General features: G+C 43.6%; 5 protein-coding genes across 17 annotated transcripts in view; 4 read left to right on the forward strand and 1 right to left on the reverse strand.

The window, feature by feature from the left end:
- The first annotated feature begins 11,157 nt into the window (after window positions 1–11,157).
- LOC124010478 (receptor-interacting serine/threonine-protein kinase 4-like) lies at window positions 11,158–28,111 on the forward strand. Its single transcript, XM_046322937.1, has 8 exons — window positions 11,158–11,486; window positions 19,347–19,638; window positions 21,565–21,713; window positions 22,504–22,553; window positions 23,309–23,467; window positions 23,597–23,703; window positions 25,739–25,967; window positions 26,197–28,111. Exons 1-8 carry the CDS (start codon window positions 11,299–11,301, stop codon window positions 27,576–27,578), a joined length of 2,556 nt encoding a protein of 851 aa, XP_046178893.1. The 5' UTR covers window positions 11,158–11,298; the 3' UTR covers window positions 27,579–28,111.
- Window positions 28,112–36,597: 8,486 nt separating this feature from the next.
- Window positions 36,598–101,045, forward strand: LOC124010482 (protein EURL homolog). Its single transcript, XM_046322950.1, has 5 exons — window positions 36,598–36,739; window positions 43,342–43,475; window positions 82,408–82,938; window positions 92,430–92,492; window positions 97,056–101,045. The coding sequence occupies exons 2-5, from the start codon at window positions 43,349–43,351 to the stop codon at window positions 97,229–97,231; spliced, it is 897 nt and encodes a 298-aa protein (XP_046178906.1). The 5' UTR covers window positions 36,598–36,739; window positions 43,342–43,348; the 3' UTR covers window positions 97,232–101,045.
- Window positions 101,046–108,749: 7,704 nt separating this feature from the next.
- Window positions 108,750–111,426, forward strand: LOC124010490 (protein BTG3-like). Of its 2 annotated transcripts, none has more exons than XM_046322978.1 (5): window positions 108,750–108,852; window positions 109,522–109,728; window positions 109,904–110,041; window positions 110,265–110,454; window positions 110,557–111,426. In XM_046322978.1, the coding sequence occupies exons 2-5, from the start codon at window positions 109,556–109,558 to the stop codon at window positions 110,770–110,772; spliced, it is 717 nt and encodes a 238-aa protein (XP_046178934.1). In that variant the 5' UTR covers window positions 108,750–108,852; window positions 109,522–109,555; the 3' UTR covers window positions 110,773–111,426. The 2 variants fall into 2 exon arrangements, with proteins under 2 accessions (XP_046178934.1, XP_046178943.1); XM_046322987.1 differs by lacking the exon at window positions 108,750–108,852 and adding an exon at window positions 108,941–109,334.
- An 810-nt stretch (window positions 111,427–112,236) lies between these two features.
- On the forward strand, window positions 112,237–223,465 carry LOC124010485 (coxsackievirus and adenovirus receptor homolog). Its single transcript, XM_046322967.1, has 7 exons — window positions 112,237–112,400; window positions 172,477–172,646; window positions 195,871–196,075; window positions 212,607–212,762; window positions 212,924–213,046; window positions 213,198–213,336; window positions 220,123–223,465. Exons 1-7 carry the CDS (start codon window positions 112,349–112,351, stop codon window positions 220,406–220,408), a joined length of 1,131 nt encoding a protein of 376 aa, XP_046178923.1. The 5' UTR covers window positions 112,237–112,348; the 3' UTR covers window positions 220,409–223,465.
- A 24,858-nt stretch (window positions 223,466–248,323) lies between these two features.
- The window catches only part of LOC124010501 (autism susceptibility gene 2 protein-like), a 511,152-nt gene continuing 471,117 nt past the window's right edge, over window positions 248,324–288,358 (reverse strand). For 2 of the 12 annotated variants that reach the window (XM_046322999.1, XM_046323081.1), the window contains 13 exons: window positions 262,582–263,164; window positions 261,309–261,604; window positions 258,684–258,922; window positions 256,052–256,096; window positions 254,254–254,349; window positions 253,960–254,031; window positions 253,808–253,837; window positions 253,516–253,587; window positions 252,494–252,635; window positions 252,071–252,151; window positions 251,823–251,906; window positions 251,400–251,640; window positions 248,324–251,175 (listed from right to left, as the gene is read on the reverse strand). In XM_046322999.1, the coding sequence (XP_046178955.1) occupies window positions 249,876–251,175; window positions 251,400–251,640; window positions 251,823–251,906; window positions 252,071–252,151; window positions 252,494–252,635; window positions 253,516–253,587; window positions 253,808–253,837; window positions 253,960–254,031; window positions 254,254–254,349; window positions 256,052–256,096; window positions 258,684–258,922; window positions 261,309–261,604; window positions 262,582–263,164 (3,281 nt within the window). In that variant the 3' untranslated portion in view covers window positions 248,324–249,875. Of the gene's footprint in view, window positions 251,176–251,399; window positions 251,641–251,822; window positions 251,907–252,070; window positions 252,152–252,493; window positions 252,636–253,515; window positions 253,588–253,807; window positions 253,838–253,959; window positions 254,032–254,253; window positions 254,350–256,051; window positions 256,097–258,683; window positions 258,923–261,308; window positions 261,605–262,581; window positions 263,165–272,680; window positions 272,809–288,358 lie in introns of those variants that run through there. The other 10 variants (XM_046323092.1, XM_046323045.1, XM_046323027.1 and 7 more) reach the window with 10 other exon arrangements.

Raw genomic sequence — 288,358 nt, forward strand, 5'->3', positions numbered from 1 at the left:
GTTGTGGGTCAAATATTGACATGGGCTGCTAGTAGAGTTTCCAATGGCCTGACTGCTCCCTGTTTTAGTAAATAAGAGCCCTTTTAGAGCGACCTTGCAGATTGAGGCGTTTGCTGATGCCCGAAGTCATCTAAAAACCATGTAAAAAGAATGTGGGAAGTTTTAACCATGCTAACTTGTTTCTCAGCCTATAACATGGCTACTGACAAGTGCAAGATTATGCATTTCACTCGGCAGTGGGCCTGTGTTTGATCAAACTGCTTCCTGCCATTTAATATTGGCATTGGCTCTGTGAAATGCACAGAACCTGGTTGACTGCTTATATTGAATGTCAATCAATGCCATGCAGGGATTATGACTAATTAATTATTGACATATCAGGTTTATCATTTTGAGCAATAAATATTGTCTGAATAACCACCGAAGTGTGCTGTTCTCTTTCAAGCTGTGAAAAAATGCTTGTTAACCTTTTCTGATTTAATAGGGCTATGTATTAAAGTTGAGGCCACACCTATTTTATGCAATTAAATGCTTATGTAATGCAGTGTTTATATGGAGATCACATCTACAGTTGAAGTCGAAGTTTACATACACCTTAGCCAACTACATTTAAACTCAGTTTTTCACAATTCCTGACATTTAATCGTAGTAACAATTCCCTGTCTTAGGTCAGTTCATTTTAAGAATGTGAAATGTCAGGATAATAGTAGAGAATTATTTCTTTCAACTTTTATTTCTTTCATCACATTCCCAGTGGGTCAGAAGTGTACATACACTCAATTAGTATTTGGTAGCATTGCCTTTAAATTGTGTAACTTGGATCAAACGTTTCGGATAGCCTTCCACGAGCTTCCCACAATAAGTTGGGTGAATTTTGGTCCTTCCTCATGACAGACCTGGAGTAACTGAGTCAGGTTTGTAGGCCTCCTTGCTCACGCACGCTTTTTCAGGTCTGCCTACAAATGTTCAATAGGTTTGAGGTCAGGGCTTTGTGATGGCCACTCCAATACCTTGACTTTGTGTCCTTAAGCCATTTTACCACAACTTTGGAAGTATGCTTGGGGTCATTGTCCATTTGGAAGACCCATTTGCGACCAAACTTTAAGACTGACGTCTTGAGATGTTGCTTCAATATATCCACATAATTATCCTACCTCATGATGCCAACATAACGATGGTCATTATGGCCAAACAGTTCTATTTTTGTTCCATCAGACCAGAGGACATTTCTCCAAAAAGTACCGTCTTTGTCCCCATGTGCAGTTGCAAACCGTAGTCTGGCTTTTTTATGGTGGTTTTGGAGCAGTGGCTTCTTTCTTGCTGAGCGGCCTTTCAGGTTATGTCGATATAGGACTTGTTTTACTGTGGATATAGATACTTTTGTACCTGTTTCCTCCAGCATCTTCACAAGGTCCTTTGCTGTTGTTCTGGGATTGAATTGCACTTTTCGCACCAAAGTACGTTCATCTCTAGGAGACAACGCGTCTCCTTCCTGAGCGGTATGACGGCTGCGTGGTCCCATGGTGTTTATACTTGCGTACTATTGTTTGTACAGATGAATGTGGTACCATCAGGTGTTTCGAAATTGCTCCCAAGGATGAACCAGACTTGTGGAGGTCTACAATGTTTTTTTTCTGAGGTCTTGGCTGATTTCTTTTGACTTTCCCATGATGGCAAGCAAAGAGGCACTGAGTTTGAAGGTAGGCCTTGAAATATATCCACAGGTACACCTCCAATTGACTCAAATGATGTCAATTAGCCTATCAGAAGCTTCTAAAGCCATGACATCATTTTCTGGAATTTCCAAGCTGTTTAAAGGCACAGTCAACTTAGTGTATGTAAACCTCTGACCCATTGGAATTGTGATACAGTGAATTATCAGTGAAATAATCTGTCTATAAACAATTGTTGGAAAAATGACTTGTCTTGTGCACAAAGTAGATGTCTTAACTGACTTGCCAAAACTATAATTTGTTAACAAGAAATTTGTGGAGTGGTTGAAAAACTAGTTTTAATGACTCCAACCTGTAAACTTATGACTTTAACTGTGTGTGTGTGTGTGTGTGTGTGTGTGTGTGTGTGTGTGTGTGTGTGTGTGTGTGTGTGTGTGTATATATATATATATCTATACTACTCAAAAAAATAAAGGGAACACTTAAACAACACAATGTAACTCCAAGTCAATCAAACTGTCCACTTAGGAAGCAACACTGAGTGACAATACATTTCGCATGCTATTGTGCAAATGGAATAGACAACAGGTGGAAATTATAGGCAATTAGCAAGACACCCCCAATAAAGGAGTGGTTCTGCAGGTGGGGACCACAGACCACTTCGCAGTTCCTTTGCTTCCTGGCTGATGTTTTGGTCACTTTTGAATGCTGGCGGTACTTTCACTCTAGTTTTAGCATGAGACGGAGTCTACAACCCACACAAGTGGCTCAGGTAGTGCAGCTCATCCAGGATGGCACATCAATGCGAGCTGTGGCAAGAAGGTTTGCTGTGTCTGTCAGCGTAGTGTCCAGAGCATGGAGGCGCTACCAGGAGACAGGCCAGTACATCAGGAGACGTGGAGGAGGCCGTAGGAGGGCAACAACCCAGCAGCAGGACCGCTACCTCCGCCTTTGTGCAAGGAGGAGCAGGAGGAGCACTGCCAGAGCCCTGCAAAATGACCTCCAGCAGGCCACAAATGTGCATGTGTCTGCTCAAACGGTCAGAAACCGACTCCATGAGGGTGGTATGAGGGCCCGACATCCACAGGTGGGGGTTGTGCTTACAGCCCAACACCGTGCAGGACGTTTTTCATTTGCCAGAGAACACCAAGATTGGCAAATTCGCCACTGGTGCACTGTGCTCTTCACAGATGAAAGCAGGTTCACACTCTGCACATGTGACAGTCTGGAGACACCGTGGAAAATAGTCTGCTGCCTGCAACATCCTCCAGCATGACCGGTTTGGCGGTGGGTCAGTCATGGTGTGGGGTGGCATTTCTTTGGGGGGCCGCACAGCCCTCCATTTGCTCGCCAGAGGTAGCCTGACTGCCATTAGGTATTTTTTTGAGTGTGACTCCAAATCCAAACCTCCATGGGTTGATACATTTGATTTCCATTGATAATTTTTGTGTGATTTTGTTGTCAGCACATTTAACTATGTAAAGAAAAAAGTATTTAAAAATAATATAATATTTCATTCATTCAGATCTAGGATGTGTTATTTTAGTGTTCCCTTTATTTTTTTGAGCAGTGTGTATATATATATATATATATATATATAGAGAGATATATATATGTAGAGAGATATATATATTTTTTTTTTTTCAAAAAATATATGGGGATTAGAAATGATGCAGACAATTACATTGATGGAAACTACAATCTATCTGCACTATTAAAGCTGATCTACCCCCTTTGACACTTTTAGTTGAAAACAATCACAGTAAGGTACTTTATTGTTACCCAGTATTGATTTGACATTGCGATACAAACGGCTGCATTGAACCTTCAATACTTTTGGTTCTCATACCCTCCTTTGCAGCCCACTCGACGCCTAGAGAAGGAGGCACTTTCTGGGGAGAGGCCCCAGCAGACCCCCGGCTGCCCAGGAAGACGCAGAAACAGCTGGAGGACCCGGAGCTGCCTGATTCTGACGAGTACGCTGACTTCACAGGCAAAAGAGTAGAGTACACCACCACCATAGATGGAGATGAGACCAGCTCTGCTGTGCAGAGTATCCAACAGGTGGGTGGGCCACACTGGACATGTGTTAGTCTGATCATCAATGTTAGCAGTTATATGAGGTTAGAGATTCTACTCATTACAATTGGGTCCACCTGTCTGTGATAGATGTCTTATAGTATTTTGGTCGTGGATAAGTGGAGTTTTTTAATTTTCCATGTTATCCACAACAACATGTGTAGATTGTGTGAGCCTATCATACTGTTAGTAGTGTATGATCTGACCCAATGTGACTGGTGCCGTTGTTGTAGGTGGTGGTGCAAGCCAACCCCCACGTGTCCTCAGCCTCCTGTACCAACATCACAGTGACCCCCATCACCTCCCATGCCCCTTCCCAGTTCACCAGCCTGCAGCCCGTAGCCGTGGGCCACCTGACGGCAAGTGACCACCGGCCCCTCACCCTAGACAGCTCCATCCTCACTGTCACCTTTGACGCAGTCACTGGCTTCGCAATGCTACACAACCGGCCCACCGAGCTCACAGCCGAGACGGTGGAGCCAGGTAGTGACGGAACTGGGCCACAGTCGGTCGCCCACTTCATCAACTTGACCACCTTTGTCAACCCAATCCAGGGCCAACTCCTGGAGGTCCCCATCTTGGCCTGGAGGCCCGTCACCCAGGCTGAGGGGTTCCAGGTCAACAGGCCAACACAATACAGCATATGTTCAGCTACTAGACTGGAGAGGGGAGGTGCTGGTCACCTCACAGTCCTGGTGAAGGTGAAGGATAGTGGATAGTCTACACACATGGTATGCCGATTCTTATTATGAAGGCCTATGTGGACTAGAGACCTTGAACGCTGTCACCGAAATGCCTATGTCACATTTTCCCCAAAATACATCCCTGGAACAAGAGCACATTGATGGAGGATGATAGCATTTACAAGAACCAAGAGCCACTTTGTCTTACGTCAACATTAGTTGTTCCTTTCTTTTAGTGTTAAAAAAACTAAACATAGAGGAAGCTGTTTACAGAGATGGATGTACAGTTAAAATGATTTTGCTGCATTGTTTCTTTGGTCAAAACTGCACAGGTTGCCTTATCAACATAAACAAAAGTATGCTATTGAATCATTTGTGCATTTTAAACATGCATGTCTCACAATATTTACATACTATATATACAAAAGTATGTGGACACCACTTCAAATTGGTGGATTCAGCTATTTCAGTCACACCCTTTGCTAACAGGTGTATAAAATTGAGCACGCTGCCATGGAATCTCCATAGACAAACATTGGCAGTAGAATGGCTTTCCTAAAGAGCTCAGTGACGTGGCACCGTCATTGGATGCCACCAAATTTTGCCCTGCCAGAGCTTCACTGGTCAACTGTAAGTGCTGTTATTGTGAAATGGAAACGGCTAGGAGCAACAACAGCTCAGCTGGGAAGTGGTAGGCCACACAAACTCCCAGAATGTAACCGTCGAGTGCTTATTAAGCGCAGAGCACGTCCTTCCTCGGTTGCAACACTCACTAATGAGTTCCAAACTGCCTCTGGAAGCTACGTCAGCACAATAACTGTTCTTCAGGAGCTTAATGAAATGGGTTTCTATGGCCGAGCAGCCGCACCACGCCTAATATCACCATGCACAATACCAAGCATCGGCTGGAGTGGTGTATAGCTCGCCGCAATTAGACTCTCAAGTAGTGGAAATGCGTTCTATGGAGTGGACAAATCTGAGTTTTGCAGATGCCAGGAGAGGCTACCTGCTATGCCAAGTGTAAAGTTTGGTGGAGGAATAATGGTCTGGGGCTGTTTTTCATAGTTCGGGCTAGGCCCCTTAGTTCCTGTGAAGGGAAATCTTAACGCTACAGTATACAATGACATTCTAGACGATTCTGTGCTTCCAACGTTGTGGCAACAGTTTAGGGAAGGCCCTTTCCTGTTTTAGCATGACAATGCCCCTGTGCACAAAACGAGGTCCATACAGAAATGGTTTATCAAGATCGTTGTGGAAGAATTTGACTGGCCTACACAGAGCCCTGACCTCAACCCCATCGAACACCTTTGGGATGATTTGAAACGCAGACTGCGAGCCAGGCCTAATTGCCCGACATCAGTTTCCGACCTCACTAATGGTCTTGTGGCTGAATGGAAGTAAGTCCCGGCAGCAGTGTTCCAACATCTAATGGAAAGCCTTCCCACAAGAGTGGAGGCTGTTATAGCAGCAAAGGGGGTCCAACTCCATATTAATGCCCATGATTTTGGAATGAGATGTTTTGAGATACTTTTGATCATATAGTATATTACAGAATTATTTCATTTATTGACATTTGTAAAAAGTGTTTGACTTTTAGGAATTCTCTGATTCACTCATTGGAGGTTAAAAGAAGAATATGAAATTATTTTGGCACATGATTTTGAATGCCTTGCACAACAGGTTTAAAGAAGACAATTAGATGATAGTCTAAGTCTTCTTTATGAGTAGATCATGAGTGTCGAGCAGCCAAGACACAGAGCATTTAACCAGTAGAGATGATCAGATGTAAAAAATAAAATAAAAAATGTATCGGAAAGCATTGAAGCGTCAGATTGTTTTTGAGAAATTGTCAAAGAAATACTGGAAGCCTTTTTATAACAGTTTTTCATTTCTGTTTCTGTCTAAATATCAATGTTTATTAGATGGAGAATAAATGTGAAAATATAGTGCACTGCAAATGTACTTGTTTTCTAGACTATTTCTAGCCTGGGTTCTGATTTACCCAACTGGCAAACTCGGCTGACTGGCTGGTATCATTGTAATCAGATTGATGTGTTAATCTGCTTACAGAATGGGGGTCATCTTCTCATAGCACTGCCCAAGGCTCCAATAACTCCCTTCATCTCAGATGTCTGTAATGTACAGTACCAGTAAAAAGTTTGGACACACCTACTCATTCAAGGGTTTTTATTTTTTCTACATCGTAGAATAATAGTGAAGACATCAAAACTATTAAATAACACATGTGGAATCATGTAGTAACCAAGAAAGTATTAAACAAATCAAAAAATATTTTGTATTTGAGATTCTTCGAAGTAGCCACCCTTTGCCTTGATGACAGCTTTGCACACTCTTGGCATTTTCTCAACCAGCTCCATGAGGTAGTCACCTGGAATCAGTTGTGTAAAATACTACTTAAGTAGTTTTTGGGGGTTTCTGTACTTTACTATTTATATTTTTTTCCAACTTTTACTTCACTACCTAACTAAAGAAAATAATATACTTTTTACTCCATACATTTTCCCTGACACCCAAAAGTACTCATTACATTTTGACAGGAAAATGGTCCAATTCACACACCTATCAAGAGAACATCCCTGGTCATCCATACTGCCTCTGATCTGGTGGACTCACTAAACACAAATTCTTTGTTTGTAAATTATGTCTGAGTGTTGGAGTGTACCCCTGGCTATCCGTCAATTTTTTTAAATGAATGGTGCTGTTTGGTTTGCTTAATATAAGGAATTTGAAATGGTTTATACTTTTACTTTTGATACTTAAGTGCATTTTAGCAATTCCATTTACTTTTCATACTTAAGTATATTTAAAACCAAATACTTTTAGACTTTTACTCGAGTAGTATTTTACTGGGTGATTTTCACTTTTACATGAGTCATTTTCTATTAAGGTATCTTTACTTTTACTCAAGTATGACAATTGGGTACTTTTTCCACCACTGCCTGGAATGCATTTCAATTAACAGGTGTGCCTTGTTAAAAAACCATCAAGCTCGATGATGACTGGCTCCCATGAGGACCGCCACAGGATAGGAAGACCCAGAGTTACCTCTGCTGCAGAGGATACGTTCATTGGAGTTACCAGCCTCAGAAATTGCAGCCCAAATAAATGCTTCACAGGGTTCAAGTAACAGACACATCTCAACATCAACTGTTCAGAGGAGACTTCTTGGTCGAATTGGTGCGAAGAAACCACTACTAAAGGACACCAATAATAAGAAGAGACTTACTCTGGCCAAGAAACACAAGCAATGGACATTAGACGGGCGGACATCTGTCCTTTGGTCTGATGAGTGCAAATTTGAGATTTGTGGTTCCAAACACTTTGTCTTTGTGAGATGCAGAGTAGGTGAACGGATGATCTCTGCATGTATGGTTCCCACGGAGGAATAGGAGGTGTGATTGGGGGTGCTTTGCTGGTGACACTGTCTGTGATTTATTTAGAATTCAAGGCACACTTAACCAGCCTGGCTACCACAGCATTCTGCTGTGATACGCCATCCCATCTGGTTTGGGCTTAGTGGGACTATCATTTGTTTTTCAACAGGACAATGACCCCTCCATGCTGTGTAAGAGCTATTTGACCAAGAAGGGGAGTAATGGAGTGCTGCATCAGATGACTTGGCATCCACAATCACCTGACCTCAACCCAATTGAGATGGTTTGGGATGAGTTGGACCGCAGATTGAAGGAAAAGCAGCCAACAAGTGCTCAGCATATGTGGGAACTCCTTCAAGACTGTTGGAAAAGCATTCCAGGTGAAGATAGTTGAGAGAATTGCAAGAGTGTGCAAAGCTGTCATCAAGGCAAAGGGTGGCTACTTTGAAGAATCGAAAATAGATTTTCATTTGTTTAACACGTTTTTGGTTACCACATGATTACGTATGTGATATTTCATTGTGTTGATGTATTCACTACTGTTCTACAATGTAGAACATTTGCAAAAAATGAAGAAAAACACTTGAATGAGTTGGTGTGTCCAAACTTTTGACTGGAACTGTATGTTTATCAAAAGAACCAGTCAGTCTTTCCACCTGTTTTCCACCTATAGCTTCCCACCAGGAGTCAGTCAGAACCTGGATCAACCAGAAGGGAGTGCTATCTTCACAAATGTCATTTGTCTGAGAGAACCCGATGCAAAGATACTCTGTCTAAGAAAGGTGTTTAAAGGATCATAGGGCTTCAGTCTGTATGGATCTTGCTATTGTTTCTTTCCATAGACATGGAACAAGGTGTGTCAAAACCCACAATAAAGTGGGTTAACATGAGGTGTGGACTAGATGGACCATCATCTGAAACGACCCTCATTCTCAGAGTTCACACCTTCAAATGGTGTTAATGTTAATGTACCAATGAGATATGTGAAGTGTTTGTTGTGGTCAGCCCCAAGCATTAAACAATTAGCTCTGTCTCAGTGGTGATGTGCATCATTGTGGTGTGAAGTAGGGTCCCTCAAATGACTAAGATCTCATTATTATTTCCCACATGGCCCATTTACATCTGGTCACTCCTCTATGTTAATATAAATCAGGATAAGAAGTTGTTCTGTCGATCGAGGGGGGTCTGTGGAAACTCTGATTGAAAAGGAATACTATTGTAAGAAAAATCATAGATGTTTTGGGGATTTCCCCCAGAATAAAATAAAACATTTTTAACCCATTCCCATGGTAGATAATATTTTTTCATTCATGGAGGAGCTTCTATAAATGTGATACTTTTGAGAAACAATTCTTCTCTACTAAAATTGTCATTGTTCATCAAGTTTGCTGATATACAGTACCAGTCAACAGTTTGGACACACCTACTCATTCCAGGGTTTTTTTTTTCTTTATTTTTTACTATTTTCTACATTGTAGAATAATAGTGAAGACATCAAAACTATTAAATAACACAAGGAATCACGTAGTAAACAAAAAAGTGTTCAACAAATCAAAATAGATTTTAGATTCTTCAAAGTAGCCACCCTTTGCCTTGATGACCTCTTTGCACACACTTGGCATTCTCTCAACCAGTTTCATTAGGTAGTCACCTGGAATGCATTTAAATTAACAGGTGTGCCTTGTTAAAAGTGAATTTGTTGAATTTCTTTCCTTTAATGCATTTGAACCAGTCAGTTGTGTTGTGACAAGGTAGGGGTGGTATACAGAATATAGCCCTATTTGGTAAAAGACCAAGTCCATATTAGGGCAAGAACAGCTCAAATAAGCAAAGGGAAATGGCAGTCCATCATTACTTAAAGACCTGAAGGTCAGTCAAAATGGAAAATTTGAAGAACTTTGAAAGTTTCTTCAAGTGCAGTCGCAAAAGCCATCAAGCGCTCTGATGAAACTGGCTCTCCTGAGGACCACCACAGGATAGGAAGACCCAGAGTTACCTTTGCTGCAGAGGATACATTCGTTGGAGTTACCAGCCTCAGAAATTGCAGCCCAAATAAATGCTTCACACAGTTCAAGTAACAGACACATCTCAACATCAACTGTTCAGAGGAGACTGCGTGAAGCATGCCTTCATGGTCGAATTGTGCGAAGAAACCACTACTAAAGGACACCAATAATAAAAAGTGACTTGCTTGGGCCAAGAAACACGAGCAATGGACCTTAGACCGGTGGAAATCTGTCCTTTGGTCTGATGAGTCAAATTTGTGATTTTTGGTTCCAACTGCCATGTATTTGTGAGACGCAGAGTAGGTGAACGGATGATCTCCGCGTGTGTGGTTCCCACCGTGAAGCATGGAGAAGGAGGTGTGAGGGTGCTTTGCTGGTGACACTGTCAGAGATTTATTTAGAATTCAACCAGCCTGGCTATCACAGCATTCTGCAGCGATACGTCATCCAATTTGGTTTGGGCTTAGTGGAACTATATATATTTTTCAACCGGACAATAACCCAACACACCTCTAGGTTGTGTAAGGGCTATTTGACCAAGAAGAAGAGTATTGGAGTACTGCATCAGATGACCTGGCCTCCACAATCACCCGACCTCAACCTATTTGAGATGGTTTTAGATGATTTGGACTACAGATCGAAGGAAAAGCAGCCAACAAGTGATCAGCACATGTGGGAACTACTTCAAGACTGTTGGAAAGCATTCCAGGTGAAGCTGGTTGAGAGAATGCCAAGAGTGTGCAAAGGTGACATCAAAGCAAAGGGTGGCTACATTGAAGAATATAAAATATAAAAAATCAACTTGGTTATTACTTGATTCCATATGTGTAATTTACTAGTTTTGATGTCTTCACTATTATTTTACAATATAGAAGAAGCAGGAGAGGCAGGTTTATGACAAGGCTTGTGGGTTTTGATACCTCATGAATAGGTTAGTATACTTCTCATATGAACCCACACATTCCAAATCAGAGACATATGGGTGATATAATGTAACACATTTTTTTAAAAGATATTTCCCATGTCTCCTCAGGATATTTACAGGGTGTTTGCTAGTGTTATGGTTATCAGAGGGAGAAAGGTGTTGGGTGATATGCCAACATTCCACTGTTCTTGAATTCCATCTTATTTACAAATATGATGCTTATTGTTGTTCTGGGCAAAAATAGGAGAGTTGGGACTCGAGCTCTTTGACAAACTGGTTCAGTGTTGAATGTTCCATGGAAAGGCTGGTGTTAGGTCTGTCTGGCCAGACCCAGGAAATGATGTCACATCTACTGGCCCTTCCCCTGCTTTCACCTGAAAAGAAGGAGGGGCCAGACTGAGTCAGGCAAGAGGGTGGAAAAAAACAAGGAAGGAAGCTCTCAGTAGGCATGTGTATGTATGTTTAGTTCTTCTGAATGTGTGTTAGAGAAAAAAATAAGGATTTGGGGATTTCAACACTATTAAAGCCTTTCTAAAGATGGATATGGATGTTCCGGACCCTTCCCATGGGAATATGGGGCTACTGAGAACCTTTGACTCCTCTGAGTTTGGGAGCTGGGAGAAGATAGGCTCGGGCGGATTTGGACAAGTATACAAAGTCCGGCATGTACAGTGGAAAACATGGCTGGCTATCAAGTGCCCTCCCTGCCTTCATGTAGATGACAAGTGAGTGGGACAGCTGTTATTCTGGGATTCATTGTGTGTGGGGGTATGAAGAATGTTGTTTCAAGTATTTAAGCCTGGTTGATATCATCTGTGGGCTTCAGAGTAAGAAGTTGTAGTTCTATGTGATTATGAGTTTGATCCTCTATCTAAGGGTGTGAGGTACGCTGTGAACTGGGCAACATGCTTATTCAGCCTTATGTCACGGACTCATGGATGGTGGACATACACTGAGTGTACAAAACATTAAGAACACCTGCTCCTTCCATTAGACTGACGAGGTGAAAGCTAGGATCCCTTATTGATGTCACTTGTTAAATCCACTTCAAATCAGTGAAGATGAAGGGGAGGAGACAGGTTAAAAAAGGATTTTTAAGTCTTGAAACAATAGATATGGATTGTGTATGTGTGCCATTCAGAGAGTAAATGGGAAAAACAAAAGTTTGAAGTGCCTTTAAACAGAGTGTGGTGGTAGGTGCCAGGCGCACCGGTTTGTGTCAAGAACTGTGACGCTGCTGGGTTTTTCACGCTCAACAGTTTCACGTTTGTATCAAAAATGGTCCACTACACAAAGGACATCCAGCCAACTTGACAACTGTGGGAAGCATTGGAGTCAACATGGACCAGCATACCTATGGAATGTTTTGACACCTTGTGGAGTCCATGTCCCAACGACATGAGGCTGTTCTGAGGGCAAAAGGGGGGGGGGACAACTCAATATTAGGAAGGTGTAACTAATGTTTGGTATACTAAGTGTAGCTAACGTCTCTCACGAGCAGTTCTCGTCATTGCGCTTAAAAAGCTTGAGTGTACAACCTAGAAAATGTATTTAGAGATGTGCAAATTATGTCAACACCACACTTCTCTCCTTTGGTCCACCTTCCATCAGACCCCATCAGGTTGCCCTTGCTACCCTCTGAATAGACGGGGGTCCAGATTGGCCGGCAGTAGTTTTTGTCGTGGTTTAGAAGGCCAGAAATACAGTTTCAATCATGTAAAAAAATAAGCTAAAGTTAAATAAAACAACAACAACAAAACATGTGGGAAGCATTGGAGTCAACCTGGGCCATCATCCCTGAGAATGCTTTCAACACCATGTAATCCATGTCCCAAATGAATTGAGACTGCTTTGAAGGCATGCCCTCTTGCGTGGGTGACCCATGACCTTTCACATGTATGCCAACAGCAGGAGGAAACACGAGAGGCCTAGCTCAGCTGCCCCCTTCAGAAGAACATCCTGTCCCCATCCTGTCACCCTACCCTCATCTTAACGGATGTTTCCACTCCACCATCTTGGATGCAGTATACACCTGAGCCCCCCCTGGAGCCTCAAAGAGGACTATCAGCTATTCTTTTACTCTCATTATTAGCTTCCTACTTTCTACTTGATTTAAAAATTAACCGGAGTGGATGTGTTTTAAAAATCTGTACAATGTCCTTTCATTCCATTGGCACAAAAGTTGTTGCTTATGAAATGGTGGCTTTACATTCATCAGCCGTGGAGAATGTTAGTACATTTGTACATTTTTGGTGTCATATCAACTTATCAACTCAATGTTTCTAAAAGTGTAAGAGGTTGGGAAGATTGTTCAATGGGCTTATAATGTAGAACACTTTAACCATAATGACCATCTGTCATTTGAGAGCTTTTACAGCTTTGAAGACAATGATTGGATCAGGTTGCGGCTAAACTTAATTTCACTTGAGGCTATATATCCACAGACCGAATGCTGAACTTTCTGCCATTGAGAACTTGTTGAAGGATTTGTTCACTGTCACAGGCACTTTTAAATGACATTTTAATAATTTAAGGTGATTACAGTGTTATTGGCATTACATTTGCACACAAAATCAGAACTTAAATGTCTCACAGAATGGAATAAATATAAATACAAATGTTGATGTGTGTCTACAGTACTCCTTGGGGGGAGTGTATACCCAAAAAAGCAAACTTGTAAATATTGACATTTTGGCGAAGTAAAGCAAACAAGAAGCGTTATGAATGTTACGTGAAATGGACAAGCTTTTTGGGGAGACTGAACGTACTGTATTAGCAAAAGTCTGAGTTTGGAAGTCTTAGGTCAAAACATGGATTGCTGTTTTGAAGGAAAGGCATGGCTGAACACATACTAAAACGTTTTTAAATATTGAAATGTACATTATTACTTTTTAGTGTAAAAACAACTGTTATAGATGTTACATCTTCTGTTATGGATATTAGTCTGAAATACACATTCAAATCTTAGATTTTTTGATAGAAATCTATCATAAACACATGCCATTTGGAATGTTTTTAAAATGTCAGCAAAAGGCATAGTACCTTAGGATTCCATAATTACACGTAGCCTGAATAGTATACAAGCCATGCACCATACCCTAATATGTCATTTTTTTGTCATACACATACAGTTGAAGTCAGAAGTTTACATACACTTAGGTTGGAGTCATTAAAACTCGTTTTTCAACCACTCCACAAATTTCTTGTTAACAAACTATAGTTTTGGCAAGTCGGTTAGGACATCTACTTTGTACATGACACAAGTAATTTTTCCAACAATTGTTTAGACAGATTATTTCACTTATAATTCACTGTATCACAATTCCAATGGGTCAGAAGTTTACATACACTAAGTTGACTGTGCCTTTAAATAGCTTGGAAATTCCAGAAAATGATGTCATGGCTTTAGAAGCTTCTGATAGGCTAATTGACATAATTTGAGTCAATTGGAGGTGTACCTGTGGATGTATTTCAAGGCCTACCTTCAAACTCAGTGCCTCTTTGCTTGACATCATGGGAAAATCAAAAGAAATCAGCCAAGACCTCAGAATCTTTTTTGTAGACCTCCAAAAGTCTGGTTGATCCTTGGGAACAATTTCCAAATGCCTGAAGGTACCATGGTCATCTGTACAAACAATAGTACGCAAGTATAAACACCAGGGGACCACGCAGCCGTCATACCACTCAGGAAGGAGACGCGTTCTGTCTCCTAGAAATTAATGTACTTTGGTGGGAAAAGTGCAATTCAATCCCAGAACAACAACAAAGGACCCTGTGAAGATGCTGACGAAAACAGGTACAAAAGTATCTATATCCACAGTAAAAACAAGTCCTATATCGACATAACCCGAAAGACCGCTCAGCAAGGAAGAAGTCACTGCTCCAAAACCGTCGTAAAAAAAGCCAGACTACGGTTTGCAACTGCAAATTGGGACAAAGATCGTACTTTTTTGGAGAATTGTCCTCTGGTCTGATGAAACTGTTTGGCCATAATGACCATCGTTATGTTTGGAGGAAAAAGGGGGAGGCTTACAAGCTGAAGAACACCATCCCACCCGTGAAGCACAGGGGTGCCAGCATCATGTTGTGGGGGTGCTTTGCTGCAGGAGGGACTGGTGCACTTCACAAAATAGATGGCATCATGAGGGCCGAAAATGGGGTGGATGTATTGAAGCAACATGTCAGAGAATTTTGAACAAGCTTTAATTTCATCTTCCAAATGGACAATGACCCCAAGCATGCTCCCAAAGTTGTGGCAAAATGGCGTAAGGACAACAAAGTCAAGGTATTGACCTGTCGAAAATTTGTGGGCAGAACTGAAAAATCGTGTGTGAGCAAGGAGGCCTACAAACCTGACTCAGTTACACCAGCTCCATCAGGAGGAATGGGCCAAAATTCACCCAACTTATTGTGGGAAGCTCGTGGAAGGCAACCCGAACCATTAGACCCAAGTTAAACAATTTAAAGGCAATGCTACCAAATACTAATTGAGTGTATGTAAACTTCTGACCCACTGGGAATGTGATGAAAGAAATAAAAGCTGAAATTAATCATTCTCTCTACTATTATTCTGAAATTTCACAATCATAAAATAAAGTGGTGATCCTAACTGACCTAAGATAGGGAATTTTTACTTTGATTAAATGTCAGGAATTGTGAAACTGAGTTTAAATGTATTTGGCTAAGGTGTACGTAAACTTCTGACTTCAACTGTTATTTCACTCAGAAATACAACTTTTTTGTTCAATAAAATAACATCAAATCAATCAGAAATACAGTGTAGACATTGTTAATGTTGTGATAGACTATTGTAGCTGGAAATGGCAGATTTCTCATGGAATATCTACATAGGGTACAGAGGCCCATTAACAGCATCCATCACTCATATGTTCCAATGGCATGTTGTGTTAGGTAATCCAAGTTTGTAATTTTAAAAGGCTAAAACCCTTTTCCAGTTATGTTAGCACAGCTGAAAAAGAAGCTTAAAACTGTCCTTCTTTCGACTAATTGAGTATCTGGAGTATCAGCATTTGTAGGTTCGATTACAGGCTCAAAATGGCCAGAAACAAATAACTTTCTTCTGAAACTCATCAGTCTGTTTTTGTTCTGAGAAATGAAGGCTATTCCATCTGAGAAACTACCAAGAAATTGAAGATCTTGTATAACGCTGTGTACAACTCCCTTCACAGAACAGCGCAAACTGGCTCTAACCAGAATACAGAATACAGAGCAAGAGGACAAGTACATTAGAGTGTCTAGTTTGAGAACCAGACACCTCACAAGTCCTCAAATGTCAGCTTTATTAAATAGTACCTGCAAAACACCAGTCTCAACGTCAACAGTGAAGAGGCGACCCCAGGATTCTGGCCTTCTAGGCCAGAGTTCCTCTGTCCAGTGTCTGTCTTCTTAAGCACATCTTTTATTTTTATTGTCCAGTCGGAGATATTGCTTTTTCTTTGCAACTCTGCCTACAAGGCCAGCATCCCGGGGTCGCCTCTTCACTGTTGACGTTGAGGCTGGTGTTTTGTGGGTACTATTTAATTACAAATGTGCTTTTTTTTCAAAACAAGGACATTTCTAAGTGACCCCAAACTTTTGAATGGTACTGGTTGAATTGCAATTTTTTAAAAATATATTGCAGCAAAATGTCAAATAAAACAATATACATGTCCATATACTGCCAATCATTTTTCTGGACACTGGACGAAGTCAGTATATTTTGGGGGGCTTTCATTTCAAAAAGACACTCCAGGACAGTTGACAGATTGTTGATTGTCGTTCTGCCCCTGAACAGGCAGTTAACCCACTGTTCCTAGTCCGTCATTGAAAATAAGAATTTGTTCTTAACTGACCTGCCTAGTAAAATAAAGGTTAAAAAAAAAGTGCTGCCATAATTGAGAAATGCATTTCAGCATATTTTTCCAACACATCATTTTCAAGATATCAACAATTGTTTCAGTAAAAGTCTGAAGAATACATCCCAGAAAAAGCACACAAAATGTATTGAATGCACAAGCTTCTGAAGCTATGGTATGATACATCCATTGGTGGAAAAAGTACACAATTGTCATACTTGAGTATAAGTAAAGATACCAAGAAAATGAAGTGAAAGTCACCCCATAAAATACCACTTGAGTAAAAGTCTAAAAGTATTTGGATTTATACTTAGGTATCAAATGTAAATGTAATTGCAGAAATGTACTTAAGTATCAAAAGTAGAAGTATAAATCATTTCAAATTGCTTATATTAAGCAAACCAGATGGCACAAGATTCTTGTTTTTTAATTTATGGATAGCCAGGGGCACACTACAACGTGCAGGCATAATTTCCGAACGAAGCATTTGTGTTTAGTGAGTCCTCCAGATCAGAGGCAGTACGGATGACCAGGGATGTTCTCTTGATAAATGCGTGAATTAGACAATTTTTCTGTCCTACTAAGCATTCACAATGTAATGAGTACTTTTGGGTGTCAGGAAAAATGTGTGGAGTAAATTAAAAAAAAATTCTTTAGGAATGTAGCGAAGTAAAAGTTGTCAAAATATAAATAGTAAAGTACAGATACCCCCCCCCCAAAAAAACTAGATAAGTAGTACTTTAAAGTATTTTTTACTTAAGTACTTTACACCATTGGATAAATCAATATCCATCACATCCACAACCGTTAAGGATGTTACACATATCATCATGCTGAAAAAGGATACAGACAGGGAAAAGATAGAAACCAGTTAAAGACCATATAAAACCTGGATTAAAGCTTTAAAGAGAACGTTTCAAGATGATCTGATGTAAGGCACATGTTTTACAAAAAAACAAATGGGTGTTACAAGACAGTAAAGACACTTCAATTTTGTATGTTTTGCTTCATAAACATCTCATCTTTTTAATTAACACTGGGGAGCAGCTGTTAGTGGAAAAACAAGCTTTGTGAGCCCCTTCTAAAAGCCATTAAATATGAGACTTGGCCATCTACTCTTCAATGGTAAAAATGCATGCTTTCACCTCCGTAAACTTGTCATATAATGCCTGAACTCCAACATGTAGACCTAAAGGATAATTATGAACGTGATTTCATTTGGAAATGACTAACTGTTTAATTGTGCATGCTCAGGTTAACTTGCACTGAATCACCCTTTAGCAGACACTCACAAACATTAATTTGTTGCCTCCTTTAAATTATTTTATTATGTTACTTCCTATGACCATTTATTTCACTTCTACCCTACTGCTTTTGCAAAACATTTACAAAGGAAAATGTCAGATACACAGCACAAGGAGGAAGTTATTCAGCTTTACCAATGACAAGCATTGACATCCATCTCCAATCCGTGGTAGCTAGACTCATGGCACCCACTAAACCTGAACTAAAGATGCTATCTGCTCTGAACATCTGAAAAGTACATGAACTGTAATTTGCCTGCCTTCACCCTGCATCCACACACTCCTCTGACTCAAAGCCAGCTTTGTCTGACTGGGTCCCAACTCCCTTCTATGCAGACGATGTTTGGTGGAAACAATAAGAGAAGTTGCAGAACCGGTCTTGCTGGGCTCCTCTCCCTTATAAAAAGGGTCATTGTTTGGTTTTGAAAGGTTTCTGAGCTGAGGAGTTTTCTGGGTAATGCCAGGTGATTATGACTGTCAGCCCCTCTCTTTACCCCCCAAATCTCCTAAATCCACACATTTGCACTGATTTTTAATTCTTGTCAGATTTATTTGATGAAAGCTTGCACTTTTATTGAACTTGAATGATTTCATAATTGACACCTCCAAACATAAAGAAATGGCTGCCTTAGAGACAGACTATACTTCATCATTTGATCTGCTTCTACTACTTTTTAAGGTGTTCTTATCAGCATGCTGTTTTGACATGAATGAATCCTTTGTAACCCCAAGTCATTGCTCATTTGTAGTGAAGACACTCCCGTACACACTCATTATTCATGATGATTAAGCAGATTATCTGAGTTAGTTTTCAAAGGGACCTCTCCTTGAGATCTCTCTATTGAGGTCAGTAGTGATAGGCTACACTGCTCTGTTTGCATCTGCTAGCCTAGCCAGGCTAACACTGATAAAGGTAATAGGAAATTGTGCAAAGGTTGAACAACGTGCACAGAGAACAAGAGGTTTGTTGTGTTCACAACTCCACACAGATCTCGATGCTTTGGCCTGGCTCTCTCTGAGGAATGTCATTAAGGCCTAGCATGTCAGAGAGACCGGTTAATGCATGGGGAAAATCATGCATCTCAGTTTGTTGTCTCCTTGTATTCTACTGTGTAACGAAGTTTTTTGAATTTGGGCAAATGGTAAAAGGCATTCCAGATGGTGCTGTTTTAACAAGGCTTAGAATACCTGTCTTAGTAAGATAAGAGAACAGCATTTTATGAATTTGGTGTGAATCGAGGGATGTAGATGGATGGGCAGGTTTATAGGACAGCTAAACCTAAATTCCCTTTACTCTGTACAGTATGAGTTACAGTATGTAGTTCAATCTGAACAGACAGGTATACAAGGCCGTTTTGCACCACTTGGCGTAATGAAGGCTAAGTAAGTAGGTAAGTAAGTTAACAGACCGCTATGTCCTCTGTAGGGAGCGAGCAGAGCTGCTGGAAGAGGCTAAGAAGATGGAGGCGGCTAAGTTCCGCTACATCCTGCCAGTGTATGGGATCTGTGGCGACGCCCAGGGCCTGGTGATGGAGTACATGGAGACAGGCTCCCTGGAGACCCTGCTGGCTGCTGAGCCTCTGCCCTGGGAGCTGCGCTTCAGGATCATCCACGAGACGGCGGTGGGCATGAACTTCCTGCACTGCATGAGCCCACCCCTCCTGCACCTGGACCTAAAACCTGCCAACATCCTACTGGATGCACACTACCACGTCAAGGTGAAAGATGACTTATTTGGTTTGTTCATTTGAGTTCGCACAGGGCGCTGTGTGGGAAGAGCTTGCACATTTGAAACAATTGTTTCTGAAATACACATTGCATTGGTTCTAAATTGGGATTCTGCCTCCCTGGTGCGGCGGGCGAACTCAATCAAACACTCCTACAGTATTGCTACTGCTTCTGTTACTGTTACTACTGCTACAGGTTCAGAAGATTGGTGGTACACAGAAAATGGCCAACAACAGTAGAACCATCTGCTTTCACCAAGCTCATCTGCTTCTAAACTATGATTTGACAATTAGATGTTCAATGTTTTTTTTGAAAAAATATTTTTAAAGGAATATTTTCACCATATTAAAATTACATTAGGTCAAGTAACAGTTTTTATTTAAAAAAATGTTACCTTTAAAATTAATCACTAATCACATTGTTATTTTTTAATCTTCAGAAATGACTTTGTCAAAGCAACAAAGTAACTAGGGCTTTACAATGACGGTGAAAACTTGTTGGGTTTAAACGTCTGAATTCAGGCACTTCAGAAAGTCTTTACTGTATATTAAACATCTGATTTATTGAATTTTCTATGTGATCTATACTAAAGGGCACTTCATTTAATGTAACAGGATTTTACATTTCAATATTGGTGCACAATTTCTACTTAAAATATCAGAGACACAAAAGGCACTTATTTCATGGAACAACCCAAATCAATACACTGTCTAATGTTAGAAAAGTCCGATTTGACCTTATAGTGAGTATTTACTAAACCTTAACCCAAATGATGTATCATGACTCTTTAAAACAACAGCCCAAACGCAATATCTTCAAGTCCTTTCAATAGGATTTGCTCAAGGATTTCAGCTGACAGGTATGGAGGGAATCTGTTATTCACTTGAATTTAGCTTTAAATGGCCGTCCTGTTGGACACATATGCTACGGGCAGAAAGGTGTCTCCCGCCCAGCCTTCATCCCACCTCATCTCCAACCTCCCCCTGCATGACTAATGGTTGGAGGTGGAGGAGAAATGGGTGGGAACCTTCCTTCAACCTGTCTGTTTTAATACCTCCATGTAAACACGTAGCCTGGGCCTGTCTTAACAGGCTGAGGTACTCTGCCAACACTGACTGAGTTTGTTCGGCTACTCGCCCACACATGTAACTCAGTCAAACAGGGTCTCAACTTCTGACACGAGGGGTAAGGAAAGCACCCACAGGCTAGGACAGGACATGGCTAGGACAGGACATGACTGGGAGGCACCCTCAGGCTAGGACAGGACATGGCTGGGAGGCACCCTCAAGCTAGGACAGGACATGGCTGGGAGGCACCCTCAAGCTAGGACAGGACATGGCTGGGAGGCACCCTCAAGCTAGGACAGGACATGGCTGGGAGGCACCCTCAAGCTAGGACAGGACATGGCTGGGAGGCACCCTCACCAGGACATGGCTGGGAGGCACCCTCAAGCTAGGACAGGACATGGCTGGGAGGAACCCTCAAGCTAGGACAGGACATGGCTGGGAGGCACCCTCAAGCTAGGACAGGACATGGCTGGGAGGCACCCTCAGGCTAGGACAGGACATGGCTGGGAGGCACCGTTAGGCTAGGACAGGACATGGCTGGGAGGCACCGTCAGGCTAGAACAGGACATGGCTGGGAGGCACCCTCAGGCTAGGACAGGATGTGACTGGCTCTGACCTCATCATGGCTCTGGATGCATAGAATACAATGAGGGCTCAGCCATCAGCTTGAGGGTACGGTAGTCATAGGTAGCCATGACCATAAGAACAATGGGAAAGGCTGAGAGTTCCAGTGGGTTCTTGTCTTAATAAGATATGTTCTGTATATCTTCATCTCCCCCTTAGAAATCGGATGTTGGTCTTGTCCTAACAAGCTGTGTTCTGTTCTGTATCTCCCATCTCCCCCTTCAGATATCAGATTTTGGTCTGGCACGATGGAACGGCCTCTCCAGGGTTGATGAAATCAGCCGTGACGGGTTCTGTGGCACCATTGCCTACCTGCCGCCGGAGAGCATCATCGAGAAGGACAGGGTGTCAGAAACCAAGCATGACGTCTACAGGTGAGTGTCTTCACCTTCACTTCTCTCTGTCCTTGTCTGCCAGAGGGGTGGAACGTTGTCTGTTTAATGCTTAGTCATGATGTTTGTTTTTTCACTTCTTCCCTCCATTGTTTGTTTTACAATATTTGTTTTAATCAATATGAACCTGAATTGGATTTACACTGAGTTTACAAAACATTAAGAATACCTGCTCTTTCCATGACAGACTGACCAGGTGAAAGCTATGATCCCTTATTGATGTAAATCCACTTCAATCAATGTAGATGAAGGGGAGGAGACAGGTTGAAGAATGATTTTTAATCCTTGAGAACTGAGACATGGATTGTGTATGTGTACCTTTCAGAGGGTTAAGACAAAAGATTGAAGTGCCTTTGAACAGGGTATGGTAGTAGGTGCCAGGCGCACCGGTTTTAGTGTGTCAAGAACTGCACCGCTGTTGGGTTTTTCACGCTCAACAGTTTCCCGTGTGTATGAAGAATGGTCCACCATCCAAAGGACATCCAGCCAACTTGATACAACTGTGGGAAGCGTTGGAGTCAACCTGGGGTAGAATTCCTGTGGACGCTATCAACACCTTGTAGAGTCCATGCCCTGACAAATTGAGGCACTTCTGAGGGCAAAAGGGGTGTAACTCAATATTACAAGGTGTTCCTAATGTTTTGTACACTGTGTATATTAATCAGTTATAGGTTATGCCTGGAAACCCCATAGTGAGTCAGTCATTCAATCATGTATCACTTTTGACAGTATGCCTTGATACTGAACTGTTGTTATTCTCTTCCTGTTACAGCTTTTCCATAGTCATCTGGGGAATTCTCACACAAAAGAAACCTTACCAAGGTGAGACATGTTGAGGAAATGTATAGATTTTCTGTTCTCATGTAAAGACACCTTGTAGTTCTTCAGGGTTTGTCTTATAAAATGCACTCCTAGTATTTCTTAAACTCAAAGTTCCGGGACTGCAATTGAGCCCCACAGGGGAGGTGTCATTATACCCATAAAACCTAGCGGTCAAACAGGGAAATGATTCCAATTGTTTTTCTCATGAGGGATTTTAGAAACACTTAAAATAAGGGCTGTGTTTCATGTATGCTTACTCTGGCATGACTTTTTATAACCATGTAAATCTCTCTCGGAGATACCAAAGAAGCTTGTGATCTGAGTTTAAGTCCACTGCCTCTGTTTGCTTTGAATTATTGACTGACTGGCTGGTCCCAACGCCATGATAACAAAGAGACCATTAACAGAAGAAAGCCTAAGAGATTTTTCCAGGCTTGGTGTGGGAAACAAACAAAACATCTATACACCTTCCTTATCTGAGCGCACATGAATGATAATAATGATAATAATTAACTGTACATACTAGTGTCAGTCTTACCCAGATTAGTTTATGTTGCTTCTCCATACCTTCAACAGCACACAATCAACACATAATTCATTGATATGATCAAGAATTTAATTTGTATTTAGAGTAATGTGACCTTAGTAGACCTTAAGGACTGAGGTATCATATGAACAGTAGAGAATTGAATGAAGTGTATCAATTTGTCTTATGTCTTGTGTGATTGGAAACATATGTCCTCTATTTCCTCCAGGGGAGAACAACATCCTGCAGATCATGGTGAAGGTGGTAAGAGGGGTGCGCCCTGACCTCAATGTTGTGCCTCGGAGTCGACCCCAGGCCTGCACGGGGTTCCTGTGCCTCATGCAACGCTGCTGGGCCCCCTCACCTGACACCAGACCAAGCTTCCAGGGTGAGTAGAGACCAAATGGGGCCTATGTCTCTAAAGGGTGGGTGTGTGTGTCTCAAAGCACTAAGAACCCAATTAAGGGATGCTATTCTGTACACCAAAAACCTGACATTTGTTGTTTTCTGTCTGCAGAAATCACATCAGAAACCGAGGAGCTGTGTTCTAAACCCCAAGAGGAGTCCAAGACCCAAACTCCTGAGCTCGAGAATAACCACTGCCATGGACTACCCACTGACAAGGTATAACTTCTACACTTCTATTCCCCTGCCTTCTTCCTCTGTTATTTCTATCCTCTTCTTCTCCCTGACATGCCATGCTATATAGTATTCTATCCTCTTCTTCTCCCTGACATGCCATGCTATATAGTATTCCATCCTCTTCTTCTCCCTGACATGCCATACTATATAGTATTTTATCCTCTTCTTCTCCCTGACATGCCATGCTATATAGTATTTTATCCTCTTCTTCTCCCTGACATGCCATACTATATAGTATTCTATCCTCTTCTTCTCCCTGACATGCCATGCTAAATAGTATTCTATCCTCTTCTTCTCCCTGACATGCCATGCTATATAGTATTCTATCCTCTTCTTCTCCCTGACATGCCATGCTATATAGTATTCTATCCTCTTCTTCTCCCTGACATGCCATGCTATATAGTATTCTATCCTCTTCTTCTCCCTGACATGCCATGCTATATAGTATTCTATGCCATGCTTCTTCTCCCTGACATGCCATGCTATATAGTATTCCATCCATCTTCTTCTCCCTGACATGCCATGCTATATAGTATTCCATCCATCTTCTTCTCCTTCTCCCTGACATGCCATGCTATATAGTATTCCATCCATGCTATATAGTATTCTATCCTTCTCCCCTGACATGCCATGCTATATAGTATTCCATCCTCTTCTTCTCCCTGACATGCCATGCTATATAGTATTTTATCCTCTTCTTCTCCCTGACATGCCATGCTATATAGTATTTTATCCTCTTCTTCTCCCTGACATGCCATGCTATATAGTATTTTATCCTCTTCTTCTCCCTGACATGCCATGCTATATAGTATTCTATCCTCTTCTTCTCCCTGACATGCCATGCTATATAGTATTCCATCCTCTTCTTCTCCCTGACATGCCATGCTATATAGTATTCCATTCTCTTCTTCTCCCTGACATGCCATGCTATATAGTATTCTATCCTCTTCTTCTCCCTGACATGCCATGCTATATAGTATTCTATCCTCTTCTTCTCCCTGACATGCCATGCCATGCCATATATAGTATTCTATCCTCTTCTTCTCCCTGACATGCCATGCTATATAGTATTCTATCCTCTTCTTCTCCCTGACATGCCATGCTATATAGTATTCTATCCTCTTCTTCTCCCTGACATGCCATGCTATATAGTATTCTATCCTCTTCTTCTCCCTGACATGCCATGCTATATAGTGACATGCCACATGCCCTCTTCTTCTCCCTGACATGCCATGCTATATAGTATTCTATCCTCTTCTTCTCCCTGACATGCCATGCTATATAGTATTCTATCCTCTTCTTCTCCCTGATGCTATATAGTATTCTATCCTCTTCTTCTCCCTGACATGCCATGCTATATAGTATTCTATCCTCTTCTTCTCCCTGACATGCCATGCTATATAGTATTCTATCCTCTTCTTCTCCCTGACATGCCATGCTATATAGTATTCTATCCTCTTCTTCTCCCTGACATGCCATGCTATATAGTATTCTATCCTCTTCTTCTCCCTGACATGCCATGCTATATAGTATTCTGTCAGTCTTCTTTGTTGTTCTTCTGTAATGTAATTAGAAAACACTCTTATATCAGAATGTCTGAGTGCCTATTTTTGAGATTGCTTTCCTGTGTACTGGACCTGTTATTGTTTCCATAATACATACACAGTCAATGTTTGATCCTGACAAACAGTTTCCTCATTAAATAAGAATGCTGTCCAGCAGCATTGTTCAACTTGGTTAACTCTGTTGCAACACATTCTGTGTTTGGTGCTCAATGTACGTGACAAACTGACCGACACCAAATATGACAGAATCTACAGGTGTTATTGTGCAATGTGTGAAGATGATATATTGGTGATGATAAACAGTCGGAGAAAGGCATGAAGACTGAGTTTGAGAGAAACTATTGAAAGGCCCAGTGCAGTCAAAAATGTGATTTCTCTGTGTGTTTTATATATACTTCCACACTATGAGGTTGGAATAATGCTGTGAAATTGTGAAAATTATGATAATACAGAAACCGGTCAGGCCCAAATCAGCCATGCTGCCAGAGAAAGACTACAGCCTATCAGAGCTGCTGAGCCAGGTGGACTCTGGGATATCTCGGAGCTTTGACCGTGTGACAGAAGACTGCTGTCCCAGCAAAGACAACACCAGCAAGAGACTGTCAGGGATCTCCTCTGTAGACTCTGCCTTCTCCTCTCAAGACTCCATCACCCTCTCTTTTGAGAAAGAGAATAGCTGTGGTAAGACTGGCTGATATGGTGATTGTAGTCAATACATTGTGGCATTGTCCATGGTTTTCTTTAACAGATGACAGGAATTCTTATTTATCAGAGTCATATATCCTACATATAAGTAATACAGTTCTGAATGACTTCTGGAGCATGTGGAGTGTCTCATTAACTTTCAGACAGGTTCTTTGTCGTTTTGTCCCGGAGTCTATACTGTATCTTCTATCTCCTTGTTGTTTAGACTCGGGGGAGGTGCAGAGGAGGAAGCTGAGCGACGCCATCCGTACCAAAGACATGTCCAAGCTGATGAAGATCCTGCAGCCTCAGGACGTGGACCTCTTATTGGAGGGCGGCTGCAGCCTGCTCCACCACGCTGTCACGCAGGCCAACGAGGAGGCCATCAAGTTCCTGCTCCTCAACCACGCCAACACCAACCTGGCCAACGCTCGCGGCTCCACCCCACTCCACCTGGCTACTGAGATGCACCTGAAGGGCCTGGCCGAACTACTGCTGGGCCGTCGGAGTACCAACGCCAACGCTCGGGACGAGGACCAATACACGGCCCTGCACTGTGCTGCTCAGAACGGGGACGAGGCCATCACCCGCCTGCTGCTGGACCGCGGCGCCTCCATCAATGAGACGGACGCCCAGGGCCGCACGCCTGCACACATCGCCTGTCAGCATGGCCAAGAGAACGTGGTCAGGGTGCTGCTGAGCCGAGGTGCAGACGTCCACGTGAAGGGCAGAGATGACTGGACGGCACTTCACCTGGCTGCCTGGCAGGGCCACCTGGGCATTGCCAAACTGCTGGTGAAGCAGGCTGGAGCGGACGTAGATGGGCAGACCACTGACGGGCGCACGCCGCTGCACCTGGCCTCCCAAAGGGGGCAGTACAGGGTGGCAAGGATCCTGATAGAGCTGGGGGCAGATGTCCACGTGACCTCCATGGGCTTCCACACCCCCCTGCACGTGGCGGCTGAGACAGGCCACACCAGCACCTCCCGCCTCCTGGTCAAGCACAATGCAGACATCCAGGCCCGGACTGACCAGGGTCTTACCGCCCTCCACCTCGCTGCCCAACATGGCCACTTGCCCACAGTGAAGATGCTGATGGAGGAAGGGGCAGACCCCTACTGCACCAATCAGACCCTGCGTACCCCCTGCCACCTGGCGGCAGAAGGGGGCCACTGTGAGGTCTTCAAAGAGCTTCTGGTCCACTGCCCTGAGGCTATTAGTCTGTCAGACAAACAGGGCCTCACCCCTATGCACCTGGCTGTGCGGGGAGGCTATACAGATATAACCAGCATGCTTCTGGCCCAGGGGGTGGAACTATCACCGGAAGTACCACAGGACTCCATCACCCAACATACACAAGAGTTACAACAGGACTCCATACCCCTGCCACAGGATGTACCACAGGACTCCTTCCCCCAGGACACCCTGCATTCAACAGCAGAGGACTGCCCAAAGCTCCTGGCTCGTAGGCCTAGCCAGTTGGCCTTGCGGCTCCAGAGGAAGGTTGTAATCTTGAAACTGACGGAGCGTGAGGGTAACGAATGTCCAGAGTCCTCCGCTGAGAGGAGGGAGTCACCCAGTGACTGGATTGTACAGAACTGTCCTTGAATTGAAAACAGTCAGGGATCTCTTCTATTCCCTTCCCCATTGATGTGATGGGAGAAGTGTCCAAGCTAAAGAGACCAGCTGTTTTTTGTACATAGTATTTTTGATTGATTGTGTGTTATTATTATGTCCGTCTTTGATTGATCATTCATTGCCAGATGTTATGATTATTTGGTGCTTTGAGCCTCTCAAAGCCCTGTTATCTTACTTGGTATCTTGTCAGGGAAGGAATGCTTTAATGTAAATACACTGTATATAGAACCATGAGTAGAATAGAACCATGAGATCTTTTGGATCATCATTTACTTTTTTCCTTTCATGTTAAATATAGACTCCATGTCACGTTTTTCCCCTTAATAGTGCAACTTTTCTACTTTGCATATACGCACATTCCTACATTCATTGCCTTCTGTACAGTAAGAGAATGTTGACATCTGTGGAATGCTCATTTGTATTTTCATTTCCCATCTACTTACTCTAGCTGGTATGTTCATCCTGTCCATAAGTTATATTCTCTAATAAAACAAGTGCCAGTACAATGTGTGTGTGTGTTGTGAGTGTACCCATGTGCGCCTGTGAATGACATCTTCAATGCCAGGCAGAATGGGCATGTCTCTATCTGCAGCCAGCTTTGTTCTTATCTGTGCCTCCTGCCTATCCCCCAGACCCCACAGAGCATGCTCAACTTGGCACCAGCCATGGGAACTGCCCTCGGGGGGGGATCACATTCCAGGCAGGTGGGAGGGGGGTGGAGTGAAGAGGGGGGAACATGCCTGCCTTTCCAGGCTGTTGGCTCATTCCACAGACCACTTAAACTCCTAAACCTCACTCTCCTTAACCAACATGCCATTGTTGACGCTTGCAGGGCTGGTCCTCTTGAGGAGTCGTATCCCGAGTCTGAAGCCCTCCTGAGCTGAGCCCTGGTGAGCCTTGTAATTGCCCTGTTTTTACAGCTCATGTTTGCGGCGTCCCACAACTTTGATTGGTGAGTTTTGTGTAATCATAAGCCTTGTTTTGTGTGTGTGTCTATCTCACCTGTTGCCAAGAGATCCTTAGTGGTGAGGAAGATCACGTGCTGCCATTACTCAATCTTCCCTCGATTATCATGTCATTCCTTCACTGTACCCTTTCTACATACTGTACACAGTATCTTGTTATTCAGGTACACTCCCTCTACTTGCACTGTGCCCACCCTTATAGTGTTTGATGAAAAAGTAAGTAGAGAACATTATTTCAATGTATTTGACTCTTTAAATCTCTCATGGGAATAACAAACACTGCTTTGACACATTTCTCCCTCTTAGTGATGCTCATCTCTACTTCATCTTTTGATTGTGTCTAGATGATTCATATTATGTTAATGTGCAGAAAATGTTCCTTCTGATCCTTGGGCCTCCAGCAGTCGCTGCATGCAGGCCTCTAGGTCCTCCTGGTCCAGGGAGTGATCCAAAGTGGAGGGAAACTGACCCCTTCCTGAACCTTGCTGGGCTGGACAACATCCCCTGTGGCACCGGAACAGTCAGCCCCAGCCTGCTGGCTGGGTTCAGCCTCCAGCTCAGTGGAAGGTCTTTTTAGCCTGGCCTTTTCCTGTCAGGACTTCCTCCCTGGAAGACGCTAGTACAGGTTGTGCTCATCTGGATGCTACAACAGGGCCTTTTTGTGAGGAGTCATACCTCAATGGCAGGAGACCCATCCCCAAACACTTCACTGAGTCGAACGGCTGAAGTGACGCAAGCCCCGTATTTGTAATATCATTAGACATAACTCTGATGAAATCTGTGAATGTATTGAAATTTTCTGAATTGTACAACTACCTTAATTCTGCTGGACCTTGGTGCCTTGGCATCAGATAATGGGGATCCATAATAAATACCAATACAAACTCTAGTCAGTTCGTTACACTGAAGATTGTTATTCATACTAACATTGCTGATATACAGTAGACTGAACTGCTTCTGAATTAAAATATACCAAATAAAGAGTCATTTCGCGAAGCAATCCATTTAAACAGCGTTAACATAACAGTAGCCTAACATCTTCACGAACTCACAAGCTGGCTTCTCAGAGCTAAAACGATCACATGATCACTGAAAGCTTTTTTAGCCTGACAGAACTCATCTAACCAGATCTGAGCTGGTGTCTCTGGTTGTGAACAAGCAGCAACCTGTAGACTAGAGATCGCCTTGGGGTTACAATGTGGGTGCACTGAGGCAGTGATGATGAATTCCTGTAGATTTAATGGCTGAATATGTAGATGCTAAAAGCACCGTGTTGAACTCATGAAAAGTGACTAATTGACAGAGTTAAGAGGCAGAGAGAGAAGGGGCTTCATGTCCAGTGAATTGAAAAGATAAACCTGGTTATTTCTTTCCTGCGGTGGATAAACAAACATGTTACTGTGTATCTTATTATTGATGTACATATTTTCAATCAGTTTAACATTATTTACAGGCTAAAATAGTACAATATTTTGCTTCTGTAGTTGTATGCCCACATTTGATGTACAGAGCATTTGGAAAGTATTTCGACCCCTTGATTTGATCCTCATTTTGTTACGTTACAGCCTTATTTAAAAATGGATTAAATCGTTTTTTTTTCTCCCTCATCAATCTACACACTAGCCCATAATGACAATGAAAAACCTTTCTTTTAAAAGAAACATTTTTGCATGTGTATTAAAAATGAAAAATGGAAATATCACATTTGCATAAATATTCAGACCCTTTACTCAGTACTTTGTTGAAACGTCTTTGACAGCTATTACAGCCTCGAGTCTTCTTGGGTATGACGCTACAAGCTTGGCACACCTCTATTTGAGGAGTTTCTCCCATTCCTCTCTGCAGATTCTCTCAAGCTCTTTCAGGTTGAATGGGGAGCGTCGCTGCACAGCTATTTTCAGGTCTCTACAGAGATGTTTGAGCTCTGGCTGGGCCACTCAAGGACATTCAGGGACTTGCACTGTGTGTAGATTGCTGAGGATTATTGTTTATTTTATCCATTTTAGAATAAGGCTGTAAAGTAACACAATGTGGAAAAAGTCATGAGGGCAGAATACTTTCCAAAGGCACTGTATGTCTGCATAAGTCATTTGAGTTGTTAGTCCTCTTCCAAACCAAGTGCTTCTTCATAGTGAATGAGATCCATTTGGTGAGCTGGTTACATGACTAGTCTTTTCCCATACCCCCTAATAGGCCTATTGAGAAGAAAATCAAAATGTCCAGTTTACCCCACGTTATTGAGATCATAAGAGACTTTATTCAGATTGTGTACCTGTAGCACTTTCTCTGACCACGAGGGGGCACTGTTACCCTATCTTTAAAATGTGATGTCCATGTTTTAAAAAATATTTGATTAAACTTTTTAACTAGGCAAGTCAGTTAAGAACACATTTTTATTTTTAATGACGGCCTAGGAACAGTGGGTTAACTGCCTGTTCAGGGGCAGAACGACAGATTTGTACCTTGTCAGCTCAGGGATTTGAACTTACAACCTTTCGGTTACTAGTCCAACACTAACACTCTAACCACTAGGCTACCCTGCCGCCATGTTTGTCTTAATATATTATTTATAGAGAGAACATTAGCATAATGGTACATTTGTTATGGTTGAAAACCTACCCGATTACACCCGTTCTCTGAATCTACAACTGTTTATGTTTTAGTCCCTATTATATAGGTAAAGGGGATAGCTACTGAACAAGCAATTCAACATCAATCTGATTTTAATGGGGAAAGCACAGATCTGTTTTGATCAAGCAGAATCATTCAGAAAAACGGCTCTTTATTCTGGTGCCAAATTGGAGGTGCTGTGTGTTTCCATGATGCAGGCATAAGATGAAACACTAGAACAAGCTGGTGCATGTCACGTTGTAATGACCGTTGTCAACATGCCCTGAAATATATACAGTTGCAGGCTGCAGTGAATCAACATAGGTTGCATTGTTTTAGAGGAACAATATGTTGGAAACAGTTTTCTACTGGAAAAACACGTCTCTGTGGACCTGATGAACCATTAAGCCACATTCAATCATTGAACTGCAGTGGATCTCTGCATATGAAGTTCCATGTGTTTTTCCATTAGACTTCAGTCAATTAGTCAAATGAAAACTGCTTAGGAATACATTCAGGTGACGCTCCTGTAGTAATTCCCATTATATATGCCACCTCATGGGGGCTAATGACATTGATACCGCTGTGTGGTAATGTGACCATAATAGCCCTGATGAGGTGTACTAGGTCATAAATATTGTCATGGCTTCATGGTCAGGATGAACGTTGATCACCAGTGGCAGGGTATAGTAGGAGGCCTAACAGGAGGCCAGGGTATAGTAGGAGGCCTAATAGAGGAGGCCAGGGAGTAGTGGGAGGCCTAACAGAGGAGGCCAGGGAGTAGTGGGAGGCCTAACAGAGGAGGCCAGGGAGTAGTGGGAGGCCTAACAGAGGAGGCCAGGGAGTAGTGGGAGGCCTAACAGAGGAGGCCAGGGAGTAGTGGGAGGCCTAACAGAGGAGGCCAGGGAGTAGTGGGAGGCCTAACCAGGGAGGAGGCCAGGGAGGCCAGGGGAGGCCTAACAGAGGAGGCCAGGGAGTAGTGGGAGGCCTAACAGAGGAGGCCAGGAGGAGGCCAGGGAGGGGAGGCCTAACAGAGGAGGCCAGGGAGTAGTGGGAGGCCTAACAGAGGAGGCCAGGGAGTAGTGGGAGGCCTAACAGAGGAGGCCAGGGAGTAGTGGGAGGCCTAACAGAGGAGGCCAAGGTGTAGTGGGAGGCCTAACAGAGGAGGCCAAGGTGTAGTGGGAGGCCTAACAGAGGAGGCCAGAGATATAATCACTGCTTGTCAAGGAGATCAGAAATTCACAGCACCACTCCATAATGGAACACAAGGCCCTCTTTTATATACTACTTATGTTATGCAGCTCTTTGTCTTCCAGTATTTGTGTAATTGCATGTCATTGTAAGGTCGTAAATGGAGATGTTTTCCCTGCGGGAGTGGGAGAAACATGCATTATGGATTGTTAAACCACACCAACCCACACTGTCCTTTCTAAAATTATAAAGTTCTCTCAACAGAGGAAGCTACCTTGCTGGAAGCCCAAATCTATCTCAATGAACTCAAAAGGGCATAGATCACCTGGGTAGGATGATATTCCTCCTGTTTATAATGTTTGTATAAATGAGGTCCATATTGCTCTAAATGATTCATAGAGCCGTTCACAAAGGTTCAATTTGGGAGACGTGAACACAGCACTAATTTGGCTCCACCTAATGTTCTCAATATTGCCCCCTATCTTTGAAAAACACAAATATAAAAATGTTCCGAAATGTTGTCCTCTCGTCTCGAGGCTAACTTACCCAAATTGATCCACATGGACCAAAGCGAGTTTGGTTAAAAGCATTTATCCTCGGATAACCTCCGTTGACAATTACAAACACTGCATGACCAAAAGTATGCGGACACCTGCTCGTTGAACGTCTCATTCCAAATCATGGGAATGAATATGGAGTTGGTCACCCCTTTGCTGCTATAACAGCCTCCACTCTTCTGGGAAGGCCTTCCACTAGTTGGAACATTGCTGCGGGGACTTGCTTCCATTCAGCCACAAGACCATTAGTGAGGTCGGGCGCTGATGTTGGGTGATTAGGCCTGGCTCGGAGTTGGCGTTCCAATTCATCCCAAAGATTTCTGATGTGGTTGAGGTCAGAACTCTGTGTAGGCCAATCAAGTTCTTCCACACTGATCTCGACAACCCATTTCTGGACAGATCTTGCTTTGTGCACGGGGGCAATGTCATGCTGACCATTATTCATCCTCCACTGAACTTTATAGTTGGCACTGCATTGTGGCAGTCAGCTTTCTCTTGGCATCCCCCAAACCCAGATTTGTTCGTCGGACTGCCAGATGGTGAAGCATGATTCATCACTCCAGATAATGTGTTTCCACTGCTCCAGGGTCCAATGGAGGTGAGCTTTACACCACTCCAGCTGACGCATTACTCATGGTGATCTTAGGCTTGTGTTCGGCTACTCGGCCATGGATAAGAAGAGCAGTTCTTGTGCTGATGTTGCTTCTAAAGGCAGTTTGGAACTCAGTAGTGAATGTTGCATCCGAGGACAGTACATTTTACGCACTATGTGCTTCAGCACTTGGTGGTCCTGTTGTGAGCTTGTGTAGCCTATCACTCCGCGGCTGAGCCGTTGTTGCTCCTAGACGTTTCCACTTCACAATAAAGCACTTGCAGTTGACCGGGGCAGCTCCAGCAGGGCAGAAATGGACTTATTGGAAAAGTGGTATCCTGTGACGGTGTCACGTTGAAAGTCACTGAGCTCTCCAGTAAGGCCATTCTACTGCCAATGTTTGTGTATGTTGATTGCATGGCTGTGTGCTCGATTTTATACACCTGTCAGCAATAGGTGTGGATGAAATAGCCGAATCCACTAATTTGAAGTGATGTCCGCATACTTTTGTATATATTGTGTATCTTAGACACTTCATCAGAAACAACAGCTCCTTGGGCTGTATTATCTCTCGATGCAGAAAACGCTTTTGATAGACTGACTACAATGGTCATATCTCTAGTCTGCTCTTGGAACATATGGGAATTGGCTTCAATTTCATTCATATGATTAAAATACTGTATGTCAATCCCTCAGCCATATTTGTAACAGGCAATATCAGCTCTGCTCCATTCAGAATCACTAGACGCAGCAGACAAGGAGATCCAGTCTGGCCTCTGCTATTCTTATTATCCATGGAACATCTGGCCCAGACAATTAATACATTGAAAGAAATAACACCAATTTCTCTCAAATCTACGGATAATTTCATATCATTATATGCAGATTATATTTTACGATATCTAGACAATGTATCGCAATCGCTCCCAAACGCATTGAAGATCATCAATAAATTCAGCTTCATCTCAAGTTAAAAAATTTATCTAACCAAATCAGCCCTACTGCCTCTCAAGACCCCGATGGAGGACTCCATCTCTACTTATGGAATCCCAATCGTTTCCCATTTTAAATATTTGGGAGTAGATATATTTCCTTCTCTAGGTAAAACAATTGCCAGAACCTTTAAAAGAACGCTGAAATCAATTCAATCCGATTGATGGAATAATATCCCAGTTAACCAGCAGAATATCTATTGTCAAAATGAATATATTGTCATGGCGTTCAGTGCTTCCCATGGCTCCCCCTTCTGGCTATTGGGATAAAAGTCATCATGCGTTTCAACAATTATATGGCAAAGTAAATGATTCCAGATAAAGGTGTAGGAGGAGTATCTGTACCAAACTTTAAATTTTATTTCCAGACTGTAGCATTTCGTCCCATCCTACATAGTTTTAGACATTATTATTTTGCCCCCTGGCTGAGTATAGAGAAAAATAAGGTGTCTCCTATTGCCCTGGAAGAGGTGGTCTTCACTGATATATGCCTTAAACAATGTTAGTAAGTCACGCTTTGCTCCTATTATTGCTCACACAATTTTCTCACACAATTTATATTTTTAAACAATGTAACTGGGAATCAAAGTGGCCTCTGGGGGATGGCCCTTTTCTCCCCCCAATGGTCCACATGTTGAATCCGTACCCTTACCGATATCATGGACAGTAAGTGTTTGATAACATTCCAAGATTTGAAAGATACCTACACATTACCAGGAAACTTTTTTCTATATACAATTTAGGTCAGCTATGGAGTACTTTGGGAAACCCTACTACCAAACATCCAATGATGGGATTTATAAATAAATGATCTGGTCGCCCGAAAGGACTGATCTCTATAATATATTAACTTTTGGAAAGGTCATATTCTGAGCCAGCCATTAAAAAAAGTATGGTCTACAGATCTAATTGAATCTGAACCACGCTTTAACTGCAACATAATATCGAAAATATGGCATTGTCATCCCGTAATCCAAACCATCAATTTATCAATTCACAGAGTGTAATTAACACCAATGAAACATTTTACAATTAAATTGGCCCTAACTCCCAAGTGTTCACTGTGCTCCCTAAATCAAGTAGGCACCTTCCTTTTACATGATGTGGGAGTGCCCTGCAGTTAAATGCTTCTTGGGCGAAGTTGCAAAATTATGTGTTCTGTTGTGTGGTTATCAGGGGACGTTTACCAGTTACTCAGGGGTTTCTCTGCATCCAGCATGCCAATCACCCTGCTCTCTGCCAATCAATGGAATGCCTGAAATGCTTCCGTGTCAGGCGTTGTTGGCGACCAGCGGGATAGCTGTTATTGTTATCAGATTGATTTGGCGTAGGTTACGGCCAGACAGTGTGCCTGTGTAATAATTTGGTTAATTTAACCCTCGAAACAACAGCATACTGTAATTGATGCATTTTTGCAAATGAAATGTATTTTCCATGTAGATTCCAGGTCAATTTACGTTGAAACAACGTTGATTCAATCTGTTTGTGCACAGTGGGAACTGACCACAGGAGTTGACATAACGGCACAAACTTTCTGGGACCAATAGTGCTTAGCGATTAACAGATCATTATAAAACAAATTAGTAACTAATTGACGACAGACATCGGTTAAATTATTCTGTTTTTTTCCCCCAGAGTTTAATGCGCAGTTTTTCTAGGGATGAATCTGATCACGTCCGAACTGTGCATATAGTAGTGGGTTCTAGTTTCCAACAGGCCAATGTTCTAAATACACTATATGCGTATGTGGACACTTGCTCTCGCACCCTATATAATTAATTATTTTAGATCATACATGATGTTTCAACTCTTCCATGTGTTCCACTGTTTTGTTGATGTTTCTTCAATATACCCATACCAAAGTGTACGGGGTTAAATGATGACAAATTAATTTAAAAGGGGAATCTAGAGCTCGAATTAATGATGATTCGAGATAACACGTCGATATAGATGTTTTGCTTTGTTTCAAAAGTGTGTAATTTATTATATATGAAGAACGATTTGTATTGAATTTATATTGATATAATAACCCACCCCCTGATTTACAAGTGGTTCGTTCCCGAAAGGTGGGTGGGTTTCCCCTCCGCTCAAAGAAATGTGCTAGTCTGCAAGCCACCATCAACAATAATCTACTGCCCCACAGGCGCTCGAGGACGGAGGTGAAGGGAACTCAAACACCCGTGAATTCCCTTGACGATTTGACAAAGGATTAGCTAGCTACAAGGTAAATGTCAGACCGAAGAAATACATCATATGTCATTACCCTGTTTTATCGTTTAGATAGCTACTAATACTATCATTTTGTTGGGCTGCTGCTGGAAGTGATTAATCTTGACGACCAGATAACGGGTCACGTTTAACGTAACGTTGGATAGCAAGCGTATGTTGGCTAGCTAGCAGCAAGTGTTATAGGTTTTACTAGCAGCAAGCTAACATAATGTCAGTCGTTTAGTTAACTAGTTAGCCACTCATTTCAGATGCATGCCAATGTAGCTAGCAAACTAGCTAGTTGTATGTGTTAGCCTAATTTACGACTAGCTAGCTAACTTCCGATTTTTCATGTTTTTTCAAATTTATGTTGTGAAGATGTTAGTCATTTCCTCCAAGTATTTAAACCTAGCTAACTAACGTTACTTAAACATAAAAAAATATCAGTTAGGGAACAGCAGTTTTCTAGTTGTCCCTGCCATGGGCATCAGGTGGCAACAAATTCACTGAAGGCTGTTGCAAGAAAATGTACAATTATTGCCATATTATTATTGCCACACCTAAGGTTTAATTTAGACTTCAAAACATCCACATAATTATCCAGTAGGGTGTTAAGGTTCCAAATGAAACTGTGGATTTGGTGTTATACTTGGAACACTGTATTCCATGTTCTAGAGAATCTCAGGAACACAGAACACTTTATGATGAGGATATGATTGAAAAAGGTTGCGGACTGGTCAATGTTAATCTAGTAAATAATTGCACCAAACAGTGGCGACCTGTCATTCAGGGCAGGTAGAGCCCCACCTGCTTTAATCTCTACCTGTTTAGCTAAAAAAAAAGCCTGTTGCTTGATATTTTGGCATTAATTAATTAAATTCCATTTTTAAAGTGTTGAACGATTAGGCCTACCATGTCACACCTCATTTGCTTGCACTTGCTTATATTTAGCGCTGTGTTGATGATATAAGAACAAACATACACTACCGTTCAAAAGTTTGGGGTCACTTAGAAATGTACATGTTTTTGAAAGAAAAGCAATTTTTTATTTGTCCATTCAAATAACATCAGATTGATCAGAAATGCACTGTAGAAATGTTTTGTAAATGACTTGTAGCTGGAAATGGCTGTTTTGGGGAATATCAACATGGGCCTACAGAGGCCGATTATCAGCAACCATCACTCCTGTGTTCCAATGTCACGTTGTGTTAGCTAATCTAAGTTTATCATTTTAAAAGGCTAATTGATCATTAGAACCATTTTTCAGAAAAAGGAGCATAAAACTGGCCTTAGACTAGTTGAGTATCTGGAGCATCAGCATTTGTGGGTTTGATTACAGGCTCAAAATGGCCAGAAACAAAGAACTTTCTTATGGAACTCGTCAGTCTATTCTTGTTCTGGGAAATGAACCTATTCCATACGAGAAATTGCCAAGAAACTGAAGATCTCGTACTATTCCCTTCACAGAACAGCGCAAACTGGCTCTAACCAGAATAGAAAGAGTGGGAGTCCCCGGTGCACAACTGAGCAAGAGGACAAGTACATTAGTGTTTATTTTGATAAACTTAACGCCTCACAAGTCCTTAAATGGCAGCTTCATTAAATAGTATCCACAAAACACCACTCAACGTCAACAGTGAAGAAGCGACTCCGGGATGCTGGACTTCTAGAGTTGCAAAGAAAAAGCCATATCTCAGACTGGCCAATAAATCAAAAGATTAAGATGGGCAAAAGAAGACAGACACTGGACAGAGGAACTCTGAATGATCACACCTGTTTGTTGGTATGTGTGAAATGTTAAGGTAGGGTTTGCATAAAGCATGAACAAATCTTTATGCTTTATGCAAACAGAGTTTGAAACAACTTATGATATAAAATTAAACTTTTACTACTTCATGTAAATTAAATGTGTAATATGCTGATTAGTATGTACAGCATGTCAAATTATACACGTCAAGGTCATTCATTTATAGAAGGGTGGTCATATTGTTAACATATATTGATGTTTTATGCAGAACTGGGAGGTAACTATTTAATAAAGCAATACCAAATGATTAATATAATTGTTTTTATGAATTATGTTAATTAGCTGGTGAATTGCAACGTTCCATTCACTTCAATTGGGAACATTTTAAAAGCTTCTGCTCTTACACCTTTTAAGGAAGACATCAAACCTTTTATTTTTTTTAACAGCACAAAGTTTGAGTTTGTGTGGTAGTACGTGTGTGCGTATTGTGATTAATATAGACACCACAGGGCCTGGAAAAAGATGGGATGAATTTACATTAACATTGAATATAGACAAATCTAAAATTCAATTCAAATAAATTCATTAGTTCCTAATCAATGGATGACACATGACTGGGAATACAGCTTAAAAAACTCAAAGGTAGGTGAGTGTATCAGAAACCCAGTCAGGATCTGGTGGGAGCACCATTTACCTCCTGCAGTGAGACATGTCTCTTTCACATAGAGTTGATCAGGCTGTTGATTTTGTCCTGTGGAATGCTGTCTACTTCTCTTCAATGGCTGTGCGAAGTTGCTGGTTATTGGTGGGGGAATCCCAGACATGTTCAATGGGTGATGTCTGGTGAGTATGTAGGCCATGGAACAACTGGGACATTTTCAGCTTCTTGGTATTGTGTACAGATCCTTGCGACATTACCATGCTGAAATATGAGGTGGTGGATGAATGGCATGACAATTGGCCTCCGGATCTCGTCACGGTATCTCTGCATTGAAATTGCCATCGACAAAATGCAGTTGTTTGTCGCTTATGCCTGACCATACTATAACCCCACCGCCATCATGGGACACTCTGTTCACAACCTTGACATCAGCAAACCGCTCGCCCACACAACGCCATACACTGCATTTGCCCGGTACACTTGAAATCGGGATTAATCCGTGAAGAGCACACATCTCCAGCATGCCAGTGGCCCTCAAAGGTGAGCATTTGCCCACTGCGGCCCGTTACGAAGCCGAACTGCAGTCAAATCAAGACCCTGGTGAGGACAATGAGCACGCAGATGAGCTTTCCTGAGACCGTTTCTGACAGTGTGCAGAAATGATTGTTGTGTAAACCCACCGTTTCATCACCTGTCCGGTGGCTTGTCTCAGACAGTCCCGCAGGTGGAGAAGCTAGATGTGGAGGTCCTGGGCTGGCGTGGTTACACGTGGTTGCGAGGCCGGTTAGATGTACTGCCAAATTCTTTAAAACAACGTTGGTTGAGAAATGAACATTAATTTCTCTGGCAACAGCTCTGGTAGACATTCCAATTGCATGCTCCCTCCACTTGAGACATCTGTGGCATTGTGTTGTGTGACAACTGCACATTTTAGAGTGGCCTTTTATTGTCCACAGCACTGGGTGCATCTGTGTTATGATCATGCTGTTTAATCAGCTTCTTGATATGCCACACCTGTCAGGTGGATGGATTGTCTTGGCGAAAGAGAAATGCTCACTAACAGGGATGTAACTTAATTTGTGTGCCAAGTTTGTTTTTGTTTTAGAAATACTATTTTTGTACATATGAAAAATATCCCAGACATTTTTATTTCAGATCATGAAACATGGGACCAACACTTTTACATGTTGCCTTTATAATTTTTCTTCAGTATAGTTGACTGAACTGTATAAACAATTATGACTATTTAGCATAAGAATTACAATTATTAACAATCAAACAATGTATCCCATTTTAACTAGTCAATTATGAGCAGGTGACCTGGTAACACAATGCCCTAACATCTAGCCTAGGCCTCTTTCATATCTCTCTGACACATGCATACAAAAAAAACTCACTTACCAAATCTCTCATTCTCTCCCATGGGTACACACTCTGCCTGCCAGTCAAGCAGATCTCTCTCTTGACGGGCACAGTATTAATAAAAAAAAAATAAAGACTTAGTATTGCAGTATTCTGTCTAAAACACTTAATGTGCTGTTACTGTAATATCTGCATATGTAGCCTAATTAAGTTATTTTTTTGTCATTACTGCTGCTACACATGGTATGTACTTCTGAAAAGGGTCTAACTGAAAATACGATCTCTCTTTCGGGACACTGTACTGCTGCTAGGTGACTGATTTGATTGAATTTGGCGCATCGCACTTGGTCAAAACAATGTAATTGTTTTTATTGTAAGTACTTATCGTAACGGCAGTAATGATGATAGTAGTTCTGCGAAACTCCTGATTTGGTGAGTATTCATTATTACTTTTATTATTTCTCTCTTTTCCTTCTCTGCAATGTTGGGAAGGGCCCATAAGTAAGCATTTCATTGTTAGTCTAAACCTGTTATCTGTCACATACTTCGTAACCAATGTTTTTTTAAAGTAGTACCTAAAAGTATTTTGACAAAATTAGCTATTTAGCTTTATGCTCTCCTGTCTTGTTTTATTTAACTAGGCAAGTCAGTTAAGAACAAATTCTTATTTACAATGAAGACATACCAAAAGGCCTGCAGGGACAGGGGCCTTAAAAAAAGTTGTCTTTCGATTTGGTTTGTCATATTGCGCATATTTTATTTTTATTTGTGCTTTTACTGGGATTGGTTTTCAAATGTCACTATAGGCTATATTTAGGAACAGTATAAAATAATGGGAACCTTGAATATGTGCACTTACTCATTCATTTTAATCCTATTGTGCAGTTTACTTATGTAATTCTTTAGATAAATGCAAGGAAGAAAAGGGTCCCTGGAGGAGAGAGAGACAATTATTTTCAAGTTGTAATGAAATAACCTGCTTGGTTGTCAAATTCCAAAATGGTCACCTACAGTGGGGAAAACAAGTGTTTGATACTCTGCCAATTTTGCAGGTTTTCCCACTTACAAAGCATGTAGAGGTCTGTAATTTTATCATCGGTACACTTCAACTGTGAGAGATGGAATCTAAAACAAAAATCCAGAAAATCACATTGTATGATTTTTAAGTAAGTACCTCTCCACAATGGCCAAGACCAGAGAGCTGTGTAAGGACATTGGGGATATAATTGTAGACCTGCACAAGGCTGGGATGGGCTACAGGACAATAGGCAAGCAGCTTGGTGAGAAGGCAACAACTGTTGGCGCAATTATTAGAAAATGGAAGAAGATGACGGTCAATCACCCTCTGTCTGGGGCTCCATGCAAGATCTCACCTCGTGGGGCATCAATGATCATGAGGAAGGTGAGGGATCAGCCCAGAACTACATGGCAGGACCTGGTCAATGACCTGAAGAGAGCTGGGACCACAGTCAAAAAAACCATTAGTAACACACTACGCTGTCATGGATTTAAATCCTGCAGCGCACGCAAGGTCCCTCTGCTCAAGCCAGCACATGTCCAGGCCCATCTGAAGTTTGCCAATGACCATCTGGATGATCCAGAGGAGGAATGGGAGAAGGTCATGTGGTCTGATGAGACAAAAATAGGTATAAACTTTTGGTCTAAACTCCACTCGCTGTGTTTGGAGGAAGAAGGGTGAGTAGAACCCCAAGAACACCATCCCAAACGTGAAGCATGGAGGTGGAAAGATCATTCTTTGGGGATGCTTTTCTGCAAAGGGGACAGGACGACTGCACTGTATTGAGGGGAGGATGGATGGGGCCATGTATCGCGAGATCTTGGCCAACAACCTCCTTCCCTCAGTAAGGGCATTGAAGATGGGTCGTGGCTGGGTCTTCCAGCATGACAACGACTCGAAACACACAGCCAGGGCAACTAAGGAGTGGCTTCGTAAGAAGCATCTCAAGGTCCTGGAGTGGCCTAGCCAGTCTCCAGACCTGAACCCAATTGAAAATCTTTGGAGGGAGCTGATGGTCCCAAAACCTGAAGGATCTGGAGAAGGTCTGTATGGAGGAGTGGGCCAAAATCCCTGCTGCAGTGTGTGCAAACCTGCTCAAGAACTACAGGAAACGTATTATCTCTGTAATTGCAAACAGGTTTCTGTACCAAATATTAAGTTCTGCTTTTCTGATGTATCAAATACTTGTGTCATGCAATAAAATGCAAATAAATTATTTAAAAATTATACAATGTGATTTTTCTGGATTTTTGTTTTCGATTCAGTCTCAGTTGAAGTGTACCTATGATAAAAATGACAGACCTCTACATGCTTTGTAAGTAGGAAACACTGCCGATTTTGCAGGTTATCAAATACTTGTTCTCCCCACTGTTTGTAAGCTGGGGTAAGTTAATTTACCGAGAGTAAACATGGGTCACCAGACACACAGTTTCTGTTCTCTGTGAGATCACTGTTGGGTCCTCGTTTACATGGCTTTTTCATGAGCTTTTTAAAATGTGTTCCATCGTTTTAAAAATCAGGTCATCTCTCTCCTTTCTCAAAAAGGGTGATCTCTATCTTCTGTGCTGTTTGATATTTCATCAGACATGCTTTGAGTGCACTGCCTTGAACAAACTGTACCTCTCAGCATGGTAATGACAGTCCCATTCATGATGAGCAATTTACATCAGAAAGTTTCCCGTTCCGTCTGACTAGTACAAGCCAAGATGTACATTTGAAAGCGTTTCTCTGTTCAAGAATGAGGGAGAACTCTTAGAGGTCAATGGAAGTTGTGCTAGTCTCATTTCCTTTCATGTCCTCTTATCTCTGTGTTCTGTGTTTCTCCCTCAGAGATAGTATGGACAAAGAGGAGCAGTTTGTCAACATCGACCTAAACGACGACAACATCTGCAGTGTCTGCAAGCTAGAGACCGACACGGGGACCATGTCCTTCTGCCACGTCTGCTTTGAGCTCAGCATCGAAGGTGAGAGAGTGAAGTAGGGGGGAGGATATCAGATATCACATTTTTCATTCAACTCTTATTGGCCATCTGCTGCCTGGGAAGAACAGTGGCCTAGAACAGTACTGGTGTTACTTGATAAAAAATGTAGTCAGTGGCAGGATAGCACACAACAGCACAGTAACGCCTTGTTCAAAAATGAATTGAATTCTGTTGGTCATACTTCCTTTAAACATAGTCTTGCTCCGCTACTGGTCGGACAGGTGTAGTGTGTCATAACGCAAGATGGAAGGGTCTCTCGTCAGAGGTCGCATTTATTTCTGGAAGATTGCAAAATATGACCTTTTATGTTTCTCCTGTCTTAAAAGTATTGTTTCGGGTGATATTAAAACATGTTTATTTTATTGACTTCTTCCTTAACTTTTTTCATTTACTTTCTATCAAGTCCAGCTAGTTTACACAGAGCAGATAGCTAGGTTGAATGTAGCCAGCTAACCCAATGCCTAATAATTATCATCATAAACAAATGTCAGGAATACCATCAAGAACATTTTCGGAATTAAAATGGGAGGCTACAGTCATATAATTGACTTAACAGCCAATGTATTATTCAACATTACTATTAAAATAGTACTCGTTTGGATCATTGTTTACAAGTTGCTAGCTATCCTATAAAGCCATTGTGGAAAACTGCATATTTGTTCCGTGGTTTTTCTACCTTCCTGTACTATTGACGGACTCTGGTCGGAATGAAGATGATGCAAAGTATGCGTCTCGCAACAGAGCCTTGGACGCAAGGGGGCACTGCAATGTCATTCTGGTGCAGGTTGTCCCAATTGAAATGAATGACTTCCGGCGCAGCACAATTGGAATGTGAATGAGGCTTAGCAGGGTTTGAAATTCACTTTTTGGTCCACCAGCAACTGTGGCAGGTAGGTAGAAAGAAATGATAATCTACCATCCACTGAGGTGTTTTTACAAGCCAAAATAGTTTCCCCATAATTGCACAACAAAAATAAAACCAATAAACGGATGACCATGCTTTCGGTTTTTCTAAAACAATAAATGTATTACTAGTAAGAAGTAATGGGGTATATTGCTTAATTTCATTTGTGACCGGTCTTTTAACAAATACATGTTAAAATGAATATTTTACATTTACATTTAAGTCATTTAGCAGACGCTCTTATCCAGAGCGACTTACAAAGTTTAGATACAATAGTAGAAATTGATACAGTGCATTCGGAAAGTATTCAGACCCCTTAACTCTTTCCAAATGTCGTTAAGTTACAGCCTTATTCTAAAATGGAATAAATAGTCAACAATAAATAGTCAAATCAACACACAATACCCCATAATGACAAAGCAAAAACAGGTTTCTAGACACTTTTGCTAATTGATTAAAAATAATAACCCGAAATCACATTTACTTAATTATTCAGACCCTTTACTCAGTACTTTGTTGAAGCACTTTTGGCAGCGATTACAGCCTCGAGTCTTCTTGGGTATGACGCTATAAGGTTGGCACACCTGTATTTGGAGTTTTTCCCGTTCTTCTCTGCTGATCTTCTCAAGCTCTGTCATCTCTCACAGAGATGGTTTTCCTTCTGGAAGGTTCTCCCATCTCCACAGAGGAACTCTAGCGCTCTGTCAGAGTGACCATCGGGTTCTTGGTCACCTCCCTGACCAAGGCCCTTATCTCCCAATTTCTCAATTTGGCTGGGCAGCCAACTCTAGGAAGAGTCGTGGTGGTTCCAAACGTATTCCATTTAAGGATGATGAAAGCCACTGTTCTTGGGGACCTTCAATGCTGCAGACTTGTTTTGGTACCCTTCCCCAGATCTGTGCCTCGACACAATCCTGTCTCAGAGCTCTACGGACAATTCCTTCGACCTCATGGCTTGGTTTTTGCAATAACATGTGTCAACTTATATAGGCAGATGTGTCTTTTCCAAATCATGTCCAGTCAAATGAATTTACCACAGGTGGACTCCAATCGAGTTGAAGAAACATCTTAAGGATGATCAATGGAAACGGGATGCACCTGAGCTCATTTTCTAGTCTCATAGCAGAGGGTCTGAATACTTATGTAAATAAGGTATTTATGTTCTTTATTTTGAGTAAATCGGCAACATTTTCGGAACTGTTTTCGTGTTGTCATTCATTTTTAATCCATTTTAGAATAAGATTGTAACGTAACAATGTGGAAAGGGAAGGGTTCTGAATACTTTCCAAATATACTGTAAACAGTTCTACAACATTTACATTTACATTTAAGTCATTTAGCAGACGCTCTTATCCAGAGCGACTTACAAATTGGTGCATTCACCTTATGACATCCAGTGGAACAACCGAACATCAAGAATGAACAAAGTGCCTACCCTGCCGCAAAAGGCAGAGTGAAATGGCTTATTTATTAGGGTTCCACCAGGGTCTAAAATTAATACCCACCACCTTCCATATACGGGTTTATTTTGGCATTTGCGGGTAAGGGGTGTATCGAAATGTACGTAATGGTTACCTGGAGGAAATGGGGGAGGGTTATGCTTTTAAAATTTCAGTCAATGGAAGGGTTTATTTTTTTTTTTTTACATTGTCCAGAGGAGGGTCATGTAATTGATTTAAATAGTTGTCAGTGTTTTAGATTTGGTTAATCCCTTGGCTTATTCCACATTTTGTTGTGTTACCACCTGAATTCAAAATGGATTAAATTGCTTTTTTAATGACAAAGTGAAAACATGTTTTTTGGAATATTAGCAAATGTATTAAATTAAATGCAGATCTCATTTACGTCAGTTTTCACAACCTGATTTCAGTAAATGTTAGAATGACCTTTCGGCAGCTATAACAGCTGTGTATCTTTCTGGGTAAACCTCTTTTTGCACATGTTTCTTTTTTAAATTCTAAAAGCTCTCAAGTTGGTTGTTGATCATTGCTAGACAGCCATTTTCATGTCTTGCCATACATTTTCAAGACCTTTTTTTAATAAAAATAAAAATGTCAACTAACTAGGTCACTGTATCTGATTTGATGTAGTGATCTATAACAGTGCTTTGGTCTGTTATGCTTTATGCTAGAAGCAAGCTGTAAAATGCCTGTCAAAGACGTGACTCCGATGCATATAATATCATTGTTTAGTTTCTTTGACATTCTGAGGCTGAGCTACAACCTTCAATAGACGAGGAGACAAACATGGACTTTTCTTTGGTAGTAATATAATTATGTCACTCAATTGATTAAGATATTCACTTTCTGTACTATAGAAAATGTTTAAACCCAGACAGCTTTTAAGAAAACACTTGTGACCTTGTTGGGTTTAGCCACACGAGAGTAGCCAACAATTAAAGCTTCCATTTTTCTGTGTCGGTAGGCCTACTCTGTCTGGGGTGGAAAGGTTGGCCAAACTATTGAAAATACCATGTTCAGATTCCTAATGACTTCTCAGATTTAGTTATTGTTCAACAGGTACAGTTTCATTGCAAACAAGACACTGATTTGGCATTGGAGAAATATGATAAGATGAACACAGACTTATGTCTTTTCTTAGCCTGTAATTTTGGTAATTTGTGTGGCATTAAAAAAATATGTAGAATTACGTAGACTTGCATGAAATGTTTATAAAAGGTGGGGTTTTTTCTTCTCAGACCTGCAAATACTATGGTAGATGTAGGCAATGCTTTTACTATAAAGGCTATCTTTTCACCCTTATTCTTGTTCACGGTGGTCTGTGAACCCACAACCTTCTGGCCCTGTGCCCTGTAAAAATGCCTGTGTTGCCATGTAACTGGATGAACCGTTTCTAAACCTGCATATCTAAAGTTCTAGTCTGTCCAATTTTGTTTTCTCTCTTTTTTAAAATGTAATTTTTTTAAATATATTTTTTTATAAAGCATTCAGGGACGGTGCAGGGAGGGCCATCCATTTTTAATTTCAGAGATCAGATTCTCTCCATGTTATTATAAATAACGTTCGCTCCCTAACATGGGATCCAAACCGGCTGCACGTGTGTGCCTTCGTGCATTAATGTATTTTGTCCCCCCCACACCAAACGCGATCACAACATGCAGGTTAAAATATCAAAACAAACGCTGAACCAATTACATGAATTTGGGGACAGGTTGAAAAGCATTAAATATTTATGGCAATTTAGCTAGCTAGCTTGCACTTGCTAGCTAATTTGTACTATTTAGCTAGCTTGCTGTTGCTAGCTAATTTGTCCTGAGATATAAATATTGAGTTATTTTACCTGACATGCACAAGGTCCTCCTCTTCAATGATTAATCCACACAAAACGGTCAACTGAATCGTTTCTAGTCATCTCTCCTCCTTCTAGGCTTTTTCTTCTCTCTACTTTATTTTGCAATTGGCAACTTTTCATAAATTTGGTGCATTACCCCCACTGACTTAGTTCGTCTTTCAGTCACCCACGTGGGTATAACCAAAGAGGAGATGACATGTGGGTACCTGCTTCTATAAACCAATGAGGAGATGGGAGAGGCAAGACTTGCAGCGTGATCTGTGTCACAAATAGAACTGACTTCTATTTTAGCAATGCAGACGCGCGCAATAATTGAATAATATAGATTTCTAAATGTATTTTGCAACACTTGCGCACGTGACGCGAGCGGTTTAGTCAGCCTGTAAGAATGTCTAATTCGCCAGCCACGTTGGCGGCTGGTCACACTCATGGCAAGCGTTTCATAACTCAAGTATGGGCACCAGTGCAAGTTGTGATTTATAGAATAATACATGCTGTTTTTCAAAGTATTTCTGCCATTTTGTTTTATATCTGGTAATACACAAAAATCTTAATCATAACGGTAACGTATCCCACCTTGCGCAGCAATACTGCCTGTCTGGTTGGCTGTGAGCACTGAGTGAAGTGCTGAAAGATTTGTTTTAAATGCAATGAGTACAGGCATAAACTGTGGTCTAATTTACTTAAGTCTACTAAAGTGAGACTTTGTCCTTGTTTCTTGGCTATTTATACTGAATACAAATATAAACGCAACATGTAAAGTGTTGGTCCCATGTTTCACAAGATTACTTATTTCCATACGCATAAAGCTTTTGTCTAAAATGTTGTGCACATTTGTTTACATCCCTGTTAGTGAGCATTTATTCTTTGCCAAGATAATCCATCAACCTTACAGGTGTGGCATATGAAGAAGTTGATTTAAATGGCATGATCATTACACAGATGCACCTTGTCCTAGGGACAGAAGTCCACTCTTAAATGTGCAGATTTGTCACACAACACAATGCCACAGTTGTCTCAAGTTTGGAGGGAGCGTACAGTTGACATGCTTCTGCAGGAATGTCCACCAGAGCTGTTGCCAGAGAATTGAATGTTCATTTCTCTACTTTTAGCCGCCTTCAACCTTGTTTTAGAGAATTTGGCAGCAACATTTTTTTTCTCTCTGATATTTTGGATAAAAGACTCTCAATGTTAAATTAATTTGAGCAATAAACCACATGTCTTACTATCATATGAAATTGTATTTGTCACATGGCTGAATACAACAGTTACAGTGAAAATGCTTGCTTACAAGCCCTTAACCAACAATGCAGTTAAGAAAATTACCCCCCAAAATAAGAAATCATTAAAGAGCAGCAGTAAAATAACAATAGTGAGGCTATATACAGGGTGTACTTTTACAGAGTCAATGTGCGGGGGCACCGGTTAGTCGAGGTAATATGTACATGTTGGTCGAGTTATTACTATGCATAGATAATAAAGAGTAGCAGTGGGGGAGGGGGGCAATGCAAATAGTCTGTGTAGCCATTTGATTAGATGTTCAGGAGTCTTATGGCTTGTGGGTAGAAGCTGTTAAGTAATTTGGACCTAGACTTGGTGCTCCAGTACCGCTTGCTGTGCGGTAGCTGAGAGAACAGTCTACGACTAGGGTGGTGTTGGAGTCTTTGATTTTTTTTTAGGGCCTTCCTCTGACATGTCCTGGTATAGAGGTCCTAGATGGCAGGAAGCTTGGCCCCAGTGATGTACTGGGCTGTACGCACTACTCTTTGTTGTGCCGCGCGTTCGGAGGCTGAGCGGTTGCCATACCAGGCAGTGATGCAACCAGTCGGGTTTAATAGCTCTCAATAGTGTACCCGTTTAACCTTTTTGATAATCTGAGGACCCATGCCAAATCTTTTCAGTCTCCTGAGGGGTAATGGGCTTTGTTGTGCCCTCTTCACAACTGTATTAGTGTGCTTGGACCATGTTAGTTTGATGATTTGGACAACAAGGAACTTGAAGCTTTCAACCTGCTCCACTACAGCCACGTCGATGAGAATTGGGGCGTGCTCGGTCCTCAATCATCTCCTTTGTCTTGATCACGTTGAGGGAGAGGTTGTTGTCCTTGCACCACACGGTCAGGTCTCTAACCTCCCTATAGGCTGTCATCGTTGTCAGTTATCACTGTTGTGTCATTGGCAAACTTAATGATGGTGTTTGGAGTCATGCCTGGCCGTGCAGTGAACAGGGAGTACAGGAGTGGACTAAGCACACACCCCTGAGGGGCCCCCCATGTTGAAGATCAATGTGACATGTGTGTTGTTGCCTACCCTTACTGGCCCATTAGGAAGTCGAGGATCCAGTTGCAGAGGGAGTTGTTTAGTCCCAGGGTCCTTAACTTAGTGATAAGCTTTGAGGGCACTATGGTGTTGAATGCTGAGCTGTAGTCAATGAATAGCATAGGTGTTCCTTTTGTCCAGATGTGAAAGGTCAGTGTGGAGTGCAATATTGATAGTATGCAAATTGAAGTGGGTCTAGGGTTTCTGGGATAATGGTGTTGTGAGCCATGACCAGCCTTTCAAAACATTTCATGGTTACAGACGTGAATGCTATGGGTCTGTAGTCATTTAGGCAGGTTACCTTAGTGTTCTTGGACATGGACTACTTGAAACATGTTGGTATTAAACACTCAGTCAGGGACAAGTTGAAAATGTCAGTGTAGACGCATGCTTTGAGCATACGTCCTGGTAATCCGTCTGGCCCGACGTCCTTTTGAATGTTGACCTGTTTAAAGGGCTTACTTACATCTGCTACGGAGAGCGTGATCACACAGTTGTCCGGAACGGCTGATGCTCTCATGCATGTTTCAGTGTTAATTGCCTCAAAGCGAGCAAAGAAGTAATCTAGCTTGTCTTGTTCGCCCGTCACTGGGCAGCTCGCAGCTGTGCTTCCCTTTGTAGTCTGTAATAGCTTGCACGCCCTGCCACATCCTATGAGCGTCGGAGCCAGTGTAGTACAATTCGATCTTAGTCCTGTGTTGACGCTTTGCCTGTTTTTAATGATTCGTCGGAGGGCATAGTGGGATTTCTTATAAGCGTTTGGGTTAGTCCCCCTCCTTGAAAGCGGCAGTTCTACCCTTTTAGCTCAGTGCAGATGTTGCCTGTAATTGATGGCTTCTGTTTGGGGTACTGCATGTACGTACCGTCACTGTGGGGACGACGTCATCGATGCACTTATTAATATAATAATAATATATGCCATTTAGCAGACGCTTTTATCCAAAGCGACTTACAGTCATGATTATTGATGAAGCCAGTGACTGATGTGGTGTACTCCATGCCATCAGATGAATCCCGGAACATTTTCCAGTTTGCTAGCAAAACAGTCCTGTAGCTTAGCATCTGCTTCATCTGACCACTTTATTTTTATTGACCGAGTCACTGGTGCTTCCTGCTTTAGGTTTTGCTTGTAAGCAAGAATAAGGAGGATAGAATTATGATCAGATTTGCCAAATGGAGGGTGAGGGAGAGCTTTGTACTCATCTTTGTGGCGTAAAGCTGGTCAAATTTCTTTCCCTCTGGTTGCACATTTAACATACTGGTAGAAATGAGGTAAAACGGATTTAAGTTTGCCTGTATTAAAGTCCCGGGCCACTAGGAGCGCTGCCTCCTGGATGAGCGTTTTCATGTTTTCTTCTGGCCGTATACAGATCCTTGAGTGCGGTCCTAGTGCCAGCATCGGTTTGTGGTGTTAAATAGGCAGGTACGAAGAATATATGTGAACTCTCTTGGTAGATAGTGTGGTCTACAGCTTATCATGAGATACTCTACCTCTGGTGAGCAAAACCTTGAGACTTCCTTCGATATTCTGCACCAGTTGTTGTTTAGAAATATACATAGACCACCCCTTTTCTTACCAGAGGCTGCTGTTCTATCCTGCTGATACAGTGTGTAACCTGCCAGCTGTATGTTATTCATGTCGCCATTCAGCCACGACTCGGTGAAACAAGATATTACAGTTTTAATGTCCCGTTGGTAGGATATACGTGATTGTAGTTATTCTACTTTATTATCCAGCAATTGTAAGTTGCCCAATAGTACCGATGGCAAAGGCAGATTAGCCACTCCTCACCGTATCCTTACAGGGCAACATGATCTCCTTCCGCGATATCTCCGTCTTTTTCTCCTGTGAATGACTGGGGTGAGGGCCTGGTCGTGTGTCTGGAGTAAATCCCTCCCCTCCGACTCATTCAAGAAAAATGATTCGTCAAGGTGAGTAATCCCTGTTCTGATGTTCAGGAGCTCTTTTTGGTCGTAAGACTGTAGCAGCAACATTATGTACAAAATTAATGACAAACGATGTGAAAAAACAAACAACATACCACGGTTGGTTAATAGCCCTTAAAATGGCAGCCATCCCCTCTGGCGCCAATACATCTACTAGTAATACATAGAAACTTTACTAAGCATGCTCATCTGTTTTTTGGGGTGTAATTATAGCCCCCAAAATGTGAAGAAGAATTGAAGAGGCTGGTATTGTTTGTTGTTTTTTTGTGTACCTGGCACAGTGGCTGGTATACAAAAATGTTTGTTTCAGGCCCTGCTGACATGTTTTACAAGGAGTACATGTGCCCCAAGTACAAATGTTGACGCACACATATAAATCTCAGAGAAATTATTTTGAATGTTTTAATGATGCGAAATTACTAAAAGTATTTTTAAGGAGTGATTCATCCTCAATCATTAGGTGAGACAAACATTTTCAGCTGCCCCTTTAAGGGACAAACTGTTACTGTGGTGACTTGGGCACTTGCTTGTCTGTGATTGAAATAGACATGCTTACCCACAAGTGACAAAATCTACCTGCATTTGGCAGGTGGTGGGTGTTAATTTTCAACCCTGGGCATAAGGCCTTGCCAGTATAATTTTCCAACAGCTTTGGCTTATAGGAGAAAAGTCTGCACGGCAAGTTAACCACAGTGTGGTTTGTGTTCTGTGTGTGTAAGCTGTGGGCACAGCAGGTTCAGGTGGGGGTGTAATGGCTTGAATCACCTCCCTCCCACCACCTGTCTCAACACCTGTCCCAGTGAATCTGCTCCCTGTCTCTAGGTGAAAGCCCTAATGGAAGCTTGATGTTATTCAGATTGATGATGTGTGTCCTTTGAGAGGATATGTTTTGGTGTCTATTCAAGCTCTGCCCATGTCTTCATCAGGGACAGTATGTAATTTCCCCATGCAGTGGACAGAATGGGTCTGAAGGGCCCATAAGAGGTGAGCTGAGCATCCATTCATTCATTAATTCACCCCCAACCCTTTCATTAGAACACGGTAGACAGACTGCTGCTCAGCCTCCTCCTCATGCTTTGCCACTCCAATACGAGGTGCAGCAATGTGTTTCAAGTGCCTTTTTCCATTTTTCGTGATTGGCCTATTTTGAATGAAAGAGAACGCTACCGCCGAGGGTACTTGATGTGCTGTGTGGCTCTCTCAGCGTTTGTCATCTCATGGACAGACAGAGCAACTGTACAAGGGTCCCTCTTTTGTGAGGGAGAGTCGTGCATTTATCTCCACATGAAAGGAGAATTATCCTATTGAAGCAGCTAATAGCAGAGCGGACTACATAAAAAACTTTTTTTTTTTTAACTAGGCAAGTCAGTTAAGAACAAATTCTTATTTACAATGACAGCCTACCCCGGCCAAACCCGGACTACACTTGGCCAATTATGCGCCGCCCTATGGGACTCCCAATCACGGGTGGTTGTGATACAGCCTAGACTCGAACAAGGGTCTGCAGTGACGCCTCTTGCACTGAGATGCAGTGCCTTAGACCGCTGTGCTATTTGGGAGCCCAATGATCCATCACTGAATAATTATTTGGGTATAGTATTATGTAATTCTGACAGGAAGGGAAATTCATATGCATCAAGGATTTATGTGCTGTGCATTGAGCAGTTATCGAATCCTGGAACTAAGGGAATATATCCTGACTGAGGAATGATGTATAATAATATATCCTGTTTGTTCCAGGCTGAGTTGTTTATTGTACTGCAGCAGGGATTTATTGTGAGTGGAATGGGCAGATGCCCCAGTCTGTTACCGTTGTTTTTGTTGCTCCACTGTGTCTAGATAAGCCTAGCCTATTTCGGCTATTGTTGCAGAGATTGTGATACAGCCTGTGTGGCCACTGTCCATGAAGTAAGCAGAACAGTCGGGCAGGTGGGATGTGCTTTGTAGGCTGCCTTTATGGGCAGGTGACATTTACAGTGCTTTCGGAAAGCATTCAGATCCCTTGACTTTTTCCACATTTTATGTTACAGCCTTACTCTAAAATGGATTTTAAAATAAAATAAATAAATCCTCAATCTACACACTACCGCACAATGACAAAGCAAAAACAGGTTTTTAGACATTTTTTCAAATGTATTAAAAATAAAAGCAGATTACTTGAAATTGAGCTCAGGTGCATCCTGTTTCCATTGATCATCCTTGATGTTTCTACAACTTGATTTGAGTCCACCTGTGGTAAATTCAATTGATTGGACATGATTTGGAAAGAGACACACCTGTCTATATAAGGTCTCACAGTTGTTAGAGCAAAAACCAGACCATGAGGTTGAAGGAACTTGCGTGTGTGTCATACTGCAGTGTCCTTTTAATAGTTTATTCTCGCTGTGAATCCTTCAATCATGTTTCTTTATCTAATAACTTTGTACAGCAATGACCCGTTGGAACTGAAACTTGGCATCGACATTTACTACTTTCGGTCTGGTAGAAGATTTGGTCAGTGCCATTAAGGAGCTGAATTTCAATACCCCTCGCTATTGATGGGGAATAAAACAGTTGGGCTGCTGTAACAGTTGTTAATGATTCATATGATTCATATGATACAGCGTACTATGTTGATGTTTACATAACATTTTAAATAGATCTTCATTAATATGTTTCAATGATCTGTGATCATTACTTTGTTTCATACTTATAACTATAACACACACTTTAACCCTTTTCAACAGATTTCTGGCTGAATAAGGAAAGGCCTTACAGAATTAACATGCAAGTAATGTAAAGGGGGTTAGAATATTGTCAAGTATGTTGACTCATTCAAACAACGTTAAAATGAAAGGTATGCTACTTGAAATGTTAACCATTTGTGTGTGCAAAGGACCATTTGCATTTTTGGGCCAAGTACCTTTGACCTTAAGGCAATAACATATGCTAAACGTGTAGGTGACCAATACATTTTGATTTGAAGTAATACTTCAAAGAACTGTTCTTGCCGTATGGCCAAGTGCCTTTTGAGCGCTAAATGTCAACCCGTGTGTGTGTGAGACATTATTAGTAATAGTGATATATGGGAGGGAGCCAAGCATCTCCAGGCCCTGCTTACAGTCGAATCCCTCCGTGGCCAGGCTACGTTACATGCCCACTGATCATCTAGGCTAATGCCCACGGCTTATCTGATTCTGCCTGACTTCAACTGCTCTCTGTCCACACTGCTCTCTGTCCACACTGCTCAGAGGAGAATCGACCATGCAGAAGTCTCTTGCTCTCTCTCTCTGCCCGTCTTTGCACTCTCTGCTACCTCTGCTCTGCCTCTTTGCTCTCTCTCTCTGCCTCTTTGCTCTCTCTCTCTGCCTCTTTGCTCTCTCTCTCTGCCTCTTTGCTCTCTCTCTCTGCCTCTATCGCTGAATATTCATCAACGTGACACACTGCGCTCTGAATATTTAAGAGAAGCCACACAACACACATTTTCTCTACTAGGCTACACTCAATAGTTCAAGACTGAGATGTTATCCAGGCCTTCATTCTCAGACTGTTTGCTAGTCCAGAGTGTAGGCCTATAGCGCAGCAGTGCACTGTTGCTGTGGGGGGCATGCATATAGGCTTTCAACTCCACACTCGGAGCTCCCTAACGTAGCCCAAAGTTAACATTCAGGCATATCACCTCATCTAAAAAAGAGGCTGATGTTGACACACTGCTGTGATTTTTTTTTTTTGGGGGGGGGGTGACTTTCTATTATTGTTGATTGTCCATAGACAACAGGGCAGGTCCTGTAGGACCAGTAGCAGTCTGTTGTTTTGAATGGATAGAGAGAACTGTGCAGCCTGCCTGGCCCCTTCAGTATGAAGTACAGGAAGAACAACCTCTGTTATACAACGGGTGGTTTGGAATTGTTAGAGCCTATCCCTCCCATGATATACTAGACAACATACACACGGCCATATTCTAAAAGTGCCATCGGGATGAGAAATGTCAATAGAAAAACAAGTAAAATGAAACAAAATGCAGCTACTTTGCTGTCATTCCAGCTTCAGTCGGAAGTGATTGTTAGCTGTGTAGTTGGCTAGCTAGCAAGGGGGTGGGGAAGCCTCCATAGTATCCATTTATGTTTGTCATACTTTTTTGTTTGCAATAGCAACTTGCAACTCAACCAGCACTTGGGTAGTTTTGCTTTACATGGCAGTCAATATGAATAGGACTAATGACAAGTAAATGTGTAAAATTGCACCTGACAACAAGTGTTAGTGAATGTAGCATCATGTTTTGTTGAAAAATGTATTGTTTGGGAAAGAATTGTGCTATTTAATGCTGGTAACAAGTTGTATGAAAGCAATAATACACTTGAGTCCATGTGGTTGGCGTTTTTATTATTACAAAAATGGCCTCTTATTATTGCATAATTATACCATGTTTGAATGTGCTTGCTTATGTTCAGTCTTGGAGGTCTTCTTTTTTTGCCTGGCTACCCAGACTCCTTGCTCCGGCCATACACTACGCCACATCCACAGACGTTAGTTTAATCTCCGGAATGAGTCTGGAGCTGGGTACCTCCCCAACGATCCTTCAATGAATGTGAACACATTCGAGGCAGTCTGGTCCAAAAACCGATGGGTTAGATCAGAGCCAGAACACATGTGGGTAAAGCGGCAGTTAAAAAATTAATTTGCTTTTATACAATCCAATTGCTGATGACGTTGTTTTTGTACAATGCTCCTTTCTTCACCAGGCTAGTCTTTAGGACTTACAGTAGGAACGTGTATGTGTGTTGGAGCACTGCCCGAACATGGAATTGAAGCACGAGCCCTTCTAGTTACATATAGCAATATTATTTTGGTCGATGTTCTATTGATACTTTGACTCCAGGTATGGATTTGTAATCGTTGGCTAGCGCTAGTCGGTTGTTCGTGTGCCAAAATGCAGGTATTTTTCATCCTATAAGGTTGTTCTCCATCTTCCATTTTAAATAGTGAGTATGTTTTCAGCACTTTTATTTCCATGACTGATCAAAGCAAATGTTCTCATGCTCTCTTTTGTCTCTCTCCTGCAGACATATAGTTATCCATATGTTTGGTACACCAAATTGCAATAAAACCGCAGTATCAAATCGCAATACTTATGGTATCGGCACCTAAGTATCGTGATGATATATTATGAGGTCCCTGGAAATTCCCAGCCCTATCAGCTAAGGCTCCGCTTTGGGCTGAACATTGAGTTGTGTGAGAGCTGTTTATAGCTAGCTACTTTTAGTCACTCTAAACTCCAACAAAAATCACAGAACATTGTTATTTTATGTGGAAAAATCTCTCCTGTCAACATCGACAATGTTCTGGTCACCATGTTATGATCTTAGTAAGATATAACTGTACAGAGATGCACAGAAGAGCAGAAGCAAGTGGCTCTGCCTCAATGTTTTTGATCAATTTAGTCATTCTTGAAAATAATGCCCGGCCCGTATCCTAGCTATCGATGGGGAAAAAACATCCCTACGTGGCTCTAACCCGATGTATAGTGTGTTTGTGTGTCCATGTGCTTCTAGCTGTCAGGAGCTACAGCAGTAATAGTAGTGGCTATTTTTACACCGCTACTGCAGCATTAGCTGGTTATTTCTTTCCTCTCCCGGTTTCCTCCTACACCAGCTGTGTGTGGTGATTTTGGTGGCTGCAGGGCCCAGAGTATCACCACAGTGCAAACATTGGATTGTGACTGTTATTGTAGTCCTTCACTCGCACCCCCACACCACAACACACTCCTCAAGGCCAAACAGGCCTTAACGTTTGATGTTTCTCTGTGGGAGAGAGAGAGGGTTGTTTTTTAAGTAATTATGGATGGCTATTAGCCTAGCCTATGTTTTGTGGTCTCTGTCCAAGCCAAACTGTTTTGCCTTTTTATATTTGAGTTTAGGGGACATTTGATTTTTGAATTGTGCTTTTGTACCTCTTGAGTGTTATACACCACAGCATCCCTTTTGTGCTTCAGTTGCACTTCTCTACTCTGAGAATTCACAAACTGGCATTTTATCAGCAGACAGTGCTCTGACCAGGGGTCGCGACTAACTTTTTTGCCTCACTGTCCAGAAGTGCAATTTCAACTGTCCCAAACTGAACTTGAACTGTCCCAAAATTTAGCCGGGGCAGGCCGTCATGGTAAATAAAAATGTGTTCTTATCTGACTTGCCTAGTTAAATTAAATAAAAATTTTGACATTTCTTTCACTTACTTGCTGTGCTGTTGTTAATTTGTTCAGTCGTTTCATTCTCAAACAGGTTTTCTATGGAACAACATGTTTTTATTTAACCAGGTAAGCCAGTTGAGAACAAGTTCTCATTTACAACTACGACCTGGCCAAGATAACGCAAAGCAGTGCAACACAAACAGTTACACATGGAATAAACAAACCTAGTCAATAATACAATAGAAAAAGTCTATACAGTGTGTGCAAATGAGGTAGGATAACGGAGGTAAGGCAATAAATCGGCCATAGTGGCAAAATAATTACAATATAGCAATTAAACACCGGAGTGATAGATGTGCAGAAGATAAATGTGCAAGTAGAAATAATGGGGTGCAAAGGAGCTAAATAAATAAAATGGATAACAGTATGGGGATGAGGTAGTTGGATGGGCTAATTACAGATGGGCTATGTACAGGTGCAGTGATCTATGAGCTGCTCTGACAGCTGGTGCTTAAAACTAGTGAGGGAGATATGAGTCTCCAGCCTCAGTGATTTTTTTTTTTACATTTATTTTTATTTTTTATTATTTTTTTTGCAGTTCGTTCCAGTCATTGGCAGCAGAGAAATGGAAGGAAAGGCGGCCGAAGGACGAATTTGCTTTGGGAGTGACCGGTGAAATATACCTACAGGAGCATGTGCTACGGGTGGGTGCTGCTATGGTGACCAGTGAGCTGAGATAAGGCGGGGCATTACCTAGCAGAGACTTAGATGACCTGGTGCCAGTGGGTTTGGCGATGAATATGATGCGAGGGCCAGCCATGGTGGGTAGTATATGGGGCTTTGGTGACAAAACGGATGGCACTGTGATAGACTGCATCCAATTTGCTGAGTAGAGTGGAGGCTATTTTGTAAATGACATCGCCGAAGTCAAGGATCGGTAGGAGAGTCAGTTTTACGAGGGAATGTTTGGCAGCATGAGTGAAGGATGCTTTGTTGAGAAATAGGAAGCTGATTCTAGATGTAATTTTGGATTGGAGATGCTTAATGTGAGTCTGGAAGGAGAGTTTACGATCTAACCCGACACCTAGAATATGTGGACAATTACAAATACCTAAGTCAGAATCGCCCAGAGTAGTGATGCTGGGTGGGCGGGCAGGTGTGGGCAGTGATCGGTTGAAGAGCTTGCATTTAAGAGCAGTTGGAGGCCACAGAAGGCGTGTTGTATGGCATTGAAGCTCATCTGGAGGTTAGTTAACAGTGTCCAAAGGACATGTGGGTCCTTGCTTGTCAAAAAAGATTCACATCAAATAACACGATTTGATCAATCAGGACCTGATTGACATAATGACATAATTTAACGTTTAGCGTTCATAACATTTTTAAACATAATTATTACACATTGGTTACACCATCACTCATATTTCATATGCCAGAACAATTCATTGATACGTGTGCTATGATGCTGGTAAAGTTCTCACGCACCAACAGTGCTAGTCATAAAATAAAGCTAGCTAGCTCATGGATGCAAACAATGTTCTTCTCCAAAAACATAGCAAAACTACACAATCTGTTTTAGTAACTAAAGTTAGCTAGCTAACTATATAGCTAGGTGTCATATAAAATAATCCTAATTTAAAAGATGGTTCTTATTTGCTTAATGATGGTTGGGCCCATCTGTGAAGCTAGCCAAATAAGGATTAGCCACAATAGTGGACTTTGCTGTTAGCCTTCAAAATAAAAGTATGGCATAATTCTACTTTTTGTATTCATTTTCATCACTGTCAATTACATACTTTTATTTTGAATGCAAACACCCTACCCGGTCTGGTCGAGCCTCACTAGCTAGAAGAAGCTAGCTGGCTGCTGATAACATTAGCTTTGGGCAACAGGGTTAAGTAGCTGGCTAGCTATTTATTTTCATGAACTGAAGTTCAATTTCAATAGGCAAACAACAAGTGGCAACCTAGCTAATACTTACAAGAATAATGCTAATTAATTAATTAATAATTGCTAAGAATAATGAAAATGACTGCAAGTTCTACTGGTCATTGTTTTCAGGCTGGTTGTATTGGTGTTAGCTAGGTACCAAGCTAAAGCTAGCTACCCCAGAAGTTGCTGGCGAACAAATTATGCTATATTACCAACGCAGTATTATAAGCACATAGTTTGTAGCCGGTCTTTGCTTGTTTGCAGACTTTTTCTACAGCTTTGACAGTGCTGCTGTATTTTTTTTTGACACGCAAAAACCCGGACTTTCCTTAGTATGTGTCGTGTCTGGCTATGCCGGATTAAGTGATATGACATGCTATTCTATAAAATCCTTTCTCCATAATTAATATTACCTGATTGTGCTAATCATATAAATGTAATTAACGAGAGTCGGGCACCACAAAATAATATTTATAGAGTTGATATCTTCCGAATAAACTCTTAAAGACCTAGTAATATTTTACATCGATAGCAGTCAATATTAATCGTCACCTTTTTTAATTCAGTCTCATCTGAAAGTTTTAAAAAATTCTTGGTTCTCTTCACGAACCCTGGCTAACAAGTTGAATCAGCAATACAAAATTGGGTTTAATTATTTATTTACTAAATACCTAACTACTCACACAGAATTACATATACACAATGAATTATAATATAATAATAATATAATATATGCCATTTAGCAGACGCTTTTATCCAAAGCGACTTACAGTCATGTGTGCATACATTTTTATACCTTGATTACAAATAGTGTCATAAAGGAACACGTCCCTAGCGGGCAGAACAGATGACAGCTGGTTACACACAAGAAAAGGGGCTGGGTTTGAGTGAAAGGGTGGGAAGACTGAGGAAGAAAGGGAGAAGCTGTTCTATCGTAAATACAGTATCTTATGCATTCTAAATTACCACCAAAAATGCAATAAATATTTACTCTGAGCTGCGCTTCGGAAGGTTGGTCGAAGGCCGTGTTGCCAAACCAAGTCCTCTGTCCTTTGAAGAATGTCTCCGGTGGTCAATTAGTAACGTTGTAGTAACGTCGTTGTGTGGTAGACGGGATACTCTCTGTTAATATAATAATAATATATATGCCATTTAGCAGACGCTTTTATCCAAAGCGACTTACAGTCATGTGTGCATACATTCTAGGTATGGGTGGTCCCGGGGATCGAACCCACTACCTTGGCGTTACAAGCGCCATGCTCTACCAACTGAGCTACAGAAGTTCTTTCCTAGCCAGCGTTTGCAGCTGCTGTTGCTAATTCAACGGCTAGTAGGTATCACTTCTTTAGTGAATAAGAGTTCAAAGTTCATACCATTCGCAACCAAAGCTCACGCTGTGGTTGGCTTAGTTCTGTAGTTGACATGTTAGTCCTTTTAACGCAGAGGCTGCAGACCTCACGTACTTGGAACAGGAGGTTACATTTTCGCCAAGGCTTTATATAGTGGAGCGAGAAGGGTGTGTTTGAAAAGTTTTATAACCCATGTCTCTTCACGGGGGCGGGCCACTGATTGAGCAGAGCCCCAACCTTATGAAAACTCAAATCTCTCATTTGGAAGCTAAAATTACATTTCAGCTCTACACCAATAATTTTATATTCAAGCATTTAAATTGAACCACAATTCCATGTGAATCTGGTAACTACACTGTGCAGACTTTCCACTGTAGAGTTGGTCATCCTATCATTGAGAATGTTTCAGATGACAACCGAACTGACATCATATTTATTAACCTCTTGCTTCTACCTGGCACGCAGGCGTCCATCTAGAGCTCTGGAAATGCCCTATGCTAAATGCTAATAGTATTAGTTAAAACTCAAACGTTCATTAAAATACACATGCAGGGTATTGAATTAAAGCTACACTCGTTGTGAATCCAGGCAACAAGTCAGATTTCAAAAATGTTTTACGGCGAAAACATAGCACATATTTATGTCAAACCACCACCGCAGACATAGCTCATTAGCATAGCCAAGTAGGAAAAAATATGCAATCAACAAACGCAGGATTAAAAAAAAAAAATTTCACTAACCTTTTGAAATCTTCATCAGATGACAGTAATATAACATGTTACACAGTACATTATTATTTTTTTCAATAATCTGCAATATATATCCATAAATCTCTGTTTACAATGACACATCGTTCAAAAAATGCTACTAAAATGTCAGGAGAAATGAAATTGCTCCGGCAGATAACGTCAGCTAACAAGGAATACACATCATAAACTTTGACTAACTATGCATGTTTTACATATGTATAGGAAGATACACTTCTTCTAAATGCAATCGCTGTGTTACATTTATTTTTAACGTTACAGTTTGCGTTTACTAGGCTATACTAGGAGTCGGCGCTCCAAATGTATCTTTATGCCTCTATCTTGGAGTCGACAGAAACCCAAAATTAACACATAAATATTCCCTTACCTTTGCTGTTCTTCCATCAAAAGACCTGGAAGGGATTATACCTACCAAAACAGCGTTTAGTTTTCAAGTCTGCGTCTTTCGGTTCTCAAAATAGCCACTTTTCGGTCGAAATGTAGGCAATATTCAAGTGGATGCTCACCAAAACGTCAAAATTATATATTATATGTCGAGTAAACTTGTCAAACTATGTTCATAATTAAGCTTTAACATGTTATAAAGGTGTACAGCAATTGTGAGGACGAAGCGAAACACACGTCTTTTAATTGATCCTGAAGAAAAGAGAGAGCGGGAGCAGAGCGCGCATAAACGTACACTTTTTTTCCGCGTGACCGAGACCTTTCGGCACGCTCAACGTCTCGTGAGCGCGCGATTCACACAATGAGAAGCCCCATTGAAAGCAGGCTTCGCGCTGAACACGTAGGAACTGTTCCCAGAGCGGTAGTTGTTTGGGAAGGTGTTTAAGATGACGTCAAAGTTGGGCCAACTTTTTCCATGACAAGATTGATTTTGGGAGAATGCATGCCCTGAGACTTCTGCTTTACATAGAGACAAAATTTAAACGGTTTTAGAAGCTTTAGAGTTTTCTATTCGATAATATTTTTTATATGCATATATTAGCAACTTTTGACAAAAATGTATCCTGTTTTATATGGGTACCCAATTCCTCCATTAGGGGCAGTAAACAGGGCTAGGCTTAAGAGGTTAAGTACCACCGCATATGTTCAATTTGTCAGATTACCAGAATATAGTTCATTTCCCTCCACCTGATGATTCCAGAATCTCTGTTTTAATGCAACCGCTGTGTCAGATTTAAAAAATAATAATTACGGAAAAAGCAATCTGAGAACGGAGCTCAGACCCCAAAACAGCCAGAGAAATATCCGCCATGTTGGGTAGTCAACATGAGTCATAAATAGCATTATAAATATTCATTTACCTTTACTAATCTTCATCAAAATCCACTCCCTGGGATTCGCAGTTCCACAATAAGTGCTTGTTTTGTTCGATAAAGTCCATCATTTGTCAATTTATGTCCAAATAGCTTTGTTTGTTAGGGCGTTTGGTAAACAAATCCAAAATTGCGTTCAGCTCCAGTCGGACAAAAAGGTAGTTATATTACAGGTCGAAGAAACTTGTCAAACTAAGTATAGAATCAATCTTTAGGATGTTTTTACCATAAATGTTCAATAATGTTCCAACCGGAGAATTCCATTGTCTGTAAAAAAGCAATGGAATGAGAGGTACCTCTCATGGGAAATACGCATGACTGAGAACGAGATTGCTGGCAGGCCCCTTAGTCAAACATTTCCTATCCGGCCCCCCTTCACACGAGAAGCCTGAAAAAATGTAATAAAGACGGTTGACATCTAGTGGAAGCCTTAGGAAGTGCAAAATAACCCATATCCCACTGTGTATTCGATAGGGGTGAGTTCAAAAACTACAAACGTTAGATTTCCCACTTCCTGTTTGGATTTTTTCTCTGGTTTTTGCCTGCCATATAAAGTTCTGTTATACTCAGACATCATTCAAACAGTTTTAGAAACTTAAGTGTTTTCTATCCAATACTAATACTAATAATAATATGCATATATTAGCATCTGGGACTGAGTAGGAGGCAGTTCACTCTGGGCATGCTATTCATCCAAAAGTAACTCTGTGTTGTCTGTTCACACTGCTATGCTTTATCTTGGCCAGGTCGCAGTTGCAAACTTCTCAACTAGCCTACCTGGTTAAATAAAGGTGGGAAAAAAATGCTGCCCCCTATCTCAAAGAAGTTAATAGCAGTGACGCTATTACTGTGTAACTCCAGTAGGCCAACATCTGAACAATAGCGTACTTGGTAGTGTGTACCGGTGCTCGACCAGTCGATGAAAGCCAACATCACCCACGAAAGAGAACGGTTCATTGTCAAGGGCAATGAATTCCGTTATCTTGGCTTTAACCTTTTGAGTTGTCTCGCTGAAATTTTCTTACTCTTTCAAATGACTGCTCAACTTGTTGACTGCTCCATCCACACAGCAGACATTGTGGGCTAGGTTAGGAATTCTTCGTGACGTCATGTACCTACGCAGTTTTAGCTCATTTCGTCCGATTCTGATATGTTCACCAATATATTGTGCATCCCTAATTACAAGTAAGACGTAATGTGGTATATTGTTTAATTTCGTTTTTTTGTGACCAGGGTCTTTTAACCAAAATATCACAGATGAGACAAAAATTGATAGGTTAGCGTGGAAACAAGTCATGTTTGTGCCTGTGAGAAGGAGTCTGACTAGTATCCACGTTGCTTCTCTTCCCTAGCAGTTGAAACTCAAACATTAAACAAACAACCTAGCTTGTGAACAAAACAAAGTCTCACTTCAGTTGACTTTCGTTTCAAGTAAATTGAAGTAACTTTTATGCCTTCTAAAAATGCATCTGTCACTCAGCTCTTCACATGCGCACGCCCAGCCCCAGCCAGGCAGTGTTGCAGCGGGAGGCCAAAAAAATGTACACATTTTACAGTGTCCATTCGGTTCGTGGCCAGGGAGAGATTACCATATTCTCTAGAATACCATAGTAACTAGCCATAGCCTACAGACAATGCAAATACCACAGCAATTCCAGGCACACGCAACCTCAGCTCACACACAGACTGGGAGATAGTAAAATGTGCATTCTAATAGGCCTATTTTCCCAACATTGGAATGATATTCTAATATTATAAATTTCCATAACATAAATAATTACATATGTGATGTCTAGTCAGCCATATCATTGTTTGAAACCTGGATGTTTTACGTAGTTTATCTTCTCTTGCTTTTAATAGCCTACAGCCAAAATAGAAAAAAGCAGATGATAAAAAAATGCAAATTCTTTAAGATTTCCTGATATGCCATTGAAACCAGAATGTATTATTCTACTGTCTAAAAGCATGAAGGCACAATCCTATTGTTGCATCTTCAGATATTCACTCTTTGTAAGTTTCTACCATTAGGCTGTATATCCGTCTCTGTTGCATTAATAAAACCTGCTCGCATCGGATGCTCGTTTTAGAAATGTTCTCCTGTAATAGCATTTTGTAATATTCACTCATATGGCTGAGACGAGTGAACACATTGTTGCGCTTGTAATGTGAGTTAATCATAGTTTATCAACTTTTAAGCTAAATGTTTTGATCTGTTTCATCAGCCTCGTCTTTGTGTTTAAACATTTTAGTATGGAACCATTTATTGTCCCTCAACTGTCCCAAATTCTGTTTTGGCAACAGGACACCCTTCATTTCGAGCCCTAGCTCTGACTGATGTGTAGCTACTTTTCGCCTGTACATTTCTCTATGTAGCTTACTTTTCTCTGGTAAAATGCTAGATTAACTTCAAGCAAAACATTAGGAAATATAGCTAGCTGCGTTCTTTCTAAACATTAGAAAAACAACAAGTGCATTTACCTGTGCGGCTGCTAGCCAAATTGCAATTCTGTTGTCATCTGAAATGTTGTTTTCTGCCGAATGTTGCACTAATGTATTTTCTGTGAAGGAAAACTATAGTTGCATGGCCCTGATCACTCTAAAGCAACAAAAAAAAACAAAGTACAGGTGAAATGGTTTAAAACACAGATTTTCTGATGGTCTGCATTATCTAAATGCAGATTTTTAACTGTAATATGACTCTTGGGGCTGTTTCAGGAGACTGCTATACGTATCCAATATTCTTTGAAGATTTAACCCGATGCTCTTGAGTCAGAATACATCAGTTTCACACCAGATTGTTTTTCCCTGAAGCCGACAGGCCTCAGGTTGTTGAGATAGCGTAACCACCTCGGAGTCCCCCTATCTAACCTGAGGGCTGTTATGTGTCCTGTCCTCCTGTCTATCACACAGGTGTGATGTGACCTCAGTCTCTTCTCTCAAAGACCATAGAAAGCAGACCATGTTTCAGATGAACAGCAGCAGGATTCGGTCCAAGGCAAACCACAGCATTCCTTCCACTTTATTCAGTTACATAACGGAGATGGAATTTTTGCTGAGGCTAGTGACGTTACACACTCGCACACAGCTGGCATGAGAATCAAAAAGGGCAGGGGGAAATTCCAGAGAATGAAGGGAGGGGCTCAGCAGATCTGAGTCAGACACAATGCAGTGGAATGATGAAGTTGAAGCTGCCACTGTGCTGCTGTTAGGGGTCATTGTGCTGCTCTCTGGTCTAAACGGCCTGCTCATTGTGGCTGAACTCCTCACCTCGAGGTGCAAACAGCTCTGATTATGTTAAGGGCTGTGGCAGCCTGGCAGCTCCGTGTAGCCAATCTGAACAGGGGTGTTGGAGATAGAGAAACGTGCTGACTTTGCTATAGCTGATCCCAGAGCCACTATTCCACCCCCCACTGAGCACAAATGACTTTCAGTTTTGGCATTTGGGGTATTTATTTTGGAGTGGTAAAGTAATCTACAGCTTTCAGCGCTAATTCCAGTTTTGGACAAAAGGCCTTCATGAAAGCATTAATAGGCCTATGTTTTGGGAATACAGTAATATTTAGGCTAATTCATTAATAATTTGCACCATATGCTGTTCAGCTCTATCTAGATTGACCTGCCTAAATATATAACCATATACACTGAGTATACAAAATGTCAGGAACACCTTAAGAATTTTGAGTTGCTTCCCCTTTTGCCCTCAGAACAGCCTAAGTTCATCTGGGCATGGACTCTACAAGATGTTGAAAGCATTCCACAGGGATGCTGGCCCATGCTGACTCCATTACTTGCCACTGTTGTCATCATGTTGGGTGGTGGACCATTCTTGATACACTGAGTGTGAAAAACCCAGCAGCGTTACAGTTCTTGACACTCAAACCGGTGTGCCTGGCACCTACTACCAAACATTTTGTCCTGCTGATTCACCCTCTGAATGGCACACATACACAATCCATGTCTCAATTGTCTGAAGGTTTAAAAATCTGTCTTTAAACTTCTTAAGGATAGGGGGCAGTATTTGGAAGTTTGGATGACTGAGGTGCCCAAAGTAAACTGGCTGTTACTCAGGCCCAGAAGCCAGGATATGCATATGCATGTTAGTATTGGATAGAAAACACTCAAGTTTCTAAAACTGTTGAAATAATCTATGCGAGTATAACAGAACTGATTTGGCAGGTAAAACCCAGAGGACGATCCATCCAGGATTTCCAATGCTTTTCTATGGGGAAGCCAAATTATTAGGACCCAGATTCCACAAGATATCAACAGTCTTTAGAAATTGTTCAATGTTTTTTAAAATTTAAATTAAGTAGTAGTTGTGTTTTTTCTAAGTGTCGCTCAGGTCTTTTGGTCCTCGTGAATGAGTGTGCACCCTGTTTTCCTCCGGTATTGGGAACAGTTTATTCCATCTTAAATTTGATCGATTATTTACATTTTAGGGTACCTGAGGTTGGATTAGAAACGTTGTTTGAAATGTTTGGACCAAGTTTACAGGTAATTTATTAGATTCTTTGTAGGCATGTTCGGCGAGTTGTAACTGGTGTATTTCTGAATCAAACACGCCAACCTTTTGGGATATAAAGAAGGACTTTATCGAACAAAATGACCATTCATTGTGTAACTGAGACCTTTGGGATTGCAAAAAGATGAAGATCTTCAAAGGTAAGATTTATTTTATCACTATTTCTGACTTTCGTGACGCATCTGCTTGGTTGGAAAATGTTTTTCATGATTTTGTATGCGGGACACTCCTCAGGTAATCGCATGGTATGCTTTCGCCGTAAAGCGTTTCTGAAATCTGACAAAGCGGCTGGATTAACAAGAAGTTGTATTTTTTATGAATGTTTATTATGACTATTTCTGTATTTTGAGTTTGGCGCTCTGCAATTTCACTGGATGTTGTCGAGGTGGTTCGCTAGCGGAACGCCTGCGTCAGAAAGGTTAACCTGTGGATTTAACAAGTGACATCAATAAGGGCTCATAGTTTCACCTGGTCAGTCTATTTCATGGAAAGAGCATGTTTTGCATACTCAGTTTATATGAAGGCAATGCAACAGAATTTAAAAAGGTAATAACTGCTTAACTCGCCATATTAACAAGTAGTTTCTGTTCACCCCTACTGGTTAAAAGGTCCTCATCTTCCCCCTCCACCACTCAGTAGTGTAGCAGCAGGACTAAAGTGTGACCAGTATGTATGGTGTACTGTACACACGTGAGTTCTGTCTGTTCTCCAGGTTTAGCTCTCTTGACAGCTGTGCAAGCTCTATTTAGACCACATATGTCAGAGTCAAGGCCCGCGGGCCACATCCGGCCCGCGAGAAGGTTTTTTACGGCCCCTGGGATGATCTTGATTTATTATTAGAACCGGCCCGCAGACTGCAGCAAGCCGGCAGCCCGCAGATCTTTTACACGCACCAATACTACATTTCCCACAATGCAACGGTGACGCACCGAGCAGTAGGCTGCTTCATTTCAATATTTATTGGCACAGCAGTTGTCAGCATCACAGTAAAATTAACTTTCAGATACCCATCAAAAATGGCAAAACGGAAGGTGGACACTGAGAACCGGGGGTTTCAAACAAGGTGGGAGTCGGAGTATTTGTTCACGGAGGTAGCTGGAAAACCTGTGTGTCTTCTGTGTGGAGAAAGTGTGGCGGTACTGAAAGAGTATAATCTGAGACGACATTATGAAACGAAACACGCGGACAAAAACAAGAATATGGACATGGAACAAAGGCTACAAAAGGCAGAGGAATTAAAACGAGGCCTCAAATCTCGACAGGCTCTGTTCAAAAAAGCCAAATCACAAGGCCAGGCTGCTGTCAAGGCCAGTTTTATTTTGGCAGAAGAGATCGCTAAATCAGCCCGGCCATTTACGGAGGGGGATTTCATCAAAAACTGCATGATTAAAGTTTGTGACGAAGTTTGCCCAGAAAAAAGGCAACTCTTTTTAAATGTGAGTCTGAGCAGAAACACCATTGCCGAGAGAGTAGACCAGTTGTCCATCAATCTAAAAGAGCAGCTTTGAAAAAGGGAAAAGATTTCATTGCATATTCCTTGGCTGTGGATGAGAGCACCGACATTTCTGACATTGCCCAGTTGTCAATTTTCATCCGCGGAGTGGACTCCAGCCTAAGCGTGACAGAGGAGTTTTTGGCTTTACGTCCTATGCATGGCACAACTACGGGGCATGATTTGTATGAAGAGGTGTCAAGATGTGTAAATGAGATGGAGCTGCCTTGGGAAAAACTTGTGGGTTTGACAACCGACGGAGCACCTGCGATGTGTGGACACAGGAGCGGACTGGATGAGAAAATACGGGAAAAGATGCAAGAGGAAAACGCGACAGGTGAGCTGACAGCTTATCATTGTATCATACACCAGGAAGCGTTGTGCGGTAAAGCCTTGAAAATGGAGCATGTAATGAGCATCATCACGTGCACAGTTAACTTTATCAGAGCCAAAGGTTTGAATCACCGCCAGTTCAAGGCATTTCTGACGGAGTTAGAAACGGAGCATGGTGATTTGCCTTATCACACAGAGGTGCGATGGCTAAGCCAGGGAAAGGTGCTTCAAAGATGTTTCGAGCTTCGTGAGGAGATTTGTCTGTTCTTGGACAGCAAAGGGAAAGACACAACACAACTCCGAGACGAAATGTTTCTGTGTGAAATGGCTTTTCTGTGTGACATTACGAGTCATCTGAATGCAATGAACTTGCAGCTGCAGGGTCGGGATCGTGTCATCTCTGATATGTACAGTACAGTGAAGGCATTTAAAACCAAACTGACTCTGTGGGAGACGCAGATGCGGAAAGAAAATTTGAGCCACTTTCCCAGCTGCCAGACCATGAAAGAGAAGCTCTCTACCAGTGCGTTCCCGAGCGCACAGTTGGCTGATAAAATAGGTATGCTTGCCGCTGACTTTCGACGCCGATTTGCTGACTTTGAAGCACAAAAAAGCAGGTTGGAACTGCTCGGTAACCCATTTGCTGTTGACGTGGAAAGCTCCCACCAAACCTCCAAATGGAGTTGATTGACCTCCAATGCAATGATGCACTGAGGGCAAAATATGCGGCAGTGGGTGCTGCGGAGTTCGCCCGTTTCCTCCCGACACAATGCCCCAGCTGCGCATCCAGGCTGCTCAAACGTTGTCTATGTTTGGCAGCACATACCTGTGTGAACAACTGTTTTCTTTGATGAACTTGAACAAAACATCACACAGAAGTCGACTTACTGCTGAACACCTCCACTCAATTCTGAGGATTTCCTCAGCTCAGAGCCTTACCCCGAACATTGATGAACTTGTGGAAAAGATGGGACACCACCAAGTATCACCCTCAACCTCAAACAAGTGAACATTACTGTGCAATCACATATTTAGAGTTTTTACTCAGTTCAAGTTTAAAAGTTAAAGTTTAATATTTGTTTTCACTGCATGTTACTTCTCCTTAAACAAAGTGTTGTTTTTGATTAATAGATTTTAGCACTTTATTTTATTGTATTTCAATCCAATTATATTTTAAAAATATTTCAGTTGAGTGGATGATAGAAAATTGCTATTATTGTTTTTTTCTTTGAAGTAAATTTAGCCCACTTTTGCTAAAATAGAAAATATAGGCTACTGATGGTGCCTTGAATACCGGTTTCTTTCATTTAATGTTCATGTTATGGGGATTTTTATATAAAGGAAATTTGTCTTTTGTGTCTGTTGAAAATTAAAGATTACTGACAGAACCATAAGAAAATATTGCTTTATTTATCTGATCATATTGGAATATATTTGTTAGGTTTTCAGTAGGTTCAATTAGGTTCACTAGACTATATGCGTCATTTAAAAAAATTTCAATGAACATTCGAACAGTCCGGCCCTCGGCTTGTAGCTAAATTTTTTATTTGGCCCTCCGTCCATTTGACTTTGACACCCCTGATTTAGACAGATCACCATGACCCCTGCACCATTTTTCACTACCAACCTCTTACCCTGACAACTCCGAAACTGTGTCAAGGATCTAATGTCCTTGCCTAATGTAGGCCTACACACAGACACAAACAGGGTTGAGTGAACCTATATGCAGAAAGGAAAACAGTTACCTATAGCTTGTCATTATGGGCATAGTCTGATTCTTTGGGACCAAGGGAGTGGATTACTAATACCTAATTCACATAGGGGTAGCCTAGTGGTTAGAGCATTGGACTAGTAACTGAAAGGTTGCAAGTTCAAATCCCCGAGCTGACAAGGTACAAGATCTGTCGTTCTGCTCTGAACAGGCAGTTAACCCACTGTTCATAGGCAGTCATTGAAAATAAGAATTTGTTCTTAACTGACTTGCCTAGTAAAATAAAGGCAAAAAATATATATATAGGATATGCAGTGTGTTGCCTGAAAAAGGAATTGGAAAATGTTTATGGTTCCCTTTCAAACAGCCACATTTTTTTTACCACATTCTAGTTGACATTTACCTTATTATATTTGTCTTATTATGGATCCCCATTCCTGGGGCCCTCAGGCTCCTACTCCACTACCACATACAGTTTAAGTCGGATGTTTACATACACTTAGGTTGGAGTCATTAAAACACGTTTTTCAACCACTCTTTCCCCCAACATTTTTTTTGTTAACAAACTATAGTTTTGGCAAGTCGGTTAGGACATCTACTTTGTGCATGACACAAGTGATTTGCCCAACAATTGTTAACAGACAGATTTATTTCACTTATAATTCACTATCACAATTCCAGTGGGTCAGAAGTTTATAAACACTAAGTTGACTGTGCCTTTAAACAGCTTGGAAAATTCCAGAAAATTATGTCATGGCTTTAGAAGCTTCTGATAGGCTAATTGACATCATTTGAGTCAATTGGAGGTGTGTATGTATTTCAAGGCCTACCTTAAAATTCAGTGCCACTCTGCTTGACATCATGGGTTAATCAAAAGAAATCAGCCAAGACCTCAAAACAATTGTAGACCTCCACAAGTCTGGTTCATCCTTGGGAACAATTTCCAAAAGCCTGAAGGTACCACGTTCATCTGTACAAACAATAGTACGCAAGTATAAACACCATGGGACCACGTAGCAGTCATACCGCTCAGGAAGGAGACTGGTTCAGTCTCCTAGAGATCTACGTACTTTGGTGTGAAAAGTGCAAATCAATCCCAGAAAAACAACAAAGGACCCTGTGAAGATGCTGGAGGAAACCGGTACAAAAGTATCTTTATCCACAGTAAAACGAGTCCTATATTGACATAACCTGAAAGGTCGCTCAGCATGGAAGTAGCCACTGCTCCAAAACCGCCATAACAAAAAGCCAGACTACAGTTTGCAACTGCACATGGGGACAAAGATCGTACTTTTTGGAGAAATGTACTCTGGTCTGATGAAACAAAAATGGAACTGTTTGGCCATAATGACAATTGTTATGTTTGGAGGAAAAAGGGGGAGGCTTGCAAGCCAAAGAAAACCATCCCAAGCATGAAGCACGGGGGTGGCAGCATCATGTTGTGCGGGTGCTTTGCTGCAGGAGGGGCTGGTGCACTTCACAAAATAGATGGCATCATGAGGAAAATTTATGTATTATGGGGGGGGGGCAGAATGCACAAAACTGTATTCATCGCAATATTAATTAACTTTTTAACAAAGACATTTTAGTATAAACACATTTGACCTGGGTAAATTCATGCCACAGGACATCGGTAGAATATATATGTAGATCTTGCATAGACGAGTCTAGTTCAGGAGCTCCGTGCTGGGTAAGGTCTCGGTCATTGTTGGGTAGATTGGCAGGGTTTAAATTTTTTTCCATGCAAGAGATGTCTTAGATCATCTTCTGTGAATCTATCATTAAGGCTGTGGATCAGGTGTGAGTCTTTGCGTGCACACTTTGCCATCCCCGCTGAAGAGGAGTTTGTGGCTTTTGTAGTAACCGGGGTTGGCAGCAGTCTCATCTTGTCTGAGGTATATGGTAGGGCGGTCCTGGTTGCCGCAACCATCGGCTTGATGTGTGCAAGAGACACATTTTATTTATGGAAAACGGGTTCAGTTTGTCCACGATTGGAAGCAAATCCAGCAAGAAATGGGTTATTGCTGTGAAGCTGTCAGGCAATTTTCTGTGCCTTTTGATGCGTGGGAGGACACAAGTGCAACACGATGTGCACCGCAGTGCACTTTGGGCTGGTACAGATTTCTCTCCTGCATTCTCTGACCCACCCCTGTGCCTTTTCCAGTCATGACACTTGACCTGTCGCTGCCCAGTCCCACCACCTTTTTAAAATCGATAACATTTGATTGGAATGTTGCTAGGACAGCGTTTGTGATTGTTTTGGCATCTCCATGCGGTATCATTACATTTGCTAAGAAAAGTCTTTGCCTGGCCCTCATGCACATACCTCACAAACATCACAAGTTTCTTCTTGACTGCTACTGTCACAGATTTTAACTCTGATTATTCCAACTTACGGACTCTGTATTTCCTGAATGCCCTTCTCAGTTAGTTTGACCGATGGCATTTTGCATTTGTGCAATGCTGAAGTGATGTGTGGAGGTGGTACTCGACTGATTGGCAGGGCAGGCGCTTTTATTTTTGTAGCTCTATCAACACTGGAAACTTGCTGTCTGCTATTTCCTCTTTTGCCGTACAGTATACAGTCCGCAGTTGCACAATTTTGGAGTCGTCTGTTTACTTTTCTGCCTCTTCCAATGTTACTACAAAACATTTACGGTCTGAAGCAATAATGCATCCCTGTGGTCGATCTGCATGGTGTTTTTTTTAATGCACTTTTCTAATAGGCTGCGCAGCCTGTGGTGAAGGAATGATTTTTTCCCCACACTTCTCACATAAACATGTACTAGTTTTTCCTTTTCTGTGGGAGATTAGCATTATGCTACAGCATTCTTTATACCCGAGCTGTTGCTGTGATCTCGGTCACAGTCTCCGTCTGTCGCACTCTGCCTCACTTTCATTTCAATTTGCGGAGGAGTTAACTTCTTCGAGATGGGGGGCGCTCTTTTAATTTTGGGATAAAAAACGTTCCTGTTTTAAACAAGATATTTTGTCATGAAAAGATGCTTGACTATGCATGTAATTGACAGCTTTGGAAAGAAAAAACTCTGACGTTTCCAAAACTGCAAGATATTATCTGTGAGTGCCCCAGAACTAATGCTACAGGCGAAACCAAGATGAAGTTTCATACAGGAAATGCCCCAGATTCTGAAGGCGCTGTGTTCCAATGTCTCCTTATATGGCTGTGAATGCGCCAGGAATGAGCCTGCCCTTTCTGACGTTTCCCCAAGGTGTCTGCAGCATTGTGACTTATTTGTAGGCATTTTTTTAACCTTTATTTAACCAGGTAGGCTAGTTGAGAACAAGTTCTCATTTGCAACTGCGACCTGGCCAAGATAAAGCATAGCAGTGTGAACAGACAACACAGTTACACATGGAGTAAACAATTAACAAGTCAATAACACAGTAGAAAAAAAGGGGGAGTCTATATACAATGTGTGCAAAAGGCATGAGGTAGGCGAATAATTACAATTTTGCAGAGTAACACTGGAGTGATAAATGATCAGATGGTCATATACAGGTAGAGATATTGGTGTGCAAAAGAGCAGAAAAGTAAATAAATAAAACAGTATGGGGAATGAGGTAGGTGAAAATGGGTGGGCTATTTACCAATAGACTATGTACAGCTGCAGCGATCGGTTAGCTGCTCAGATAGCTGATGTTTGAAGTTGGTGAGGGAGATAAAAGTCTCCAACTTCAGCGATTTTTGCAGTTCGTTCCAGTCACAGGCAGCAGAGTACTGGAACGAAAGGTGGCCAAATGAGGTGTTGGCTTTAGGGATGATCAATGAGATACACCTGCTGGAGCGCGTGCTATGGATGGGTGTTGCCATCGTGACCAGTGAACCAAGGCGGAGCTTTACCTAGCATGGACTTGTAGATGACCTGGAGCCAGTGGGTCTGGCGACGAATGTGTAGCGAGGGCCAGCCGACTAGAGCACACAAGTCGCAGTGGTGGGTAGTATAAGGTGCTTTAGTGACAAAACGGATGGCACTGTGATAGACTGCATCCAGTTTGCTGAGTAGAGTGTTGGAAGCCATTTTGTAGATGACATCGCCGAAGTCGAGGATCGGTAGGATAGTCAGTTTTACTAGGGTAAGCTTGGCGGCGTGAGAGAAGGAGGCTTTGTTGCTGGATAGAAAGCAGACTCTTGATTTGATTTTAGATTGGAGATTTTTGATATGAGTCTGGAAGGGGAGTTTGCAGTCTATCCAGACACCTAGGTACTTATAGATGTCCACATATTCAAGGTCGGAACCATCCAGGGTGGTGATGCTAGTCGGGCATGCGGGTGCAGGCAGCGATTGGTTGAAAAGCATGCATTTGGTTTTACTAGCGTTTAAGAGCAGTTGGGAGGCCAAGGAAGGAGTGTTGTATGGCATTGAAGCTCGTTTGGAGGTTAGATAGCACAGTGTCCAATGACGGGCCGAAAGTATATAGCATGGTGTCGTCTGCGTAGAGGTGGATCAGGGAATCGCCCGCAGCAAGAGCAACATCATTGATATATACAGAGAAAAGAGTCGGTCCGAGAATTGAACCCTGTGGCACCCCCATAGACTGCCAGAGGACCGGACAGCATGCCCTCCGATTTGACACACTGAACTCTGTCTGCAAAGTAATTGGTGAACCAGGCAAGGCAGTCATCCGAAAAACCGAGGCTACTGAGTCTGCCGATAAGAATATGGTGATTGACAGAGTCGAAGGCCTTGGCAAGGTCGATGAAGACTGCTGCACAGTACTGTCTTTTATCGATGGCGGTTATGATGTCGTTTAGTACCTTGAGTGTGGCTGAGGTGCACCCGTGACTGGCTCGGAAACCAGATTGCACAGCGGAGAAGGTACGGTGGGATTCGAGATTGTCAGTGACCTGTTTGTTGACTTGGCTTTCGAAGACTTTAGATAGGCAGAGCAGGATGGATATAGGTCTGTAACAGTTTGGGTCCAGGGTGTCTCCCCCTTTGAAGAGGGGGATGACTGCGGCAGCTTTCCAATCCTTGGGGATCTCGGACGATATGAAAGCGAGGTTGAACGCGTTCCATTTCTTCAGAGGATTAACTAAACTGCCACGAATGACTTATCATCGAATAGATATGTGAAAACCACCTTGAGGATTGATTCTAAACAACGTTTGCCATGTTTCTGTCGAAATTATGGAGTTAATTTGGAAAAAAAGTTCGCGTTTTAATGACTTAATTTTTTTTCTTACCCAAACGTGATGAACAAAATGGAGCGATTTGTCTACACAAATAATATTTTTGTAAAAACTGAACATTTCCTATCGGAGTCTCCTCATTGAAAACATCTGAAGTTCTTTTTGTGAAAATGTTGCACGCTGAATGCTACGCTGAATGCCAACTTTTTATTATTTTTTGTGTTAATTGACTTGTCATTGTTTGTTGGCTAGCCATTCCAATTATTCAAGCTTTTTTTTCTTCATAATTCCAGCGGTTTAAACATACAGTACCTAGCAACGAAAATGCCACTGACAATATCTTTCGCCACACACTCCTGTCCTGCACTGCCGCAGAGACCAAAGTGTGTTTTGGATTAAACTTTTCAAATAATCACAGCGAGTCTATTTTAAATAATAACATTGAGTGTCATGGGTCAGTACACCTGCGTTTTTCAGAATGCAACACATTTTTTTTTCCTGTGTAAAAAAATAAATAAATCCAGTGTGTAAAAACGCAGAATTTTGAATGGATCATGTCTCTCTCTGCTTCCTTAGCCTCTGGGATTAGCTGTAGCATTTCTGGTTGGAGTTACTTACTCACCATATAGCATGATGACAGATCATTCCTCATGTAATATTTACCTGCCCTAAATATGGTTCCTTTTTAGCTTTTACTTAGACAGCGTTCAATCCAAACAGGAGTTACTCACTGATCGTTCCTCTCCTCATTCAAAACAGGAGTCTGACGGCATGGTGAATGTTTTGCACAATGCTTGGATGATGAGGCTGCTCTGTGGCTTTGTTTCTCTGAAGGCCAAGTAAATTGCTTGAACCGGAGATGTGCTAAAGCTAACAAAAGGATGATTCGCAGGCCAGTGTTCTGTGTTCACAAAAGCCTGTTGCTCATCAGCTGCAGTGTTATGCTGCTGCTTATTTCCCTGACGAGTTGACTGCCACTGTCTGAGTCGTTTACTCACCGCTGAATGGTGTTTGTGTGACAGAGTATTGCAGCCAATATCCATAGCTGCTAAGCTGCTTAGCTCTGGGCTGCTACACTGCTCTGGTTGTGGGCCTGTGATTTGACTATTTTAATTTATTTTATTTTTTAATTTAAATGGGACAAACCCGTCAGTAGTCCATGCCTGATTTATCTGATTGGGCTTAAGGCATTGCTCTTGTCTGGGCGGCTTATGGAGACCCTGGTAACTGCTGAGCAGGTTGGGTTTTTAAGGAATGTTCTGTAGCCAGCGACACAGACACAACACTGTCCCAGGTCAGCTTTCCAAGTCTCAAGTATATAAAACTGATCCACCACAGAGCTGTCTCTCGGTGCTCAGGGTACACACACACAGAATGATTGTATAGACCAAATTGTTCTTAAACACAGTATGCTTGTTTATTTTTTTGTACTTTACCTTGTGTGTCATGGGGTTGGTTTAACACAAGCAAGTCAGCTATTGTGTCTTAAATCTTACGGCGTTGAACAACTTAATGCTTTCCTGTTTGCTTTTCTCTATTTTGTTACAGGCAGCCAAGCTGCTCGCTGTGCGTGCGAGTGAGCTAGGCTGGCTGAAGGTCTTCCTCTTTGTCTGGGATATGGCTTTAGTTAAGTGTGTCTTCCTGTTGTTGGCCCTGACATTAATGTAACACACCAGGAAATGGCCTGATCATGTTGACCTGATTTAGTTTGCACTCTCACTTTAAAAAAAATAAATAAAAATAAATGATTTCTGATGACTGATATGGACTGAATTCTCACTTAGCATATTTAGAGTTATTGTATAGGCCTAGTGCAATAGGCTAGTCATTTGGTGGCCGAATGCCTTTTTACATCTCTTTCCTAGAGGTGTGTTTGCGGTGAACCTACCTAACGAGCATCCACTTTACTGCCTCTCACTGTGTCTTGATGTTGACTAATCCCCTAGTTTCATGTTCCAGCATGTCTGTCTGTGTGATAGAAATGTAGGCCAGGAGGAAAGACTGAAGACAATGCTTGTACAAACACACCCACTAGCTTGCTTGCTAACTTGTTCTCACACACTGCATTCAGTGTTTACACCATTGTCAGTCCACAACACTGCCCCTGGGTTACTTTAAGGTGATTTTTTTTTACTTTGGGTGTGGTATATGTGGTAAATTCTCCTGCATTTCTTCTGTGTGTTAAGTGGGTTAGAGAGTGAATGACCTCTTGCAGTCTGAGTTTAGGAAAATGTTGTGGTATCCCAGGTGATCCTCTCCATCTGAGTAAGCTGGAGGCTCTGTTATTATGACTCAAATACCCTCACTCTGGAGCGCACACACCACAGCAGAGCAACTTCTCTTAAATAGTTACTCAATGAGATTCTTCAGAAGGATTTAAGTAATATCCTTAAAAAGGAGGGTCAAAGCTTTTATTTTTGCAAAGATGGTAGCCTACTTGACTGGTCTTATTTGACAAATTCTGTGAACCTAAAATGCAGTGTTGGCCTATCTTTGAAAAGCCATTTTAGATATTGAGTAGATTGTGAGACAAAATTCAGCCTAGTGGGTATCTGTCCATTTAAGATGGGTAAATCTCTCCCAACTCTGCTCTATCCCTGGTTCAGAAGCCCACTATCCCCAAGACCAGGGCTGCCCAACGCTTTTCCTGGAGAACTACTGTCCTGTAGGTTTTCGGTCCAACCCTAATTTAGCATATCTGATTCAGCTAGTTAAGGTCTTGTTGAGCAGATAATTAGTAGAATCAGGTCTGCCTTCCTCACCATCTTAAATACGCATGCCCCATTCAAGAAATTTAGAACCAGGAACAGATATAGCCTGTGGTTCTCTCCAGACCTGACTGCCCTTAACCAACACAAATGCTTTAGCATCGAACAGCCCCCCGTGATATGCAACCTTTCAGGGAAGCTAGAAACCAATATACACAGGCAGGAAGAAAAGTAAAGGCTAGCTTTTTCAAGCTGAAATTTGCTTCCTGTAACAAACACTGCAACAAATGTTCTGGGACACTGTAAAGTCCATGGAGAATAATAACACCTCCCATCTGTCCACGGCACTGAGGATAGGAAACACTGTCACCGCCGATAAATCAACTATTGAGAATTTCAAGAAGCATTTTTCTACGGTTGGCCATGCTTTCCACCTGGTTACCCCTACCTCGGTCAACAACACTGCACACCCCACAGCAACTCACCCAAGCCTTCCCCATTTCTCCTTCTCCCAAATCCAGTCAGCTGATGTTCTGAAAGAGCTGCAAAATCTGGACCCCTACAAATCAGCCGGGTTAGACAATACGGTCCCTTTCTAAAATGATCTGCCGAAATTGTTGCAACCCCTATTACTATCCCATTCAACCTCTCTTTCGTGTCAACTGAGATTCCCAAAGAATGGAAAGCAGTTGCGGTCATCCTCCTCTTCAAAGGGGGGGACACTCTTGACCCAAACTGCTACAGACCTATATCTATCCTACCCTGCCTTTCTCAAGTTTTTGAAAGCCAAGTCAACAAACAGATTACCGACCATTTCGAATCCCACCATACCTTCTCCGCTATGCAATCTGGTTTCAGAGCTGGTCATGGGTGCACCTCAGCCACGCTCAAGGTCCTAAATGATATCTTAACTGCCATCAATAAGAAACAATACTGTGCAGCTGTATTTTTTTTTTGACCTGGCCAAGGCTTTCGACTCTGTCAATCACCACATCCTCATCGGCAGACTCTATAGCCTTGGTTTCTCAAATGATTGCCTCACCTGGTTCACCAACTATTTCTCAGAGTTCAGTGTGTCAAATCGGAGGGCCTGTTGTCCGGACCTCTGGCAGTCTCTATGGGGTGCCACAGGGTTCAATTCTTGGACCAACTCTTCTCTGTATACATCAATGATGTCGCTCTTGCTGCTGGTGAGTCTCTTATCCACCTCTACGCAGACGACACATTCTGTATACTTCTGGCCCTTCTTTGGACACTGTGTTAACTAACCTCCAAACGAGCTTCAATGCCATACAACTCTCCTTCCATGGCCTCCAATTGCTCTTAAATGCAAGTTAAATTAAATGCATGCTCTTCAACAGATCGCTGCCTGCACCTGCCCGCCCGTCCAACATCACTACTCTGGACGGTTCTGACTTAGAATATGTGGACAACTACAAATACCTAGGTGTCTGGTTAGACTCTCCTTCCAGACTCACATCAAACATCTCCAATCCAAAGTTAAATCTAGAATTGGCTTCCTATTTTGCAACAAAGCATCCTTCACTCATGCTGCCAAACATACCCTTGTAAAACTGACCATCCTACCGGTCCTCGACTTCGGCGACATCATTTACAGAATAGCCTCCAATACCCTACTCAATAAATTGGATGCAGTCTATCACCATCCGTTTTGTCACCAAAGCCCCATATACTACCCATCACTGCGACCTGTACGCTCTCGTTGGCCTGCCCTCGCTTCATACTCGTCGCCAAACCCACTGGCTCCATGTCATCTACAAGACCCTGCTAGGTAAAGTTCCACCTTATCTCAGCTCGCTGGTCACCACAGCAGCACCCACCTGTAGCACACGCTCCAGCAGGTATATCTCTCTGGTAACCCCCATAACCAATTCTTCCTTTGGCCACCTCTCCTTCCAGTTCTCTGCTGCCAAAGACTTGGAACAAACTGAAAAAAATCTGAAACCGGAAACACTTATCCCCCACACTAGCTTTAAGCACCAGCTGTCAGAGCAGCTCACAGATTACTGCACCTGTACATAGACCATCTATAATTTAGCCCAAACAACTACCTCTCCCCCAACTTATTTATTTTGGTCCTTTGCACCCCATTATTTCTATCTTTACGTTGCACATTCTTTCACTGCAAATCTACCATTCCAGTGTTTTACTTGCTATATTGTATTTACTTTGCCACCATGGCCTTTCTTTTGTTGCCCTTACCTCTCTTCTCTCACCTCATTTGCTCACATTGTATATAGACTTATCTCTACTTTATTATTGACTGTATGTTTGTTTTACTCCATGTGTAACTCTGTGTTATATGTTACGAACTGCTTTGCTTTATCTTGGCCAGGTCGCAATTGTAAATGAGAACTTGTTCTCAACTTGCCTACCTGGTTAAATAAAGGTGAGATAATATAAATAAAACTATATTGCAGTGTTGTGGCGTCACTACAGCCTGGGGTTCGATCCCAGGCTGTGTAACAACCGGCCGTGACTGGGAGTCACATAGGGTGGCACACAATTGGCCCAGTGTTGTCCGGGTTAGGAGAGGGTTTGGCCAGGGGGACTTGGCTCATCGCATTCTAGAGACTCCTTGTGGCGGGCCGGGTGCCTGCAGGCTGACTCCGGTTGTTAGCTGAACGCTGTTTCCTCCGATACATTGGTGCAGCTGGCTTCCGTGTTAAGTGCGGCTTGGCGGGTCATGTTTCGGAGAGAGCAGGCCTCGACCTTCGCCTCTCCCGAGCCCGTTGGGGAGTTGCAGCAATGAGACGATATCGTAATCACAAATTTGGGCCAATAAAGGGGGTAAAAATGTACAACAAAAAATTGTATTTGAAAAAAGAGCAAAGCCAACAGTACCTCATTTCAGTTCCTAGTCATCTGTTTCATAGAAATGTATCCAATGCTTTGATATACATATTTCATTGATTGCTAAACAGAACATGTAACTGTCTTCGTTAACTGATTGCTCACTCCCTCCAGGTGTGTCTCATGCCACCCTCCTGCACACCAAATCCCTACGGGGCCACCGGGAGTGTTTTGAGAAGTACCACCTCATTGCCAACCAGAAGCTGTCCCGCTCCAAGGTCTCCCGCAGTCCCTACGAGGGCATGAAGCTGGCCCTTAGCCAGAAGATCAGCCGCATTGTGCAGTACGCCCAGAACAAAGACTCTGTCAGCTCAGAGGGGAGTCCTGGCCATCGGGGGGGCAAGCACCAGCTCCTCTGCTACAGCCAGAATGGAGACCGTAAACTACTGCCCCAGTCGGATGCCCAGGTGCCCCGCTACACCCCACGCTGGAACCAGGGGATTGGGGCAGGAGGACTGCCGGACTACGCCAAAAGTATGCTGGAGTGCCACTCGGCCGAGGAGCTGGGGCTACTGGAGGACGGGCACGGCCTCGGGGCCCTGTGGGGGGTCACAGGGAGGGGCCATCTTCACCGCAGCCACAGCCAGTCTTCTGGAGGAGACCACCAGACACTGCATTCAAACAATGGTCACAGCAGAGATGAGTGTGAGTTCGCAGTCAGCCTCATTTACTTTACACCACTAACAGTAAATAGCCTTCCTCCATTCCTAAAAGTCAGATTTTCTCTACTCCTCTATTCTCCAGAAGTGTGTTCTCGTCCCCCCCCCCATGGATTAAAAGCATTGTATTGGTGTAGCATAAACGTGGCTAGATGGAGCCTCGCGGAAAGAGTGCACCATTTTAGGAGAAGGGTAGATAAGTAAGACTATAGCCAGATTGTTATTTATCTGGTTTCTGAGCCTCTATAGGCTCCTCGTGAACTAGGCTTCCCTAAAATGGGAAGCCTGGGGAAGTTCCATGGAAGAAATCCTCTAAAGAGGGGACAGAACCCACCGTAAATATGTGACGTCTTGCAACACATCAAACCAATCAAATGTCTTGTTTGGGTGGTGCTCCAAAGATGCTCCCCAGATTAGTGCTGTAGGAGCAACAGTGTGTGAGGACTAAACATTTTCAACAAAACGAGCACTGGTGACAAAACATTTCTGAACGTTTTTGCAGCACACTGGTTTTCAGACTTTCACTGTTATTTCGAGATGAGCTAAAGCTGCAGCAAGAGGGGAGAAATGGTCTACAATGCTGGCCATATCAATATGTTGACCTTTCTGAAGTGATATTTGGCTGTAAAGGCTAGCATGAGGGACAAGTAGCTAGCCACGATGAGGTTAGTTTTGAGAAAAGTCAGCCAACCTTGTAAACTACCTAGGTATAACTAGCTAGCTAGCTACTATATAACCAACAAAATGTGAATAAGCATGTTATTGATCTAAAAGGTTAGCTGCGTTAGCCCAGTTGCTAGCTTATCCAGGGTCAGTGATACATAGAGCAACCATGTACTGTGTCCATAAGGGAAATGCAATTTTGCTCAAATTAATTAAATTAAATGAACCTCATTAAATGTTACCTGTAATGCTGATCTCCAGTAGCCTAATGGTCATCTCCTTATTTTCATATACTGTAACTAAATTACAAGGATTGGATTGGCACTGAATATTATGTCAGTGCTTAAAAGGCATGTACAGCGTCTGGTATATGGTTGGCCTCCTATACATTGTCTATTGTTATGGTATCAGTTGAAATTGAGAGCTTAGTTTAGTTTAACTTGTAAACAATGTGTGAGTTTAGCTATTCTCTGCTTCAGATGCCCATAAGGCCAGTAATGTCATCATACTGTAGGCTTATTGATGCATGCCATATGATAAGCTGCAGATTGGATTCACAGAGCTGATATACTGAGAGAGAGTGACAATCAAAACAGATTGGAGATCTTACAACTAGACAAAAAGGATCGTACAACTAGACTAATTTTTGAATACAACACCGACACGTTAGAGACAGAACCCTTTCCCCTCTTTATTGCAGGATTGTGATGTGATTAATCAACAGTGACATTAGATCATTTTGAATAATAGTTTAACAATTAAAACAAGTTCAAACACTCGCTTCACTTCAAAGAATCAACACTTCATCGCTTCAAAATGTACACATATGTGAACTTATATGTAAAGATGAGACATCTTAGTCTAAATAACAATGGATAATTGAGTAGTAACATGTAAGCTATTATTACTAAAGCATAATTTCAGGTGAACCAAAAAACTCCATACCAGCGGTGGCGAACCTTGCTCCACTGATCCCTGATCTACTGGGTGAGCAGACTTCTATTCCAGCCCAGCAATGGCACACTTGATTATGAACTCTAGATTTGATAAGTTGAATCCTGGTGTGTTAATGCTGGGCTGAAACAGAACCCTGCTACACCCAGCAGACCTCCAGCAGGGTTGTCCTGCTCCAATTGAAATAGGTTTATACGTGTGTGATGTTTCACTATGTTTTTGTATACAACATTTGCTAACATAGGCCTACACATACAGTGGGGAGAACAAGTATTTGATACACTGCCGATTTTGCAGGTTTTCCTACTTACAAAGCATGTAGAGGTCTGTAATATTTAGCATAGGTACACTTCAACTGTGAGAGATGGAATCTAAAACAAAAATCCAGAAAATCACATTGTATGATTTTTAAAAAAGCAATTAATTTGCATTTTATTGCATGACATAAGTATTTGATCACTTACCAACCAGTAAGAATTCCAGCTCTCACAGACCTGTTAGTTATTCTTTAAGAATCCCTCCTGTTCTCCACTCATTACCTGTATTAACTGCACCTGTTTGAACTCATTACCTGTATAAAAGACACCTGTCCACACACTCAAACAGACTCGAACCTCTCCACAATGGCCAAGACCAGAGAGCTGTGTAAGGACATTGGGGATATAATTGTAGACCTGCACAAGGCTGGGATGGGCTACAGGACAATAGGCAAGCAGCTTGGTGAGAAGGCAACAACTGTTGGCGCAATTATTAGAAAATGGAAGAAGATGACGGTCAATCACCCTCTGTCTGGGGCTCCATGCAAGATCTCACCTCGTGGGGCATCAATGATCATGAGGAAGGTGAGGGATCAGCCCAGAACTACATGGCAGGACCTGGTCAATGACCTGAAGAGAGCTGGGACCACAGTCAAAGAAAACCATTAGTAACACACTACGCTGTCATTGATTTAAATCCTGTAGCGCACGCAAGGTCCCCCCTGCTCAAGCCAGCGCATGTCCAGGCCCGTCTGAAGTTTGCCAATGACCATCTGGATGATCCAGAGGAGGAATGGGAGAAGGTCATGTGGTCTGCTGAGACAAAAATAGAGCTTTTTGGTCTAAACTCCACTCGCTGTGTTTGGAGGAAGAAGGGTGAGTACAACCCCAAGAACACCATACCAACCGTGAAGCATGGAGGTGGAAAGATCATTCTTTGGGGATGCTTTTCTGCAAAGGGGACAGGACGACTGCACCGTATTGAGGGGAGGATGGATGGGGCCATGCATCGCGAGATCTTGGCCAACAACCTCCTTCCCTCAGTAAGAACATTGAAGATGGGTCGTGGCTGGTTCTTCCAGCATGACAACGACTCGAAACACACATCCAGGGCAACTAAGGAGTGGCTTCGTAAGAAGCATCTCAAGGTCCTGGAGTGGCCTAGCCAGTCTCCAGACCTGATCCCAATAGAAAATCTTTGGAGGGAGCTGAAAGTCCGTATTGCCCAGCGACAGTCCCGAAACCTGAAGGATCTGGAGAAGGTCTGTATGGAGGAGTGGGCCAAAATCCCTGCTGCAGTGTGTGCAAACCTGGTCAAGAACTACAGGAAACCTATGATCTCTGTAATTGCAAACAGGTTTCTGTACCAAATATTAAGTTCGGCTTTTCTGATATATCAAATACTTGTGTCATGCAATAAAATGCAAATTAATTACTTAAAAATCATACAATGTGATTTTCTGGATTTTTGTTTTAGATTCCGTCTCTCACAGTTGAAGTGTACCTATGATAAAAATGACAGACCTCTACATGCTTTGTAAGTAGGAAAACGTGCAAAATCGGCAGTGTATCAAATACTTGTTCTCCCCACTGTATAACCCATGGCATATAGGATATACCCTTAGTTTCTTGTGAAATTCATTGGGACCTCTCTTCATATGCAAACAGGCTTTTACAGCTTTCCATGTCTGAGGACAGAAAACATCACAAACAGTCTTCATTATTTAAATTAGACAGCACTGAATATGATGTTGCTATTATCTAACTTTTCCTCTCTAGGGACTGGAGCTGGAGAATCTTTTCATACTATCCTCCCACAAAGTGACCTGCCCTTTCCAGTAGTCTACACTCTCCCTTTACTGTAGCTGGAGCTGCAATTTCACCTTCTCATGTAGTGTTGCACGGTATACCGAAACTTCTCTACTTTTTTGATACTAGAACATGAAAAGCGGTTCGGTACGAGAATTTTTGTTGCTTCAGGTACTTCTGTCAAAAATGTCTCACAGCTCAAGCCTGTATCAGAACAGTCAACCCCTTATTATAGCTCGCACCGTGCATGCCCCACTTACTCATTGCTAGCCTGCACTGGGAATCTGAGCTGCATCATGTTAACTTCCGGCGCCGACTGAGATGGCCGCCTCGCTTCGCGTTCCTAGGAAACTATGCAGTTTTTTGTTTTTTACGTGTTATTTCTTACATTAGTACCCCAGGTCATCTTAGGTTTCATTACATACAGTCGAGAAGAACTACTGAATATAAGATCAGCGTCAACTCACCATCAGTACGACGGTTGTGGAACACCCCCCTATCCACATCGATGGAACAGTAGTGGAGAGGGTAGCAAGTTCCTCGGCATACACATCACAGACAAACTGAATTGGTCCACTCACACTGACAGCGTCGTGAAGAAGGCGCAGCAGCGCCTCTTCAACCTCAGGAGGCTGAAGAAATTCGGCTTGTCACCAAAAGCACTCACAAACTTCTACAGATGCACAATCGAGAGCATCCTGGCGGGCTGTATCACCGCCTGGTACGGCAACTGCTCCGCCCTCAACCGTAAGGCTCTCCAGAGGGTAGTGAGGTCTGCACAACGCATCACCGGGGGCAAACTACCTGCCCTCCAGGACACCTACACCACCCGATGTTACAGGAAGGCCATAAAGATCATCAAGGACATCAACCACCCGAACCACTGCCTGTTCACCCCGCTATCATCCGGAAGGCGAGGTCAGTTCAGGTGCATCAAAGCTGGGACCGAGAGACTGAAAAACAGCTTCTATCTCAAGGCCATCAGACTGTTAAACAGCCACCACTAACATTGAGTGGCTGCTGCCAACACACTGTCATTGACACTGACCCAACTCCAGCCACTTTAATAATGGGAATTGATGGAAAATGTAAATATATCACTAGCCACTTTAAACAATGCTACCTTATATAATGTTACTTACCCTACATTATTCATCTCATATGCATACGTACATACTGTACTCTACATCATCGACTGCATCCTTATGTAATACATGTATCACTAGCCACTTTAACTATGCCACTTTGTTTACTTTGTCTACATACTCATCTCATATGTATATACTGTACTCGATACCATCTACTGTATGCTGCTCTGTACCATCACTCATTCATATATCCTTATGTACATATTCCTTATCCCCTTACACTGTGTATAAGACAGTAGTTTTGGAATTGTTAGTTAGATTACTTGTTGGTTATCACTGCATTGTCGGAACTAGAAGCACAAGCATTTCACTACACTCGCATTAACATCTGCTAACCATGTGTATGTGACAAATAAAATTTGATTTGATTTTCTGTGCAGCGTGAGGGGAGCTAAGTCTTGAATTATGTGACACGGCATGTTGGAACTGTTAATTACTGTTCGCAAAACAATGTCTATATTGGCTAAAATACTTTACAATGGAAGAAGATACTGGTAGTTTCCAGCTTTGTAGGCTAACTTTCCTTGCTAACCATAATGGAAAATATGCTGATTTCAAAGTTGATTGCCCACAAACTTTTCATACACTTATTCAGTCTCTCCCAAAGTTGATCTTGTACTTTTATGCAAATGTTGTTGATCAGTACAATAAAATTAAGTCTCAACTGGAAGGGAAAAAGGTTGTTTCATCTGTAGACCCATGAAATCTGCCAAAACAAGCTCAACTCAATGCCTGCACACACCTATTGAATATGCATTCATCTGTATTGTGGACAGGCCTAGGTTACATCTTGATTTATCCAGTTTATCAATAGAGATTTACCATTCAAATAAATGATTACCATTATGTAGTTAGATTTGGTAAAAACAAAGTATAATTGTATAATTGATTCATTGATGCACACATGACTGTCTTTTTAATGTAATGATATTGAACTCAAAAGATGCAAGACAGTTGAACAGAGCAGTAGCTAAGTTTATCTGTCTGGACCAATTTGCATTTTGTGCCTTTTTTTGGCGTGGTATCGTTTTGGTATGGAGTATTGTGATACTAAACCTGGTAGCGGTATCTAAGTCAAAATGTTGGTGTTGTGACAACTACTTCTAGAACTGTTATCGGGGTCCTTCTGTAGCTCAGTTGGTAGAGCATGGCGCTTGTAACGCCAGGGTAGTGGGTTCGATTCCCGGGATCACCCATACGTAGAATGTATGCACACATGACTAAGTCGCTTTGGATAAAAGCGTCTGCTAAATGGCATTTATTATTATTATTATTATCTACAAATGCATTTGGAGACTTTTAAATTTACAATGATTACATCACGTTAGTTAGCTAGCTGATGACATTTAGCTGACTACAATAGGGTCCCTTTGTAGGCTATCTAGCTAATAATGAATAGTTTAACGCTTTCTAAATGTATTTACTTACTTGAATAGGTACTCCCACTGCCTTGTTTTTTGGGTCCTTACTAAGTAATGGGCAATCTTCAAGATATTTTCAGTGTCAGCAACGCGCAGCCATGTGGACAGAACAAATTGAGACGTATGGAGAAGTGTTTGTCACTAGAGTGGCTTAGAACGTTTTGTGACGTTTGACTTTACCAGTGTAATCCACTTTCAATTTCAATAAATATAAATCGCAGACTGTCGGCCACACTTGATGACTTTAAACTAGAATGGACAACTACCCGGACGGAGAACAGTGACGCACATAACACATGCTATGCAACAAAGGCCCGGTTCAGACTTAAGAAATGTACACCTTTTCTATGCACTTCTCAGTAGTTGGTATTCAGACTTAACTTATGCAGGTGCGTAACGGGCTTTGCAGGCGTGGTTCCCTTCTGCACGCTGAATAAATGTAATTTAACAGCTGAAAACCCTCCTACTTTTGCTGTACAAAGATTATTTAGTGGTGTTTTCATTCTATAGGGTTTTCGGTACATTTTGCTAAAGCGGCAGCGTAGCCTAGTGGTTAGAGCGTTGGACTAGTAACCGGAAGGTTGCGAGTTCTAACCCCCGAGCTGACAAGGTCCAAATCTGTCGTTCTGCCCCTGAACAGGCAGTTAATCCACTGTTCCCAGGCCGTCATTGAAAATAATATGTTCTTAACTGACTTGCCTGGTTAAATAAAGGTTAAAAATAAGAAGAAAAAGCCATCCCTTTTTTAAAATTTGGTTTACCTTTTACTTCTAATTGTCTCGACAGACTTTTCTCAATTCCTCCGAATATTACGGATCAATGAAAGAAAGCCATGTAATACACATTCGCGTCCTTTTCCGCACCAATTGGTAGATAAAAAATAAATAATACTCATGTATATTATTTAGGGATAGAATGTTGTTTTTCACAGTTTGGAGAGCCTTTGCACACAATATATTGGTGAATCAAAAGTAGTAGTTTGATTCATCCTGAAAGTTGCTCTATTAAATTGTTCAATCCATGAAATATTAGGTGAGAAGTGTACAATAGGGTTTGATCAGTAGTCCTAAAAATCTACCTGAATAATCGGCACTAATCATGGAACTGTGAGGACAACAGTCCAGCCATTGTTAAACAGGCTCCAGGTTTGCTGCTACATATGGTCTGCGTTCCATAATGATTAAAATAGGCTACATGTCCCAAATTATTGCGCAACTTGTAATATGTTAGCCTAATATGATCCACTATTGCTAGCGATCCTCAGGAACAACCACACGAACGTGAGAGGAGAGAAAGGTAAACTAACAATGGAATGATGCAAAATGTAAGGAAACTAACACTAAAGTGACAGTTTATAAATGTATACAGCAATAACTGACGGTGAGTCCCAATTTAACACACTATCAATTTTTGTTAAATACAGTGAAAAGTCTGGGCATACAGTTGGAAGTTGGAAGTTTACATACACTTAGGTTGGAGTCATTAAAACTCGTTTTTCAACCACTCCACAAATTTCTTGTAAACAAACTATAGTTTTGTCAAGTCATTTAGGACATCTACTTTGTGCATGACACAAGTAATATTTCCAACAATTGCTTACAGACAGATTATTTCACTTTCAATTCACTGTATCACAATTCCAGTGTGTCAGAAGTTTACATACACTAAGTTGACTGTGCCTTTAAAAAGCATGGAAAATTACAGAAAATTATGTCATGGCTTTTGAAGCTTCTGATTGACACAAATGATGTCAATTAGCCTATTGGAGGTGTACCTGTGAATGTATTTCAAGGTCTACCTTCAAACTCAGTGCCTCTGCTTGACATCATGGAAAATCAGTCAAGACCTCAGAAAAAAAAATGGTAGACCTCCACAAGTCTGGTTCATCCTTTGGAGCAATTTCCAGACTCCTGAAGGTACCACGTTCATCTATACAAACAATAGTACGCAAGTATAAACACTATGGGACCACGTAGCCATCATACCGCTCAGGAAGGAGACTCATTCTGTCTCCTAGAGATGAATGTACTGTCGTGCGAAAAGTGCAAATCAATCCCAGAACAACAGCAAAGGACCTTGTCCTTATGAGTCCTATAAAATTAGTCCTATATCGACATAACCTGAAAGACCGCTCAGCAAGGAAGAAGCCACTACTCCAAAACCGCCATAAAAAAGCCAGACTTTGACATATCTGTTAGCAAAGGTGCCAGCTAGAGATGAAGTTTGCTGGAATTAGCATTTTTGAATTTGGGTAAATAGAGCCAAATATATTGATAAGTCACCTTGTCCGAGAGAGATTTACATGGTTATCAAAACGTCACGCCAGGTTAAGCCTTCACAAAACACAGCCCTTATTTTAAGTGTATGGAAGAAATGTATGGTAGGAAAATGATTGGAACCATCTCCCTGTTTGTCCGCTAGGTTTTATGGGTATTATGACACCTCCACTGTGAGGCTCTATAGCTTGGGTCTCCAAATTCCTTCCCTTCAGGTTATAATACCATCATTTCATAAACTTTGCTGTTAAAAAGCTGATATGTTGATATGCTTCAGTTTGCTGCCACATTATTGGTTTCACATTTGTCACTAGCAATCAAAAGGTAAAATAGATCAACAATTGTAATTTATATTTTCAACCCGCTTATCCAAACGGCTCACACATTCACCTAGCTCTTATCAATAACTCAGTTCAAATCCTCGAGCTGACAAGGTACAAATCTGTTGTTCTGCCCCTGAACAGGCAGTTAACCCACTGTTCCTAGGCCGTCATTGAAAATAAGAATTTGTTCTTAACTGACTTGCCTTGTTAAATAAAGGTAAAAAAAAAAAGATAAATTAGTGCATGGAGAATGGTGTTATTTCGATCAGTAAAAAAATGTAAGTAGATGTGGAACCGACAGGTTGCTCCACCTTGTTCATAGTTTTATTGCACGTGAAGGTGGTGGAATTATGAGGGAATTAAGTCAAGGTCAAAATACAGTTCATCTGTAAACACCTCTGTTACTTCTTAATTTCTTTGATATCTACCGCAAACTAATAGTTCAGAATACGTGTAGAGTGAAAAGTGCATAAAAGGGGAATTGCGTTCCATTTATGCATGCTTAACTCGGGTCGGAATCCCCCCCCAGTGCCTTAAGTTGCTTTAGTTGGTTCATTTATTTGATCAAACATGCCATGCTGTGTTGCTCTTGTTTTGTGACCCAATCTGTGTGTTTTATCTTCCAGTGATTAAAATGAGTGTGGATGAGCTCCACCAGCTGAATGGGCAGCTGCTGCTACAGATTCAAAGTAAGAGACACTTTCATAGCCATCAATTTGAAGTGAACTGTGAACAGATGTCTAAATTTCTTCCTTTGCATTAATCATCTATAGAGGAGTGCTTTAGCACATGCATTGGTTTTATGTCTCCTTGTTTTAAATGCTTGTAAATGTCTATAAATAGATGGAACTGAATGTGCCTCATTAGTGTTTTCTTGCATCTCTTCTATGCTGGTGTGTCTTTGATGTGACGTTGTGTTTTTGAGATTGTGAGGTGGTGATATGTATTGGTAGTACTGCGTTGTCATCTCTGTCTGCACCCTCTGCTTAATCTGTTTGATTTGATTTCTGGGTGTGTGGTCCCTGGCCTGCATTGATCTCGTTGCTCTTTTGCTCTGTGTGTGTGTTTTTGTGTGAGAGTAGGGCTGTGGTTGTCAAGGAAATACAGTTGAATTCGGAAGTTTACATACACTTTTGGTTGGAGTCATTAACTTATTTTTCAACCACTCCACAAATTTCTTGTTAACAAACTATAGTTTTGGCAAGTCAGTTAGGACATCTACTTTGTGCACGACGCAGGTAATATTTTCAACAATTGTATACAGATTATTTCACTTTCATTCACTATCACAATTCCAGTGGGTCAGAAGTTTACATGCACTAAGTTGACTATGCCTTTAAACAGCTTGGAAAATTCTAGAAAATTAGCTTCTGGCTAATTGACATAATTTGAGTCAATTGGAGTTGTGTATGTATTTCAAGGCCTACCTTCAAATTCAGTGCCTCTCTGCTTGACATCATGGGTTAATCAAAAGAAATCAGCCAAGACCTCAAAACAATTGTAGACCTCCACAAGTCTGGTTCATCCTTGGGAGCAATTTCCAAATGCCTGAAGGTACCATGTTCATCTGTACAAACAATAGTACGCAAGTATAAACACCATGGGACCACGCAGCCATCATACCGCTCAGGAAGGAGACTCATTCTGTCTCCTAGAGATGAATGTACTTTGGTGTGAAAAGAGCAAATCAATCCCAGAACAACAGCAAAGGACCTTGTGAAGATGCTGGAGGAAACAGTACAAAAGTATCTATATCCACAGTAAAACGACTCCTATATCGACATAACCTGAAAGGCCACTCAGTAAGGAAGAAGCCACTGCTCCAAAACCGCCATAAAAAAGCCAGATTACGGTTTGCAACTGCACATGGGGACAAAGATCATACTTTTTGGAGAAATGTCCTCTGGTCTGATGAAACAAAAATATAACTGTTTGGCCATAATGGCCATTGTTATGTTTGGAGGAAAAAGGGGGAGGCTTGCAAGCTAAAGAATACCATCCCAACTGTGAAGCACGGGGGTGGCAGCATCATGTTGTGTGGGTGCTTTGCTGCAGGAGGTACTGGTGCACTTCACAAAATAGATGGCATCATGAGGTAGGAAAATTATGTGGATATATTGAAGCAACATTTCAAGACAGCAGTCAGGAAGTTCAAGCTTTGTCGCAAATGGGTCTTCCAAATGGACAATGACCCCAAGCATACTTCCAAAGTTGTGACAAAATGGCTTAAGGACAACAAAGTCAAGGTATTGGAGTGGCCATCAAAGCCCTGACCTCAATCCTATGGAACATTTGTGAGCAGAACTGAAAAAGCGTGTGCGAGCAAGGAAGCCTACAAACCTGACTCAGTTACACCAGCTCTGTCAGGAGGAATGGGCCAAAATGCACCCAACTTATTGTGGGAAGCTTGTGGAAGGCAACCCGAAATGTTTGACACAAGTTACACAATTAAAAGGCAATACACTCTATTAGTATTTGGTAGCATGTAAACTTCTGACCCACTGGGAATGTGATGAATGAAATAAAAGCTGAAATAAATCATTCTCTCTACTATTATTCTGACATTTCACATTCTCATTTCACATGTGGTGATCCTGACTGACCTAAGACAGGGAATTTTTGCGAGGATCAAATGTCAGGAATTGTGATAAACTGAGTTTAGATGTATTTGGCTACGGTGTATGTAGATTTCTACTGTAACTGCCGGTCTCACTGTAATTGACTGTAAATTAACATAAACATGTTTAGCATCTCCTGGTTTCCATGCATAGCCTACAAGCCACTGATGCAGACCTTTGGAACATCTACATTTAAAAGTATAAATCAATTTAATATAACCTACAACACCATCACAATAAATCAACGATTTATTTTAGACCGGTCTAAAAAAACATGATGTGAAAAAAATGTAGTCTATTTCAGAAGAGCAGATTGCGTCCTCTGAGTTGATCTGGATATGCCATATGGCTGTGGGCTACACTAATTAATTTAGCAGACAAGATTTGTTTAGAATTCTGTAGCATTCTTCTTTTATTCTATAGTATGAAGAATACAATTGAACATAGCTGAATAAAATAGAAAGTATATATTTTCTCCAAACAATTTGAGGGAATGTGCACATGTGGCTATTCTGTGTTGAGTGGTTAACAAAGAAACAGGTACTACTATATGCTTCATTTAGAGTTATTTATGTAACTTTTTAGTTGTGATACAAATGTTGGGCTATATGTTTTGATTTTTAATACATTGTAAAACTGCATAAGTCGCTCTGGATAAGAGCGTCTGCTAAATGACTTAAATGTAATGTAAATGTGACTAATGGTGATTTGGAAAAAAGTTTCATGAAAGGCATGAGCTCTGCTTTGTTTCTTGCACAGACTGCACTCCATTAGTCTCTTATTCACAATTTGACAGGAACTTGATAAATCCTCGAATTTCCCGGCGGCAACCTCCATGCCTTTTGTGGCCTCTGGCTGCTGTGCCCCTGGGCTGAATATAATAATTATAATTCCCAGCTGCTAATTGCGGTGCTCCGAAGTACCTCACTCACATGGCTCTCTCATATCTAAATTCTCATTAGCCAATGCCCGTCACGTGATCGCGACCTTCTCACAGGCATGTCGGCTCCAAAGTAGGCTGCAAGTGAAGACCGACACATTGGGGACGCAACTGCGCATGTGCCTATCGAATTCCGAGGCACATATTGAAGACGTTAGAAGAACTGTAAACATTTATTTTTTGTCAGCCAACAAGATGAGTAGGCCTACCAAACAGCAAAAGCTCTAGCCTATGTCAATTTGCTATCCCCCATAGTACAAACCTTGACCTATTCTCTTCTATGTGATAGATAAATAAATATTACAAATATAGTCTGGGACAGTTGTGGGATGTGATAGATCCTAAATTAATTCAACCAATGCATTAAAAAATGTTTTTAAAGCAATGAGGCTGATGCAACCGATCAGAACGTTTAGCTTAAACTGTTGATAAACTATTAGGCTATTTATTCACATTATAAGCGCAGCAATGAGCACACTGCGGGATACCACCATTCTTAAATGTGACCACAAATGCAATTATGCGTGTAATGCTTCATTACAAAGGTGCATTTTTATGCTTAATTATCTTCCCCAAACTTGAAGCTCACTCATGCGCCACCTATGTATGCCAGGTAGGCTCTACACCCACCTGTTGTAAAGCGGATTAATGTGCTTCATTTTTTGAAGTTATTTGGCCACGTTAGTTGTGATACAAAGCTTGTCAAAACATATAGGCCTATGGGATAGGCTATATGAGGTGTGCAACTATGATTAGAAAAAAAAGGCATGCACTGTTTCTTGCCTTACTTACACGCTGGGCATCATTCATAAGTGAATATACATCATTAACAAGTAATAGGCTAATAGTGACACCCATCAGACTATTCTTAATTTAATCTAGTCTTTACATATATCTGAAATTAGTTTTGATTAAAAATTGACCGTTATCATGTACCTGTCTCGGAAAACAGGGTCAGGGGGAACAAATATGTAATCTATGGACTTAAATAGTGAATGGAGTACACTTTTCCTGTGGTTAATTTTTATGCCAGCTAGGTAGGCTATACTCCTGTTGTCTAGCCACAGGTAGGCTAGTGGTTAGTGTTGGGCCAGTAACCAAAAGGTTATTGAGTAGGTAAACATCTGTCGTTCTGCCCCTGATCGAGGCAGTTAACCCACTGTTCCCCGGTAGATCGTCATTGTAAATAACAATTTGTTCTCAACTGACTTGCCTTGTTAAATTAAAATGTTACAAGCGAAGCAATGTGCTTAATATTAGGAATGTTGAGAAATAAATATAGGAGGCATAGCCTACAGAAAGCTGATGGATCCTCTTCCTTTTTAATACCGGCCATCAACTTTTTTTTCTCACGCAATTGCATAGCCTATAGAAATGTTGCGCAACGTAAGCTCATGGGCTGTTATGAAGTGTTTGATTTGATTTTCTGATTACATCTGTATTGATGTCAGAGTGATTAGAGGGACAATGGAGTGCTATGTACCAGGCAGTTAGTAAGTTTGGTAGGCTACTAATGACCATCAGCAGCATCAGAGCTTGGAGAAGCCAAGTTACCATGACTAAACGGTCATGTGGAATTTGACTGTTAACATGACTCGTGACCGTCGGTGTGGAGGTAATACGGTCACTGTAACATCCCTAAGAGAGAGACCCTGCACTGTACTAATCTCTGCTCTCTTTCCTCTCCCCTACAGAGGTGTTTGAGGAGCTGACAGTGGCTGTGCAGGAAAAAGACTCACTGGCGTCGGAACTGCATGTTCGCCACATCGCCATCGAGCAGCTCTTCAAGAACTGTGCCAAGCTGCCCTGGCTGCAGATCAGCCGGGCCGGGTCCGTGGTCAAGGCCAGCAGCAACGCCTCTGTGGAGTGAGGGGAATCTGGGGGTACCTACCTGGCTTGGCTGCCTCTCTCAGGGAGATGACTGTTTCACTCCCAGGGCTAAAAGACAGACAGACAGGATGGCCACTGTGGCCTGTGCCCTTTATATTGTAAAAGACTTGTTGCGTGGTGTGGTTTCTCTCAGAAGAGTGGGGAATGGACATGGCCTCCTCATCTCGTGCTCCCATGGCTTTCTGACTGCAGTACTTTGAAGAAGGGGCTCAGAGAAAGGCAATAAAATTAAAGGATCTTGGGATCCACTGACTTCCACATGGGAACTGTGGGTTGTTGAGCCCCGCTGTCGGTGGACCTGTTGCCTATGCAGACAAAGTATTTTTGAAAGAATACCTATTCAGATTTAATACAGAATGACATGAGCGAATACTAGTATATACTAGTAATTACCAAAATAAAGGAAACACTTGAGTAAATTAAATAAAGTATATTGAAAGCAGGCAGGGCTCCACCTTTAGATTGGTTAGCATCATGGTTGCACTATTACTACAGTGAAAACAGCTTGCTTCTAGCTCAACCAGGTCAAAAGATCTGACCAATTTTACCGGCACAACATTTGTATCTTCCTATAGCCGAGCGGATCGCCGGGACCGCATTTTAGATTCATAAACCATGTCGTGGGCCGTTCTAAAACTACTCACGCGTCGACAACCTTTTGTTTACACTTTGTTCAGTCATGTTACCTTGTTCGCTAGCTAGCTAACAACCTGGTAACAGAAAGAAAGGAAAAGGGGTAGCTTCTTCAGGAGATCAGTGGTCATAGCAGTGAATGAATGACAGATCTCTTGCATGTCAACATCACAAACCTGATGTTTTTAAGGAGACCGTGTACAATTTTCTATGTAATGCATCTCAATAGGAAAATGCTGCTTTTACACCAAATGTAGACAATATTCCACAAATTACTTTATTTCAATGACAGGTATTCGTATCATCATTTTAGCTTTTATAATAAACAAATGTGTTTACAGTGTTCCACATTGGTTTCTAGGCCACAACGTGCTTCAGAAGTAGCTAGAATTCGTAGGCTGCATTCACACAGGCAGCCCAATTCTGATTTTTTTTTTTAATACACTAATTGGTCTTTGGTCTTTCCAATCAGATCAGCTCTGAAAAAGATCTGATTTGAAAAGATCCTATGTGGTTGATCAAAAGAACAATAGGTGGAAAAAATATCAGAATTTATCTGCCTGTGAAAATGTAGCAATATAGGCCCAATCTCAATCAACTTTTCTGGTGCTCCCAACTTTAAGTTACCAATGAAACATTTGAATTTAGAGCCCTGAAAGCAGGTGCTTCCACATGCGTGGTTCCTGAGTTAATTAAGCAATTAACATCCCATCCATGTATAAACAATCCCAGTTGACCAGTACTTTGGCTAACATGGCTAGAAAAGGGGTGTCAAAGGTGCGTAGGGGGTTTAGTGTGGGTGGGTGTGTCTGTCAGTTACCAGAAGGGTATACTACAAAGCATGATCAAGGAGTTAGCCAGCTAACTTGCCTAAATGTTCTGAAATAACTTTATTTTTTTAGAAAGATAAGCTTGATATGGGCATGGTCTAATTGACTCGACAACCAAAAACGCATATCTAAGTTTAGCTGTCTTAATGAACCAGAAAACCAATCGTTATTTCTGGTTGTTTATAAAAGTTAGCTGGCTATCTCATTGATCCTGCTTTGTAGTATACCCCTCTAATCTCAACCCAATTTAACATTTATGGGAGATTCTGGAGTGGCGCCTGAGACAGCCTTTTTCACCACCATCAATAAAACAACAAATAATGGCATTTCTTGTGGAAGAATGGTGTTGCATCCCTCCAATAGAGTTTCAGACACTTGTGGAATCTATGCCCAGGGGCATTGAAGCTGTTCTGGCAGCTCGTTGTGGCCCAATGCCCTATTAAGGCATTTTGTTGGCATTTATTTTATTTTGGCAGTTACCTGTATCTAGCTACAGTTTCTTTTTACAATCACAGTTTTCATTCATTGAATTTCCTCACACTCTTTTACATTTTTTCTTTTTGTTATTGTAATCACACCCATTTCCTCGCTCCACCAGAAAATATTTGGTTGACTGATTCTGTTGTTGCTGTGGTAACTGTTACTAAATGAGAGTTTATTTTGTATTCAGTGCAGTGAAACACTCTTGCGATTTGAATAAAGTCTGTTACATCTAAGAGGTGGGATTTTAAGTCCAGAGGTTACAGTTTGTTGCTTTTATTATTTCTCCAGTTTTTGATTTGAATTTGATGTCTTGTTTGTATTTTTATTTGTTTTGAGTTTTGTTAGTGGCATGCTGCAAATGCTGTTTTCTGCTATTCTTAACTTTGAGTCCTCTTGATTTCAACTGGTAAGGTATTTTATGGTAGCCTTGTGGTAAGGCTGATGAGCTCATGTATTTGAACAAGGGAGGGACATGAAATGTGTGCTGATGATAGAAAAGACCTAACTCAGTAAGCATTATATTGTCCATTTGTCAAACCAAAGCCTTTATTTGCTTCAAGGCAGCAAATATTAGTATTTATTATTTCACTTGTAAACTACAAGTATGTGCCTCGCTAGACCAACTAGAATTGATATGAAACGCAATAGAATACACTGATACCAAATTCACTTGAAATGTGGCTCAATGATAAACTTGTAACTCTATAAAATTGGTTTAGCTGTAATTTCCTGCGTTATGAACTGCTCAACACAATTCAGCATGTAGCCTAAGAGCTTTTGGGCCAATAACCAAAATGTCACTGGTTCAAATCCCCGGGCAGACTAAGTGAAAAATCTGTCAATGTGCCCTTGATCAAGGCACTTCAAATCTAATTTTATTAATCACATGCACCGAATACAATCGGTGTAGACCTTTACAGTGAAATGCTTACTTACAAGCCCCTAACCAACAACGCAGTTCAAAAAATACAAATAAGAAATCAAAGTAACAAGCCGTTAAAGAGCAGCAGTAAAATAACAATAGCGTAAATTCTATACAGGGGGTACAGGTACAGAGTCCATGTACGGGGAACAGGTTGCTTTTGTAAATCTCTCTGGATAAAGAGCGACTGCTAAATGTCTTAAATGGAATCTCTCCTGGTTTCACTTGTCAAGTTGATGTTAGGTTGTGTGACTGAGTTTATTCAAGCAATTATTCGTATATATTTTTTATTTTATTTTGTGGTTGTGTGTTTCAAGTGTGCTTTGGTTTTTACTTGTTTTATTTTAGCTAATAATTTTCTGGTGGCAGGTCTATGCTGTGTGGAGTTGAAATGATATCTAAACTGCCGAATCCGGTTTTCTCTTAATACGATGTGTCCATTTAGTTTTAAAGGCACTGATCTGAATGGTGAAAAGAAAAAAGAAAACAATATGATGGAAAGGCCAAATAATGATTAATTTTTACCTATCCAGCCTGGTCAGATCAGTGATTTTGAAGAAAAGGAGACAAATTAACTAGCCTTCATGAATATTTGGGACACAGATGTATTAAGAAAATGGATTTTAGTATGTCTCTGGTCAATACTTAGACCTGCATGTGACATTTAGGCATACTCTGGTGGTTTGAAACAGCTGTAGAGGTTCTGATCACTGAAGTGGACCCTCTATCATTGGCCCAACAAGAATGTGTATATTTTGGGTAGAAAGAAACTAATATATTCAGGTTGATGTATTTGAATCTTCCAATGTCAGTCTCTCTTTATAAGAGATCAGGTTTGACCCCTTTGGGGTTTACAAGAAAGGTTTTAGCTCTGCTTTCAACTTATCCTGCTTTTGTTTGGATTAATAAATGTGTATTCTTCTGAGCGTGAGTTTTGTGTCACCCTAATTCGTACAGCTGGTATGTTGTATGAATGTTATCATACACATTCTCATTCTCCCCTAACTCTTGGTTTTAGAGATTTGACGTATGTGTTTGCACTTACAGTGCCTTCGGAAATGATTCAGACCCCTTGACATTTTTCCACATTTTGTTAGGTTATAGCACTATTCTAAAATGGATTAAATCATTTTTCCCCTCAATCTACAGACACTACCCAATAATGACAAAGGACAAATAGGACTTTAGACATTTTTGCTAATATATTACAAATAAATAACTGATATGACATTTACTTACAGTTGAAGTCGGAGGTTTACATACACCTCAGCCAAACACATTTAAACTCAGTTTTTCACAATTCCTGACATTTAATCCTAGCAACAATTCCCTGTCTTTGGTCAGTGAGAATCACCACTTTATTTTAAGAATGTGAAATGTCAGAATAATAGTAGAGGATGATTTAATTCAGCTTTAATTTCTTTCATCACATTCCCAGTGGATCAGAAGTTTACATACACTCACTTAGTATATGGTAGCATTGCCTTTAAATTGTTTAACTTGGGTCACCCGTTTTGAGTAGCCTTCCACAAGCTTCCCACAATAAGTTGGGTGAATTTTGGCCCATTCTTCCTGACTGAGATGGTGTAACTGAGTCAGGTTTGTAGGCCTCTCTGCTCGCACACGCTTTTTCAGTTCTGCCCACAAATTTAATATGGGATTGAGGTCAGGGCTTTATGATGGCCACTCCAAAACCTTGACTTTGTTGTCCTTAAGCCAATTTCGTAACAACTTTGGAAGTATGCTCTGTCATATCAAGACCCATTTGCGACCAAGCTTTAACTTCCGACCTCATGATGCCATCTATTTGGTGAAGTGCACCAGTCCCTCTTGCAGCAAAGCACCCACACAACATGATGCTGCCACCCCCGTGCTTCACGATTGGGATGGTGGTGTTAAGCTTGAAGCCTCCCCCTTTTTCCTCAAAACATAATGATAGTCATTATGGCCAAACGGTTCTATTTTTGTTTCATGAGACCAGAGGACAGTTCTCCAAAAAGTATGATCTTTGTCCCTGTGTGCAGTTGCAAACCGTAGTCTGGCTTTTTATGGCGATTTTGGAGCAGTGGCTTCTTCCTTGCTGAGCGGCCTTTCAGGTTATGTTGATTATAGGACGCGTTTTACTGTGGATATAGATACTTGTGAAGATGCTGGAGGAAACAAGTTCCTTTGCTGTTGTTCTTGGATTGATTTGCACTTTTCACACCAAAGTATGTTCATCTCTAGGAGACAGAACGCGGCTCCTTCCTGAGCGGTATGACTGCTGCGTGGTCCCATGGTGTTTTTACTTGCATACTATTGTTTGTAGAGATGAATGTGGCACCTTCAGGCATTTGGAAATTGCTCCCAAGGATGAACCAGACTTATGGAGGTCTACAATTTTTGTTCTGAGGTCTTGGCTGATTTTCCCATGATGTCAAGCAAAGAGGCACTGAGTTTGAAGGTAGGCTTTGAAATACATCCATAGGTACACCTCCAATTGACTCAAATGATGTCAATTAGCCTATCAGAAGCTTCTAAAGCCATGACATTTTCTGGAATTGTCCAAGCTGTTCAAAGGCACAGTTGACTTAGTGAATGTAAACTTCTGACCCAGTGAAATAATCTGTAAACAATTGTTGGAAAAATTACTTGTTTCATGTACAAAGTAGTCCTAACTCACTTGCCAAAACAGTACTTTGATGAAGCATCTTTGGCAGCAATTAAAGCCTTGAGTCTTCTTGGGTATGACACTACAAGCTTGGCAAACCTGTATTTGGGGAGTTTCTCCCATTTATTCTCTGCAGATCCTCTCAAGCTCTGTCAGGTTGGATGGAGAGCTTTGCTGCATGGCTATTTTCAGGTCTCTCCAGAGATCTTCGATAGGTTTCAAGACCAGGCTGTGGCTGGGCCACTTAAGGACATTCAGAGACTTGTCCCGAAGCCACGCCTGCATTGTCTTGGCTGTGTGCTTAGGCTCGTTGTCCTGTTGGACGGTGAACCTTCACCCCAGTCTGAAATCCTGTGTGCTCTGGAGCAGGTTTTCATCAAGGATCTCTTTGTACTTTGCTTGTTTTTCAGTGGCAGGGACTGGAGACTAGTCAGAATTGAGGCAAAGATGAACGGAGCAAAGTAGAAAGAGATCCTTGATGAAAACCTGCTCCAGAGCACTCAGGACTTCAGACTGGGGAGAAGGTTCACCTTCCAACAGGACAACGACCCTAAGCACACAGCCAAGACAACGCAAGAGTGGCTTTGGGACAAGGCTCTGAATGTTCTTGAGTGGCCCATCCAGAGCTCAGACTTGAACTTGATCTAACATCTCTGGAGAGACCTGAACATAGCTGTGCAGCAATGCTCCCCATTTAACCTGACAGAGAGTATCTGAAGAGAATGGGAGAAACTCCCCAAATACAGTTGTGCCAAGCTTGTAGCGTCATACCCAAGACTTTCGGCTGTAATCGCTGCAAAGGTGCTTCAAGAAAGTACTGAGAAAAATACTTAATTTACATAAATACTTATGTAAATTATATTTCAGTTTAAATTTTAATCATTAGAAAAATCTGAAGTCCTGTCTTTGCTTTGTCATTGTGGGGTATGGTGTGTAAATTGATGAGAAAAAAAGTGATCTATTTTAAAATGAGGCTGTAAAACCTAACAAAATGTGGAAAAAGTCTAGGGGTCCCAATACTTCCCGAAGGCACTGTATATAAACCCTGGATTGCTGATGCTATGTATTGGCCAATGAGGGGCTTCAAAGCCACCGGTCGGCCATATTGGCACTCCCCAGAAGACGCAGTCCTCCGTAGGAATGTTTCAAGGACAAAATTACATTTTTTTGTTGTTGTATTGGGGACAGTAACAGTACATTATACTTTAAGGAAAATGTTTTATTTGTAAACTCTCTTTTTCAGGCCCCTATCTTTCAACAATAATTTGTAAAAATCCAAATAACTTCACAGATCTTCAATGTAAATGGTTTAAACACTGTTTCCCATGCTTGTTCAATAGATCATAAACAATTAATGCACCTGTGGAACAGTCATTAAGACACTAAAAGTTTACAGACAGGCAATTAAGGTCACAGTTAGGACACTAAAGAGGCCTTTCTACGGGCTCTGAAAAACACCAAAAGAAAGATGCCCAGGGTCCCTTCTCATCTGCGTGAATGTGCTTTAGGCATGCTGCAAGGAGGCATGAGGACTGCAGATGTGGCCAGGGCAATAAATTGCAATGTCCGTACTATGAGACACCTAAGACAGCACTACAGGGAGACGGGACGCACAGCTGATCGTCCTCACAGTGGCAGACCACGTGTAACAACAACTGCACAGGATCAGTACATTCGAACATCACACCTGCGGGACAGGTACAGGATTGCAACAACAACTGCCCGAGTTACACCAGGAATGCACAATCCCTCCATCAGTGCTCAGACTGTCTGCAATAGGCTGAGAGAGGCTGGACTGAGGGCTTGTAGGCCTATTGTAAGGCAGGTCTTCACCAGACATCACCGGCAACAACGTTGCCTATGGGCACAAACACACTGGACCAGACAGGACTGGCAAAAAAGTGCTCCTCACTGACGAGTCGCGGTTCTGTCTCATCAGGGGGAATGGTTGGATTCTTGTTTATCGTCGAAGGAAAGATCGTTACACCGAGGCCTGTACTCTGGAGCAGGATTGATTTGGAGGTGGAGGGTCTGTCATGGTCTGGGGTAGTGTGTCACAGCATCGTCGGACTAAACTTGCCATTGCAGGCAATCTCAACACTGCGTTACAGGGAAGACATCCTCCTCCCTCATGTGGTACCCTTCCTGCAGGCTCATCTTCACATGACCCTCCAGCAAGACAATGCCACCCCCCCCCCCCACCCCCCCCCCCCCCCCCCGGGACACATTATTCAATTTCTGTTAGTCACATGTCTGTGGAACTTGCTCAGTTTATGTCTGTTGTTGAATCATATGTTCATACAAATATTTACACATGTTTAAGTTTGCTGAAAATAAACGCAGTTGACAGTGAGAGGACGTTTATTTTTTTGTTGAGTTTATGGTTAGCTCACATAAAATGATGCATTAAGGTATCTGTAAAGGAGTGAATGTGGGTAAACAAATGTGGACAAATGCATTGACAGCTTCCAAAATAGTTTTTACAATGCTGGGGGAGTGCCAAGATGGTGTGGTGGCTTCAAAACAACACCCCCAAAATGTAATCTAGTGTATATATAAATGATTGGATTCTACCGCTCTGATTTGATTACATACCTGCCAGTGATTTAGATGGAGGTTGATCACTGCCCTCTGGAGAAAGATTGCAACTGAATTTTGGTTCACAGTGCTCTCTCTCCCTTATTCTTTTTTTGTTTCCGCATTAGCACAGTATACACATGATCACAATTCTAGTTCCAAGACCGCGGCAATTTGAAACATGATTTTTAAGTACATCGAACCAGGCCGCGCGCCGTAGTTAAATTGGTGCTCGGACTTCACATCTGAAATAGCTCATTATAAGTGTATACAGTATTTGTCAAAATGGAACTTGTCTAAAGTGTAATACTTGTTTTGTGTCACCCTGCTGTTTACTTTTTGGGGCGTATTTTGTTATGTGTGATGTTTCTATATTGTTTTTGTACATTGTTCGTGATGCCCTCTTATTTTGCGTGAATTGAATTCAGAAAATTGAAAGAATGCATCTTAAGAGTTTTCACACAAACGTTATGTACGGACCAAAAAGGAACATGGTCACTGTGGTATAACTTTTAATTTGATTGTAGATTTTCTGCATTTATTGAAAGTCCCATCAGTGACCTAATTTCAGTGTGTCCATGTAAACAAGATTGATTAGGTTAATATTTGTTGCAAAGCATGTACACGTTTTAAACTATATTAATCTGACTATCCACATAATCGTATTACTGTGTGCGTGTAACCATGCTCAATGAGCCAGATGTTTCACCGGATGTAAATCTGAAGCTTCCAGTTGGAATTTCCACTCACCACCAAATGGCCTAGTGGACAGCAGTCGGAGAAGACCGAGCGATATGGATTTTGGCCATAGTATGGTGCGCTCGTAAATGTAATGCGTCTATCTACTATAATTTCAGTACACTCGTATGAGTGTGCCGGAGCGCAGTATAACTGATGAATTTACTAACGCGCAACACCCCGTTGAATATTGCAGGTGTCAGTAAAGGTGCGAAAAAAAATAATTAAATTGTTGCTGCTTAACTGCCGTTGTGAGGTCAAAACGCTCGGATCAACCCTATTCCCCAGCCAGAGCGTTCAGTGTGCGCCCGACGGCGAACCGCTTTCAATTTACAAACGGACAATCTGACAACGCTCTGAATTTTCGAACGCCCAGAGATCGCTCCTAAAAAAGAAAAAAAAAATCACTCTTCTTCTGCTAATTCTGTACTTCCGAATCCGACAGAGATGGCCGCATCGCTTCACGTTCCTAGGAAACTATGCAGTGTTTTGTTTTGTGTTATTTCTTACATTGTTACCCCGGGAAATATTAGGTTTTATTACATACAGTCGCGAATAACTTTTTTTTTAAACAACAAAAAACATTCCGCTACACTCGTATTAACATCGGCTAACCATGTGTATGTGACAAATACATTTGATTGGATTATTCTATGATGTCATGGCGGTCCAATTTCTACCCCCCCCCTCTCAATCCACCTTTAGGATTGTTCAGCATGTCAACAACCATTAAAACAGTAACGTCTGTTAACCCCAATATCTTTTTGCCCGTCTCCACAATAACCTTCAAACTGGCATTTTTTTTCTTTCCACAACCCGTGTCGTATTGCTAACCTTACCAATAAAAGCGTCATTTGATACCGCACATTCATGAGCACACGATTTTTGAACAGGCATTAAAACCATGCCAGGACCATCAGAAGCACGAGTCCCGACAGTAGGTCCACTTACTACAGGTACATCCACGTAAACTCCATCAGTCCATCAATCTGTTTTACAGCCTCTGCATATGATACATCACGACGGATCCTATATCTCTGAGCCTCTCTCTGCACCTGGCATCGACCACATATTGCACTGTGCTCTCCACCACAATTACAGCACTTAACCTTTACATTGCTTCCAAACTCACCGTAATCATTATCCCCTCCACACATCTTTCCTTTACACTGAGTGTTGTCAGCTACATGTCTCATTCTTTGGCATTTAAAACACCACAGTGCAAATGGGACAAATTCTCTAACATTGAAACTAAGGAATCCTTTCTGTACTTTTCCCAGCAAAACTTTCTCAAACCTCAGGATCACTGATAAACTTCCACTTCTTTGACCAACTTTCCTACTGATCAACCTGTTTTTTGTGTGTGTTGCTTTTGCCCTTGTTGAAGCACCTTTGGCAGTGATTTCTTCTTGGGTGTGACGCTACAAGTTTGGCACACCTATATCTCAGGAATTTCTCTTCTCTGCAGATCCTCTTAAGCTCTGTCAGGTTGGATGGGGAGTGTTGCTGCACAACTATTGTCAGGTCTCTCCAGAGATGTTTAATCGGGTTTAAGTTTGGGCTCTGGCTGGGCCACTCAAGGACATTCAGAGACTTGTCCCGAAGCCACTCTTGCGTTGTCTTGGCTGTGTGCTTAGGGTTATTGTCCTGTGGGAAGGTGAACCTTCATCCCAGTCTGAGGTCCTGTGCAGGCTTTCATCAAGGAGCTCTGTACTTTGCTCGGTCTCCCAGTCCCTGCCGCTGAAAAACATCCCAACAGCATGATGCTGCCAACACGCTTCACATAGGGATGGTATTGGCCAGGCGATGAGCAGTGCCTGGTTTCCTCCAGACGAGACGCTTTGCATTTAGGCCAGAGTTCAATCTTGGTTTCATCAGACCAGAGAATCTTGTTGCTCATGGTCTGAGAGTCTTTAGGTGTCTTTTGGCAAACTCCACGCGGGCTGTCATGTGCCTTTTACTGAGGCGGGATTTCCGTCTGGCAACTCTACCATAAAGGCCTGATTGGTGGAGTGCTGCAGAGATGGTTGTCCTTTTGGAAGGTTCTCCCGTCTCCACAGAGGAACTCTGGAGCTCTGTCAGAGTGACCATTGGGTTGCTCAGTTTGGCCAGGCGGCCAGCTCTAGGAAGAGTCTTGGTGGTTCCAAACTTCTTCCATTTAAGAATTATGGTGACCACTGTGTTCTTGGGGACCTTCAATGCTGCATACATTTTTTGGCACCCTTCCCCAGATCTGTGCCTCGACACAATCCTACCTGTGGGACCTTATAGTGACAGGTGTGTGCCTTTTCAAATCATGTCCAATCAATTGAATTTGGCACAGGTGGACTCCAATGTAGTTGTAGAAACATCTCAAGGATGATCAATGGAAACGGTGCACCTGATCTCAATTTTGAGTCTCATAGCAAATGGTCTGAATACTTATGTAAAGAATGTATTTTATTTTTTATACATTTGCAGTGAAGGGGTCTGAATACTTTCCGAATGCACTGTAATTGTATGTGTGGGGTACAGAGATGATTTTTGAATGACTCATGTTAAACACTATTATTGTACAAGGAGTAAATCCATACAATTCATTATGTGACTTGTTATGCTTATTTCTACTCCTGAACTTATTTAGGCTTGCCATAACAAAGGGGTTGAATACGTATTGCCATACGGACGTGACGTCATCGTTTGTGGCGCTGGAAGAATACTAATGAGCTTCAAACATTCTTGAGTCGAGCTGGCAACAGTTGTCCTCATGTTGATGAGCAGCAAATACGGTATATGATTGCTTTTTTGTTGTTGTTGTAATTTTGTGAAATCGGACAACTTTTGCAATGTAGTTTACTTCTTTAACATTATTTATAACTTTCTCGTTTTTTTTAGCTAGATAATATAGCTAGCTACAGTAAGGTTAGTCTAGTAGCTAAATTAGCTATCACAAATTAAGTTCTTGAATCATGCTGTTTGTGAACTTTGCTCTTAGCTAGCTTCACCTGAAAAGTTGTCACCAAAATGTCTGCAATTAATACATACATAATGCATGTCCAACTACATAATTTGTAAAGGTTTTGTTGTGCGCTAGCCAGCTATGACTCACGGGCAGTCACATGGCTAAACTGGATTTATGCGTCACAGCGCGCCTTTCTGGACGAAGACCCGCCAGACTGTAATGCCCTTTGGCTTTAACAATAGTTCACCTGCTAAATTAGCTTAATGTTTACATGCAACGAGTTCTTGGCAGCCTGTTTTGTGTTGTAAGGTAGGCTTTGCTTGCTACATACTTCAAGGGCATTGAGATTAATTGATGGATGAAACCACTCATGGGGGTAACATGTTGCTTGCTATTATAGCTAGGCTAACTTGTGTATAGGGTAAAGTTGATTGTTTGTTGTCAAATGTGGTAGCTAGCTACTAATCTGACAAAAGACACGCTCTTATATCTTTAGAATTTGGACCATCATTACAGCACATCAGTGAAACATGAAAAAAGAGATTGCAGCATTGGTGTTGTTCCTGAAAAGACTGATCAAAAAGGTGGACAAGTTGGACACCCAGAAAGTGGACATGTTTGTGGAGCAGTTGACTGTTGCCCTGCAGGAGAAGTTCAGGGGGCATTGGTACCCTGACAACCCCAGCAAAGGACAGGCCTTCAGGTAACTTAACTACTGATATGACCCCAGTCTGTTGCCTTGCTCTCACTATTTTGACATTCATACCAGTAGTTTTATGAACCTCCAGTCTAGGGCATTATGAGTAAGGTGTGTTTTTTTATATGCAGTGATTTTGTATGATTGGAGGTATCAATGTATTGTATACTCTACTTTGCAGGTGTATTCGGCTGAACAGGTTGCAGAAGGAGGATCCAGAGTTGCTGCGGGCCTGCCAGGAGAGTGGGGTTCAGTACAAGGACCTTGGCCTGCCCAGAGAACTCACTCTGTGGGTAGACCCTGGTGAGGTGTGCTGCAGGTCAGTCTGTCTTATTTAACTTTGATTTTTGTAACTATTGTCTGGAAGGCATTAAATCATTCACAGGAGAGTGTGCAAGTTCACACTTTGGGAGATGGGTAGACAATTGGTATGCAGCCTCAGTTGTTACATTGTTTACCAATCAAGTAACTAAATTGTTGATATACATTCAGTGATTGAGCATCACAAGTCTTGTTGGCTTCTTCCTTTCATTATTGTGCAGGTATGGAGAGAAGAACCATGCTTTCACGGTGGCCAGTTTCTTTGGTGATGAGACTGTGACTAAGAAGGTGACCAGTGCCGTGGAGAGGGTGACGTCTGACTACCACTCTGGTTCATCTTCAGAGGAGGATAGTGGCCTCAGGGAAACGCGTCCATCCACTACCTGCCCCCAAAATCACCACACATACCAGGTACAACCAGTAATGTAGTGTTTCCATACAGAATACCTCCTTGGTCAGCACTGACAATGGGTTGATTTAAATTATATTTCCCACATGTTTTATTGTTCAAAGGTGATCTACCCAGCTGCTCCTCTGTGGTGTCAAGTGCCCAAGCAAAAGAAGATGGGGCCTGGTAAAGGATATAACGTGCCTCCACGTCCTCCTCACTATGGCTTCAGACCTCAAGGCAGACCCACCCAGTCCTTCAGACACAAAGGATTGGCTCTGCCTGGCCAGAGAGGGGGGCTCGGATACTGGGGTGGCACTCCAGGCCTGGCTTACTGTTAGGGACCACTGTAGCAAGTGTTGACGTTAGTATTAGCCTGTTCCAGGTTCTCTGAGCTGTTGAGGGTAACCACTAGAGCAAGCAATAGTTCATGGGTGACAGGTAGCCTTGCGGTTAAGAGTGTTGGGTCAGTAACTGAAAGGTTGCTGGTTTGAATCTCTTAGCCGACTAGGTACAACATCTGTTGATGTGCCATTGAGCAAGGCACTTAACCCTTAGTGCTCCCGTAAGTCGCTCTGGAGAAGTGTCTGCTAAGTGACTGAAATGTTAGAGGGAAGGAAGTGGCAAACAAAGTCCACCAAGATGTTTGACCACATTTTTTAAATGTATTTTTGTAGTGAGATAGTCACTGGAATTTGTTATTTTTATGGTAAGAACATGAACTCTTTACACTTAAGAGAATTTGTATTCGTGTGAGTAAAATAATTAGTTGTAATGGATAAGGAATATAGGAATTTGATGTGTATTTTATAGCTATGAAGATATATGTACTGTATTTATTTCTGATGGGTTAATTGTATGTTACCTCCTACTGTGCTGTCCATCAGTTATGTTCCAATGAGAAATTGTTTTATTTATTCAGTGTATTAGTATTATTAATTGTGCTTACCACTTAAATTCTGAGATATTAAACACATTTTCTAATCCTACCTCAATGCTGTTTTGATTTGACTATTCTGTAATTGTAATACTTATTGCCTTCACACCATCAGAGGCCATATCTGGTAAATATTAAATAACTTAATATTTGAACAACCTGTAGGCCTACAGTACAAACAATCAAAAGAAGCATGTAGGTATATGGATGACACCTGTTCAATTCAGTCTTTCTGATGCTGTTCAAAAGCATGTTTGTAATGTCATAGGCTACGTGTTAAAGCTTTTCCAAACATTCTTACAGCTTGTCTGGTTTACAGTATTTCAAATGGTTGAACAGTAAAATTACAATTTAACTATTGGGAAGCTGTGTTCATTGTTTTATTGCTGGCTTCACGTGCTCGGGCGAAATATTGTAGGAAACTGGGAAGAGGTAAGTCCAACATGATTGTGTTCAAGCCCTTGGAAATCAAATTACTATTCAACGAATACGATTTTAGCTAGCTTGCTAATAAAGTTAGCTGGCTTATTAAACATTCACAATATGGTCAGACTAGCTACATTATCCATATTGATAAGGTTGTAATTGTCAAAAGCGGATTCATTTTGGGGTAAAAGGTCTGGTGAAACGTCGCAACTCGGCTAACATTTTCTCCGAGTAGTTCAGTAGTTTTCTCCTGTAATTCAGACTTTGGTCATTCAAATGACATTTCCCACTGGGAACTAGGAGTTTCCGACAGTACTTGAACGCGGCATAATAGCCTAATACGGTAGGGGGCGTGAAAGTATCTTGGTACACTCGACTTTGTTACCCTCCGGAAATCACGTGTCTAGACTCCTGCTCTCCTATGCACCTGCTGAGGCGAAAAAGGATCGGAGAGTTTTGATGCTTCGGGAGAGTGGTCTGTCTGTCAGGAGCGCCGCAGAAGTTATTTTTTCAACCGAGTTTTAAAGGAAAAGTATTGGAATAGACAGAAAGGAATGGATTTCTCGATATCCCACCTCTGCTCTGTATTGATTATTCTCATTGCAGGTAAGTTTTGCTTCCACCGGGTACTTTGTTTTTAATCCGCAATTTTCAAAAGAGCGATCGAAAATGGAGTGGTGAGTATGCAACGTTACACAGGTCGGCTCACTCGTTGCGCTGGCGAGCAACATGCTAAAAAGTTAACTTTTAGATGTGTGCGACTAAAATAACGATCTGGTATGCTGCTTTATGGAATTACATGTGACGTAACTTTACTTCAGATTATACTCACTTGGTTACTCCTGTTTTCACTGAAAAATATTGAAAATAGCTCTTTAACATAGTTTTGCTAGCTAGCGTTAGCTGAGAATTCCAAATTGCATCACTGGTCAAAATGTGTGATCACCCCAAATTCCATGCAGGAATTCTGAATTCCATACTAGAGCCTATGATTCTTCAATTGACTGGAAATTATTTTTTACTTAAAGAATATAATATTTCGAACACATGGTTTATTTTATTTTATGGTTATTTCATGTGCCTGAGCTAGCTGTTACGTCGTGGGAGAAATTGGTTCATTCTGCAACGCATTTTTGAACGCTACCGATCAAGCGATGTTTTTGTTTTGCATTAGTTAGTGCATAACGTTAACACACAATAGCCTGATCTGCCTTAGAACCTGCAAAGGGCTTCAAAGTGCTGCAGTTTCTGTCAGCCATCTGCCAATACCATGTAAACTTTATCCCCCTCCCGCGCCAAGGGTGTGCTTTTTAAACCCAGAGGGAAATTAATTACATGTTAGCTGATTATCGACCAGATTTATGTCCATGAAATATGTTGCTTCTGTGAGTGTGTCATTTCAACCATTAGGCCTATATTTAGTGTAGCCCGTTTTAATATTTCCTTTAGCCTTATAGATAGAGAACAGAGCCTAATTAGCTTTGATTCACAATCCTTCACCAGTAAATATATGAGGAGGGATTTGTTGAGGTCCATTTTCTTCTGACTGACTGCCTGTTAATAATTTCTCACACTCCTCACACTTTGTCCTTTTTGCTGTCCTGGAATTTACACTGAAATCAGCCCATTCCTCCTCCTCTCTCACCACAGAAATGAAACCATGGTACTGTAGGTCAGTTGGTTCTCAAACCTTTTGATCCACAACCCCCAAAAAGAAGTGGTTCAAAGCTTTTGACCTCGCACACAATCCCTGAAGAAATGTAGCCTGCCATTGATGCATTTTTTAAAAGCAAGATACAGAAAAGAACTGTTTTACTCCTGCATTTTGAGCTTAGTCATTCATGTTAGCAGTCAATATCATCTAGGGATATCATGTCACTTCTCTGGAGTCCACAGAAAGCAGGATCATACGGTCTACCTGTATGCAGCGGTTGCATGATTGGATGGAAAGCATGATCTGTCTAACCTTTTTCTTGCTCACAAATATCGTAATTACTTTGTCAGAATGTTAAATCTTCATCCCATAAGTATGGAAGGCATTACGATGTTACAGCTATCTTTAGACATAAAGATAGCTACTGGGGTATAGATACTGGGGTATATAATTCACCCACCCAAACGAGACCTATCTGAAATATGAAAATGATCAATGAAGTCGCCAGGTAGCCTATTCTTCTGGCAAAGATGCGTCCGTAGCAGATTGCTAAACTGTATTCTACATCTTCCATGGGGTTTAACGGCAGTTGACATCCAATGTTAATGGTGCGTTACCGCCAGCAGCTGGACGGCGTATTGAATAAGAAACTAAAAAAATATCGCTCTGACCGCGAAGAGCCACGGGCAGAGCAATGTCGTTCCTCTCCACTGGTTACAGATAAAAGCCCTGCAATAATGAAGTGCTTTGTTTACACAGGCAGGCACATCTCTTTCTGCAGTGTTAAAGGTTTGGTTAGGGGTGTTCTACTAGCCCAACAATGTGGTTTTTGCTCATGCTGTACATTGTTGTACATTAGTGGAGAGGCTCATTACCATTATAATGGCTTCATGAGCTCATCATTTGGGGCACTGTCCCACTTCAGCAGAGTAGACAAGCATGGCATTTTTACCAGACTTATCATGGCATTCATCTGACATGGCACAATGATGCATAGGCAGCCTCTTCACAATTGGGATTCAATGCAACTTTGGGCATTTCTTTAAATGAAGTATGCCTAGTCTAGCCTATAAGTTAGGCTTAATGAAGATTATATTATTGTATAAGGCCTAGGCCTACATGAGTGCTTCACAAATAATTTGCAAGAATATAAAGTAAAGGGTGTCGAGGGTTATATTTGGACTTCTGAGATGTAACAGTTTTCATATAGGCTAGCTTTGCCAACTGAAACAAATGAGCTTTTACAGGGAGCTCAACGTCAAAGGTGATTCTCCTCTTTCCGAGGCTTGTGTCAAAGCTGTGTCTAAGGCGCTTTCTGTGTTTGTTCTGTCAGAGGTACGTTCTCAATATCTTCTCCCCGGTCCTGGCTACAATAAACTGATGCCAGTAAACATCCTCCAGCCAGTCAGCACTTGACTGTGTTGGTTTAAGTTGTGGGGCCTGGCCAGTTATTTTCACAGAAACCTGATGAGGTCTCCTGTAGAGCTGGTTGTGGACTGGTCAGTGCTGAGTGAAGCTGGGGACCTAGGGGAGGGTAAACGCAGAGAGACTAAGGGTGCAGCAGGCCTTGGATGTTGTTACCTGATAAGCATGCTGCACTCCACTGTGCCAGCTGGAAGCTTGTTGCTAGGATACCTTGTGAAAACAAGCAAGTAGATCCTGGGAGTGTGATTGGGTTTGGGTCTCATTCAAATGAAGCCTTTCTCTATTGTATTGGTGGGTCTGAAATAACTCCTTTTGAGTCAATCTCATAAACTAAATTCTTTCACAAATGTTTTTATTTGTTCACTTAAGCAATAATACATTAGAGGCCATGTCAAATCTTTATCATGACTGTGACATGGAATAATAAAAATGTCATAACACATGGACTCAAGTGTATTATTGCTTTTTGTACTGCGAGTTACCAGCATTAAAAAGCGAAGTTATTCCCAAACAATCAATTTTTCAACAAACCGCGATGCTACATTCACTAACACTGGTCATCAAGTGCAATTTTAGGTGTCCTCTGGTCATTAGTTCTATTAATTTTGACTGTCAGGTAAAGCAAAACTACCTGAGCACTGGTTGATAGTTTCAGAACTTTGCAGGTTGCTGTGGCAAACAAAAATGCCCCCCACCCCCCCCCGCTAGCTAGCCAACTACTCATCTCATCACTTCAATCACTTCAGATTGAAGCTGGAAAGATGGCAAACTAGCTGCATTTCTTTGCATATATCCTTAACAATTATGCTGATTTATGATTTCGACTGACTCCCAACATGTTCTTTATTATGGGACACAGTGGAGATCAAATTTCAATATTGCAACATTGTTTGCAAATGTCAGATGTCTATATGCTTTTCACAGTGGCACTCATGTTTGTAAGTTTCATGGCTTGGCAGATGAGGCAGTTGATCTGTAAAAGTAGTGGTAGTGCGTTGCTAGGTAACGATGTAAAGGATGGCACTTTTTATGAACGTGACCATGTGTATGTTGTCGAGTATAAAATGGGCGGGATAGACTCTAACAATGGGAATTCCAAACCACCTGTTGTATAATTAAGCAATAAGGCCCGGAGGAGGTGTGGTATATAGCCAATATGGAGTGCCTGGATACAGCCTTTAGCCGTGGTATATTGGTCATATACCACAGAACCCAGAGGTGCCTTATTGCTATTATAAACTGGTTACCAACTTAATTAGAACAGTAAAAATCTTTGTTTTGTCATACACACAGCTTTCAGCCAATCAGCATTCAGGGCTCGCACCACCTGGTTTATAAATGGTCTTAGGCTATTGTTAGCTGATCACGGCCAGGGTGAGGTTCTTTTGTCCTGTCTTAAACGCACCCTTTTGACTCTAACAAGAATATCATATTGTAGTATCTCAAAGTAGAGTGGAGTTTCAGGCAGCCAGTCAGCCTAGTTTTCAGTTACCCTGTTTGAAATAAATCGAGATGTATTTGCTCAGGTGATAATCCATATTGCACTAGAACATATCAGTTTATTTCTATATTTCACTGTTTGGAAAATCTGCCCTTTATCTAGAAACTGACACAAAGCAAGAGCGATAAGAGAAGGCATCATGAACTGTTCAACCTGAGCTATTGTCATGCATGGGCCCAATGTAGACGGGCAGTGTTGGCTTGAGGTCATCATTTCAAATTCAGTTCTCGTGACATGGCTGCAACGGTTGCATCCCTCCTCTCATTCTGGCAGCAGCGAGCTTCACCTCCAACCCAACATCCGCCCGCTCGGCCCCACTCACTCACTCACTTACTCACTCTGCCCGAGGCCCCGTTTCGTCCTTGGAATATAAAGCAAGAACATGTAGAATTGGATTACACTCCGGGGACGATGCTGCTGTGTCCTTCACAATCTCATGATGAGGACGACAGCCCATGAATATTCAGAGACCCAGGCGGACCTTAAATATTTTAACATGCTGGAGTCATACAGGCCCTGCATCGAGTGACGCCTTGTTCCCTCGTCTGCCCGGGAGTGCGAAACGACGCTGATCCCTAACCCGAAACACACTCGCTAACCCCCTCCCTTTTTAAAAATGTCATCCTTTCATTTTCGGTTTGGAGAGTGAGTGTACCATTAAGTCGTGCCGATTGCATTCCATTAATAGATTAATAGTAACTCTTGTTTTCAAGCCTCGTTTACAAGCTGGCAGGGATGCCACTGTATTCAGAGTTAATTCCTTATTCACAAGTTTTATTTGACTAGGCAAGTCGGTTAAGAACAGCAGTCGGTAGAGCATGGCGCTTGTCACGCCAGGGTAGTGGGTTCGATCCCCGGGACCACCCATACGTAGAATGTATGCACACATGACTGTAAGTCGCTTTGGATAAAAGCGTCTGCTAAATGGCATATATTATTATTATTATTATTATTATTATTTACAATGACTGCCTACCCCGGCCAAACCTTAAACCGGACGATGCTGGGATAATTTTGCGCTGCCCTATGGGACTCCCAATCACGGCTGGTTGTGATACAGCTTGGAATCAAACCAGGATCTGTAGTGCCGCCTCTAAAACTGAGATGCAGTGCCAAAGCACTAGCCTACACAGGGAGGAGCTATTAGTAACCTTTCAATGCTGAAAGGGGGCCTGAGTTAAAACGTTTCTGAATCCCTGGGCTAGCCCATCAATATTTTAATGATAAAACATTTAAATGAAAACTTTCATTTTGAGCATGGATTTACAGTCAATGGCAGAATCTTAAGGTCAAGTGTGCCAGGGGTCGCGTTAGAGTTAAAAAATCTGCATTTTCAAAACGCGGGGCATCCAAAAATGTGCGTTGTAAACCATTCCACCTGCGTTTGATATTGAAAGTCAAGGTCCGCAGCTAGTTTTCTTTCACAGAAAATACATTAGTGCAAAACATTCGGTAGGAAATAACTTCATTTTCATCCGAAGTGCAACACTATTTGGCAAGCAGCCACACAAGGAAATATGCCTACAATGAAAAAGCAAGGTCTTTTTTTGCAAAAAAAGGGCGGTTTGGATCACATTACTGGCTGTAAGCGAACGAGTGATGCACTTTTGGAGCAAATCTGGCTGTATCTAAGGCTCAGCCAATCGTTCACATAACAGAATGCAGCAGGCGATTGAAGAGGGAGGAGACAACCTATTTGCAGCATTTAGCGCAGGCTCTGGAAAGACAGCAGAGAGTAGAAAGGCTGTTTGCCAGTTACATCAGTGCATCCCCTGAACGATAACAGGTCGGTGAGAAGCCTGACCACGGAGATGGGGGTGAGAAGGTGACGAAAGCGTACTTCATGAGCTGTAACCCAATAACAACTGACATTTGGAATGTTTTGAGTTGAGGGAGAAAGTGTGGTGGAACAAGTAACGTTAATTTTAGTGTTAAGTATCTTGCTAGCTGGATCGAATTCGCCGTTAGCTAGCCAGAGAAATGTTGAGCAACATTAGCAAACTTAACTGATCAAACAATTGAGTTTATGGTGTGAGAATTAGCTGGCTAATGAAGGCAGACGGCTAACTTTAGCTAGCTAATGGTACAACATCAGATGAGCTAACGTTAGTAATCTAACCAATTAGCTATAGTATTAATTTGTATAACATTATGACTCCTTTCTGTTCTGCAAATTATAACGCTTTAGTTGCTGCTTACTGGACCCTGGCAATCGGTGTGAAATGTTGACTAGTTAACTGATGTTTTCCCTCTACAATATGTGGTTCATTTTCAGAATTAAAGAATTCGGTGAAAATGAGGCATTGCTTGTGAAACAAGTGGATTCAGGGATCAAGTGTAGCTGGAGCCGGGCCTGTCATGGCTAACTGCAATATTAGTGTATTGTTTTTTTCTGAATGCGTGAGTCATTTTCAGTTTAGTCTAGGCAATAAATAATTGGATTGCTTTCTTTTACATCTTTTAGCTGTGAATTAGGTTCACATTAACCACTGTATTTTGCACACAGACTGATCATGTAGATCATATTATTTTGTTTAATTAGTTAAAAACCTGCATTTCCCCATAGCAGGGATTTTTTTTTGTGTGTTTCTGTGCAAAAAAAAGTGTCACCTTTTTTAGGTCCTCACCAGTTTGCATTCCTGTATATGACCTAATGTTATGCTTGAAATTAATCTGAAATTTTACTAGAGAAAATTAGGCTACACCAAGACAATCACCGGAGGAAATTAACTACACATTAGTCTGATGCCGAGCAGAAATGACAAAAAAATTGCATTTTAAATCTGCGTTTACAAAACACAACACATATTATATATATTTTTTTTCCTGCGTGAAAAACACTGAATTCTGCATTAACGCTACTCCTGGTGTGCAGGTCTCAAAAACCTTAAGTCTGCCTCTTTTTTTCTTTCTCACAAATGAGTCCTAAGCAATGGATCTGAAACTTAAATATGCACCATGCAGAAATCGCTCCCCCATTATCTGTTTGCTAAAATTAGAATAGTTCGCATAATTTAAATTTGTGACACAACAAGCAACTATACTGTAGTGAATTATTTTCCATAACCAAAAATATTTTTTACAGCTGTTTGAAGCTGGTGTACAAAAGTAAAAGATGCAAGAATGAAATTTAAGAATGAGAAGTAGTGATGGATGGATATGACATTTTTGGCCGATACCAATATCCAATATTTTCCTTGCCAACAAAACTGACAATGATAAACCGATATTTACAATTTTAGCGGCCTTTTAAGTGTTCTAGTATAGTTAACACACACACATGGACGCAGGCGTTTAAGGCACTGCATCTCAGTGCAAGAGGTGTCACTACAGTCCCGGTTTGAATCCAGGCTGTATCACATCGGGCTGTGATTGGGAGTATCATAGGGCGGCGCACAATTGGCCCAGTGTCGTCCGGCCATCATTATAAATAAGAATTTGTTCTTAACTGACTTGCCTAGTTAAATAAAGTTTACGCACACCACACTGACCAAAAATGTATTTTGTTGGCATTTATGTATGTCCCCCTTACCAGTAAAATATAATCTAAAGCTATTTCTTACACTTACTTGCTGTTCTGTTTCGTTGTTCATTTGTTCAGTCGTTTCATTCTCATCCAGGATCTGTATGGAACGCCGTTTGGGTCTTTGCGTGTCAAAGATGCATGTCAAATAACACTTTGACGTGTCAAATTAGACAACATCTGTTTCAGTTACTATAGTTAGCTAGGTGTCACCTAAAATAACCCTCATTTATAAAACGGTTCTTATTTGACTAATGGTGGGGTGACCTATCTATTTGAAGCTAGCACAATAAGGATTAACCACAATAGTGGACTTTGCACAATTCTGTTTGTATTCATTTGCATCACTGTCAATGACGTACTTTTATCTTGAAGTTAAACGGCAAATTCCACTATTGTGCCTAATCCTTATTGTGCCTAGCTTCACAACACAACCCGCTTCAGTCCAGCCTCACTAGCCAGATGAAACTAGCTGGCTGCTTATAACATTATCTTTGTGCAACAGGGTTAACTTCTCTAGGGTATTTGGAATTTTGGATGAAAAACGTACCCAAATTAAACTGCCTTCTACTTAGTCCCAGAAGATAGGATATGCAAATAATTGGTACATTTGGATAGAAAACACTCTAAAGTTAACAAAACTGTTAAAATAGTATTTGTGAGTATAACAGAACTGATTTGGCAGGCGAAAACCAGTGAAAAATCCATTCAGGAAGTAGGATTTTTGATGTTGTAGTTTTCTATTCAATGCCATTACAGTATCCATTGACTTAGGACTCAAATTCCAGTTCCTATGCCTTCCACTAGATGTCAACCATTTTTAGAAATTGTTTCAGGCTTGTATTCTGAAAAATGAGGGAGTAAGAGCAGTCAAAATGAGTGGACCCTGCCGTGTCAGAGCTTTTTCATGCTCGCGACAGAGAGTGCCTTTCTTGTTTACCTTTTATATTGACAACGTTATTGTCCGGTTGAAATATTATCGATTATTTAGGCTAAAAACAACCTGAGGATTGAATATAAACATCGTTTGACATGTTTCTATGAACTTTATGGATACAATTTTTTTTGTCTGCCTGTTGAAACTTCGTTTGAGCCTGTGGAGTACTGAAGAAAACGCACAAACAAAACTGAGGTTTTTGGATATCAAAAGATACTTTATCGAACAAAAGGAACATTTATTGAATAAATGAATGTCTTCTGAGTGCAACCATATGAATATCATCGAAGGTAAGTGATTCATTTTATCTCTATTTCTGACTTGTGTAACTCTTCTACAGTTTCTAAAACTGTTTGAATGATGTATGTGAGTATAACAGAACTCGAATGTCAGGCAAAAACCTGAGAAAAATCCAACCAGGAAGTGGGAAATCTGAGGTTCGTAGTTTGTCAACTCTTTGCCTATCGAATATACAGTGTCTTTGGGGTCAAATTGCACTTCCTAGGGCTTCCACTAGATGTCAAGTATTGTAAACCTTGTTTGATGCTTCTACTGTGAAGGAGGGGGGAATGGGTGCTGAATGAGTAGTGGTCTGGCAGAGTGCCATGAGCTTGTCACGTGCGTTCACGTGAGAGTTAGCTTGCGTTACATTGCATTTCTGAAGACAGAGTTGTTCTCCAGTTGGAACATTATTGAAGATTTACGATAAAAACATCCTAAAGATTGATTCTATAAATTGTTTGACATGTTTCTACGAACTGTAATACGACTTTATTTCGGAACTTTTGCCTGGACCTGCCCCTGCATTGTGAGTTTGGATTTGTGAACTGAATGCGCTAACAAAAGGTGTTTGGACATATGATGGACTTTATCGAACAAATCAAACATTTATTGTGGAACTGGGATTCATGGGAGTGCATTCTGATGAAGATCATCAAAGGTAAATTAATATTTATAACTCTATTTCTAACTTATGTTTACTCCAACAGGGCAAATACCTGTATGGCTTGATTTGTTGTCTGAGTGCCGTACCCAGATTATTGCATGGTTTGCTTTTTTCGTTTTTTTTTTTTTAAATCTGACACAGCGGTTGCGTTAACTTTTTATGGCTGCAGGGGCAGTATTGAGTGGCTTGGATGAAAAGGTGCCCATTGTAAACGGCCAGCTCCTTAGTCTCAGTTGCTAATATATGCATATTATTATTAGTATTGGATAGAAAACACGCTAAAGTTTCCAAAACTGTCAAAATATTGTCTGTGAGTATAACAGAACTGATATTGCAGGCAAAACCCTGAGGAAAATCAAAACAGGAAGTGGCTTCTATTTTGAAAACTCCATGTTCCATAGCCTTCCTTTGCTGGATTTAAAGGGATATGAACCAGATTCCTTTTCCTATCGCTTCCTCAAGGTGTCAACAATCTTCAGACATAGTTCTAGGCTGTTATTTATTTTAAATGAGCCAGAACGATAACATCGTGTCAAGTGGTCACATGAGTTTTGCTCGCGCAACAATTTGAACAGCCATTGTTTTCCCCTCTCCTACTGTGAAAGACATTTGCGGTTGATATATTATCGATTATATATTTTAAAAACAACCTGAGGTTTGATTATAAAAAAAGTTTGACATGTTTCTGTGGACATTAAGGAAACTATTTGGAATTTTCGTCTGCGTTGTCGTGACCGACCGCTCTTTCCTGTGGATTTCTGAACATAACGCGACAAACAGGTATTTTGGATCTAAAAAACAATCTTTATGGAACTAAACGAACATATGTTGTGTAACTGGGAGTCTCGTGAGTGAAAACATCCGAAGATCATCAAAGGTAAACGATTAATTTGATTGTTTTTCTGATTTTCGTGAACGAGCTACCTGATACTAAGTATACTTAATGTTTTATCGTGCGATCGATAAACTTACACAAATGCTTGGATTGCTTTTGCTGTAAAGCATAATTTCAAAATCTGACACGACAGGTGGATTAACAAAAGGCTAAACTGTGTTTTCCTATATTGCACTTGTGATTTCATGAATATAAATATTTATTGTATGTAGCGCTATGCTATTCAGCGGTTGTTGATGACACTTATCCCAATATTGGGATTGCAGCCATAACAAGTTAAGGAGAAGTATATCTCTAATTCTGTGCATAACACTTGTATCTTATATTAAAGTTTATGATGACTATTTCTGTAAATTGATGTGGCTGTCTGCAAAATCACCAGATGTTTTGGAAGCAAAACATTACTGAACGTAACGCGCCAATGTAAACTGAGATTTTTGGATATAAATATGCACTTTATCGAACAAAACACTCATAGGACTTCATGTTACATGTAATTGTGTATGTCATCTGATGATCATCAAAGGTTAGTGATAAATTAATCTCTTTCTGCTTTTTGTGACTCCTCTCTTTGGCTGGAAAAATGGCTGTTTTTCTGTGACTAGGTGCTGACCTAACATAATCGTTTGGTGTGCTTTTTGCTGTAAAGCCTTTTTGAAATCGGACACTGTGGTGGGATTAACAACAAGTTTATCTTTAAAATGGTGTAAAATACTTGAGCAATTTTAATTATGAGACTTCTGTTTTGAATTTGGTGCCCTGCACTTTCACCGGCTGTTGTCATATCGATCCCGTTAGCGGGATCTAAGCCATAATTAAGTAGCTGGCTAGCTATTTTATTTTCATGAACTGAAGTTCAATTTCAATAGGCGAACAAGTTGGTACATTACTACATTTAAGTACCAAGCTAATATTTACTCACAAGGATTCCCAAATCATTGCTAAGAATAAGGCAAATGACTACAGTTTCTACTGGTTATTGTTTTCAGGCTGGTTGTATTGGCACTAGCTAGGTAGCAAGCTAAAGCTACCCCAGAAGTTGCTGTTGAACAAATTTATGATTTATTACCAACACTGTATTGTAAACACATCGTTCGTGGCCGGTGTTTGCGTGCTTGTACAGCTTGACAGTGCTACTGTATTATTTTTGACACGCAAAGACCCAAACGTTCCATAGGTTGTACAGTTGAAGTCGGAAGTTTACATAGCCAAATACTTAAATTCAGTTTTACACAATTACTGACATTTAATCCTAGTAAAAATGTCATGTCTTGGTCAGTTAGGATCACCACTTTACTTTAAGAATGTGATATGTCAGAATAATAATAGAGTGATTTATTTCAGCTTTTATTTATTTCATCACGTTCCCAGTGGGTCAGAAGTTTACATACACTCAATTAGTATTTGGTAGCATTGCCTTTAAATTGTTTAACCTGGGTCAAACATTTCAGGTAGCTTCCCACAATAAGTTGGGTGGATTTTGGCCCAATCCTCCTGACAAAGCTGGTGTAACTGAGTCAGGTTTGTAGGCCTCCTTGCTCGCACATGCTTTTTCAGTTCTGCCCACAAGTTTCCTATGGGATTGAGGTTAGTGCTTTGTGATGGCCACTCCAATACCTTGACTTTGTCCTTAAGCCATTTTGCCACAACTTTGGAAGTGTGCTTGGTGTCATTGTCCATTTGGAAGACCCATTTGCGACCAAGCTTTTAACTTCCTGACTGTCATGAGATGTTGCATCAATATATCCACAAAATGTTCCATCCTCATGATGCTCTCTCTTTTGTGAAGTGCACCAGTCCCTCCTGCAGTAAAGCATTCCCACAACGTGATGCTGCCACCCACGTGTTACACTGTTGCGATGGTATTCATCGGCAGTTGCTTCTTCCTTGCTGAGCGGCCTTTCGGGTTATGTCAAAATAGGACTCGTTTTACTGTGGATGGAGGTACTTTTGTACCGGTTTCCTCCAGCATCTTCACAAGGTCCTTTGCTGCTGTTCTGGGATTAATTAGCTCTTTTTACATCAAAGTACATTCATCTCTAGGAGACAGAACCTGTTTATACTTGCATACTATTGTCGGTACAGATGAACGTGGTACCTTCAGGCTTTTGGAAGTTGCTCCCAAGGATGAACCAGACTTGTGGAGGTCTAGCATTTTTTTTTAATGAGGTCTTAGCTGATTTCTTTTGATTTTCCCATGATGTCAAGCAGAGAGGCACTGAGTTTGAAGGTAGGCCTTGAAATACATCCACTGGTACACCTCCAATTGACTCAAATGATGTCAATCAGAAGCTTCTAAAGCCATGACATAATTTTGTGGAATTTTCCAAGCTGTTTAACTTCTTGCGTCGAGCCATCCCGGATCCGGGATCGTGAATACAGCCTCAAGCTCATTACCATAACGAAACGTTAACTATTCATGAAAATCGCAAATGAAATGAAATAAATATGCTAGCTCTCAAGCTTAGCCTTTTGTTAACAACACTGTCATCTCAGATTTTCAAAAATATGCTTCTCAACCATAGCAAAACAAGCATTTGTGTAACAGCATTTAGGTTTAGCATAGCATTTAGCGTTAGCATTCAGCAGGCAACATTTACACAAAAACCAGAAAACCATTCAAATAAAATAATTTACCTTTGAAGAACTTCAGATGTTTTCAATGAGGAGACTCTCAGTTAGATAGCAAATGTTCAGTTTTTCCTGAAAGATTATTTGTGCAGGAGAAATCGGTCCGTTTTCTGCGTCATGTTTGGCTACCAAAAAAAAAAAAATAATTCATTCATCCAAACGCCAAACTTTCTTCCACATTAACTCCATAATATTGACTGAAACATGGTAAATGTTGTTTAGAATCAATCCTCAAGATGTTGTTTTTCACATATCTCTTCATGATATATCATTCCTGGATGTCTCCTCTCTGTCTCAATCACATGGATGAATGCGAGCAGCTTGGAGATTACGCAACAATTTCAACAAAGGACACCGAGCGGACCCCTGGTAAATGTAGTCTCTTATGGTCAATCTTCCAATGATATGCCTACAAATACGTCACAATGCTGCAGACAACATGGAGAAACGATAGAAAGGGCAGGCTAATTCGTGGCGCTTTCACAGCCATGTAAGGAGACAATGAAAAACAGAGCGTCAAACAGGAAATGAGCAGGATTTTTGAAGTTTCGCCTGTAGCATCAGTTCTGGGGCACTCACATATAATATCTTTGCAGTTTTGGAAACGTCAGTGTTTTCTTTCCAAAGCTGCCAATTATATGCATAGTCGAGCATCTTTTCGTGACAAAATATTGCGCTTAAAACGGGCACGTTTTTTTTATCCAATAATGACATAGCGCCCCCCATAGGTTGAAGAGGTTAAAGGCACCGTGAACTTAGTGTATGTAAACTTCTGACCCACTGGAATTGTGATACATAAGTGAAATAATCTGTCTGTAAACTGTTTGTTGGAAAAATTACTTGTGTCATGCACAAAGTAGATGTCCTAACCGACTTCCCAAAACCTATAAGTTATTAACAAGAATTTTGTGCAGTGGTTGAAACACTTAGGTAGGAGTCATTAGAACTTGTTTTTGTAAACTTCTGACTTCAACCGTATGTTAAGTCAATTGCAGTGACACTATTACTGTTTTAACTCCGGTAGGGCAGCATCTGAAAAATACCGCTCTTGGTAGTGTGTACCAGTGCTCGACCAGTCTGCGAAAGCCAACATCGCCCACGACAGAGAACGGTTGATTGTCAAGGGCAATGAATTCCATTATCTTGGCTTTAATGGATTTCGCCTTTTTGAGTTGTCTCGCTGATATTTTGTTACTCTTTCAAATGACTGCTCGATCCACACAGCAGACATTGTGGGCTGTGTTGTAAGTATAGTGCAACATTTTGCGTGGCGTCAGTACGTCATGTACCTACTTTATATAGGTGTGCACGTCAGCTTTGACATCGGTTTTGCACATATGGGCGTTAAACTAGACTTTTTTTTAAAGCTAATATCGTGTGATTCCGATATATTCCCCAATATATTGTGCGTCCCCTAATGAGAAGCATAGAAATAAGCGCTTTTTGGACTTGCTTTCCATGAGAATGACAGATCTATAACTCACATTTCTGTGAATTTGGTCAGATTCCCTGAAAAGTTACATATTGCACCTTTTCGGATACATTCTATTAGTGGCTTGTGGAATGAGATGAACATAAATCTTTACAAATTATGAGTGCTAAGTCTGAGACAATACGTCAAACATCAATACAACTTGAAATGTACTTTTCCTGCCTAAGAAGTGATTTTACAAGCCAACAGATAAATAAGGCTTCCAGCTATCTGTCATTTTAAGGCTCTTGAGTTTGTTTGATCCTCTCTCAGGGAATGTTGCTCCTCTGAAGTTGTTGACGTTAAACAGTCTGGATGAAGTGTCTTCAGATGAGGAAAGGGATCAGGACTCACTACTTTGGGCAGGGTTAATTTGTAAACATACCTTCGGCCCAAAAGCTTAAACGTTTTATTTCCTTGATCCGAACCTGTTTAAGATTGTTCTCCTTATTATGTAAACCATATTTCTCTTTTGTTTAACTCAGGTTATTCAGCTTATTAAGGACATGAATGTCCATAATTCTATAATTCTAAACTAATACATGTCTCTTCCTTCGCTGTGCATGTTGGACCACCACAGTGTGATGGTACACAATGCGACAGGCCTGGCCACAGGGTTCTGCATCTGCAGGTGTGTGCCAGCTTTGTCCTACCTGCCAGCTAGATCCTGACTCTCTTGCACAATTATTTTTTATTTTTTGTTGAAAAATAAAGGTGGAGTAAAATGGAAACCCATCTATTCCCTGGCATACTCAAAGCAAGAATCCCTGCCATGCAGTCATTTGAGCAGAGTCCGTCTGCCTTGAGGCGATTGCAACACCCACAATATTTCGATAGAGATGTCAGCTTGATCAATTATGTGTATTGTTTCAGGCATTGGTACCGGCTATTAGAATATGATAATACTCTTGTCTCTTCCAGCATTAAGCCCCCAACCCCCCCTCACTAAGAACATTAGTTAATCTTAAAAAATATTATGGCTCAGAAAATAAGAAGCCCGGGCAGAAGGTGGGGCTGGATTTAGGAGGGGAGTTGAAGCAGCTGTTGGAGAAGCCATTTTTAGAGCCTTTATCTCATTGAGAAACATTACGCATTGTCGACTGCCAGCACGCACGTGGGGGGAAAAGCAAACATGCACAGACTGTAGCCTGAACTATTTCCTTGATTTAAAGCTCCCCCTCTGCTAGCCTCTGGCGTAGTTATTCCTTGTCTAGTGTTAAATCAAGGCACATTATAATTGCGTGTATACCAGGATTTCTGTTAGTTGGTAATAGCCGGCTTTTGGCCGATTAAATAAATAGAAACGATAATGTATAAAATTGTCCCTGGCATTTATCCAGGAGAAGCGAATATCCCATTGCGAAATAATGCTAGCCATTCATTGATTTCAATAATAGTCGATGTAAATACATTTGTCAGGTCATGCTTATCGGTCTATTGGTTAATTTGCATAATTTAGTGGAATTAAATTGGCTCGTGTACAGTAATATATTAGTTATGTACCTTATCGCATACAGAGCCTTTGAGCGGAAAATGTGTCAGACAACATGAGAGCTGCTGCTACAGCATCTCAAACAGCAAATGCTTAGGCAACGGAAGGCAGGCCTCATCAGTTCGGCACACCACTTTGCAGTAAACTGGAGGCAGTATGCATTTTTGAAAACATTCTTAATTGTTTGAAAATGGAACATTTGTACTACATATTGAGGCATGTCTTACCTTGCTTCAAAGTAGCCTCGCCAATATGAGACCATATAATTGTTTGGCTACTTGACAATGAAACAAAGTTAAAGGCACAATCCTAGTCATATTAATAACCCAAGCTCGTTGTTGCATGTTAGATCTCCCCTCTTTCTACATGTCTGTCATGAAAACACTCACGCTTTTGACAGCATTGTTTTCCCGCTAATTGCATTACCGAACAAACATTAGCGCCTAGCCTACTGCCTTGTGTGCATTGCTGCGCTTATAATGTGAAGAAATAATAGTTTAACAAAATTTTAAGCTAATCCTTCTCATCTGTTGCATCAGACTCATTGCTTGTTAATGTTTTGTTATTTGTTTTAGGTAGCCTAGGCCTACTGCTTGTATGTATTAGGGATCTGTCGTCCCTCAGCTGTCCCAGAGTCTGTTTGGAATAGGCCATTTCTTTCTCGACAAGCTGACCAATAGACAAAGTCAACTTTTCTACTACGGTTATAGTAGATTGGCATAGGCTAGGGATTTTGCTTTTTTGTTACTCGTGGTGTTGGAAAAGTAAATGTGTACAGTTATGCACACTTTGAAGATGTTTGAATCAGAATTAGGTAAGAAGGGACCACACATCGTTACATCCTCGACTTGTTCTGTTAACCTCTTGCTCCTACCTGACACGCAGGCGTCCCATCTAGACATCTGGAAATGCAAATGCGCTACGCTAAATGCTAATAGTACTAGTTAAAACTCAAACGTTCATTAAAATACACATGCAGGGTATTGAATTAAAGCTACACTCGTTGTGAATCCAGGCAACAAGTCAGATTTTAAAATGCTTTTCGGCGAAAGCATGAGAAGCTATTATCTGATAGCATGTAACACCCCAAAAGACCAGCAGGGGACGTAAACAAAATAATTAGCATAGTCGTCGCTACACAAACCGCACAAATAAAATATAAAACAATCATTACCTTTGACCACCTTCTTTGTTGGCACTCCTAGATGTCCCATAATCACTATTGGGTCTTTTTTTCCGATTAAATCGGTCCATATATAGCCTAGATATCAATCTATGAAGACTGTGTGATAAACAAAAAAAAATAGCGTCTTATAACGTAACGTAATTTTTTTTAATTAAAAAAGTCGACGATTAACTTTCACAAAACACTTTGAAATACTTTTGTAATGCAACTTTAGGTATTAGTAAACGTTATTAAGCGATCAAATTGATCACGAGGCGAAGTATATTCTTTAGCTGTCCGTCTGGAAATAATGTCCGTTTAAATATCAACCAAAATATCCGCTGGGAGACCGGAAGAACTGCGCTGCCTTGCGTCTGTTTGACCAAGAAACAAATAGTAGGCAAATGACAAGACTCTAGACAACGTGTGGAAGCTGTAGGTATTGCAACCTCAGCCCCATTAAATGTGGTTCACCTTTATCAATGGGTTCAAGTCGCGCATGGATATATTTTTCCATTTTCAGTGATCAGATTTTCCTGCACTTTTCGATGAAACGCACGTTCTGTTATAGTCACAGCCGTGATTTAACCAGTTTTATAAACGTCCGAGTGTTTTCTATCCACACATACTAATCATATGCATATACTATATTCCTGGCATGAGCAGCAGGGCGCTGAAATGTTGCGCAATTTTTAACAGAATGTTAGAAAAAGTAGGGGGTAGGAGGAAGAGGTTAATATGAATTACCATAATCTAAATGTGAAAGGTAATTTTTTGTGGGTGGTCGCCCTGATCAGGTTACACACCCAATGCATATGGGTTCGGTACATTTCTGAAATGTCCGGGAAATTAAAATGATATGCCGGTCAAATGTCCAGCGCCACATGGTGTATACATATGTAAATGAACCCTGTGTGCACGGAAAAGTGACTTGTTTTCCCAAGATGAGTATTAATATGCATAGGATTTAAAAAGAAAAAAAAAATGTTATTTATGCTGAACACTCAACGAGTATGATTGAGTTCGCACTTTAGCTGTGAATGTACAAAGCTGGTTAACACTCTCATGAATTTTGTTAAGACCGAATCTGCCTTGGGAGTATAAATAAATCAGGCAGGGCTTTCATGTTCCGTTGTCAAAGGACATTACATTTCAATTTCTGATTCCTTTAATTCAAGGAGGTTTGCTTTGCAGTGGCAGAGGAGCAGAACGAGTATGGAAGTACACAGCCCTGGTTATAAATGTTTAATTTCACCACATAATGGGTCTTCAGTGCATTTTTAAATTATTTTCATTATTTCCCTGACTATGCCAACATCCAGCACATCAAGGTGTTTGAAAACATTCGCAATCTGCCACCACCACCTGCCCTCTCTCTTTGTCCTTAACCTTGAAGAGCAGGGGCCCTCTCCTGCTGTTACACGCACACCTTTTTATGACCATGGGCTGATAGGTAAGGGGATGACGAACGAGACATCTGTGTCCTCTGTGGTGAGGGCTGAGTGCATGAACTACAGGAAGGTCAACAGGCCACATCAAACACTAATTTAATTACTGAAGTGCATCTCACAGCCACCGGCCGCCATGTGTGGGGATCAGCAGCTCATCCAGGTCGGTCACTCTGTTGTGCGACAGGTTGGGTTATGGTGGTCAGGAGGAGGAACAGGTGTATGGTATATATTAGTACTGTATGACCTTAATCGCATGCATGTGCTCCTGTTTTGTAACATAATGATATTCCACTTCGCAGACACTTTTAGGCACACAGGGGTGACTGGGTGGTCTGCTGCCCTGGCTCATATGTACTGTATGTAGTATGCTCCTTTTAGGAAGCAGCTGTTAAGTGTCTTAATGAAGCCAGTGCTTTGTTAAGTATTTAGACCCCTTGACTTTTTCCACATTTTGTTACGTTACTGCCTTATTCTAAAATGCATTAAATAAATAAAAACCCAGACTACCCCATAATGACAAAGTGAAAACAGGTTAAAAAAACAGCAAATTGTGTATTAAAAATAAAAACCGATACCTTATTTACATAAGTACTCAGACTCGAAATTGAGCTCAGGTGCATCGTGTTTGCATTGATCATCCTTGAGATATTTCTACAACGTGATTGGACTCCACCTGTGGTAAGTTCAATTGATTGGACATTATTTGGAAAGGTACACACCTGTCTATATAAGGTCCCACAGTTGACTGTTAATTGTCAGAGCCAATACCTAGCCATGAGGTCGAAGGAATTGTCCGTAGTGCTCCGAGACAGGATTGTCGAGGTCAAGGAGGTGACCAAGAACCTCCTTGAACTCTGGTCACTCTGACAGAGCTCCAGAGTTCCTCGGTGGAAATGGTTGTCCTTCTGGAAGGTTCTCCCATTTCTGCAGCACTCTACCAATCAGGCCTTTATGGTAGAGTGGTGAGACGGAACCCACTCCTCAGTAAAAGGCACATGACAGCCCACTTGGAGTTTGTCAGAAGGCACCTAATGACTCCAAGACCATGAGAAACAAGATTCTCTGGTCTGATGAAACCGAGACTGATCTCTTTGGTCTGAATGCCAAGCGTCACGTCTGGAGAACCTGGCACCATCCCTACGGTGAAGCATGGTGGTGGCATCATACTGTGGTGATGTTTTTCAACAGCAGGAACTGGAAGACTAGTCGGGAAAGATGAAAGGAGCAAAGTACAGCAAGACCCTTAATGAAAACTTGCTCTGGAGCGCTCAGGACTTCAGACTGGGGTGAAGGTTCACCTTCCAACAGGACAATGACCCTAAACACACAGCCAACGCAGGAGTGGCTTCGGAACAAGTCTCTGAATGTCCTTGAGTGGCCCAGCCAGAGCCCGGACTTGAACCTGATTGAACATCCCTGGAGAGACCTGAACATAGCTGTGCAGTGACGCTCCCCATCCAATCATCTAACAGCTTGAGCGGTTCTGCAGAGAAGAATGTGAGAAATTCCCAGAATATTGGTGTGCCAAAGTTGTAGCTCAAACCCAAGAAGACTCGGCTGTAATCGCTGCCAAAGGTGCGTCAAGAAAGTTCTGAGCAAAGTGTCTGTACAGGTGATATTTTCAAGACTTGAAAGTAAGCATTTCGGCGCATGTGACACAAGATTTGATTTGATTTTTGTTAACTTTTTGTGTGTGTGTGGTGAGGGAGAGAAACAATTTTTAATCCAAGGTTGTAACAAAATATGGATTAAGTTTGAATACTTTCCAAATGTGCTGTAATTCCTGGACACAGAGCTGGCTGCTATTAGAGGGAATTGCTGTAGCCAAAGTTGACTACAGGAGCAGTTCTTACAGAACAGCACAACGATTAGATGGAATTGTGCTCTGTCAAAACAAGCTCTTCTGGATGGAAACATCTGACTCTTACGTTAATGACCTTGATCAGGTAGAAAAAAGTCCAAACTCAGAACAGCAGTTAGTAAATATTCCACAATGCTGGAGATCAAATGTTCACTTCCATAAAAATAGTTATTGGAATTCAGGGTGTTACTATCGCAACATGCAATACTGTTTATTATGGTAATATGCCCAACAATGAACAAGGAGTACCTGACAGATATTCCCTTGAGTAAATTCAGTGGTAGTATCACTTAAATGGTAGAGACACTTTTCTTTTAGAATTGATTTGTATTGCTGGGAGATGGAGCTGTGGGAAAATGGCCACGGTCAACACTAGGACAGCTGATTACATGTGCTACACGTACATTACACATTTGACATTTGTATAACATTGATCAATTTAAATTTGCTACATGCTCTCATCTCTTGTATAATAGCCTTGCGTGTTAATGCTCCTTTGCTACCTGACAACAGACTTAGTTCTGTCTTATGAGATCCTCTGTCTGCTTTCTACGTTTACATCACTTTCCCTGGGATTATGTGCTTGTCATAATGACTTTTTGTTGTTGTTGCCATGTGCTGCAACCTAATGAAGTGGGTAGCCATGTCTGTCTGAGCAATGATTGATAAGTGGTAGGCTAACATTGTTGAATTGTGATGAACACCAATGGCCCTGCATGTTCCCTGGGTCTTTGACATTATTTGGCTAGTAGTAATTCAGGTCATGGCGGTGGTATTTTTAGTGAGTAATATTTCATTGTGCGGCTGTGAAAGGTCAAGCTTGTTTTCCTTGTCTGTCTTGGATTCTGCAGCTTTGTCAGGCTTGGAATAGCCTATCCATAGGTATGTAGTCACTGTTTGACCCGGTGTAAGGCAATGTTCTGGACTAGAGGAATTGAATCCAGAACGGCTGACAACTGTTCACCTCCTAGAGAATATTGTAGCCTTCGCTTTGACACTGTAACCTTTCTTTCCAAAGTATTGTCAGCTGTTGAAGCTGACGATCACATCACAATCCAGGAGGCTAACACGGAACCCAAACCAGCTGCGCGTGTGCGCCTTCGTGCATAAATATATTTTGTCCCCCTACACCAAACGCGATCATGACACGCAGGTTAAAATATCAAAACAAACTCTGAACCATTGACATTAATTTGGAACCGGTCAAAGTATTAAACATTTATGACAATTTAGCTAGCTAGCTTGCACTTGCTAGCTAATTTGTCCTATTTAGCTAGCTTGCTGTTGCTAGCTAATTTGTCCTGGGATATAAACACAAGGTTGTTATTTTACCTGAAATGCACAAGATCCTCTACTCCGACAATTAATCCACACATAAAAACGGTCAACCGAATCCTTTCTAGGCATCTCTCCTCTTTCCAGGCCTTTTCATCGTTTAAATTATATGGTGATTGGCATCTAAACTTTCATAGTATTACCACGACAACCGGCAACAGTTCGTCTTTCAATCACCCACGTGGGTATAACCAATGAGGAGATAGCACATGGGTACCTGCTTCTATAAACCAATGAGGAGATGGGAGGCAGGACTTGCAGGGCAATCTGCATCAGAAATAGGAATGACTTCTATTTTAGCCCTTGGCAACGCAGATGCTCGGTGCGCTCAATAATGTTGGTGCGCTCAATAATTGAATCATATAGGTTTCTAAATGTATTTTTGCAACACTCGCACGCACACGTGACACGAGTGGTGTGGTCAGCCTATAAGAGTGAGTTGGAAAGAGGTCACAGATTTTCCCAACTGTCTTGTGCAGAGACTCATGCCCAGACAGTGGTGCACTTTCAAATGTATCAGACTTTTTTGGGCTCGGGTGCTTCGCCATTTCCTCCCTCATCTATCCACTTGTGTCAGTTCCGCTTTGCTTTTATAAATCACAAAATAGCATTGCTACAGCTCCTCATTTCAAAGGCAATTCAAAGCAAATTTTATGCTCTGGATCTGTTTGAAATGTCTACTGTACATTATTTTGCAGAATATTACTTTCTGTGTATTTGTCATTGAATATGTTGCCTCTGCAGCCAAAGGGTAATGGCAAGCCTTTAACAGTGTTTCCACAGGCGCTTTGAGCCGCTGAGATTGGACCTGCTGACTAAGGGTTGTGAAGACTGGGATCAAGACCATGTAACCATTCACCGGTCATACCCTGGACTCCTGTGCTCCCTTCAGGCTCTAGGTTCTGCAGCTTTAAGGGGTTTACAGCATTTATCCCGACAATTCAGACTCTCTCCCAGCTCCTCTTTATATCAGTCTGACAAGCCTCATCTCAGACACACTGTAATACAAGCAACATCAAGAATAAATACCTCCTCCAAGACTAAAGATGTTATGTCAGTATCGTGAAGGGAGGGGAGAGCGGGTCAATCTTTTGCAATATCATCTCTGTGCGAGATTCCGTAACTTAAACTCTAGCTGTTGAGATGCATTTTCTTTCTCTATTCCCGATCACTTCTTGTCACTCATTTATTGAATAGGCCTGGCAAGGATTAGCGGGTGGGGGGTGGTCCATTCGGGCTTTCTCATGTTCAGGCTGACTGTGAGAACTGGAGGAGGGATGAATATACCCAGTGGTCTCAGCTTAGCTGTAATAGTAACTGATAGACTCTGTAGACTCTGCAGCTCTACCTAACAAGCCTGGACACTCCGGTGTGTTTAGTCCACCTGGCTGGCTGCTGCCTTTGAGTCCTTCGAGTGATGATACTATTGTACTCAACAGGGGGCTTTGGTTTCCTTGCTTCAGAAGAGAGAACAGGGATGCTGCTGAGGTCAAACAATGATTATCAGGAGGGCATAAAGCAGGCCTGTTATCTTTTGACAGAGACCTTGATTTCCTGCTGTACGTTGCCTACACAGAGGACAGGAAGACTTCTCTGTGTTAGTCCAGGTCCACAAAGCATGCATTCTCCCTGGTGGAGAGAGATGGGCTGAGTGGGCGTTGAAAGGGAGCCAGGGCCATGTTGAACTGATATTCATATTTTGTGCTTAGAGTATTGATAGAATGTACTTTATTTGCCAATGTCCCTAAAGCCCTATCATTGGAAACACAATCATTTTAAATATATTTGTGTAAGCCCATGTGTTGCCCATACCAGTCTTGGACCACCTACCTAGCCTACATCACATGGACACATACATTCATGATGTGTATTTTGTCTGAATGTGTCCAGAGGACCACCATGCAACAACCTGGGGTGTGGACCTATATTTAGACCAGAACCTGGGAGGAGGAAGCATGAGTAAGACGGATTCATCATCAACTGCTCCTAGTCAAACTAGCTGACAGTAATACACGCTCCTGTGCAGTGTAAAAATAGGTTACCATGTAAAAAATGCATAGAATACATGTTAGTACCTTGATCTGCGTATAAGGAGAGATTCTCACAAAAACAATGGTGTTCTCCGTTTTGCTCTAGGACCCACACAAGTATCACAGGACTCCTCTGAAGGTAACCGGTACCTGTAAAAATGAAACAAAGAAAAAAAATAAACCGAAAAGGGGTTAAACGTGTAAAAAATATATATTTCCAGAGTTTAGTTTTAATTTTTAAATATATCTCCTAGATATAGGACAGACACTTCAAAACCTTTTTTTGACTTTGTTTTGCCATTTGTTATTCAATGTGTTTCTATGGGCTATAGTAGTAAAGGACAAAATCAAAAATATACCTTTTATACCTAAAGGCGGGTAAATTTCAAAATAAAAAACTAAATGATCCATAGAATGACCATCTTAAAACAATTCCATATGTCAGCTTAGCACCCCCCATCCTCCAACGTCTTACACTCTAAAAAATGAATTACTTAATCTGCATGAAATATGCGCATGTGTGTGTCTGAACATGAAACAAATGTGATTTCTGTTGCCCTAAATCCTGTTACAAATTTAAACAATTTAGATTTGTCCTGGAAAACTGACAGTTCCATAGATATGTTTTCTTAAAAAATAATGCTAGATGGAAGAGGAAGATTCTGTTGTAGTCTCTAGTTGATTCCTCGTCTCTTCCCTTAGGTTAGGGAGTATCCCAGTTTTCTAGTACACAGAGGGAACCATTTGTGCTTAATACATCAGAAGTCTTTGCAGAAGCTAACTACTGTCTGGGCACCGCCTCCCACACTTCCTTTTGAGTGTTCGGCATCCAGCCACCAGTCTTTAGCCCTCTGTGTGTTGACTTCCTCATAACTCTGGGCTTAAGTCAAACTGTAGGGTCTTCTGGACATATAATCTGAAAGCCCTGTCTCCAAGTATGGGTCATCTAGACAGAAACTGGACCATACCCGCACTGTTTATCATGTCAGGTATTTGTGCCTGGTGTACAAGGAAGAAACTAATCTCAAAAACTGAACAAAGCAGCAAAAGGCTTTGTTCAATCAGAGCAAATAGTACATTAATTTGGCTCATTTCAGACATGGCTGACCTGTCTGAGCTGCGAAGATGTCTGTCTGTCTGAGCTGCGAAGATGTCTGTCTGTCTGAGCTGCGAAGATGTCTGTCTGTCTGAGCTGCGAAGATGTCTGTCTGTCTGAGCTGCGAAGATGTCTGTCTGTCTGAGCTGCGAAGATGTCTGTCTGTCTGAGCTGCGAAGATGTCTGTGCTGCGAAGATGTCTGAGCTGCGAAGATGTCTGTGCTGCGAAGATGTCTGAGCTGCGAAGATGTCTGTCTGTCTGTCTGTCTGAGCTGCGAAGATGTCTGTCTGTCTGTCTGTCTGAGCTGCGAAGATGTCTGTCTGTCTGTCTGTCTGTCTGTCTGTCTGAGCTGTGTAGATGTCTGTCTGTCTGTCTGTCTGAGCTGCGAAGATGTCTGTCTGTCTGTCTGTCTGAGCTGCGAAGATGTCTGTCTGTCTGTCTGAGCTGCGAAGATGTCTGTGTCTGTCTGTCTGTCTGTCTGAGCTGCGAAGATGTCTGTCTGTCTGTCTGTCTGTCTGTCTGTCTGTCTGTCTGTCTGTCTGTCTGTCTGTCTGTCTGTCTGTCTGTCTGTCTGTCTGTCTGTCTGTCTGTCTGTCTGTCTGTCTGTCTGTCTGTCTGTCTGTCTGTCTGTCTGAGCTGCGAAGATGTCAGGCCAGCTAGCCCTTCGGTCTGTTCACTTTTTTATAAACTCCTGTTACTAATGAGTTTCAAAACCAAGCTTGTTAGGAGTGCTAGCGAGGAGTCTTTTTCCTTAATTGAACCCTGCATTTCAAGGGAGAATGTTCTGGTATGATATTCACGCTTCTCCAGTCTAAGCTTGCTACTTCTGGTGTGTCGCCTCCCTCGTCCTCCGACATCATTATGGACTGTCGTGAGAACATTTTTTCACTGCGTTCCATTTTCAAATTAACCCACAGACTATACACAACTTTCAAATAAAGGTCCACTTTCCCTATTCCTCTAACTTAAATTAAGCTTTTATTGAGCTATTATGACGCAAATCTGTAGCGGGGGCACCAATTCTCCCACTGTAAGGGTGGGCAACTAAATCTAGCCGTGGGACGCTTTTTGTCAGAGTTGATGATCCGAGGGCCGGAACATAATTGTAGTAATTTTTTCCACTACAAATTGACCAAGTAAGCCCAAAAAGAGATTGTATTTGATTTTTTTTGTTTTAAATGAACTATACACACACACTACATTGCCAAACGTGTAAGGACACCCCTTCAAATTTGTGGATTCGCTGATTTTCAGCCACATGCGTTGCTGAAAGGTGTATAAAATCGAGCACACAGCCATGCAATCTCTCTAGACAAACATTGGTAGTAGAATGGTCCATACTTAAGAGCTGTGACTTGGCACCATCATAGGATGTCAAATTTCTGCCCTGCAAGAACTACTTGGTCAACTGTAAGTGCTGTTATTGTGAAGGGGAAACGTTTGGAAGCAACAACTGCTCCGCCGTGAAGTTGTAGGACACACAAGCTCACAGAACAGGACCGCCGAGTGTTGAAGCGTGTAAAAATTGCCTGTCCTCGGTTGCAATACTCACTACGGAGTTCCAAACTGCCTCTGGAAGCAGGATCTTCATGAAATTATTTTCCATGGCTGAGCAAGCCTAAGATCACCATGCGCAATGCCAAGCATCGGCTGGAGTGGTGTAAAGCTCGCCACCATTGGACTCTGGAACAGTGGAAACGTGTTCTCTGGAGTGATGAATCACGCTTCACCATCAGTACGACAGACAAATATGGGTTTGGCGGATGCCAGGAGAAAGCTACCTGCCCGACTGCATAGTGCCAACTGTAAAGTTCGGTACGGGAGGAATAATGGTCTGGGGCATGGTTCGGACTAGGCCCCTTAGTTCCAGTGAAGGGAAATCTTAACTCTACAGCATACAATGACATTCTAGACGATTCTGGAGGCTGTTATAGCAGGAAAGCGGGGACCAACTCCATATTAATGGCAATGATTTTGGAATGAGATGTTCGACAAGCAGGTGTCCACATACTTTTGGTCATGTAGTGTTTAAAAAAATAAAACAATCTCCGGGCCGATTCTGGCTGCCTGTTTCTGACCCCTGTCCTACTGTGTTGTGTGCTTGTTTTTTATGTGCATATGTGTAGGCTTTTCGTCAACTGTGCCTGTCATTTTCAACTCCCAAACGGCATGCGTTTGCCTCCATAATGTAGGGTGATGGTGTGTGACTCCATTGGCTGTCTGTCTGAATGAAGTGACTGCACTCAGCAGTATGGCTCTCTGTGTTTGATCAGTGACGCTGCCCCCAGATCAACAGGGCTTTGTGCCCTAAGGCCCGGCCGAAGGCTGGTGGATAGGATAGGGCTGGGGTATTTTACCCTGTCTATAGCTCTTCCTGTGTCTGAAGGGATACAGCCCAAAAGCCCATGTTGCATTTCTGCTCCAGTTTGAATTGTCGGAGTGTGAGTCTGAAGGTTCCATGGATTCTTTTTATTTTGCTCACTGTGTCTTTCATTCCTTTTATTTTTCTTGTTTTTTAATCTCCAATTTAAAAACTGGATCCTTTATCAAATTTATATAAAAACCTTTTTAAATCATTGGAATATGCTGTTTTAGCTCCGTCTTCACTTACACTGTAGAGACTGTGGTACAGATGTGGTCCTGTAGCTCAGTTGGTAGAGCATGGCGCTTGTAACGCCAGGGAAGTGGGTTCAATCCCCGGGACCACCCATACGTAGAATGTATGCACACATGACTGTAAGTCGCTTTGGATAAAAGCGTCTGCTAAATGGCATATATTATTATTATATTATGTGAAACTGACCTTATACATCAGATCAAGTGACCTTATACATCAGCAGACACGACGGGATTGAAGAATGACAGCCTATAAAACGGTCCCGTCATCCGTGGTCGTGTGTGTGACTCCAATGCACTGCTCTCACAATGGCCCAGCTGACACAGGACACATGGTTGGTCTCATGAGATATCAGAATTCCGGTCAGTGACGCTGTCCACTACAAAATGTAGTGGCAGGCTCCAGCCAACAAATGTTATTTTAACCCTGATGAGTTACAATTTAACTCGTACCGTTCCAAATCAAATATATTTTTTTATTTGTCACATGCTTTGCTAAAAGCCGGTGTAAACTATCAAATGCTTACTTTCGGATCCTATTCCAACAATGCAGAGTTAAAGATACAAAATAGGAATGGTGATGGAAGAAATAAATACACAGTGAATAAAAATAACAGTACTATTATTTAAATGTATTTTTAACAAGACAAGTCTGTTAAGAAACATTCTTATTTGCCACACAGTTGTCCACTAGATGAGGTAAGGTTTAACTCCACACCATTCCTTTGACTTTAAATTACCTCATTGTGCCATGCTATCCAGTATCCAGGCTGTTGCATCCGGCCGTGATTGGGAGTCCCATAGGGCGGCACACATTTGGCCCAGTGTCGTCCGGGTTTGGCCAGGGTAGGCCGTCATTGTAAATAAGAATTCATTTTTAACTGACTTGCCTAGTTAAATCAAATGTAAAAAATATCCACCAGCTTGAAAAATGTTTAAAGTACATTGATTCAAATTTGACTTGCATCTCTCCTGTGTGTGTGTGTGTGTGTGTGTGTGTGTGTGTGTGTGTGTGTGTGTGTGTGTGTGTGTGTGTGTGTGTGTGTGTGTACACATACAGTGAGGGAAAAAAGCATTTGATCCCCTGCTGATTTTGTACGTTTGCCCACTGATGAATGAATGAAATGATCAGTCTATAATTGTAATGGTAGGTTTATCTGAACAGTGAGCGACAGAATAACAACAAAGAAATCCAGAAAAACGCATGTCAAAAATGTTATAAATTGATTTGCAATTTAATGAGGGAAATAAGTATCAATTGTCAACTGTCAATTAAATTTGGGGCCACATCCTGACTGATCGCAGCCCATTCTTGCATAATCAATGCTTGGAGTTTGTCTGAATTTTTTTTTTTTTTTTTTGTCCACCTGCCTCTTGAGGATTGACCACAAGTTCTCAATGAGGTCTGGGTAGTTTCCTGGCCATGGACCCAAAATATCGATGTTTTGTTCCCCGAGCTGCTTAATTATCACTTTTGCGTTATGGCAAGGTGCTCCATCGTCCTGGAAAAGGCATTGTTTGTCACCAAACTGTTCCTGGATGGTTGGGAGATGTTGCTCTCGGAGGATGTGTTAGTACCATTCTTTATTCACATTGTGAGTGAGCCCACTCCCTTGGCTGAAAATCAACCCCACACATCAATGGTCTCAGGATGCTTTACTGTTGGCATTACACAGGACTGATGGAAGCGCTCACCTTGTCTTCTCCGGGCAAGGTTTTTTTACGGATGCTCCAAACAATCTGAAAGGGGATTTATTAGAGAATGACTTTACCCCAGTCCTCAGCAGTCCAATCCCTGTACCGTTTGATATTCTGCAATCTGTCCCTGATGTTTTTCCTGGTTAGAATTGGCTTCTTTGCTTCCCTTCTTGACACCAGGCCATCCTCCAAATGTCTTCGCCTCACTGTGCATGCAGATGCACTCACACCTGCCTGCTGCCATTCCTGAGCAAGCTCTGTACTGGTGGTTCCCCGATCAGCAGCTGAATCAACTTTAGGAGACAGTCCTGGAACTTGCTGGACTTTCTTGGGTGCCCTGAAGCCTTCTTCACAACAATTGAACCGCTCTCCTTGAAGATCTTGATGATCCGATAAATGGTTGATTTAGGTGCAATCTTACTGGCTGCAATATCCTTGCCTGTGAAGCCCTTTTTGTGCAAAGCAATGATGGCGGTACGTGTTTCTTTGCAGGTAACCATGATTGACAGAGGAAGAACAATGATTCCAAGCACTACCCTCCTTTTGAATCTTCCAGTTTGTTATTCCAACTCAATCATCATGACAGCGTGATCTCCAGCCTTGTCTTCGTCAACACTCACATTTGTGTTCACGAGAGAATCACTGACGTGATGTAAGCTGGTCCTTTATTGGCAGGGCTGAAATGCAGTGGAAATGTTTTTGGGGGATTCAGTTCATTTGCATGGCAAAGAGGGACTTTGTAATTAATTGCAATTCATCTGATCACTCTTCATAATATTCTGGAGTGTATGCAAATTGCCATTATACAATCTGAGGCAGCAGACTTTGTGAAAATTAATATTTGTGTCATTCTCAAAACGTTTGGCCACTACTGTACATGTACAAATGACATTGACTAACCTGTAACCCCACACATTGACTCGGTACCGGTACCCCCTGTATATAGCCTCGTTACTTTTTATTACATTTTGTTACTTTAGTTTATTGAGTAAATATTTTCTTAACTCTTTTGTTTCTTGAACTGCATTGTTGGTTAACCTGTAGTGACGCCCAGCCCGTGAACGGGACCGTTATCATCATCTGACACTAATTAGCATAACGCAACAGACATAAATCTTCCTATTCATGAAAATCACAAGTGAAATGTATTGGAACACAGTTTAGCCTTTTGTCAATCACCCTGTCATCTCAGATTTTCAAAATATGCTTTACAGCCAACGCTAGACAAGCATTTGTGTAAGTTTATCATAGCCTAGCATAGCATTATGCCTTGCTACCAGCAGGCAAACTTCTCACGGAAATCAGAAAAGCAATCAAATGAAATTGTTTACCTTTGATGAACTTTGGATGTTTTCACTCATGAGACTCCCAGGTAGACAGCCAAAGTTCATTTTTTCCCCCAAAATATTATTTTTGTAGGCGAAATAGCTCCGTTTGTTCTTCACGTTTGGCAGAGAAACCGCTTACGGTCACCACAACGCCGAAAAATATTCAAAATTAGCTCCAATCTGTATCTAGAGAAACATGGCAAACTTTGTTTAGAATCCATCCTCAAGGTGTTTTTCTAATATCTATTCGATAATATATCCGTCGGGATAATTCTTCTTTCTCTAGGACCGATTGGAGTAATGGCTACCTCTGCACTTTACGTGAGAATCTCTCTCGGAGCCACCATGTGACCACTTATGCAATGTCCCCCCATATGGCTATTCTTCAACAGAAATGCGTAAAACTACGTCACAATGCTGTAAGACACCTTGGGGAATAAGTAGAAAGCGTAGGCTCATTGATGGTACATTCACAGCCATATAGGGAGTCATTGGAACGCAGCGCTTTCAAAACCTGGGGCACTTCCGGATTGGATTTTCCTCAGGCTGCAACATCAGTTCTGTTATACTCACAGACAATATCTTTACAGTTTTGGAAACCTTAGAGTATTTTCTATCCAAATCTGTCAATTATATGCATATTCTAGCATCTTTTCCTGACAAAATATCCCGTTTTAAAACAGGAACGTTTTTTTTTTCAATAATGAAAATACTGCCCCCTAACACCAAGAGGTTGGGCTTGTTAGGGATCATTTTTCACAGTAAGGTCTACAACTGTTGGTGCATGTGACAAATAACATTTGATTTGTACTGGAGTGTACAGAGACCCCTCTGAATGAATTCAGCATTCAACACTCTTCTTTTAATTTAACACTCTTCTTTTAAGGGGTGTGGATGGAGAGAGAGGTTGGTGGTGGGGGTGTAGTAGTGGTCTGTCTCCAGACCAGAGATGGAGGTTTAGATAAGCAGCCGCTGTTGAAAGTCCACAGCTCTGATGCCTTGTAAGATGATAATGCAGTGCAGCCTGTAAATAAGCAGCAATTCTGCCTAATGCTGTGGTCTGAGAGACAAAGGAATAAGAGGTCATAAAGCCATTTCTCCTTTGATTAACGGATCATTAAGGAAACCAGGCAGTGAGAATATGTCCGTTGGGGGGGGTGTTGGGGAGACATCTTGTATTTTTCGTTGCTTATTTACTCAGCGTGTGGTGTCCATGTCTGATTTGCGTATTCCCCCATTACAGCAAATGTATTCTGAAGTGAAGTAGCTAGGCTACATACAGCTGTGCCCTTTAACAGAGCTGAAGCTGAGAGCTGAAGCTGAGAGCTGAAGCTGAAAGCTGAAGCTGAGAGCTTTAGTGGTCCTGCTACTACTTCATGAACTACTGTGATCACACACACTTATTCCTTAGACAAGCTGTTGCTAGTAATAATTTCAGGCTCATTGTCAGCCCTGTAATGTAACTCTGGATAACAACGTCTGGATGTTTCTAAATGGCTGCTAATTCAAGCCAGTGGCACTAAATTCATACACTCCCATAGGCATGCATTCCTCAGTGCTCTGCTTACTGTACTGTAGTGGGGAAGTAAACCGCCTGTCATTTGGCACGCTTGTCTGTTAACGTTCAATGATGTCCAAACAGCCTTCAGGTCATTCAGCTCAGATAACTGATGACCATGCCATGTGGGAAGCTGACCGGTGAGCTTTCAGGCTGCATTATAGTGCATCGTGTATGGTTCAACAGCCAGCCAACCTCCTGCTCTCCACTCCGGAAAACAAACTGCAACCCGCTCACACTGAACACACTCTGGGGAGCTGGTTGTGGGTTGGTGGAGCAGCATTCATATGAACATTTATTCTTTTTGAAACCTTTCTATTGCCATCAAGTCATCTCCGTAATGCACAGGCCAGGCAGCACAGCTTTAATGAAAGGTAAGTGTTATCAGTTGCTCGCTACAGGGGCCCCAGAGTGTAATTTTCTAATGATGAGCCACGAGAGCTTAATCCCACCAGCACAGAGCAGCGACACAACAGACTCACAGCCCACCCATGAAAAATATGGTCCCGTTCACCACACTCGCTCTTCAAAAGCCCTGTTCTATTCAGCCAAGAAAGTTGCCTCCTTTTATATCGCGGCCCTAAAATAACTCCCTTTCTGTTTTGATGGATGTTTTGAAAATTGTTCTGTAAAAGAAGGAAGACGAACTGTTTTTGAGAAACTGAAGTGACATGCTGTCCTCCTAAAGCAACGGGCTAAATGACAGTGTGAGGCGCAGGCGGTCGTCGTCCTGCCAGATCCACAGGCCTGTTTTCCTTCAAACACACACATCTTTGTTGTCAATCTGAAGATTTGTTGCTATCCATTTACACAGCAAGTCTTTTCTCTCAAACAAGGTAATAGGGCTTTAACTTGGAATTTGACCTAAACTGACAATTTTACTGAGATATACAGGCTATCTCAACAAATCGACAACTCACACACTCACCCTGCCTGACGTGCAACAATTCTCTACTTCTTGTTTACATTTTGCTGTTAGCCCCAGAGCCTGAAATAGCCTGGTCCTAGAAACATATAGCCTCCAGTCTATAACACACAGAGGCTCTATGGGTTCAAAGGGCGTGTTGAGAAAGAGGCTTATAGTCTGCGGTGGCCAGCCATGCAGCCAACGGTTGATCGGAGAGATTCTTTAGCTTGGCTAGATGAGCCAGAACAGAGTCAGGGGTTTGCACACGGATACAGACTCTCTGTCATTGCGCTGTAACCTTTTTAGGGTTTATTAGTATCTGTTGGGTCTTGTGTTTCTTCTGCTGCACTGCTTAAACTCACATTCTGCTCTAAGACCTCTCAGGATCAAACCGGTTCAATTACTTAGATGCCAGCCAATGCCATTGTGAAATGTTGTAAGTCGAAAAGGAGGATAAGACAACATTACACCACTGCTAGAATCTGTTCTGCTGTGAGGACCAGAGCCTAAAATCAACACCTGCCAAATGCGGGTAGATTTTAGCATTGGCATGTAGGATGTCTATTTCACTTGCTGGTGGTCAAGGCTCCACAGTGTGAACATTTGTGAATAAAAATAGTAAAGTATGATCACATTTATATTAAAATAAATGCAGTCGCTGTTTTCAAAGTATTTGTGCTCTTTCGGTTTCACAGTGGGTAAGATTAATCGCACAAAGTATAAGAACTACGAGTTCTATATAGCCGATCCCACCTCGCGCTGCAACCCTCCCTGGCTGGGGGCTGTGCGCACGTGAAGACCTGAGTGAAGGATTCCTTTTTAGAAGCGCTGCGCACAGGTATAAAAGTTGGTCTAATTTACTTGAAACGAAAGTCTACTCAAGTGTTTCTTGGCTGTTTACAGTGCCTTCGGAAAGTATTCAGACTTCACACATTTTGTTGTTACAGCTTTTTTCGAAAATGCATTTCCCCCTCATCAAGCTACGCACAATACCCCATAATGACAAAGCAAAGACAGGTTTTTAGTCATTTTTGCAAACGTATTACAGCTCACATTTACATAAGTCGAAAAGGGTGCACCTCAGCCACCCTCAAGGTTCTAAACGACATCATAACCGCCATCGATAAGAGACATTACTGTGCAGCCGTATTCATTGACCTGGCCAAGGCTTTCGACTCTGTCAATCACAACATTGTTATTGGCAGACTTGACAGCCTTGGTTTCTCAAATGATTGCCTCGCCTGGTTTACCAACTACGTCTCTGATAGTTCAGTGTGTCAAATCGGGGGGCCTGTTGTCCGGACCTCTGGCAGTCTCTATGGGGTGCCACAGGGTTCAATTCTCGGGCCGACTCTTCTCTGTATACATCAATGGTGTCGCTCTTGCTGCTGGTGATTCTCTAATCCACCTCTACGCAGACGACACCATTCTGTATACTTCTGGCCCTTCTTTGGACACTGTTAACTAACCTCCAGATGAGCTTCAATGCCATACAACTCTCCTTCCGTGGCCTCCAGCTGCTCTTAAACGCAAGTAAAACTAAATGCATGCTATTCAATCAATCACTGCCCACACCTGCTCGCCCGTCCAGCATCACTACTCTGGACGGCTCTGACTTAGAATACGTGGACAACTACAAATACCTGGGTGTCTGGTTAGACTGTAAATTCTCCTTCCAGACTCACATTAAGCATCTCCAATCCAAAATTAAATCTAGAATCTGCTAGCTAGCTACAACTAGCAAACATAGATCATACACGTAACGTTAGCTAGCTAGCCAACCAGCTAATGTTAGCTAGCTAACGTAAACTCACCCCATTCCGTACAAACTGCGACATTCAAACGAGGCTGCAAAGAAAACTAATGGGACTGTAGCGACTGTGTTGACCTCAAGATCTGGGGTATGAACTAAGTTTCTATTCAAGCGTTGATTGACATGGTAATGGCTCTGTAGTATTGGAGAAAAGTTGAAAAAACGGACCCTCTGTTACATCGTGACTTGTCATGCCGTAACGTACAGCACGCATTAAGCTACTATTTCTGTCTTACAATCTCTCTCCACCAGGTGTAGCACTTCTCTGATCGTTTAAAAAGAAGAAATTGTCAGTGACTGTGGTAAGGGGGGAATTTTTTTATATTTTTTATAACCTTTTATTTAACTAGGCAAGTCAGTTAAGAACAAATTCTTATTTTCAATGATGGCCTAGGAACAGTGGGTTAACTGCCTGTTCAGGGGCAGAACGACAGATTTGTACCTTGTCAGCTCGGTGCTTTAAACTGTCATTTTGCATCGTCACTGTCCTAAAAACCCGATTCAAATTCGACAAACTTTCAAATAGGTATGTAATCACACATTATATAAACTCTTTATAGTGTTTTATTTACATTTGAGGCGATAAGGTGATAAGTTGGACAGATTGAGTGAAACATTTTTTCCCACACATCTCTTCTTCTCACTATCATGCATTAGTTTTGCTTTCCCACCCGCCATTTTTAAATAGACCCGACCGGGCTCACTGCCTTCTTGAATCATGCAGAAACGGGCAGCGTTTAGGTCATGTATTTTGTTAGAAAGGGGAGAAAGTGTGATTTACAATGGTATTGACATTACAGTTGATCTGGAAGTATTACATTTTTGGGGCGCTAAAATAAGGTAATTTGTATGGACCAAGGCGATGTACAAAAGTGAGTGAGTTTACGTTAGCTAACAGGGTGCTTTTAACCTGCGATAAACATTTTGACAAACAAACTTAGCTGAAGTCGGGAGTTTACATGGTCTAAAGTTGGAGTAATTAAAACTCATTTTTCAACCACTCCACAAATTTCTTGATAACAAACTATAGTTTTGACAAGTCGATAAGGACATCTACTTTGTACACAACACAAGTAATTTTTCCCACAATTGTTTACAGACAGACTAATTATATCACAATCACAATTCCAGTGGGTCAGAAGTTTACATATACTAAATTGACTGTGCCTTTAGACAGCTTGGAAAATTCCAGAAAATTATGTCATGGCTTCTGATAGGCTAATTGACATCATTTGAGTCAATTGGAGATGTACGTATGGATTTATTTCAAGGCCTACCTTCAAACGCTGGACCTCTTTGCTTGACATCATGGGAAAATCAAAAGGAATCAGCCAAGACCTCAGGGGGAAAAATGTGTAGACCTCCACAAGTCTAGATCTTCCTTGGGAGCAATTTCTAAACGCCTGAATGTACCACGTTCCTCAGTACAAAAGATAGTACGCCAGTATAAACACCATGGGACCACGCAGCTATCATGCCGCTCAGGAAGGAGATGTTCATCCTAGAGATGAACATACTTTGGTGCGAGAAGTGCAAATCAATCCCAGAACCATAGCAATGGGCCTTGTAAAGATGCTGGACAAAACCGGTATTAAAGTATTTATATGCACAGGAAAACGAGTCCTATATCGACATAACCTGAAAGGCCGCTCAGCAAGGAAGAAGCCACTGCTCCAAAACCGCCATAAAAAAGCCAGATTACGGTTTGCAACTGCGCATGGGGACAAAGATCGTACTTTTTGGAGAAATGTCCGCTGGTCTGATGAAACAAAAATATAACTGTTTGGCCATAATGACCATTGTTATGTTGGGAGTAAAAAGGGGGAGGCTTGCAACCCAAGAACACCATTCCAACCGTGAAGCACGGGGGTGGCAGCATAATTTTGTGGGGGTGCTTTGCTACAGGAGGGACTGGTGCACTTCACAAAATAGATGGCGTCATGAGGGAGGAAAATTATGTGGATCCATCGAAGCAGCATTTCAAGACATCAGTCTTGGTCGCAAATGGGTCTTCCAAATGGAGAATGACCCCAAACATACTTCCAAAGTTGTGGCAAAATGGCTTAAGGACAACAAAGTCAAGGTATTGGAGTGGCCATCACAAAACCCTGACCTCAATCCTGTAGAACATTTGTGGGCAGAACTGAAAAAGCGTGTGCGAGCAAGGAAGCCTACAAACCTGACTCAGTTACACCATCTCTGTCAGGAGGAATGGGCCAAAACGTTTTACCCAAGTTAAACAATTTAAAGGCAATGCTAAACAATTACAAGTGTATGTAATCTTCTGACCCACTGGGAATGTGTTGAATGAAATAAAAGCTGAAATAAATACATTTAAAAAATTTCACATTCTTAAAATACAGTGGTGATCCTAACTGACCTAAGACAGGAAATGTTTACTAGGATTAAATGTCAGGAATTGTGAAAAACTGAGTTGAAATGTATTTGGCTAAGGTGTATGTAAACTTTTGACTTCAACTGTACATACATATACATACATACATACATACATACATACATACATACATACATACATACATACATACATACATACATACATACATACATACATACATACATACATACATACATACATACATACATACATACATACATACATACATACATACATACATACATACATACATACATACATACATATGCACACTTTTTTTAGTAGTAGCTAGCTAGGCTCTCTTACCCGCATACATGGACTGCTCCAGTCTCAGCATTGAACTATGCATTTTTAACAGACAGTGCAGTGCACTTCACCTTTTAATATCTGTTTGACTGTGCCACCCCCAACCCCTCTCAACCTTTATGTGCAATGATTGCATTGCCCAAATCCGCTGATGGTTATTGATTATGCTACCAGTTAAAAAATAAGATTCCAATAATTGGTAATAATCCTGCTGTCACAGATGCCATGGTTTCCCTTAGTTTGAAGATGTACTCCGGAGACAGGTGTTTTGTACAACAACCTTCTGTGTGTTCTGTATTCGACTCCCTTTACCTACACATACTGAGTAGCTCATGTTATAGACAGAAGCATGCTACATAGCAGACCAATCCGAACTCCTCTCTCTGCATTTCGAGCCCATCGATTATCTCAGCTAATCATTTGTTCTATTTTTTATTATATTTTGGCTGGTAATCTGAGTGGCTGGTATATATTTTTTTATCTACCTGCCACAGTGGTAGATTATTATGCTTCAGACATATCACACAGGGACACTGCCATTTGTTGTCTTTTTAATATTGTTGCTTAAAACTTCTTAAGGCTAGGGGTTCCGCTAGTGACAAAATCCCCTGAAAAGTGCTAAATTCAAAAATATTTTTGAGAAATATTTAACTTTCACCAGTGCAATACACCAAATTAAATCTTAACTTCTTGTTAACTTACCCATCGTATCCAATTTCAAAAAGGCTTTACAGCGAAACCACACCATATGATTATTTTAGGTCAGAGCCTAGTCACAAAAAAACATTCAGCCATTTTCCAGCCAAAGAGAGGAGTCACAAAAAGCAGAAATAGAGAGAAAATGAATCACTAACCTTTGATCTTCATCAGATGGCACTCATATGACTTCATGTTACACAATACATGTATGTTTTGTTCGATAAAGTTCATATTTATATCCAAAAGTCCCAGTTTACATTGGCGCGTTATATTCAGTAATGTTGTGCCTCGAAAACTTCAGGTGAATTTTTATTAATTAATTTTATTTTGTATTTATTTCAACATTATTTAACCAGGTAGGCAAGTTGAGAACAAGTTCTCATTTGCAACTGCGACCTGGCCAAGAAAAGCAAAGCAGTGTGACAGACAACACAGAGTTACACATGGAGTAAACAATAAACAAGCCAATAACACAAACTAATCAATGACACAGTAGAAACAAGAGAGCCTATATACAGTGTGTGCAAAAGGCATGAGGAGGAAGGCAATAAATAGGCCATATGAGCGAATTTAGCAGATTAACACTGGAGTGATAAATGAGCAGATGATGATGATGTGCAAGTAGAGATACTGGTGTGCAAACGAGCAGAAAATAAAAACAGTATAGGGATGAGGTAGATGGATTGGGTGGGCTATTTACAGATGGACTATGTACAGCTGCAGCGATCGGTTTGCTGCTCAGATAGTTGGTAAGTGAAATAAGTCTCCAACTTCAGCGATTTTTATTTATTAATTTTTTTTTTTTTGCAGTTCGTTCCAGTCACTGGTAGCAGAGATCTGGAAGGAAAGGCGGCCAAAGAAGTGTTGGTTTTGGGGATGATCAGTGAGATATACCTGCTGGAACGTGTGCTATGGGTGGGTGTAGTGGGATTCGAAATGGACAGTGATCTGTTTATTAACTTGGCTATCGAAGACTTTAGATAGGCAGGGCAGGATGGATATAGGTCTGTAACAGTTTGTGTCTAGACTGTCACCCCCTTTGAAGAGGTGGATGACCGTGGAAGCTTTCCAATCTTTAGGGATCTCGGACGATACAAAAGAGCGGTTGAACAGGCTGGTAATAGGGGTTGCAACAATGGCGGCGGATAGTTTTAGAAAGAGAGGGTCCAGATTGTCTAGCGCAGCAGATTTGTACGGGTCCAGGTTTTGCAGCTCTTTCAGAACATCTGCTGTCTGGATTTGGGTCATGGAGAAGCTGGGGAAGCTTGGACGAGTAGCTGCGGGGGGGTGGAGCTGTTGGCCGGGGTTGGAGTAGCCAGGAGGAAGGCATGGCTGGCCGTTAAGAAATGCTTATTGAAGTTTTCAATTTTTTTAAATAGATTTATCAGTGGTGACCATGTTACCTAGCCTCAGTGCAGTGGGCAGCTGGGAGGAGGTGCTCCTGTTCTCCATGGACTTTCGTGTCCCAAAACCTTTTGGAGTAAGAGCTACAGGACACAAATTTCTGCTTGAAAAAGCTAGCCTTTGCTTTCCTGACTTACCTGAACAGTTTCATTTCGTGGGGACTATTCGATGCTATTGCAGTCCGCCACAGGATGTTTTTGTGCTGGTCAAGGGCAGTCCGGTCTGGAGTGAACCAAGGGCTATATCTGTTCTTAGTTCTGCATTTTTTTTGATAGGGCATGCTTATCTAAGATGGTGAGGACATTACTTTTAAAGAATGACCAGGCATCCTCGACTGACGGGATGAGGTCAATATCCTTCCAGTACACCCGGGCCAAGTCGATTAGAAAGGCCTGCTCGCAGAAGTGTTTGAGGGGGTGTTTGATAGTGATGAGGGGTGGACGTTTAACCGCGGACCCATAACGGATACAGGCAATGAGCCAGTGATCGCTGAGATCCTGATTGAAAACAGCAGAGGTGTATTTGGAGGGCAAGTTGGTCAGGATAATGTCTGAGGGTGCCCATGTTAATGGATTTAGGGTTGTACCTGGTGGGTTCCTTGATGATTTGTGTGAGATTGAGGGCATCTAGCTTCGATTGTAGGACTGCCGGTGTGTTAAGTATATCCCAGTTTAGGTCACCTAACAGAACGAACTCTGAAGCTAGATGGGGGGGCGATCAATTCACAAATGGTGTCCAGGGCACAGCTGAGGCCGGAGTGGGGAATTTCCAGAGAGCCACATCGATTTACAGAAATACTCATCATAAACTTTGATAAAAGATACAAGTGTTATGCACGGAATTAAATATATACTTCTTCTTAATGCAACAGGGTGTGTCAGATTTCAAAAAAGCTTTACCGAAAAAGCACACCATGCAATAATCTGAATACAGCGCTCAGACACAAAAACAAGCCATACAGATACCCGACATGGAGTCAGTAAAAGTCAGAAATAGCTTTAAAAATATTAATTTACCTTTGATGATCTTCATCAGAATGCACTCCCAGGAATCCCAGTTCCACAATAAATGTTTGTTTTGTTCGATAAAGTCCATAATTTAGGTCCAAATACCTCCTTTTCTTTAGCTCTTTTTTTAAAGTCCAAACTCGCGAGGTGTGGGAAAGTCCAGGCGAAAGTTCAGACGAACAGTCCAAAAAGTTATATTACAGTTCGTAGAAACATGTCAAACGATGTATAGAATCAATCTTTAGGATGTTTTTAACATAAATCTTCAAAAATGTTTAAACCGGACAATTCCTTTGTCTTTAGAAATGCAATGGAATGCAGGTCGCTCTTACGGCCATGCGCGTGACCAGCTCATGGCCTTCTGCCAGACACCTGGTTGAAACAGCTCTCTTTCTTTCCCCCTTCACAGTAGAAGCCTGAAACAAGGTTATAAAGACTGTTGATATCTAGTGGAAGCCTTAGGGATTGCAATATGACCCCATTTACACTGTATATTAGAAAGGCAACGAGTTGAAAAACTACAAACCTCAGATTTCCCACTTCCTGGTTGGATTTTTCTCAGGTTTTTCACCTGCCATATGAGTTCTGTTATACACACAGACATCACTCAAACAGTTTTAGAAACTTAAGTGTTTTCTATCCAAATCTACTAATATGCATATATTAGCTTCTGGGCCTGAGTAGCAGGAAGTTTATTCTGGGCACACTTTTCATCTGAATGTGCAAATGCTGCCCCCTATCCTAAACAGGTTAACAGGGTGCAGTACGTAGATGCAGAAAATGTTATCTGGAATGTGTGGGAAAGTATGCACTATTTGTACCCCTCCAAGCATAACCTCTCAACTGATGATAACGTTAAGCATGGTTGTAGTTGAAGGACAACTGAAAACATGGTTTAATTGTTGTCACCTAATGGTACTTAAATTTCTTTCATTGCGCTCTATCTTCGAGGCCCTTGTTTAGGATGATGTCTGTCTTAATAGGCACCTCACTCCCTTGACTGGATTCTGTCTGATGACTGGTCCTTACTTTCCCACAGAAATATTAAACCTTTGAGCAACATGTAATTTCCCTCTTTCACAAATCCACATTCTTCTCCTGCTCAGCATTTCTCTGTCCTCTCCTTCCCCCTCTACTCTCGGTATCTCAAGTGCTTTAGCAACAGCAGCATTCTCAGTAGGATCTGTTGCCAGGAGACGTGATTCTTTCCTCATTGTGCTCTAACAAAGGGGGTCTACAATCAGCACGACTGGGAAAAATCTGGGCCCCTGGGGACCCACACACCACAATTGGGTGTAGGTTGGAGGGCTGCTGGGGGGACATGGGCAACGTTGTGGAGTTGGAGGACTCTGACACACAGTGCTGGTCGCCAGGTAACAATGCTTGGATGTGCCATGTCAGACATACACAATTTGTGTGTAAGAGGAGCCAGTCATTCAGTCACATGGAGCGAAGCAGACATTAGTAGTCATTAGACCTTTTAAATAGCTGGTCAGTGTACCTCTGCTCTCACTGTTCACTCTCCTCCCCCTCAACATACTCAGCAAACACACAAAAACTAGTCACCTTTGGGCGAAATTCAAATCAAATGTTATTTGTCACATGCCGAGTACAACCTTACAGTGAAATGCTTACTTACAATCCCTTAACCAACAATGCTTTAATAAGTTAATAAAATAGTGTTAAGTATATAATTGAAAATTAAAGTAACAAATAATTAACAGCAGTGCTGAAATAACAATACCGAGGATATATACAGGGGTTACCAGTAGAGTCAATGAGCGGGGGCACCGGTTAGTTGATGTAATATGTACATGTATATAGAGTTAAAGTGACTATGCATAGATAATGGAGTACCAGCAGCGTAAAAAAGAGGGTTTTGCGGAGCCATTTGATTAGCTGTTCAGGAGTCATGGCTTGGGGGTAGAAGCTGTTAATAAGCCTTTTGGACCTAGACTTGGCGTTCTGGTACTGCTTGCCGTGTGGTAGCAGAGAGAATAGTCCATTGCTGGGGTGGCTGGAGTCTTTGACAATTTTTAGGGCCTTGCTCTGACACCAAGCTTGGCCCCATCGATGTACTGGGCCGTGCACTACCCTCTACTGTCTTGCGGTCGGAGGCCGAGCAGAGTGTGATGCAACCAGTGATGCTCTCAGTGGTGCAGATGTAGAACCTTTAGATAATCTGAGGACCCATGCCAAATATTTTCAGTCTTCTGAGGGGGAATAGGTTTTGTTGTGCCCTCTTGTTTGGACCATGTTAGTTTGTTGGTGGAACTTGAAGCTCTCAACCTGCTCCACTGCAGCACTGCCGACGAGAATGGGGGCGTGCTCGGTCATCCTTTTCCTGTAGTCCACAATCATCTCCTTTGTCTTGATCACGTTGAGGGAGAGGTTGTTCTCCTGGCACCACACGGCCAGGTCTCATCGTTGTCGGTGATCAGGCCTACCACTGTTGTCATCGGCAAACTTGATGACGGTGTTGGAGTCGTTCCTGGCCATACAGTCATGGGTGAACAGGGAGTACAGGAGGGGACTGAGCACTCACCCTTGAGGGGCCCCTGTGTTGAGGAACAGCGTGGTGGATGTGTTACCTATCCTTACCACCTGGGGGTGGCCCATCAGGAAGTCCAGGGTCCATTTGCAGAGGGAGGTGTTTAGTCCCAAGGTCCTTAGCTCAGTGATGAGGTTTGAGGGCACTATGATGTTGAACGCTGAGCTGTCGTCAATGAATAGTTTTCTCACATTGGTGTTCCTTTTGTCCAGGTGAGAAAGGGCAGTGTGGAGTGCAATAGAGATTGGATCATCTGTGGATCTGTTTGGGCGGTATGCAAATTGGAGTGTGTCTAGGGTTTCTGGGATGATGGTGTTGCTGTGAGCCATGACCAGCCTTTCAAAGCAATTCAAGTTGTCAGACGTGAGTGCTACGGGTCGGTAGTCATATTTAGGCAGGTTACCTTAGTGTTCTGGGGCACAAGGACGTCCCCTGAATGATAACAAAGGGGTCGCTGAGAAACCTGACGATGGAGACTTAGGTGAGAAGGTGAAGAAGCGTACTTCATGAGCTGTAACACGAAAACAACTGGCATTTGGAAAGTTTGAGGTGAGGGAGAAAGTGTGGTGGAACAAGTATTGTTAGTGTTAAGTATCTTGCAAGCTGGATCGAATTCTCTGTTAGCTAGCCTGAGAAATGTTGAGCAACATTCGCAAACTTAACTGATCAAACAATTGAGTTTATGGTGTGAAAATTAGCTGGCAAATAAAGGCAGATGGCTAACATTAGCTAGCTTAAGTTACAAAATCAGATGAGCTAACGTTAGTAACCAAACCAACTGATATAACATTACAGCTCCTTGCTGTTACTCAAGTTATACGTGTTAGTTGCTTATTGGACCCTGGCAATCGGTGTGAAATGTAAGTTTGTTAGCTAGTTAACTGCTATCTGTGAACTAATGTTTTCCCTCTACAGTATGTGGTTCATTTTCAAAAGGGAGAATTAGGTGAAAATGAGGAGTTTCTTGTTTAAACAAGTGGATTCAGGCATCAAGTGTGGGCCTGGCTTAAGCTGGATGCCAATATGGTGAAAGGAACAGCACACACTTCCCTCTTTCTCACTTATTCAATAGAGTGGATATAATTGGGTATACCAGGTGTACACGCTGCCTGAAAGAGATCAATTATGTCCACGAAGGGTATCATGCTCTGCTGGCATATTGTAGAACAGATGTCCACAGGCAGAAAGTGTACAATGTAATAATGTGCAGTGTAGCCCAAATGTATTGTTTTTGTTGTGTTGAATTTGAAGGTAACACGTGTGTGTGTGTGTGTGTGTGTGTGTGTGTGTGTGTGTGTGTGTGTGTGTGTGTGTGTGTGTGTGTGTGTGTGTGTGTGTGTGTGTGTGTGTGTGTGTGTGTGTGTGTGTGTGTGTGTGTGTGTGTGACGGGGATTTTTTTTTTTTGCACACATGTAGCCTTGTGCACTTGATCAATGTCTACTACAATTTCCACTATAAGCAAAAATAGAATGCCTGTTTCATTCTATTTCTACTTTAAGATGTTTATTTAGATGTGTGGTCACAAGTGTTCTATTATAAAGGCTGTCATGGCTAACTGCAATATTAGTGTATTGTTTTTTTCTCAATACTTGAGTGTCATTTTCAGTTTAGTCTAGGCAATAAATAACATTGGATTGCTTTCTTTACATGTTTTACCTGTGAGTTAGGTTCACATTAACCACTGTATTTTACACAGACTGATCCTGTAGATCATATTCTTTTGTTTAATTAGTTAAAACCTGCATTTCCCCCTAGCAGGGATTTTTTTTGCATGTTTCAGTGCACACAAAAAGTGTCACCTTTTTTGCATCCCTGACATTTACATTACACATTTTGGTGGACGCTCTTATCCAGAGAGACTTACAGGAGCAATTAGTGCTAAGTGCCTTGCTCAAGGACACACAGATTTTTCATCTAGTCTGCTCTGGCATTCAAACCAGTGACCTTGAATGGCCAACGTTAACCGCAAGGCTACCTGCCCCACTCCACACGCTCAACACACCGCAACAGGAGGTAGACGGGCAGTTACCCACTAACATGGTCAAACATTCTTCAAGGATAGTACAGTGTGCGCATGCATGCACATTTACCCATATTGACCAGCAGGTTAATCATATTTGTGGTCCTTTTCCTGGGACCATAACCTATTATCTTATCACCCTCTATTTTCTGTTAGCGGTGCCATTTTCCTGGGCCAGGCTGACATGACTGGATAAAGACTAAAGGGACATCCCATAATATAACAACGTGATTACACACACAGCTCGATCTCACCGAGTGCCCAGTAATAGCACGTAGAATAAAGGCCATTTCCCAATCACTTGCGTGTGTGAATCTAGCAACCTCCCTGCCTGTCAGTGCTACGCAGGGTTGCGTTTTGCGTTAGTCTGCTATAAGTGAGTGTAGTAGCGAGGTGATTTATAGCTTTGACTAATTATGTTCCACATCAAAGAATAGCTCTCTGGCAGCACTGGGGTCCACCTATTTAATCAGATTTGTTGTCCTTGATTTTTAAGGCTCTAGTTGTCATGTGAAAGGATCTAGCATAATCCATCCACCACCACTTCCATTGTTCTTAAATATACAGGTTCATTCATTCAAGATTTTTTACTTTATTTGGACTATTTTAACATTGTAGAATAATAGTGAAGACATAAACTATGGAATCATGTAGCAACCAAAAAAGTGTTAAACAAAACTAAATATATTTGAGGTTCTTCAAATAGCCACCCGTTGCCTTGATGACAGCTTTGCACACTCTTGACATTCTCTCAACCAGCTTCATGAGGAATGCTTTTCCAACAGTCTTGAAGGAGTTCCCACATATGCTGAACACTTGTTGGTTGCTTTTCCTTCAGTCTGCGGTCCAACTCATCCCAAACAATCTCAATTGGGTTGAGGTCGGGTGATTGATGCAGGTCATCTGATGCAGCCCTCAATTACTCACCTTCTTGGTCAAATAGTCATTACACCGCCTGGAGGTGTTAGGTCATTGTCCTGTTGAAGAATAAATGGTAAGCTAAGCGCAAACCGGATGGGATCGCTGCAGAATGCCGTGGTAGCAATGCTGGTTAAAGTGCCTTGAATTGTAAGTAAATCACTGACAGTATCACCAGCAAAACTCCATTACACTGTCATGCTTCACGGCGGGAACCACACATGCAGAGGCCATCCGTTCACCTACTCTCACAAAGCCACAGTGGTTGGAACCAAAAGTCTCTTTTTCTTATTGGTGTGCTTGGGTAGTGGTTTCTTTGTAGCAATTCGACCATGAAGGCCTGATTTACGCAGTCTCCTCTGAACAGTTGATGTTGGACACATCTTGACATCAACTGTTCAGAGGAGACTGCGTGAATCAGGCCTTCATGGTCGAATTGCTGCAAAGAAACCACTACCCAAGCACACCAGATGTGTCTGTTACTTGAAATCTCTGAAGCATTTATTTGGGCTGCAATTTCTGAGGCTGGTAACTCTAATAGACATATCCTCTGCAGCAGAGGTAACTCTGGGTTTTCCTTTCCTGTGGTGGTCCTCATGAGAGCCAGTTTCATCATAGTGCTTGATGGTTTTTGTGACTGTACTTGAAGAAACTTTCAGAGTTCTTGAAATGTTCTGCATTGACTGACATTCATGTCTTAAAGTAATGATGGACTGTCGTTTCTCTTTGCTTATTTGAGCTGTTCTTGCCATACTATGGACTTGGTCTTTTACCAAATAGGGCGATCTTCTGTATACCACCCCTACCTTCTCACAACACAACTGATTGGCTCAAATGTATTAAGAAGGAAATCAATTCCACAAATTAACTTTTAGCAAGGCACACCTGTTAATTGAAATGCATTCCAGGTGACTACCTCATGAAGCTGGTTGAGAGAATTCCACGAGTGTGCGAAGTCATCAAGGAAAAGTGTGGCTATTTGAAGAATCTCAAATATATTTTGATTTGTTGAACACTTTTTTTTTGTTACTACATGATTCCATATGTGTTATTTCATAGTTTTGATGTCTACACTATTATTCTACTTTGTAGAAAATAGTACAACTAAAGAAACCCTGGAATGAGTAGGTATCCACACTTTTGACTGGTACTGTATATTTTTTTTCCATTTTGTGTTTCATCATTATTTACTTCCCAGCAATTGATTTACCATTGGCCTATCTAGCAGATCATATTTTGTCCGAACTCCTTTTCATGCTAGTTTTTTTTTTAAATGACTAATTATTATATTTGTGTACTCATCTCCAATATGCTCCGTGTTCACTAGCAAGCGGTGCTGTGCGGTGAAACACCACTTCCCATTCATTTTCAATGGAAGGAAAGCTGTGAGAGAGTGCAGGGCGCCTTTAGGCGGTGGTGGAAAAAGTTCATATTTTCCCAACCTTATGCAAATCGGCAGCGGCGACCGCTGGGCAATGACCAATCATATCGATTGGTTCCCATGACGAGTTTGACGCTATGCGACCCAAGGCTGGAGACGGTCTTCAGTAAAGACTGCTGACAGAAATACTAGGATTGATCAAATGTATGTTGTTATGCCGTTATAAATCAATCATGCAAAAACATTTACATTTGAGAGTAATATGTTAATGTAGAGACAAACGATTCGGTGCTATTTTCTCTGAGCCTCTTTACTGTGTCGCCACCATGCTCGATACTAGTTACAAGGACCGCTACTTCTATGCCGACAAACAGGGTTTACGTGAAATGTTAGACACAGCTGGACAAGATGAAAACGGACACAGTGACAGTGGAAGAGAGGCCACGGACAGACAGCTGAAACTTCACTTTTTGACATGTATGATGAAATCCTGGTTGAGAATGAAACTACTGAACAAATTAACAATGAAACAGCACAGCAAGTAAGTGAAAGAAACCGGAGACTGTAGTGACACCTCTTGCAGTGCCTTAGACCGCTGTGTGTGTGTTATCTATTTAACTGTACTAGAATGCTTAAAAGGCCGCTCAAATGTTAAATATCAGGTATATGTATTGTTTTTTTGCCAAAGGAAATATTGGATATCGTATTGGCCAAAAATGTCATGTTGGTGCACCCCTAGTGTTGTGACATGAGTATGAAATTGTAATTCTGATTGTTAAGGACTCCTGAAACGAGCAGCAAACCAGGCTGCTGTCTTGTGAAACAGTGGATGTAAAGAATCAAGGCATTTAAGGCATTTACTGCAAATTGAATGTTACATTTTGTAAGGTTGCCTTGCTAATATTTGATATGCAGATGAAGTAACATTTGCTAGCTAACTTTTCTTATTGTGCAGTGGAGGATTAAAAAAATACCTGTGGATGTGTAGCTATCTATGTAGCCGATCTGATTATGGATCCTAAAACATTTGGAATACATATTAGTTAAGATCCTAGCTATGAACCTCAGCTGTATCAACTTCAAAACAGTCTGAATTACCTTAATGAAGCCTATGGATTGAGTAAAATATATTTTGTGCCAAGGATGCAAGTCGTATATACATTTAGTTATTACCATGCTTGAGATCCCCACATTGTAGCTTGTACATTTTAATATATTTGCTGATATATTCATGTACTCTATCTTGGCAAATACAGGTGCAGTTCAGGTATGAACATCTTTCAGATTATTTTTCAGTCATATTCAATACCAGGAGTATCAAATTCCAGTCTTTGAATGATGCTCGGTCTGTATGTGTGTATTACAATTATACACTTCAACAGTGTTTACCAATCTTGGTCCTGGGACATCAATGCCTACACATTGTGTCTATGCGATAGACTACAAACATGATTAAACTAGTTAAAGGCTGATTTAAGAAACCGTACCCTACACTTCCTATGCATCATGTAAATACTGTAAAACCGGTTCATCTCCATCTAATTTCCTTCATCTGCACTGATCTGGTAAACACAGGATAGGTGTAGTATTTCATCAAATGAGACTTACTTTCAACCAGTAGAGAATGTGAAACACTTTATTGACAAGTTCATTGTCAAAGTGTTTATAAGTACGTACTATATTATAAATGCAAGTTCAATCTGTACTTCAATGCACATCTGGTGTGCATTATAAAAACAGAGGAAGAAAGAGGTGTACAAATGAGAATTTGTTCTCAACTAGCCTACCTAGTTAAAGGTGTGGGGAGAAAAAAAGACAAAGTGATTAGAACAGAGGAGCAGGGAAGGTTGCATATGATTAATGAATCACAGTGCTACCTTAATACTCTCTCAGTTCATCACAATTACATAATAGTGTGTCTCCTAACCAGCCTTGGGCTCCCAGTTGGCCCAAAGATAATCTTAAGAGCGGATGAGGTGGCGATGACGGGACTGGGGGATGACAACCTCTCTCACATCAACATACCTGCAGATGAGAGAGAGCCTGTTTATAAGCCTCTCTTTTTTTAACACTGTCAGTCATCATCAGGAGGTGAAATGCAAAACTGACCTTGGATCATTAACTCTGGGACTACTACATCTCTATCTGTATTTCAATGTAAAGCATCTCTTTAATAATACTTCCTGTTGGCCTGACCAAGTGACTTCTCACATGCTGTGCCCTCTGTAGCCAGTTCAGATGCGGGAGGGATTCACCGACACAGCTGATATAACCTAGAGGATTTCTGGAGAAGGGGAGAGCGGGATGAAGTGAAGGACAGAGACTGTTATTCAGATGTGCATCAATCATATTGATACATGAGTGTGTTGGTGTGGCTTATAGGGTGTCTAATTGTTCTACCTTTTTTCAATATGGGTGACTTAAAATAGCCTGTTTTTGTACAGACATCACACCCATACCTAAACAGGACCCTCATCTGAGAAGTAGAAATCAAAGGGATAGAAACTGGGAAGTGAGTAACTGCAGTTGACATGGCTAGGAAAATAGAAGATTACTCTAATTGCAATTGGGTGGCTCTTAAAAGAGTTGTGCATAGTATAGTAGTCTATGGTGTTGCCATCTCCCGCACACTGATTGCTCCTCTTGCTGCATTGTTGGACCCCATCCTTGAAACATCCTACAGAGCAGCAGACTTCGCTCGCACACGACAGCGAGCTGCAGATCCCCTCCTGGTCCTCGTGTCTATCCCCATGAAGTTATGCAGGACACAGGTAGCCTTCACACGCCTGAATTCCTCCAGGAGGCAGTCCCAGATGGACCAGGTCACTCAACCTTCCAGTGCCCTACACGGTAACTGTAGGCAATCGTTTTGAAGAAATCTCCAGTTACAAGGTATCTGTAGGAATATGGATGATAATATCATTATTAGACTTTTACATCACAAGGTCATTGTGGATTACTGAAATATAATATCCCCATTGGATGGATTGATGCATGTGACAATTGCAGGATCACAACAAGTATAGCATCACAAATGAATATATAAAAAACACTTGAAGCTTGATGATGAGTTGATCATTTGAATCAGCTGTGCAGTGCTAAGGCAAAAACAAAATGTACACCCCTTTGCGTCCACAGGACCAGGATTGAGACCCACTGCTCTTCATTGGGACCTCTTCATCTGCAGACAGGCTTTCACAGCTCTGTATCTGAGGACAGAAAACTTCACATGAAACAGACTGCATTATACTCAAATTAGACAGCACTGAATGATATGTTACTATCTCTGTCCTCACTTCTAGGGACTGGAACTACACAAAGTACCTGCCCTATCCAGAATAGCCTACTTTCTCACTTTGACAGTTGGGGCTGCTATCCTTTCACCATCCTCCATGGCTGTTAGCTAGCTACCTACAAATGCATTTTTTTTACAGTGATAAATGCTTTATGATAGCTAGCTAATATGACATTGGGTAGCTGGTGATATGTAATTCACTTAGCTAGCTTTCTATACGCTATGTAAAGTTGGCTAGCTAGCAGCTCATTTGAGTTAGCCAGCAGTGTAGCTAGTTCGCTAATAATAAATATATATTTTTTTACATTTTCAAAATATATTTACTTACTTGAATAAGTTCTCCCAGCCATAGGGATGATTTGGAAACAGCAAAGTTTGTCACCAGAGAGTTTTAGAGAATACTATTATTTAACTATTTACCCATTTAATAACCAGACCTTCATACAAACCTGCTATACTGAATTCTTGACGCACAATTGAATGTGCTGCCAGCACTCCCACAAGCGAGCTACTCTGGGCGGCATGTGGTAATGTACCGTGTGCTAGTGAACACGAGCCATTACAGTAATGTGCATAGTGTATAAAAGCCACAGCCATCTGGGTGATTTTATACACTGCTCAAAAAAAATAAAGGGAACACTTAAACAACACAATGAAACTCCAAGTCAATCACACTTCTGTGAAATCAAACTGTCCACTTAGGAAGCAACACTGATTGACAAATTTCACATGATGTTGTGCAAATGGAATAGACAACAGGTGGAAATTTTAGGCAATTAGCAAGACACCCCCAATAAAGGAGTGGTTCTGCAGGTGGGGACCACAGACCACTTCTCAGTTCCTATGCTTCCTGGCTGATGTTTTGGTCACTTTTGAATGCTGGTGGTGCTTTCACTCTAGTGGTAGCATGAGACGGAGTCTACAACCCACACAAGTGGCTCAGGTAGTGCAGCTCATCCAGGATGGCACATCAATGTGAGCTGTGGCAAGAAGGTTTGCTGTGTCTGTCAGCGTAGTGTCCAGAGCATGGAGGCGCTACCAGGAGACAGGCCAGTACATCAGGAGACGTGGAGGAGGCCGTAGGAGGGCAACAACCCAGCAGCAGGACCCCTACCTCCACCTTTGTGCAAGGAGGAGCACTGCCAGAGCCCTGCAAAATGACCTCCAGCAGGCCACAAATGTGCATGTGTCTGCTCAAACGGTCAGAAACAGACTCCATGAGGGTGGTATGAGGGCCCGACGTCCACAGGTGGGGGTTGTGCTTACAACCCAACACCGTGCAGGACGTTTGGCATTTGCCAGAGAACACCAAGATTGGCAAATTCGCCACTGGTGCCCTGTGCTCTTCACAGATGAAATCAGGTTCACACTGAGCACGTGACAGACGTGACAGTCTGGAGAGGCCGTGGAGAAAGTTCTGCTGCCTGCAAATCAAATCAAATTGTATTTGTCACATACACATGGTTAGCAGATGTTAATGCGAGTGTAGCGAAATGCTTGTGCTTCTAGTTCCGACAATGCAGTGATAACCAACAAGTAATCTAACTAACAATTCCAAAACTACTGTCTTATACACAGTGTAAGGGGATAAGGAATATGTACATAAGGATATATGAATGAGTGATGGTACAGAGCAGCATACAGTAGATGGTATCGAGTACAGTATATACATATGAGATGAGTGTGTAGACAAAGTAAACAAAGTGGCATAGTTAAAGTGGCTAGTGATACATGTATTACATAAGGATGCAGTCGATGATGTAGAGTACAGTATATACATATGCATATGAGATGAATAATGTAGGGTAAGTAACATTGTATAAGGTAGCATTGTTTAAAGTGGCTAGTGATATATTTACATCATTTCCCATCAATTCCCATTATTAAAATGGCTGGAGTTGGGTCAGTGTCAATGACAGTGTGTTGGCAGCAGCCACTCAATGTTAGTGGTGGCTGTTAAACAGTCTGATGGCCTTGAGATAGAAGCTGTTTTTCAGTCTCTCGGTCCCAGCTTTGATGCACCTGTACTGACCTCGCCTTCTGGATGATAGCGGGGTGAACAGGCAGTGGTTCGGGTTGATGTCCTTGATGATCTTTATGGCCTTCCTGTAACAACGGGTGGTGTAGATGTCCTGGAGGGCAGGTAGTTTGCCCCCGGTGATGCGTTGTGCAGTCCTCACTACCCTCTGGAGAGCCTTACGGTTGAGGGCGGAGCTGTTGCCGTACCAGGCGGTGATACAGCCCGCCAGGATGCTCTCGATTGTGCATCTGTAGAAGTTTGTGAGTGCTTTTGGTGACAAGCCGAATTTCTTCAGCCTCCTGAGGTTGAAGAGGTGCTGCTGCGCCTTCTTCACGACGCTGTCAGTGTGAGTGGACCAATTCAGTTTGTCTGTGATGTGTATGCCGAGGTACTTAAAACTAGCTACCCTCTCCACTACTGTTCCATCGATGTGGATAGGGGGGTGTTCCCTCTGCTGTTTCCTGAAGTCCACAATCATCTCCTTAGTTTTGTTGACGTTGAGTGTGAGGTTATTTTCCTGACACCACACTCCGGGGGCCCTCACCTCCTCCCTGTAGGCCGTCTCGTCATTGTTGGTAATCAAGCCTACCACTGTTGTGTCGTCCGCAAACTTGATGATTGAGTTGGAGGCGTGCGTGGCCACGCAGTCGTGGGTGAACAGGGAGTACAGGAGAGGGCTCAGAACGCACCCTTGTGGGGCCCCCGTGTTGAGGATCAGCGGGGAGGAGATGTTGTTGCCTACCCTCACCACCTGGGGGTGGCCCGTCAGGAAGTCCAGTACCCAGTTGCACAGGGCGGGGTCGAGGCCCAGGGTCTCGAGCTTGATGACGAGCTTGGAGGGTACTATGGTGTTGAATGCCGAGCTGTAGTCGATGAACAGCATTCTCACATAGGTATTCCTTTTGTCCAGTTGGGTTAGGGCAGTCTGCAGTGTGGTTGAGATTGCATCGTCTGTGGACTTATTTGGGCGGTAAGCAAATTGGAGTGGGTCTAGGGTGTCAGGTAGGGTGGATGTGATATGGTCCTTGACTAGTCTCTCAAAGCACTTCATGATGACGGAAGTGAGTGCTACGGGGCGGTAGTCGTTTAGCTCAGTTACCTTAGCTTTCTTGGGAACAGGAACAATGGTGGCCCTCTTGAAGCATGTGGGAACAGCAGACTGGTATAGGGATTGATTGAATATGTCCGTAAACACACCGGCCAGCTGGTCTGTGCATGCTCTGAGGGCGCGGCTGGGGATGCCGTCTGGGCCTGCAGCCTTGCGAGGGTTAACACGTTTAAATGTCTTACTCACCTCGGCTGCAGTGAAGGAGATACCGCATGTTTTCGTTGCAGGCCGTGTCAGGGGCACTGTATTGTCCTCAAAGCGGGCAAAAAAGTTATTTAGTCTGCCTGGGAGCAAGACATCCTGGTCCGTGACTGGGCTGGATTTCTTCCTGTAGTCCGTGATTGACTGTAGACCCTGCCACATGCCTCTTGTGTCTGAGCCATTGAATTGAGATTCCACTTTGTCTCTGTACTGACGCTTAGCTTGTTTAATAGCCTTGCGGAGGGAATAGCTGCATTGTTTATATTCGGACATGTTGCCAGATTCCTTGCCCTGATTAAAAGCAGTGGTTCGCGCTTTCTGTTTCACCCGAATGCTGCCATCAATCCACGGTTTCTGGTTTGGGAATGTTTTTATCGTTGCTATGGGAACGACATCTTCGACGCACGTTCTAATGAACTCGCACACCGACTCAGCGTATTCGTCAATATTTCCATCTGACGCAATACGAAACATGTCCCAGTCCACGTGATGGAAGCAGCCTTGGAGTGTAGAGTCAGCTTGTTCTGACCAGCGTTGGACAGACCTCAGCGTGGGGGCCTCTTGTTTTAGCTTCTGCCTGTAGGCAGGGATCAGCAAAATGGAGTCGTGGTCAGCTTTCCCGAAAGGGGGGCGGGGCAGGGCCTTATATACGTCTGTGACATCATGTCTTGCTCCATCCACCGTTGCACCACAGACTGTCCAGGAGTTGGCGGATGCTTTAGTCCAGGTCTGGGAGGAGATCCCTCAGGAGACCATCCGCCACCTCATCAGGAGCATGCCCAGGTGTTGTAGGGAGGTCATACAGTCACGTGGAGGCCACACACACTATTGAGCCTCATTTTGACTTGTTTTAAGGACATTACATCAAAGTTGGATCAGCCTGTAGTGTGGTTTTCCACTTTAATTTTGAGTGTGACTCCAAATCCAGACCTCCATGGGTTGATAAATTTGATTTCCATTGATAATTTGTGTGTGATTTTGTTGTCAGCACATTCAACTATGTAAAGAAAAAATGATTTAATAAGAATATTTCATTCATTCAGATCTAGGATGTGTTATTTTAGTGTTCCCTTTATTTGTTTGAGCAGTGTATGTAGTGTTAAAGTGTGGCGGATATCCTGAATATCCTTTCACTACATTCATTACCAAGGGACTTGAACAGTGGCGAATACAGATGCCATTAGCTTAATTTTCTGGCTAATCAAAAATCTGAGGCAGCAGCATTTTTTTAAAGGACCGTTGACTACTTTTATAAATATTTTTTTAAATATTTGTGGGTACTGATTAGGCAATTTTCCGAGCACTCTGAGGATTGGCCTACCCAAGAATGAGGGGAGGTAAATTGTTCCTGTTTTAATTCATTTAAGATGTGCTCTATACCAAATTAGCATACTCCCTTTTCCTGTTTCGCACCTGGTAGTTTATTGGATGGCACAACCAGCTCTCTGTAACCTAGAGGACAACCAGTGGGTCCATCAATACCATGTTTTTGAATTTCTCATTTATTTGGTCCAGTCTAGGTTCCTACTATTTCGGCCAAAGGCAGATGACCTCAGGTCTTGTATATTCTGGGATGAGAGAGTGATGGTTTTGTGTTCCATGACGTGTCTAATATTAGTCGTGTGGTTTTACCTCAGACCAGTAAGTGAGAGCACAGCCTGCTGAGCATCAGATACATGCCATTGGCTTGGGCTTGTGTGAGAGTGGGGGTTGGGCCTGTTTGCCTGCTCACAGCCACAATAGCATGTGACTGCGACTGGGCTGTGTGTGTTTGGTGTGTGTGTTTCATCGCAGTCTGTTATGCTCCACAGGGAGGTGAGGTGAGGTGGTTGGAGACCGATGAGCAGTGAGGGTGGTGCACCTGTATCACTAACTAATGTTACCTCCAGGTCCAGACAAACAGGTTCTAGGAGTTTCTGCCCGTCGGTCAGGCAGCAGCATTGTGCATTGAGTCATCACAAACAGAATGTGTATTCAATTCAAAGATTGACAAAAGGGATGTTTCAAGTGTACTTGAAAGGAATTCCACTCCTAAACTCTTTCAAAGATAATTCATAAAAATCCAAATAACTTTACAGATCATCATTGTGAAGGTTTTAAACACGGTTTCCCATGCTTATTCAATGAACCATAAACAATTAACAACCGTTCCACAGATGCATGTTCATTAAGACACTAACAACTTACAGATGGTAGGCAATTAAGGTCACTGTTATGAAAACTTAGGACACATAAGAGGCCTTTCTACTGACTCTGAAAAACACCAAAAGAAAGATGCCCAGGGTCCATGCACATCTGCATGAATGTTCCTTATGCATGCTGCCAGGAGGCATGAGGACTGCAAATGTGGCCAGGGCAATAACTTGCAATGTCTGTACTGTGAAGACGCCTAAGACAGCGCTACAGGGAGACAGGACAGACAACTGATCGTCCTCGCAGTGGCGGGACACATGATTCACATGTCTGTGGAACTTGTTCAAACTTGTCCAGTTTGTCTGTTGTTGAATCTTGTTATGTTAATTTAAATATTTACACATGTTGAGTTTGCTGAAAAGAAACGCATTTGACAGTGAAAGGACTTTTATTTTTTTGAGTTTATTTGCATTGTTGTGCTTTTCATTCTTTTTCAACATGCCTATTGATTGTGAACCATTTATTTATGGAGGAATACACTATTTGTGAGTGAGTGTGTATGAGTTTTCTCATCACCATGGAAATTACACTGAACAAAAATAAATGCGACATGCGTTCAGAAAACCAGTTAGTATCTGGCGTGACCACCATTTACCACATGCAGCGAGACACATCTCCTTCACGTAGAGTTGATGAGGCTGTTGATTGTTGCCTGTGGAATGTTGTCCCACTCAATGGCTGCGCGAAGTTGCTGGATATTGGCGGGAACTGAAACACTCCATTGTACATGTCGATCCAGAGCATCTCAAACATGCTCAATGGGTGACATGTCTTGTGAGTATGCAGGTCCTTGTGACATGAGGCCGTGCACTATCACGCTGAAATATGAGGTGATGGCACGACAAAGGCCTCAGGATCTCGTCACGGTATCTCTGTGCATTGAAATTGCCATCGATAAAAGCAATTGTGTTGTCTGTAGCTAATGCCTGCACATACCATAACCGCCGCCTTCGTGGGGCACTCTGTTCACAACGTTGATATCAGCAAACCGCTCGCTCACACAACGCCATACACACTGTCTGCCTTCTGTCCGGTACAGTTCAAACCGGGATTAATCTGTGAAGAACACACTTCAAAAGGCCATTAAAAGTGAGCATTTGCCCACTGAAATCGGTCCTGGGCTAGCGGTCCTGGGCTAGCGGTCCTGGGCTAGCGGTCCTGGGCTAGCGGTCCTGGGCTAGCGGTCCTGGGCTAGCGGTCCTGGGCTAGCGGTCCTGGGCTAGCGTGGTTACACGTGGTTGTGAGGGTGGTTGGATGTACTGCCAAATTCTCTAAAATGACTTTGGAGAGGTGGCTTATGGTAGCGAAATGAACATTAAATTCTCTGGCAACAGCTCTGGTGGACATTCCTGCAGTCAGCATGTCAATTGCACACTCCCTCAACTTGAGACATCTGTGGCATTGTGTGACACAACTGCATATTTTCGAGTTGCATCTTATTGTCCCCAGCACAAGATGCACGTGTGTAATGATCATGCTGTTTAATCATCATCTTGATATGCCACACCTGTCAGGTGGATGGATTATCTTGGCAAAGGAGAAATGCTCACTAACATGGATGTAAACAAATGTGTGCACAATTTGATGGCGATAAGCTTTTTGTGCGTGTGGAACATTTCTGGAATATTTTATTTCATCTCAAGAAACATGGGACCAACACTTTACATGTTGCGTTTTATATTAGTGTATAATTGGGGAGCTATATGTATAATTGTATGTTATATGATATAGTGATATAGTATAATTGTACGTTATGATATCCCCTGGCTGTCTAGGGTGGAGAAACATTTGCAACATATAGAATATCCCACCACACTAAGTTCGGTCTTCTGTGGGGGGTCTTGGGTGCCGAGTGCCCCCCAGCTAGGGTTTCTGTACCATATCGGGGTACACGGTATTACCGGAAGTGCACACAAGGGGTGCTATTCACCCCCCCCTAAAGAAAACGCACTAAACAATTTAAGCAACAGGGATCTTGAATGTCTCTAGTCTGGGTACCAGTATGTTTAGCTAACATTCAACTCCTTGCCACTCCACGTCATTGCCAAAGAGACTGACCTTAAGGCAATCTCAACATTCAATATGCAGCTGGGTTTACAGCAGAGTTTCTCATTGGTTGTTGGAAATAACATTTTCCATGTGGCGCCTCAAATAGAACTAGAATCATAAAGTAAAAAATAAAAATTTAGCTGTTAGCAAGTTGTTGTATTTTGAGGCTTAAAATCAAAGCAAAGTGGTTTCTTGATTTGGAATTGCAGTGTGTATTTAGTTTGAGTATTTACACATGAGCCAGCAACTTTTGACCGACTGGTTTCTTCTGGGAAAACAAACTGTTGCTTAGCAACCAGATACCAACATGTTCTGTGGGGAGAAAAAAAGTGATAGATCCAATATTTGGATAATTGTTGTGATTGGAGGATAGCTGTGAGGCTTTAAAAAATCAGGATCATCTCCTCTGTTCTCCGCAAGCTCATTATGGTAATGTTCATATTTGAAGATGGCAGAAAGGCTAGTCCCTGGCAATGACAAGGAGTGGAATGTTAGGTAAAGAGACTGGTACTCAGGCTAGAATGTCTCTGCTGTAACCAAGAAGTTTGATCTAGACATCTAGCTGCTTAGCTAGCAATTTAAGAAACCAAATGCAAAGCTGGAGTCCTGAGCTGATATAATTTATTTGTCACATCTTAGACTTCAAAATTATACTTTTTTAAACAGTATTGACAATCTTGCGGTCTGTATTTAAAAATACCCCGTTATACGGTATATCGCTCAAGCCTACCCCCAGTACGACAGGCCCCCACCATCAAATTACACATGAGCAGATTACTTTATTGGGCTGGCAGAACATGCAGCAGAGGGGTTTGTTTGATGTAGCTCAGTGGGTCTGAGAACTGCCCATATGGCCAACCTGCTCCAGCCTCTGCTTACTTTAGATTACAGAATGCAGTTTCAGCCCAGGCTCGTGTCTCTCTCGTGTGTGTGTGTGTCCACTGTATGTATGCTTTTTAATTTTGTTCCATATAATTCAGATCGTTTCATCTTGGCTCTCATGGATTTTCATGTGTTGGTACAACCAGGCTGTAGTAAACCGTATGGATCATTTCAGTGGTATTGCATTTTACACATAGTCGTCTGAGAGGATTTTGAACACTTGCCTCAGCACACAATGCTACATCAAGGGGATATAGCCTGGCAGCCTAGTTTAAAAAAAACTTTTTTTTTAAAGCAGCATTTTTCTTTGACGGCAAGGCGACTGACTGTCAAAAGGATTTTTCTGTGGCGGCAGCATGTGACAACTCCATTCTCTATGGACTGTAGTTCCATGCGGAGGCTTAAAGCGCTTATTGAATTGAATGGAAAGAATCTTTAGCTCCGTTGATGTCGCAAGGAAATTATGTTTATTCGTTCTAAGAATAACTCCTTGAGAATATGAGGCTCCAGTTGGATGATGAGCAGAGCAACAGTGTCAGTTTTTTACGTGTCAACCTATTCTTTCTGCTGTTTTTTTTCCTGTGTGGTTCACATTTTACTGATGTGTAGCACTTGACCTCCTAAAAATGTGTAGTTTTATGAAGGCTCTATTTCGAAGATTTGAAATGCTGCTTCCATAATCCTGTTTAACCAAAACACTGTTAAAAACCTTAACTGAAATCTCCAACTGCTAATGTACCAGTGTGAACAGAATGAAATCTTGATTTTCATTTTAGAAATAACAGACTTAGAATTAGACATTCTAATTCTATGAGTAGTCCCTAGGTGCTCATGAAGGGAATGCTATGCAACCAGTGTGCGCTATTAGGCTAGTGGACTTCATCTCTCTCTCTCTCTCTCTCTCCCTCTGTGTGTCCAGGTGTAGCCCATTGCCTGGAGATCACGTCCCAGGGGCCCACGTCCATAGAGAAGGCCAGCAGTGATAGTGTCAAGCTGGACTGCCAGTTCTCTCTGGCCCCCGAGGACTCTGGCCCCCTGGACATCGAATGGAGCCTGCTGGCCTCTGACAACCAGAAAGAGGATAAAGTGGTGAGTGGGTGGTTATATGTGGTCCCTCCAAGTGGTTTGTATGTGGGGGGTTTTTCATCCCTGATAAAGTTTTTGGGTTATTCCTGCTCTCGTATGTCAGAAGTCATGCTCTGTCAGAACTAGTCAATGTTATCCATTGTTACAACAGAAGTGTTTTGCCAGTCTTAATGTTGTCAGAAGCAGCAACCGGAACTGGTTAACCAGAGGCAAAGAGAGCCATGCTTAAAGGTCTGTCTGCTTTGATACAGTACCTGCCATTTGAGAAGTAAAAGGAGAAGTCAGGTTTTTCCCCCTTTTGTTAAGCAGTTCTCTTTCACACAACCCCCAAACATGACTAAAAATAGGTTAATGTTTTACTTGTTCCATCTTTTAAAGCTCTATAAAATATCCCACATGGGTTTGAGTGTGTGTGTGTGTGTATGGCATGGAGCTCTTTCAGTGTGTGTGTGCAAGCATGCACTGTCCACACCCATTAGCGTGTGAAAAGGAGTATGTGGGTGCATTAGTTGGCTCTCGTAACCTCAACCACCTGCTCTCTGCATGGGGCCTCTATTGAGTGGAATGCCACCTCACAGCCATGCTGTGGGAACCCAGCAGCTCCCTGTGTACAGGCCATGTCATCCCTCTATAGCTTGGAGGTATGGGGTGCACCAAGCTGCTGATAATAGATAGATCCACATAGCCCATGCACTGCCAGAGGGCATGTAGCTAGAAGCCTAGAGATGGATAAGGTAACTGAGCTAAACAACTACCGCCCCGTAGCACTCACTTCCGTCATCATGAAGTGCTTTGAGAGCCTAGTCAAGGACCATATCACCTCCACCCTACCTGACACCCTAGACCCACTCCAATTTGCTTACCGCCCAAATTGGTCCACAGACGACGTAATCTCAACCACACTGCACACTGCCCTAACCCATCTGGACAAGAAGAATACCTATGTGAGAATGCTGTTCATCGACTACAGCTCAACATTTAACACCATAGTACCCTCCAAACTCGTCATCAAGCTCGAGACTCTGGGTCTCGACCCCGCCCTGTGCAACTGGGTACTGGACTTCCTGACGGGCCGCCCCCAGGTGGTGATGGTAGGTAACAACCTCTCCACCCCGCTGATCCTCAACACTGGGGCCCCACAAGGGTGCGTTATGAGCCCTCTCCTCTACTCCCTGTTCACCCACGACTGCGTGCCCATGCACCGCTCCAACTCAATTATCAAGTTTGCGGATGACACTACAGTGGTAGGCTTGATTACCAACAACAACGAGACGGCCTACAGGGAGGAGGTGAGGGCCCTCGGAGTGTGGTGTCAGGAAAATAACCTCACACTCAACGTCAACAAAACTAAGGAGATGATTGTGGACTTCAGGAAACAGCAGAGGGAACACCCCCCTATCCACATCGATGGAACAGTAGTGGAGAGGGTAGCAAGTTTTAAGTTCCTCGGCGTACACATCACAGACAAACTGAATTGGTCCACCCACACAGACAGCATTGTGAAGAAGGCGCAGCAGCGCCTCTTCAACCTCAGGAGGCTGAAGAAATTTGGCTTGTCACCAAACGCACTCACAAACTTCTACAGATGCACAATCGAGAGCATCCTGTCGGGCTGTATCACCACCTGGTACGGCAACTGCTCCGCCCACAACCGTAAGGCTCTCCAGAGGGTAGTGAGGTCTGCACAACGCATCACCGGGGGCAAACTACCTGCCCTCCAGGACAACTACACCACCCGATGTCACAGGAAGTCCATAAAGATCAGCAAGGACAACAACCACCCGAACCACTGCCTGTTCACCCCGCTATCATCCAGAAGGCGAGGTCAGTACAGGTGCATCAAAGCTGGGACAGACTGAAAAACAGCCACCTCTAACATTGAGTGGCTGCTGCCAACACACTCAACTCCAGCCACTTTAATAATGGGAATTGATGTAAAATATATCACTAGACACTTTAAACAATGCTACTTAATATAATGTTTACATACCCTACATTATTTATCTCATATGTATACGTATATACCTTACTCTATATCATCTACTGCATCTTTATGTAATACATGTATCACTAGCCACTTTAAACTATGCCACTTTGTTTACATACTCATCTCATATGTATATACTGTACTCGATACCATCTACTGCATCTTGCCTATGTCGCTCTGTACCATCACTCATTCATTTATCTTTATGTACATATTATTTATCCCTTTACACTTGTGTGTGTATAAGGTAGTAGTTTTGGAATTGTTAGGTAGAGTACTCGTTGGTTATTACTGCATTGTCGGAACTAGAAGCACAAGAATTTCGCTACACTCGCATTAACATCTGCTAACCATGTGTATGTGACAAATAAAATTTGATTTGATTTGGATACAGTCTCTCCTGTACTTCTCCATTCCCTCCTTTACTAGTGATGCCTCTGCATCTCTTTCAAATCAAATTGTGTTTGTCATATGTGCCGAATACAACCTTATAGTGAAATGCTTATTAACCAACAATGCAGTTTTAAGAAAATACCTATTAAAAAGAAGTAAGACCTAAGAATAACAAATAATGAAAGAGCAGCTGTAAATTACAATAGGGGGGGCTATGTTTATTTCACCTTTATTTAACCAGGTAGGCCAGTTGAGAACATTTACAACTACGACCTGGCCAAGATAAAGCAAAGCAGTGCGACAAATGCCCGACTAGCATGCACCCGCATGCCCGACTAGCATCACCACCCTGGATGGTTCCGACCTTGAATATGTGGACATCTATAAGTACCGAGGTGTCTGGCTAGACTGCAAACTCTCCTTCCAGACTCACATCAAACATCTCCAATCGAAAATCAAATCAAGAGTCTGCTTTCTATTCCGCAACAAAGCCTCCTTCACTCACGCTGCCAAGCTTACCCTAGTAAAACTGACTATCCTACCGATCCTCGACTTCGGCGATGTCATCTACAAAATGGCTTCCAACACTCTACTCAGCAAACTGGATGCAGTCTATCATAGTGCCATCCGTTTTGTCACTAAAGCACCTTATACCACCCACCATTGCGACTTGTATGCTCTAGTCGGCTGGCCCTCACTACATATTCGTCGCCAGACCCACTGGCTCCAGGTCATCTACAAGTCCATGCTATGTAAAGCTCCGCCTTATCTCAGTTCACTGGTCACGATGGCAACACCCATCCGTAGCACGTGCTCCAGCAGGTGTATCTCACTGATCATCCCTAAAGCCAACACCTCATTTGGTCGCCTTTCGTTCCAGTACTCTGCTGCCTGTGACTGGAACGAATTGCAAAAATCGCTGAAGTTGGAGACTTTTATCTCCCTCACCAACTTCAAACATCAGCTATCCGAGCAGCTAACCGATCGCTGCAGCTGTACATAGTCTATAGGTAAATAGCCCACCCATTTTCACCTACCTAATTCCCATACTGTTTTTATTTATTTACTTTTCTGCTCTTTTGCACACCAATATCTCTACCTGTACATGACCATCTGATCATTTATCACTCCAGTGTTAATCTGCAAAATTGTATTATTCGCCTACCTCCTCATGCCTTTTGCACACATTGTATATAGACTGCCCATTTTTTTCTACTGTGTTATTGACTTGCTAATTGTTTACTCCATGTGTAACTCTGTGTTGTCTGTTCACACTGCTATGCTTTATCTTGGCCAGGTCGCAGTTGCAAATGAGAACTTGTTCTCAACTAGCCTACCTGGTTAAATAAAGGTGAAATAAAAAAAATATTAAAAAAATAAACAAACATACAGTCAATAACACAATAGAAAAGAAAAATAGAAAAATCTATGTAAAGTATGTGTGCAAATGTAGTGAGGTAGGCAATAAATAGGCCATAGAGGTGAAATAATTCCAATTTAGCATTAATACTGGAGTGATTGATGTACAGATGATGTGCAAGTAGAGATACTGGGGTGTAAAGAGGGTAACTAATAATATGGGGATGAGGTAGTTGGGTGTGCTATTTACAGATTGGCTGTGTACAGGTGCAGTGATAGGTAAGCTGCTCTGACAGCTGATGCTTAAAGTTAGAAAGCGATATATAAGACTCCAGCTTCAGAGATTTTTGGAATTTGTTCCAGTCATTGGCAGCAGAGTACTGGAAGGAAAGGTGGCCAAAGGAAGTGTTACCTTTGGGGATGACCAGTGCAATATACCTGCTGGAGCTCGTACCACGGGTGGGTGTTGCTATGGTGACCAGTGAGCTGAGATAAGGTGGAGCTTTACCTGGCAAAGACTTATAGATGACCTGGAGCCAGTGGTTTGGCGACTGATATGTAGTGAGGGCCTGCCAACGAGAGCATACAGGTCGCAGTGGTGGGTACTATATGGGGCTTTGGTGACAAAACGGATGACACTGTGATAGACTATGTCCAGTTTGCTGAGTAGAGTGTTGGAGGCTATTTTGTAAATGACATCGCCGAAGTCGAGGATTGGTAGGATAGTCAGTTTTACGAGGGAATGTTTGGCAGCATGAGTGAAGTAGGCTTTGTTGCAAAATAGGAAGCCAATTCTAGATTTAATTTTGGATTGGAGATGCTTGATGTGAGTCGAAGGAGAGTTTACAGTCTAACCAGACACCTAGGTATTTGTAGCTGTCCACATATTCTAGGTCCGAACCGTCCAGAGTAGTGATGTTAGTCAGGGGGGGTGGATGCGGGCAGCAATCAGTTGAAGAGCATGTACTTAGTTTTACTAGCATTTAAAAGCAGTTGGAGGCCACGGAAAGAGTGTTGTATGGCGTTGAAGCTCGTTTGGAGGTTCGTTAGCACAGTGTCCAAAGAAGGGCCAGATGTATACAGAATTGTGTCGTTTAGGTAGTGGTGGATCAGAGAATCACCAGCAGCAAGAGCGACATCATTGATATATACAGAGAAAAGAGTCGGCCCCGAGAATTGATCCCTGTGGCAACCCCGTAGAGACTCGAGTTCGACTGATTAATCGGAATGGTCAATTAATTAGGGCCGATTTCATGTTTTCATAATAGCCATTTTTGGACACCGATTGTGGCCGATTACATTGCACTCCATGAAGAGACTGCGTGGCAGGCTTGACTACCTGTTACGCGAGTGCAGCAAGAAGCCAAGGTAAGTTGCTAGCTAGGATTAAATTTATCTTATAAAAAACAATCCATCTTAACTTAATCACTAGTTAACTACACATGGTTGATATTACTAGTTTACCTAGCTTGTCCTGCATTACCTAGCTTGTCCGTGCATTTGCCAGCAGCTCTTTGCTGTGCTTCAAGCATTGAGCTGTTTATGACTTCAAGCCTATCAACTCCTAAGATTAGGCTTGTGTAACCAATGTGAAATGGCTAGCTAGTTAGCGGGGTGCGCGCTAATAGTGTTTCAATCGGTGACGTCACATGCTCTGAGACCTTGAAGTAGTTGTTCCCCTTGCTCTGCAAGGGCCACAGCTTTTGTGGAGCAATGGGTAACGATGCTTCGAGGGTGGCTTGTCGATTGTGTCCCTGGTTCGAGCCCAGGTAGGGGCGAGGAGAGGGACGGAAGCTATACTGTTACACTGGCAATACTAAAGTGCCTATAAGAACATTCAATAGTCAAAGGTATATAACATACAAATGGTATAGAAATAAATAGTCCGATAATTCCTATAATAACTACAACCTAAAACTTCTTACCTGGGAATATTGAAGACTCATGTTAAAAGGAACCACCAGCTTTCATATGTTCTCATGTTCTGAGCAAGAAACTTAAACGTTAGCTTTTTTACATTGCACATATTGCACTTTACTTTCTTCTCCAACACTGTGTTTTAGCATTATTTAAACCAAATTTTACACATTTCATTATTTATTTGAGACTAAATTGATTTTTACATATGTATTATATTAAGTTCAAATAAAAGTGTTCATTCAGTATTGTTGTAGTTGTCATTATTACAAATAAATTAATTAATCGGCCAATTAATATTTTTTTTGGTCCTCCAATAATCGTAATAGGCGTTGAAGAATCATAATCATTCGACCTGTAATAGAGACTGCCAGAGGTCCGGACAACAGGCCCTCCGATTTGACACACTGAACTCTATCTGAGAAGTAGTTGGTGAACCACGCGAGGCAGTCATTTGAGAAGCCAAGGCTATTGAGTCTGCTGATAAGAATGCGGTGATTGGACTTTATGGAGAATCTCCCCCCACATCACATTGATTGAATCTCTATATAATCCTCACATAATGTTTCACACGTAATGTATAATATGTAGCCTACGGCAGGTGACCCATGTCTCCATGATCCAATTTCTTCTTCTTATTATTATTTTTTTATTGTATGTTTGTATATATAATTATAATTATTTTTTTTGTTACGCTAATCTGTTACTGTCACTTTGTCCTATCGTTATCTAATATCTTTTCACTTTTGTTTTGAATGTTCTTAATTGGAAAATGCAAAACAATAAAATAAAAGAATGCGGTGATTGACAGAGTCGAAAGCCTTGGCCAGGTCGATGGAGACTGCTGCACAGTAATGTCTTTTATCGATAGCGGTTATGATATCGTTTAAGACCTTGAGCATGGTTGAGGTGCACCCATGACCAGCTCGGAAGATTGCATAGTGGAGAAGGTTCTTTGGGGTTCTAAATGGTCGGTGATCTGTTTGTTAACTTGGCTTTCAAAGACCTTAGAAAGGCAGGGCTGGATGGATATAGGTCTGTAACAGTCTGGGTCTAGAGTGACTCCCCCTTTGAAGAGGGGGATGACCGCGGCAGCTTTCCAGTCTTTGGGGATCTCAAACGATACAAAAGATAGGTTGAACGGGCTGGTATTAGGGGTTGCATCAATTTTGGCGGATAATTTTACAAACAGAGGGTCCAGATTGTTTAGCCCAGCTGATTTGTAGGGATCCAGATTTTGCAGCTCTTACAGAACATCAGCTGTCTGGTTTTGGGTGAAGGAGAAGCAGTGGGTTTGGGCAAGTTGCTGCAGGGGGTGCTGAGATGTTGGCCGGGGTAGAGGTAGCCAGGTGGAAAGCATGGCCAGCCGTAGAAAAATGCTTATTGAAATAATCGATTATCGTAGATTTATTAGTGGTGACATTGTTTCCCATCCTCAGTGCAGTTGGCAGCTGGGAGGAGGTGCTCTTATTCTCCATGGTCTTTAGTGTCCCAAAACGTTTGGGAATTAGTGCTACTGGAAGCAAATGTCTGTTTCATAAAGCTAGCCTTAGCTTTCCTAACTGACTGAGTATATTGGTTCCTGACTTCCCTGAAAAGTTGCATATAGCAGGGGCTATTCGATGCTAATGCAACGCCACAGGATGTTTTTGTGCTGGTCAAGGGCAGTCAACTCTGGGGTGAACCAAGGGCTATATCTGTTCTTAGTTCTACATTTTTTTTTAATGGGGCATGCTTATTTAAGAAGCACTTTTGAAGAACAACCAGGCATCCTCTACTGACGGGATGAGGTCAGTATCCTTCCAGGATACCCGGGTCAGGTCGATTAGAAAGGCCTGTTCACTGAAGTGTGTTAGCGAGTGTTTGTCAGTGATGAGGGGTGGTCATTTGACTGCGGACCCATTTCGCACGCAGGCAATGAGGCAGTGATCGCTGAGATCCTGGTTGAAGATAGCAGAGGTGTATTTAGAGGGCAAGTTGGTCAGGGTGATATCTAAGAGGGTGCCCATGGTTATGGATTTAGGGTTGTACCTGGTAGGTTCCTTGATAATATGTGTGAGTTTGAGGGCATCTAGTTTAGATTTTAGGATGGCCGGGGTGTTAAGCATGTCCCAGTTTAGGTCACCTAACAGTACGAACTCTGAAGTTAGATAGGGGGCGATCAATTCACATATGGTGTCCAGGGCACAGCTGGGGGCCGAAGGGGGGTCTATAACAAGCGGCAATGGTGTCTTGGTGGTAGAAGCTGTTTAGAAGCCTCTTGGACCTAGAATTGTCACTCCGGTATTGCCTGCCGTGCGGTAGCAGAGAGAACAGTCTTGAGAACATGGACTTGGGTGGCTGGAGTTTTTGCAGAATTTAGAGGTCCTTGATTGCAGGAAGCTTGGCCCCGGTGATGTACTGGGCCGTACGCACTACCCACTGTTGTGCCTTGTGGTCGGAGGCCGAGCAGTTGCCATACCAGGCAGAGATGCAACACGTCAGGATGCTTTCTGGTGCAGCTGTAGAACCTTTTGAGGATCGTAGCACCCATGCCAAATCTTTTCAGTCTCCTGAGGGGGAATAGGTTTTGTCATGCCTTCTTCACGACTGTTTTGGTGTGTTTGGAACATGTTAGTTTGTTGGTGATGTGGACAACAAGGAACTTGAAGCTCTCGACCTACTTCACTACAGCCCCGTCGATGAGAATGGGGGTGTGCTCGGTCCTCCTTTTCCTGTAGTCCACTATCATCTCCTTTGTCACATTGAGGGAGAGGTTGTTGTTCTGGCACCATATGGCCAGGTCTCTGACCTCCTTCCTATTGGCTGTCTCATTTTTGTCAGTGATCAGGCCTTCCACTGTTGTGTCATTGGCAAATGTAATTATGGTGTTAGAGTCATGCCTGGCCATGCAGTCATGAGTGAACAGTGAGTACAAGAGGGGACTGAGCACCCACCCCTGAGGGGCCCCCGTGTTGAGCATCAGTGTGGTGGATGTGTTGTTACCTACCCTTACCACATGGGTCGGCCCGTCAGGAGGTCCAGGATCCAGTTGCAGAGGGAAGTGTTTAGTCTCAGGGTCCTTAGCTTCATGAGGAGCTTTGAGGGCACTATGATGTTGAACTCTGAACTGTAGTCAATTAATAGCATTCCAGGTGTGAAAAGGGCAGTGTGGTGTGTAATATAGATTGCATGATCTGTTGGTGTGGAATGCAAATTGGAGTGGGTCTAGGGTAGACGTCGACCGATTATGATTTTTCATTGCCGATACCGCTTAATCGGACGTAAAAAAATAAAAAAGTATTTTTATTTTTATTTTTTATATATATATTTTATATATGTAATAATGACAATTACAACAATACTGAATGAACACTTTTATTTGAAATTAATATAATACATAAGTAAAATCTATTTAGTCTCAAATAAATAATAAAACATACAATTTGGTTTAAATATTGCGAAAACACAGTGTTGGAGAAGAAAGTAAAAGTGCAATATGTGCCATGTAAAAAAGCTACCGTTTTAAGTTCCTTGCTCAGAACATGAGACCACATGAAAGTTGGTGGTTCCTTTTAACATGAGTTTTCAATATTCCCAGTTAAGAAGTTTTAAGTTGTAGTTATTATAGGACTATTTCTCTCTCTACCGTTTGTATTTAAATACCTTTGACTTTTGAATGTTCTTATAGGCACCATAGTATTGCCAACTTATCTCGGTCGTTGATAGGCTTGAAGTCATAAACAGCGCCATGCCGATTAATCGGTCAAACTCTGGTCTAGGGTTTCTGGGATAATAGTGTTGTGAGCCATGACCGGCCTTACAAAGCGTTTAATGGCTTCCTATTTCACAACAAAGCATCCTTCACTCATGCTGCCAAACATACTCTTGTAAAACTGACCATCCTACTAATCCTCGACTTTGGCGATGTCAATTACAAAATAGCCTCCAATACCCTACTCAACAAATTTTGATGCAGTCTATCACAGTGCAATCCGTTTTGTCACCAAAGCCCCATATACTACCCACCATTGCGACCTGTATGCTATCGTTGGCTGGCCCTCGCTTCATACTCGTTGCCAAACCCACTGGCTCCATGTCATCTACAAGACCCTGCTAGGTAAAGTCCCCCCTTATCTCAGCTCGCTGGTCACCATAGCATCTCCCACCTGTAGCACACGCTCCAGCAGGTATATCTCTCTAGTCACCCCCAAAACCAATTCTTTCTTTGGCCGCCTCTCCTTCCAGTTCTCTGCTGCCAATGACTGGAACGAACTACAAAAATCTCTGAAACTGGAAACCCTTATCTCCCTCACTAGCTTTAAGCACCAACTGTCAGAGCAGCTCACAGATTACTGCACCTGTACATAGCCCACATATAATTTAGCCCAAACAACTACCTCTCCCCCTACTGTATTTATTTATTTTGCTCCTTTGCACCCCATTATTTTTATTTCTACTTTGCACATTCTTCCATTGCAAAACTACCATTCCAGTGTTTTACTTGCTATATTGTATTTACTTTGCCACCATGGCCTTTTTTGCCTTTACCTCCCTTCTCACTTCATTTGCTCACATTGTATATAGACTTGTTTATACTGTATTATTGACTGTATGTTTGTTTTACAACGACACAGAGTTACACATGGAGTATCTGTCGAACTGCTTTGCTTTATCTTGGCCAGGTCGCAATTGTAAATGAGAACTTGTTCTCAACTTGCCTACCTGGTTAAATAAAGGTGAAATAAAATAAATAAATAAAGCTCAATGCGAATGTTGACTGTAATCCATGGTTTCTGGTTGGGGTATGTACGTACAGTCACTATGGGGACGACATCCTCGACACACTCTCTCTCTTTGTCCCCCAGGGACTCAGTTTTTGGCCAGGGCTAGAAGTGGGTGAGTAGGAGCCCTTCCTTAGCTGTTCCTCAACCCATTCCTCTCTCCCTCCATCCCTGCCTCCCACTTCAGTCCACCCAGCCCAGCCAAGGCTCCAGCCCCTGCCCTGCTCTCTCCTCTCCCTCTATTGTCTATGCTAGACTGGGGAGCAGTGCCTCAAGAGACCCCTGTTTTTGTTTTTGACCTACTTCATTGATTTAGAATGGGAACCACCAATAATTAACTGGTGGAAGTGGCAGATTAAAAAAAAAATGTTATTATAATAGAGCCATCATTGTTATCCCATGTTTGGCGTGCTCATGTGGATATACATGTAACTGTAGAATCCTGTGTGGTTGATGTTCTCATTGTGGTCGCCCTCCCGCTCTCAGCTGTAGACATCATGTTGTAGTCTCCCTCTTTAGCTAGGCTACATTCAACTGTAGACATGTTGTAGTCTCCTTCCTCTCTAGCTAGGCTACATTCAGCTGTAGACGTCATGTTGTAGTCTCCCTCTTTAGCTAGGCTACATTCAACTGTAGACATGTTGTAGTCTCCTTCCTCTCTAGCTAGGCTACATTCAGCTGTAGACATCATGTTGTAGTTTCCCTCCTCTCTAGCTAGGCTACATTCAACTGTAGACATGTTGTAGTCTCCTTCCTCTCTAGCTAGGCTACATTCAGCTGTAGACGTCATGTTGTAGTTTCCCTCTTTAGCTAGGCTACATTCAGCTGTAGACATCATGTTGTAGTTTCCCTCCTCTCTAGCTAGGCTACATTCAACTGTAGACATGTTGTAGTCTCCCTCCTCTCTAGCTAGGCTACATTCAGCTGTAGACGTCATGTTGTAGTTTCCCTCTCTAGCTAGGCTACATTCAACTGTAGACGTCATGTTGTAGTTTCCCTCTCTAGCTAGGCTACATTCAGCTGTAGACATCATGTTGTAGTCTCCCTCCTCTCTAGCTAGGCTACATTCAGCTGTAGACATCATGTTGTAGTCTCCTTCCCCTCTAGCTAGGCTACATTCAGCTGTAGACGTCATGCTGTAGTCTCCTTCCTCTTTAGCTAGGCTACATTCAGTTGTAGACGTCATGTTGTAGTCTCCCTCTCTAGCTAGGCTACATTCAGCTGTAGACATTATGTTGTAGTCTCCCTCCTCTCTAGCTAGGCTACATTCAGCTGTAGACATCATGTTGTAGTCTCCCTCCTCTCTAGCTAGGCTACATTCAACTGTAGACATGTTGTAGTCTCCTTCCTCTCTAGCTAGGCTACATTCAGCTGTAGACATGTTGTAGTCTCCCTCCTCTCTAGCTAGGCTACATTCAGCTGTAGACATGTAGTCTCCCTCCCCTCTAGCTAGGCTACATTCAGCTGTAGACGTCATGTTGTAGTCTGCCTCCTCTCTAGCTAGGCTACATTCAGCTGTAGACATCATATTGTGGTCTCCCGCCACAATCTCACCAGACCATTCCTTCATTCACAATGACCAAGTTTTTCTCTCCCTCTGAGCGGGTAGATATGAATTGACCAATCAGAACGGCACTCGGTGCATATACACACACACAGGCTCCTTGTGCCCTGATGGGGTGATGTCATGTGTATTATTAGCAATTAGTGGCCTGTTAATAAGTCCACTGGCTGCAGGGCTGGCTTAGTGTATGTGACCATGCCCAATAGTATTAGTGCTGGTAGACCAGGGCTACGCTGGACTACTGGATGTGCAGTACTGATCTACTCTTCTAGGAGAGGAGAGGGAGAAAGGAGAAAAGGATGGGATAGCTGACGAAAGGAGAGAAGGGGATGGAGTAGAGGGAGTGGTTGAGATGGTGACTTGGGAGAGGAGCGTGAAAAGGAAGACTGGAGAAGAGGGAAGGAGGAGGGTGGCACTTAACTGTTCCCCAGAGAGCTCTAGAGGTTCATAACTGATGAGTTCTCGATGAGAGGGCTTAGGATGACCAGTAGGAGGATGACCCAACCATCTGAAACCCTTAACATAGAGGGGGTTATACTCACTGTTGACCTAGTAATACTATACGGACGACTGACATTATCAGGACAGACAGACCTCTAATAACATCAGTCCTCATTGGATGTTTCCTCAACGGAACGCCCCCTATGACAAATTACTATTAGTCTCGTTACTGCACAGTCAAACTGACATATTTGTGTTCATAAAGTAGCAAAAAACAATGCACTGCTTACATCAGGTTCTCTATTTAGAGGTTTGGGAATCGTGGTCTGTTGGTATAGCATTGTCCTACAGGCTTTATGGAGCCAGTGAAGCATAGCTAATGCACTTCTTACATGCCTACTGTAATAGTTCATTAGCATTTGGCTCTCATCGCGGGAATACACTACAGATAGGCTGGAAGCAGGGTGACTACAATCATGATAAAAATGAATGAATGGTAGTTGCCTATAGTGCTTTAGTCTTGAGAGGAGTTGGGAGAATAGAACACCATATACAGTGCCTTGCGAAAGTATTCTGCCCTATTGAACTTTGCGACCTTTTGCCACATTTCAGGCTTCAAACATAAAGATCTAAAACTGTATTTTTTTGCGAAGAATCAACAACAAGTGGGACACAATCATGAAGTGGAACGACATTTATTGGATATTTCAAACTTTTTTTTAACAAATCAAAAACTGAAAAATTGGGCGTGCAAAATTATTCAGCCCCTTTACTTTCAGTGCAGCAAACTCTCTCCAGAAGTTCAGTGAGGATCTCTGAATTATCCAATGTTGACCTAAATGACTAATGATGATAAATACAATCCACCTGTGTGTAATCAAGTCTCCGTATAAATGCACCTGCACTGTGATAGTCTCAGAGGTCCGTTAAAAGCGCAGAGAGCCTCATGAAGAACAAGGAACACACCAGGCAGGTCCGAGATACTGTTGTGAAGAAGTTTAAAGCTGGATTTGGATACAAAAATATTTCCCAAGCTTTAAACATCCCAAGGAGCACTGTGCAAGCGATAATATTGAAATGGAAGGAGTATCAGACCACTGCAAATCTACCAAGACCTGGCCGTCCCTCTAAACTTTCAGCTCATACAAGGAGAAGACTGATCAGAGATGCAGCCAAGAGGCCCATGATCACTCTGGATGAACTGCAGAGATCTACAGCTGAGGTGGGAGACTCTGTCCATAGGACAACAATCAGTCGTATATTGCACAAATCTGGCCTTTATGGAAGAGTGGCAAGAAGAAAGCCATTTCTTAAAGATATCCATAAAAAGTGTTGTTTAAAGTTTGCCACAAGCCACCTGGGAGACACACCAAACATGTGGAAGAAGGTGCTCTGGTCAGATGAAACCAAAATTGAACTTTTTGGCAACAATGCAAAACGTTATGTTTGGCGTAAAAGCAACACAGCTCATCACCCTGAACATATCATCCCCACTGTCAAACATGGTGGTGGCAGCATCATGGTTTGGGACTGCTTTTCTTCAGCAGGGACAGGGAAGATGGTTAAAATTGATGGGAAGATGGATGGAGCCAAATGGAGCCAAATACAGGACCATTCTGGAGGAAAACCTGATGGAGTCTGCAAAAGACTGGGACGGAGATTTGTCTTCCAACAAGACAATGATCCAAAACATAAAGCAAAATCTACAATGGAATGGTTCAAAAATAAACATATCCAGGTGTTAGAATGGCCAAGTCAAAGTCCAGACCTGAATCCAATCGAGAATCTGTGGAAAGAACTGAAAACTGCTGTTCACAAATGCTCTCCATCCAACCTCACTGACCTCGAGCTGTTTTGCAAGGAGGAATGGGAAAGAATTTCAGTCTCTCGATGTGCAAAATTGATAGAGACATACCCCAAGCGACTTACAGCTGTAATCGCAGCAAAAGGTGACGCTACAAAGTATTAACTTAAGGGGGCTAAATAATTTTGCACGCCCAATTTTTCAGTTTTTGATTTGTTTGAAATATCTAATAAATGTCGTTCCACTTCATGATTGTGTCCCACTTGTTGTTGATTCTTCACAAAAAAATACAGTTTTATATCTTTGTTTGAAGCCTGAAATGTGGCAAAAGTTCGCAAAGTTCAAGGGGGCCGAATACTTTCGCACGGCACTGTAGCTGCTTCAAATTCCTGGTGGGCTGATATAAACGTTGTGTCCTTGAAAGCACTAGAGCTTTGTTTACTAAAGTAGTAGTTGTTTACTAAGTGTAGTGGTTCAGGTTTAACCTTGAGAATACATTTGGAGTGGAGGTACTTTTCTGAAACGGACTATAGAGGCATGGCTGAGTCAGGAGAAAAGCCTGTCTTTACCAAAGACACAACAACACTGTTGCTGGAGTAAGACCGACAGGGGAATTGAATGTAGACAGGTGATGCCCCTCCCCTCACACATGATGATGACATCGTCTTTAAATGGCCCCATGTAAATAACCTAACATTTGTCTTATTCCTGATGCTGCCACAGCTGTTGCAAGTATACTAGAGGTATCTTCACTTCTGCACTTTTTAATATTTTCTTTAATAGTTTTTTACTATGTAAGGTGACTAAGTGTCCACTACAAGTGCAAAATAAAGTTGTCCACAGATACTTTATCTGACCTCACCATATGGATACTGTAATACTGGTCAACCTGTTCTGAATCAGCACTCGGGAATGAAAGTGTCCATGTTTTCAACTTCAGTTGTCTGGTTTTCCCTCATGTCTGCCCGTTGATTTCCAGTATGATGGCCCTCTTGGAGTTTTTCTAGGATTTGTTTTATTGAGACACATTCTTACATGCAGTTAGGACTGGAGAGGGCAAAAACATTTTTTAACTTATGGGCAATTAACATTTTCTCAAAATAGGTTTTGTTGTACAATTAAAGGTCAAACTGCATTTAAACCAGTCAGGAATAATCTAATGAATTATCTAATGGCTGTACAATTATACCTAGGCTAAATAGAAGCCTTCCACAACCATAAGACCCACTAACAATTTAATTATTTTATCAAAATAGTGGAACCTGCATTTTTCCAATAATCACTGATTTGGCTTTCAAGTCTGTCTTATTTTTTTGTTACAAATATAACTAGAACCGTGCATAATGCACATCCACTAATAATGACAAACTTTTTTTTTTGCCTTTTATTTTACTAAGCAAGTCAGTTAAGAACAAATTCTTATTTTCAATGACGGCCTAGGAACAGTGGGTTAACTGCCTGTTCAGGGGCAGAATAACAGATTTTGTACCTTGTCAGCTCGGGGATTTGAACTTGCAACATTTCGGTTACTAGTCCAATGCTCTAACCACTAGGCTACCCTGCCGCCTACTACTTCTTGTAGCAGTGTTATAGAAAATTAATAAGCACAAGTCCACATGCTGGTGAGTAGCCCGCTAATCTTTATATTTCAAGTCTAGCCAATTTGGATCTATTTGCTTGCTAACAAGGTAGAACAGTTGAACTGTTATGAATACACCCTCCTGTCTGTCTCCAACTGTTTAAACAACATCTTGTTCACCTTTTGATTTAGATATTGTTCATGTGACCTACCTGAATAGAAATTGTACTTATTTCTCAGAATGAGAACAAGTTGCCAATTTCTTATGAATGTGGATTTTTATGCTCATCGCACATTTATAAAACAGAGACTGAACAGCTAGCACATACGTCTATGGCTAAAATGCTGCTAGCGGTAGGCCTATTTGGTACCGCAATGCCGCGTACGACAAACGGGGGCGTTCGTTTTTTTGTTAATTTTCTTGGGGTTTCAGTTCAATTATATGAAATAAAAATAGCACAGTTTTCTGTTTTAAAAAAACCCGTTAAATGCATTATGTGAGTTGAATGCTGTAACACTGAATAAAACATTTAATTGAAGTCCCATGATGGTAGTGACTGTCCATTACTGCTTATCACTTATTCACCATCATTTATTCATATTACTTTAATAAAAGTATTTTATTTAACTTTCAAGTCATCTCATCTGTATAGAGCTGCCGCCTATGTTGTCTGACAATCACTATTTTAGTAGTTCTTCAAAGTAAATAAGGCATACCTTTATGAATACCAACTATCAATCAGGTATCAGATATTTTCAGGCTTGCGAAGCAACTGCTTTCTATCCTCCTCGATTGCGGCTAATATTCTCTGTCTCCGTGTCTGCTGCGCACAGACCGGACAAGTTTATGCAGGTGCGCAATGGTTTATGGTCAATGTAGTTAATTGCCACATTTTCTGTGCTAAACTATGTAGAGTATTGGCCTGTAGGAAACTACAACTCCCACCCCTCCTTCCCATGTTAACTCTCACATCGCACTGTTCCGGCTTCATCTGATTTATCTTGACAAACTGTACATCGAGCTCACAACTGAACAAAATGAATTCAAATAATTGAACCAATGTCAGAAAATCGCTCTGCACTAATAGTGAGATGTGCAATGTCATTTTGTTCCGATATTTGATTTATTAAAATAAGATACCTAGACTAGCTTTTAAGAGTCAATTAAAATAAATGTATTTTAACACACTAATCTTCAGGGGGCATTTTTCCCCATAGAGGGTGTTTTGCAGACAGTGGAGCAAAACACTTCTGTTTATATTGAATAACCACAACAAAATATTCTGCCCACTTATTTTGCTTAAAATGAGTTTGTCTAAGGATAGCCAGTATTCACATATCTAAATCTTACCAAACGTTGCTTTTATCTGTCCGTAAATAGACTATTTCCTCAGTTACCCTACTCTCGTTTTGGTTGGGTCGTTTTGGTTGGGTCGTTTAGGTAGGGTCGTTTTAGTAGGGTCGTTTTAGTAGGGTCTGCTCTGTTGGGAGATGAGACATAAAAACGGTATCGTTAGAAAGGGTACGTTTTCATCTAGTACAGTAAAATAATGTCTATATCGCTGTCCATATGACCATTTTTATTTAATTTATGATTATTTTTTATTCTTTTGGGCCAAACCTGAAATGCAGAAGGAGAGTTGAAACTGCTTGCCAAAGAGGAAGAAGTGATCTTTCGTCTTTGTTGTTGTGAGCGGTAGGGTGAGAGGCTTGGTGTCTGTGATTGGCAAGGTGCACAGCGCATAAGGAGCGAAGGGGAAGAGACCAGAAAGACGGAGCACTCATAAAAACAAAATAGTATTTTCTTTCGATAGTCATTTGGAACATTGTACTAAAACATTACATTCTGATGAATCTAATCAATGCAATATATTGCCCAGCCCTACATGCAGAGTGTGTGTGTGTGTGTGTGTGTGTGTGTGTGTGTGTGTGTGTGTGTGTGTGTGTGTGTGTGTGTGTGTGTGTGTGTGTGTGTGTGTGTGTGTGTGTGTGTGTGTGTGTGTGTGTGTGTGTGTGTGTGTGTGTGTGTGTGTGTGTGTGTGTGTGTCAGTGTGAGACTGAGTGCTTTGTTGCCTGTCTCTACCTCAGTGCCTCGGGCAATTTAATTTCCTCCCCTCCACATTTTCATCTTGTTTTTACTGCTGTTGCTCTGATCCCAGTGTTAGTTTGAGGTCTCAGTGTCTCTCCTGGGATCCAGGTGTTCTGCATTACAGGTTTAGTGGCTAATACAGTATGTTCAAGATGTATTCTAGCTACACAGCCAGCCTTGGCTTGGCAGTCATGGGCTCTACACAAGGATCCCCAGCCGAGCTGCTAGACGATTCGCAGTCCATCTGGTTCTCTGTTTTTCTCTTCTTTCACTGCCTCTCAGCCCACCGCCCTCTGTTCTGTTTGTCTATCTATTTCTTCTCTTCTCCAGCCTGGGTTGTCAGTACGTGTGTATGATTAGGATCACGGCACACGCCATGAGCTCCTGTATCTGACCATCTCCATGGAAAATGGAGAATGATGGGCCTGTTGTCTGCCTGCAGTGTGAGAGAATTACAATTGGAATCCTTTCATTTTTAGTTTGGCCCGCCCTCCCAATCCTTGTTTACTCTGCCTCTATGCTTCTCCTGTGCGGCTAGTTGTCCGTTGGCTCCACCTTGACTCCATCTCCTGCCTTCTCCTCGTCGCTCTGTGTCGGAGGGAAGTGGGAGAGACAGACGGGGGGTAGGGAGGTGCTGGAAGGGAGCGCTGGGGGCTGTTGTTGAGCCCAGGGCAGAGCTCTCTCTTGGTCTGTGTTGACACAGCAGGTGTTGATTTGACTCCACAGTAGGGCTTTGTTTGTTCCATGCCATACCACAGCTCAGCAGCATGGACATGAAAGGGCAAAAACAAGCCAGAGCCAGGCACTGCAGGTTGTTAGTGAGATAAGAATGTTACAAACTGACTCACTCTCCCTCAGTATCGGTTGTTTTAGTGAACAAAGACAGGGTGCCCGTTTGCAGTCTCGCAATAACAGCTTGGATTATTTTTCCAGGCTTGATTTCTTGTACATATAGCTGCCTCACTAATTCTCTTTCTATTCCTTGATTTATTTCTCCCTCCCTCCTTCCCATCTCTCCCTCCTTCCCCTCTCCCCCCTCCTTCCCATGTCTCTCCCCCTCCTTCCCATGTCTCTCCCCCTCCTTCCCATGTCTCTCCCCCTCCTTCCCATGTCTCTCCCCCTCCTTCCCATGTCTCTCCCCCTCCTTCCCATGTCTCTCCCCCTCCTTCCCATGTCTCTCCCCCTCCTTCCCATGTGTCTCTCTCTCCCCCTCCTTCCCATGTCTCTCCCCCTCCTTCCCATGTCTCCCCCCTCCTTCCCATGTCTCTCCCCCCCCTTCCCATGTCTCTCTCCCCCTCCTTCCCATGTCTCTCTCCCCCCTCCTTCCCATGTCTCTCTCCCCCCCTCCTTGCCATGTCTCTCCCCCCTCCTTCCCATGTCTCTCTCTCCCCCCATCCTTCCCGTGTCTCTCTCTCCCCCTCCTTCCCGTGTCTCTCTCTCCCCCTCCTTCCCGTGTCTCTCTCTCCCCCCTCCTTCCCGTGTCTCTCTCTCCCCCTCCTTCCCGTGTCTCTCTCTCCCCCTCCTTCCCGTGTCTCTCTCTCCCCCCTCCTTCCCGTGTCTCTCTCTCCCCCTCCTTCCCGTGTCTCTCTCCCCCTCCTTCCCGTGTCTCTCTCCCCCCTCCTTCCCGTGTCTCTCTCCCCCTCCTTCCCGTGTCTCTCTCCCCCTCCTTCCCGTGTCTCTCTCCCCCTCCTTCCCGTGTCTCTCTCCCCCCCTCCTTCCCGTGTCTCTCTCTCCCCCTCCTTCCCGTGTCTCTCTCCCCCCCTCCTTCCCGTGTCTCTCTCTCCCCCTCCTTCCCGTGTCTCTCCCCCCTCCCCGTTCCCGTGTCTCCCCCCTCCTTCCCGTGTCTCTCTCTCCTCCATCCTTCCCGTGTCTCTCTCTCCCCCTCCTTCCCGTGTCTCTCTCTCTCCCATCCTTCCCGTGTCTCTCTCTCCCCCTCCTTCCCGTGTCTCTCTCTCCCCCTCCTTCCCGTGTCTCTCTCTCCCCCTCCTTCCCGTGTCTCTCTCTCCCCCTCCTTCCCGTGTCTCTCTCTCCCCCTCCTTCCCGTGTCTCTCTCTCCCCCTCCTTCCCGTGTCTCTCTCTCCCCCTCCTTCCCGTGTCTCTCTCTCCCCCTCCTTCCCGTGTGTCTCTCTCTCCCCCTCCTTCCCGTGTCTCTCTCTCCCCCCTCCTTCCCGTGTCTCTCTCTCCCCCTCCTTCCCGTGTGTCTCTCCCCCCCTCCTTCCCGTGTCTCTCTCCCCCTCCTTCCCGTGTGTCTCTCTCTCTCCCCCTCCTTCCCGTGTGTCTCTCCCCCTCCTTCCCGTGTGTCTCTCCCCCTCCTTCCCGTGTGTCTCTCTCTCTCCCCCCCTTCCCGTGTGTCTCTCTCTCTCCCCCTCCTTCCCGTGTGTCTCTCTCTCTCTCCCCCTCCCCGTGTGTCTCTCTCTCTCTCCCCCCCCCCCGTGTGTCTCTCTCTCTCTCTCCCCCTCCCCGTGTGTCTCTCTCTCTCTCTCCCCCTCCCCGTGTGTCTCTCTCTCTCTCTCCCCCCTCCCGTGTGTCTCTCTCTCTCTCTCCCCCTCCCGTGTGTCTCTCTCTCTCTCTCCCCCTCCCGTGTGTCTCTCTCTCTCTCTCCCCCCTCCCGTGTGTCTCTCTCTCTCTCTCCCCCTCCCGTGTGTCTCTCTCTCTCTCTCCCCCTCCCGTGTGTCTCTCTCTCTCTCTCCCCCCCCGTGTGTCTCTCTCTCTCTCTCCCCCCTCCCGTGTGTCTCTCTCTCTCTCCCCCCTCCCGTGTGTCTCTCTCTCTCTCTCCCCCCTCCCGTGTGTCTCTCTCTCTCTCTCCCCCTCCCGTGTGTCTCTCTCTCTCTCTCCCCCCCCGTGTGTCTCTCTCTCTCTCTCCCCCTCCCGTGTGTCTCTCTCTCTCTCTCCCCCTCCCGTGTGTCTCTCTCTCTCTCTCCCCCTCCCGTGTGTCTCTCTCTCTCTCTCCCTCCTCCCGTGTGTCTCTCTCTCTCTCCCCCCTCCTTCCCGTGTGTCTCTCCCCCTCCCCCTCCTTCCCGTGTGTCTCCCCCCCTCCTTCCCATGTCTCCCCCCTCCGTCCCATGTCCCCCCCTCCGTCCCATGTCTCCCCCTCCGTCCCATGTCTCTCCCCCTCCTTCCCATGTCTCTCTCTCCCCCTCCTTCCCATGTCTCTCTCTCCCCCTCCTTCCCATGTCTCTCTCCCCCTCCTTCCCATGTCTCTCTCCCCCCCTTCCCATGTCTCTCTCCCCCTCCTTCCCATGTCTCTCTCTCTCCCCCTCCTTCCCGTGTCTCTCTCTCTCTCCCCCTCCTTCCCGTGTCTCTCTCTCTCTCCCCCTCCTTCCCGTGTGTCTCTCTCTCTCTCCCCCTCCTTCCCGTGTGTCTCTCTCTCTCTCCCCCTCCCCGTGTGTCTCTCTCTCTCTCCCCCCTCCCCGTGTGTCTCTCTCTCTCTCCCCCCCCCCGTGTGTCTCTCTCTCTCTCTCCCCCCTCCCCGTGTGTCTCTCTCTCTCTCCCCCTCCTTCCCGTGTGTCTCTCTCTCTCTCCCCCCTCCCCCGTGTGTCTCTCTCTCTCTCTCCCCCTCCCGTGTGTCTCTCTCTCTCTCTCCCCTCCCCGTGTGTCTCTCTCTCTCTCCCCCCTCCCGTGTGTCTCTCTCTCTCTCCCCCCTCCCGTGTGTCTCTCTCTCTCTCCCCCCCCGTGTGTCTCTCTCTCTCTCTCCCCCTCCCGTGTGTCTCTCTCTCTCTCCCCCCTCCCGTGTGTCTCTCTCTCTCCCCCCCTCCCGTGTGTCTCTCTCTCTCTCCCCCCTTCCCGTGTGTCTCTCTCTCTCCCCCTCCTTCCCGTGTGTCTCTCTCTCTCTCCCCCCCTCCTTCCCGTGTGTCTCTCCCCCCCCCCTCCTTCCCGTGTGTCTCCCCCCTCCTTCCCATGTGTCTCCCCCCTCCTTCCCATGTCTCCCCCCTCCGTCCCATGTCCCCCCCTCCGTCCCATGTCCCCCCCCTCCGTCCCATGTCTCCCCCTCCGTCCCATGTCTCCCCCCCCTCCGTCCCATGTCTCTCTCTCCCCCTCCTTCCCATGTCTCTCTCTCCCCCTCCTTCCCATGTCTCTCTCTCCCCCTCCTTCCCATGTCTCTCTCCCCCTCCTTCCCATGTCTCTCTCCCCCTCCTTCCCATGTCTCTCTCCCCCTCCTTCCCATTCCCATGTCTCCTTCCCATGTCTCTCTCCCCCCTCCTTCCCATGTCTCTCTCTCCCCCTCCTTCCCATGTGTCTCTCTCCCCCTCCTTCCCATGTGTCTCTCTCCCCCCTCCTTCCCATGTGTCTCTCTCTCTCCCCCTCCTTCCCATGTGTCTCTCTCTCTCCCCCTCCTTCCCATGTGTCTCTCTCTCTCCCCCTCCTTCCCATGTGTCTCTCTCTCTCCCCCTCCTTCCCATGTGTCTCTCTCTCTCCCCCCTCCTTCCCATGTGTCTCTCTCTCTCCCCCTCCTTCCCGTGTGTCTCTCTCTCTCTCCCCCTCCTTCCCGTGTGTCTCTCTCTCTCTCTTCCCCTCCTTCCCGTGTGTCTCTCTCTCTCTCCCCCTCCTTCCCGTGTGTCTCTCTCTCTCTCCCCCCTCCTTCCTCTCTCCCCTCCTTCCTGTCTCTCTCTCTCTCCCCCCTCCTTCCCGTGTGTCTCTCTCCCCCCCTCCTTCCCGTGTCTCTCCCCCCCTCCTTCCCGTGTCTCTCTCTCCCCCTCCTTCCCGTGTCTCTCTCTCCCCCTCCTTCCCGTGTCTCTCTCTCCCCCTCCTTCCCGTGTCTCTCTCCCCCCTCCTTCCCATGTGTCTCTCTCCCCCTCCTTCCCATGTGTCTCTCTCCCCCTCCTTCCCATGTGTCTCCTTCCCATGTGTCTCTCTCCCCCTCCTTCCCATCCCCCCTCCTTCCCATGTGTCTCTCTCCCCCTCCTTCCCATGTGTCTCTCTCTCCCCCCTCCTTCCCATGTGTCTCTCTCTCTCCCCTCCTTCCCATGTGTGTCTCTCTCTCCCCTCCTTCCCATGTGTCTCTCTCTCCCCTCCTTCCCATGTGTCTCTCTCTCCCCTCCTTCCCATGTGTCTCTCTCTCCCCCTCCTTCCCATGTGTCTCTCTCTCCCCCTCCTTCCCGTGTCTCTCTCTCCCCCTCCTTCCCGTGTCTCTCTCTCCCCCTCCTTCCCGTGTGTCTCTCTCTCCCCCTCCTTCCCGTGTGTCTCTCTCTCCCCCTCCTTCCCGTGTGTCTCTCTCTCCCCCTCCTTCCCGTGTGTCTCTCTCTCCCCCTCCTTCCCGTGTGTCTCTCTCTCCCCCCTCCTTCCCGTGTGTCTCTCTCTCCCCCCCTCCTTCCCGTGTGTCTCTCTCTCCAGGTGATCCTATACTCTGGGGACAGGGCCTATGAGGACTACTACCCTGCAGTGAAGGGGCGAGCCCACTTCAACTCAGCCGACCCGAAGAATGGTGACGCTTCCATCAACTTGACGGGTCTGAAGTCTAGCGACACTGGAACCTACCAGTGCAAGGTGAAGAAGGCCCCGGGCATCCGCAGCAGGAAGATGCTGCTGACTGTCATGGGTGAGTGAGACACCACGGGTGACATTTTAAATCTTAAACAGCCACTACTTTACCTATCTATCTATTGTGTAAAAACTCCAAACACAATGCCCTTTTAAAGGGTACATGTGGCTGACTAGATGCAATGCTCCCCTCTAAAATGGTGCGGTGCAGTAGAGGTTGGTGGGGGGATGTATAGGAAGACAGGCTCATTGTAATGGCTGGAATGGAATTAATGGAATGGTATCAAATGTATGGAAGCCACATTTGACACCATTCTATTAATTCCATTCTAGCCATTACAATGAGCCTGTCCTCATATAGCTCCTCCCACCAACCTCCCCTGGTGTGGTGGTATGTTTAACCTTCCTAGTGGGGTCATAGATTGCAGTCCCATTCAATCCATAGACTGATAGGAAAGAGCTATGTCACTATTATCAGAGGACATCAAAACGTCCAATAGCCTACTAATTGCCAATTTAATATAGCTAATTGACAATAGTCTTGTGAAATGTACAATGCGTACATGGCTGATTTGTCATCACTAGGGTGTGAGATAAGCAGAACATTCATAGTGATGATTATACTAATCCAGCTGCTATATACTCACACACTTCCCTGTGCAACCAGACTTGCGGTGTGTGGCTTGCCTGACGACTCAAACTGAATCCTTCCACTGCTCTGTTTGATACCCACACTAAACTACATGACCAAAAGTATGTGGACATGGTCGTCTTTCCAAAATTATGGGCATTAATATGGAGTTTGTCCCCCCCCTTGCTGCTATAACATCCTCCACTCTTCTGAGAAGACTTTCCACTAGATGTTGGAACATTGCTGCCGGGTCTTGATTCCATTCAGCCATGAGCGTAAGGGAGGTCGGGCTATGATGTTGGTGATTAGGCCTGGTTCGCAGTCGGCGTTCCAATTCATCCCAAAGGTGTTCAATGGGGTTGAGGTCAGGGCTCTGTACAGGCCAGTCAAGTTCTTCCACACCGATCTCGACAAACCATTTTTGTATGGACCTCGCTTTGTGCACGTTGGCATTGTCAAGCTGAAACAGGAAAGGGCCACAAAGTTAAAGCAAAGAATCGTCTAGAATGTCATTGCTGTAGCGTTAAGATTTCCTTTCACTGGAACCAAGGGGCTGAGCTCGAACCATGAAAAACAGCCCCAGACTATTATTCCTCCACCAAACTTAACAGTTGGCACTATGCATTCGGGCAGGTAGCTTTCTCCTGCCATCTGCCGAACCAAGATTTGTCCGTCGGACTGCCAGATTGTGAAGCGTGATTTGTCACACCAGAGAACGCGTTTCCACTGCTCCAGAGTCCAGTGGAGGTGAGCTTTACACCTCTCCGGCTGCTCGCTTGGCCATGGAAACCCATTTCATAAAGCTGCTGACAAACACTTCTTGTGCTGACGTTACTTCCACAGGCAGTTTGGAACTTGGTCGATCTTTACGCTCTGTGCTTCAGCAGTCTGTGAGTTTGTGTGGCCTACCACTGAGCCGTAGTTCCTTCTAGACGTTTCCACTTTACTATAACAGTGGTCTTGCCACACAAACTCAAACACAATCCCCTGGTCAACTAAGCTCTAGCAGCGTGGAAATTTGACAAACTGACTTGTTGGAAATGTGGTATCCTATGACGTACCATATTGAAAATCACTGAGCTCTTCAGTAAGGCCATTCTACTGCCAATGTTTGTCTATGGAGATTGCATGACTATGTGTTTGGTTTTTACACCTGTCAGCAATGGGTGTCACTGAAAAAGCAGAATCCACTAATTTGAAGGGTTGTCAACATACTTTTGTATATATAGTGCACTTCAGTCTGAGACTGCCATCGTTGAAGTCACTTGTGGTCAAAACGAGGTGTGTTGTACAAAAGAAAGTTATCAGCGATTGGATCATCTCGAATCAAGTCACATTTTATTGGTTACATACACGTGATTAGCAGATGTTATTGCGGGTGTACGAAATTCTTGTGCTTCCAGCTCTGACAGTGCGGTAATATCTAACAAATTACACAACATCTACCCAATACACACACATCTAAGTAAGAATTAAGACAATTTACATATGGACGAGCGATGTCTGAGCGGAACACGCTAAGATACTGTAGAATAGTATAGAAAACCTGTATATACATATGAGATGAGTAATGTAAGGTATGTAAACATTAAGTGAATGAGATACCATAGAATAGTATAGAAAACAGTATATATATATATATATATATATATAAGTATATATAAGTCGGAGGTTTACATACACCTTAGTCAAATACATTTAAACTCAGTTTTTCACAATTCCTGACATTTAATCCTAGTACAATTCCTGACACGGCCTGTTACCAAAACCTGCAGACTCTGTTTCGCTGCAGCCGACGTGAGTAAAACATCTAAACGTGTTAACCCTCGCAAGGCTGCAGGCCCAGACGGCGTCCTCAAAGCATGCGCAGACCAGCTGGCTGATGTGTTTACGGACATATTCAATCAATCCTTATCCCAGTCTGCTGTCCCCTCATGCTTCAAGAGAGCCACCATTGTTCCTGTTCCCAAGAAAGCTAAGGTAACTGAGCTGAACGACTACCACCCCGTAGCACTCACTTCCGTCATCTTGAAATGCTTTGAGAGACTAGTCAAGGACCATATTATCTCCACCCTACCTGACACCCTAGACCTACTCCAATTTGCTTACCGCCCCAATAGGTCCACAGATGACGCAATCGCAACCACACTGCACACTGCCCTAACCCATCTGGACAAGAGGAATACCTATATGAGAATGCTGTTCATCAACTACAGCTCAGCATTTAACACCATAGTATCCTCCAAACTCATCATCAAGCTCAAGACCCTGGGTCTCAACCCCGCTCTGTGCAACTGGGTACTGGACTTCCTGACGTACCGCCCCCAGGTGGTGAGGGTAGGTAACAACATCTCCACCCCGCTGATCCTCAACACTGGGGCCCCACAAGGGTGCGTTCTGGGCCCTCTCCTATAGTCCCGGTTCACCATTGACTGCATGGCCATGCACGCCTCCAAATCAATCATCAAGTTTGCGGGCGACACTACAGTGGTAGGCTTGATTACCAACAACGACGAGACGGCATACAGGGAGGAGGTGAGGGCCCTCAGAATGTGGTGTCAGGAAAATAACCTCACACTCAACAAAACAAAGGAGATTATCGTGGACTTCAGGAAACAGCAGAGGGAGCACCTCCCTATCCACATCGACGGGACTATAGTGGAGAGGCTAGTAAGTTTTAAGTTCCTCTGCGTACACATCATGGACAAACTGGATTGGTCCACCCACACAGACAGCGTTGTGAAGAAGGTGCAGCAGCGCCTCTTCAATCTCAGGAGGCAGAAGAAATTTGGCTTGTCACCAAAAGCACTCACAAACTTTTACAGATGCACAATCGAGTGCATCCTGTCGTTCTGTATCACCGCCGGGTACGGCAACTGCTCTGCCCACAACCGTAAGGCTCTCCAGAGGGTAGTGAGGCCTGCACAATGCATCACCGGGGGCAAACTACCTGCCCTCCAGGACACCTACACCACCCGATGTCACAGGAAGGCCATAAAGATCATCAAGGACAACAACCACCCGAGCAACTGCCTGTTCGCCCCGCTATCATCAAGAAGGCGAGGTCAGTACAGGTGCATCAAAGCAGGGTCCGAGAGACTGAAAAACAGTTTCTATCTCAAGGCCATCAGACTGTTAAACAGCCACCACTAACATTGAGTGGCTGCTGGTAACATACTGACTCAACTCCAGCCACTTTAATAATGGAAAGTGATGTAAAAAATGTATCACTAACCACTTTAAACAATGCCACTTAATATAATGTTTACATACCCTACATTACTCATCTCATATGTATATACTGTACTCGATACCATCTACTGCATCTTGCCTATGCCGTTCTGTACCATCACTCATTCATATCTTTATGTACATATTCTTTATCCTTTTACACTTGTGTGTATAAGGTAGCAGTTGTGGAATTGTTAGGTTAGATTACTTGTTGGTTACTACTGCATTGTCGGAACTAGAAGCACAAACATTTCGCTACACTCGCATTAGCATCTGCTAACCATGTGTATGTGACAAATAAAATTTTATTTGATATAGTAAAAATACCCTGTCGTAGATCAGTTAAGGTCATCACTTTATTTTAAGAATGTGAAATGTCAGAATAATAGTAGAGATATATTTCAGCTTTTATTTATTTTATCACATTCCCAGTGGGCCAGAAGTTTATATACACTCAATTAGTATTTGGTAGCATTGCCTTTAAATGGTTTAGCTTTGGTCAAACGTTTCGGGTAGCCTTCCACAAGCTTTTTGGCCCATTCCTCCTGACTTGGCTGGTGTAACTTAGTCAAGTTTGTAGGTCTCCTTGCTCGCACAGGCTTTTTCAACAATGCCAACAAATGTTCTATGGGATTGAGGTCAGGGCTTTGTGATGGCCACTCCAATACCTTGAATTTGTTGTCCTTAAGCCATTTTGCCACAACTTTGGAAGTATGCTTCGGGTCATTTGTGACCAAGTTTTAACTTCCTGACGGATGACTTGAAATGCTGCTTCAAGATATCCACATAATTTTCCTTCCTCATGTGGCCATCTATTTTGTGAAGTGCACCAGTCCCTCCTGCAGCGAAGCACCCCGACAACATGATGCTGCCACCTCCGTGCTTTACGGTTAGGATGGTGTTCTTGGACTTGCAACCCTCCCCCCTTTTCCTCCAAACATAACAATGGTCATTATGGCCAAACAGTTCTATTTTTGTTTCATCAGACCAGAGGACATTTGTTCAAAAGGTATGATCTGTGCAGTTGCAAACCGTAGTCTGGATTTTTCATGGTGGTTTTGGAGCAGTGGCTTCTTCCTTGCTGAGTGGCCTTTCAGGTTATGTCGATATAGGACTTGTTTTACTTTAAATGTATTTTGCCTCCTAAGGTTGAAGAGGCTCTGTTGCGCCATCTTTACCATGCTGTCTGTGGGTGGTCCATTTCAGTTTGTCAGTGATGTGTACGCCAAGGAACTTGAAGCTTTCCACCTCCTCCACTGCAGTCCTGTCAATGTAGATAATGGGGTGCACTCTCTGCATTTTCTTGAAGTCCACGATCATCTCCTTTGTTTTGTTGACTTTGAGTGAGAGGTTGTTTTCCAGGCACCACACTCCCAGAGCCCTCGCCACCTTCCTATAGGTTGTCACGTCATCATTGGTAATCAAGCCTACTACTGTTGTGTTATCTGCAAACTTGATGATTGAGTTGGAGGCATGCTTGGCCACGCAGTCAATGGTGAACAGGGACTACAGGGGTGGGGGCTGAGCATGCACCATTGTGAGGCCCCAGTGTTGAGGATCAGTGGAGTGGAGTTAGTTTCCTACCTTCACCACCTGGGGGAGGCCCGTCAGGAAGTCCAGTACCCAGTTGCACAGAGCAGGGTTCAGACCCAGGGCTTCAAGCTTAATGATGAGCTTGGAGGGTACTAGGGTATTGAATGCTGAGCTATAGTCAGTAAACAGCATTCTTACATAGTTATTCCTCTTGTCCAGAAGGGATAGGGAAGTGTGCGGAGTGATGGCGATTGCATCGTCTGTGGATCTATTGGGGCAATAAGCAAATTGAAGTGGGTCTAGGGTGGCAGGTAAGGTAGTCTCTCAAAGCACTTCATGGTGACAGAGGTTAGTGCTATGGGGCGATAGTCATGTTCAGTTACCTTTGCCTTCTTGGGTACAGGAACAATGGTGGCCGTCTTGAAGCGTGATGACAGCAGACTGGGATAGGGAGAGATTGAAATTGCCTGTAAACACACCAGCCAGCTGGTCTGCGCATGCTCTGAGGACACTGCTAGGGATGCCATCTGGCCCGGCAGCCTTACGAGGGTTAACGCGCTTAAATATCTTACTCACGTTGGCCACAGAGAGCCCACAGTCCTTTGTAGTGGGCTGCGTCGGTGGCACTGTGTTATCCTCAAAGCGTGCCAAGAATATGTTTAGCCTGTCCGGAAGCAAGACGTTGGTCTCGGCGACGTGGCTGGTTTTCCTTTTGTAGTCTGTGATTGTCTGTAGTCCCTGCCACATACGTCTGGCATCTGAGCCGTTGAATTGCGACTCCACTTTATCTCTATACTGACGTTTAGCTTTGTTTTTTCGCGTTGCAGAGTGAATAACCACTGTTTATATTCTGCCATGTTATCAGTTGCCTTGCCATGGTTTGTGCAGTGGTTTGTGCAAATGCTATCATCTATCCACGGTTTCTGGTTAGGGTAGGTTTTAATAGTCACAGAGGGTACTACTACATCCACATCATACACTTCCTTAACTCAGTCACCACATCCATGTTTGCGTCAACATTATTTTCGCAAGCTACCTGGAACATATCCCAGTCCACGTGATTAAAACAATCCTGACGCATGGATTCTGATTGGTCAGACCAGCATTGAATAGTACAAAGCACAGGCACTTCCTGTTTGAGTTTCTGCCTATAGGACGGGAGGAGCAAGATGGAGTCGTGGTCAGATTTGCCGAAAGGAGGGCGGGGGAGGGCCTTGTAAGCATTCTGGAAGTTTGAATAGCAATGGTCAGGACAGTCTATGTGTTCATAGAACTTCGACAGCCTAGTCCTCAGATTTGCTTTGTTAAAATCCCCAGCGACAATAAATGCAGCCTCAGGATATGTGGTTTCTGGTTTGCATGAAGTCCAGTGAAGTTCTTTGAGGACAGTCAAGGTTTCGGCTTGATGTGATATGTAAACAGCCATGGCGGAGGAGAATTCTCTTGGGTGATAATATGGTCTGCATTTAATTGTGAGGTATTCTAGGTCAGGTGAACAAAAGCAGTTGAGTTCCTGTATGTTCCTAGAATTACACCATTATTCCTTAATCATGAAACACCCCCCTCCACCCTTCTGCTTCCCGGAGAGATATTTTTTCCTGTATGCGCGATGTACTGAGAATCCTGCGTATCCCGGGAGAGCCATGTTTCCGAGTATCAAAGCCAAATGCCGAATTTTCAAAATGCCACTACCCATGTGTGTTCTGACTCTGGCCCAACCCATCGATATCTAGTCTCAATCAGAACCATTAGAATGTGTTTGTGTTCTAGAAATCGTCGGGGAGGTATTCAGATCCAGACTCATTGCGGAGAACAAACTAACATCTGTGGGTGTGGCATATTGTTTGGCCGAATCAAGGAGTCTGGGTAGCCAGGCAAGTGTATGGCTGTTCCTGTGTCAACTTTACTCTGAAACTCCCCCAGTCACTCAACCATTCAGCATATGTACATACTGTATGAAAAGTGGTGTGGGCTGACTGATGTGGTCAAACAATATAGGAACTATTACTAAGGCCCTGCACACTTTATCGTAAATACTGCCAGTGCCTGGATAAAGTATGATTAGGACTCTGTTGTTTTCCTGGTTAACAACATCTCTCTTTTGAGAAATTGGTGTTGTGACACAATTCGTTGGTGTTATATTTAACTGCCTTAACCAGGAAGTTGTGTCCAAAACAAACTGGTTTCTAGTCATTAATTTACACCAGTAAGCCTGGCTCGAAGCCTCTCTCTGTTCTACATTAATTTACACCAGTAAGCCTGGCTCGAAGCCTCTCTCTCAGTTCTACAGGGAAGAAGATACATCGATTCAGTAATGTCCAATGATTACCTGAGCCAGCTGAGAGATGGGCTTGAGTTGACTAGAGCAAATACAATGCAGAGGCATTTCTCCTAAGTTGGCCACAGAGCTGATGATGTAGTGTCTGTCGATACTTACTTGCTGCTGCCCGGTAGTGGGTCTGACAGGCCTAAAGCCATTGACCCCTGGGGCAGAGCTGTTCCTATTCTCGAGGGGAGCAGTGTGACAAGGAGACATGAAGACCTCTTGCCTGCTCCAAAGTATATCTTCAGTTCTTCTTTTTTTTAATTAACAATAATAAATCAATACAAATTTAAATGGGAAACAAAAGTATTCATAAAGAGTATACAAAGGACTGTTGGGCTCGAGGGTACAATAACACATTACACAAGGACCTTAACATGCTGACCACACTGCTCGTCCGTTTCAACAATAGTCTGCTTAGCCAGACGCTAAAATATAACTTGGTTAGATTTGTGACGCTCGATGCGCTGCAAGTCTCGCCTCACCTCATTGGTTTTTAGGAGCATATATCCATGTGGGTGATTGAAAGATGAACTGAGGTTCACACTCCAGTCTCGTCGGTATTGGTAATGCACCTTGAAGTGAGTTGCCAACCGCCATGTAAAGTCCGAAGAAGAAGAAGCCTGAACGAGACGAGATTACTGGAAACAAATTTGGTTTACCCTTTTATCAGTGGATTAATTGTCACAGTAGAGGACCTTGTGCATTTCGGGTAAATTAACAACCTAAAGTTTATCCCAGGAGAAAGTAGCTAGCAACAGCAAGCTAGCTAGCTAAATTGCCATAAATGTTTAATGCTTTTTGACCTCTCCCCAAATTAATATAGTTGGTTCAGAGTTTGTTTTGATATTTAAACCTGCGTGTCCTGATCGCGTCTGGTGTGGGTGGACAAAATCAACATGCGCGCGATGGCGGACGCACGCACGCCAGCGGTCTAATCAGCATGTAAGGGATATGCACACATTTGATCTTTTTTTTTTTTGGTGGAGTTTTTGTAAATATACATTTGTGAATCTGAATTTTGTCCAAAAGAATAATACAATGAATTCCCATCAGGTCACAATGTAAATGCTCCAGAGAACTTTGGCAGACATGGTCACTCCGACATGTCACACACACTCTCTCAGATGTACACGTGCGCACACGCACACTAGCGCTAAGAGATGATTACTTTTTGAGGACGGTTTGGTTTCGGTTCAATTATAAAAACATTATGGTTTTGATTAGTTTTTTTTACATGAAATGGATTATGCATTATGTGGGTTGAATTCTGTAACACTGAATAAAACAATCAAAGTCCCATGATGGTAGTGACTGCCCATTACTGCTTATCACTTATTTACTGCTTATCACTTATTAACCATCACTTATTAACCATCACTTATTCACAATACTTTAATGAAATCTTTGATTTGTTTTATGACTTTTATAATTCAAGTCCTCATCTCTATAGAGCTGCTACCTATGCGATCTGACAAAATCACTATTTTAGTAGTTCTTCAAAGTAAATAAGACATACTTTTATAAATACCAACTATCAATCACTTAGGTCATGTATTTTCAGGTAGAGCTACCTCACGCGTTCTTCTCTCATTTCTCTGTGTCTGCCCCACACCGACCAGACAAATAGGCGCGCAATGGATTATGGTCATTGTAGTTAATTACCACATTTTCTGCGCTATGTTGAATATTGTCCTGTTAGAAACTACAACCCTCTACTACATCACACTGTTTGGTTTTGATCTGAAACTGCATTGAGCTCACAGAAGGGGGAAAGAAACAACTAAATGGAATTAAAATAACTGAACCGACGTCGGTCCATTAGTTTAAAAAACTAAAAATAACATGCATTTTGGACACACACACACACACACACACACACACACACACACACACACACACACACACACACACACACACACACACACACACACACACACACACACACACACACACACACACACACACACACACACACACACACACACACACACACGCATCTTCCCTGAGTGCAGGTAGCGTTGTGAGCTATGTGTTGTCTCCGCTAGTTTAAAGATGGACAGTGACGTTAACAGGAGGAGAGAGCACCTGCAGTCAGTACAGCACACCGGACAGGCACATCAACAACCCTCACAACCATTCACCATCTCTGCCTAGACTTCACGTCAACCATTCACCATCTCTGCCTAGACTTCACGTCAACCATTCACCATCTCTGCCTAGACTTCACGTCAACCATTCACCATCTCTGCCTAGACTTCACATCAACCATTCACCATCTCTGCCTAGACTTCACGTCAACCATTCACCATCTCTGCCTAGACTTCACGTCAACCATTCACCATCTCTGCCTAGACTTCACATCAACCATTCACCATCTCTGCCTAGACTTCACATCAACCATTCACCATCTCTGCCTAGACTTCACGTCAACCATTCACCATCTCTGCCTAGACTTCACGTCAACCCTCACAACCATTCACCATCTCTGCCTAGACTTCACGTCAAACATTCACCATCTCTGCCTAGACTTCCCATCAACCATTCACCATCTCTCCCTAGACTTCACATCAACCCTCACAACCATTCACCATCTCTGCCTAGACTTCACATCAACCATTCACCATCTCTGCCTAGACTTCACATCAACCCTCACAACCATTCACCATCTCTGCCTAGACTTCCCATCAACCATTCACCATCTCTGCCTAGACTTCACATCAACCCTCACAACCATTCACCATCTCTGCCTAGACTTCACATCAACCCTCACAATCATTCACCATCTCTGCCTAGACTTCCCATCAACCATTCACCATCTCTGCCTAGACTTCACGTCAACCATTCACCATCTCTGCCTGGACTTCACATCAACCCTCACAACCATTCACCATCTCTGCCTAGACTTCCCATCAACCATTCACCATCTCTGCCTAGACTTCCCATCAACCATTCACCATCTCTGCCTAGACTTCACATCAACCATTCACCATCTCTGCCTAGACTTCACGTCAACCATTCACCATCTCTGCCTAGACTTCATCAACCCTCACAACCATTCACCATCTCTGCCTAGACTTCACGTCAACCCTCACAACCATTCACCATCTCTGCCTAGACTTCCCACCATTCAATCTCTGCCTAGACATCAACCATTCACCATCTCTGCCTAGACTTCACATCAACCATTCACCATCTCTGCCTAGACTTCACATCAACCCTCACAACCATTCACCATCTCTGCCTAGACTTCCCATCAACCATTCACCATCTCTGCCTAGACTTCACATCAACCCTCACAACCATTCACCATCTCTGCCTAGACTTCACATCAACCCTCACAATCATTCACCATCTCTGCCTAGACTTCCCATCAACCATTCACCATCTCTGCCTAGACTTCACGTCAACCATTCACCATCTCTGCCTGGACTTCACATCAACCCTCACAACCATTCACCATCTCTGCCTAGACTTCACATCAACCCTCACAACCCTCCACCATCTCTGCCTAGACTTCACATCAACCCTCACAACCATTCACCATCTCTGCCTAGACTTCACATCAACCATTCACCATCTCTGCCTAGACTTCACATCAACCCTCACAATCATTCACCATCTCTGCCTAGACTTCCCATCAACCATTCACCATCTCTGCCTAGACTTCACGTCAACCATTCACCATCTCTGCCTGGACTTCACATCAACCCTCACAACCATTCACCATCTCTGCCTAGACTTCACGTCAACCATTCACCATCTCTGCCTAGACTTCACGTCAACCATTCACCATCTCTGCCTAGACTTCACGTCAACCATTCACCATCTCTGCCTGGACTTCACATCAACCCTCACAACCATTCACCATCTCTGCCTAGACTTCACGTCAACCATTCACCATCTCTGCCTAGACTTCACATCAACCATTCACCATCTCTGCCTAGACTTCCCATCAACCATTCACCATCTCTGCCTAGACTTCACATCAACCCTCACAACCATTCACCATCTCTGCCTAGACTTCACATCAACCCTCACAATCATTCACCATCTCTGCCTAGACTTCCCATCAACCATTCACCATCTCTGCCTAGACTTCACGTCAACCATTCACCATCTCTGCCTGGACTTCACATCAACCCTCACAACCATTCACCATCTCTGCCTAGATTCACCATCTCCCATCAACCATTCACCATCTCTGCCTAGACTTCAACCATTCACCATCAACCATTCACCATCTCTGCCTAGACTTCACGTCAACCCTCACAACCATTCACCATCTCTGCTGCCTTCACTTCACAATCATTCACCATCTCTGCCAACCATTCACCATCTCTGCCTAGACTTCACGTCAACCATTCACCATCTCTGCCTAGACTTCCCATCAACCATTCACCATCTCTGCCTAGACTTCACGTCAACCATTCACCATCTCTGCCTAGACTTCACGTCAACCCTCACAACCATTCACCATCTCTGCCTAGACTTCCCATCAACCATTCACCATCTCTGCCTAGACTTCACGTCAACCATTCACCATCTCTGCCTAGACTTCACGTCAACCATTCACCATCTCTGCCTAGACTTCACAACCCTCACAACCATTCACCATCTCTGCCTAGACTTCACATCAACCCTCACAACCATTCACCATCTCTGCCTAGACTTCACATCAACCCTCACAACCATTCACCATCTCTGCCTAGACTTCACATCAACCCTCACAACCATTCACCATCTCTGCCTAGACTTCACATCAACCATTCACCATCTCTGCCTAGACTTCACGTCAACCATTCACCATCTCTGCCTAGACTTCACGTCAACCATTCACCATCTCTGCCTGGACTTCACATTCACCATCTCTGCCTGGACTTCACATCAACCATCATCAACCATTCACCATCTCTGCCTAGACTTCACATCAACCCCTCACAAACCATTCACCATCTCTGCCTAGACTTCACATCAACCATTCACCATCTCTGCCTAGACTTCACATCAACCCTCACAATCATTCACCATCACCATCTGCCTAGACTTCCCATCAACCATTCACCATCTCTGCCTAGACTTCACATCAACCCTCACAACCATTCACCATCTCTGCCTGGACTTCACATCAACCCTCATTCATTCACCATCTCTGCCTAGACTTCACGTCAACCATTCACCATCTCTGCCTAGACTTCACATCAACCCTCAAATCATTCACCATCTCTGCCTAGACTTCCCATCAACCATTCAACCATTCACCATCTCTGCCTGGACTTCACATCAACCCTCACAACCATTCACCATCTCTGCCTAGACTTCACATCAACCCTCACAACCATTCACCATCTCTGCCTAGACTTCACAACCATTCACCATCTCTGCCTCTTCACAACCATTCACCATCTCTGCCTAGACTTCACATCAACCCTCACAACCATTCACCATCTCTGCCTAGACTTCACATCAACCCTCACAATCATTCACCATCTCTGCCTAGACTTCACGTCAACCATTCACCATCTCTGCCTGGACTTCACATCAACCCTCACAACCATTCACCATCTCTGCCTAGACTTCCCATCAACCATTCACCATCTCTGCCTAGACTTCACGTCAACCATTCACCATCTCTGCCTAGACTTCACGTCAACCCTCACAACCATTCACCATCTCTGCCTAGACTTCACGTCAACCATTCACCATCTCTGCCTAGACTTCACGTCAACCATTCACCATCTCTGCCTAGACTTCACGTCAACCATTCACCATCTCTGCCTAGACTTCACGTCAACCATTCACCATCTCTGCCTAGACTTCACGTCAACCATTCACCATCTCTGCCTAGACTTCACATCAACTATTCACCATCTCTGCCTCGACTTCACATCAACCATTCACCATCTCTGCCTCGACTTCACATCAACCCTCCACCATCTCTGCCTCGACTTCACATCAACCCTCCACCATCTCTGCCTAGACTTCACATCAACCCTCACAACCATTCACCATCTCTGCCTAGACTTCCCGTCAACCATTCACCATCTCTGCCTAGACTTCACGTCAACCATTCACCATCTCTGCCTGGACTTCACATCAACCCTCACAACCATTCACCATCTCTGCCTAGACTTCACGTCAACCATTCACCATCTCTGCCTAGACTTCACATCAACTATTCACCATCTCTGCCTCGACTTCACATCAACCATTCACCATCTCTGCCTCGACTTCACATCAACCCTCCACCATCTCTGCCTAGACTTCACATCAACCCTCACAACCATTCACCATCTCTGCCTAGACTTCACATCAACCATTCACCATCTCTGCCTAGACTTCACATCAACCATTCACCATCTCTGCCTCGACTTCACATCAACCATTCACCATCTCTGCCTCGACTTCACATCAACCATTCACCATCTCTGCCTCGACTTCACATCAACCCTCCACCATCTCTGCCTAGACTTCACATCAACCCTCACAACCATTCACCATCTCTGCCTAGACTTCACATCAACCATTCACCATCTCTGCCTAGACTTCACATCAACCATTCACCATCTCTGCCTAGACTTCACGTCAACCATTCACCATCTCTGCCTAGACTTCACGTCAACCATTCACCATCTCTGCCTAGACTTCACGTCAACCATTCACCATCTCTGCCTGGACTTCACATCAACCCTCACAACCATTCACCATCTCTGCCTAGACTTCCCATCAACCATTCACCATCTCTGCCTAGACTTCCCATCAACCATTCACCATCTCTGCCTAGACTTCCCATCAACCATTCACCATCTCTGCCTAGACTTCCCATCAACCATTCACCATCTCTGCCTAGACTTCACATCAACCATTCACCATCTCTGCCTAGACTTCACGTCAACCATTCACCATCTCTGCCTAGACTTCACGTCAACCATTCACCATCTCTGCCTAGACTTCACGTCAACCATTCACCATCTCTGCCTAGACTTCACGTCAACCCTCACAACCATTCACCATCTCTGCCTCGACTTCACATCAACCCTCCACCATCTCTGCCTAGACTTCACATCAACCCTCACAACCATTCACCATCTCTGCCTAGACTTCACGTCAACCATTCACCATCTCTGCCTAGACTTCACGTCAACCTTCAACAGCCATTCACTTTCACTCTGTCACCTTGGCCTCAGTCCCAACCAATGTATCACCATTGCTCTACCCATAGGTCACTACATTCTTTAACAGCCAATCACGTTCTCTCAAGTTCCCTGATCTGAATCCCAAACAACCAATCAACCGCCTAAACCTCACTACAGCCTTTAACATTTAACAGCCAATCTTTCTCACTCTTTATAACCACGTCTCTGTGGTCTACCGCAATGTATCACGCTCACTTTCTCCATATATACTCTACTGTACCCTATCTGTGCCTCAATGTAGCCCAGTACAGCAATAAATTACCTTATCCTTAGCCCTTCATATTACACCACATCCATATAGTCCACCTCAACCAATCACGGTCTCCCTCTATCTAGTCTCTACAGTATCTCTCTAAAGACTAGTCTCTTTCTTCTTCCTTTGACCTCATCTCTCGCTCATATCACACATAAAAATCTGCTCTGATGAATCTTTTACCCATTTCCAATAGGAACCTCTACATGTTGATTTATATGTAGCCATTGATATGTCATGTTGACTGAGCTTTTAATGTGAATTCAAAATGTCATTGCTGTATTACATTGTAAGACACACACACACAGTGCATGTGGACAGCCGACCTCCAAGTCAGGAGAGCGAGCAGCCTTGGCCCCCGTCATCCCTCCAACCATCCATCAGTACTCGTTTAATTTCTCTCTGTTCTCTCATTCCTCCCGTCCCTCGTTCTATCTGTCCTGACCCCTGCCTATTAGATTAGATGGGCTGGGCGCTGCACTATGTGCTGTAGTGTCCCACAGGGCCGTCTGGTGTTAATCCACATGGTTCTGTCCTCCCCTCTCGGCGGACTTTGTTACAACGCCCATTACCAAACCATGTCAGTGCTCCAGCACAACGCTCAGACACACAGAGAGAGAAAGAGAGGCAGTCGCACATACACACATGGCTACACACACAGCGCCAATCAGGCTTCCTAAATGCCACCCCACCTCCCATCCCTAGCATAGTACCCCCTTCCTCACCCCACCGCTCCAGCAGACAGACACAGACAGACAGACACAGACAGACAGACACAGACAGACAGACACAGACAGACAGACACAGACAGACAGGCACAGACAGACAGGCACAGACAGACAGGCACAGACAGACAGGCACAGACAGACAGGCACAGACAGACAGACAGACAGACAGACAGACAGACAGACAGACAGACAGACAGACAGACAGACAGACAGACAGACAGACAGACAGACAGACAGACAGACAGACAGACAGACAGACAGACAGACAGACAGACAGACAGACAGACAGACAGACAGACAGATGGTCTGTTCATCTTTGCCTTGCACTGGATCTGGCCTGCTTTCAATTTGGAGTTTTGTTTGCTTTTGAATTCTCGTCTCCTGTCAACAGACTGAAACTATGTCTGTCTTCCGCAGATGCCCCCACCATTTGTGTGTGTGTCACGCTCTGATCATAATTATCTTGAGTGACGGCACCTGTAATGACAGCAGCTGTATCACTGACCCTGATTACTGCTCTCATTACGCTGATGACTGCTGCTATGAGACACACACACAGTGTGGCAACCTGCCCAGAGGGGTTTGCAATAGAAAATCAGGAATGGTTTGTGTAGCTTCAAGCTAATTTCTGTTTTCCGCCCTGTTTGCCATCTCTAATAGCTTCTTCTCCCCCCTTCCCCCTCTCTCCTGGTAGTGAGGCCGTCCAAGCCCAGATGCTCTGCCGACGGCCCCACCCTGGAGGGTACGGATGTGGTCCTGAGGTGCACGTCCAGTGAGGGGACCAACCCCCTGCAGTACACCTGGGAGAAGACCAGCGACAACAAACTGCTGCCTGCCTCCGCCGTGCTAGGTAAGACACATAATATTTATGGGAGCCAGGTTTCACCATCCCCAGGTGGAGCAGATGCTTTGAAACAGAATGGTTATTCACTGCCAAATGGACAGAAGGGTCTCTGAAATGTTTTTGCTTCCTGAACGTGCCTCTGTCAACCCCTCCCCGTCTGTCTGTAGACCCTGTGGGAGGCACCATGAATGTAAGGAACGCGTCCACCAGCTCCTCAGGAACCTACCGCTGCACAGCTAAGAACCACGTGGGCATGGAGGAGTGTATTCTACAGCTTGGCATCACTCCCCGTGAGTCCCTCAACGCCCCCTGATTCACCTTTATGTGATTTATTTGAATAGGGTGGGCATTTGTGCTGAGACCTGTATGGCTGTATAGAGTCAAAATGGTGGGATTGTGTAGGATGAGTGTTTTTAATGATTTTCTCTGTGTGTGGTCTAGCCCCCAACACTGCTGGTATCATAGCTGGAGCCATCATCGCTGTTCTGCTGGCCCTCATCATCATCGCCATCATCCTCTTCTGCTGCTGCCGTGCCCGCAACAGGAAGAAGTACGAGAAGGAGATCTCCTACGAGATCAGGTACGGGCAACGCTTTATTACACCCTCAATACTGTGTAGGATCCCCAAATACACTTTGTTGAACAGACACTGGTACGTACTGCATCAAACTGATATAGCAGTGTAGTATGTATTATCTAACTATCTGTATGTGGTTTATTTGGCTGCTACAGCCTGAGATAAAGCAATGAAAACTGTGCCAGTAGGTATGTGTCATTGTGAACGTCCAACATTCTCTGGCCCCAGCTCCTCCCGGCCCAGTCTTTCTCACTCACTCACTCACTCACTCACTCACTCACTCACTCACTCACTCACTCACTCACTCACTCACACACACACACACACACACACACACACACACACACACACACACACACACACACACACACACACACACACACACACACACACACACACACACACACACACACACACACACACACACACACACACACAGAAAAAAGGTTGTTGCCCCATCAGCGTTCTTTTTTTCCCCTTCCTAAAATAAATGGCTTTGGTAATCAGTTTGGGGGTTTTGTTTGTTCTGTGGATCCTGTCTGTCCTGCCCAGCCCCCCCTGGACACAGTATTCCATCCAGAAAGCACAGGGCCTCCCTCCCTCTGTCTCTGGGTCTGCTAGCTTCAGCCTGGACACTGTCTGGCTATCTTTCCTGGCAACTCAGTGGAGCACAAAAAAGATTAGCCCAATGAGCACTGTGTCTGGGTACCCAGCCCTGACACACACACACACGGAGACACGCATACAGACAGGAATGAACGCTTGCACAACAAGGAAAAACACTTGTGCGCATACACACACCATGCATGCACACACACATATTTACTAACTTATTCAAAGCCAAGGGCCCCTCAGGCTCAGTTTGATTGAGCTCTTTAATGGATTATTGCCGGTTATTAGTTTTGAATTGTGTTACTCTGGGATCTGAAGGTTGGTCAGAATGAAGGTTGCTCTGTTACTACTGCTGAGAATCCTCATTCTTACTGTAGCTGACCAGAACTGGCACAGTTCGAACTACATTCCATCCCCACTAGCTATCATCGCTGTCTCTTTCTCTCCCTTCACCCTCTCTGTCTGTCTGTCCCACCCTCTCTGTCTGTCTGTCCCACCCTCTCTGTCTGTCTGTCCCACCCTCTCTGTCTGTCTGTCCCACACTCTCTGTCTGTCTGTCCCACCCTCTCTGTCTGTCTGTCCCCACTCTCTGTGTTTCTGTCTGTCCCACACTCTCTCTGTGTTTCTGTCTGTCCCACACTCTCTCTGTGTTTCTGTCTGTCCCACACTCTCTGTGTTTCTGTCTGTCCCACACTCTCTCTCTGTTTCTGTCTGTCCCACCCTCTCTCTGTCCCACACTCTCTGTGTTTCTGTCTGTCCCACACTCTCTGTGTTTCTGTCTGTCCCACACTCTCTGTGTTTCTGTCTGTCCCACACTCTCTGTGTTTCTGTCTGTCCCACCCTCTCTGTCTGTCCCACACTCTCTGCGTTTCTGTCTGTCCCACACTCTCTGTGTTTCTGTCTGTCCCACCCTCTCTGTCTGTCCCACACTCTCTGCGTTTCTGTCTGTCCCACACTCTCTGTGTTTCTGTCTGTCCCACCCTCTCTGTGTTTCTGTCTGTCCCACACTCTCTGTGTTTCTGTCTGTCCCACACTCTCTGTGTTTCTGTCTGTCCCACACTCTCTGTGTTTCTGTCTGTCCCACACTCTCTGTGTTTCTGTCTGTCCCACACTCTCTGTCTGTCCCACACTCTCTGCGTTTCTGTCTGTCCCACACTCTCTGTGTTTCTGTCTGTCCCACACTCTCTGTGTTTCTGTCTGTCCCACACTCTCTCTCTGTTTCTGTCTTATTCACCCTCTATCTTTCTGTCTGTCCCACCCTCTCTGTCTGTCCCACCCTCTCTGTCTGTCCCACACTCTCTGTGTTTCTGTCTGTCCCACCCTCTCTGTCTGTCCCACACTCTCTGTGTTTCTGTCTGTCCCACACTCTCTCTCTGTTTCTGTCTTATTCACCCTCTATCTTTCTGTCTGTCCCACCCTCTCTGTCTGTCCCACCCTCTCTGTCTGTCCCACACTCTCTGTGTTTCTGTCTGTCCCACCCTCTCTGTCTGTCCCACACTCTCTGTGTTTCTGTCTGTCCCACACTCTCTCTCTGTTTCTGTCTTATTCACCCTCTATCTTTCTGTCTGTCCCACCCTCTCTGTCTGTCCCACCCTCTCTGTCTGTCCCACACTCTCTGTGTTTCTGTCCGTCCCACACTCTCTCTCTGTTTCTGTCTTATTCACCCTCTCTGTCTGTGTCTCCCACCCTCTCTGTCTGTCTGTCCCACCCTCTCTGTCTGTCTCCCACCATCTCTGTCTGTCTGTCCCACCCTCTCTGTCTGTCTGTCCCACACTCTCTTTGTGTTTCTGTCTATCCCACCCTATGTCTGTCCCACACTCTCTCTGTGTTTCTGTCTGTCCCACACTCTCTCTGTGTTTCTGTCTGTCCCACCCTCTCTGTCTGTCAGTCGGTCTGTCCCACCCTCTCGGTCTGTCTGTCCCACACTCTCTCTGTTTTTCTGTCTTATTCACCCTCTCTGTCTCTGTCCCACCCTCTCTGTCTGTCCCACACTCTCTCTGTGTTTCTGTCTGTCCCACCCTCTCTGTCTGTCTGTCCCACCCTCTCTGTCTGTCCCACCCTCTCTGTCTGTCCCACCCTCTCTGTCTGTCCCACCCTCTCTGTCTGTCCCACCCTCTCTGTCTGTCCTGCACTCTCTGTGTTTCTGTCCTATTCACCCTCTCTGTCTGTCTGTCCCACACTGTCTGTCTGTCCCACACTCTCTGTCTGTCTGTCCCACACTCTCTGTCTGTCCCACACTCTCTGTCTGTCTGTCCCACACTCTCTCTGTCTGTCTGTCCCACTCTCCCTCTCTGTCTGTCTGTCCCACTCTCCCTCTCTGTCTGTCTGTCCCACTCTCCCTCTCTGTCTGTCTGTCCCACTCTCCCTCTCTGTCTGTCTGTCCCACTCTCCCTCTCTGTCTGTCTGTCCCACTCTCCCTCTCTGTCTGTCTGTCCCACTCTCCCTCTCTGTCTGTCTGTCTCATTCACCCTGTCTGTCCACACTCTCTGTGTTTCTGTCATATTCACTCTGTCTGTCTCTGTCCCACCCTCTCTGTCTGTCCCACACTCTCTCTGTGTTTCTGTCTGTCCCACCCCCCCTGTCTGTCTCACCCTCTCCATCTGTCTGTCCTGCACTCTCTGTGTTTCTGTCCTATTCACTGTCTCTGTCCCACACTCCCTCTGTCTGTCTGTCCCACACTCTCTCTGTCTGTCTGTCTGTCTCACACTCTCTCTGTCTGTCTGTCCCACACTCTCTGTCTGTCTGTCCCACCCTCTCCTTGTCTGTCTGTCCCACCCTCTCCTTGTCTGTCTGTCCCACCCTCTCCTTGTCTGTCTGTCCCACCCTCTCCTTGTCTGTCTGTCCCACCCTCTCCTTGTCTGTCTGTCCCACCCTCTCCTTGTCTGTCTGTCCCACTCTCCCATTGTCTGTCTGTCCCACTCTCCCTGTCTGTCTGTCTGTCCCAATCTCCCTCTCTGTCTGTCTGTCCCACTCTCCCTCTCTGTCTGTCTGTCCCACTCTCCCTCTCTGTCTGTCTGTCCCACTCTCCCTGTCTGTCTGTCCCACTCTCCCTCTCTGTCTGTCTGTCCCACTCTCCCTCTCTGTCTGTCTGTCCCACTCTCCCTCTCTGTGTTTCTGTCTTATTCACCCTGTCTGTCTGTCCCACTCTCCCTGTCTGTCTGTCTGTCTGTCTGTCTGTCTGTCTGTCTGTCTGTCTGTCTGTCTGTCTGTCTGTCTGTCTGTCTGTCTGTCTGTCCCACTCTCTCTCTCCCTGTCTGTCTGTCTGTCTCTCTGTCCCACTCTCCCTCTCTCTGTCCCACTCTCCCTCTCTCTGTCCCACTCTCCCTCCTTGTCTCTGTCCCACCCTCTCTCCTTGTCTGTCTGTCCCACCCTCTCTCCTTGTCTGTCTGTCTGTCTGTCCCACCCTCTCTTTGTGTTTCTGTCTGTCCCACCCACCCTCTCTGTCTGTCCCACCCTCTCTGTCTGTCCCACCCTCTCTGTCTGTCTGTCCCACCCTCTCTGTCTGTCTGTCCCACCCTCTCTGTCTGTCCCACCCTCTCTGTCTGTCCCACCCTCTCTGTCTGTCTGTCCCACTCTCCCTCTCTTTCTGTTTGTCCCACTCTCCCTCTCTGTGTTTCTGTCTTATTCACCCTGTCTGTCCCACCCTCTCCTTGTCTGTCTGTCCCACCCTCTCCTTGTCTGTCTGTCCCACCCTCTCCTTGTCTGTCTGTCTGTCCCACCCTCTCCTTGTCTGTCTGTCCCACCCTCTCCTTGTCTGTCTGTCTGTCCCACCCTCTCTCCTTGTCTGTCTGTCTGTCCCACCCTCTCTCCTTGTCTGTCTGTCTGTCCCACCCTCTCTCCTTGTCTGTCTGTCTGTCCCACCCTCTCTCCTTGTCTGTCTGTCTGTCCCACCCTCTCTCCTTGTCTGTCTGTCTGTCTGTCTGTCTGTCCCACCCTCTCTGCTTGTCTGTCTGTCTGTCTGTCTGTCTGTCTGTCCCACCCTCTCTCCTTGTCTGTCTGTCTGTCTGTCCCACCCTCTCTCCTTGTCTGTCTGTCTGTCTGTCCCACCCTCTCTCCTTGTCTGTCTGTCTGTCCCACCCTCCTTGTCTGTCTGTCTGTCCCACCCTCTCTCCTTGTCTGTCTGTCTGTCCCACCCTCTCTCCTTGTCTGTCTGTCTGTCTGTCCCACCCTCTCTCCTTGTCTGTCTGTCTGTCTGTCCCACCCTCTCTCCTTGTCTGTCTTGTCTGTCCCACCCTCTCTCCTTGTCTGTCTGTCCCACCCACTCTCCTTGTCTGTCTGTCCCACCCACTCTCCTTGTCTGTCTTGTCTGTCCCACCCTCTCTCCTTGTCTGTCTGTCCCACCCTCTCTCCTTGTCTGTCTGTCCCACCCACTCTCCTTGTCTGTCTGTCCCACCCACTCTCCTTGTCTGTCTGTCCCACCCTCTCTCCTTGTCTGTCTGTCCCACCCTCTCTCCTTGTCTGTCTGTCTGTCCCACCCTCTCTCCTTGTCTGTCTGTCTGTCCCACCCTCTCTCCTTGTCTGTCTGTCTGTCTGTCCCACCCTCTCTCCTTGTCTGTCTGTCTGTCTGTCCCACCCTCTCTCCTTGTCTGTCTGTCTGTCCCACCCTCTCTCCTTGTCTGTCTGTCTGTCTGTCTGTCCCACCCTCTCTCCTTGTCTGTCTGTCTGTCTGTCCCTCCTTGTCTGTCTGTCTGTCTGTCCCTCCTTGTCTGTCTGTCTGTCTGTCTGTCCCTCCTTGTCTGTCTGTCTGTCCCACCCTCTCTCCTTGTCTGTCTGTCTGTCTGTCCCACCCTCTCTCCTTGTCTGTCTGTCTGTCTGTCCCACCCTCCTTGTCTGTCTGTCTGTCTGTCCCACCCTCTCTCCTTGTCTGTCTGTCTGTCTGTCCCACCCTCTCTCCTTGTCTGTCTGTCTGTCTGTCCCACCCTCTCTCCTTGTCTGTCTGTCTGTCTGTCTGTCCCACCCTCTCTCCTTGTCTGTCTGTCTGTCTGTCTGTCCCACCCTCTCTCCTTGTCTGTCTGTCTGTCTGTCTGTCTGTCTGTCCCACCCTCTCTCCTTGTCTGTCTGTCTGTCTGTCCCACCCTCTCTCCTTGTCTGTCTGTCTGTCTGTCTGTCTGTCTGTCTGTCTGTCTGTCTGTCTGTCCCACCCTCTCTCCTTGTCTGTCTGTCTGTCTGTCTGTCCCACCCTCTCTCCTTGTCTGTCTGTCTGTCTGTCTGTCCCACCCTCTCTCCTTGTCTGTCTGTCTGTCTGTCTGTCCCACCCTCTCTCCTTGTCTGTCTGTCTGTCTGTCCCACCCTCTCTCCTTGTCTGTCTGTCTGTCTGTCCCACCCTCTCTCCTTGTCTGTCTGTCTGTCTGTCCCACCCTCTCTCCTTGTCTGTCTGTCTGTCTGTCCACCCTCTCTCCTTGTCTGTCTGTCTGTCTGTCCCACCCTCTCTCCTTGTCTGTCTGTCTGTCCCACCCTCTCTCCTTGTCTGTCTGTCTGTCTGTCTGTCTGTCTGTCTGTCTGTCTGTCTGTCTGTCTGTCTGTCTGTCTGTCCCACCCTCTCTCCTTGTCTGTCTGTCTGTCCCACTCTCTCTCCTTGTCTGTCTGTCTGTCCCACTCTCTCTCCTTGTCTGTCTGTCTGTCCCACTCTCTCTCCTTGTCTGTCTGTCTGTCCCACTCTCTCTCCTTGTCTGTCTGTCTGTCCCACTCTCTCTCCTTGTCTGTCTGTCTGTCCCACTCTCTCTCCTTGTCTGTCTGTCTGTCCCACTCTCTCTCCTTGTCTGTCTGTCTGTCCCACTCTCTCTCCTTGTCTGTCTGTCTGTCCCACTCTCTCTCCTTGTCTGTCTGTCTGTCCCACTCTCCCTCTCTGTGTTTCTGTCTTATTCACCCTGTCTGTCTGTCCCACCCTCTGTCCTTGTCTGTCTGTCTGTCCCACCCTCTCTCCTTGTCTGTCTGTCTGTCCCACCCTCTCTCCTTGTCTGTCTGTCTGTCCCACCCTCTCTCCTTGTCTGTCTGTCTGTCTGTCCCACCCTCTCTCCTTGTCTGTCTGTCTGTCTCTCCATGTTCTTTATTGTTTATCTTTCACTTTCTTTCTCTGTCTGGACCCCTGGGGGAAAATCCAAACCCAAGTGAATGTGAAAGGGAGTGAAAAAGCTTGTGTTTTTTACATAACCATCTCACCCCCCTTCTCTCCTTCAGAGAGGACGTCCCCCCTCCGAAGAGCCGCGTATCGACGGCCCGCTCCTTCACCAGCGTGGGCAGCCAGCGCTCCTCCCTGGGCTCCATGTCCCCCTCCAACCTACACGAGTACGCCGTCAAGCCCCAGTACGACAAAATCCCCTCCGTGGAGGAGTATGAGAGGCCCCCCAGCCACGCACCCCTGCCCCCACCCGTCGCCAGCAAGATGGCCGGCCCCAACCTCAGCCGCATGGGCGCCATCGCCGTCATGATCCCCGCCCAGAACAGGGACGGCTCCATTGTCTAGTGGAAAGAAACAGAAAGATGGAGGGAAAGACCGGGGGACACTAGCCAGAGAGGTGGGGTGGCTTGGCTGGGCGACTGTGCTGGGCCTCTACCACTCACCACCAACTGGGACCCCCACTCTGCTTTATGGAGGTTTGGGTGTGGTGTTGTACTGAGGAGAAAAGAGAAGCAGTATTGTACCATGTCACCCACTATGAACTATTTACTGTTGACAAAAAACAGATGCTTTTATGTATTTTACTTCCTGAACTTTCTCACACATGACAATTATGAATTCAAGGCTGGGTACATTTTAATGGCAATTCACACAGGTTTCTTTGTACATAGTTGAATGCATGATGTTTTTTAAATCTAGCCGGCCCTGTGCATAGAGAGGTGTGTTCAGAGCGGACCAAGGTCTCTGATTGGCCTGTTGTGTACCATGTAGAGTATGACAGCTTGACGTGTATGTTTCTGGGAAATGTACAGTTCTACTCTACTTTCTTTGGATGAAATACTCACGGAGTGGACATGTTTGATCAATTCACTTCTGAAACACACAGCTTATCTCAAGAATAGGGGTTGCCGAAGGGATTTTAGAGTTCTGCTTTTCAAAATAATGATTTGTCAAGTAGTTACCTTTTTAAAGATGTTCATTCCACTGGTTGGACTGTGGCTGATGTCATGGCCATGTTTGCCAGCCCTGAGAGAAATTGGGTCAGCTGGTTATTTCGACAGTTGACCGTTTTGAAATGTCCAGCTTGGTCTGGAGGGGACGCGTGGACAGGGTTGGCCAATGACACGGAAGGGGGAGTTCAGACCTCCACATGTTGTGATTAGTGTATTGTATCTTTGCCGGGTTTACAGCCCACTCCTCAAATTCCTACAACAGGCAGTGTTTTGGGAGGTGCGGGGTGAGGTTCACTGAACAATCTGATTTGATTGTGTTTGACTGCCACCAGCACCTCTCACCCCGCCAGTACACCCCTTCCTATCCCCTACACTGTATGGTATTATTAACCCGCTCTGGTGTTTAACCATCAAACCCCTGAACAAAATGGTACATTTGTAACTGCACACTCAGGATTCAATATCTCGATGAAACAACTTTCTCAATGGTCATATGAAGTCAAAAATGTTTAGTGGTTCATTCATGCACCTCTATTCATGAAGGATAAAGGAAGGATGAAGTATGTACAGTATAGTAATTTACATGATATATGGAAGGAAGTGAGTGTTGAGGGGAAGAAGAAGATATTAGAATACTGAGCCACGGGTGTTAGGTGTCTGCTGCACCAACAGCACAGTAACTCTGTTTTCCAGGGTGTCTATAATGCACCCATGCTCTCTAACTCTGTCACAGCCCCCCAGTCAGTGCTTCTGCTCAGCCCAGATGGAGTGTTTCTGTGACATCAGTGTTCTTGTGCCTTGTCTGTACTGACTTGTATCACATACACACACTGTTACAGCCTGTACAGGCGTGTGTGTGTGTGTGTGTGTGTGTGTGTGTGTGTGTGTGTGTGTGTGTGTGTGTGTGTGTGTGTGTGTGTGTGTGTGTGTGTGTGTGTGTGTGTGTGTGTGTGTGTGTGTGTGTGTGTGTGTGTGTGTGTGTGTGTGTGTGTGTGTGTGTGTGTGTGCGCCCAGGCTGGGCTCTAGTCTTCTACCGTTGCTATGCACTGTACATGTATGTTTTGTAGCCAGCTGTTGTTGTATGATACATTATTCAATAGTTGGCTACAGAACATGCAGTATGTCTGTAGTACGAGACCCACATCGGCATGACAACTAGTCCACTTTTCCCGGTTGTGGATCCTGTGTAAATCCACATCTACAGAGTGGAGGCTTTACTTCCCCATCCGAAATGGGTTCTTTTCATTTACATTGGCTCTATATTCAAACATTAGCAATGTAAACAACAACAACAAAAACAGTTGACTCAGTTGTTACTTCTTTTTTAGTTTGAAATGCATTATTTGAGTTTTCTTTTTTTGTATGATGATGAAGGCTTTGTTTGTATGTGTAAATATATATCTCTAGAACTAATCCCACCACACTTCCTCTAATGCCCTGTATGTATGATGATGAAGGCTTTGTTTGTATGTGTAAATATATATCTCTAGAACTAATCCCACCACACTTCCTCTAATGCCCTGTATGTATGATGATGAAGGCTTTGTTTGTATGTGTAAATATATATCTCTGGAACTAATCCCACCACACTTCCTCTAATGCCCTGTATGTATGATGATGAAGGCTTTGTTTGTATGTGTAAATATATATCTCTGGAACTAATCCCACCACACTTCCTCTAATGCCCTGTATGTATGATGATGCTCTGCCGTGCTTTGCTTGGTTAATGTGTGTCTAAAACATGATCGATGGGTCTTGTAAATAACAGTGGAGGGTGAAAGCCCACTAATGTTAATGCAGGTGGGCACCACTGGAATTCTACTGCAGCCATGTTTCAATATCCACATTAGCGTATTAATTCTGATGAAGCAATAGCATGCATTGTAGATAGTATACTAGTATGGTTAATGAAACACACACAGACTGTGTGTGTATGAAATAGAAAGTAGTAGATTTGAGGTGGAGGAGACCGGTGAAGACTTCTCAGAGTTGTGTCCTAACGCCTCTCCGTGTTGTGGCAGGTGTAACCTCACACACGGGGACAGGAGCCACATCCGAGACAGGACGTAACGTGAAACCCACCCCGTACATTACCCCGAAGTGAAAAACCTGTCAGCTCTCTCGAAGCCCAGGGAACTGTGTGTTGGTGTGTGTCTTTACTGTCTGGATTTGTCCCCAATATAGTATTTTAGTAGACCCCCAACTGCTGACAAACTACAGAGCCATTAGGGAGGTAGTCATGTTGTACAGTTCCTCTCAACTCAGAAAACAAGGAAGTACTACTAACATGGTGTTAACTGTAGCTTTTAAAACTAGTGTACTAATATTGGTTGAAGATTTTTATTTGGTGGTTTGTTTGCACATTGTGTGATCATACCTGGTTTTATTTTTGTGCGTGTAATTTTTTGTGCTGTATTTTTAAATAATAAAGGACACAAAATGAAAGAAATAATAACATTATTTTGACTTTCTTTCACATAGCAGCAACTTTTGACTGTCTTAAATCAGTGTTTTTCTCTCTGCAAGTATCAGCAGCCTGCCTGTCTATCCTCTGTGACATGGCTGGCCCTCCTCCAGGCTTCCTCTGTGACATGGCTTGCCCTCCTCCAGGCTTCCTCTGTGACATGGCTGGCCCTCCTCCAGGCTTCCTCTGTGACATAGCTGGCCCTCCTCCAGGCTTCCTCTGTGACATGGCTGGCCCTCCTCCAGGCTTCCTCTGTGACATGGCTGGCCCTCCTCCAGGCTTCCTCTGTGACATGGCTGGCCCTCCTCCAGGCTTCCTTGGTGACATGGCCGGCCCTCCTCCAGGCTTCCTCGGTGACATGGCCGGTCCTCCTCCAGGCTTCCTCGGTGACATGGCTGGCCCTCCTCCAGGCTTCCTCTGTGACATGGCTGGCCCTCCTCCAAGCTTCCACTGTGACATGGCTGGCCCTCCTCCAGGCTTCCACTGTGATTCATTTGAATCAGGCAGTGATTTTCAACATTAATGCCAGGTGAGGTTACTTTCTATCCACTTAATGATTATAATTAATCAATGAAGCACAAAGGCACGATGGTCAGAATCCGCCCAGTGAAAATCCACAGCTCTGTTGAAACAGGCAGCACTAGAACCTTACATATACTAGCATGATTCACACGATAGGGCCGAGCTTTACTGGGCTTTCCTGATTACACATCCACCAGAGTTGCTGGAAAGGACAATGTGACAAGAAAATAACGGAGCCAGCACAGTATGGTTGGGTTCAGCCCTGTAGTGTGAATCAGAAAACTACTCCAGGCCACTGCCCTGGTTTGACTTGAGGGAACAGGGGAGTAATGTCTTTCCTCTGTGTTTCACCCACTGATACTTGTCCTTTATCCCTACTGAGTCATTATCCTCGTGCTGCAGTGTAGCACTTCTCTCACAACACGTCATCACTGCCTCTGTAAAGACTGAGGGAGAACTAAAGTCAGCGTGTACCTAGGGCTCAAATCAATATGTATCGCTGAAGTTCAGTGCTATAGCGCGCTTGAAATGTAGAGGTAATTTTCGATTGAGCCAACATATGCAGCGTTTACCCTTGGCTGGTTTCAATTGTAGACAATTTCCTGCCTTAGCTAATGTTGTTGCTAATTAACTGCATGACGACTCCCAGCTAATTAGCAGTGTGGTACAAATTAGCTCCTATAGCAGCTCAACTGAGCTGGATACATTGGAGTAACTAAGGTTAATGGTTATTGGATAGATCAGCCATATTAGGGATTGTACCAAATGTTTAACCTCTGTCTTTAGACCAGCTATGAAGAAAAATAAGTCTACACTTTTTTTTCTTTTTAAAAAAATCCCCTAGAGTCTATGTCTGTGCCCCCGCAGAAATCGAATTAGCATCATTTTTTAAAAAGCTGTCAATTTAAGCTAGAGAGGTCTTTTCTGCGTTGGATGCGTCTCAATCCACCGCATTCTGCATCTACGGTGGAAGGTGACAGCTAGAGCGGTGTTTGTCAGACCATGAGACAACACAAAAATCTGTCTTCTCACAAAATTGCATTTAGCGTCCGAACTGTTTTGCTCTGACTCCCACAAGTATCTTAGGACTCATCTGAATTCGGTATAGCTGATCTGCCAACTACTGTCTGTCTGAACAGTTTGGACCCCTCCTGGAAAGGCGATATTCTCACTGACATGTGTCAGTTGTTTTGCTCTAGGATGCCTACAGGCCTCAAGACTCGTCTGAAGGTCCCACGGCACCAGTTGAAAAAATGTATAGAAGTGTATATGGAGTCTGTTTAGTGCCAAAAAATAATAAATAAATACACATTTTTTTTTTTATGTTTCCCAATGTTTCTTATCTCTCAGATATAACTTCCTTTTGATTTTTAAAAATCTGTGTCATGTAGTGAATCTGTTGTTCAATGCGTTTGTATGGGCTAATAGCGTTTAGGCCAAATAAAATGTTTATTCAAATATTTTTTGTATATTTTTTTTACATCAATAAATCAAATGTATTTTTAAAGCCCTTCTTACATCAGCTGATGTCACAAAGTGCTGTACAGAAACCCAGCCTAAAACGCCAAACAGCAAGTAATGCAGGTGTAGAAGCACGGTGGCTAGGAAACTCCCTAGAAAGGCCAAAACCTAGGAAGAAACCCAGAGAGGAACCAGGCTATGAGGGGTGGCCAGTCTTCTTCTGGCAGTGCCAGGTAGAGATTATAACAGAACATGGCCAAGATGTTCAAATATTCATAATGACCAGCATGGTCAAATAATAATAATCACAGTTGCTGTAGAGGGTGCAACAGGTCAACGCCTCAGGAGTAGATGTCAGTTGGCTTTTCATAGCCGATCATTCAGAGTATTTCTACCGCACCTGCTGTCCCTAGAGAGTTGAAAACATCAGGTCTGGAACAAGGTAGTTGTCCAGTGGACAGGTCAGGGTTCCATAACCGCAGGCAGAACAGTTGAAACTGGAGCAGCAGCATGACCAGGTGGACTGGGGACAGCAAAAAGTCATCAGGCCAGGTAGTCCTGAGGATGGTCCTAGGGCTCAGGTCCTCAGAGGGAAATAGAGAGAGAATTAGAGGGAGCATACTTAAATTCACACAGGACACCGGGTAAGATGGGAGAAATACTCCAGATATAACTGACACTGGCCCCCCCGACACAAACTATTGCAGCATAAATACTGGAGGCTGAGACAGGAGGGGTCGCGAGACACTGTGGCCCAGTCCGACGATAGCCCCGGACAGGGCCAAACAGGCAGGATATAACCCCACCCACTTTTCCAAAGCACAGGCCCCACACCACTAGAGGGATATCTTCAACCACCAACTTACTATCCTGAGACAAGGCCGAGTTTTGCCCACGAAGATCTCCCCCACGGCACGAACCCGAGGGGGGACACCTACCCGGACAGGAAAATGCCTCCTAGGGACGGCATGGAAGAGGACCAGTAAGCCACAGTGACTCAGCCCCCGTAATAGGGTTTGAGGCAGAGAATCCCAGTGGAGAGAGAGGAACCAGCCAGGCAGAGACAACAAGAACGGTTCATTGCTTCATTGCCTTTCCGTTCACCTTCACACTCCTGGGCCAGACGACACTCAATCATAGGACCAACTGAAGAGATGAGTTGTCAATAAAGACTTAAAGGTCGAGACCGAGTCGGCGTCTCGCACATAGATAGGCAGACCATTCCATCAAAATGTAGCTCTATAAGAGAAAGCAGTTCCTCCAGCTGTTTGCTTGGAAATTCTAGGGACAGTAAGGAGGCCTGTGTACGTGTAGGCATGTACGGCAGGACTAAATCGGAAAGATAGGTAAGAGCAAGTCCTTGGAATGCTTTGTAGGTTAGCAGTAAAAGGCCCTAGCCTTAACAGGAAGCCAGTGTAGAGAGGCTAGCACTGGAGTAATATGATCACATTTTGGGATTCTTGTCAAGATTCGAGCAGCCGTGTTTAGCACTAACTGAAGTTTCTTTAGTGCTTTATCTGGGTAGCTGGAAAGTAACTCATTGCAGTAGTCTAATCTAGAAGTGACAAAAGTGTGGATACATTTTTCTGCATAATCTTTGGACAGAAAGTTTCCGATTTTTGCAATGTTACATAGGTGGGAAAAAACTGTCCTTGAAACAGTCTTGATATGTTCGTCAAAAGAGAGATCAGGGTCCAGAGTAACGCCGAGGTCCTTCAGTTTTATTTGAGATGACTACAACCGTCAATATAATAATAATATTTGTCAGATTCAGCAGAAGATCTCTTTGTTTCCTGGGACCTAGAACAAGCATCTCTGTTTTGTCCGAGTATAAAAGTAGAACATTTGCCATCATCCATTTCCTTATGTCTGAAACACAAGCTTCCAGCGAGGGCAATTTTGGGGCTTCACCATGTTCCATTGAAATGTACTTCTGTGTGTTGTCCTCATAGCAGTAAAAATTAACATTGTTTCCGAATGACATCCCTAAGAGGTAAAATATATAGTGAAAACAATAGTGTTCCTAAAACAGAGCCTTGAGGAACACTGAAATTTACAGTTGAATTGTCAGAGGACAAACCATCTAGAGACAAAGTGATATCTTTCCGACAGATAAGATCTAAACCAGGCCAGAACTTTGGGTTTCCAATCTCTCCAAAGAATCTGGTGATCGATGGTATCAAAAGCAGCACTAAGGTCTAGGAGCACGAGGACAGATACAGAGCCTCGGTCTGACGCCATTAAAAGTTAATTTATCACCTTCACAAGTGCAGTCTCAGTGATATGATGGTGTCTAAAACCAGACTGAAGCGTTTCGTATACATTGCCTTCAGGAAGCTGCGCAATAGCTTTTTCCAACATTTTTGAGAGGAATGTAAGATTCTATATAGGCCGATAGTTTTTTATATTTTCTGGGTCAAGGTTTGGCTTTTTCAAGAGAGGCTTTATTACTGCCACTTTTAGTGAGTTTGGTACACATCCGGTGTGTAGAGAGCCATTTACTATGTTCAACATAGGAGCGCCAAGCACAGGAAGCAGCCCTTTAACCTCTTGCTTCTACCTGGCACGCAGGCGTCCCATCTAGAGCTCTGGAAATGCAAATGCGCTACGCTAAATGCTAATAGTATTAGTTAAAACTCAAAACGTTCATTAAAATACACATGCAGGGTATTGAATTAAAGCTACACTCGTTGTGTATACAGGCAACAAGTCAGATTTCTAAAATGTTTTACGGCGAAAACATAGCACATATTTATGTCAAACCACCACCGCAGACATAGCTCATTAGCATAGCCAAGTAGGAAAAAATATGCAATCAACAAACGCAGGATTAAAAAAAAAATCATTTCACTAACCTTTTGAAATCTTCATCAGATGACAGTAATATAACATGTTACACAGTACATTCATTTTTTTTCAATAATCTGCAATATATATCCATAAATCTCTGTTTACAATGGCGCATCGTTCAAAAATTGCTACTAAAATGTCAGGAGAAATGAAATAGCTCCGGCAGATAACGTCAGCTAACAAGGAATACACATCATAAACTTTGACTAAATATGCATGTTTTACATATGTATAGGAAGATACACTTCTTCTAAATGCAATCGATGTGTTACATTTATTTTTAACGTTACAGTTTGCGTTTACTAGGCTATACTAGGAGTCGGCGCTCCAAATGTATCATTATGCCTCCTCTATCTTGGAGTCGACAGAAACCCAAAATTAACACATAAATATTCCCTTACCTTTGCTGTTCTTCCATCAAAAGAGCTGGAAGGGATTATACTTACCAAAACAGCGTTTAGTTTTCAAGTCTGCGTCTTTCGGTTCTCAAAATAGCCACTTTTCAGACGAAATGTAGGCAAAATTCAAGTGGATGCGCACCAAAACGTCAAAATTATATATTATATGTTGAGTTAACTTGTCAAACTATGTTCATAATTAAGTTTTAACATGTTATAAAGGTGTACAGCAATTGTGAGGACGAAGCGAAACACACACGTCTTTTAATTGATCCTGAAGAAAAGAGAGAGCGGGAGCAGAGCGCGCATAAACGTACACTTTTTTTCCGCGTGACCGAGACTTTTCGGCACGCTCAACGTCTTGTGAGCGCGCGATTCACACAATGAGAAGCCCCATTGAAAGCAGGCTTCGCGCTGAACACGTAGGAACTGTTCCCAGAGCGGTAGTTGTTTGGGAAGGCGTTTAAGATGACGTCAAAGTTGGGCCAACTTTTTCCATGACAAGAGAGATTTTGGGAGAATCCATGCCCTGAGACTTCTACTTTACATAGAGACAAAATTTAAACGGTTTTAGAAGCTTTGGAGTGTTTTCTATTCGATAATATTTTTTATATGCATATATTAGCAACTTTTGACAAAAATGTATCCTGTTTTATATGGGTACCCAATTCCTCCATTAGGGGCAGTAAACAGGGCTAGGCTTAAGAGGTTAAGTAGTTTAGTTGGAATAGGGTCCAGTATGCAGCTGTGATTGTTATTATTATTATCTGACCATGCTGGTCATTTATGAACATTTGAACATCTTGGCCATGTTCTGTTATAATCTCCACGCAGCACAGCCAGAAGAGGACTGGCCACCCCTCATAGCCTGGTTCCTCTCTAGGTTTCTTCCTAGGTTTTGGCCTTTCTAGGGAGTTTTTCCTAGCCACCGTGCTTCTACACCTGCATTGCTTGCTGTTTGGTGTTTTAGGCTGGGTTTCTGTACCGCATTTTGAGATATCAGCTGATGTACGAAGGGCTATATATAGGTTTAGAGGCCATTACTATTTTCATCAATGTGTCAAGAGATAAAGTTAAACACTTGAGTGTCTCCCTTGATCCTAGGACCTGGCAGTGTTGTGCAGTCTCAGAACAACTGAGCTTTGGAGAAATACGCAGATTTAAAGAGTCCATAATTTGCTTTCTCATGATCATGATCTTTTTGTCAAAGAAGTTGATGAATTTATCACTGCTGAAGTGAAAGCCATCCTCTCTTGGCCAATGCTGCTTTTTAGTTAGCTTTGTGACAGTATCAAAAATACATTTTGGATTGTTCTTATTTTCCTCAATTAAGTTGGAAAAATAGGATGATTGAGCAGCAGTGAGGGCTCTTCGATACTGCACTGTATTGCCTTTCCAAGCTAGTCGGAAAACTTCCACTTTGGTGTAGTGACATTTCCGTTCCTTATTTTTCTGAAAGTTTGCTTCAGGGCTCTGGTATTTTCTCTATACCAGGGAGCTCGTTTCTTATGACGAATGATTTTTGTTTTTAGGGTTGCGACTGCATCTAGGGTATTACGCAAGGTTAAGTTGAGTTCCTCAGTTAGGTGGTTAACTGATTTTTGTCCTCTGACATCCTTGGGTAGATGGAGGGAGTCTGGAAGGGCATCTAGGAATCTTTGGGTTGTCTGAGAATTTATAGCACAGCTTTTGATGATCCTTGGTTGGGGTCTGAGCAGATCATTTTTTGCGATTGCAAACATAATAAAACTGTGGTACGATAGTCCAGGATTATGAGGAAAAACATTAAGATCCACAACATTTATTCCATGGGACAAAACTAGGTCCAGAGTATGACTGTGACAGTGAGTAGGTCCAGAGACATGTTGAACAAAACCCACTGAGTCGATGATGGCTCCGAAAGCCTTTTGCAGTGGGTCTGTGGACTTTTCCATGTGAATATTAAAGTCACCAGAAATTTGAATATTATCTGCCATGACTACAAGATCCGATAGGTGTGTAGGCTGCAGAGATTTCATGACTAGAAGCTCAACAGACGCTAAAAGACGAAAACACAGTTTTTTCTTTTTGTTGTGTAAATGTAAATTTGCTATCGTAAATGTTAGCAACACCTCCAGCGTTTGCGGGATGCCCACAGGATATGGTCACTAGTGTAACCAGGAGGAGAGGCCTCATTTAAACACAGTAAATTAATCAGGCTTAAGCCATGTTTCAGTCCGGCCAATCACATCAAGATTATGATCAGTGATTAGTTCATTGACTATAATTGCCTTGGAAGTGAGGGATCTAACATTAAGTAGCCCTATTTTGAGATGTAGGTGATCACAATCTCTTTCAATAATGACAGGAATGGAGGAGGTCTTTATTCCAGTGAGATTGCTAAGGCGAACACCGCCATGTTTAGTTTTGCCCAACCTAGATCGAGGGACAGAAACGGTCTCAATGGGGTTAGCTGAGTTGACTACACTGACTGTGCTAGTGGGAGACTCCACTATAAGCTGGTGCCTGGCCTGCTGCCTGGCCTGCACCCTATCTCATTGTGGAGCTAGAGGAGTTAGAGCCCTGTCTATGTTCGTAGATAAGATGAGAGCACCCCTCCAGCTAGGATGGAGTCTGTCACTCCTCAGCAGGCCAGGCTTGGTCCTGTTTGTGGATGAGTCTCAGAAAGAGGGCCAATTATCTACAAATTCTATATTTTGGGAGGGGCAGAAAACATTTTTCAACCAGCGATTGAGTTTTTGGACTCTGCTGTAAAGCTCATCGCTTCCCCTTACTGGGAGGGGGCCAGATACAATTACTCTATGCCGACACATCTTTCTAGCTGATTTACACGCTGAAGCTATGTTGCACTTGGTGACCTCTGACTGTTTCATCCTAACATCGTTGGTGCTGACGTGGATAACAATGTCCCTATACTCGACAGTTTTAGCCTTAGCCAGCACTATCTTCAGATTATCGTTAAGGTTGGTAGCCCTGCCCCCTGGTAAACCTAGAGAATTTTCAGCTGTACTTTTCGTGGCTGTTTATTTACCACCACAGACAGATGCTGGCACTAAGACCGCACTCAGTCAGCTGTGTAAGGAAATAAGAAAACAGGAAACCGCTCACCCAGAGGACTATGAAAGCGGCAGCTCCTAGTGGCCGGAGACTTTAATTGCAGGGAAACTTTAATCAGTTCTACCAAATTTCTATCAACATGTTAAATGTGCAACCAGAGGGAAAAAAATTCTAGATCACCTGTACTCCACACACAGAGACGCGTACAAAGCTCTCCCTCGCCCTCCATTTGATAAATCTGACCACAATGCTATCCTCCTGATTCCTGCTTACAAGCAAAAATGAAAGCAGGATGCACCAGTGACTCGGTCTATAAAAAAGTGGTCAGATGAAGCAGGTGCTAAACTACAGGACTGTTTTGCTAGCACAGACTGGAACATGTTCCGGGATTCTTCCGATGGCATTGAGGAATACACCACATCAGTCACTGGCTTTATCAATAAGTGCATCGACGATGTCTTCCACACTGACTGTACGCACATACCCCAACCAGAAGACATGGATTACAGGCAACATTCGCACTGAGCTAAAGAGAAGCGCTGCCGCTTTCAAGGTGCGGGACACTAACCCGGAATCTTACAAAAAATCCTGCTATGCCCTGCGACGAACCATCAAACAGGAAAAGCCAGTACAGTACAGGGCTAAGATTGAATCATACTACACCTTCTCCGACGCTCGTCTTATGTGGCAGGGCTTGCAAACTATTACAGACTACAAAGGGAAGCACAGCCGCGAGCTGCCCAGGGACACGAGGCCTACCAGACGAGCTAAACCACTTCTATGCTCGCTTCGCAGCAAGCAACACTGAGACATGCATGAGAGCATCAGTTGTTCCCGGACGACTGTGTGATCTCGCTCTCCATAGCCGAGGCCAGGCTGCAGGGCCAGACGGATTACCAGGACATGTGCGCCGGGCATGTGCTGACCAACTGGCAGGTGTCTTCACTGACATTTTCAACATGTCCCTGGTTGAGTCTGTAATACCAAGTTTCAGACCACCATAGTCCCTATGCCCAAGAACACAAAGGCAACCTGCCTAAATGACAACCGACCCGTAGCACTCACGTCCATAGCCATGAAGTGCTTTGAACGGTTGGTAATGGCTCACATCAACATCATTATCCCAGAAACGCTAGACCCACTCCATTTCACATACCGCCACAACAGATCCACAGATGATCCAATCTCTATTGCACTCCACACTGTCCTTTCCCATCTGGACAAAAGGAACACCTATGTGAGAATGCTATTCATTGACTACAGCGCAGCGTTCAACACCATAGTAAAAGCTCATCACTAAGCTAAGGATCTTGGGACTAAACACCTCCCTCAGCAACTGGATCCTGGATTTCCTGACAGGCAGGTAGGTGAAGGTAGGTAGCAACACATCTGCCACGCTGACCCTCAACACTGGAGCTCCCCAAGGGTGCGTGCTCAGTCCACTCCTGTACTCCCTGTTCACCCATGACTGCATGGCCAGGCACGACTCCAACACCATCATTAAGTTTGCAGACGACACAACAGTGGTAGGCCTGATCACCGACAATGACGAGACAGCCTATAGGGAGGAGGTCTGAGACCTGGCCAGGTGGTGCCAGAATAACAACCTATCCCTCAACATAACCAAGACCAAGGATATGATTGTGGACTACAGGAAAAGCAGGACAGAGCACGCCCCCATTCTCATCGATGTGGATGTAGAGGAGCAGGTTGAGAGCTTCAAGTTACTTGGTGTCCACATCAACAACAAACTAGAATGGTCCAAACACACCAAGACAGTCGTGAAGAGGGCACGACAAAGCCTATTCCCCCTCAGGAAACGTGGCATGGGTCCTGAGATCCTCAAAAGGTTCTACAGCTGCAATATCGAGAGCATCCTGACTGGTTGCATCACTGCCTGGTATGGCAATTGCTCGGCCTCTGACCGCAAGGCGTCCCAGTACATCACTGGGGCAAAGCTGCCTGCCATTCAAGACCTCTACACTAGGCGGTGTCAGAGGAAGGCCCTTAAAATTGTCAAAGACCCCAGCCACCCCAGTCATAGACTGTTCTTGGCACTGCAACCACATGGCAAGTGGTACCAGAGTGTCAAGTCTAGAACAAAAAGGCTTCTCAACAGTTTTTACCCCTAAGCCATAAGACTCCTGAACAGGTAAACAAATGGCTACCCAAACTATTTGCAGTGTCTACCCCCCTCCAACCCCTCTTTTTCTTACGCTGCAGCTATATATGCATAGTCACTTTAACTATACATTCATGTACATGCTACCTCAATTGGGCCGACCAACCAGTGCTCCCGCACATTGGCTAACCGGGCTATCTGCATTGTGTCCCGCCAACCCCTCTTTTACACTACTGCTACTCTCTGTTCATCATTTATGCATAGTCACTTTAACCATATCTACATGTACATACTACCTCAATCAGCCTGACAAACCGGTGTCTGTATGTAGCCTCGCTACTTTTATAGCCTCGCTACTGTATATAGCCTGTCTTTTTACTGTTGTTTTATTTCTTTACTTACCTATTGTTCACCTAATACCTTTTTGCACTATTGGTTAGAGCCTGTAAGTAAGCATTTCACTGTAAGGTATTTGTTGTATTTGGCGCACGTGACAAATACATTTTGATTTGTTTTGAAACAGTGTGTGATTCATTCTAAGTCTAATACTATGCCAATGACTAGGGTTTTCAATTTGTCAGAGCTAATGGTGGGAGTTTTCGGCGTCTCAGACCCCGTAACGGGAGGAGGAAAGACCAGAGAAGGCTCGGCCTCTAACTCCGACCCGTTGCTTAATGGGAAGAACCGGTTGAAAATTTCTGTCGGCTGAATGAGTGGCACCGGTTGAGCATTCCTACAGCATTTCCCTCCAGAAGCCATGAGAAAAGTTTCCGGCTGCGGGGACTGTGCGAGGGGATTTATACTACTATCTGTACTTATTGGTGGCACAGACGCGGGTTCATCCTTTCCTATACTTAACTTACCCTTGCCTAACGATTGCGTCTGAAGCTGGGCTTGCAGCACGGCTATCCTCGCCATAAGGCGATCAATCTCCTATATATTATTATGAGTACAGCGACTGCAATTAGAAGGCATAATGTTAATGTTACTACTTAGCTTCGGCTGGTGGAGGACCTGACGAACCACGTTCAGATAAAGCGTCCGGGATGAAAAAGTCGAGCGAGGGGGGAAAAAATATATATATAAAACGGTAATTAAAAAGTAAAAACACTAAAGTTGGCAGGTAGCAAAGTAAGGTTAGCAACAAATCGCGCAGCATCACGTAAACAAGTCTACAAGTAGATACTTCAAAGGGTCTTACATTTCAAAATCAGATCCTTGGTTTGACCTTAACAATTCGATATAGCTTAGTAGAACCCCCCCGGCTTAGGCAGGACTTAGACTCTTATGGGTTAATGAAATGGCATTGCACGTCAAATCAAATTTATTTATATAGCCCTTCGTACATCAGCTGATATCTCAAAGTGCTGTACAGAAACCCAGCCTAAAACCCCAACAGCAAACAATGCAGGTGTAAAAGCACGGTGGCTAGGAAAAACTCCCTAGAAAGGCCAAAACCTAGGAAGAAACCTAGAGAGGAACCAGGCTATGTGGGGTGGCCAGTCCTCTTCTGGCTGTGCCGGGTAGAGATTATAACAGAACATGACCAAGATGTTCAAATGTTCATAAATGACCAGCATGGTCGAATAATAATAAGGCAGAACAGTTGAAACTGGAGCAGCAGCACAGTCAGGTGGACTGGGGACAGCAAGGAGCCATCATGTCAGGTAGTCCTGGGGCACGGTCCTAGGGCTCAGGTCCTCCGAGAGAGAGAAAGAAAGAGAGAATTAGAGAGAGCATATGTGGGGTGGCCAGTCCTCTTCTGGCTGTGCCGGGTGGAGATTATAACAGAACGTGGCCAACATCTCACTAATGTTATCCTCACTATGACTAGGTTTGGATATAAGGTCCATCTTTTCCAGAAGTATCTACAAAATGACTGGGGGGGTTACGCGTATGATTCGGCCAGCGATCGAACTACGAACCTTCCAATATCAGGGCTTACACTAACCTCAAGGCCACTGAGTTGGTGTGTACAGACTTTGTTTTTGCCCTCTTGCTCGTGATCTGTGGATGACTGGATCAATAGCTGATGATTTGCCAATAGCTCTGAGTGTCTGTTGTCTGTCTTGGCAGCCAGGCAGAGTGTTTGACTGGTGCCCAATAAACCAACTACAGTAGAGCACTTAGCTGTGAAGCAGAATGTCCATAGCTATAATTGGGTGTCTGATAATGGATAGGACCCCAGAGCATTGATCTGGGGTCAGTGTTGAAATCAATCATGGACCCTAATAATTGGCTCGCTAATCACCAGCATCCCAGCAGCATACCACCCAGCATCCCAGCAGCATACCACCCAGCATCCCAGCAGCATACCACCCAGCATCCCAGCAGCATACCACCCAGCATCCCAGCAGCATACCAACCAGCATCCCAGCAGCATACCAACCAGCATCCCAGCAGCATACCACCCAGCATCCCAGCAGCATACCACCCAGCATCCCACTGCTGGCTTGCTTCTGAAGCTAAGCAGGGTTGTCCTGGATGGGAGACCAGATGCTGCTGGAAGCGGTGTTGGAGGTTCAGTAGGAGGCAACCTTTCCTCTGATCAAGAATATCCCAATGCACCAGGGCAGTGATTGGGGACATTGCCCTGTATAAGTTGCCATCTTTCGCATGGGAAGTTAAACGGGTGTCCTGGCTCTCTGTGGTCACTAAAGATCCCATGGCACTTATAGTAAGAGTAGGGGTGTTAACCCCGGTGTCCTGGCTAAATTCCCAATCTGGCCCTCGTACAGTACAATCACGGTCACCTAATCATCCCCAGTTTACATTTGGCACATCCATCGCCCTGCCTCTGCCCTGTAACTATTCCCCAGGTCGTTACTGTAAATGAGAATGTGTTCTCAGTCAACTTACCTGATAAAATAAGGGTTAAAGCAAATGTTAAAAATCACAGCTGCCCTTCAATTATCACAGTCATCATCATAATAGTCCCTATGGATGTGTCTACTGGCATGATAATGACACTTTTGACGGCTGTAAAAATACATTCTCCTATATTGCATATGGATTGGACTTATTGGGTTATGTAGCTTGTGCCATTCTATTCTCATTGAATTAATGTACAATTAATAATGCATTCCCTCGTCCCATTCTGTCTTTAATATATTTTATTGAAATGTATTTTCTGGTTCCATTCTCAATATGTGACAAATTCTACCTCACACAGAGGGAAAGGACTAGAATTTGTTAAGCACCTGGGGAATTGTGCAGCCTACCTCTCCAGATCCCTTCCATTTGCCTGCTCAAGTTATTAAATGTTTGCACAGATTGGGGGTGGGCTTAGGGGGGTAAGAGAGGGAGTGTGCTTATTGGTTTTTCAAGAGGGTTTCCTTGGCAACGTTATCTGTTTGTACACAGTCTAAGCCGGCTGCGTAGCTGGATGATTTATCTTGTAAGCGTAATATGTTCCCTCCTAAGAAAAGGACGGTCTAAAAGCATTGGTATAATCAAACCTACTCTCCTCTAACGTTTTGCTGCCTCTCCTGCTGCCACAGCAAAACGGTGCTGTTCTTAGCAACAGTAATTGGGGAGAAACTATTCTACACTTTGTAATGTCTGTAGAAAACCTTATATTTTAGCACAGACAGTCATTGTGGTAGAATGAGGGAGTGTACCACACCACCCACTCCCAACATATTTCATTTAGAATGCCAGACTGACCGTAAAGGATTCTGAGGTGGAGGTGATGTCCCTGCTGAACTCTCTTTAGGCATATCATCCCTTTCCCCAGTCATTCCTATTTCATCTCGTAATCCCAGTGGGAGAGCACCCCCACCCTACTCTCATTTATCTACTAGGATCATCTAGCTTAGCTAGGTCAAGGGTCATGTGTTATTAGCTGACCCTGAAGCTCATACACTGTCACCTCTGACATCACCTGTGGTGACGAGACATTTTAGTGACATATATGTGACGTAAAAATGGCACCCAGGCTGCTTTTACAGTTGCTTCCTGTAGTTAGTGTATGCAGGACTATGTTAATGGGTGAGTAAGATGTTATAGTCACCCCCCCAAGGTCATCACCACGAGAGCCAGCCAGCCAGCAACACTTTGTTACATACCACAGGAATGCAGAATGCATTGCGTGAGGGGAATTATATTCAGAGAGCTGATCTTCAGTTCTGTTCCATATGGTGGTGAAGAGGAAAAGAGTATTTAAGAATGCAGCGAGGAGAGGTCAGCGGCTGACAGGCTGGGAAGTGAGGGGGGTGAGCTGGTTTTAATATCCTCTCAGCGGTGTGGATCACAGCAGACATGCAGGGAGAGAGCACACTCTCTGATCTCCAAGGCTGCTATCTGTACATCTACATCAAATCAAATGTTTCAATACAACAGGTAGACCTCACAGTGAAATGTTACTTATAAGCTCTTAACCAACAATGCAGTTTTAAGAAAAGTGTTAAGTAAAAAATAGATAACTAAAAAATCTAAGTAAAAAATAATTAAAGAGCAGCAGTAAAAAAAACAATAGCGAGGCTATATAGAGGAGGTACCGGTACGGAGTCTATGTGCGGGGGCACCGAATAATTGAGGTAATATGTACATGTAGGTAGAGTTAGAGTGACTATGCATAGAAAATAACCAGAGTAGCAGCAGCGTAAAAGAGGAGGTGGAAGAAGCCTTTAGAAGCATTTTGGAACTAGACTTGGCGCTCCGGTACCACTTGCCATGCGGTAGCAGAGAGAACAGTATGACTAGGGTGGCTCTGGAGTCTTTGATAATTTTGAAGGACTTCCTCTGACACCGCCTGGTATAGAGCTCCTGGATGGCAGGAAGCTTGGCCCCAGGGATGTACTGGGCCGTACGCTCTACCCTCTGTAGTGCCTTGCCGTCAGAGACCGAGCAGTTGCCATACCAGGTAGTGATGCTATCAGGCAGGATGCTCTTGATGGTGCAGTTGTATAACTTTTTTTGCGGATCTGAGGACCCATGCCATATCTTTTCAGTCTCCTGAGGGGGAATAGGCTTTGTCGTGTCCTCTTCACGACCGTCTTGGTGTGTTTGAACCATGATAGTTTGTTAGTGATGTGGACAACAAGGAACTTGACGTTCTCAACCTGCTCCACTACAGCCCCGTCGATGAGAATGGGGGCGTGCTCAGTCCTCCTTTTCCTGTAGTCCACAATCATCTCATTTGTCTTAATCACATTGAGGGAGAGGTTGTTGTCCTGGCACCACACGGCCAGGTCTCTGACCTCCTCCCTATAGGCTGTCTCATCGTTGTCAGTGATCAGGCCTACCACTGTTGTCATCGGTAAACTTAATGATGTTGTTGGAGTCGTTCTTGGCCATGCAGTCATGAGTGAACAGGGAGTACAGGAGTGGACTAAGCACACACCCCTGAGGGGCCCCCCGTGTTGAGGATCAGCGTGGGGGATGCGTTGTTACATACCCTTACCACCTGGGGACGGCCCGTCAGGAATTCCAGGATCCAGTTGCAGAGGGAGGTGTGTAAGTCCCAGGATCCTTAGCTTAGTGATGAGCTTTGGGGGCACTATGTTGTTGAACGCTGAGCTGTAGTCAATGAATAGCATTCTCACATAGGTGTTCCTTTTGTCCAGATGGGAAAGGACAGTGTGGAGTGCAATAGAGATTGGATCATCTGTGGATCTGTTGTGGCGGTATGTGAAATGGAGTGGGTCTAGGGTTTCTGGGATAATGGTGTTGATGTGAGTCATGACCAGCTTTTCAAAGCACTTCATTGGCCATAGACGTGAGTGCTACGGGTCTGTAGTCATTTAGGCAGGTTACCTTAGTGTTCTTTGGCACAGGGACTGGTGTTCTGCGTGAAACATTTTGGTATCACACACGCCGTCAGGGACAGGTTGAATATGTCAGTGTAGACACTTGCCTGTTGGTCAGTGCATGCTCAGAGTACACGTCCTGGTAATCCGTCTGGCCCTGCGGCCTTGTGAATGTTACCTGTTTAAAGGTCTTACTCACATCGGCTAAGGAGAGCGTGATCACACAGTTGTCCGGAACAGCTGATGCTCTCATGCACGTTTCAGTGTTATTTGCCTCGAAGCAAGCATAGAACTAATTTAGCCCGTCTGGTAGGCTCGTATCACTGGGCAGCTCGAGGCTGTGCTTCCCTTTGTAGTCTGTAATAGATTCCACAGCAGCTCAGCCTCTCACAAACTGGAAACTCAAATTAGCCCTGGCTGGCTACTCACCCTGCAGATCACAGACCCAGACACCAGACCTGCTGGGTTAAAATAGTATTCGTTTTCTTTCAATTTCTTTGATATTTTAATTTACTGAGCCTGTCTGGCCAAGCTGGGTGGGTTTGTTCTTTTGGCATCTATTTCATTGCTGCCATTGTGCCCAGGCAAGGTCATTCAAACTCAGATAAAGTATTTGAAAGAAATCAAATCCTCTTTGAATCCAGGTTTCCTGAACCCTGCCAGACAGTGCACTTACTATTGCAGTCTTTTACATAGTGATTTGTGCTCTTAATCTGCACCTCTGCTCTACTCCATTACAAGTGATCAACCTCCAACAACATGTAATCAGGAGGGTACGATGGCGATGGGACAAAAAAAACATCATTGGCGACGTAATGTGATGCGTTTACTTTTTCCTCATTGAGATTGGATTCATATCCGTTATTACCATGGTGATGTCAGTGATAAATCTGGGTTTGTACATGCGTGTCTATACACTGTGTAGTATCATCACCCTGAGGCGCCACAGTATGGGTCGCAGGTCAGGGTGGTGATGGATTCGTATGGGGCCATCCCTCTCCCTCCAAGGCCCCCTGGATATGACAGCAGCCCACCCCAGGCTATTTCAAACCAGGCAATTAGAGTGCCCTGTCTTTCCTTCCCTCTCCATGCCGCACACGTACTGCTGTCCAGCACCACAGATTGAGACCTCCCTGGTCCCGCAGGCCTACCCATCATGTCTACTCTAAGTTGGTTCGATCGGGCTGCAATATGAAGGGTGATGGGAGGTTGGTTTTCCTGGGTGATTTTGCTGACCTCAGGAGAAAGATTGTATAAATAGTTTTCATGTAGGAACCAGTGGGTCCAGGGGACAGAGAGGGGTCAGAGAGTAGACATGATCAGAGAGATGAGACTGTGGGGCACTAGACCATTAGATCTGACAGACAGAGAATTGGATGGGGTGAAGTGCTTAAAGGAAGAGTCACTCTGAAGGAATGTGGTCCTGTGTAGCTCAGTTGGTAGAGCATGGCGCTTGTAACGCCAGGGTAGTGGGTTCGATCCCCGGGACCACCCATACGTAGAATGTATGCACACATGACTGTAAGTCGCTTTGGATAAAAGCGTCTGCTAAATGGCATATATTATTATTATTATTATAAGGAATCTGCACTGTATACAAATAATCCTGTGGAAACCTGTTAGGATTCTGTGTCTTATTTATTTGCCAGGCATACATAGGTAATTGAACCCAAGTGGTGTTAGAGGCCAACCCATGTACACACATCCACGTCACAACCCTATTTCAAGGATAAAGGATTAGGAAAGCTGACAGTTGTGACAAAACGAAAAATACAGATGTAGGATTTTAATTTGACCAGTATTGTTGCCGTTAAATAATCCTGCACCAACAGGGTTTGAATGTGTCCATAATGTTGCTTGATCGGTGGTTAGTCTATAAGATGGCCAAAATTAGGCTACATGAAAAGTCCAATAATGTTAGTAATATGTGTGTTAGTGTGGGTTTTCAGTGAATTTATGTAAATTACAAAGCTCATCTGCATTTCCTGCAGCACAGGAACATTCTCAGCAACAACAGAGTGATCAAATTAAGATCATACATCTCTATATAGTAGGTATGTTAGCCAGACTTGAAAAGGAGAGAAATCACCTCCCCTAGTTCTGATTTAATCTAATTGTTTTGAGGAGTGGAATCTAGCATCTGCACCCAATAACCAGTACACAAATGATTTACCTGCCTCTGTGTTTTGTGTGAAAAGGTTATTATCTGGTCTGGAATCACCCCTGTACATGCTAGAAACAGTAGATAGAAAAACAAGTATCTTTATAATTGTTTTCACAGATGGAAAATAATTGTGTCTGAGACCAAAATGCTAATTCCTACTTCGGAATTACAGTCACACACACAGTTGACATGCAAGCTGTCACAATATGCACAAGCTAGTGTTCCACCTTGTAGAAAAAGGCTCTGGTATTCATTAACCTTTTGAGGAACTCATAACAGGTAAGAAAATATACATTTTTTGCAAAAACTAGACACGTTTTCCCCCTCTACCTGTTTTTACATGACCACTTTCTCCAACTTCATGAATAAAGAATTGTTTGCTTGGCACGGCTGATGAGAGGTGTCGTACAAATGAATGTGCCTGGCAACGATAAATCATTAAAGCCCCTCATCTCGTCAATGATGAAATGAGTCTATCTGCTTAGTATTGGCTAGTTGTAAACTCAGCTAAAGAAGAAACGTCCTTTCACTTTCAACTGAGTTTATTTTCAGCAAACTTAACATTTGTATGAATGTAAGATTCAACCAGACTACTGTCTGTAAGCTGTCGGTGTCTTAACGACCGGGCCATTTATTTTTTTTGCTGAGTTTATAACAACCAACTACTGCAGCTAAGTTAATTCCTCAAGCAGGAATGTCATTTCAAGACCTGCAAGTCTACCACAGTAATAAATGTTGTTGTTGTACGCCAATTGGTTTTGAGCTATTCCTCTACCGTGTGGTCTGTTATTTCCAAAATGTCTTCCAGTAGAACATAACAATGTAGCAGTCTTTCTGATGACCTTGTAGGCCTGCAGAGAATCAGGAATGTGTTTAGACAGGCAGCCCAATTCAATTTCTGAAAAGATCTCATTTCAAAAGATCTGATGTGATTGGTCAAAAGAGAACGCGTAAACGCAGCCGGGAGGCTGAATGGAAATACTAGCAGATCTGAGCACATTTGACCATCAGCTGGATATGTTAGGTATCAGGATAATTTAGGTTCAAACGAGAAATCACTTCCAGTACTGTGTTCATACCTTGTGGGGTATGTGTAAATAAAGGGGACATGGAATTACAGGAACAATATCCCCCCCTGGTACCTTATGTTTGATATGTTTCAGGCAATATGATGTCATAAGGTGAATGCACCAATTTGTAAGTCGCTCTGGATAAGAGCGTCTGCTAAATGACTTAAATGTAAATGTAAATGCAATAATACAAAGGAATCCCTATTGTTTTAAACTTTGGGTCAGATTCCAACTGAACCTCCCCCAGTAATGTTTATGCCGTATTTGTTTGCTCAACAACTGTTCACAGACACATGGCCATTTGTCCATGCCTTAGTTCTGAAAACTGGAGGTATTTAGTTGTAGTGTGAAGTGAGTTTGGTATAAAGTAACATTTCTGTGATTTATATTTGAAAATATGACCTAAAGCAACAAGGTAGGTTGACTACAGTTCCTATCGGGGAAAAGTATGTTATATGCTATTGTGCGAACACTGAAATGCATGTTTGATTGAATATTATCTTACAATCTCTGCTATGCATATTAAAGTATAAATGCACACAACCCCATGCCTCTCCTCTCACTAATGATTTAAGAACTCTGTACGAAATTAGTTTTTTTCTGCTGCGATTCCTAGCATCACTCATTTGAATAGCTGGAGCTCCAGCAGAGCTCAGATGAATGATAGCGTTCTGTTTTTAGCTCACTTCTCTGAGGGGTGAACAAACATCAGGTGAACATTACCATGGAGACTGCCAGTGAAAATGTCCCATTTATGAGAAGGGAAGTACACTGCTCAAAAAAATAAAGGGAACACTAAAATAACATCCTAGATCTGAATGAATGAAATATTATTTTCGTTACATAGTTGTATGTGCTGACAACAAAATCACACACAAATTATCAATGGAAATCAAATTTATCAACCCACACTCAAAATTAAAGTGAAAAATCACACTACAGGCTGATCCAACTTTGATGTAATGTCCTTAAAACAAGTCAAAATGAGGCTCAGTAGTGTGTGTGGCCTCCACGTGCCTGTATGACCTCCCTACAACGCCTGGGCATGCTCGTGATGAGGTGGCGGATGGTCTCCTGAGGGATCTCCTCCCAGACCTGGACTAAAGCATCTGCCAACTCCTGGACAGTCTGTGGTGCAACGTGGCGTTGGTGGATGGAGCGAGACATGATGTGCTCAATTGGATTCAGGTCTGGGGAAAGGGCGGGCCAGTCTATAGCATCAATGCCTTCCTCTTGCAGGAACTGCTGACACACTCCAGCCACATGAGGTCTAGCATTGTCTTGCATTAGGAGGAACCCAGGGCCAACCGCACCAGCATATGGTCTCACAAGGGGTCTGAGGATCTCATCTCGGTACCTAATGGCAGTCAGGCTACCTCTGGCGAGCACATGGAGGGCTGTGCGGCCCCCCAAAGAAATGCCACCCCACACCATGACTGACCCACCGCCAAACCGGTCATGCTGGAGGATGTTGCAGGCAGCAGAACTTTCTCCACGGCGTCTCCAGACTCTGTTACGTCTGTCACATGTGCTCAGTGTAAACCTGCTTTCATCTGTGAAGAGCACAAGGCGCCAGTGGCGGAATTTGCCAATCTTGGTGTTCTCTGGCAAATGTCAAACGTCCTGCACGGTGTTGGGCTGTAAGCACAACCCCCACCTGTGGACGGCGGGCCCTCATACCACCCTCATGGAGTCTGTTTCTGACCGTTTGAGCAGACACATGCACATTTGTGGCCTGCTGGAGGTCATTTTGCAGGGCTCTGGCAGTGCTCCTCCTGCTCCTCCTTGCACAAAGGAGGAGGTAGCGGTCCTGCTGCTGGGTTGTTGCCCTCCTACGGCCTCTTCCACATCTCCTGATGTACTGGCCTGTCTCCTGGTAGCGCCTCCATGCTCTGGACACTATGCTGACAGACACAGCAAACCTTCTTGCCACAACTCGCATTGATGTGCCATCCTGGATGAGCTGCACTACCTGAGCCACTTGTGTGGGTTGTAGACTCCGTCTCATGCTACCACTAGAGTGAAAGCACCACCAGCATTCAAAAGTGACCAAAACATCAGCCAGGAAGCATAGGAACTGAGAAGTGGTCTTTGGTCACCACCTGCAGAACCACTCCTTTATTGGGGGTGTCTTGCTAATTGCCTATAATTTCCACCTGTTGTCTATTCCAATTGCACAACAGCATGTGAAATGTATTGTCAATCAGTGTTGCTTCCTAAGTGGACAGTTTGATTTCACAGAAGTGTGATTGACTTGGAGTTACATTGTGTTATTTAATTGTTCCCTTTATTTTTTTGAGCAGTGTATGTTTGTTTGGATGTGATTAGGATTGTTGTCAGAGGAAATATTCCGTCTATTCCCACCAAATCGCCTTTTCTAAAAATGTATTTTTGCTGTTATGGCCAGTCTGAGCATTGTATAAGGATTGTTGTGGAGGAAGCAACACAAGCCTAGGAAAGGGTTAGGATTACACAAGTAGCAAGTAGCACATTTTAAATCTAAGTTTTTAGGCTCTTCAGAAGTTTTTTTCTGGGATCCTCCCCTGCCCCAGAATATCCCTGTGATAAGCTTCCCTAGGAGTTTGTTATTCCCTCCAACTATAGGGAAGCGTATCACAAGGCCTGCCCGCAGCCCGTCTGGTGTTCAACCTTCCCAAGTTCTCTCACGTCACCCCGCTCCTCCGCTCTCTCCACTGGCTTCCAGTTGAAGCTCGCATCCGCTACAAGACCATGGTGCTTGCCTACGGAGCTGTGAGGGGAACGGCACCTCAGTACCTCCAGGCTCTGATCAGGCCCTACACCCAAACAAGGGCACTGCGTTCATCCACCTCTGGCCTGCTCGCCTCCCTACCACTGAGGAAGTACAGTTCCCGCTCAGCCCAGTCAAAACTGTTCGCTGCTCTGGCCCCCCAAGGGTGGAACAAACTCCCTCACGACGCCAGGACAGCGGAGTCAATCACCACCTTCCGGAGACACCTGAAACCCCACCTCTTTAAGGAATACCTAGGATAGGATAAGTAATCCTTCTCACCCCCCCCCACCCCTTTAAGATTTAGATGCACTATTGTAAAGTGACTGTTCCACTGGATGTCATAAGGTGAATGCACCAATTTGTAAGTCGCTCTGGATAAGAGTGTCTGCTAAATGACTTAAATGTAATGTAAATGTAAATGACTTACTAGCTCTACTGGTGTACTACCAGTCTAGGGTTAGGGTTGAACCGGGGTGTGGACATGAAGTTAGGGTTAGGATTAGAGTTTTGGCTAGGGTTAGGGTTGAACCGGGGTGTGGACATGAAGTTAGGGTTAGGGTTAGTATTAGGATTTTGGCTAGGGTTAGGGTTGAACCGGGGTGTGGACATGAAGTTAGGGTTAGGATTAGGGTTTTGGTTAGGGTTGAACCGGGGTGTGGACGTGAAGCTAGGGTTAAGATTGGGGTTTTGGCTAGGGTTAGGGTTGAATCAGGATTTGGATATTAAACTAGGGTTCTCTCCCTGGTAGTCCATCGGTTTTGACGATGGCGACTCGTGCACTAACTGGTTTATTGTGGGTTCTTGAATGACTCAGGAGTCTGAGTTTTGAAGCACATACTCTGAGGTATAAAGGACAAGGTGTGTGAGGGAATGACGATTTTCTCTGGTTGCGTTGAAGGTTCTATTTTCTTTAACATCATTTTTTTGTTAGGTTAACTTATCGGGTATATATTTAATCTGTACATATGAAAGTGTGTGGACCAGGATAACGCTCTATAGTAAAATGTCAGTCTCCATATCTTTTCTCTTTGAATAATTTCTCTCGCTCTCTCTCACTGTCTCTCTCTAGTGTACAATACACACAGGGCTTGGGTAATGCAGGGATGTGGATATGATCCTAGATGGTGGTGTACAATTCCACCTCAACAAATAGGTGTGAGACTGGTTCAATCTGTTTATGTGCCAGAGATGAGGAGAAAGGACATAAGCACAATGCTACAGGAAGTGTTCTGTTCTGGGAGCTCTCTGCCTTACTGTCCCTCCCTCTGTCTGCAGTCTTGACCAATTTGTTTTTATTACACTTTGTTTCCATCTAGTGTCAAAGAAAGAGAATACACATTTTCAATGAATCGTCTGAACTGTTCTCCATACATACTGTAGTCAACTTTACTGAACTCAATTTGCCCCCATTCCATGCTGCTTTAACAAATAATATATATGCATACAGTACCACTCAAACGTTTGGACACAGCTACTCGTTCAAGGGTTTTTCTTGATTTTTGCAATTTTCTTTGAATAATAGTGAAGACATCAAAACTATGAAAAAACACATACGGAATCATGTAGTAACCAAAAACCCTATGTAGACAATGTAGACCTGTGTTGGAGGCTGCAGCACTACTGCTAGACCAGCCAAGCCATGTAAATTACCTTTGAAAGTTAGGCCTAGATTCAATCAGATCGCGCGTTGGTTGTTTTGGCGGTGTTGGAGGTGTAATTGTGTGCTGACAAATTGGTGAGTGGCTGCTCTTGTGTGCCACCAACCACACTTACTTAGTATCCAAACCGCGTTCGTTCTTCAAAACGGCGACAGAATGTGTTGGCTAAATCCATTATAGAAATAATGACAGGCTAATTCATGTTAATTTGGATGTGGAAGGGGGGGGGGGGTTATTGCCTAATCGTCTTATCGAGGTGTAGACAATAGAACATCATGCATTCAAGTGATTGCACAAACTTCTTACGCAGCTAGCTGCATGAGATTTGTTGTTTTGTACAGTCGGGTGCGGTTTCGTTGCATCCAATGGCCGTGTCTGCGATAAGGTAGCGCAGGAAGTTGCTTGTGGACCACCCCGACACCGCCAAAACAACCACTATAATACTTACTTATCAACCATGCACATTTAAATGAATCCTGGCCTGTATAGAGGCTTACAACGGGTAGCAAAAAAAACACATTTGAGTTGAGGGTGATGATAACAGTGTGGAAATTCACAGCTCAAATCTGGTGTCATCAAAACAACAGGTCAATACATTTTTGTACATGCTCTTATCCAGAGCAACTAGGGTTCAGTGCCTTGCTCAAGGGCACATCGACCAATTATTCACAAGTCGGCATGGGGAGCCGAAACAAAGACCTTTCGGTTACTGGCCCAACGCTATTAATCGCTAGGCTTCCTGCCACCATCATATTAGTGAATAAGAGATTATTGGCTATAGATATCTATCAGAAAGTCGTAATTCACTCCAGGAAATGTGAATGCCATACAGTACTGTGAGTAATTGCTGATTTAGAGTGATGGAGATATTGATGGATTTTCAGTGCTCTCCAATCCTGCCCCTGAAAAATGCAAAGCATCATGCCCTTGAGTCTGACGTCTGCCCCGGCACAGGTAGATTTATGAGTTGGTCTAGTAATATCCGGGAACCGCCATTGTTTTCCTCTCATGGTCATAAAAAAGCCAGTAGACATTTTTAGTTCACATTTTTTAATAACATGGCACAATTGACATAACACACGTTTAAATGAGGAGCTGAAGAGTCAGTCGCATCATTTGTTTTGTTTTGTTTTTTTTCTCATCTAGAAAGACAGTTTTTTTTTTTTACATACATGATAAACAGCAAAATTGTTTTTCTTGTTTACAATCTCTTTGCAATATGCATTGACTAACCACTACGGCTCCAGTGGACATTTTTAATGTGGGTTAAAAAAAAACACTGCACAACATCTGGCTCTCACAGAGTTTTTGAAGCGCACAACTAAACCTTCAGTGGACTACTAAAATAGATATCTGCTCTTTAGAAACAAACTGTCCATAGTTTAGACTGGCTTTTTTGTCTTTATTTTTTATTTTTGTAGATACAACAGCTTAGGATAGCACTTTAATACACTGTTAGACCAACATAACTTATGTCCAAACACATACTGTACACTCCTTTAGAGGGGAAAATGTGGGGTCTTTTTGTAAATGTGCTGTATTCTCTCCAAAACAAAAATGGTGGTAGGAGTTGAGTTGTTGGAGTAAGTGATCTCTCTCACTTTCTATCAACCTTTCTCTGTTAGGTCAGTGGTTCCCAACCAGACATACTAGGACCCCTGGGGATACTTGGCCTATCCAGGGGGTACTTGTGAAGACTCTTTAGACCATAGGCTTACTGGTAAAATGCACATGAGGGGGTACTCCGGGCAGAGCAAAATTCACTTGGTGGTACAGTAAGGGAAACAAGTTGGGAACCACTGTGACTTCAGGCATTGGAATTCCTCTGCAAAATGAATAGCTCTATAATGGGAATTTTGTTACCACACTTTTGTATCATATTTAATAAAATTGTTTAACGTTTGCACAACATTTTCTATGAGTACTGTGGGTTTGTGAGATCTAGGTTGTGGAGAGAATACAGTTTTGTCAGAGTCCGTTGGGATGGTGACCAGGCTGGCTTTCAGAGTAGAAGCCAAGACATTTGTTGCATAGTTGAATGTGGGGCATGGTGGTACAATGTTAACCTTTTCAGCTGCGTCAAGCTAAAACCAATCAGCAAAAAGCACATTCTGAACTTCCTCATTAATAATAGTCCTCTATTTACATTTGTTCAAAGTAAAGCTTTCAAAACACCCTTTTGCATATTTGTACCATGATTTGTTCCTTAAGGAGTGAGCATGTCGACTGTACACATATCTACACACTCTGCTGCCTGCCAATGCATTGAAGTACCTGTACATTCCAAAACGTCTTTGTGAGGGTGCCGTTTCCATTGCCCTACACACCTTCAGGGTAGTCCAGGACACGTTCTGTACAAGAGAAATAATACACACAGAAAGCAGGAGCAAACTGGAGCAACCCCCCCCCCACACACACACAACTTTTTTTTTTTTAACAAAAACATAATCTGTGGGTGTTCTCCCCCACATATTATTCACAGCTATGGTACAGTCTGCTGTTCCCAAAGCTAAGTGCTTGGTGTGAGGCACAGGGCAGAGTATGCCTGTAGTCTGCCTCCAATCCAGGGTGAGGATTGCGCCCCACTCTGCTCACCGTGCCTCTATGTCTTTGTGGTTGTGTGCCGATGGTCTGTCTCTGATGTCTGTGGTGAGGGGCGTAGTCCGTCTGGGGGAGCCAGGCCTGGCACCCAGCGTGGGGATGAGGGGGGGCGGGGCACTCAGGGAGGCTGTGGGCGGGGTTTTGTTCAGGATACCGTTCTGGTGGGCGGCGTGAGCTGCAGCGGCGGCCGAAGGGCTGACCCTGGGGTAGTGCATGCTGGGTAATCCGGGGACCATGAGGCCAGCGTGGTGGTGTGGCAGGTGGCCGTCCAGGGCCGGGTGGTGCATGGCGGCATGCAGGCGGCCGTGCTCGTAGTCTTCTCTGAGCATGTGCAACCGCTCACGCTCCTCAAAGTGTGCCCGGGCCTCCTGCTCCCGGCGCTGCTCCAGGGCTAGAGGGTGGTGGTGGTCGCGGTTAAAGTCATGAGCTTCTCGGTCCCTGTAGGAGCGTTCTGCCTCGTAGAGGCGCTGCCCGGCCAGCCGATGCAGGGGGTCGTTTCTCAGCAGCAGGTCCCTGGCCAGAGGGTCCCGTCTGTGGATGTCTAGGCCCCTGTAGGGGTCCCTCATGGGGTCCCAGTGGAAGGCTGGGTAGGGGAACCTCTCTGCCCCCGGAATGGGGCTGATGCCCAAGAAGGGGGCCACCATTCGAGTCCTCTCCAGGCCACTGATGCTGTTCATTGGGTGGACGCCTGCCATGCCCATGGGCATCGCCATGGAGGAAGGGGGGTGGTGGTGGGTGTGGAGGCTGGGCGTGAGGGGCACCTGGGGCAGGTGTGGGTGGAGGTGAGGGTGAGAGGGGGGTCTGTCCCTGTCCGTAGGGCTGTCCTGCTCCTCTTTCCTCTCCTCCTTTACCTTCACCTCGTTGTTGTTCTTCTTGTGGTGCTCGTATGGAGAGGGCAGCTCTCCCTTCTTCTCCATCAGGGCCTCTCTCTCCCCCCTCCCCAGCCCCCCGTTGGGCCGGTCCAGGCTGGTCTGGCGGATGTAGGGTGAGGTCGTTCCTCTACCGTTGGCCTTGTCCTCAGTCACCCGCCCATCGTGGATGATTGGTGTTGTATCCTTGTCGCTGTGGTGATTCTCTTTGAGTTTGTGCTCGTCTGTGCCGTTGAGCTTCCAGGAGTCGGGGTGCTCCCGGTCCCTGTCTCGGTCTTTGGGCTTGTCCTTGTCCCTGGGGGGTTCACTGGGGGGCAGGTGGTTCTTTTGAGGCTCTGGGGGACGGCTGTGACCCAGTTGGCTGATAGGGTTAATGGGGACTGGGGACGGATGGCTCTGGTGACGCTTCTCCATGGCTTCCCTGGTTGGACACAAAACAATGGGAAGGAAATGTAACATTTGTACCACTATTTCAGTGTTTATCAGTGGTTTAATTTTAGGGTACATTTAGGGGACTTGTGCCAACTCAAACATCGACATCTATTAAACTCTCAAATAAAATAGTCTCAGCCATGACAAAGCTTTACAACTTCTGACATTCTGCTGGTGTGACTGCTACAGATAAAACCCCTCCATTACACCTACCTCTCCTTGTCGTCTTTGTTGATGGAGGACGTGTCTCGCTTGTCTGAGTCTCTGTCTCTCTCATGGGAGCTGACTGAGGCGCTCCTCTCCGAGTCGGCAGGTTTGAGCCAAGGCGGAGGGGTGGGGAAGGAGGGTGGTGTGCGGTGCAGCCGGTTCCATGGCTCGTGGTTGTTGTTGAAGTGCTGCTGTGCATTGGGGTTGTCTTTATGGCCAAACACAGAGTTAGGCGCTGTTAGAGATTCAACATACGGAAAGAAGAAAATACCAAAACGCAAGTTAAAAGCATATCTCGCTGGTGTGGCGGTCAGTCAAGTCTGTTTTGAATTTGATGAAAACATCATGCAACATTAATTTTTATAATCTAACAGGAAATCCTCAAATGTTTGGTTGTCAAATACATGATGTCATGGAAATGAAACTCACTTAGTGCTGGGTTTCCAAGCCCACCGAAGGCTGCTGTGCTGAGAGATGAGAGACCTCCAAACGAGGGAGGCCTACTGAATGGCTCTGAGAGAGAGAGAGTGTGTGTGTGTTAGCCCATCTGTACTGGGTCAACCAGCTTCTGACACAGACATACTGTACTTGTTAGCTCTCCATACAGCCTCAGTGAGACAAGGATCAATTGATGTGCATTTGACGTGACTAGGTGCGCTGTGCGTGCTGTGTCTTACCTAAGTGAGGTGCAGGGGTGAGGAAGTTGCCGGGGTGGTGGGACGGGTGGCCGAACGGTCCGGCTGACGGGTGTGTAGAACCTGACATGGAAAAGAGAGTTTATGTAACACATCTTCCATAAGGATTTTAAACTGAGAAACACCATTCTTTCTTTTTTTTTAAGAGGTAAGAGCATTGATCTTAGCATGTAATCTATAACCCAGGTGGAGATCTGTGACCTGTGCCTCGACACTCTGTTAAAAATAGACCTCTATCCCCTTTGGAGAAGAGGTCCTGGAAGTAGTGTGTCAATCATAGAAATACAATGACCAATGAGTGTTCCAGTCAAATTGCCCTGTTCTGAAGGGCTTTTCCCTTCTAAAAATCGAATTTCTATGGTGTCAATCATCTTCTACCAAGGGCACTAACCAACCCACACTCACCTGCTGCTGAGAAGAGTGTGGCGGGACGTGCTAAGTCGTGGTGGTGGTGCATCGCGCCAAAGAGGCTGGGGCCGGGGGGTCGACTCAGGAACTCCGGCTTGAGCCCGAAGTCCAGCTTGTGCGGGTCGACCTGCATCTGCTGCTGGAAGATGCCAGACAGGAGGAAACAGCACATGAAAAATACACCACCAACGCTGCAGGATCAGCTAGGATACCAACTGTAATAAGGGTTTTGTTGGTTATTTGTGGGCTGAGGCGTGAAGGTACCCAGTAATGTAGAGGAAATAAAAAATAGGTGGGTAAACGCTGAGCAGTGATTAAAGTAACGCCCCCTATATTTTTAGTGCATTTCTCTGCAAAAGGGTTGTAAACACTTACCCTCCACTACATCAGTGAAAGTAACACAAGATGGCAGTCCTCTTATAAGATTCTCTATGGGACTCTCTCTCTGTCTCTGTGTCTGTCTCTGTGTCTCTCTCTCTGTCTCTGTGTCTCTGGCTCTGTGTCTCTGGCTCTGTCTCTGTCTCTCTCTACTGTCTCTCTTTTTCAATTCAATCTCAATTCAATTCAATTCAAGGGCTTTATTGGCATGGGAAACATGTGTTAACATTGCCAAAGCAAGTGAGGTAGACAACATACAAAGTGAATATATAAAGTGAAAAACAACAAAAATTAACAGTAAACATTACACATACAGAAGTTTAAAAACAGTAAAGACATTACAAATGTAATATTATATATATATATACAATGTACAAATATATATATATATATCTATATCTATATATCTATATATATCTATATCTATATATATCTGGAGAAGAGGTCCTGGAAGTAGTGTAGAGATATATATCTATACTGTCTCTCTCCAGGAGAGGAGCTGGATTACACTACTACCTCAACTAGACTGGGTCTTAGATGATAAAATATTGGGGTTTAGAGAACCACACTATAATGAAGCACATTAGACAGTGTTTCTCTATAGTCTGTGAGTGGAAGGAAGTGCAAAGGGGAGGTCTCACCTTGACTTTCTGTTGGTGGTGGTAGATCTGCCAGGCCATATGGACATGCATGGCACACCACTTCCCTGGTTTCTGCACAAAACACAAAGCCAGCTGATATGGTTAATCTTAAATGTAGGATTCTCAAGGACTGTATACGTATTAGGGACATTTTTATTTGTCCAGGACAAGGTTTAATCTTTGTCCAGTTTGTTCACTAACTTGGTTGTGCAAACAACAACATTTTACTGCAATAAACATATTAGGGGAAGGAAGTTAGGGGAGAAACAACTACAGCTATGAACATTCTTACCCTGAGAATGGGCCGAAACGGATCCGTTAGCTAGAGGAGAGGAGAGAGAGATGGCTCAGTTACTTTAATGTCTGTCATTCAGGCGTTCCTAATTAGCAACTATGCATGGCTTCCTTATTGAGTGTGTGAGTGTGTCCAGCTAGGGTGCTTACCCTGGGGTCCTTCTGTAAGAGTGTGTGTGGGACTGCTCCAGGTCTTGAGGCCACATCCAGTGGGTTAGAAGTCTGCAGAACACAGAGAGAGCTCATTGTGAGAGGAGGTATGGGGAGCATCGTCTCTGTCTTCAGTGTGTACATGCACATGTTTTTCAAGTTCACTCCCTATTCTGATAACGTACTGTATGTTTAGCTGTGTGTTGTTCTTCAGAGAGCACACTACACTGAAGGTGTGTTTATCAGGTTCACCAACTGTGTGTGTGTGTGTGTGGTGTTGGGCTGTGGCCCTACCTTGGGCTGGAAGGCCCCCTGCAGCGAGCCAAAGGGCCCGGTTGGAGGGATCACCGGTGGAATGCCGGACACGCCCGGGGGGTAAGAGTGGAACAGCTGAGAAAAGAAGAGAAGGAACAGAGAGAGGAGTGATGATGGGTGGAGTGCTGTGTTGTTCAGACAGAGAAGGACAGCAGCTGTATGAACAGTGAGATGAAGGAGAGAGGGGCCAGGATGACATGACAGGGTACATGGTGGGCGGGGTGGAGGGAACAACACCAGCATCACTAGGGGTAAACATCCAAACCGCCGTCAGCCAGGTAGCTACAACTGGCACTGATCTTAGTGCCTCAAAGTGTTCAGCAAAACTAAAATGGTCATACTTGTTTATACTACTGAAATCACCAGGTATTTACTAAGCACTAACATTGACATTACACACTAATAACCTATGAATTACTTGTTAGCCGCTAAAACCCATTTACTGCTATAGACTTTCTCTGTGAGTGTAGACAGTTAAAAGGAACTCTCACCAGAAAGAATACTCCTATGTAATCACAACCAGCGTCTCTCTGTGGACACATTCATTCATTCATTTTAAATAGGGGTTAGGGGTTAGGGGTTAGGGGTTAGCCCGCCTAACTGTGCTGATAGCAGTGAGATGAATTAAGACCAAACTCTGACGAACATGTAATTGCTACTCTGATTCACAACGTGGGAAACAGGTGAATGCCTCTGAATAGCAGAGCAGTAAATGAAGGCAGAGGTTAAGTGGTAGAGACAAAGCATACAGCGGCACACACTCACATACCACACACACACTCACATACCACACACACACTCACATACCACACACACACTCACATACCACACACACACTCACATACCACACACACACTCACATACCACACACACACTCACATACCACACACACACTCACATACCACACACACACTCACATACCACACACACACTCATATACCACACACACACTCACATACCGCACACACACTCAATTACCACACACACACACTCACATACCACACATACTCACATACCACACACACAAACACACTCACATACCACACACACAATCACATACCACACACACACTTTCATACCACACACACACACTTTCATACCACACACACACTCTCATACCACACACACACTCTCATACCACACACACACACACTCACATACCACACACACACTCACATACCACACACACACTCACATACCACACACGCACTCACATACCACTCACACACTCACATACCACACACACACTCACATACCACACTCACATACCACACACACACACACACACCACACACACACTCACATACCACACACACACACTCACATACCACACACACACTTTCATACCACACACACACTCACATACATCACACACACTCACATACCACACACACTCACATACCACACACACACACACACACACACACTCACATACCACACACACACTTGATAGAGCCACTGAACTCAATTGATTTGTTCTATTCACTTGAATAGGAAGGGGGTTGAAATGCTTCAGCCAGGTTCCACAATAGTGAATGAATGAGCAAGCAGACAGTTGTGTTAGCAGACAGACATTTGTGATGGGTAAGACATAGATAGAGCATCTGCCCAGTCTTCATCTGTGGACAGACAGGACACTGTATTCTCTCAGAGCAGAAGCTGAGGGGGATGGCATGAGAGCTATTGTACAAATACACACACAGCTACAACATGGACTAGCATGGCTGGATGGGTGAAGAATGGACAAACTACCCCACAAACACATAGAGAAACTCACGCTGTGTCTGTAGAAAGGGTCAACTTTTGTTGGGAATTTTTCAAACTGTAGAAGGAATGAAATAAACAGAACTAAGAACAAGGATGATACAGAGAGGATACAGTGGCTTGCAAAACTATTCACCCCCTTAGGCATTTTTCCTATTTTGTTGCCTTACAATCTGGAATTTAAATGGATTTTTGGGGGGTTTGTATAATTTGATTTACACAACATGCCTACCACTTTGAAGATGCAAAAAAAACAAAAATCAGAACTTGAGTCTGCATAACTATTCACCCCCCCAAAGTCAATACTTTGCAGAGCCACCTTTTGCAGCAATTACAGCTGCAAGTCTCTTGGGGTATGTCTCTATAAGCTTGACACATCTAGCCACTGGGATTTTTGCCCATTCTTCAATTGCTCCAGCTCCTTCAAGTTGGATGGGTTCTGCTAGTGAACAGCAATCTTTAAGTCATACCACAGATTCTCAATTGGATTGAGGTCTGGGCTTTGACTAGGCCATTCCAAGACATTTAAATATTTCCCCTGAAACCACTTGAGTATTGCTTTAGCAGTATGCTTAGGGTCATTGTCCTGCTGGAAGGTGAACCTCCGACCCAGGCTCAAATCTCTGGAAGACTGAAACAAGGTTTCCTTAAGAATTTCCCTGTATTTAGCGCCATCCATCATTCCTTCAATTCTGACCAGTTTCCAGTCCCTGCTGATGAAAAACATCCCCACAGCATGATGCTGCCACCACCATGCCTCACGGGATGGTGTTCTCGGGGTGATGGAAGGTGTTGGGATTGCGTCAGACATAGCATTTTCCTTGATGGTCTCATCTGAACAGAGTACTTTCTTCCATATGTTTGGGGAGTCTCCCACTTGCCTTTTGGCGAACACCATAAAGCCCAGCTCTGTGGAGTGTACGGCTTAAAGTGGTCCTATGGACAGATACTCCAATCTCCGCTGTGGAGCTTTGCAGCTCCTTCAGGGTTATCTTGGATCTCTTTGTTGCCTCTCTGATTAATGCCCTCCTTGCCTGGTCCGTGAGTTTTGGTGGGCGTCCCTCTCTGGGCAGGTTTGTTGTGGTGCCATATTCTTTCCATTTTTAAATAATGGATTTAATGGTGCTCTGTGGGATGTTCAAAGTTTCTGCTATTTTTTACAACCCAACCCTGATCTGTACTTCTCCACAACTTTGTCCCTGACCTGTTTGGAGAGCTCCTTGGTCTTCATGGTTCCACTTGCTTGGTGGTGCCCATTGATTAGTGGTGTTGCAGACTCTGGGGCATTTCAGAACAGTATATATATATATATATCTAAGTGTCACTGAGATCATGTGACACTTAGAACACAGGTGGACATTATTTAACTAATTATGTGACTTCTGAAGGTAATTGGTTGCACCAGATGTTATTTAGGGGCTTCATAGCAAAGGGGTGAATAAATGCACACACACCACTTTTGGAATTTTTTGAAACAATACAAATTTTTCATTTCACTTCACCAATTTGGACTATTTTGTGTATGTCCATTACATTAAATCCAAATAACAATACATTTTAATTACAGGTTGTAATGTAACAAAATAGGAAAAAACACCAAGGGGGATGAATACTTTTGCAAGGCAATGTACGTGCTGACTAACAGAGAGAGTTGAGTGACTACATAATGTCCCCTTTTTAGGACATTTCAGGAGTCACACAATGTACATCTGAAAGAATATCACAGCAGCTCAACAGAAGCTTAATTATCGACATGAAAGACTGGGCTATTTAGTGAATCAAGAAGACAGAGGAGCCATTTGGCCACATCGTTATCCTCCGCCTGTAGAGTCCTTTCCCTGCTTTTCACCCTCCCATTTTGTGAGTGACTGAAGAGCTCATAAACTATCCAGCTCTCTGTATTTCTGTGTTTAATTTGGGGAGGTTTAAGTGGTTTAATGTGGACCCAGGGAGAACATTTCCCCCAGTTAGGTTTAAACACTGCGCCCGTAAAAACACTTTTATGTCCTCATTAGCTGTCAGAGCGCTAGCCATTCCGCCTTTGAGGAAAATCTTCAGAGCAATGTAAAATACTCAGTAGTTACAGTAGGCCTATGTGAGAGTGTGTGTGTGCATTGTCTGGGGCCACGGTGTGTCTGTGTGTGTGTACGTGTGTGCGTGCGTGTATGTGTTAGAGAGTGGGCTGGTGAGCAGGCCTGTTTCAGAGGGACAGCCACACAGTGCCTGTGGCCTCAAACTAACAGCATTTTACTGCTAGTTTAAAAATAGCTCCATTCCAGTTTGGGGTGCCCGAAATATGCCAGAGAAAACACAAAAAAATTTGGGAGAAGAAAGGTATCACTGTGGTAAAAAACGCTTTGAGCGACACGCCATAGAAAACCCCTGTTTCCCTCCAGCAAGACTGGAACTGCCTTATAGGATCACCAATATACTGTTTTAAAACACTATCCATTCCACCCTACTGTTTCTGTATGTACAACAAACACCTTTTTGGAGATTTTTGCTGTAAATGCTTAATAAAATAAACCATAATTAAACATTATTATCATTATCCACACCCCTTACCCCCCAGTCCACCTCCCCTTCCAGTCCAAAACCACCAACCCCCTCTGCCCTCCCAGGAGTAGTGTTCTACTTATCCTCACATTTCTGGCTGGGGTACGCACCATGGGGGGTGCAGGGGTAGGCATGATGGCGTGGGAGAAGGGGGTGAAGGTGTGCTGGTGGGTGTGCTGGTGCGTGTGTTGGTGCTGATGCTGGTGCTGGTGCTGGTGTTGGTGGTGCTCGGTGCGCAGGTACGGGGGCGGGCCCAGGGAGGCCCCGCGGTCGGCGCTCTGCGAGGCGAGGAAACGGTTGTTGAGCTCCTGGCGTAGCAGGTCTTGTTCTGGAGGAGAGAGAAAGGAGAGGTAGAGAAGAGGAAGAGAGGAGGAAAGATGACACTCACGGTCAGGACCAGTGTCCGTTTGTCCACACTGGATCTGTTTTGTCTAAGAATAGCAGAGTAAGACAAGACGTGATAGTCAAAGTGTCTGTGCTGGATCGGTTTTGTGTGAGAGTAACAACATCTATAGAGGTACAGTACTTCACCATCAAAGTAACAACATCTATAGAGGAACAGTACTTCACCATCAGAGTAACAACAGCTATAGAGGAACAGTACTTCATCATCAGAGTAACAACATCTATAGAGGAACAGTACTTCACCATCGGAGTAACAACAGCTATAGAGGAACAGTACTTCATCATCAGAGTAACAACATCTATAGAGGAACAGTACTTCATCATCAGAGTAACAACAGCTATAGAGGAACAGTACTTCATCATCAGAGTAACAACATCTATAGAGGAACAGTACTTCATCATCAGAGTAACAACATCTATAGAGGTACAGTACTTCATCATCAGAGTAACAACATCTATAGAGGAACAGCACTTCATCATCAGAGTAACAACATCTATAGAGGTACAGTACTTCATCATCAGAGTAACAACATCTATAGAGGTACAGTACTTCATCATCAGAGTAACAACATCTATAGAGGAACAGTACTTCATCATCAGAGTAACAACATCTACAGTACTTCATCATCAGAGTAACAACATCTATAGAGGTACTTCATCATCAGAGTAACAACAGCTACAGTACTTCATCATCAGAGTAACAACATCTATAGAGGAACAGTACTTCATCATCAGAGTAACAACATCTATAGAGGTACAGTACTTCATCATCAGAGTAACAACATCTATAGAGGAACAGTACTTCATCATCAGAGTAACAACATCTATAGAGGTACAGTACTTCATCATCAGAGTAACAACATCTATAGAGGTACAGTACTTCATCATCAGAGTAACAACATCTATAGAGGAACAGTACTTCATCATCAGAGTAACAACATCTATAGAGGAACAGTACTTCATCATCAGAGTAACAACATCTATAGAGGAACAGTACTTCATCATCAGAGTAACAACATCTATAGAGGTACAGTACTTCATCATCAGAGTAACAACAACATCTCATCAGAGGAACAGTACTTCATCATCAGAGTAACAACAGCTATAGAGGAACAGTACTTCATCATCAGAGTAACAACAGCTATAGAGGAACAGTACTTCATCATCAGAGTAACAACATCTATAGAGGTACAGTACTTCACCATCAGAGTAACAACATCTATAGAGGAACAGTACTTCACCATCAGAGTAACAACATCTATAGAGGTACAGTACTTCATCATCAGGGAACAACCCTTACAGAGGATGAATAGGGTTTGTCACATATCACATTAAAACCAAGATAGAGAACCAAAGTTCAGGTATTCTCTTTACTATGGGAGTCACACAGGCATCCCTGAATGGTGCCTGCTGCTCGAAGAGTCAGCACCTTTATTGCAATTACATGAATACCTCAAAAACCATTTTAGAACAGAGCTGTTGATCAACTGACTGGCAAACAACGGCTTGAGGAGAAATACAGAAATACATTTTATATTACGCTCTCCATCCAAATTGAGTAAATTGGCCCGAGAAATTGTATTTTCTCCAGAGTAACCATATAATTTGTATTCCACTGTAATATAATGCACCATTTCATACATTTATTTCTAGCTCTTACTGAGATGAGGGACATTTGATTTGTTTCTTCATAAAAGTTTCATTAGAATCTGAACTATATACAGCAGAGTTCATTATGATGTTTTGACTGAATAGATTTCTGTGAGATGAACACATTTCCTTGTGAAAATGAGAATTGCTCATAGTTTTATTAAACCATGATAATACTCCCTTTCAGTGAGACCCTGACATTAAGCTAGATCACAAGTGGCACGACAGGAGAGGGCATTCATCACATGGGCTGATTGGGGGGGAAAAGTGTGTGTTGTTTGAGTGATCAACCAATCAAACACAACAGAATCTTGACCGAGGGAAGGACAGGACACCTGTCTGCACCTACTGCACCATTATAGACAAACACAGACGGCACATAGTGCAGTTATGTGTGGAATCCTTACCTGTCAGTCTCTGTCTCCTATAAATTAGCACAAAGGTAACATTATGTAAGTCTCTGTCTCGCTCCCTGTCACATTTCAATAAGTCTAGGGCTCCACACGCACCTCTCTCACGCCACAAATGACCTGGCTTCTGCCACAACAGCCATGAGAATGTACAGCTTTGCTCTTCGCTGTCTGTGTGTTGCGACAGCTGCTGTTGTGGTGCAGTTCTCCTGCCTGTCCACATGGGGGCAGCCTGGTATATGTGCCTACCTGAATAGGGCGTCCCAGCGGTGGGGTGTCCTCCGGGGACTGGCAGGGTGCTAGACGTCAGTGGCGGAGGTGGGGGCAAGGCTGGTGGAGGCGCAAACATATTGGGGTGGTGGGGGTGTGGCGAGGACTGCAGGGCGGGGGGGAAACCGTGGAGAGAGATCTGATTGGCTGGGTGGGGCAGGGGGAAGGCCGTGGCTGTAGTGGCGGAACCGGAAGGTGGGAGGTGGGGTAGGTGTGAGGACGGACCAGCAGGGCCGTGGGGCTTGGTACCGCCCGGGGTACTACTCCGACTGCTGCTAGAGAGATAGGACGGACAAGGAGACAGAGAGAAAGAGGGATTTAGTTTTTTACATTCCCGTCTAAATCAGCTTCCCCACATCTACGCACATAGTAGATACGCTCAGACAGAAAGGTTTTACATCGCATTTCCCTCACGAGACTTATCTCTGAATCTCAGGATGTATCAAAACTTTACCTTCAAAACACTCTCAGATGCCAATCACTGGCAAACATTATAGAACAGCATCTGTGTTCAAACATTTCTGTAGTTAAGCAGCTCCAGAGGTACATGCAGAAAACAGGAAGGCAGCGAGCCTTGTGTTGTGTGTGTGGATTTGTCTCTCTGAGACTCAGAGTCATGTAGCAGTAACTTAACAAGCTAAGCCCCAAAGCTCATTTGCAGCTGCCGCCTGTCTCTGTAACCACCCCGTGATTATTCACAGTCTGCCAGACCCGTTGGCACACGGACTGACACACTGGCACGCTGGCAGAGGGAGTCAGACACAGAGCCAGCTCCTCCCTCAGAGGGAGAGCCTTCCCTGGGACTGGGGCTGACTGGGACTCTGGGGGAGCTGGAGCTCTGAATGAATGCTCAGTGCTCGACTATCGGTAATGGAACAGCTAGCTGATTAATAGAGATGGGTAGAGAGCTGGAGGCTTCTTAGCAGCAGATGACAATGTGGGTGGTTAAACAATCCAAGGCACTTATCGCTCAGCTGGACTGGCGGTGGTTTTCCCACCCTGGTGAGAATCAGTGATGTTGTCTGGCTGGGGGGGTTTCACCTCAATGCTAATTCAAGGCTTGTTCTTGCCAATCATTTATATGATGATATAAGATCAGAGTTTGAATACTTTAAGTTAAAGAGGGTCTGAAAGGGTCTTCTCGTTACATTACTCAATATCAAAACCGCACACAAACAAAAGATAACATCAATTTACTGGAGCTTAAACAGGCCTACATATCTTGGTGTAAACAGAGTGTGTTGGGACTCACCTGAGGCCGTTAAGGCTAAGGCTGCTGCTGTAGGCAGATAGGGGGCGAGGGTGGGCCCCACAGTGTGAGGGGAGGCGTTGAGGCCCGGCCTGGCTCTGGCTGGGGTGGTGGGACAGTAGGGCGGGGTGTGGGTGCACACTGGGCGGAGGCCGGGGGTGGGACAGTGGCTCAGACTGGCGCTGGGGCCGGGACTCAGGCTGGTGCTGGGGCCTGGGCGGGGGGGCCTGCGAAGGCTCTGATCCCTGAGCGAGAGGCAGGGCTGCGGGGATCTGAGGCCTGAGAGAAGCCTCTGAGCGTGGGGGCTGGTGGACCGGGGCCTGTGCCAGAAGGGGGCCGGGGAGAGAGGGCTGGGCCTGAGAGGTGGGTAGGGACAGAGGCAGGGGCCGAGGGCGGCCAGCCGTATAGGGCTGCGGGGGTAGCGGCTGCTTGGGGGCACTGGGAGCGGGGGAAAGCACAGGGACGTCCTTGCAGCTCTCCTGGCTCTTCTCCTGGCTGCGCTCTAGGCCTGACACCTTGGGGAGGCCCAGGCCGCCACGCTCCTGGATGTCATTGGTGGACAGCGCATCGACGCTGAAATCTGGAACTGTTGACAGGGAGAGGAAACACAAATATATAGACTGGTCAGTACTTCAGTCACAGTTCATAGTTCAGTCACAGTTCATAGTTCAAATAAGAACTGGTAAGTACCTCAAAACACTACACATAAGAACTGCTTATTTATACAGGACAGTCCACTGATAAAGTCCATTGACTTACTACTATATACAGTATGCAAGACCTAAACAGAGCCCCTCTACAGTGTTTGTGCATGGCCGGTAGGTCCTACTCAGACAGACATTGTGCTGTAGCATCAGCAGTCAACTCTCTATGAGCAAGAGCAGGAGCGGAGAGGCTCATTGGGGATGACAATGCATACACAACCAGTAATTAACACTTATCTCTGGACACACACACACACACACACACACACACACACACACACACACACACACACACACACACACACACACACACACACACACACACACACACACACACACACACACACACACACACACACACACACACACACACACACACACACAAATCTCTTCAGAGCTGTTGATTGGGCTGGTTCCCAAGAGCCGTGGCTGTGAGGCAGGCAGGCAGCCCTCTGGAGCACCATTATAGCAGGCTGAAGCCTCTGAGGTGGTTTCCTCTATAGTATTACTGCTAGGCTGGTCCCTGTGGGCCCCCGCCTCATAGAGGAAGAACCAGGGGCCCCAGCCTCATAGAGGAAGAACCAGGGGCCCTGGGGACCAGCCTAGCAGTAACACAACAGAGAGCTAGCCTACAGAGAGAGAACAGATCACACTTGAGCCCCAGCCTGCATCCCAGCCATCCTGCCTCTCTCTCAGGCTCCATACCGAGCCCCTCCATTAGCAGTAGAATGTTTAACAGGGATTTAAGCACCCATGTGACACCATCATTAGGGGTCAGGTCAGATAATGTCTGCTGTAACAACTATTGACCACGGCTGCTTCCTGGAGAGAAGGGACAGGGCAAGACATCTGTCAGCTGGAGAACACAAGATACATTCTTCCCAGATTAAGCGTTTCCTTCTGCACTAGCACACTTTATCAGATCATTACACATAGCCTACACAATACCCACTGTACTAAATACAGGGGGGACGTAAAGCAAGATGCAATCCTCCGCAAAATGTTTGATTCTAAAGGATCCGCAAGGCCAACTTCAAATTCCATAAAGTTCCGTTTTCTGTAGTCTACTATGGCACTGACTCGCATAAAGCTTGTCCTAACTCACACCAATCAGTGTCTGTCTATCCTCAGACCTGATCCATGTTATTGTCCACGCCAATCTGCTCCACGCCATCACCATTCTACAGAGGCTCCTTCTCGATAGAAAACATCACTGGCTTAATAGATGGATGGATGGAGAGAGAGCTCCCAATTCTCCATCCATCCATTCCCCATTTCCTTCCCCCCTGAGGTCCCTGGGCTTGTTTTGAGAATGTGCTAACGCGTTGAAAAGAAGGTGTCTCTTCTTCTCGTAATGAAGACTCCTGGGCCAGGAGGAGGAGATGTGTACATCTCCCACGAGGGGTAATTTGTCCTTTTCCTTGATCCCTGGAAACAAATACATACATCCCCCGCTGGCTCCTTTAAAGCACCAGCCCTGCTGTTTTCCTTTCCCAACAAGCTTTCTTGTTTCTGTAGTAGTGGGGTTGTGGTGGTGGTTTATGTCACATTAGGATGGGGAATAAATGACTGACGCCTGTTGGAGGTTAGAGTTGGTGAAGCCAGGGGCTAGATTTGAGGCTCACGGGAAACTGAGGGGGTTAGAGTGGGGTCAGTCAGGGTGTGTGGGACCAAAACTCCTTAACAGCTTCTACCCCCAAGCCATAAGACTGCTGAACAATTCATCAAATGGCCACCAGATTATTTACATTGACACCCCCCTCCAATAGTTTTTTTGTACACTGCTGCTACTCGCTGTTTATTATCTTCACCCCTACCTACATGTACAAATGACCTCGGCTAACCTGTACCCCCGCACATTGACTCGGTACCGGTACTCTATGTATTTGGCCTCGTTATTGTTATTTTATTGTGTTACTTTTGATATTTTTTTACTTTCCTTTATTTGGAAAATAGTTTCTTAACTCTTTCTTGAACTGCACTGTTGATTAAGGACTTGTAAGTATGCATTTCATGGTAAGGTCTACTCGGCGCATGTGACAAATACAGTTTGATTTGATTTGTGTATGGCACAAAACCGAGAACACACTTCTAGGAAAAAGGGTGAGTGAGGGGACTGGCATTTCAGTATTTATTTTAGCACTGATTGCTACAACAGCCTACAACCTGATATATCAAATGATTACACAATAATGCACATCCACAATTAATTTCAATATACACCTGTCCTTCAGCTATAAACTCCCTGTCACTATTCTCTCCCTCTCACCCTCCTCCTCCTCTCCCGTGTTGAGAGGGAGTCCTGGAGACCATCCTGACAGATTTATATGGGTAGAGACCTCTGGGACATCCCATTCCCAACACTCCGTCCATGTCCCCGTCTCTCTGTCCCATTCCTCACCTAAATAGCCCCATCACACATTCTTAACCCACACGTCATGCCTTCAACCACACAATCCAATGGAGTCAGGGGTTCCATGGCATCAATCACACAAAACCAATGAAGCATACAGCATAGCTACATTACCGGTCAAAAGTTTTAGAACACCTACTCATTCAAGGGTTCTTCTTTATTTTTACTATTTTTTTCTACATTGTAGAATAATGTTGAAGAAATCTAAACTATGAAATAACACATATGGAATCATGTAGTAACCAAAGAAGTATTAAACAAATCTAAATATATTTGAGATTTGAGATTTTTCAAAAAAACACCCTTTGCCTTGATAACAGCTTTGTACACTCTTAAATTAATTAGTGGAATTTCTTTCCTTCTTAATGCGTTTGACCCAATCAGTTGTGTTGTGACATGGTAGCGGTGGTATGCAGAAGATAGCCCTATTTGGTAAAAGTCCAAGTCCATACTTTGGCAAGAACAATTCAAATAAGCAAAGAGAAATGACAGTCCATCATTACTTTAAGACATGAAGGTCAGTCAATGCAGAACATTTCAAGAACTCTGAAAGTTTCTTCAAGTCCAGTCACAAAAACCATCAAGCACTATGATGAAACTGGCTCTCATGAGGACCACCACAGGAATGGAAGACCCAGAGTTACCTCTGCTGCAGAGGATAAGTTTATTAGAGTCACCAGCCTCAGAAATTGCAGCCCAAGTAAATGCTTCATAGAGTTTAACCTTTTTAGGATAGGGGGGCAGCATTTTCACTTTTGGATGAACAGCGTGCCCAGAGTGAACTACCTCCTACTCTGTCCCAGATGCTAATATATGCATATTATTATTAGTATTGGATAGAAAACACTCTGATGTTTCTAAAACTGTTTGAATGATGTCTGTGAGTATAACAGAACTCATATGGCAGGCGAAAACCTGAGAAAATCCAACCAGGAATTGGGACATGTGAGGTTTGTAGTTTTTCAAAGCTTGGCCTACCAAATACACATTGAGATAGGGATAAAGTTGCTATTTCTACAGCTTCCACTAGATGTCAACCGTCTTTAGAACTTGAATGAGGATTCCACTATAAAGGAGGGGCTCATGAGACCACTGAGTCAGTGGTCTGGCAGAGAGCCTTGGTCTCATGACGCGCGCTCCAGACAGAGTTACCTCTCGTTCCAGTGCTTTTCTGAAGACAAAGGAATTCTCTGGTTGGAACATTATTGATGTTTTATGTTAAAAACATCCTAAAGATTGATTCCATACATCGTTTGACATGTTTCTAAAGGACTGTAATAGAACTTTTCGAGTTTTTGTCTGGATGAAGTGCCTGCGCCTCATGAAGATGGATTACTGGGCTGAACACGCTAACAACAAGTGGCTATTTGGACATAAATGATGGAACAAATCAGTCATTTATTGTCGAACTGGGATTCCTGGGAGTGCCTTCTGATGAAGATCATCAAAGGTAAGTGACTATTTATGGTGTTGTTTCTCACTTTGTTGACTCCAAAATGGAGGAAATTGAGCGCCGTTCTCAGATTATGCTTTTTTGAAATCTGACACAGCGCTTGCATTAAGGAGAGGTCTATCTTTAATTCTGTGAATAACACGTGTATCTTTTATCAATGTTTATTATGAGTATTTCTGCAAAATCACCGGATGTTTTGTAATCAAAACATTACTGCACGTAAGGCGCCAATGTAAACTGAGATTTTTGGATATAAATATGCACATTATCGAAAACAAAATACATGTATTGTGTAACATGATGTCCTATGAGTGTCATCTGATGAAGAGCATCAAAGGTTAGATATTAATTTGATCTTTTTTCTGCTTTTTGTGACTCCTATCTTTGGCTGGAAAAATGGCTGTGTGTTTTTCGACTTGGCTATGACCTAACATAATCATATGTTGTGCTTTCACTGGAAAGCATTCTTGAAATCGGACACAACGGGTAGATTAACAAGATGTGTATCTTTCATTTGCTGTATTGGACTTGTTAATGTGTGAAAGTTTCATATTTCTGAAAAATATATTTGAATTTTGAATTTGCAGAATGTTGTCGAAGGGTTCCGCTAGACGCTAGAAAGGTTAAGTAACAGGCACATCTCAACATCAACTGTTCAGAGGAAACTGTGTGAATCAGACCTTCATGGTCGAAATGCTGCAAAGAAACCATCCTAAAGGACACCAATAATAAGAAGAGACTTGCTTGGACCAAGAAACACCAGACATTGACATTAGTTCTTTGGTCTGGAGTCCAAATTGGAGATTTTTGGTTCCAACCGCCGTGTCTTTGTGAGACGCGATGTGGGTGATCTCCACGTGTATTTCCTACCGTGAAGCATCGAGGAGGATGTGTTATGGTGTGGGGGTGCATTGCTGGTATAACCAGTATGGCTACACAGCATTCTGCAGTGATACGCCATCCCATCTGGTTTGGGCTTAGTGGGACTATCATTTGTTTTTCAACAGGACAATGACCCAAAACACCTCCAGGCTGTGTAAAGGTTATTTTACCAAGAAGGATAGTGGTTGTAGTGCTGCATCAGATGACCTGGCCTCCACAATGCCCCGACCTCAACCAAACTGAGATGGTTTGGGATGAGTTGGATCGCAGAGTGAAGGAAAAGCAGCCAACAAGTGCTCAACATATGTGAGAACTCCTTCAAGACTGTTGGAAAAGCATTCCAGGTGAAGCTGGTTGAGAGAATTCCAAGAGTGTGCAAAGCTGTCATCAAGGCAAAGGGTGGCTATTTGAAGAATGTCAAATATAAAATATATTTTGATTTATTTATCACTTGTTTTGGTTACTACATGATTCCATATGTGTTATTTCATAGTTTTGATGTCTTCACTAATATCCTACAATCTAGAAAATAGTAAACAATTAAGAAAAACCCTTGAATGAGTAGGTGTTCTAAAACATTTGATCAGTAGTGCATGATCTATCGAGCCCAAATGGCCGGATAGACTTCTTCACTGAGTCTGTCTCTCCGCTGGCCCGGGGATAACCTCCCTGATCTGTTTGTGCTGTCTTGCCAACTCCTATGGCGTGACAATGACCATAAGAGTTGGCAAGACAGCACAAAACAGACCTGTCATCAGGCTAGCCTATGGGTGGGTTTTGGTCTGAGAGACACGGTGAAGAAGATGATGATGATGATGAGAGGGGAAGTGAAACTATGAGGCTATCTAGCCACTACCCAGACTCCATGATGCAAGATACAGGAGCCTCAGAGGAGACCAAACTGTCTGGCTTGCTCAGTGTCAAAATCCCAGTATGCAACAGTTATCGGAGGGTGAAATGTCTCGTTAGCAGCAGAAGCAGCCTATGTGCTCGAGTGATACTGAGCCCCTCATGGTTCACAAAGGACACAAAACATTCTCATTGAATGAAAATAACTGTAGAACACTTAGGCTTGGGTTCAAGACCAGGGCTAGGAAGCTTGAGGGAAGGTGATCATTTTAGTTAACGTCGTCAAAATGTTTTGTATGAAAAACAAGATATATACAGTCTGACAGCTGTGTTGTGCTGACAGCTGTGCACCTGTTGAGGCAGAAGGAAACAGGTGCTACTGAGGGGAAACACACTGCCAGGAAATGTGGAGAAAAACACAGCCAACCCTGGTTAACCTCACCTTGTCAGAGAGAGAGAAAAAAAGAGAGAGGGGGGGAGAGGGCGAGAGAGGGCAGAGAGTGATGCAACAGCAGTTAACCTGTGGCGGTTGCTGAACCATGTTGTCTGTTTGTCTTTTGGGGAGGGGAAACCTAAGAGGCAGCGGCCATGACTCTTCAGGTGGATGGTAAAACACCCCACCCTGTGAGAACATCCTCTCTCGCCTCCTTTGGAAAAAGGTCAAAGTTAATCGAGGAATGTGAAAGTGGATGGAAATGTGCTTGTTTGTAATGAGACAGTCCTTCCCCACTCACGTGTCATTACGTTTTACAGGGGTATGTCACAAAATAAATGTCTAAGCAAGACATTTTATAGATAAATCAATAAGTAGCATTTTAAACGTGTGTATGTTTTTATCCACTGACAAAACAAAAGCTGATTCAAAGTGGTGTGGTAGATTTCAATACTCTTCTGCGGTAGGATACACGAGTATCCTCAATGGAAGGTGGCTATCGAGGAGGGGAGGACACTTCCGCTTGACTTTTAATGATATGACACACTCCTTGACCACATATCGACTTCCAGGTCACGGAGAGAGAACGGAGGACGGTCTTTTGCCCAAATGAGAATCTCCCCTCGACTCACTCCCCCTCTCTCTAGCTCTCACCTTTTTACTTCTTTCTCTCTCTCTCTCTATTCCCTTTATATATCTTCTCTTTCTCTCTCTCTGTATGTATTTTCTTTTTCTCTCTCTTGCCATCATTAGCAGATTCTGCCCCAGTCAGTCAGTCAGTCAGTCAGGCAGTCAGTCAGTTAGTCAGTCTCTAACCATGCTTGTGTTGCAGCCAACCAACCCAATGCTCCACTAAAGACTGCACTGCACTGAACTCAAGGCTCAGTTACAATCATAAGAAACAGATTCATACGGTCTAGACGTTAGCGTGGGCGTTTTTCTCTCTCTCTCTCTCCATTTCTCGCCTTCCAGCCGGACCCACAATTATACACTTAAACAATGGTGGTGTTGTTTCGTGAGCCTGCCACTCTCTTTCCCCCGGCACCTTCCATTCTCACCCACGCCCCCGCTGTGCCTATCCCTGCTCTCCCCCTCCAAAACGGACAAATAAATCCAGGAGGCTGGCTGTTTCCTAAAGTCAAATCAATTCATGTACACACAGAGCTGAACACCACCGACTACAGTCCGGCCCTCCTCAAAGAGAAAATGACATCTTGTATTTGTCTATCTCTGTAAACATGAATTATAATCAGAGTCCCCCATGCCGAGGGGTCTGGGGAGAACTCTCACTATGCTAACTGTGATGCACTCTGAATAAAACATGCCTTTTATTCTATTGCAGAAACACTATTCTATAAGCGGTTAGGCCACAGAGCAACCTCCGTTCAGGAAACAATTTAGCTCGTAAAGAAAGAAATAAGAAAGTAGCTTAACATTTGGCTTTGTATTTGGTTAGACAGCGAAAAATGGGTTTTCATTTAGGTCTACCAAGTGTGTTAAATTGAGTGACCTCATCCTCAGCTTTGTGGACTGGTGTCCCCCACAGACCCTGAGTCAGTTAGTGAGAGTAGATGTGTTTATTTGTTTTCTAATAAAGACTGTAGTCAGGCGAACGTCAGAAATCTTTAACACACACACACACATACACGGCAGTCTCTATCTACAACTTTCTCTCAGGATACTCTACTTCTTCACCATCTCTCCATCTCTCTTTCTCCAGAAATACAAGTAAAAGGGAAAGCTCCAGTGTTCATATTAGCAGATGGCTGCTGAGCCCAACTCCCCCACTGAGTTCCCTGGTGCTCCTGAAGCACTCCATCATGGTAGAGTATAGGGAACCCTGGCGTCACAACAGTCTGTCTGGTGGTGCCATGAGGGAACCTCCACCTCTGATGGGACATGGCCCACAATGCACCTCTCCAGAAGAACTGAGAGAAGGCTCAGAGTCTGTGAAGAATGCAGTTTACTATGCTACACTTTGACTGCTGCTTTAAAGTCAGACAGATCACTCACATTTTTACAAGGCCAACCGCTGTAAGCTAAACGACCAGTGACTTGTACTTGTAATATCAATTTACTGAATAGCTAAAAGCTCTATGTCAGTAACCTTATCAGAAGGCAGTTGGTTGACCTCACCTTAGGGTTCATGCCAAAGCAGGCAGCCAGAGAATCCTGCAGACAGTATCATCCCCTCAGGTTTAAAGACGTTAACAGCATTAGAGGGGGTGAGAGCTGTAACACTATGCCTCTGATCCCCATATCAACGTCTCAGTGTGTCCCAGAGCACCCTGCAGCTATGTGCACACACATCATCCAGGTATGCATGTCCTACATGCCCCAGATGGGGCCCCTCCACTGGGCCTGACACTGACGGAGGGTCCCCTGGCTGGCCCGCCTGTGCTGATTCACGTCAGCAGGGCTCTAAAAACAGGGCCAGAGGGGTGTGGGTTACACCCCGGGTCAGGAGGGCCAGGCTACATCCCGCTGGGGGACCGGAGCTGTTAACCGCAGGGGAATGGAAGTTAAACAGAAATAAAGCCGGGGGTAAGAGAGAGGACAGGAAAGCTATTCTGGATATGTGTCTTGGGGAAGGTGTTACACGTGTTGCGTTTCAGTGTGAATACAGACTCATGTATTCCTCGGTAGTAAGGCACACCCTGGCATTAACGAACTGCAGCATTAACGAAAGCAGCCATAGAGCTGAAACTGTAGCTCATATAATAGATCAATGTCATAAATGAAGAAATGAATGTACTGTACATGGATGAAATGTATGCATTAGTGAAAACATTTTGTGCACGTGTGTAGTATTAATTATATTATTTTGTGCGTGTGTGTGTGTGTGTGTGTGTGTGTGTGTGTGTGTGCGTGCGTGCGTGCGTGTGGTTGACCAATGGAGGGAGTTAACTGCCTCTGCTCTGATATATATAGCTGTGATTCCCCTTGAGTTAGAAGGCAGCAGTACTCTAATATAATGGGTCTATTAACCCCATTGACTGTTGTTCTAAGCTCTTGTGACAGATGCGTGGCCATGTGAGAGGACCAGTGGCCTGAGGGGCTCAGAGGAGAAGACACTGCCAGATAAATGGAGGGAGGGTAAGAGAGAGAATGAGAGAGAGAGAAAAAAAAAACATGGGAGAGACACTGCCAGATAGATGGAGGGAGAGAGAAGGAGAGAATCCAATATCGCTCCCCCCTAGCAAAAATATCGCAGCCTGGAAAGAGAAACTTAAGATGCCTTAGTTTTAGGTCAAATGCTCTCGCTATTTTGGCAATACGTCTCTGAATGTCATGCCAATGAAGCAATCAACTTGAATTGAAGAGAAACAGACAGAAACGAGAAAGGAGAGACCAACCTGTTAACTCACCTTGCCAAATCATTTCTATTCTTCTTCCATTCACACATATAATCTCTTGACACAAATGATCAGTCTCAGTCTTCATCATCGTAATGCAGCCATTACCATTACCATGCCCAGGCCCTCTGAATCTCAGCCACCCACAGCTCAGCTCTGATTACACCAACTCATAATGGCTCTGGACTGTCTGTCTTTCCTATGGCTGACTGCCTGTCCATTTCTCACTCCAGAAGCACGTGGGATATGTGCTGGCTCCACTGTTAGCCACTTTAACACCGCAGGCCTGAGTGAGCCCTAAGGGTGAGGTAGGAGGACGCTAGGCTCGGTGGCAGTGGTGGGTATCTGGTTTCCAGGCCCAATGGTGAGGACAGTGTTCACCCTTTAGAGAACAAATCTTTATTTATCCCATGGGAGATGAGGTCAGGCTCAGGGCCCTGATGATGGGCACACTGTCACAGGTGGTTGTTCTCACACATAGAAATATAATGTCAAAACTCTGGGAATGGGAATGGCTGTTTAGTAATTATCTTTCTATGTTGTCACACACAGTATGGCCAGGCTGACAGGCCTACTGCAGCTTTGGCTGCCACTGTCACATTTCTCTATTGCCAACCTGTTGTGAAATAATAACACATAAGTGGATTACAGTGCTACTTACTGGCTGTCAGAGTGGAGTAACACTACACCCCAACACAAGGCAGCTGTGGAGACAGAGAGAGTGTTGGACCTGGCAGCAAGGCAGCTGTGGAGACAGAGAGAGTGTTGGACCTGGCAGCAAGGCAGCTGAGATGCCTCCTTTCAGGCCCTGATATATTTGCTAGTGATGGTAGGTGGCCCTATCCCTCTCTATCTCTCTCTGTAAACCCTGTATCTCTCCGGGGAGAGAGGAATTGCTAAGAGGCCTTCACCACCACGAACAGTCCAGTTCTGTCAGTCAGCGGTGGGCTTTACCTCTCTAGCCACCCGTGATGCTTCTGTCACTTCTCACTCAGCTCATTCACAGCCTGGGCCCCAGAGACCGACACTGAGACTGAGACAGGACAATAGACCTCCATTACCACAAAGCAGTCTGAGAGATCCCCCTCCCCCACCCACCACAGAGATGTCCTTTCTTACCATTCTCACCATTACTTTAATCTCAGAATCTGCTGGTTGACTTTTACCACAAATGCTTTTTCAATGCCTTAACATGAGCAGTGAGGTGGTCTAGGAGTCTGTCATGTACTGTCAGGTGGTGTGTACATTCAAAGGCATACACTTGGAAAAGGATTCTGAATTTTAACTTGCAACATATACTCTCGACACTAAGTAGATTCAGCTCCGGATTTCCCATGTTGAGTTAACAACTTAAGGTTAAGTACACAATAACATCCTTTCTCCATTTCTGTCTCTCTCACATCTCTGACACACACACACACACAGAAACCCTACCGGTCTACAGGTCCAACTGCCACCTCAGTCGTGTGCTTTGTCCTGCCATATGTCCTCTGTGTGTGGCTCTATTCTCTTATTCTCTGCAGACAGACAGACAGACAGACATACAGACAGAGGCTCCTTCAGCTCCATAGAGTCCCAATGGGGTCAGTTTAAACCCAGCAGGGCAGCTCGTACCACACACAGAACCACCCAGCCCAGCAGGTCATACCACACAGCCACGGGGTGACTGCTGTGTGTCCTTACAGCGGGACAGGGCTACTCTAGTGGGGCAGACGGCTCCCTCACTCTCTTTCTATCTGATGAGACGCTCCAGCATGCAGCAATGAGGGGCATTTAAGCTTGGCACGCCTGTGGTGTCGAGTAACAATCCCCTAGTCCATCTAGTCCCCCCCCCCCCCCCACCCCTTCTACTCCTCCCTCTCTCTATCCTTCTCTCTCTCTCTGAGTGTCTTTATCCAGAGGGGTGTGAGTGAGAGTAATTGACTGGCTGCAATCAGGGGGAGTGACAGCTCTACTCGACACATTGACACCACCTGATTTCTGTGGGAGGGAGATGGAGATGGAAAGAGAGAGACATGCCCCTAGAGAGCCATCAGTCTAGCCCGCTCTGTTTAGAATGGTGGAAGGAAGGAGCTAAAATTGGCAAAAAACACTGCTTCTATATCCTCAACGATTATGACTGGGGCTAAATATATCTTACATATAATATGATGTACAGTTGAAGTCGGAACTTTAGATACACCTCAGCCAAATACATTTAAACTCAGTTTTTCACCATTCCTGGCATTTAATCCTCGTAAAAATATCCTGTTTTAGGTCAGTTTATTTTAAGAATGTGAAATGTCAGAATAATAGTAGTTTATTACAACTTTAATTTCTTTCATCACATTCCCAGTGGGTCAGAAGTTTACACTCAATTAGTATTTGGTAGCATTGCCTTTAAATTGTTTAACATGGGTCAAATGATTTGGGTAGCCTTCTACAAGCTTCCCACAATAAGTTGGGTGAATTTTGGCCCATTCCTCCTGACAGAGCTGGTGTAACTGAGTCAGGTTTGTACGCTTCCTTGCTCGCACACGCTTTTTTAGTTCTATCCACAAATTTGATACAGGATTGAGGTCAGGGCTATGTGATGGCCACTTCAATACCTTGACTTTGTTGTCCTTAAGCCATTTTGCCACAACTTTGGAAGTATGATTGAGGTCATTGTCCATTTGGAAGACCCATTTACAACCACGCTTTAACTTCCTGACTGATGTCTTGAGATGTTTCTTCAATATATACAAATAATTTTCATTCCTCATGATGCCATCTATTTTGTGAAGTGCACCAGTCCCTCCTGCAGCAAAGCACCCCCACAACATGATGCTGCCACCCTTGTGCTTCACGGTTGGGATGGTGTTCTTGGGCTTGCAAGCATCCCCCTTTTTCCTCCAAACATAAAGATGGTCATTATGGCCAAATAGTTCTATTTGTGTTCCATCAGACCAGAGGACATTTCTCCAAAAAGTATTGCATACTATTGTTTGTACAGATGAACGTGGTATCTTCAGGCTTTTGGAAATTGCTCCCAAGGATGAACCAGACTTGTGGAGGTCTACAATTTTTTTCGGAGGTCTTGGCTGATTTCTTTTAATTTTCCTATGATGTCAAGCAAAGAGGCACTGAGTTTGAAGGTAGGCCTTGAAATACATCCACAGGTACACCTCCAATTGACTCAAATGATGTCAATCAGAAGCTTCTAAAGCCATGACATAATTTTCCAAGCTGTTTGAAGGCACAGTCAACTTAGTTTATGTAAACTTCTGACCCATTGGAATTGTGATACAGTAAATTATAAGTGAAATAATCTGTTTGTAAACAATTGTTGGAAAAATGACTTGTCATGCACAAAGTAGATGTCCTAACCGACTTGCCAAAACTATAGTTTGTTAACAAGACATTTGTGGAGTGGTTGAAAACAAGTTTTAATGACTCCAACCTAAGTGTATGTAAACTTCCGACTTCAACTGTAGCACCTTTTCTTAAGAAAACGATTAGGGATGCCAACATTCCTAAAACAGTCCTATGAATGTGTGTGTATTTTATTTGTATTTATTTTGGATCCCCATGACTTCCTGCCAGGGCAGCAGCTACTCTTTTTGGGGTCCAGCAAAATGAAGGCAGTTATATACAATAAAAAACCATGACATTAGATTTCACAACACATTAAGTGTGTGCCCTCAGGCCACTACTCTACCACCAAATACAGTATCTACAACACAAAATGAATGTGTACATGTGTGTATAGTGTGTATGTTATCATGTGTGTGTGTCTCTTCACAGTCCCCGCTGTTCCATAAGGTATATCTAATTTTACTGCTTGCATGAGTTACCTGATGTGGAATAGAGTTCAATGTAGTCATGGCTCTATGTAGTACTGTGCACCTCTCATAGTCTCTTGTGGGCTTGTGGACTGTGAAGAGACCTCTGGTGGCATGTCTTGTGGGGTATGGACTGTGAAGAGACCTCTGGTGGCATGTCTTGTGGGGTATGGACTGTGAAGAGACCTCTGGTGGCATGTCTTGTGGGGTAGGGACTGTGAAGAGACCTCTGGTGGCATGTCTTGTGGGGTATGGACGGGTGTCCAAGCTGTGTGCTAGTCATTTAGACAGCTCGGTGCATCAACATGTCAATACTTCTCACAAATACAAATAGTGACGAAGTCAATCTCTCCTCATTATTAATGTTAGCTCTCCATGTACATTTAAGGGTCTGTGTGTTGTGTGTGTAATGTGCTTTCTCATTAACCCGGGCTCAGGTTTCAGAGTGACTGGATTAACAGCACACCCAGGGTGGAAGAGGGCGAGCACACAAACCGTCGTCCCTCTCCCCTCCCCGCCATTGTGGCCTGCATGGCCCACTGATGTGGCTGTAAATGTATCTACGTATCTATCTATCCACCAGCAGCACCTAAGGGAGGGGGGGAAGCCAAGGAATTGGGCCACCCCAACCTCTCCCTCTCTCTCTCTCTCTCTCCCTAAGCCCGCACAACCATTTCCCCTTTTAAAAATAACACCACAAATTAGCGGCGAGATGGCAGAGGTTGGGTTGGTGGGTGGGTGGGGTTTGATGATGATGAGCTCTGACTGTGTGATTGCTGCCTTCTGAGGCTGGAATGTGGGGCATTAGAAGAAGGGGTTCAGAGGGAGAGGAGATGTGGGGGGGGGGGTTAGACCTGAGCTGTTTATTTGAACAGAGCTGAGCCGCCGCCCAAACAGTCAGCTGCCTCCCTCTTCTCTCAACAAGCCCCTCGGCTTAGAGGGGGGACAACCCAAAATTCCCCCCTCTTGGACTGCGGCGGGCCCTCGGGGTAGAGTTACGTTATGATGGGCCGGCAGAAGAAGGTTGAACAATGCAGCCTCTGTTGCCAGGGCTTCCTTCTCAGTCCTCACAGGGGGTGTGGGGTTCCAAATGGCCCCACTGGGCAGGCGAGCAGTGTCAGGTCTGGCCGGGGGATTCATACATCACAACACTACATGGCAGAGAGAGAAAGGGGCTTCTGGGGTTAACCTCTTCAACCTATGGGGGCGCTATGTCATTATTGGATAAAAAAAACGTGCCCGTTTTAAGCGCAATATTTTGTCACGAAAAGATGCTCGACTATGCATATAATTGGCAGTTTTGGAAAGTAAACACTCTGACGTTTCCAAAACTGCAAAGATATTATCTGTGAGTGCCCCAGAACTGATGCTACAGGCGAAACCAAGATGAAACTTCAAACAGGAAATGAGCAGGATTTTTGACGCTCTGTTTTTCATTGTCTCCTTATATGGCTGTGAAAGCGCCACGAATTAGCCTGCCCTTTCTATCGTTTCTCCAAGTTGTCTGCAGCATTGTGATGTATTTGTAGGCATATCATTGGAAGATTGGCCATAAGAGACTACATTTACCAGGGGTCCGCCCGGTGTCCTTTGTTGAAATTTTTGCGTAATCTCCAAGCTGCTCGCATCCATCCATGTGATTGAGACAGAGAGGAGACATCCAGGAATGATATATCATGAAGAGATATGTGAAAAACACCTTGAGGATTGATTCTAAACAACGTTTACCATGTTTCAGTCGATATTATGGAGTTAATGTGGAAGAAAGTTTGGCGTTTGGATGAATGAATTTTCGTTTTTGTTTTGGTAGCCAAACATGACACAGAAAACAGACCGATTTCTCCTGTACAAATAATCTTTCAGGAAAACTGAACATTTGGTATCTAACTGAGAGTCTCCTCATTGAAAACATCCAAAGTTCTTCAAAGGTAAATGATTTATTGAATGTTTTTGCGAAAATGTTGCCTGCTAATGCTAACGCTAAATGCTAATGATAAATGCTAACGCTAAATGCTAAATGCTAGTTTGCTATGGTTGAGAAGCAGATTTTTGAAAATCTGAGATGACAGTGTTGTTAACAAAAGGCTAAGCTTGAGAGCTAGCATATTGATTTCATTTCATTTGCAATTTTCATGAATAGTTAAAGTTTTTGTTATGGTAATGGTCTTGAAGCTGTAGTCATGATCCCGGATCATGGCTGGCTCGACGCAAGAAGTTAATTGGGGCTCGGGGAAGGGCCTCCGCCTCGCCTCGCTCTCCTCCACTTCACCTACACAGCCCAAGAGAAGCCCCAGAACAGCCCCAAAGAAGTAACAACAGTAAGAGCTAAAACAGACCAGGACCCAACACCGCTGCCACAGCCTGTTTGCTTTCCCTTTGAAAATGCCTCAAAAAAAGGCCCTTCTAAGATGTCGGCTTTACACAAAAACTTGACACATGGAATAAAGTGGGAACTCTAAAACCACAAAATCAAATAGTTCCTGCTAGGAACGGACTGAACCAAGTGGAGTAATCTTTAACAGATGGCGACAATCCGGAGGATGTTGATGTGCTTCAGAAGGCTTATAAAAGCCTGGCCAGAGACAGAGAGTGAGAACCAATGGGCCTGCATGGTGATCAAATTGAACATTTCACAGTTCATTAGGCTTTGCTTATATCAAATGCACATGCTCAACTTTATTTTTCAATATATACACTGAGTGTACAAAACATTAGGAATACCTTCCCTTTTGCTCTCAGGGCATGGACTCTACAAGGTGTCGAAAGCATTCCACAGGGATGCTGGCCCAGGTTGACTCCAATGCTGCCCACAGTTGTATCAAGTTGGCTGGATGTCCTTTGGATGGTGGACCATTCTTCATACACACGGGAAACTGTTGAGCGTGAAAAACCCAGCAGCGGTGCAGTTCTTGACACACTAAAACCGGTGCCCCTGGCACCTACACCCATACCCCGTTCAAAGGCACTTTTGTCTTGCCCATTCACCCTCTGAATGGCACACATACACAATCCATGTCTCAATTGTCTCAAGTCTTAAAAACCCTTCTTTAATAAACTGTCTCCTCCCCTACACCTACACTGATTTAAGTGACATCAATAAGGGATCATAGCTCTCACCTGGATTCACCTGGTCAGTTTATGCCATGGAAAGAGCAGGTGTCCTTAATGTTTTGTAAACTCAGTGTATTTAACTAAATTTACACACACACAAGCATAACCCACCACAAATGAAGCATGTCCTCTATGCCCTCTCTATGCCGACATCTCTCTCTTGCCCTGTGTAATGGTACACCAACAGCAGAGGGCGATATTGCACTGGCCATTGAGACTAGGCCTAGGCAGCTACATCACTCACTATTATATCAGCCTAGCTCCACTCCCAACTCTTCAGCCATACTAATCTGGTGCGTCTTAATGAACCAACACGGGACAAATGACAGCCAGACTGTGGTGGCTGGGGTAGTATCATAGGAAGTGTACTGGAAACACATGTAGGCCTATTTGGGTCAGGTTTGAGCTGCTAACTAACAGCACTCTGTAGTCAGGTCTAATACACCTGACCCTTGGGGTGTTGGTTTGAACCCTGCATATTTATGAGGAGAGAAAAGAGAGAGTCAAAAAAAGATAACCTCTTCTCTTGGGGAGCAATTAAAGCCTTGCATTCATCAACCCGGGCCAGATTCCTCCTTCCTCTCTCTCTCTCTCTCTCTCTCTCTCTCTCTCTCTCTCTCTCTCTCTCTCTCTCTCTCTCTCTCTCTCTCTCTCTCTCTCTCTCTCTCTCTCTCTCTCCCTCTCTCACACCAGCCTGGGCACCAGCTGTGTGTGCCTTCAACTTTATCCTCCATCTCCAGAGTTCAGTGTTTACAGTTTCAGTCCGTAACCCTGCCCCCCCTCTGGGACCACAGTGGTGGAGAGGAGAGGGGCGGAGATGGGGTATACCACCCATGTGCTGTGCTTCCCCTTCAGACTGTTCACACCGGGTCCCCCTACTGAAAAAGAACCCTCCATCTCAGAGCCCAGACGGTTGTGTGTAGGACAACATTGCCTGGTTTTCACTTCCTTTAGGTTGGTCTAAGCAGACTGGAGATCCCATGTCACTATGGGGACTAGGGGTATTGCCATCAGGTCTAATGTACCTCACACAGGAAACTGCTTCCATATGAAGGAAACCAGGCTGGCCAGACACACCAAAAAAAGCAAATGGTGTTTCTGTTTCTCTAAACTTCACACAGACTCCCTATGGAACTCTCAGTACAATACAGCACTGATACATTTAGTAACAGATTTACAGTGGGCCTACCCTCCCAACATCACAGTAATCAGTAGCAGAGCTCCAATACTGCTTCACACAACCCAGAGCACCACCGCCATCACGGCTGCTGCCCTCAGGGTGAACCTCTTGACAGTAAAACAGTAATCTAGCAGTAATCACAACCAGGGAATCTAATCCTGTGTGTTAATCCCATCATGTCGAAGGATTTCATTCTGCCAGGCTGAAGCCGCATGTCTGTGAGCTCCAAGTAGCGTCCAGTCATCACATGTTTCCACATCTGCCTTAGAGTGATATAAAATAGCAGTGGTTAAGTTTCTTTGAAAGGGAGAAATATAGAATAAGACTAACAGAAGGATATAGGCGGTTGAGGAGACAGGAGCGTCTAGTCTGCCTCTGGCCTTGGCTGGTGTTGGTAAACAAATCCATCCATGCATTGACATGGTAACGAGGGTGGACTAGTCTCCTGACACACATACACAACTTGGCCACCATGGGGCCTCATTAGTGTACGGACACACACACATACACACATGCACGCACACACACACATACCTTGCTAATGCCTACCACAGGGACCACTGACTGACACAGGCATCATTTATGGTGTGTTATCGTGCTAGGGGAATAAGCTGCTCTGGCCCTTAATACAACATGATTTGGAAGAAGAGTGGTTAATGTAACATCAGATCACTGGATGGATGCTGACCTGTTTGAGGGGGTGACTGGGTTTCCCCTGTGACTGACAGTGTGGGTTTTCTGGATTCATCATCTCCACCAATCAGCAGCCTCCATCACACAAACCTCACTGACACACAAACTCTGGAGATGGCTCGTTTGAATGACCCAATAAATGTTAATAGAGATTCTATTTTTTGAATAACCATGTATTTCACATACATTTCCCATGTATTTCCATCCCCTACAATTACTGTATATGATTGTTTTGATCACATGGACTGGGATATGTTCCGGGTTGCCTCTCAGTATAACATTGACACATACACTGACACGGTGACTGAGTTCACCGGGACGTGTATAGGGGATGTTGTTTTCATTATGACGATCAAAAAAACAAAAGGATAGATGGCAGCATTCGCAAAAACCTGAAAGCGCAAACCATCGCATTTAACCACGGAAAGGTGACTGGGAATATGGTTGAATACAAACAGTCCAGTTATGCCCTCTGTAAGGCAATCAAACAGGCAACACGTCAGTACAGGGATAAAGTGGAGTTGCCATTCAATGGCTCAGACACGAGACGTATGTGGCAGGGACTCCAGATAATCACCGATTAGAAATGGAAAACAAGCCACATCGCGGACACTGATGTCTTGCTCCTGGACAAGCTAAACACCTTCTACGTCTGCTTTGAGGATAACACAGTGCCACCGACACGGGTCGCTCCCGAGGACTGTATACTCTCGTTCTCTGTGGTCGACGTCAGTAATACATTTAGGAGTGTTAACGATCCCAAGGCTGCCGGCTCAGGCAGCATCCCTAGCCCTGACCTCAGAGCATGCGCAGACCAGCTGGCTGGAGTGTTTACGGACATTTTCAATCTTTCCCTATCACAGTCAGCTGTCCCCACTTGCTTCAATATGTCCACTATTATTCCTGTACCCAAAAAGTGAATGTAACTGAACTAAATGACTATAGCCCCGTAGCACTCACTTGTCATCATGAAGTGCTTTGAGAGGCTAGTTAAGGATCATATCACCTCTACCTTACCTGACACCCTAGACCCATTGCAATTTAAATACCGCCCCAAAAGTTCCACTGACTATGCAATCGCCATAGCACTGCACACTGCCGTATCCCATATGGACAAGAGGAATACCTATGTAGGAATGCTGTTAATTGATTACAGCTCAGCCTTCAACAACATAGTACTCTCCAAGCTCAACATTAAGCTCGGGCCCCTGTGTCTGAACCCCGCCTTGTGCAACTGGGTCCTGGACTTCCTGACGAGCCGCTCCCAGGTGGTGAAGGTAGGCAACAACACCTCCACTACGCTGATCCACAACACAGGGGCGTGCTCAGCCCCGTCGTGTACTCCCTGTTCACCCACGACCGCATGTCCACGCAAGCCTCGTTTTCAATCATCAAGTTTGCAGATGACACAACAGTTGTAGGCCTGATTACCAACAATGACGAGACAGTCTACAGGGAGGAGGTGAGAGCCTTGGCGGAGTAGTCCAGGAAAATAACCTCTCCCTCAACGTCAACAAAACAAAGGAGCTGTTCGTGAACTTCAGGAGGCAGCAGTGGGATTACGCCCCCATCCACATTGACGGTCCGCAGTGGAGAAGGTGAAAAGCTTCAAGTTCCTCGGCGTACACATCCCTGACAATCTTAAATGGTCCACACACACAGACAGTGTGGTGAAGAAGGCACAACAGCGGAGGCTGAATAAATTTGGATTGGCCCCTAAGACCCTCAAAAACTTTTACAGATGCATCTTGTCGGGCTATATCACTGCACCGTCCGCAACCACAGGGCTCTCCAGGGGGTGGTGTGGTCAGCCCAACACATCACTGGGGCACACTCCCTACCCTCCAGGACATCTACAGCACCCGGGGTCACAGGAAGGCCACGAAGATCATCAAAGACCTCAGCCACCGAGCCACGGCATGTGCACCCCGCTATCTTCCAGAAGGCGAGGCCAGGTCAGGTGCATCAAAAGAGAAGGTGATTCACTCAATCCAACCAGGAGACTGGGTGTGGACCCAGTCCCTGAGGAGAATAGACGGGAAGCAGCCCCATTGGGAAGGCCCATACCAGGTTCTGTTAAACCACCGCCTTTGCCATTAGAAGAGCTGAGAGAGTCACTTGGGTCCACATTAGCCACTGCAAGAAGGTATGTACACATATAGGCACCGTTGATCACACACAGAGTTAGGAGAAGAACCGAGTACCAACTTGGTCCGGGGGTTACCTCCTTAACGAAAATTCCCTATCCCGACCGTTCATCACTGTGGGTGCTCCTAGAAGTGTGAGTATGGGGTGGTACCTAGCAGACCGACTAAGGGCAGGAGAGGGTTGGTGGTTTTTGGGAAGAGTAGGGGCTCTGAGCTGCATCCTAGTCTTGGAAACCTCTCTAAAACATCCAGATCCACCACCTTGCCGGTACTAATTATAGGACGCCATTGTCTTTGATAAGAAGTCAAATATAAACTATATAACATACTGATGAGTGACTTACAGAATAAGGAGTCACAGAAGATCAAGATGTAGGATTTAAGGTAAACATTAAACAATTCCCTAGGAAAGCAAATAACTTTACAGGGATTGGGTTGGCCAGATTTAAGTACTCGGCCAACCCACCTCAGTTCACAGTACCAGTGTTATAGATACAAGAATGGCACTGAGAACTTAGAGGATTTTAATGTCTGAAAGGTAATCGTTAATGTGACTGACTTAGGTTTGGAAGTACAGGAGAAGATTCTTAACCTCACAGCACCTATAACTGATGTAGGGTGGGCTCGTACCAGCAAAGGACGCATACGACAGAATAAATACAAATGTGGATTAGATTAATGACCTCTATTATAATCAACAGAGATTTGTGAATGATACTGGGGATGCAGTAAAGGGGTTCTCTGACCAATTATCTACCACCTCCCTCATGACCTGGTAAAATAGACTGACTCTTGATATGTTCATTGGCAGAAAAGGGCGGGGTAGGTAGAATGATTGGGGTTCATTGCTATACGTTTATTTTTTAATAACACAGCTCCAGACGGATCAGTGACCAAGGCCCTGGCTGGTTTAACCACATTAGCTCACGAATTAGCAGAGAACTCTGGGGTGGATAATTCTCTAACAAATTGGTTGGACAGTATGTTTGGGAAATGGAAAAATGTCATAATCACTGTGTTGTGGGCAACTTTCACCTGTATGAATGTTTTGGTTCTGTGTGGATGCTGTTTGGTCCCATGTGTGAGAGTGTTGATCACCAGGACTCTGGAGAGGTCAATGACACAACAGATGGTGAGGTAAGGACCGATTCCAAGCTCCGACTGGTGGGATGACGAGAGCTCCAGGCCTAAGAGAAGGCTTTGTTTCTTTTAACTACGAGGAGCCAATGTGGGACAATTTCTAATGTTTAGACTGTTTTTTTAGGAAGATTGTAATAAACATCCTAACAGGAAGAGTTATAATTGGATAGGCATAGAACAGTCATTGATGAATATCGAATGTACATACATGTATTGGTTTGGATTATGTTTCCATATAGTGTTTGATGTCTCAGTGTGTATTATTTAGTCATTAAGGGTGGATTGATAATGGAATTTCTATGTTTAAATGAATGATTAGAATGTTCCACCCTGAAACCATATAACTGTATGAAATTGATTAAAATCATAAAATTATTATTAATGATGTGTGTAGTTTTAGTCAGTAAGGGTATAATTAATGATGTGTGTAGTTTTAGTCAGAATTAGGGTAAAACAATATATCTGTACAATATATCTTTATAGTATCTTAAACACATACTGTCTGAGCAAAATTCGGTGCTGACCTGGTGAGGCTGGGAGATTTGGGAGAGGGCAGGGAGTACTTCTCACGGTCCCCCTAATCTTGGGGGAGGACAGGGAGTAATTCTCACAGTCTCCCTAATCTTGGGGGAGGACAGGGAGTGCTTCTCACGGTCTCCCTAATCTTGGGGGAGGACAGGGAGTGCTTCTCACAGTCCCCCTAATCTTGGGGGAGGACAGGGAGTACTTCTCATGGTCTCCCTAATCTTGGGGGAGGACAGGGAGTGCTTCTCACGGTCCCCCTAATCTTGGGGGAGGACAGGGAGTGCTTCTCACCGTCTCCCTAATCTTTGTCGGCTGGGTAGTGATACAGTATGTGCGTAGGATACCTACTGTTTGTGTGTGAAGGTATGTGCGTAAGGAGCCTGTATAAAATGGATGGTTTTGTACAAACGGACTAGGATGTCCTCATGAATAAACATTTTGGCTATTGTAGCTGGGCCTCTGTCTGTTTCATTCAACCATAATCTTACAAATTGGTCACTTTAATAATGTTTACATGTAATTTTACCCATTTCATATGTATATAATGTATTCTAGTCAAGGCCATCATATTAAACTATTTCTGTACATATACTATTCCACCCTACATATTCTTCAGATATACTACATATTCTATCCACAGTCAAAAGTTTGGACACATCTACTCATTTACTTAGTTTGATACTATTTTCTACATTGTGGAATAAAAGTGAAGACATCAAAACTATGAAATAACACAATGGAATCATGCAGTAACCAAAAAAGTGTTAAACAAATCAACATTTATTTTAGATTTTAGATTCTTCAAACACTCGGACAGCTACACTCGCTCGTCCATGGTTTCTCCCTTGTCTCTGAAGAACCCCGGAAGTCCCCAACGCCTGCATTCCCGAGAGAATCTGAAATCCCCCGAGCTCCCTTCAAGGATCATCGGGGACTCTTCTACTCCTGTGCCCATGCAACTGGGCAGGGCTAGATTGTCTCCTAGTGAATGTTTACGCAGGCTGAGCTCCAACATTTACATTTACATTTACATTTAAGTCATTTAGCAGACGCTCTTATCCAGAGCGACTTACAAATTGGTGCGTTCACCTTATGACATCCAGTGGAGCAGCCACTTTACAATAGTGCATCTAAATCTTTTAAGGGCGCCGGGGGGGGGGGGGTGAGAAGGATTACTTTATCCTATCCTAGGTATTCCTTAAAGAGGTGGGGTTTCAGGTGTCTCCGGAAGGTGGTGATTGACTCCGCTGTCCTGGCGTCGTGAGGGAGTTTGTTCCACCATTGGGGGACCAGAGCAGCGAACAGTTTTGACTGGGCTGAGCGGGAACTGTACTTCCTCAGTGGTAGGGAGGCGAGCAGGCCAGAGGTGGATGAACGCAGTGCCCTTGTTTGGGTGTAGGGCCTGATCAGAGCCTGGAGGTACTGAGGTCTCTTTATGTAGTGTTGTCTCTTTATGTAGTGTTGTCTCTTTATGTGTTTTGTCTCTTTATGTAGTGTAGTCTATTTATGTAGTGTAGTCTCTTTATGTAGTGTAGTCTGTGTTGTGTTGTCTCTTTATGTAGTGTTGTCTCTTTATGTAGTGTTGTCTCTTTATGTAGTGTTGTCTCTATGTTGTGTAGTGTTGTCTCTTTATGTAGTGTAGTCTCTTTATGTAGTGTAGTCTCTTTATGTAGTGTAGTCTATGTAGTGTTGTCTCTTTATGTAGTGTAGTGTTGTCTCTTTATGTTGTGTTGTCTCTTTATGTAGTGTTGTCTCTTTATAAATGTAGTGTTGTCTCTTTATGTAGTGTTGTCTCTTTATGTAGTGTTGTCTCTTTATGTAGTGTAGTCTCTTTATGTAGTGTAGTGTTGTCTCTTTATGTAGTGTTGTCTCTATGTAGTGTTGTCTCTTTATGTAGTGTAGTGGTCTCTTTATGTTGTGTTGTCTCTTTATGTTGTGTTGTCTTGTCTCTATCTAGTGTTGTCTCTATGTAGTGTTGTCTCTATGTAGTGTTGTCTCTATGTAGTGTTGTGATGTCTCTTTATGTAGTGTTGTGTTGTCTCTTTATGTAGTGTTGTCTCTATGTAGTGTTGTCTCTTTATGTAGTGTTGTGATGTCTCTTTATGTAGTGTTGTGTTGTCTCTTTATGTAGTGTTGTCTCTATGTAGTGTTGTCTCTCTATGTAGTGTTGTGATGTCTCTTTATGTAGTGTTGTGTTGTCTCTTTATGTAGTGTTGTCTCTATGTAGTGTTGTCTCTTTATATAGTGTTGTCTCTTTATGTAGTGTAGTCTCTTTATGTAGTGTTGTGTTGTCTCTTTATGTAATGTTGTCTCTTTATGTAGTGTTGTCTCTCTATGTAGTGTTGTGTTCTCTTTATGTAGTGTTGTCTCTTTATGTAGTGTTGTCACAGTTGTCTGTATTGGTGTACTAGAGGATATTACATAGCCACCTGTCCCGTAAAAGACCAGTCAGTAGGTACGGGTAAGCTGGTGGGCCATACAGGGAGTCTCCAAACATAGTCTCCGATCAGGGTCGTCCAGGTTCTGGAAGGCATTCTGCACCCTCATTGGGGCATCGGCCAGCCTGTCCTCTGGGTTTCATCCCCAGTCTAACGGGCAATCAGAGCGAGCCAATCAGGACCTGGAGACTACTTTTCGCTGCCTCATCTCTGCCAACCCCATCACCTGGAGCCAACAACTTGTGTGGGTGGAGTACGCCATTATATCAGAGTATAATGTTCTAAATCCATTATAGTATCCATATCACAAACTATCTACAAACTCTAGAATCACAGTTTACTCTGTTCATGTCCAAAGTCCACACTCACTTACGAAGCCAAGCCTAACATCAGCACCAATGTCCTTGTAACCAAACTACTGTACACCAGTTGAGTAGAGAGCTTGGCAATTGGGGGGGAACAGAGACTAAGGGGGATATAGAGAAATGCTGGCTTCTCTTCAATCCCACCACACTTACCATCCACGCAAACATCTCCCAGGGGCGGACAGACAGGGGAGGACTGAAGGGTTTTAACTCTGATCACTGAAGTGTGGCCCTTTCAAATGTTTGTGTTTGAGAAGGTAGCCTTTAATTTGGCCTGCAATGGGTTTC

Source organism: Oncorhynchus gorbuscha, linkage group LG02 (assembly GCF_021184085.1).
Source record: "Oncorhynchus gorbuscha isolate QuinsamMale2020 ecotype Even-year linkage group LG02, OgorEven_v1.0, whole genome shotgun sequence".
In the NCBI taxonomy this organism is placed as follows: Eukaryota; Metazoa; Chordata; class Actinopteri; order Salmoniformes; family Salmonidae; genus Oncorhynchus; species Oncorhynchus gorbuscha.

What these genes read in the sequence shown, in the direction of transcription:
- LOC124010490 (XM_046322978.1), top strand. Translation starts at nt 109,556, where the DNA reads ATGAAAAAAGAGATTGCAGCATTGGTGTTGTTCCTGAAAAGACTGATC. An exon ending in AGCAAAGGACAGGCCTTCAG is followed by an intron (nt 109,729 to 109,903) that starts GTAACTTAACTA and finishes TCTACTTTGCAG; the next exon opens with GTGTATTCGGCTGAACAGGT. An exon ending in AAAATCACCACACATACCAG is followed by an intron (nt 110,455 to 110,556) that starts GTACAACCAGTA and finishes TATTGTTCAAAG; the next exon opens with GTGATCTACCCAGCTGCTCC.
- LOC124010482 (XM_046322950.1), top strand. Translation starts at nt 43,349, where the DNA reads ATGGACAAAGAGGAGCAGTTTGTCAACATCGACCTAAACGACGACAAC. An exon ending in TGGTCACAGCAGAGATGAGT is followed by an intron (nt 82,939 to 92,429) that starts GTGAGTTCGCAG and finishes TTTATCTTCCAG; the next exon opens with TGATTAAAATGAGTGTGGAT. An exon ending in GCTGCTGCTACAGATTCAAA is followed by an intron (nt 92,493 to 97,055) that starts GTAAGAGACACT and finishes TCTCCCCTACAG; the next exon opens with AGGTGTTTGAGGAGCTGACA.
- LOC124010485 (XM_046322967.1), top strand. Translation starts at nt 112,349, where the DNA reads ATGGATTTCTCGATATCCCACCTCTGCTCTGTATTGATTATTCTCATT. An exon ending in GATGCTGCTGACTGTCATGG is followed by an intron (nt 196,076 to 212,606) that starts GTGAGTGAGACA and finishes CTCTCCTGGTAG; the next exon opens with TGAGGCCGTCCAAGCCCAGA. An exon ending in GCCTGCCTCCGCCGTGCTAG is followed by an intron (nt 212,763 to 212,923) that starts GTAAGACACATA and finishes GTCTGTCTGTAG; the next exon opens with ACCCTGTGGGAGGCACCATG.
- LOC124010478 (XM_046322937.1), top strand. Translation starts at nt 11,299, where the DNA reads ATGGATATGGATGTTCCGGACCCTTCCCATGGGAATATGGGGCTACTG. An exon ending in ACCAAGCATGACGTCTACAG is followed by an intron (nt 21,714 to 22,503) that starts GTGAGTGTCTTC and finishes TTCCTGTTACAG; the next exon opens with CTTTTCCATAGTCATCTGGG. An exon ending in ATGGACTACCCACTGACAAG is followed by an intron (nt 23,704 to 25,738) that starts GTATAACTTCTA and finishes ATGATAATACAG; the next exon opens with AAACCGGTCAGGCCCAAATC.